The sequence below is a fragment of the Giraffa tippelskirchi genome, chromosome 3 (assembly GCF_054371585.1).
Source record: "Giraffa tippelskirchi isolate mGirTip1 chromosome 3, T2T-mGirTip1v1.2.pri, whole genome shotgun sequence".
Classification (NCBI taxonomy): domain Eukaryota; kingdom Metazoa; phylum Chordata; class Mammalia; order Artiodactyla; family Giraffidae; genus Giraffa; species Giraffa tippelskirchi.
The window spans coordinates 56,412,567-56,700,924 of NC_137277.1; the positions used below are offsets into that span (position 1 = coordinate 56,412,567).

At 40.6% G+C, this 288,358-nt stretch overlaps 4 protein-coding genes, 1 long non-coding RNA gene, 1 other non-coding gene and 2 pseudogenes across 17 annotated transcripts; 4 read left to right on the plus strand and 4 right to left on the minus strand.

Moving 5' to 3' along the window:
* The first annotated feature begins 341 nt into the window (after window positions 1-341).
* Window positions 342-36,873, plus strand: LOC145542583 (uncharacterized). Its single transcript, XR_014079953.1, has 6 exons — window positions 342-488; window positions 1,805-1,868; window positions 15,279-15,423; window positions 24,125-26,014; window positions 26,494-26,571; window positions 35,836-36,873. It is a non-coding gene; the product is annotated as an uncharacterized LOC145542583 (long non-coding RNA).
* Window positions 17,068-147,806, minus strand: LOC145542579 (phosphatidylcholine transfer protein-like). Of its 2 annotated transcripts, none has more exons than XM_081581648.1 (7): window positions 147,646-147,806; window positions 48,972-49,131; window positions 25,762-25,876; window positions 23,476-23,555; window positions 20,363-20,534; window positions 19,406-19,473; window positions 17,068-18,296 (listed from the first exon to the last, which is right to left on the minus strand). In XM_081581648.1, the coding sequence occupies exons 2-7, from the start codon at window positions 49,104-49,106 to the stop codon at window positions 18,219-18,221; spliced, it is 648 nt and encodes a 215-aa protein (XP_081437774.1). In that variant the 5' UTR covers window positions 49,107-49,131; window positions 147,646-147,806; the 3' UTR covers window positions 17,068-18,218. The 2 variants fall into 2 exon arrangements, with proteins under 2 accessions (XP_081437774.1, XP_081437773.1); XM_081581647.1 differs by lacking the exon at window positions 147,646-147,806 and adding an exon at window positions 53,449-53,638.
* Window positions 123,398-147,806, minus strand: PCTP (phosphatidylcholine transfer protein). Of its 5 annotated transcripts, XM_081581652.1 has the most exons (7): window positions 147,646-147,806; window positions 141,608-141,669; window positions 132,604-132,718; window positions 129,806-129,885; window positions 126,687-126,858; window positions 125,755-125,822; window positions 123,398-124,663 (listed from the first exon to the last, which is right to left on the minus strand). In XM_081581652.1, exons 2-7 carry the CDS (start codon window positions 141,659-141,661, stop codon window positions 124,601-124,603), a joined length of 552 nt encoding a protein of 183 aa, XP_081437778.1. In that variant the 5' UTR covers window positions 141,662-141,669; window positions 147,646-147,806; the 3' UTR covers window positions 123,398-124,600. The 5 variants fall into 5 exon arrangements, with proteins under 5 accessions (XP_081437778.1, XP_081437777.1, XP_081437776.1 ...); XM_081581651.1 differs by lacking the exon at window positions 141,608-141,669; XM_081581650.1 differs by lacking the exon at window positions 141,608-141,669 and having other exon boundaries at window positions 132,604-132,721.
* Window positions 147,807-174,476: 26,670 nt separating this feature from the next.
* Window positions 174,477-174,561, plus strand: LOC145543945 (small nucleolar RNA Z195/SNORD33/SNORD32 family). Its single transcript, XR_014081182.1, has one exon. It is a non-coding gene; the product is annotated as a small nucleolar RNA Z195/SNORD33/SNORD32 family (small nucleolar RNA).
* Window positions 174,562-184,247: 9,686 nt separating this feature from the next.
* LOC145541522 (transmembrane protein 100) lies at window positions 184,248-191,178 on the plus strand. Of its 7 annotated transcripts, none has more exons than XM_081578185.1 (5): window positions 184,270-184,454; window positions 184,564-184,921; window positions 186,884-187,186; window positions 188,305-188,444; window positions 189,958-191,178. In XM_081578185.1, the coding sequence occupies exon 5, from the start codon at window positions 190,023-190,025 to the stop codon at window positions 190,425-190,427; it is 405 nt and encodes a 134-aa protein (XP_081434311.1). In that variant the 5' UTR covers window positions 184,270-184,454; window positions 184,564-184,921; window positions 186,884-187,186; window positions 188,305-188,444; window positions 189,958-190,022; the 3' UTR covers window positions 190,428-191,178. The 7 variants fall into 7 exon arrangements, 6 of the variants coding, with proteins under 6 accessions (XP_081434315.1, XP_081434311.1, XP_081434313.1 ...); XM_081578187.1 differs by having other exon boundaries at window positions 184,564-184,607; XM_081578188.1 differs by having other exon boundaries at window positions 184,278-184,607.
* Window positions 191,179-209,398: 18,220 nt separating this feature from the next.
* Window positions 209,399-209,842, minus strand: LOC145542584 (ubiquitin-conjugating enzyme E2 D1 pseudogene; annotated as a pseudogene).
* A 34,508-nt stretch (window positions 209,843-244,350) lies between these two features.
* LOC145542445 (KN motif and ankyrin repeat domain-containing protein 2 pseudogene) lies at window positions 244,351-245,400 on the plus strand (annotated as a pseudogene).
* Window positions 245,401-265,105: 19,705 nt separating this feature from the next.
* LOC145542585 (phosphatidylcholine transfer protein-like) lies at window positions 265,106-286,599 on the minus strand. The gene is made up of 6 exons (XM_081581657.1): window positions 286,370-286,599; window positions 273,094-273,208; window positions 269,500-269,579; window positions 267,910-268,081; window positions 266,855-266,922; window positions 265,106-265,749 (listed from the first exon to the last, which is right to left on the minus strand). Exons 1-6 carry the CDS (start codon window positions 286,508-286,510, stop codon window positions 265,699-265,701), a joined length of 627 nt encoding a protein of 208 aa, XP_081437783.1. The 5' UTR covers window positions 286,511-286,599; the 3' UTR covers window positions 265,106-265,698.
* Between the last annotated feature and the right edge of the window lie 1,759 nt (window positions 286,600-288,358).

Genomic DNA, 288,358 nt, shown 5'->3' on the forward strand with positions numbered 1-288,358 from the left:
AGTCTAATCTCTGGATGACATCCCATCACTGTTGCTCTTCTTTACACCAGTTCTAGCATGGTCTACTCTTTACAAGCAAATCTCTAGGGCCAGCTCACACAAGATGGGTGGGGGTGGAATATGCTGAATGTGATCCCGACTGTGCCTGGGGAGCTGTGGTGTAGGTTCTCCTAGAGCCCTGGGACATTCAAGGAGTGCAGGGTCTAACCCCTCCTGGAGAATAAACACGCTTAAATTGCTGAGTCCTTCTTCCTAGTTATCTTGGTGAGTTAATCCCAGCTCAGAACTGCCAACTGAACTCTTCCCTGGCCAAGCTTCTCTACTTTGAAAATCCCCTGCAGGCTGCCTCACTCAGTGATGTCAGGAGGCGTGTGTGCCCATCAATCCTCCCCTCTCATGAGATGTGAGTGCTCTGACTTTGCATCAGGAAACATCTGGTTGACTTGCTAGTCCTCCGGCAGGTTGCTAGATGTTTCATTTTGAAAGTGGTAAGTAAACCTTCACTACTATTACTTACTTCTGTGCTTTGACTGAATCTAGTTATTTTACTTCCCCAAATTTTAAAGGAAATTCTCTCTGTGTTTTGACTAGTTTTCATCCAAATTCAGCTTTATGACAGGATTTGACTCCACAATTATGTAGACTGGGAAGTCCCCCAAAGATTGTGGAAATCCTTGCTGCACAGGCTTTCTCTAGTTGTGGTGAGTGGGTCTACACTTCACTGCAGTTCATGTGGGCCTCTTAGTGGAATATAATCAGATGGGAAGACATGGAGCTTTAGTGATTATTCAACCCTACCAACATGTTATAAACCAAAATGAGACAGAGAAAACAGCCTCCTTGCACACCCTCTCCAGGGAGCTGGCACCTTGGTTGCACAGTCACATTTCCTAGCTTGTGATGGAAAACAAATGTTGTTTACAAGAACTTGAAGTAGCTGAAAGCAAACAGGATCTCCTATTTGGATGCTTTCAGCAATCCAGCAATTATTCAACACCAGCCTGAAATTAGGCTCCTAAGAAAGACTTTATTCACTGTCCCTGGGAAAATGAAACTCCGTGTTCATTGGTAAGCAGAAACCATGACCACTTAGAAACAGATCTGGCCCCTCCTAAGCTTTTGACATAGAAGAAAAGTTACTGTGTATCCTTCACTGAGCTCTAAGTACCATTTTTGGCCTGCTTGGATTTCACTGGCTTCTTCTCAGTTTATGAACCATTAGAGAGGAATCAAGTAAAATAGGTAGGACAAAATGGGTTTGTTAACTGCTCCCCACCCCCACCAACCTCTATATCTGTCCCTGAGGGAATCAGATTTTCTTAACTTCCAGCATCCTGGCCTGCAAATGAAAAACTCTTCATTTCTTGAAATGTTTTGCCTCTCTCCTCCCCCTTTTACACCAATGATAACTTCGAATATGTTAATTTCTAGATAGTCATTATACGTCCCCCAAAGGTGTTCAAACAGAATGCAGAATCATTTTTTAAATTTTTAATCAATAAAACTAAGCAAAAAATAATAAAACACACAAAAAATCTATTTGTTAAAAATTCTAAAAATTCATTGTTCTGAGAGCTCACTCTTTAGTTAAGAAACAAGTGGAACATGAGATAAAGTGTAAATTTTTTATCCATCTTTCTGCCATAAGGTCAGGTTGAGATTCTAGGGCTTTAGGGTGTTGTTCTACTTTTGATTCATTCATTCACTCAGCAGAGCGTTGAAAATTGTGTGTGTTCTATATATTGAGTGTATAGCTGGGAACAAGGTAAAGTTCCCTGCTCTATTACAGTCTTTATACTTACAGATGTGTTAGGATGAAACATTCTAATGAGTGAAATGTTCAGAGTGTGCTTGGCATTTTGAAAGTGGTAAGTAAACCTTCACTACTATTACTTACTTCTGTGCTTTGACTGAATCTAGTTATTTTACTTCCCCAAATTTTAAAGGAAATTCTCTCTGTGTTTTGACTAGTTTTCATCCAAATTCAGCTTTATGACAGGATTTGACTCCACAATTATGTAGACTGGGAAGTCCCCCAAAGATTGTGGAAATCCTTGCTGCACAGGCTTTCTCTAGTTGTGGTGAGTGGGTCTACACTTCACTGCAGTTCATGTGGGCCTCTTATTGCTGTGGCTTATCTTGCTATGGGTTTCCTTGATGGTTCAGTGGGTAAAGAACCCGCCTGCAACGCAGGAGACACAGAAGATCCGAGTTCAATCCCTGGGTCTGGAAGATCCCCTGGAGGAGGAAACGGCAACCCACTCCAGGATTCTTGCTGGTAAAATGCCATAGATAGAGGAGCTTGGTGGGCTACAGTCCCAAGTGTCTCAGGGAGACACTCAGCACACGTGGTTTTGTTGCAGAGCATGAGTTCCTGAGCACACAGGCTGCAATAGCTGTGGTGCACATGCCCAGTTGCACAGAGGCATGGGGAATCTTCTGGAACAGGGATAAAACCCATGTCCCCTGCATTTTCAGACAGATTCTTAAACACTGGACCCCCAGGGAAGTCCAGCCTGTTATCTTTCCTGCTACAGATTCTGTGATAGAGATAACATGAACTTATATGACTTCTAGCAAACACAGATAGAATAAAAGTATGTAATGCTGAAAAATCTAAAAATACACTCATTTTAATTAAACTCACTAAACTAAAACTAGCTTTTTTATTTGACAAGTGAACACAAAGCTTGATAGTGAATCTTGCTTTTCTTTTAGTGATAGAGCACAATGCCACACACCATGACTTACACTGTCATACTCCTTTATGTGTGTTTTTCAGAATGATCCTCCGTTGAAAGGGGAACCTTAGGGATGCAGAAAACGTTGGGGTTGTTTTTGACCCAACCCTCAAAAGACCTTACAGCAATGACTTCACTGCCTTAGATTATGTAGGCTATCAGAGATGGTGGCCAAGCTGCTTCTCAAAAATGAGAACATTCTATTTCACATTTTTAGTCTGAAGGTGTTGACTGAAACAAGTTGCACAGCATGAGAGTTGTGAGTTAAGTTTTCTTTGGGGCAAAATGAGGACTATAGCCCTGGAGGAAGCTGCTCAAATCACTCTGAGGAACTGCTCTGAAGAGGTTGTGGAAGGGGAGGTCAGTATGTATGTGATTCTACTGAAAGAGGATATGTGCATTCAAGCTCACATGCTGGCAGAAGGCTCCTGTCAGTCACAAAAATGTTGCCATTAGTCATGAGGAGCAGATGTGTCTGTTAAAGACTTCAGTGATTTTCTAGATAGGAGAAGACAAAAGAAATTGGTCTGATGAAATCTTCTCCTGAAAATATCTGGATATCAGAAGGCCTGTTTAGCCAGAATTTCTCAGTAAAAAAGAGTGCCTTATTTCTGATCTCCACCCTGAACTCCTTTCAGGGAGTGTCGAAGGTCACCAGCTGCAGTGGCTAGTGATACACTTGTAGTGACAGATTGCAAGTGCCAAGTTTTAGTTGGCAGCGCTCTCTCATGGTCATAAATTGGACCATAGCCTGGGAGGCATTTCATGATTATTTTGTGTCAGAGTGCTAGGATTGCTTGATCCTAGGTCAGGCCAAGATTTCATTCATAGGCCTCTCAGTGTGCTATTGCCGGACTAGGCCCTATCAACCACTGCCAAGTCTCAGGACACCTGTCTTACTCGTGCTTTATGGTCCAGAAAATGATTTCCTCTTGTTGCTTCTTCCCATATTTAAAGTTACACTATTACTACTATTGTTCTAATATAGAACTACATGTCTCGTCAACTGCTTCAAGCCGTCTAATCATTAGTTTATCAGAGTATGAAATAGGCAGAATATAAGTAATAGAGTTAGTAGTATTTTTAAGGTTATTAAGTAAGAACTTCCATTAGGTGCCACCCAGTATATCCGCGGGTCATCTGACTTAATATATTCAGTACCAATCCTTATCTTTGAAGGAAATGAAATCTTGGCATTGTTCATAAAGCACCCAGTCATCCTTCATACTATTAAGCTGGTCACACTTACTATTGTTTAACTGTTCCCAGCATAAGGGGGAGGATCTTTTATATTTATGACAATGATCAGAGCAGCTATGATTGATTAGCTAAATGAGAGAATCTCATCCAGTTATATCAATGTCAAAGAACTATAGCTTCTTCCTTCTAGAATAATTTCCTAAGGGTCATCCATTTAGAGCCTTGAGTGGAGAAATCCACTCAAATTAATCTAAAAGTAGTAGAAATGAGTAATTGGCCATAAACTCAACAATTCAACTAACTTTATCTGTACATAAGATCATGAAATGCATTCATTTCATAAGCTGCTAAGCTGCTACTGCTGCTAAGTTGCTTCAGTCGTGTCCGACTCTGTGCGACCCCATAGACGGCAGCCCACCAGGCTCCGCCGTCCCTGGGATTCTCCAGGCAAGAATACTGGAGTGGGTTGCCATTTTCTTCTCCAGTGCATGAAAGGGAAAAGTGAAAGTGAAGTCGCTCAGTCGTGTCCGACTCTTAGCAACCCCATGGACTGTAGCCTACCAGGCTCCTCCGTCCATGGGATTTTCCAGGCAAGAGTACTGGAGTGGGGTGCCATTGCATTTCATAAGCAAGTATGAGCAATTATCAAAGTAATCAGTCTTCATGGCTGCTTCAGCATCTTAGATCATCTGTCTACTTCTTCCTACCATCTTGTCTGGTAGTTTGCCCTCTGTGTGAGCATTGTTTTAAGATGATTTTGAGATCAGTAGCCTGTGTATAGTCCAGTACATTGTAAGGTCCCTCTCTAAGTGAAAGCAGTAATCAAAGCATCAATTTCCTTCAGAATAAATATGCATGAGCTAGTGAAGAGTACCTGATAAGAATCCTTCCATCTAGGTTGGAGATAGTCCTTTAAATCATGCCTTTTCCAGTATGAATAATTCCCTGGTTGCAGGTCATGGGGCACCTAATCTTCACCCAAAGACATATTAATGAATGACACTTCAGAAACAAACTGGAGTGTCCTTTTAATAATTCAGCTAAAAGTTACAACAATGTAACAGCAGAGCTATCTGGGAAGTGACTCTTAGTAAATAAAGGTTTCAATTAACACAACTTGAATTTACTCTCCACATAAACATAATCCTTTTCTCCCTAAAATTACCCTCGTTTCTACCAAAACAAGACTAATTTGTTTGCAAAATAACTCTGGTTTCAATAAACTTGGCCTGATGATTTATACATGTGTAATCATACAGGCCTTTAGAAACTGGCTTTGGTAAAACGTTTTATACGGAAATTCAGATTGAATTTTTAAAAGGCCTAGTAAGGCCAGGAAGTCATGCCAAAGCCTTGTCACAGATTTCATCTGTATTAACTACAGATTTGAGTCAATTTCTCCCTTTTCAAGGGACCAAAATACTTTGAGATTGCTGGACCTGTTAGGAGATTGCTTTCCTAATTTACTTGATTTTCAAAATTTCTGGAAACCTAAGAGTTTCCAGTCTCTGGAGGGATCAAGGACAGAGAAAAAATAAATATTTCAATTCTGTTTAAAAGGTATAATTCACCAAGTTGCTGTGACTCATAATTAGTTTGAGGAGGAGAGTCTTTTCCAGATAAGAGTCTTTTATCTGGAAAAGAAAGATTGAAAGTTAGTAATACTTTAAATAGAAACCATATATTTATAGCCATATTCACTATTTCACACAGTGCTATGTAAATAACCCTTTTTCTTACCAGTTTTATGAAGCCATCAGATTTTCCATTAGAACTGCTTAATTTCTTACCCAGTTCAGTAGGTATGTCCTCATAGTTATCAAAATCCTGTACTTGTCAAAAAGTCTTTTCTAAGAATATTCTTGAAGAGGAAATATTTTTGCAAAGGCATCAGAATAAAATAATAACTGTCCATGAATGACTAAAGACTTAAGGCATGGTTAAAGACCTGCTCACTACACAATTGACAAAGGAATTTAGTTACAGCTGTGACATACAACATTTTAAGATAATGACTTAAATTATGACTGATAACATTTTACCAGGACTTATCAGATTCTTAGAAATATCATATAATTTCTAGATTAATAACATTTATTCATACAATGTAACCTAAGAAGATTTTTTACTTATTTGACAATATGTCCCATGTAATGTAACATACCAAATTAACTTAATTAGCTTGTATCTCTCTTTGGGATGTTTCAATGCTCCTTTGAAGCAACCAAGATTTGGCTAGAGGTCAAAGAACTATGTTAGAATTTGATCTGGGAAATTTTTCATCAAAAATATGAAAAAGCTTCAAACTACTTGGTCAAACAGGATCATAGGTCACTGTGAATCAGTGTTTATCCACTTAACCAAAATGACAGCTGACGATCTCAAAGGCAAAATAAGGAAGTTATAACAGATTCCCAGTTAAAGGTAGGAGATCATATACATACATAGTATTTTAAATACTATGTAAATACATAGTATTTTAAATACTATGTAAATACATAGTATTTTAAGAAAAAATCTGCTTTTGTACCAACTTACTTTTAAAATTTACACAATTAAATTTATTCTAAGCCAATCATTCCCATGCACAAAACTCTGTTCTCAGGGTTGTTTTCCACAAATCTTCCATAAATTTCTGTATCCACATTAATTTGTCTTTTATTTTTATTTTCTCCATCCAGACAACCAGCTCTAAGACAAAATTACTTTCTTTTTTATAACATAATGCAGTTCCACTCCTATCCTTTTTTTACTGAAAACACACATCCTACTTTGCCATCGTATACTGAAATGTTTCCCTTATTACTTCTAGTAACTTTAATTTCATATCGAAATTCAATCCTCAACTCTTAAAACCCTAATTATTAGTGAAAACTAAGAAGTAAGCAATTATGAACTTTTACATTAGCATTCTGTAGATTGGCAAACATAAAACCAATAATATTTTCTAAAAATATGTGCCTTTTTATAGAAAATATTTCAGTGTGGTACCAAACATATTTTTTAATCATCTAAATACCTTTAATTTCTTTGTAAAAGGAAGCTAGTGTTCAGTGATTAATGTTTTGGTATCTTGTTTTATTTGGAAATGACTTATTTAATAAACTTTCATCATTTAACTTAATTGATCACAACTCTTAATTTCAAGTGCCTAAAATATGGAGAGATTGTTTATTAATTTTTCTATTTAACTGTAATTGATTTACAATGCTGTGCTAGTTCAGGTATACAGCTAATTGATTTATATTCTTCCATAGTAGCTTGTAGAAAGATATTGAGTATAGTTTCTTCTACCATACAGTAAGTCCTTGTTGGTTTGAGAGATTATTTCTAACTAGGTATTTCTAAAATGTAATTATTCCTAAGGAGTTTACCCCAAAGCTCTTATTTATATTTAATTTACTTAAAAAGATGTCATCATATGAAAAGCACTTTTTCTTTTCTTTATAAGCAATGCAATTATATTAAGGAAGTTAGTTTTATTATTTCTCAATAACAGTTAAGTTCAAACATTGAGAAAGAGTTTAACATTTTACATGAAGCAACCACAGGCAATAATTTTTTAAATTTGTTTATTTTTAATTGAAGGATAATTGCTTTATAGTATTGTGTTGGTTTCTACCAAACATCAACATGAATCAGCCATATGTTTACCCATGTCCCCTCCCACCTGAACATCCCTCCAGTGCTTATTGCAGCTTTATTTACAATAGCTAAGATAGAGTCTAAGGTAAATACATAGTTCATTAACATAAGAAAAACATTTCCATAAGAAAAACACACTGGTTAGCTCAAGGTTTGAGAAAAATTAAGTTCAGGTGAAACCAGGTGTTGTCATGGCAACACAGAATTTTAAAAGAAACCTCCTTTAAATTTTGTATAGAGAAGGAGAAAAAAACATCTGACACTTGCAGTCTATTTCCTCCACTTGGGGGCCCCTAGCCTTCCTGCCTGTTATACTCTCACATGGAAGCAACCTAGATGTTCATCGACAGGGGAATGGATAAAGAAACTATGGTACATACATACAATGGAATATTATTCAGTTATAAAAAGGAATACATTTGAGTCAGTCCTAATGAGGTGGATGAACCTAGAGACTATTACACAGAGTGAAGTCAGAAAGAAAACAATGTATACTAACACGTATATATGGCATATAGAAAGATGGTACTGATGAGTCTATTTGCAGAGCAGCAATAGAGACACATAGAGAAAAGATTTATGGACATAGCTGTGGGAGAGGAAGGAGAGTGTGGGATGTATAAAGAGAGTAACATGTCAACATATATTACCACGTGTAAAGCCAATGGGACTTTGCTGTATGACTCAGGGAACTCAAACCAGGGCTCAGTAACAACCTAGAGGGGTGGGATGGGGAGGAAGGTGGGAGGGCTGTTCAAGTGTTAGACTTTTAAGATTTTTTTAAACTCCTTATTTTAAAAACAGCCTTTTTTTCTCTCCTTCTGATAACAATTCCCTTGCTTCCTAAAGAAGATTATGTAGAATATTTACATCTCAAAGGCATAAAGAAAGAAGGGAAGTTGAACCAAGGACCTTTGTTTCTTAAGTCCAGAACTTTTAAAATATCTGCAAGACTTCGGAGAACAAAAAAGTACATTTGGAGATTCGTGGAAAGGATAAGAGGGCTTAGAATTATTTCTAGATCTTCATTTCTGTTCTTATAAAGGCTTGATTTATAAGACAAGTAATGAAGTCGTGAAGTTGCTCAGTAGTGTCTGACTCTTTGCGATCCCGTGGACATAGCCTACCAGGCTCCTCCATCCATGAAATTTTCCAGGCAAGAGTACTGGAGTGCTGCTGCTGCTGCTAAGTCGCTTCAGTCGTGTCCGACTCTGTGCGACCCCACGACGGCAGCCTGCCAGGCTCCTCTGTCCACAGGATTCTCTAGGCAAGAACACTGGAGTGGGTTGCCATTTCCTTCTCCATAGTACTGGAGTGGGTTGCTATTTAATCCTCGGAGGCAATATGAATGATATGGAGGTTGCCCTACCCATACAACTATATTATCCTCAATTCCCTTCTTTACATCAAGAAAAAGATCTTCAACTAAAGTGAAAATCAACCATAATTGACAAAGACACATGTTCCCCAATGTTCATTGCAGCACTATTTACAAAAACTAGGACATAGAAACAACCTAGATGTCCATCAACTAATGAATGGATAAAGAAGGTGTGGTGCATATATACAATGGACTATTACTCAGCCATAAAAAGGAGCACATTTGAGCCAATTCTAAAGAGGTGGATGAACCTAGAGCCTATTATACAGAGTGAAGTAAGTCGGAAAGTGAAAGTGAAAGTCACTCAGTTGTGTCCAACTCTTTGCGACCCGTGGGCTATACAGTCCATGGCATTCTCCAGGCCAGAATACTGGAGTGGGTAGCCTTTCCCCTCTTCCAGGGATCTTTCCAAACCAGGTCTCCCCCATTGTAGGCAGATTCTTTACCAGCTGAGCCACAAGGGAAGCCTGTAAGTCAAAAAGAGAAAAGCAAACATAGTATATTAATGGATATATATAGAATCCAGAAAGATGGTACTAATGAAACTATTTGAAGGGCAGGAATGGATATGCAGACATAGATAACAGACTTGTGAACACAGAGGGGAAGGAGAGGGTGGGATGAATTGAAAGAGTAGCACGGAAATATATACATTACCATATTTAAAATAGACATCCAGTGGGAATTTGCTGTATGACAGATGGAACTTAAACCCAGTACTCTGTGACAACAGAGAGATGGAAAGGGTGACAACCTAGAGAGATGGAAGGGGTGGGAGGTGGGAGGGATTTCCAAGAGGGAGGGAACATATGTATGCCTGTGGTTGATTCATATTAATTTATGGCTAAAAGAAACACACTATTGTAAAGCAATTATCCTCCAATTAAAAATAAATGTAAAAATGCAATAGTCAAGGATAAATGCAAAAATTTTTTTTAAAAAAAGGCTATTCATTGAGAACTACTTAAAGGATATAATTTGAAGGGATAATAACAAATTTCTACTCGAGAATAAAGAATAATTAAAATATTGCTTTTTTAAAAAGTGCTATATTCTAGATTTAGAACTGTGTGTCTGAGGAGTGTTATAGTAAGCTTTTCCACAAAGGCTTCAGAATTTTTCTTTGCCTCTGGCTCAATAGTTTCACTTTAGTTTAGAGGAGAAGGCCTTAAGAAAAAGTTTCCAACAAGCTCTGAATGTCAACTTCCAATTTGGCCAATTTCCTAACATAGAATTAAAAGGAAAATTCCTCTGAATATCTTATAGTTTTCTGCTGGACAAACAGTACATGCTCTTGGGTCATAAATACTGAACAAGCCCAAAAGGCAAGAGGTGTCCCAAAGGGTGCAAAATACATTACCCACCCCCACCCCCCAAGCTCCAGAGCTATACCAAAGATAGCAAAAAGAAAGAAAGAAAGGCTCAGGTAATTCCCTTGAAAGCTGACAACAGTGGTAGGACACAGGCTGTGCCTGGAGTGCAGCCCACATTTCCTCTCAGCTAAACTTTTTGGATCTTTAAAGTGGTTGCTGCCAAGCCAAGTTATCAGGACAGAAGTCAGACAAACAGGAATGCAATGGCTGTGCTTGAGAAAGGAGGAATCTACAACCATCAGGTACTCAAAAGCAAATTTACATTCAAAGATCTAATTCTTAAGAATGTTTACTGCCTACCAGTCTGAATTTAGAAAGGAAGGGAGAAAGTGAAATTTTACCCCCTCTGTTAGCCATGCCCTACTGATGGAGATAGCGATGAGAGAACTGACTTTGGTAAGAATTCTTACCTTTGCTGGCTTCTGGTTGTTTTCCTAGGATCCTTTTTGCAGGCTCTGGAGTGAGTAGGGTGTTCCAGCAAATCCCATTCTGGTCATCGAAACTTTTAAAGGAGAAGAAAATCATATTCCCCCTACCTTTATAATGAGTTATTGGCTGAGATCCCCATTTTACTCTAGTGCTGTGCTGTGCTTAGTTGCTCAGTCGTGTCTGACTCTGCAACCCCATGGACTGCAGCCCACAGGCTCCTCTGTCCATGGGGATTCTCCAGGCAAGAATATTGGAGTGGGTTGCCATTCTCTCCTCCAGGGGATCTTCCCAACCCAGGGATCGAACCTGCAGTCCCACATTGCAGGAGGATTCTTTACCATCTGAGCCACCAGGGAAGCCTAAGAACACTGGAGTGGGTAGCCTATTCCTTCTCCAGGGGAACTTCCTGACCCAGGAGTTGAATCAGGGTCTCCTGTATTGTAGGAGGATTCTTTACCAGTTGAGCTACCCAGGAAGCTCTTTTATCCTAGATCACATCATAAATGATAAGATTATCAAGGTTACAATTTCTCCACTGTGGCCACTGTGATTCAAGATTATCTTTGGTAAGGTTAGCCTGCTGGTCCAGCCCTAAAACAAAATTTTATTCACCTGAGGTCCCGCACTGGGCTCAGTCCAACTTAAGTAAGATCCAAACTGACTCTAGACTCATTTAAGTTTCTAATCTTGAGGAAGTTCAATCCCAGACTCAGTCCAATTTCTAGTGAAGTGAAAGTCACTCAGTCGTGTCTGACTCTTTGCAACCCCATGGACTATATAGTCCATGGAATTCTCCAGGCCAGAATACTGGAGTGGGTAGCTGTTTCCTTCTCCAGCGGATCTTCCCAACCCAAGAATCAAACCAGGCCTCCTGCATTACAGATGAATTCCTTGTCAACTGAGCTATCAGGGAAGCCTGTCTAATTTTTAAGTCAGACCCAATCTGGTTTTAGCCAGTTTCTGGACACAGTCATGAAGAAGATGTGCTCAAATAAAGTCTGATACCTCAAGGAAAAGCTGCAGAGCTAGAATCTGACAGGGACTTACCACCTCCAGAAATCCCTGACAAGAAAGCAGAGTTCAGGGGCTCAGTAGGTACCCAAGTCTTTCTAGGGGTCTTCAGGGGGTCTTCTTTGGTATTCTCTTTTTATACTAGAATGTTTCAAAGATAAACTAAGACATATTAAAAATTTTAAGAGCTTCTTTAAGTAAAAATCGAGGGTGGGATGATTTGAGAGAATAGCAGTCAGTGAAACATGTATATTGTCATATATAAAATAGATGACCTTTTCAAGTTCGATGCAATAAGCAGGGCACTCAAAGCTAGTGCTCTGGGACAACCCAGAGGGATGGGATGGGGAGGGAGGTGGGAGAGGTTTCAGGATGGGGGGACACATGTACACCCATGGCTGATTCATGTCGCTGTATAGCAAAAACCATCACAATATTGTAAAGTAATTAGCCTCCAATTAAAATAAATAAATTAATTTAAAATAAAAAATAATAAAGTCAAGGGGGGAAAATAAAAGAACCAATGAGATTAAGCATGCAATATGTTTAGTTCCTAGCACATAATCATTGCACAATAAATGGTAACCATTATTGTTTAAAAAAAAGTCAACTCTATTGGACAGCATCCCTCCTAGGAGATAGTAATGAGCTCCAAGGGATGAATAAATGAGAGACTTCTGTAAGCAGAAGAGAGCAGAAACAAAGAGGTTGTATTAGGAAAAGAGCAGGTTGGTTATTACAAGGTTACTTTCATTTGGGGGAGGGCAGGGGTCTATCCATGTATGAAGTCATCTCTTGTGTTGTTGGAAGAGAGGGTTTCCTCTGACCAGTGTATTCTTTTGACAAAACTCTTTGGCCTTTGCCCTGCTTCATTTTGCCCTCCAAGGCCAAACCTGCCTGCTATTCCAGGTGTCTCTTGACTTCCTACTTTTGTATTCTAATCCCCTATGATGAAAAAGGCATCTTTTTTTTAATTTGGTGTTAGTTCTAGAAGGCCTTGGAGGTCTTCATAGCATGTTCAAGTATAGCTGCTTTGGCATTAGTGATTGGGGCATAGACTTGAATTATTGTGATGTTAAATGATTTGCCTTGGAAACGAACAAAGATCGTTCTGTCATTTTTGAGACTGCACCCAAGTACTGCATTTCAGATTCTTTTGTTGTCTATGAGAGCTGCTTCATTTCTTCTAAGGAATTCTTGACCACATTAATAGATATAATGGTCATCTGAATTAAATTCACCCATTGCCGTTCTTTCTAGTTCACTGATTCCGGAAATGTTAATGTTCATTCTTGCCATCTCCAGCTTGACTACGAGCAATTTATCTTGATTCCTAGACTTGATATTCCAGGTTCCTATGCAGTATTGTTCTTTACAGCATCAGACATAACTTTCATCAACAGACACATCCACACTGAGCATCAGTTCTGCTGTGGTCCAGCTCTCTTTCTGGAGCTATTTCTCTACTCTTCCACAGCAGCACACTGGATACCTACCAACCTGGGGGGCTCTTCTTCCAGTGTCATATCTTTTTGCCTTTTCATACTGTTCATGAGGTCCTCAAGGCAGTAGTATTTGAGTGGTTTGCCATTCCCTTCTCCAGTGGACCATGTTAAAGGAAATCAATCCTGAATATTTATTGGAAGGATTGATGCTGAAGTCCAATACTTTGGCCACCTGATGCAAAGAGCAAAGTGGATAGAAAAGACGCTGGTGCTGGGAAAGATTGAGGGCAGGAGAGGGAGGCTCCAGAGGATGAGATGGTTGGATGGCATCACTGACTCAATGGACATGAGTTTGACCAAAGTCTGGGAGATAATGAAGGATGAGGAAGCCTGGCATGCTGCAGTCTGTGGGGCCACAGAGAGCCAGAAACAACTTAGTGACTGAACAACAAGAGGTCTACCAGGCAGATTAACTTGCGCTGATCAAGAATTCTCTATGGATCACATTGAGATTCTATTTCTGAGAGAGCCAAATCTGAAATTAGTCCAGGTTTGGGATGGGGGGCTTTGCATAAGGCTCCATTTGGGGCCTGTAATTTTTTTTTTTTTTTTTCAAATTGGTTCACCACAGAATCCCAAAATATCATGTTTTCGTTCTGTATGGTGATGATCACAGTCATTATTGTAAACTGTGTGCATGTTCCATGTTCTCTGTAGTCTGCTAATTACCTAACATAAGAATTAATTAAACTTTATGAACTTCACTGCCTAGCACTTAACCTGACACATCAGCTAGAGAACTTGCAGACTCACTCACATAACATGCTGCCTAGTTGTTGTTCCATTATTTTATCTGATGAAATGGAACATACATTATATGTATCCAAGTAGACACACATAACCACATACAAATATATTAGCAATACAAACAGTTTTTCTGTAATCCTCCCATTTTGTTGGTTCTAAACTCTGAGAACCTAAACAGATAAAGTGTATCTATATTCTCAAGAAAAAAATATATATTCTTCCCTGTAGTTGGAGAGTTGTATACAAAATTAAACTTTGGTGAAGGTAGACCCGCTTACATGTTGCATGACTTCCTTTTTTTCACCACCACTTCCGGCTCCTCCACTGACTGCTCTGACAGCTTGCATGATGCAGCCACCGTGGAAGGCATGCTGACAGCAGCATGGGCCAGAAGAGTCAGGGCGATGGGCATGGATATTCCTTTTTTCTCCAATAAAGTTTCAGAGCCTGATGCTCTACCTTAGAAATTAGGTTTGGATGTGGACTACTGAGAGTGCTGTCTCACAGTAGGAAGGATACAGAGTGGCAGGGCTTAGAGCATCTTGGAGAGCACCTTCATGACAGTGCTGGAGGGATGCTGGAGATGGTGGAGAACCATGGGGGGAAGTGAGCTGGTGTCAGGAATGACTATGTTTTATTGGGTCACTGCTCAGCCTAAAATTCTTCAAGCTTCACTCGCATTCTGTGTAGAAAGTCCAAAATCCTTGCCATAGCTCTCAGGATCTCCTGTAGCCTCACTGCCTCCTTCTTCAGCCACATGTGAGTGACGTCTTCCTCCCCTCCCATTGTTCAGATCCTTTGGAAGTTCCTGCGACATGACTAGCTCTCTTGCCTGGGGATTTAATGAAAATGGTTCCTTCCATGTGGAAGAATCTTCTTTTTCAACCTTCATCCAGCCAACTCCAACATGTTCTCTGTAACCCCTCAGATTTGGTTAGTGCCCCAGGTTTAGACTCTAACCCACTTTGTTTGCCCTTTCTCACAATTCATCACCCTTCAACAGCTTCTCCACTGTGTCTTCCTCACTGAATCATAAGCTCCTTGAAAGTGGACCCCAAGCCCCTACTCATCCAAGGAGCTACCATGCTGTCCCCTGGCCAGATGGATGCCAGACCATTGAGAAATACCTGTGAAGTGAATACAGATCTCAAAGCATTTAAAGATAATTCTCTGAGCTGACTGGGTGGTGCCACCAGGAACATGAGAACTGAATGGGCTCTTCCTGCTTTCTCTCTTTCAAATCCAGGTGAGACAAAGGAGTTTTAAAGAGCAGGCCCTCGAGGTGGAGATCCTGGGTGAGGAATCTCAGCCAGGAGCCAGGCCAGGACCCTCACTGTGACATAGGAACATTTTCATGAAGTGATCATCTGCTGGAATTCCTCGGTTCCAAGGTCATCATTAACTTTAAACTGTTATGCAGTATGAATAATTAGACTGTGGAAAAAATTTAGCACTGATAGTAGTTGCTACTTTAGTCATCAAAATCCTGAAATCCTGACTAATCTCAGCTGGACTGTCTAGACAGTAAGATTTTTGTAACATTGAAGTATAACCTGTAGCCATATTAGCAAAGTCACCCCATTATAAGCAAAGGACCTTAGCACTTTCGAGGAAGGATCCTAGAGATCCTGAGGGATCAAGAACCCCTAAAATGATGATGTGGGAAAAATTGCCTTGAATTAGATTATTAAATATTAAAATAGTATTTCATGTAATCAAATATAACCTCTGTATCTAGATAGGTTTTGCCTTCTGGGTGTGTGTGGTCAATCTTCTCGAGATCATTAAAGTCCCTCATCAGGTACCATTTGAGTGCCTAGGATATACTCACTTAGAGGTCAGTAATCTAAGAGAAAGAAGGGTTTCTACCCACAAAGACGTTATTATCTACTTAGAGGGACAGATAAAATAGGTGAAACAAAGAGTTAGAGGAATGACAATATAATTATAACATTAAATTCCAAATGACACATTCAGCCCCTGCAGGGAGTCACATTCTAAAAATCCAGCTCAAACTCCAAAGCTCCAGTTTCATGTTATTTTGGTCCTCTGGCATTTACTGTTTGGTCATGGGTTCTATGCTTCCCACTATTTGGTACTATCTTCTCCGATTTAGTAAACTTGAATGCTAAAAGGTTTTAACTCTACTAATTATAGCAAACAGTGATTTTTTTAAGCTGCCTTACCTAGAAACTTGGTGAAGAATCTGCCTGCAATGCATGAAAACTTCCTGATATCTGCGATGCATGAAATCTTCCTGCATCGGGAAGACCCCTTGGAGTAGGGAATGGCTACCCACTCTAGTATTTTTGCCTTGAGAGTTCCATGGACAGAGGAGCCTGGCAGGCTACGGTCCATGGGGTCACTTTCACATACACTTTCACTTTCACGTGTAGGAACTCAGATTCTTAGTGTTCTGGGTCTTCTGCATTGTAGGCAGGTTATTTACCATCTGAGCCACAAAACAAGCCCTATATTACCAATAGTGCTATTTCAATGATACATTTATGAAGTATTCACTTCTGGGACAGGGATTGATATATGCTTTAGAGGGAATCATGGGATGGCTCAGGATCTACTAAAAGAATTTTTTGTTTTGACTCGGTGTGAACTCGGGAAGATGCAGGTCTTCCATTTTCTATTAGCAATGATCCTGCCACCAAACATGGCCCAATATCTAAGAAACCTTAAAGAAGAACAGAGCTGATTCCTAATATCTGTCAAGCACCTGTATTAACCACTACCTGGGGAAGGAAATGGCAACCCACTCCAGTATTCTTGCCTGGAGAATCCCAGGGACGAAGGAGCCTGGTGGGCTGCCGTCTATGGGGTCGCACAGAGTCGGACATGACTAAAGCGACTTAGCAGCAACAGCAGAAGCCACTCTACATCTGACCTTGCATGTAAGTGAGCCTAAAATTCTTTTTAATGTTCAAGTCCGTGAGTTAGGTTGGATTTCACTTGGAAACCAAAGAGACCTAAGAGTCTCATTCATAGGGAATAAGGCAGAAGAGAGACTGTAGACTGGACAAGTATAAGTCACTGTGTATTTATTTGATATTCAACACACCTCCTTTTCCAGAGAGAAAAGACACAGTCTGAGTTATCCCATTTTAATAAACCCCCTGCTTCTGGCATTACATCCTGAATTTGTATGTCCAGTAATCAAGATTTGGTACCATCACACAAAGTGATTAAATTTTTTCCTTGAGATTATAAGGCTGTGCCTTTGTCCACAGAATATCTTTCCTTCTGAAATTCAAGAGAAAAGTAGGAAAAGGGAAGTCTTCTGTTGGTGGGAGAGGCAGGTAACTTAGAATTTCTGAGAAAAAAGGTGTAGAGTCAACCACACGACTAATTCATATTTCCCTGGCTGTGAACACTTATTCTTTCAACATGTCCAAATGTTATGGAAGGAAATTATACATAAAGAAAATTAATCTCAATGCTGTGTGCAGAGCAAGTTGGCTTATGCTAACCACCAGAGTTATCTTGATGCCTCATTGTCCAGTAAAACACAGAACTAGAGAGGTACAGGCAGCCTTTCCCAGTGGCATATGGGAACGAGAAAAACCCAGGCATGGATGATGAGAAAAAAACTGTCTCACACTATACACATAGTCAGGTCTGTGACATCTTTCAAATGGCTTGAAGTCAAAACAGCTCGTGATCTTCCCAAGTAGGAATGGGGAGAGGTTTAGTGGATTATCATCTCAAATCAACAAAGCATAAGGCCAACAGACATGCATCTTCGAGTTGCGGCACACTGAGAGTCAATCTGAAGGCAACGCAACTTCAACAGGAAATCACCCTCCTGAGTTGCAATGACTCAGGTGGGGGAAGGAGCCAGCTCAGTGGGATCAGTCACCCTGAGGTGGTGACTCCACTCACAACACCCTAGAATGGCATAATGAAATGACTGTGTTTCCTAAGGACTCCCTTTTTTTAAAAAAATAAGCAATCAAAGGTTTCCCTAACATCACCCACATTCAACAGTGGAAGAAGGCAGTGGGTCCCAGGCGGGGAGAGTAGGAAAGGAAGTGGATCTCAGGCAAACAGACTTGAGGACAAGGTGATGGAGAGCATGTGGGCCTCTGAGGATGGAAAAGAAAAAGGCAGGCTGAGTGTCAGTGGTTGCGGCACTTGCAGGCATCATTCTATGGACATCACTCCGCCGACACAAGGCTCACAAATCTCTCTCTTCGGCTCTGTGGTACTTCAGACAGGCATTCTCCAAGTCTCTCAGGAAGCCAGGAATTTCACTCTGCAAAGGAAAGGAAACTGTCACTTCTGTGTCCTCACAATGTTCACTCTTGATTCTTCAGGAAGTGGCGAAGCTAATGGAGATGGCTTTTGGAATAATAAATGTGACAATAGGGCCCTCGAGCAGATTTCCACAGAATGTGGCCACAGGTGATGACACAAGTTAAGACACAGGGCACTGGTAAGGCAAGGTGGCGACTGTTGCAAGACCGTGTGCATTTTAGCTGTTGCTAATAAAAAGCAAAGATATTTCTGAGATATCATATTTTGAAAGAAAAAGAAAGATAGGAGATGGGATTTGCCTGGGCTGTGGGACTCTTCCAAAAAAATGAGAGAAAGGACTTGCTTTACAGAATTAGAAAATGGTAAGGATGGGGGGGGGGGATGAAGCAGGATATGTGATCCTTCAGTTAGCATCGAGCATTCAAGAATTTCCCCAAATGTTGTCTTACTTAATCCTTCCCTATAGAGTGGGGATATCCATCTCTATTTTTTGGAGGGGAGAAACTGATGGCTTGCCTAGATTACACAATCAGAAACAAGGTCAGGATTCAAAATATCTCGTGCTTGATTCAAAGCCTATGTGCTTTTTCATTCCCCCAGGGAACTGGTGATCCCTCCAGTCAGTAAGTAGGACCTTACAAAGAAGACTGAACAGCAGGCATAATTCCAGGTCCTAGGCAGTCGCTAGTGATCTGGGTCAACTGAAGCTCCCGCTCAACAGAAAAAGAAAACAAGAACAAAACTGGAAGTTTTCTCAGGTTTGGACATGTCTCACTGCCTCCCAAGTCAACTTGGCCTAACTCCTGCATAAGCAAATACAAGGGCCCGCAGGCACCATTGTTCCTACAAGGAGCAAGCTATTGTCTGGAGGTTCCAGAGAGTGATCCTAATGAGATTTTGGTGGGCAAGCAGGAAGGGCTGGCATTCCAGGTAAAGATTTTGTGTCTTTTGTCCTGGCTGCTGTCCTGGACGTTGGCAACTCCAGTCCTAACCAGAGTCAGTCAAACAAGCTGCATGAGGCCTGAGAGAGCGCATCTTTCCAGACCGACCACACGCTAAGTTATCATTTGCCAAACACACCTCCCCTGCTGCCTCCTGGGATCTTACCTTGGTGAAATTGTTAAGGATCCAAAAGGGAATTTGGCCACCTGGGTTATTGAAGTAATACATGAAAACTAGAGAGGGAAAGAAAGCACAATTTACAAGAAGGAAAACAAGAGCCAAATCCCTGGAAATACCCAGGCTTATATTCAGTCCAGAAATTAAGGAGAGAAGTAACACTGAATTCAAGTGAACTCTTGCCTCTGCCTTGTCTTATGAGAGACTTACATATATACATTTAGGAAAACAGCTCAGGCACATTCTGCTGCTTTTTATTAAAGGCATGACTAGTGCTATTAATTGATACTTATTATCTATATCTAAATGAGATATATCTCCCATTTAATTATTTCTCTCATTAACTACCTCAATTATAAAAAGTTGATAAAATTGAACGCCAGTTTATAAATGATAAAATGAAGACTCAGAAGAGTAAAGTGACATGTAAAGGTGGCAGATTTAACACAAATCAGAATTAAGTTCAGATTTCATTGCTGCCTCCAGGTCACACCTATTCCAGTCCAGCAGATGGCTGCATTGACCCCTCCCATTCTCTTTCCTGAGGCTGGAACTCAAGGCAGACAGGTTCTGAGTCCCTGGTTTTTGGCTGAGGAGGAGCTGCCTCCCCAGAGGTGGTCCCACCAGCCCTCCTACCCACCCCTGTCCAGCTTGTACATGTACAGGACCTTCCTGAAGTGAGTTTATAAACCTTCTGGTTCCCTTGGATGTTCTGATTTCATCTGGACAATGGAGTCAGTAAAAAATGGACTGATCAGATTTAACCATCCATCTTGCATTATAGCTAAGCTTCTGGGGTGAATTGAGTCTCATTTGATTCTTTTGCACCCATGCTCAGTCTCTGACCTCAGGGAAAAAAGCATCCTGCCTTTTATAGGCCCGCAATCAGTGTGGCCTTCACATGGGTGGCCCAGGCAGGTGCACCAATATATGCCTTGTATTTACCTTCGCTCCTCCAAGAGTCATAGCTCTGGATTGCCAGGCTCTGCTTGTACTGCTTCACCCGGATCATGCCCGACTTCTCTGAAAACCATGGTACAGAGATGCTCTGGGCCAGGATCACATGGACCTTCTGCCCTTCAAAGTTCAGCTCTCGCCGCTGCCTCACATAGACACACTACACCAGCAGTCAAGGCACAACATCAAGTCCAGCATCTCAGACGAGCCAGAAGCACAGGGACATGATTCTGCTCCTCCACTTGGTGTTTGCTCCCTTATACTATTACTTCACTTCCTGTCCTTCTGCCTACCTGCCCTGCAAAACTATGGCTCCTCCCACCTGGTGTTCTCATTTGAGAGCACGCATTGAGGGCATCAGAGAGAGGCTGGAGCAGAATCTCACTCACTAAACAATGGTGTCATTGCTCTCTGTTCCCCACCTTGGCCCTGATCTCTGATTTCTATGCACAGAGGATGGTCAGGCAAGGTTGCTTACACCTGGCAATTGTAAGAAGACACATGAATAACCAAATATTAGTAGGCAGATGTCCTCACTGAGTCCGGTTCATGATGAATCACAAAAGTCATTTCATCTCAATGAACACTCACAGACCAACCACTATGTCTATGGCACTATTATAGGCAAGATAATTCTATTTTAAGAAATGGCTTAATGTCACCACTTATTGAGCCCTTCCCATATGCATACATCCTATGCTTTACATTGAACACCAGTTCTGATCCTGAGAAAATCCCTTTGAGTTTGGAATAAGTACCCTCATCTTACAGATGACAAAATTGAGGCTCAGAGAAGTAAAGAAACTTGCCAAAGATCCTATAGACCAGCTGAAGGGATGGAACCTGAATTTGAAAACAGATCAGGCTCTGAAACCTGAAAAGACTTTCATAGCTTCAGGTGACTCAGCTCTTTAATGTGTTCCTTAGACTTTCTAGTGACAGAATTTTGGGTTTCACAGGATAAGGAGTGAAAGCCTAAAATAATCCAAATAATCACTCTAAGTGCAACACAATTACACTTACTATAAAAGCCGAAACCACATCCCAAGGGCAACTCAGAGTCTCTATAGCAACCTCTGTGGTCTGCCCCTCCCCCAGGCACCCTGCAGGATATTTTATTGCCCCCACTCTATACTTACTGATGCATAAATTTCTTAAATGTTTTAGGGAAGGAATGATGTTGTTTGGCTCTGAATTTCCTCCCTCCCAAGTCCTTTATTTTTTCCACAGCAAATATTCTCCCACAAGTTGCTCAGCTCATGTGACAGACTTCACCTGACACTCAGTTGAGGAAAACTTAGCTTAACGCATTGATTACAATTTGACAGAAGTTTTTGCAGGGTTGGAAAGTCTGGTGTGTGACCTAGCCTATGACTGGAGAACCACCAGTCACTGAAGCCCAGAGAAGTGAAGGGCCTTTTCCAAGGTCACACAGCAAACCAGGAAGTGAGCACACACTCAGCCTGGGATCCTTCCCTCCAAAGCTAATGTTCTTTTCCTCTACGCTGTTCTCTGTTCTCAAAACCTGAACAGCCCTGTAGATACAAAGACTGAGTACTCATTATGGGATTGTGTGGCATTGGAAAGACAACACAACAGAACTGCAAGGAGCCCCAAGTGTCTGCTCCTGAGAACGCCCCCCAGCAGGGTCCCTGTGAGGTCAGAGAGGTGGCTTTGCGCTGGTCCAGATCACCTTCTCTGGACACAGCTGGACCTGGGTCCATGCATGCGTCTGCCGCCCGTAACGGTGAGACCCTGGTGAGAACCTGAGCAGAGTTCTGAACTTCCCTCTGCCTCAGTTTTCTTCCCTGTCTGATGGGGATGATGGCTCCTAGCCTGCACAGTTTTGGCAGGATGAGAGAAAACCAAGTAAAATCTAAGAGATTAAGTAACCACAATTGGCTGAAATACATACCACCTGTATACAAACTACCTAGCAGTCTGTGGGGATTGTGCCAAGAAATAATCCCTTATGGAGTCTGTAATGTGGCCGAGCCAGGGTACACCAATCACACAAGAACAATACCCACACACACTCCCACGCCCCCTCTCTTTCTAGAGAACAATTATTCAGGAGTATATAGGCTTACAGAATGTTACAGCTAGAAAAGATTCCAGCAGTCATCTAACAGTGGTTTTCAAGCATTTTTGTTTGTTTTGTAATTCCACAGATGCTTTGTTAAAAGAATCCTCTACGGAAATTCAATGTGTAAAAACTCAGCTTCTATGACTGAAGAGAGTTGAAATCTCCCCTGTCCCCACCCCTATTTCACCCAATCCACCCACACAGCAAATGTCCATCCAACCCTCCCAGCCTGGTCCTAAGGGGGCTTCATAGAACCCTAGAGTGTCAGCTAAAACTCCCCACATCCATTCAACTGCTTCATGTCATAATTGAGGAGAATGAGGGGGAAAAATACGCACACAGTGTCCAGAGCCAATAATCTGGAAGGTGGGAAGGCGGAGAGAGCTGGAAATGTGGGGCTGGTATTGCAGCCCCGAGTCAGCTGCTAACCACCTGCCTGTGCGCCTCTGTCGCCTGACTTCTCTGGCTCCCTGCTTCCTCCTCTACAGACTGAGGGAGTGTATTGAATACTCTTTAAGAAAAGTTTTTTCAGGTCTTCAATTCTGACGCCAAAAGATTTCCTAGAAAAGTTCTCAAGAAAGTATGAGCTTCCTTCCCACAATTACTGATGTTACACGTAGTCAGGCCCAGAAATCACACCCTGAGGTCTCTGAAAGCCACACAAGAAGCAACAGCTTTAGCAGATGCTTGCACAAGAGTAAAAGACGGTGTTGTCCACAACTCCTGGCCATGCCACCATTGGGTGATAGCCAAGAGGCATAGAAACACTAAGAAAGCTGATCAATGTTACACCAGGATGGGCTTCCCTGGTAGCTCAGATGATAAAGAATCTGCCTGCAATTGGAGTCCAACCCCTAGAACCGGAAGATCCCCTGGAAAAAGAGAATGGCTACTTACTCCAGTATTCTTGCTTGGAGAATTCCACAGACAGAAGAGAATGGCAGGCTACAGTTCATGGGGTGGCAAAGAGTTGGACATGACTGAGGGACTAAAATTTCACTTTTGGAAAGGATACATCTCTGTTGGACATGGGAAAAGGGTACTTCATTTGCCAATAGACCGCTTCTTCTCCATCGACTTTTATTTCACAGAGTTCTAAAAAAAAAAAAACCCCAAAACAATCAAATGACGTTATTGCATCTGGAAGTCTCTTTGGCTTCAATTAACAAAAAGTGTTGATATTCCAAAATTGTAGAGGATGATAAACCACTAACTCAGAAGGCATTGACTTCCAGGAAAAGTCATTATCACTGAGAGCTTGTTGCCCAGGAGCAGTGTTTAGTAGACTTAAAAACACATTAAAAATAAATGAATCCAACAAAATCCGTTCATTGGAAGCTACAAACCTTCTGAGGTAGAATGTGATAATAGGCTTCCAAATGTGGAAATTAGGCTTCCAAAAAAATAAAATTTCAAGTTATTAAATCATGGTAACCATTGGATAGCACTGCAATACTGATAGTTTTGCTGTTGTGACCTTACTCCTCACCTTAAATTTATTGACATATTACAAGTATCCTTGGACTGAGCAATGCAGTTTAGCGTTTACAGTTGTTTGATGAAGGTTTCGGAGAGGTTGGTGTTCTTGCTAAGCAGCTAGAAAGGAGCTTAACTATGCTAACACTATGCTACTTGTCTCTCTCCCGTTTTGCTTTATACTACAGAAACAGGAACCAAATCTGCATAATGTCCACCATGCTTTTGTGTGTAAATAACATCAGCTCAAGGAGGAGGATAGTAAAGGGATACTATGAAGTGCACAGCCTCTGCCCTCAAGCTGTGTGGGAAGCTTCTAACTAACCATATAGAGGAGTCAAGCTAAGACTGCTGAAAGAGCCAAGAGAGCCCCTTGAGGAGGCGCTGACAGCAGAAATGTGTTATTTAATTCAGCTTCTGAAAGAAATAAAACCTATTAGAAGCAGACTATGGAGTAAAGAACCTATCAATCCATACTACAAGAGGCTGAAGATGCCCTTGAAAGGAAGGGAAGGAGTGGACATTGCTTTTGCCTGCTCTGCTACGACTCTCCCCTTCTTGCACCAGAATCTCTTTCTCCTTCAGGTCATTGCCCTTCCCTCCTTCTTCACAATGTGGTTTAAGCAGGACTGACTCAGTGTTAATTTCAGGACTGGGAAAATGAGTCACACATGATCACAGCAATTAGTTTAGGAAAGGCAAGTGTGGACTGTCTTGGCTTGCCACTCTAGCAAGTTTAGGCCCAAAAGTGGTTTTGTAAAGGCTCTAAGGAACTCAGAGAAGATCTAGGAGGAATAGAGTTAGGTTAGGAACCTCAGGATTGCTCCAGAGAAGTCAAGCTACACAGCCTCTGCACCATACTGCATGGGGCAGACTCTTAATGCCAAGTACCACACATCAGAGGCTCTGCCAGTGTCTACAGCATGTGACTGAACCACAACTGCTAGGAAGATGAACAGAGAATGTGTGACTTCTCCCTTGAATTAGTCGGCATCACAATGAACCCTAAATACTAAGGGTATTTGATAACATTAAGTGACCCGAAACCAAGACAAACATCCCCAGGAAATAAGCACATGATCCATGCTGAGGCAATAAGAGCCAATCCTGGGAATCTGGATGCCATAAGTAGGAATGTTTCTGTCCTTCTGTGGTTGCGTATGTGGTTAGAATGTAAGCCCACATCTTCTGGTGGTATTTCTGCCAAGACACAACAATCTGCCTGAGATTGTGGTCAACACAAAAGAAAACAGTCAAACTGGAGAAATGAAGTACTAAATACAGCTGTCCTGGAGGCCAGATACTCATGGATTTTCAGTGCTATGAAACAATAAACTCTTTCCTTTCCTTACACTGCCATTTGTTAGCTTTTCAGCTAACAAAATTCTTGACCACAACAAGGGTCTGTCAGGACTTCTGTGCCCCTCAGCTAGCTGTGTGTCTATTTCACAGTGACTGAGATGGCAGCGGCCATTGCTCACTCTAAGTAGAAGAAAGATACCTTATCTATTCCCTCTATAACTCTCCATCACTTACAGGAAAAATCTAAGAAGGGTAGCCAGGTGGCCAGCCTAGGCCCTTGGGGCTAATTCCAGTTCTGCTACCACAACTATTCAAGATGATAACAAAGTTGCAGTAAGGGCAAAATATCACATTTAAGCCCAGCACTTCAGATATTTAAGCCAAAATTTTAAATGAAACATAACATAACTAAACTCATTGCATATATAACATAATATAACTAAACGTATTGCATTCTACTGGCTAGAGTAAATAGGAATAGATTCTACTTTCTAATAGTTTTTTTAGATCAAGTGTGACTCACCTTGAACATACTGGTCCCACTGTTTTCTATAGTCTAAGTCCATATAGACATCTGCAAGTAGATCTGGTGGAGATCTCACAATACCAGAGACCTTATACTCATGAAGTCCAGTCGGCTATAAAATGAGAGCAGACAGAAATAGCCTATTGACTCTCAAGTTGCTATTACACAGCACATGAAAAGTTGTTGTTTGTGCAGCATCACTCCTGAGCACCTCCTCTGTAGACTCGGTGATGCAATGCTGAAAAAGCAGGTGAGTATTCTGCTCTCATCGCCTTTGCCTTTGGGGTTATAGCTACCCAGGTAATGTAAATAGGATAAAAGAGAGTTATGTGATAAACGGTATCTAGTTTTGGTGGGCTGTGGTTCATCCTATACTGTCAGGTGTCCAGGAAATGTCTCTGTGTTGGACTAACCAGAAGAATTTTTTCTAAATAGTAGAAGGAGACCACTATGGGAAGATTAGGAAAGCCCATTCCTGTTTGGGAAAGGGCCCTCAGGTTGATTGATTGTCTTACTCAAAGAACAGAAAGTCAAGGGGTCCAGAGAACTGTGATGGGGGACAGTGATAAGATCTGAGGTCAGAGAAGCAGTGGGGGCTGGGTCCAAAGGGCTTTGTGAACCGAGGTAAAGGGGGTAAGAGATCATATTCTAATTGCTATGGGAAACAAATGAATTAATTAAAACAAGGAAATAATTTTTTAAAACGTGGTTCTTGCTGCTTGAAAATAGATCATAAGGGGGCAAGAAGATGGGTTAGAAGACCAGGGCAATGATCCAGAGAAGAGATGTTGGTGATTGGACAAAGAGGTAACAGAAATAATGGGGAGAAGTTAGTGATTTAGGGACACATTTTGAAGTAATGTCAACAGGAATTGCTGACACCTTGAACATACTGGTCCCACTGTCCCCAAAGCTGTGGGGACAGAGAAAGCAAAGATTTTTTTTTTTTTTTAATTCTTATAACATTTGCTTAAACAACCAGGTAGATAGGAGATCCATTTTCTGAAATAGCTAAAACTTGCGGAGGTGGTGATCTGATGGCTGCAGGATAACCAAGAACTCTACTGTGAGAATATTGAGCTTGAAATGCTATTAAATATCCATATAGAGGTATCATATAGGCAGCTAGCATCCAGGCTTCAGAGTATTTTAGATAACCACAAGGAATAATGAAATTCAAAACATTGTTTTACCAATTCCAACACAGAATTTCTCACCAACTTCTTCCTTTTTTCTATAAACAACTCATGTATAGAAAAGAATGAAAAGGGGGAAGAGATACCAACTTCAAACCATACTAGTCCCTTTTAATCAGGAAAGGGCCATTTCTAGATTCCTAAGTACAAAAGATATTCCTTATTTTCCTGTTAAGCCATATTCTGTGAGGATGTGGGCTGGAGTGAATACACTCCACTCTCTGTACAATGACAACTAAGAATTCCTGACCTTCACCTTGACTAAAGGCTATATTGTCAAGGTTAAGCTAATGACTTAATTAATTTCAGTGAAAAAGCTAATAAACTAAACAAACAAAGTGAACCTTTTAGATGGACTCGTGCTTCCAGTTGCTAATGCAGTGTTACTGGCTAATCAAACATGAATGAACCCATGTTCTTAAACACTGTCCCAGGGACTTATGTGAAGACAAGGGGTAAACATGGAAATCTTTCTGGAGATTCTGAGGCTTCAAGGGTCTCCTGACTCAGGTGGCATAACAATAATTCCCAGTTGAGGAATCTCAGATGTATGTGAAAGTACCTGGCAGGAAATGGAAAGTAAAATTGAGACGGAATTCATAAGGAAGTGTCAGCTTTAAAAGTAAACGGCTTTATACCAAATATTTCCAACCAGCAAATGACAAACTGGTAGGTCTGACCCCCTTATGTGCTGTGCCATGGATGCCCCAAGAAGAGCAGGGCAAGGGAAAAAAACATCTCCTTCTCCTCCTCCCTCTCCCCTCCCTCGTAAGGATGGGAAGACAGTGAGGGTCTGTGGACAACACACATCTACACTCACACACACTTTAATCAGCTTTGGGAGAGAGACTATTAGCTGCTGTTCAGGAATAGTGTGGCCCCATTTTCTACACACAGTGAACAAAGGGGATAATTATGTAGAGAAATTATGATCTTCCCAACTTCACATGAGTTAGCTTTGATTATTTGGATGAATTAAGGCAAACTGACTCCTCTAGGAATGTTTTCCTTTCCCCCTAAATGTATTGATAATTTTAGCTCTTGGTGACTTCAGTCCTGTAATATCACAGAAAAGGAAACAGAAAGCCCTCTAGGAAGAGAAAAATAGAATGCTGTGATTTGTGTCAATACCCACGAGTGAACTATTATGACAACTTCCTTTAAACATTCACTTCATGGCAGGGATGAGAAATGCCAGAACACCAAAGAAACCAAACACTCAATGACTCCTTTCCTAGTCTATCAGTAAAATGCTGTTTTCAGGCACTTAGCAGCCTCGCTCATATTCGGATCAATGCACTTTTTTAAACCATCGTTTCTTTTAAAAGAGAAATTCAGCAAACACAATAATATTTTCATTTTGTCATTGAAAAAATAAAGTGAATTTTTATAATTATAAAAATAATTCATAATCATTAAGAAAAATTATAAAATGCCCAAAATAACAAAGTTAAAATGGCATGCAACTCTATAATTCACAAACACCTAATTGTAATATTTGACATATTTCTCCTTTTTTCAAAATGTTTTATTGAAACAGTTGATTTACAATGTTGTGTTAATGTCTGTTGCACAGCAAAGTGACTCAGTTATAATACATATGTATATTCTTTTCCATTGTGATTTATCACAGGACATTGAATATAGTTCCCTGAGCTTTGCAGTAGAACTTTGTTGTTTATCCATCATGTATACGATAGACTGCCTCTGCCAATCCTAAACTCCCAATCCTTTACTCCCTAATCCTTCCTCTCCCCCTTGGCAACCACAAGTCTGTTCTATATATCTGTTAGTCTGTTTTTGTTTCATAAATACGTTCATTTGTTTCATACTTTAGATTTAACATATAAGTGATATCATATGGTATTTGTCTTTCTCTTTCTGACTTTCTCACTTAGTAGGGTAATTGCTAGGTCCATTCATATTTCTGAAAATAGCATTATTTCATTGCCAGTAACAGTGAGGGAGGGTTCCTTCTTCTTCACACCCTTCCCATCATTCATTATTTGTAGATTTTTAATGATAGCTATTCTGACTAGTGTGAGGTGGTACCTTGTTGTTTGGATTTGCATTTCTCTAATAATTAGTGATGATGACCATCTTTTCAAATGCCTGTTGGCCATCTGTTTATCTTCTTTGAAGAAATGTCTATTTAGGTCTTCTGCTCATTTTTCTATTGGATTGTATTTTTTGTTATTGAATTGTAGGAGATGTTAAATTAAGCCTTGTTAGCCACATCATTTACAAATAGTTTATCACAGTCCATAGGTTGTCTTTTTGTTTTGCTTATGGTTTCCTTTGCTGTTCAAAACTCATGTCTAATTAGGTCCTATTTATTTATTTTTACTGATATTTCCATTGCCTTGGGAAACTGACCTAAGAACACATTGGTATGACATATCAGAAAATGTTTTGCCTCTTCTAGGAGTCATATGATGTCTTGTTTTATATCTAAATTTTTAAGCTGTTTTGAGTTTATTTTTGTGTATGGTGCAAGGGTGTGTTCCTAATTCATTGATTTACATGTGGCTGTCCAACTTTCCCAGCACCATTTGCTGAAGCAATTGTTCTTTACTGATTGTATATCTTTGCTTCATTTATCAAATATTAATTGTCCATAAGTATGTTGGTGTATTGTTGGACTCTCTATTCTGTGTCATTGATTCATATGTCTGTTTTTGTGCCAATACCATACAGATTTGACTACTGTAGCTTTGTAGTATTGTCTAAAGTGTGGGATGGTTATGCTTCCTGCTTTGTCCTTTGTCCTCAAGATTGTTTTGGTAATTCTGGATATTTTATGGTTCCATATGAATTTGAGGATTATTTCCTATAGTTCTGTGAAAAATGTCATAAATATGTTGATAGGTATTGTATTAAATCTGTATATTGCTTTGGATAGTATGGCCATTTTAACAATATTAATTCTTACAATCCAAGAGCATGGGATAGCTTTCCATTTCTTTGAATCATCTTTAATTTTCTTTATTAATGTTTTACAGTTCACAGTGTATGTCTTTCAGCTCCTTGGTCAGGTTTTACCTCCTAGATACTTTATTTTTTTTGCTGCAATTTTTGCATTCTCTTTCTGATATTTCATGTTAGCATAAAGAAATGTAATGGATTTATGTATGTTAATCTTGTATTCTGCTACCTTGCTGAATTCATTTATCAGTTCTAACAGCTTTTGCATCGAGTCTTTATGGTTTTCTACATGCAATATCATATCACATGCATGTAATGACAATTTTATCTCCTCTCTACCGTTTTGAATAGGTTTCATTTCTTTTTATTGTCTGTTTGTGTGTCTAAGACGTCCAATACTATGTTGAAGAGAAATGGTGAGAGTGGGCATCCTTGTGTTGTTCCAAATTTTAGTGAAAAGACTTTCAACTTCTCACCCTTGGTTATTATGTTGGCTGTGAGTTTGTCATAAATAATTTTTATTATGCTGAGATATGTTCCCTCTATACTGACTTTCACAAGAGTTTTATCATGAATGGATGTGAAATTTTACCAAATTATTCTCCTGCATCTATTGAGATGATCTTGTGGGTTTTGTCACTTTTGCTGATATGATGTATCATACTGATTGATTTGCATGTTGAAACATCACAGTGGCTTGAGATGATTCCAACTTCATTGTGGTGTATGATTTTTTTCATGTGTTATTGGAATTGATTTGTTAATATTTTGTTGAGAATTTTTTTATCTATATTTACCAAAAAATTGGCCTGTAATTTTCTTTTTCTGTAATATCTTTCTCTGGCTTTGGTATCAGAGCAATGGCTTCATAGAATGTTTTTGGGCATGTTTGTTCCTCTTCAAACTTTTGGAACAGTTTGAGGAAGATTGGTATAAGCTCTTCTCTGTGTGTTTGGTAGAATTTAACTGTGAAGCCATCTCGTTCTGGACTTTTGTTTGTAGGGATTTTTTAAATTATAAATCCTATCTCACTTTTAGTGATTGGTCTGATCATGCAATCTATTTCTTCTTGATTCAATTTTGGTGGGGTGTATGTTTCTAGAAAGTTGTCTCTTTTTTCTCGCTTGTCAAATTTGTTGGCGTATAATGGCTCATAGTCTTCTCATATATATGTGTGTGTGTGTGTGTGTGTGTGTGTGTGTGTGTATAATATATATATAAAATATATATTTCTATGCTTGTTGTTGTTGTTGTTCAGTTGCTCAGTAACGTCTGCATGCAACCCCATGGACTGCAGCACATCAGGCTTCCCTGTCTTTCACCATCTCCCAGAGCTTACTCAAACTCATGCCCATTGAGTCGATGATGCCATTCAACCATCTCATCCTTTCTTATCCCCTTCTCTTCCTGTCTTCAACCTTTCCCAACATCAGGGTCTTTTCCAGTGAGTCAGCTTTTTGCATCAGGTAGCCAAAGTATTGGAGCTGCAATTTCAGCATCAGTCCTTCCAATGAGTATTCAGGGTTGATTTCCTTTAGGATAGACTGGTTTGGTCTCTTTGCTGTCCAAGGGATTCTTAAGGGTCTTCTCCAGCACCACAGTCCAAAAGCATCAGTTGTTTGGTGCTCAGCCATTTTTACTGTCCAGCTTTCACATCTGTACATGACTACTGGAAAAACCATAGCTTTGACTACATGGACCTTTGTTGGCAAAGTGATGTCTATGGTTTTCAATATGCTGTCTAAGTTTGTCATTGCTTTTTCTTCCAAGGAGAAAGTGTCTTTTAATTTCATGGCTGCAGTCCCTGTCCACAGTGATTTTGGAGCCCAAGAAATCCAAGTTTCTACAGTATTGATTGTTATTTCTAGCAATCTATGGTATCGATTGTTATTTCTCCTCTTTCAATTCTTATTTTGTTTTTGGCCTTGTTTTCCATCTTATCTTCTTGGTGGGTATGGCCAGAAGTTTGTCAATTTTGTTTACTCTTTCAAAGCACCATGTCCTGGTTATATTGATTTGTCCTGTTTCATAATCTCTATTTTATTTGTTTCCTCTCTGATCTTTATCACCTTCCTTCTGCTGCGTTTAAGTTTTGTTTGTTCTTTTGTTTTTCTAATTCTTCTAGGTTAATGTTAGATTATTTAACTGAGATTTCTTATTTATTAAAGAAGACCTGTATCACTATGAACTTCCTTCTAAGAACTGGTTTTCCTGCATCTCATAGATTTTATACTACTGTGTTTTCATTATCATTTGCCTTGAGGTATTTTTAGCTAATTCTTTGATTTCATCATAACAAATTTAAGACGCTTGAAATAATTTCTATACTCTTAAATTTGTTGAGGCTTGTCTTGTGACCTAGTATGTCATAAATCCTAGAGAATATTCCAAGTACACTTGAAAATAATATGTATTTTGCTTTTTGGAAAAGTAGATGTATTTGTTTTAAGTAAATAGATACTTCTATGTGTTACAAAATGGAACTAATATGACATAAACAGCTTATGCTATTTTAAAGAATATTACTTTGAAGCTTGGAGAGATAACACCTAATTTATTTATTATGATGAATTATTTCTGTTTCCATAAACTTTTACAAATGTGAAATATTTTTGAAACAGCTATTTCATATAAACATGGACAATAATGACAATTTTTCATTCAGAAAGCAGGAAGTTTTAGTAGAGATGTATTTTAGGGTAAATGATACTAACATTTTGTCTGTTTATAGTTTTTATAAATGTTTACAAATGTTTAAGGAAATTGTTTTCCATTTTTGTATTCTCACCAGTAGCACTGGAACATCTCATGAGGATTGGGTACCACTGTTTCTACAAAAAATTTAATAGGAAAAGAGCATACACCTTAGTTTTATTTGGTCAATCTTTTAAATATTGATGTGTAAGTCTCTTGCAAAGTATTGATATGTAAGCTCTGCGACACCTGTTAAAGATACTTGTCCAAGCATACTAACATTTCAATGACTCCAAACAAGCTTACTCAAGGGGTTCTTGGCTTTTCCTAAGGCTCCTTCAGAAAACCAGTTCTAAGAATGGCTCAATTTCTTTATCTAAGGTAAAACACATTGCATGACTTTCTAATACTCTATTTATAGTGTATTTAATTCCCTACACTTCAAATTGTTAATGTATTCGTCAATAGTAGAGAATCAGTATGAAGTATATGATACAATTAGCAGAAGAAACAGAATATTTGTTAGAGCATATACTATCTTTCTTGCTAGAGAATCCCTATGGCCATGTACACAGTTAATAAATATCCTGGTCTCCTATGCAAGTGAGGGTGAAAGTGAAAGTCACTCAGTCTTCTCCGACTCTTTGTGATCCCATAGACTATACAATCCATGGAATTCTCCAGGCCAGAATACTGGAGTGGATAGCTGTTCTCTTCTCCAGAGGATCTTCCCAACCCAGGGATTGAACCCAGGTCTCCCTCATTGCAGGTGGATTCTTTACCAGCTGAGACACCAGGAAAGCCCATATGACACCTCCTTCCTGTTTTGAATACACACAGGATGTTAACAACTACAGCAGCTATTCTGTGGCTAAGAGACAGCAGAGAGGATGTGGACTAAAAAGATTCAACGAGTTTTACTAGCCATATTGGTCAGGTAATCCAATGCCAGCAACTGGTGACCTCTAGCTACTAATTAGGTGAGAAAAATAAACCTCATTTGATAAAGTCATTGTTAATTCAGTTTTCTTTTACTTGTAACTAAAAGCAATCCTAATTGTTTTGAGTAGTCCTTACTGACAACGAATTTTGCTTAGGTCCTGTGATCCTGGAAAAGAGTAGAGGTATGAAACACTCTCTTTGTGTTCTAGAAAACAGCTTACCACAAAAAAGCCACCTTTCCCCCCATGATTTAGATGGGACTCACACACACACACACACTTTATTCACCTATCACAAGGCCAGACACAGCACCTCTAAATTTCCTTTCATTGTCCCATAAATGATCACCAAAACGGTTTACTCCAATGATCAATCAGAACAAAATGCTTGATAATCAAACTGATTAAACATATTTCCTTCCTTCAGGTCCCTAAACTTGATACAGCCTCAGCCTGAGCAGCATCTAGACGTTTCTAAAAATAAACTGGTTTCAGGCAACAAAAATCTCTTTTCTGTTCTCCAGTCAGGCCACCTTCATATCACTTCTCCACATATGACTTCAGTTTTATTGACTCCTGTCTATTAAAAATAACTTTCTGCCTTACTCCTGAGACACCCACAGATTTTATGGTTAAAGTATTCTGCCTCAATGGACATGAGTTTGAGCAAGTTCCAGGAGATGGTGAAGGACAGGGAAGCCTGGCTTGCTGCAGTCCATGGGGGTCACAAAGAGTCGGACATGACTGAGCGACTGAACAGCAAAAACAATTCTACCTGCTATAATAACCCCCCAACCCTTGGCAATAATCCTTTGAATGAAAGTCTTTCCTTACTAAGTCCAGGTTTGTTTTTTATTTGATATTACACTAAGGTGCTATTAAAAACTTTATATATAAATACTCTAAATATTAACATACTTAGTGAAGCACTACTGACAATTGTACAGTTACTTGTCCTAAAGCAGAATAAATTCTCTAAGAGCCAATGTGTTTACATATGACAAATATCCAAATATCATAGCGTTTGTATATGACATTTGCAATTCCCACTTGACAGTAATTCCTACAGAGGAGTAACCCCTACTGCCCCTATACCCTGACACCTGACCTGGAGAAAGTCATCTCTCATTCTCTTCAATTTTGGTATTTATCTGCATTTATATCACTAACTATAAGACAGCCCTGATGAATCACATCTTTCTAATTCTGTCAGTACACATCAAGTGTGCACTAAATTTTCTTTGCCTTTAATAGAAGAGTTCATTTCCATTCCTCAGGGGCCAGGAAGTCTCCTCAGTCCACTACTTTGGAAGATTTCCAACACTAGCCCTCTGGGGCAAGAGTAAGAGGCTCAGAAGGTATGAAAAGCAAACATTTTTTCATCAAGGAGAATCACTCCTAATTGCAGGTGTCAAAGCTGTAGCTGCCACTGGGAAGTGTGTACCATGACTGTAAGAAGAAAGACAGGTGACTAAATCTGATTCAGTATTTGCTATCTCTTCAAAAACACACAGCAAGTTTAATACTGAAGGACTAGAGAGCTGGCTAAGATAACACTAATAGCAAATGCTTATTGAGTGCTTACTCAATACCAGGGCCTGGGCTGAGTGCTTTACAGGGATCACTCTACTTAATCTGCACAATGAAAACATGAGATGTGGACCATTAGTAAACTCACTTACAGACAACAAAATTGAGGTTTAAGAAGTTCTGAGAAATTCTTAGAAAAGTTAATTCTATAGACACAGGAAGTAGCTTGGTGTTTGTCTGAGATTGGGAATGGGAACAACAAGAGGTTGCAAATGAGCAAGACATTTTTTTGTAGGTTACACAAATGTTCCAAAATTAGACTCTGGTGAATGTTGCATAACTCCATAAATTTACTAAAAACCATTGAATTGCACACTTTAAATGAATGTATTTTATGGTAGTTAATAAATATTCAAAGCTTTTAATTTTATATATATATATATATATATATATATTATGAAACTTACCCAAGTTTCATAGCACACTTGACTTGAAGTTCATTAGTTACAACAGAACTTGGACCTGAAGCCAGTGATGTGACAGTAGAGTTCAAAGTTTATTATCCTGCCTCCAAAAGTCACTGACCTCTCCCAACATATTATTAGATAAATATTAGGTTGGGAAAAAAGTAATTGCTGTTTTGGATTGTTGAAATTTGCCCTTTGATATTGGAATACATTCTTATATAAATGTGGTTATATTATACATCATTTTAATGTGCATTTCTCACTTTATATTTTTTGCTAATGACTTATTACTTGCTGTTTATTTCATATTTATTTTAGACTAGTAAAATGATGTTAGACCAAAAACAAATTGGAGTAATTTTCTTATTCAAGTTCAAAATGGGTCATAAAGCATCGGAGACAACTCACAACATCAGCAAAGCATTTGGCCTAGGAACTGCTAACGAATGTACAGTGAAGTAGTGGTTCAAGAAGTTTTGAAAAGGAGACAAGATTCTTGAAGATGAGGAGTGCAATGACTGGCCATCAGAAGTTGACAGTGACCAACTGGGAGAATCATCGAAGTTGATACTCTTACAACTACACAAGAAGTTGCCCAAGAACTCAGTGTTGACCACTTATGGTCATTCAACATTTGAAACAAATTGGAAAGGTGAAAAAGCTTGGTGCCTCATGAGCTGATCACAAAAAAATTGTCATTTTGAAGAGTCATTTTCTCTAATTCTATGCAATAACAATGAACTATTTCCCAATCAGATTGTGATGTACAATGAAAAGTGGACTTTATAGGGCAACTGGTGACAACTAGCTCAGTGGTTGAAATGAGAAGAAGCTCCAAAGCATTTTCCAAAGCCAAACTTGCACCAAAAAAAAGGTCATGGTCGCTGTTTGGAGGTCTGCTGCTGGTCTGATCCACTGTAGCTTTCTAAATCCTGGCAAAAACACTGCATCTGAAAAGTATGCTCAGCAAATAGATGAGATGCACCAAAAACTGCAATACCTGCAGCCAGCATTGGTCTACAGAAAGGGTTTAATTCTTTTCCATGACAACTCCTGACAGTATGTCACACAACCAATGCTTCAAAAGTTGAATGAATTCATCTACGGGGTTTTGCCTCATCTGCCATATTCATCTGATCTCTTGCCAACCAACTACCACGTCTTCAAGCATCTCAAAAACTTTTTGCAGGGAAAATGCTTTCACAACGAGCAAGAGGCAGAAAATCCTTTCTAGAGTTCTTTAAAACCCAAAACTTGGATTTTTATGCTAGAGGAATTAACAAACTTATTTCTTGTTGGCAAAAATGTGTTGATTGTAATGATTCCTGTTTTGATTAATAAAGATGTGTTTGAGCCTAGTTATAAAGATTTAAAATACATGGTCTGAAACCACAATTATGTTTGCACCAACCTGATAATAATCCATTGAAATGCACACAGTTACAGCAAGGGTAATTTATATTTTATCATTCCAAACATAACTGATTTTAGTGAGAGAGGTGTTATAATTTTTTTTTTTTCCACCAAGGCAAGGGTAAACTAAACCTGTAATGGATATACTGGGACATAGATCACCCTATCTACAGCTCACAGACAAAGGCCATTTAATTAATTAGGTGCTTCAAAACATATATTCTAATTAGATTTCTGGACAAATTTGGAAGAGCAAGATTTATCTCCAGTGTATAGATGGGAAAGCTGAGACTCAGCTAGGGTTTTAGGTTCATAAATCTTAAAATCATAGAACAATTAAGCATCCAAACTATACTTTAGACCAGAGGTTATTAAATCTGTCATGCTGGTTATTTTTAAACATTCCACAAGCTAAGAATGTTTCCTATATTTCTAAGCAGTTATATAAGTCAATACAAAATAACTTCCATTTTTCCTCATAGCCTGTAAAGCCCAAAATATTTTCAATGTGGCTTTTACAGAAAAAAAGTTGGCAATCTCTGCTTTAGACCATTGCCACCATCACTTTTAAAGCATATAACCTGAGAAAGATGTGAATTATTAGTCACATTGCATTTCCACATGTGAGAAAAGAATCTTTGTGGCATAAGATTATATTGTATTTTGAATCACATGAGACTTTATGATTTAAGTTCAGACCAACCTTCAAACTAAATCTGTCAATCTTTAGAACACCACAGAGAATAAATACCAAAAAAACCCCAAAATATATCATATACAAACTCAGAAAACCAAAAAGAAAAAGAAAATCTTTAAAGAAGCTAGAGAGGGGAGGATGGAGGAGCACTTTATTAATAGAGGAATACAGATGAGGATTATAGCAGACATCCCATCAGAAACCACCCTGCTAAAAGAGTGTGGGGTGAAATATAGAATGTTTTGAAAGAAGTAAGCCATTGACCTATAACTCTATATCCAATGAAACTGTCCTTCAAAAGTGAAGAAATAAAAACTGAGCAAGTCCATCAGCAGCAGACTACTCTGGAAGAAATGTTAAAAGGCATTTCTGAAGGAGAAAAAAGGTACAGGTCAGGAACTCAGATCTACATAACATTGAAAGTGTCTCTTGCCTTAAAGCTTCTGAAAGACATGAGCTTTGTCTTATTCATCAGCTATAACCAGGGCTTAGGAAAACAGGCAAAAAATAAATTCTGAAAGATTGCCAAGTGAGTTATGAAGCAATATTCTGGAGTATTCTTCTCATGAAGGTATATTCAGAAAATCCAAAGGCAGCTATAGAAAGATGTGTTTCCTACATTAAAAGGTAACTATTTTATATTTGTATAAGATGTATATATTTATATAAGATGAGGTAGCTATATTATATTTCCAAGCCTTTTTGTGTATTAGCAACACATTAAAAGTCCCAGGGTAAAATTTAAAAATTCATATTCACATGGATTCTACTTTCTTACAAAAATATAACCATTTGCATGGTTTCCATGAAGAGTAAAATAGTTTTCCGAAATAGTGTCAAGGAGTGGTGAGCTTGTGAGGTAACAAAGTATTCACACTGAGAGCCTGCTAGAATTCTCCTTCTGCCCACAGGTGTTGATTCTGATGTTAAAGGCCAGTTGGAAGACCAGGCAAGAACTGACCTCTACTTGGCATTGCCCTGGTTCAGCTCCTGATTCACACAAGTATTGGTATGGTGTTAAGTCCAAGGATCTGGAATGTCCAAAACCTTCCTAAAAGTCACCTTGCCTTTCAAGGTTTTCCAAGGCCCAATGATAATAAAAGCTTTGGTTGATTAATAGCCACCTGGTGTGATCTTCATGCACGGATGGGGTTAAAGATAGGATGGCAGCACAAAGTTATAATTTTTTTAATTAATTAATTTTTTATTGAAGGATAATTGCTTTACAGAATTTTGCCGTTTTCTGTCAAATCTCAACATGAATCAGCCATAGGTATACATATATCCCCTCCCTGTTGAACCTGCCTCCCGTCTCCCTCATCATCCCACCCCTCTAGGTTGATACAGAGTCCCTGTTTGAGTTTCCTGAGCCATACAGCAAATTCCTGTTGGCTATCTATTTTACATATGGTAATGTAAGTTTCCATGTTACTCTCTCCATACATCTCTCCCCCTCCTCCCCTCTCCCCAGGTCCATAAGTCTGTTCTCTATGTCTGTTTCTCCACTCTGTTGCCCTGTAAATAAAATTTTCAGTACCATTTTTCTAGATTCCATATATATATGTGTTAGAATACGGTATTTATCGTTCTCTTTCTGACTCACTTCACTCTGTATAATAGGTTTTAGGTTCATCCACCTCATTAGAACTGACTCAAATGTGTTACTTTTTATGGCTGAGTAATATTCCACTGTGTATATGTACCACAACTTCTTTATCCATTCATCTGTCAATGGACATCGAGGTTGCTTCCATGTTCTAGCTACTGTAAATAGTGCTGCAATGAACAATGGGATACATGTTTCTCCTTCAGTTTTGGTTTCCTTAGGGTTTATGCCTAGGAGTGGGGTTGCTGGGTCATACGGCGGTTTTATTCCTAGTTTTTTAAGGAATCTCCATACTGTCTTCCATAGTGGCTATATCAATTTACCTTCCTAAAAACAGTGCAAGAGTGTTCCCTTTTCTCCACACCCTCTCCAGCGTTTATTGTTTGTAGACATTTTGATGAGGTCCATTCTGACCAGTGTGAGGTGATATCTCATTGTAGTTTTGATTTGCACTTCTCTAATAATGAGTGATGCTGAGCATCTTTTCATGTGTTTGTTAGCCATCTGTATGTCTTCTTTGGAGAAATGTCTGTTTAGGTCTTTTCCCCACTTTTTCATTGGGTTGTTTGTTTTTCTGGCATTGAGTTGTATGAGCTGCTTGTATATTTTGGAAATTAATCCTTTGTCAGTTTTTTCATTTGCTATTATTTTCTCCCATCCTGAGGGCTGTCTTTTCACCTTGCTTATAGTTTCCTTTGCTGTGCAAAAGCTTTCAAGCTTAATCAGGTCCCACTTGTTTACTTTTGTTCTTATTTCCGTTACTCTAGGAGGTGGGTCATAGAGGATCTTGCTTTGATTTATGTCATCAAGTGTTCTGCCTATGTTTTCCTCTAAGAGTTTATAGTTTCTAGTCTTACATTTGGGTCTTTCATCCATTTTGAGTTTATCTTTGTGCATGGTGTTAGGAAGTGTTCTAATTTCATTCTTTTACATGTAGCTGCCCAGTTTTCCCAGTACCATTTATTGAAGAGATTATCTTTGCCATGTTGTATATTCTTGCATCTTTTGTCAAAAATAAGGTACCCATAGGTGTATGGGTTTATTTCTGGGTTTTCTATCTTGTTCCACTGGTCTATATTTCTGTTTTTGTGCCAGTACCATACTGTCTTGATGACTGTAGCTTTGTAGAATAATCTGAAGTCAGGAAAGTTGATTGCTCCAGCTCCATTCTTCTTTCTCAAGACTGCTTTGGCTATTCGGGGTCTTTTGTGTTTCCATAAGAATTGTGAAATTTTTTGTTCTAGTTATGTGAAAAATGCCCTTGGTAATTCGATAGGGATCGCATTAAATGTGTAGATTGCATTTGATAGTATTGTCACTTTCAACAATATTGATTCTTCCTATCCAGGAACATGAAATATCACTCCATCTGTTTATGCCATTTTTGATTTCTTTTATTAATGTCTTATAATTTTCTGTGTACAGTTCTTTTATCTCCTTAGGTAACTTTATTCCTAGATATTTATTTCTTTTTGTTGCAATGGTGAATGGGATTGATTCCTTAATTTCTCTTTCTGATTTTTCATTGTTAGTACATAGAAATGCAAATGATTTCTGTGTACTGATTTTGGATCCTGCCACTTTGCTAAATTCACTGATTAGCTCCAGTAATTTTCTGATACTATCTTTAGGATTTTCTATGTACAATGTCATGTCTTCTGCAAACAGTGAGACTTTTGCTTCTTCTTTTCCAGTCTAGATTCCTTTCACTTCTTTTTCTCCTCTGATTGCTGTAGCTAGGACTTCCAGAACTATGTTGAATAATAGTGGCAAAAGTGGACACCCTTGTTTTGTTCCTTATCTTAGGGGGAATGCTTTCAGTTTTTCATCATTGAGAATAATGTTTGCTGTCAGCTTATCATATACTGCCTTTAATATGTTGAGGTAGGTTCCTTCTATGCCCATTTTTTGAAGAGTTTTAATCATAAATGGATGCTGAATTTTGTCAAAGGCTTTTTCTGCATCTAGTGAGATGATCATATGGTTTTTATCTTTCAATTTGTTAACATGGTGTATCACATTTATTGATTTGCATATATTGAAGAATCCTTGCATTCCTGGAATAAACCCAATTTGATCATGATATATGAACTTTTTGATGTGTTGCTGAATTCTGTTTGCTAAAATTTTGTAGAGGATTTTTGCATCTGTGTTCATCAGTGATACTGGCTTGTAGTTCTCTTTTTCTGTGTTGTCTTTGTCTGGTTTTGGTATCAGGGTGATGGTGACCTTGTAGAATGAATTTGGAAGTGTTCCTTCTTCTGAAATTTTTTGAAAGAGTTTTAGAAGGCTAGGCATTAACTCTTCTCTAAATGTTTTTTTTTTTTTTTATAAATTTATTTATTTTAGTTGGGGGCCAATCACTTCACAACATTGCAATAGTTTTTGCCATATATTGACATGAATCAGCCATGGGTTTACATGTGTTCCCCCTCCTGGACCCCCCACCCACCTCCCTCCCCATCCCATCCTTCTGGATCATCCCATTGCCCCGGCCCTGAGCCCTTGTCTCAAAATGGATTAAAGATCTAAATGTAAGACCAGAAACAATAAAACTCCTAGAGGAAAACATAGGCAAAACACTCTCCGACATAAATCACAGCAGGATCCTCCATGACCCACCTCCTAGAATATTGGAAATAAAAGCAAAAATAAACAAATGGGACCTAATTAAAATTAAAAGCTTTTGCACAACAAAGGAAACTATAAACAAGGTGAAAAGACAGCCTTCAGAATGGGAGAAAATAATAGCAAATGAAGCAACAGACAAACAATTAATCTCAAAAATATACAAGCAACTTCTGCAGCTGAATTCCCGAAAAATAAACGACCCAATCAAAAAATGGGCCAAAGAACTAAACAGACATTTCTCCAAAGAAGACATACAGATGGCTAACAAACACATGAAAAGATGCTCAACATCACTCATTATTAGAGAAATGCAAATCAAAACCACAATGAGGTATCATTTCACACCAGTCAGAATGGCTGCTATCCAAAAGTCTACAAGCAATAAATGCTGGAGAGGGTGTGGAGAAAAGGGAACCCTCTTACACTGTTGGTGGGAATGCAAACTAGTACAGCCACTATGGAGAACAGTGTGGAGATTCCTTAAAAAACTGAGAATACAACTGCCATATGACCCAGCAATCCCACTGCTGGGCATATACACCGAGGAAACCAGAATTGAAAGAGACGCGTGTACCCCAATGTTCATCGCAGCACTGTTTACAATAGCCAGGACATGGAAGCAACCTAGATGTCCATCAGCAGACGAATGGATAAGGAAGCTGTGGTACATATACACAATGGAATATTACTCAGCCATTAAAAAAAATACATTTGAATCGGTTCTACTGAGATGGATGAAACTGGAGCCCATTATACAGAGTGAAGTAAGCCAGAAAGAAAAACAACAATACAGTATACTAATGCATATATATGGAATTTGAAAGATGGTAACGATAACCCTATATGCGAGACAGAATAAGAGACACAGATGCATGGAACAATTTTATGGACTCTGAGGGAGAAGGTGAGGGTGGGACGTTCTGGGAGAATAGCATTGAAACATGTATATTATCATATGTGAAACAGAACACCATTCCATGTTCTCTAAATGTTTGATAGAATTCTCCTGTGAAGCCATCTGGTCCTGGGCTTCTGTTTTTTGGGAGATTTTTGATCACAGCTTCAATTTCAGTGATTGTAATTAGGTTGTTCATAATTTCTGTTTCTTCCTGGTTCAGTCTTTGAAGATTTAAGTTTTCTAAGAATTCGTCCATTTCTTCCAGGTTATCTATTTTACTGCCATACAGTTGTTCATGACAGTCTCCTATAATCCTTTGTATTTCTGCACTGTCTATTGTCACCTCTCCTTTTTCATTTCTAATTTTGTTGATTTGATTCTTCTCTCTTTTTTCCTTGATGAGTCTGGCTAAGGGTTTGTCAATTTTGTTTATCTTTTCAAAGAACAAGCTTTTAGTTTTATTTATCTGTACTATTGTTTCTTTCATTTCTTTTTTCATTTATTCCTGCTTGGATCTCTGTGATGTCTTTCCTTCTACTAATTTGGGTTTTCTTTCCTTCTTCTTCTTTTTCCAGTTGCTTTAGGTGTAAAGTTAGGTTGTCTATTTGATGTTTTTCTTGTTTCTTGATGTAGGATTGTATTGCTATAAAATTCCCTCTTAAGACTGCTTTTGCTGCATCCTATGGTTTTGAGTTGTTGTGTTTTCATTGTCATTTGTTCCTAGACATTTTTTGATTTCCCTTTTTATTTCTTAAGTAACCTGTGGGTTATTTAGAAACGTGTTGTTTAATCTCCATGTGTTTGTATTTCTTACAGGTTTTTTTTCTTTCTAATTGATATCTAGTCTCATAGTGTTGTGGTTGGAGAAGATGCTTGATATGATTTCAATTTTCTTAAATTTACTGAGGTTTGCTTTGTGACCCAAGATGTAGTCTATCCTGGAGAATGTTCCATGTGCACTTGGGAATAAGGTGTACTCTTCTGCATTTGGATGGAATGTCCTGAAGATATCAATGAGATCCATCTCATCTAATGTATCATTTAAGACTTGTATTTCCTTATTAACTTTCTGTTTTTATGATCTATCCATTGGTGTGGGTGTACTGTCAATTTCTCCTTTTATGTCTGTTACTGTTTGTCTTATGTATTGAGGTGTTCCTATGTTGGGTGCATAGATATTTACAATTGTTATGTCTTCCTCTTGAAATGATCCCTTGATCATTATGTAGTGTCCTTCCTTATCTCTTGTAATCTTCTTTATTTTAAGGTCTATTTTGTCTGATATAAGGATTGCTATCCCAGCTTTCTTTTGCTTCCCATTTGCATGGAATATATTTTTCCATCCTCTCACTTTCAATCTATATGTGCCTTGAGGTCTGAAGTGGGTTTCTTGTAGACAGCATATATATGGGTCTTGTTTTTGTAGCCATTCAACCAGTCTATGTCTTTTGGTTGGAGCATTTAATCCATTTACATTTAAAGTAATTATCGATATGTATGTTCCTATTGCCACTTTCTAATTGTTTGGGGTTGATTTTGTAGATCTTTTTCCTTCTGTTGTATTTCTTGACTATATAAGTCCATTTACATTTGTTGTAAAGCTGATTTGATGGTACTCTATTCTCTTAACGTTTGCCTGTCTGAAAAGCTTTTTATTTCTCCATCAATTTTGAATGAGATCCTCGCTGAATACAGTAATCTTGGTTGTAGATTTTTCCCTTTCAGTACTTTAAATATACCCTGCCATTCCCTTCTGACCTACAGAGTTTCTGCTGAAAGATCAGTTGTTAAGAGTATGGGGTTTCCATTGTATGTTACGTGTTGCTTCTCCCTTGCTGCTTTTAATATTCCTTTTCTTTTGTTTAATATTTGTCAGTTTGATTAGTATATTTCACTTTGGATGTATTCTGTATGGGACTCTTTGTGCCTCTTAGATTTGACTGACTATTTCCTTTTCCACACTGGGGAAATTTTCAACTATAATCTCTTCAAAAATTTTCTCATACCCTTTCTTTTTCTCTTCTTCTGGGACCCCTATAAATGTTGGTGTGTTTGATATGGTCTCAGAGGTCTCTGAGACTGTCCTCAGCTCTTTTCATTCATTTTACTTTATTCTCCTCTTCAGAAGTTATTTCCACGATTTTGTCTTCCAGATTACTGATTCTTTCTTTTGCTTCAGATATTCTGCTATTGATTCCTTCTAGAGTATTCTTCATTTCAGTAATTGTGTTGTTCATCTCTGTATGTTTATTCTTTAATTCTTCTAGGTCTTTGTTAATTGATTCTTGCATTTTCTCCATTTTTGTTTTCAAGGTTTTTGATCATCTCTACTATCATTATTCTGAATTCTTTTTCAGGTAATTTTCCTATTTCCTCTTAATTTATTTGGACTTCTGTGTTTCTAGTTTGTTCCTTCATTTGTGCAGTATTTCTCTGCCTTTTCATTTTTTTCAAGTTATTGTGCTTGAGGTTTCCTTTTCCCAGGCTTCAAGGAAAGTTGAATTCTTTCCTTGAAGAAGGTTGAATTCTTTCTTCCTTTTTATTTCTGCCCTCCTAAGGTTGGTCCAGTAGTTTGTATGAGTTTCGTATAGGGTGAGATTTATGCTGAGTTTTTGTTTGTTTGTTTTTCCTCTGATGGGCAAGGCTGAGTGAGGTAAAAGTTATACTTTTATCTGCAGACAGAAGTATGGAATCCTCCTCATCCCTCTCCTTTCATTCCCTCAAAGCTATATCTTGGAACCAGCATCTTCATACTGCCTGATACCACACCCTCTTCCTGAGAGAGAACTGATGGTCTGATGTATCTGTCTATTCAGTTGTATGCTCAGGGATCTCAAGGGTGAAGGCATAAGGGGGAGAGAGAGAGAGAGAGAGAGAAGTGGCCTCCATCAGTGGCGGGAAATAGAAGGAGGCCACACCAGGTGCTCAGCTTTAAGCTTTGGTGGTTTTACCCATGAATAAATAGGCTCCATTAAGTGTCCTGGGTACAATAACCGTTCCAACAATCATGCTGGTACATAGAAGGGTGGGAGAAAGTAGAATAGTCCTGTCATCCAGAAGTACAAAATCCCATGATGTTATCAGATTCTGATCCCACCTCGAGAATGGGAGTGGAAGCTTCTCTTTCATGGAGGTAAGTGTGTTCTCACAGCAATTCAATATCTGCTTCCCTCTGAAAGGTCAAACTTTCTCTTAGTCCTGCCGGGAGAGCCACAGAGTTTTACTCGAGAGGCCAGGCTTTCAACAATTTAGTAGATTATCAGCATAGGAAAGAACAAACAGTCCTTGGGAAAATACGGTCTGCCCCTCACCAAACTCACTGATCAGAAGACCTATGAAAGGACAGACACAGGTCCCTCTCACAGTGCCAGACAGTGGGCTTAAAAAACATAAGAAGTCAAACCATCAACCAGATCTTGGTATTTTGCCACGTTGTGTGGCTTGTGGGGTCTTAGTTCCCTGCCCAAGGATCAAATCCATGACTTCAGCAGTGAAAGTACAGAGTCTTAACCTCTGGACCTCCAGGGAATTCCCAGATCTTTCTTTCCCCCCAGATCTTTTTTATACCAACATTTTCTTGGTCTAAGTCAATGATGTGAGCCTCTGCAAACCGTCGACTGTCATGTCACTGTGTCTACTGACATAGGAACCAGCCTAAAGCTCCATCTAGACCTGACTGTAGTTCCCTGGAAAACTTTTTCAAGTGACCTATGGCCCTATCCTTCCAGGAGAACTTCTCAGCACTGTTCAGGGAACCACATTCACTCCCAAGTGGCCACTAATTTAAAAATAGGGAAAGTGAGTCTTAAAGTAGATGTTGCTTTCATCTTAAGACACTCTTTACTTTTACTCTTACCTTTCAGTTCCCACAGTTTCTCATCTCTAGGGCCCTCTTCTGACTCCAAAGTCAGAAACTCCTTGAGCACCATGCAAGATGCTCTACATACATCACTGGTTATCAAAGTCTGGTCCCTGGACCAGGAATTTCTATGTAACCAAAGAACTGGTTAAAAAGAAAATGAAAAAGAGGAAGGAGGAAGAGGAGAAAAATAAGAAGGAGGAGAAAGAGAGAATGGGGGAAGTGGAAGGAAAAAAGAAGTAAAAAGCAAAAGTAAAAAAAAAGAAGTAAAAAGCAAACTCTGAATCTATACGCACTGAATCAAAATTGGAAGTTGTGTTCTTTCTGTGAATTTTAACAGGCCCTACAGGTGATTCTGGTGCACTAGCATTTCAACATACACAAAAGTAGGGAGAACAGAATAATCAACCTCTATGTGAGAGGGGAGTTTTTCCAAAGGACCATCCCTTCAAGTTCCACCACAGCTCAATTAAATTTGGACTTTAAGTAAATCTTGCTAATGTCCTTAGAGCTCCCCAAACAATTTTAATGTGCTTGAGCTTTGAGAAACACTCTCTGGTCCATTTCTCCTCTAGATATTTTCAAGACACAATCTCTCATTTTACTTCTATTTCCACTTGATTGTTGCTTCTGGAAGAGAGACTTTCCATATTCTATTTATCTGAAGTACATCACATCACCCCTGGATACCCTCCACCATAACATCTCTGTATTCCATCATCCCACTTTACTTTCTTTGTAGAGATTTTCAGCTGCCATTTCATTATATACTATGAGTTTATTATCATCAGTGAATATGGTTTATTGTTCAAGAAGCTCATTTATTGAACCAGCAGCTCCAAATTCCCATTCCCTGCATATCTGCAGTGCCTACAAAGTAGTACCACATGGTAGGCATTTGATGAATATCTCCTAAATAAGTGAACGAGAGTGGGGAGGAGCAGAGATTTTAATCCAAGACTATCTGCCTCCAAAACCCATGTTCTTCCTGAAGTAGCACATGGAATAGCACACAGTGACTTTGCACTAGTTTTGCTTAGTTTTGGGAAAGAGAAGTTACTTCTGAATTGAAGCAAGCTGCATATTTTGGTACTGAGTTCATCAAAGTCGACTGGTTCATATCTGGTTACTAGTTATGAGGTCTTGTATGGCTCACCTAACAACTCTGGGTCTTATGCTATCCGTAAAATAAGAAAATAAGCCTGTAACTATCTTCTAATTCTTGAGAGGGATAAATGAAAACTATTATGTAGAAGCATCTTAATATTAAATAAATTAAATACAAACATATTGTATATTAAAGCACCATGTAAAGATAAGTTACTACAATTGTTACCTGGGCAAAAAAAAAGAAGGTAAGAACAGGGAAACTGAGAAAAGGAAAAGAAATTTTAAAAAAATAATTGAAAGGAAAATGTGACAGTATAGGACAGAATGATTTTGAAGAGAATTTCTAAATTTAAAATTCTGTGATTATATAGGAAAAGAGAAAATTAAAATCTATCCAAAGTAGCAATTTGTCTAAGATTCAGAATTATTTGTGTCTAGTAAAATCTGTTTTATTTTAAATCTGTTTTATTTTAAAATATAATCTATTTGTTACATTGTAAACTCTCTCAAGTGCTTCTATACTTAAATCTTTTCCAAACATATAATAATAACTTTGTTATAGCATCATTTAAATCATAGTCACAGCTCACTGTGGTTTCTTAACCAATTGTCTGCAATCCTAGAACCTTACATTAGGGCTGATATGAAGACTGAATAGGTAATGACTGCAAAACATTTAAACAATGCCCGGACCCTAAGACAACTATTATTAATTTGGCAATCAACAGTGCCACAGGAGGGAATTGATAGTCTCTCTTTCAAGTGCTTGACTGAGCTGTAATGTGTAAGATGGAAGGGGAAGAGGGCGGCTTAAGGCCAAGAAGCTAGTTAGGAGCTCTTTGGATTTCTTCACATACATTACCCTGATCACCCACTCTCTGAAAAGTCCAGTCTCTTCTTTACCTATATTCAAACCTAAGATACTCCCTGCCACACAAATACCACTGGCATCAACCAAGGAGGGGGACTCCATGTCCTTTTCAAGCAAGTGCATGGGGCTAATAATCAGGCAGACCCACATTATAACACTATCAGTAACTTCTAGCAAACCCATTTCCCTGTTGGGTAGACCTCAGACCTGAGAATAATTTCAGTTTACCTCTTCATCTCCTGCTTCCACAAGTGGCAAAGTTAGCCGGAGGCACCGCCCCAGGAGCACTTGTTCCTCCTGGTTCTGGAAGACTCCTGGGGTCCGGACAGGCTTCAGCCTCCCAGGGTCCCCTGCGTGCTGCTACCTTACCTTGTTCAGTGGCCGCTGGTAGACCTTAACGACTGAGGTGACCACTGACAGCTCCCAGCCTGATACCCGGAGATGCTGGAGTTCTGCACAGGCCTCCTGGAACTCCTCTTCAGAGAACCTGCTGGCAGAGGCCATTCTTCCACAGCCACAGTGCTTCTGCCTGCAAGGGAGGCCACACACAGGCTTAGTATGTGTTAAAGATCAGGGCAAGAGTGTGGCCCAGGGTGATTGGCAGGAATCCAAAAAGAGATAGAGTAGAAGGCAGGACTTATCAATGTATTTGGTGGCAATTTATCCCACTTTCCTGATAAGAGCCATCTGGTTCTCTTTTTAATTTCACTTTCACTTTTCTCCAAGATTCCTTCCTCCCATGCTCAAATTCATTTGTACACCAAAAGTTATTGTTGTTGTGTTTTGTTTTTTTTCAAGGATCCTTAAAATAGGGATAAAAGAAAAAGCTGGAAACATTAAAAGGGACTGATGATGATATGAAATCCACCCCACATTCTTGGTGCCCCCAAAAATCTAGAGCTGTGGATTCCAGGAAGTTCCTAAAAGAAGGCTAAAGGGGTCTTAAATTAGCACCAGAGAAGGCCACTCCTGCTTCCAAAGCCTTGACCTTCTTCAGGAAACTGGGATAAATGTAAAACCCAGATCTGTCTATTTCTGTGACCAGGGGGAATGTCTAACAGTTAATATATGCTAACATCAAAAGTATCCCTCACTACCATGAGGTGGCTCCAGTTATATAAATTATTCTTGCTTGAGATTTGGGCCTTAGGCTCTTTTTACTGATGCCTACAGTATTATCAGGTGAACTGGCAAGGGAGCAGGAGTTAGCTTGAACATGAATACTGAGGCGATACAAGGGACAGTTCCAAAGGTGTTAGAAGTCAGATTATGCTCAGTGTCACTGGGACTGTACCTGTATCTTCATCCTCACTTTTTGAAGAGGCTTTTCCAACAAATTGCACCCAGTCAGTGGAACAAGAATTAGACTGGTGGAAACTGACCAATCTAACAACCCAGATGGACACAGTCTCCAAGGTCTTTTTCAAAGCAAGAATATCCAGATGAGTAATTAGATCACCAAAACTAGAATCTGAACTAGTAAACTAGAGGGGTAAACAGATTAGATAAAGGAGAGGACATCAAGGCTGCAGCTCTAAATTGTGGACTTGGTGAATGCAGGGGAAGAAAGCAGAAGTGAACTGCAACCCAGATGTACCCAATCCCTCCTGGTAACCAATCCTGCCAGTACATCTCAGATCTGATTAGTGACAAGCAGTATGGGAGCTCTTCAGTTATCCAGGATCCTTGAATCTACGACCTCAAATAACAATACAAACCTGGAGGAGGAGTATTGTTGCATTATTCATCTCCATCAAGAACAGGGAAAGGAGCTCAGCCTCTAGTTAGGGAACATCAGCAAAAGCAGCTGTGACCAGCTGGAGGCTCAGAAGCAGTGAAAGCAAGGCTGGGCTAATGCAGCACTGAAAAAGTTGTACCTGTTAACATGTTCACCACAGGTACCATACAGAAGCTCTGTTGATTATTGCCTAGACTGGAATCCACTAAAAACAACATTTCCTGACACAAAGAATTGTATGACATAGATATGCAGAAATGGAAGGAAGGGAGACTGGGACCCATCCTGTCACCTTAAATCAAAATGCAAAGCTGATGGTTACTTTTTTCATAAGATTCTCTTTAATATCTTTACGTTCAAATTTTGCTTTCTCAGTGCATTTCCCAATCTCCATTTTTTAGTTATTTTGGGGAAAAATTTTTAAAGGATGCATCCACCTGCTTTTTCGCTCAAAAATTCAGCTTTGTGAATAAGATGCTATATTAATGGTAAAGAAAATGTATTTTATTCAATGGAGGTCAGTGTTAAAATTTATCAGCAAAATAGAATAAATATTTGTAGTACTAGGGCAAAAAGTCTAGCAGGGGTTTACAGCTGCATATAGGAGATGAAAATAAATTCTAATCCTCTGTGACCAACTCATCAACTTTCTTTTAAAAACTATCTATTTAATATTATGGGTTTCCCAAGTGGTTTAGTGGTAATGAATTTACCTGCAAAAGCAGGAAATGCAGGTTCAATCCCTGGGTTGGGAAGGCCCCCTAGAGAATGAAATGGAAACCCACTCCAGTACTCTTGCCTGGGAAATCCCATGGACAGAGGAGCCTGGTGGGCATCAGTCCATGGGGTCACAAAAGAGCTGGACATGACTTAGTGACTAAACAACAACAATTTAATATCTCCTAAATGGTAATGATATATATATATATATATATATTTTAACCATTGGAATGTGAACCTCAGTAGGGCAAGGGATTTTGTCTGTTTTATTTACTGTAGTCTTTCTAATGCATTTCTTTTTCTTGTAGATAGTCTTGATCACTGCCTCCTGTACACTGTCACAAACCTCCATCCATAGTTCTTCAGACACTCTGTCTATCAGATCTAACCCCTTGAATCTATTTCTCACTTCCACTGTATCGTAAGGGATTTCATTTAGGTCATATCTGAATGGTCTAGTTCTTTTTCCTACTTTCTTCAATTTAAGACTGCATTTTCCAATAAGCAGCTCATAATTGGAGCTACAGTCAGCTCCCGATCTTGTTTTTGCTGACTCTATAGAGCCTCTCCATCTTCAGCCGCAAAGAATATAATCTGATTTCAGTATTGGCCATCTGGTGATGTACATGTGTAGAGTCTTCTCTTGTTGGAAGAGGGAGTTTGCCATGACCAGGACGTTCTATTGACAAAACTCTGTTAACCTTTGCCCTGCTTCATTTTGTACTCCAAGGCCAAATTTGCCTGTTACTCCACGTATCTCTTGATTTCCTACTTTTGCATTCCAGTCCCCTATGACGAAAAGCACATCTTTTTTGGGTATTAGTTCTAGAAGGTCTCGTAGGTCTTCATAGAACCATTCAATTTCAGCTTCTTCAGCATTACCGGTTGGGGCATAGACTTGGATTACTGCGATATTGAATGATTTGCCTTGTAAATGAACACAGATCATTTTGTCATTTTTGATACTGGACCCGAATTGCATTTCAGACTCTTGTTGACTATGAGAGAGGACTACTCTATTTCTTCTAAGGGATTCTTGACCACAGTAGTAGATATACTGGTCATCCAAGTTAAATTCACCCATTCCAGTCTATTTTAGTTCACTGATTCCTAAAATGTCAATGTTCACTCTTGCCATCTCCTGTTTGACCACTTCCAATTTACATTGATTCATGGACCTAACATCCCAGGTTCCTATGCAATATTGTTCTTTACAGCATCGAACTTTACTTCCATCACCAGTCACATCCACAACTGGGCATTATTTCCACTTTGGCTCTATCGCTTCATTCTTTCTGGAGTTATTTCTCCACTCTTCTCCAGTAGCATATTGGGCACCTACGAAACTGGAGAGTTCATCTTTCAGTATCATATATTTTTGCCTTCGCATACTTTTCGCGGGGTTCTCAAGGCAAGAATACTGAAGTGGTTTGCCATTCCATTCTCCAGTGGACCATTTTTTTTTCAGAACTCTCTACCATTACTTGTCTGTCTTGAGTGGACCTACACAGCATGGCTCATAGTTTCATTGAGTTAGAAAAGGCTGTGGTCCATGTGATCAGTTTGATTAGTTTTCTTTGATTGTGATTTTCATACTGTCTGTCCTCTGATGAATAAGGATAAGAGGCTTATGGAAGCTTCCTGGTGGGAGAGACTGACTGTGGGTGAAACTGGGTCTTGTTCTAATGGACGGAGGCATGCTCAGTAAATCTTTAATCCAATTTTCTGTTGATGGGTGGAGCTGTGTTCCCTCTCTGTTGTTTGACCTGAGACCAGCACTCAGTGCCCCCGACCCTGAAGCAAGCCATCCCGACCCACACCTCTGCCAGAGACTCTTGGACACTCACAGGCAAGTCTGGTAAGTCTCTTGTGGGGTCACTGCTCCTTTCTCCTGGGTCCTGGTGTGCACAAGGTTTTGTTTGTGCTCTCCAAGAGTCTGTTTCCCCAGTCTTGTGTAAGTTCTGTAATCAAATCCCATTGGCCTTCAAAGTCAAATTCTCTGGGGGTTCTCAGACTCTTTGCCAGATCTCCAGGTTGGGAAATCTGTTGTGGGTCCTAGAACTTTCTTAACAGTGCAAGAATTTCTTTGGTATAGTTGTTCTGCAGTTTGTGGGTCATCTGCTTTGTGGCTCTGTGGTGGGGTTAATGGTGAACTCTTCCAAGAGGGCTTATGCCACAAGCTATGTGACCCAGGTCTGCTGCACACAGAGCCCTTGCCCCTGCATCAGGCCACTGATGACGTGTGCCTCCACAGGAGGCTCAAACACAGGTCTGGCTCAGTCTCTGTGGCGTCTCTGGGTCCTGGTGCAAACAAGGTTTTGTTTTAGCCCTCCGAGCATTTCTGGAAGGTATAGGATTTGATTCTAAATGCAATTTCACCACTCCTACCATCTTGCTGGGGTTTCTCCTTTGCCTTTGGAAATGGGGTATCTTCTTTTGGTGAGATCCAACATTCTCCTGTTGATGGTTGTTCAGCATCGAGTTGTAATTTTGGAGTTCTCACAGGAGAAGATGAGCACACGTCCTTCTACTCTGCCATCTTGCCAGTTAATCACTTGCCAGTGATCAAGACCTTGCCCTAGAAAAAGAAATGCAAAAAGGCAAAATGGTTGTCTGAAAAAGACTTACAAATAGGTGAGAAAAGAAGAGAAGCTAAAGTCAAATGAGAAAACGAAAGATATATCCATTTGATGCAGATCTTCAAAGAATAGCAAGGAGAGATAAGAAAGCCATCCTCAGTGACCAATGCAAAGAAATAGAGGGGAACAATACAATGGGAAAGACTAGAGATCTCTTCAAGAAAATTAGAGATACCAAGGGAACATCTTATGGAAATATGGGCACAATAAAGGACAGGAATAGTATGGACCTAACAGAAGCAGAAGTTATTAAGAAGAGGTGGCAAGAGTACACAGAAGAACTATACAAAAAAGGTCTTCATCACTCAGATAATCACGATGGTGTGATCACTCACCTAAAGCCAGACATCCTGGAATGTCAAGTGGGCCATAGGAAGCATCATTATGAACAAAGCTAGTGGAAGTGATGAAATTCCAGTTGAGCTATTTCAAATCCTAAACGATGATGCTGTGAAAGTGCTGCACTCAATATACCAGCAAATTTGGAAAACTCAGCAGTGGCCACAGGACTAGAAAAGGTCAGTTTTCATTTCAATGCCTAAGAAGGGCATGCCAAAGAATGTTCAAACTGCCCCACAATTGCACCCATCTCACACATTCTCAAAGTAATGCTCAAAGTTCTCCCAGCCAGGCCTCAACAGTACATGAACCGTGAACTTCCAGATGTTCAAGCTGGTTTTAGAAAAGGCAGAGGAACCAGAGATCAACTTGCCAATGTCTTTTGGATCATAGAAAAAGCAAGAGAATTAAAAAAAAAATCTATTTCTGTTTTATTGATTACATCAAAGCCTTTGACTGTGTGGATCACAACAAATTGTGGAAAATTCTTCAAGAGATGGGAATACCAGACCACCTTACCTGCCTCCTGAGAAATATGTATGCAGGTCAAGAAGCAAAATTTAGGACCAGACATGGAAAAACAGACTGGTTCCAACTTGGGAAAGGAGTACTTCAAGGCTATATATTGTCACCCTGCTAATTTAACTTATATGCAGAGTACATCATGTGAAATGCCAGGCTGGGTGAAGCACATGCTGGAATCAAGATTGCCAGGAGAAATATCAATAACCTCAGATATGCAGATGACACCACCCTTATGGCAGAAAGTGAAGAACTAAAGAGCCTCTTGATGAAAGTGAAAGAGGAGAGTGTAAAAGTTGGTAAAACTCAACATTCAGAAAACAAAAGTCATGGCATCCTGTCCCATCACTTCATGGCAAATAGTTGGGAAAACAATGGACATATGAGAGACTTTATTTTCTTGGGCTCCAAAATCACAGTAGATGGTGACTGTAGCCATGAAATTAAAAGATACTTGCTCCTTGGAAGAAAAGCTATGCCCAACCTAAACAGCATATTAAGAAGCAGAGGCATTACTTTTTTGACAAATGTCCATCTGATCAAAGATATGTATGGATGTGAGAGTTGGACTATAAAGAAAGTTGAGTGCTGAAGAATTGATGCTTTTGAACTTTGATGTTGGAGAAGACTCTTGAGAGTCCTTTGGACTGTAAGGAGATCCAACCAGTAAATCCTAAAAGAAATCAGTCCTGAATATTCATTGGAAGGACTGATGTTGAAGCTGAAACTCCAATACTTTGGCCACCTTATGTGAAGAACTGACTCCTTGGAAAAGAGCCTGATGCTGAGAAAGATTGAAGGCATGAGGAGAAGGGGACAATGGATGATGAGATGGTTGGATGGCATCACCAACTCTATTGACATGAGTTTGAGCAAGCTCTGGGCGTTGGTGATGGACAGGGAAGCCTGACGGGCTGCAGTTCATGGAGCTGCAATGGATCAGACATGACTGATCCACTGAACTCTTTTGTTTTGTTTTGTTTTTCCTAATGCATCGAATGTAGCTAACAGTCAGTAAATATTGTGAAATAATGAGAGAAACCATTTTGAAATCATTATATCTACTTATGAACAGCCTCAAACAATTTCAGTGTTTCAAACAAGGACTCAACTTCTCCCCTGGCTTATTCTTGCCCTCCTGTTACCTACCCACTCTATCAAGAAGGGTTTGGGTTTACTGACAACTAGGGGATGGCTCTCTGATCCTGAGCACTGCAGTATGTTCTGCTCTGATTCCTAAGAACCCAGTGGAAAAACCACAGGATGAAATGAGGCCACAAAAATTCCTGGGAATATTTTACAATGCAGAGAAACAAAGAAGACAGTCACTGGAAGACAATTTCCTTTCCAGCCTCTGCTCTTTATCACAGGTAGTGTAATGGAAGAATACATTTCTTCCCTTTAGAGTTTGCATTCTGTTACTTAAATTGATTTTCACTCTCTAATAAACTCTTATTGTAACCATGTTTTTATTTAATACCTGCAAAGAAATTTCCATTGATGGTGGGTACCATTGTACCACCTCCCACAAAAAAGTGATCATGCCTGTGGCTTCTTTTGTATTTGAATCATTTTAAGCTATTCACAATCAACTTTGTTTGGAAGAACCAAGTCAAGGTATTGATTTTTCCAAGCTCAGGCAAATATCCTGGAATGTTTTCCAAGATTTCCAACACGGGATTTGAAAAGATCCTAAGCATAATTGTTTTGGGTTCTTATTTTCTTTTTAATTGCTGAGCCCCAAAAGAACATTGAATCCATATGCTTCATAGTTATATCTACAAAACTCATTCAAGTTTTCCTTGGTAAAATTATATGACATATTTGTCTTCATGAGCCTAACACCTTCCTTCTCATGTTTTATTTTTTGGAAATAGGAAGTGGACAATGGTAAAAGTAACAGGAATCAGTTTCACACAGAAGAATGAATCTATAAAACCAGATGCCAAAGAGGGAGGGTCAACAGTCTCACTTCTAGAATTACAGTTGTGACACATCTGAGGGGGTAGTTGAGGGTATCTCTAGAACAAATGTCCTTAGAAAGCCAGAGAACAGAGCTAACAGGGGGACAGAGTCCTCTCCACCTCATATCCAGCAGCACCTGGTACCCAACACCTCACCACACTACCCTGCTGAGAAAGTTGGGAGCAGACTTTTCACTAACTCCTGCTGTTTGGTGGTTAGTTATATTGTAAACATAGGACTTGGAGCACAAGAAGACTCACAAGATCCAAGCTATGACCTTTTAATAAGACCCTAACACTCAAAGTGAGACAAAAATGGGTCAATCCTAACTCTTGACTATTATGGTACTTACTGGTTTTGTGACCATGGGCAAGATCATTGTCTCTGAAATTAGATGGTTTTTCGTTCTAAATAAATACAATAAAACCCTCCTGACCCTAGGGTTAGAATTTAGAGCTTACCACAGTGCCTGACATTAGCATAGCAGTCAGTTAATGTGTGTCATTATTGTTTTTTTTTTAATAGCAGCATTATTGAAATATCATTCATATACTATACAATTAATGCACTTAAAGTTTACACTTCAATGACTTTGGGTATATTCACAGAGTTTTGCAATCATTACCACATTCAATTTTAGGGCATCTTATCTCCCCAAAAGAAACTTTATATCTGTTAACTCCCAATCCTGGGTGACCACTAGCCTACACTTTGTCTCTGTGGATTTGCCTACTCTGGACATTTCATATAAATGGAATGATGCATTATATGGTGCTTTGTGGCTGACTTCTTCCCCTTGATATGATATTCTCAAGGCTCATCCTATATTAGTACTTCATCTAAATATAGGTAATATAAAAACATTTTCTCTCATTCTTTAGATTGTTTTCATTTTATGATATATTTTGAAGGAGAAAATTTATCAGTTTTGATGAAATTCAACTTACCTATTTTTTTCTTTTGTTCCTTCTGCTTTTACTGTCATATCTAAGAAATCGTTGTGAAATCCAGTGTCATGAAGATTTTCCCCCAAGTTTTCTTCTAAGCTTTTTTTTATAGTTCTAGTTCTAATATTTAGGAATTTGATCTATTTTGAGATAATTTTTGTATATGTTATGAGGTAAGAGTCCAAGTTCATTTTTTGTATGTGTTTAACCAGCTGTCCTAGCATTATTTGTTCAAAAAGTTAGATCTTTTTTCTTCCTTGGATCTTTTGCCACTCCCTTTAGATTGTGGCTCACACAGTCATCAAGACAGTATGGTACTGGCACAAAGATAGAAATATAGATCAATGGAACAAAATAGAAAGCCCAGAGATAAACCCACGCACCTATGGACACCTTATCTTCGACAAAGGAGGCAAGAATACACAATGGAGAAAAGACAATCTCTTTAACAAGTGGTGCTGGGAAAACTGGTCAACCACTTGTAAAAGAATGAAACTAGAACACTTCCTAACACCGTACACAAAAATAAACTCAAAATGGATTAAAGATCTAAACGTAAGACCAGAAACTATAAAACTCTTAGAGGAAAACATAGGCAAAACACTCTCCGACATAAATCACAGCAGGATCCTCCATGACCCACCTCCCAGAATATTGGAAATAAAAGCAAAAATAAACAAATGGGACCTAATTAAAAGCTTTTGCACAACAAAGGAAACTATAAGCAAGGTGGAAAGACAGCCTTCAGAATGGGAGAAAATAATAGCAAACGAAGCAACAGACAAACAATTAATCTCAAAAATATACAAGCAACTTCTACAGCTGAATTCCAGAAAAATAAACGACCCAATTAAAAAATGGGCCAAAGAACTAAACAGACATTTCTCCAAAGAAAACATACAGATGGCTAACAAACACATGAAAAGATGCTCAACATCACTCATTATTAGAGAAATGCAAATCAAAACCACAATGAGGTATCATTTCACACCAGTCAGAATGGCTGCTATCCAAAAGACTACAAGCAATAAATGCTGGAGAGGGTGTGGAGAAAAGGGAACCCTCTTACACTGTTGGTGGGAATGCAAACTAGTACAGCCACTATGGAGAACAGTGTGGAGATTCCTTAAAAAACTGGGAATAGAACTGCCATATGACCCAGCAATCCCACTGCTGGGCATACACACCGAAGAAACCAGAATTGAAAGAGACGCGTGTACCCCAATGTTCATCGCAGCACTGTTTACAATAGCCAGGACATGGAAGCAACCTAGATGTCCATCAGCAGACGAATGGATAAGGAAGCTGTGGTACATATACACAATGGAATATTACTCAGCCATTTAAAAAAATACATTTGAATCGGTTCTACTGAGATGGATGAAACTGGAGCCCATTATACAGAGTGAAGTAAGCCAGAAAGAAAAACACCAATACAGTATACTAATGCATATATATGGAATTTGAAAGATGGTAACGATAACCCTATATGCGAGACAGAATAAGAGACACAGATGCATAGAACAATCTTAGGGACTCTGAGGGAGAAGGTGAGGGTGGGACGTTCTGGGAGAGTAGCATTGAAACATGTATATTCATATATCTTATACCTTTTGTGTTTTCTTTTTTTTAATGTTTTTTTCCTGTTCTACATTTTTTTACTGTTTCTTTTTTTTACTGTTTTACTGTTTTTTTTCTTTTTACACTGTTTCCTTTTTTTTTTTTTTTTAGATTGTAAGTTTTATAAGAGTCTAACCTCTACTCTAGATTTTTAATCTTTGTTTTACATATTTGATATCAACTTTGTACATTTAAGAACCCAATCTTTAGGAACCATTTTTACTCAGGAGTGTGATCACTGGCCTGATCACTCTCTCCCCCTATTGATGCTCTTTCTTCTCCCCCAGGGAACCTCTATCTCCCACCCTCCTCCTTCTCTTCTCAACCCAATTCTGTGAATCTCTGAGGGTGTTCTGGGTACCGGAGAACACTTCAGGAACAGGATACTGCCCAGATCTCTCTCTCCCCTCTTAATTCCTCCCTTGCTACTCATGCTCACCTCTGTTACCTTCCTCCCCCCTCTCTATGTATCTCTGTGAATCACTCTGAGTGTTCCAAACTGTGGAAAGCACAGAGGGAAGTGCTTACTGGCTAGATTGCTCTCTCCACATTTGAATTCCCCTCTTCCCCTCCTGGTCACCTCAACCCACCCCCCCCCACCTCATCTCTCCATGTAACTCAGTGAACCTTTCTGGGTATCCCTCACTGTGGAGAATCTTTTCACCATTAACCTAAAAGTTTTATTATTGAGGCTGTATGGAAGGAGAAGTCTTGAGGCTACTGCAAGAATAAGACTGAAAGCCAGGGGAAACATTAATTAATAAGAGACCATCCAATAGCCTCCATAAATTCACTGAAACCAAGCTCCACCCAAGAGACAATAAGTTCCAGAGCAAGACATAACCACGCAAATTCTCCAGCAACGCAGGAACATAGACCTGAGCATCAATATACAGGCTGCCCAGAGGCACACCAAATCCATAGACATCTCAAAAATTAATACTGGTCACTCCATTACACTCTAGAGAGCAGAAATCCAGCTCCACCCACCAGAACACCGACACAAGCTCCCCCAACCAGGAAACCTTGACAAGCCACCTGTCCAACCCCAACCGCAGTGAGGAACCTCCACAACAAAGAGGAACTTCATACTACCAGAATACAGAAGGGCCACGCCTAACACAGCAATCTAAACAAGATGAAAAGGCAGAGAAATACTCAGCAAGTAAAGGAAAATGAGAAATGCCCACAAAGCCAAACAAAAGAGGAGGAGATAGGGAATCTATCTGAAAAAGAATTTAGAATAAGGATAATAAAAATGATCCAAAATCTTGAAAGCAAAATGGAGTTACAGATAAATAGCCTGGAGACAAAGATTGAGAAGATGCAAGAAATGTTTATCAAGGACTTAGAAGAAATAAAAAGGAATCAATATAGAATGAATAATGAAATAAAGGAGATAAAAGACACTCTGGAGGGAACCAACAGTAGAATAACGGAGGCAGAAGATAGGATAAGTGAGGTAGAAGATAGAATGATGGAAATAAACGAAGCAGAGAGGAAAAAAGAAAAAAGAATCAAAAGAAATGAGGAAAACCTCCGGGACCTCTGGGACAATATGAAACGCCCCAACATTCGAATCATAGGAGTCCCAGAAGAAGAAGATAAAAGGAAAGGCCATGAAAAAATACTCGAGGAGATAATAGTTGAGAATTTCCCTAAATTGAGGAAAGAAATAGTCACAGAAGTCCAAGAAACCCAGAGAGTTCCAAACAGGATAAACCCAAGGCGAAACACCCCAAGACACATATTAATCAAATTAACAAAGATCAAACACAAAGAACAAATATTAAAAGCAGCAAGGGGAAAACAACAAATAACACACAAGGGGATCCCCATAAGGATAACAGCTGATCTTTCAATAGAAACCCTTCAGGCTAGAAGGGAATGGCAGGACATACTTAAAGTAATGAAAGAGAATAATCTACAACCCAGATTACTGTACCCAGCAAGGATCTCATTCAGATATGAAGGAGAATTCAAAAGCTTTACAGACAAGCAAGAGCTGAGGGAATTCAGCACCACCAAACCAGCTCTCCAGCAAATGCTAAAGGATCTTCTCTAAACAGGAAACACAGAAAGGATGTTTCAACACGAACTCAAAACAACAAAGTAAATGGCAACGGGATCATACTTATCAATAATTACCTTAAATGTAAATGGGTTGAATGCCCCAACCAAAAGACAAAGGGTTGCTGAATGGATACAAAAACAAGACCCCTATATATGCTGTCTACAAGAGACCCACCTCAAAACTAGGGACACACACAGGCTGAAAGTGAAAGGATGGAAAAACATATTCCATGCAAACGGAGACCAAAAGAAAGCAGGAGTCGCAATACTCATTTCAGATAAAATAGACTTTAAAATAAAGGATGTGAAAAGGGACAAAGAAGGACACTACATAAAGATCAAAGGATCAATTCAAGAAGAAGACGTAACAATCATAAATATATATGCACCCAACATAGGAGCACCACAATATATAAGGCAAATACTAACAAGTATGAAAGGGGAAATTAACAATAACACAATAATAGTGGGAGACTTTAATACTCCACTCACGCATATGGATAGATCAACTAAACAGAAAATTAACAAGGAAACACAAACTTTAAATGAAACAATAGACAAATTAGATTTAATTGATATTTACAGGAGTTTCCACCCCAAAACAATCAATTTTACCTTTTTCTCAAGTGCACATGGAACTTTCTCCAGGATAGATCACATCCTGGGCCATAAATCTAGCCTTGGTAAATTCAAAAAAATTGAAATCATCCCAGCCATCTTCTCTGACCACAATGCAGTAAGATTAGACCTCAATTACAGGAAAAAAACTATTAAAAGTTCCAACATATGGAGGCTAAACAACACGCTTCTGAATAACCAACAAATCACAGAAGAAATCAAGAAAGAAATAAAATTATGCATTGAAACGAATGAAAATGAAAACACAACAACCCAAAACCTATGGGACACTGTAAAAGCAATACTAAGGGGAAGGTTCATAGCAATACAGGCGTACCTCAAGAAACAAGAAAAAAATCAAATAAATCAACTAACTCTACACCTAAAGCAACTAGAGAAGGAAGAAATGAAAAACCCCAGGGTCAGTAGAAGGAAAGAAATCTTAAAAATTAGGGCAGAAATAAATGCAAAAGAAACAAAAGAGACCATAGCAAAAATCAACAAAACTAAAAGCTGGTTTTTCGAGAAGATAAACAAAATGGATAAGCCATTAGCCAGACTCATCAAGAAACAAAGGGAGAAGAATCAGATCAACAAAATTAGAAATGAAAATGGAGAGATCACAACAGACTCCACAGAAATACAAAGGATCATAAGAGACTACTACCAACAGCTATATGCCAATAAAATGGACAACTTGGAAGAAATGGACAAATTCTTAGAAAAGTATAACTTTCCAAAACTGAACCAGGAAGAAATAGAAGATCTTAACAGACCCATCACAAGCACGGAAATCGAAACTGTAATCAGAAATCTTCCAGCAAACAAAAGCCCAGGACCAGACGGCTTCACAGCGGAATTCTACCAAAAATTTAGAGAAGAGCTAACACCTATCCTACTCAAACTCTTCCAGAAAATTGCAGAAGATGGTAAACTTCCAAACTCATTCTATGACGCCACCATCACCCTAATTCCAAAACCAGACAAAGATGTCACAAAAAAGGAAAACTACAGGCCAATATCACTGATGAACATAGATGCAAAAATCCTTAATAAAATTCTAGCAAACAGAATCCAACATCATATTAAAAAGATCATACATCATGACCAAGTGGGCTTTATCCCAGGAATGCAAGGTTTTTTTAACATCCGCAAATCAATCAATGTAATACACCACATTAACAAATTGAAAGAAAAAAACCATATGGTTATCTCAATAGATGCAGAAAAAGCCTTTGACAAAATTCAGCATCCATTTATGATTAAAACCCTCCAGAAAGCAGGAATAGAAGGAACATATCTCAACATAATAAAAGCTATATATGACAAACCCACAGCAAACATTATCCTCAATGGTGAAAAATTGAAAGCATTTCCCCTAAAGTCAGGAACAAGGCAAGGATGCCCACTTTCACCACTACTATTCAACATAGTTTTGGAAGTTTTGGCCACAGCAATCAGAGCTGAAAAAGAAATAAAAGGAATACAGATAGGAAAAGAAGAAGTAAAACTCTCACTGTTTGCAGATGACATGATCCTCTACATAGAAAACCCTAAAGACTCTACTAGAAAATTACTAGAGTTGATCAATGAATATAGTAAAGTTGCAGGATATAAAATTAACACACAGAAATCCCTTGCATTCCTATACTCCAATAATGAGAAAACAGAAAGAGAAATTAAGGAAACAATACCATTCACCATTGCATCAAAAAGAATAAAATACTTAGGAATATATCTACCTAAAGAAACAAAAGACTTATATATAGAAAACTATAAAACACTGATGAAAGAAATCAAAGAGGACACAAACAGATGGAGAAATATACCGTGTTCATGGATTGGAAGAATTAATATAGTGAAAATGAGTATTCTACCCAAAGCAATCTACAGATTCAATGCAATCCCTATCAAGCTACCAATGGTATTTTTCACAGAACTAGAACAAATCATCTCACAATTTGTATGGAAATATAAGAAACCTCGAATAGCCAAAGCAATCTTGAGGAAGAAGAATGGAACTGGAGGAATCAACCTGCCTGACTTCAGGCTCTACTACAAAGCCACAGTCATCAAGACAGTATGGTATTGGCACAAAGATAGAAATATAGATCAATGGAACAAAATAGAAAGCCCAGAGATAAACCCACGCACATATGGACACCTTATCTTCGACAAAGGAGGCAAGAATATACAATGGAGAAAAGACAATCTCTTTAACAAGTGGTGCTGGGAAAACTGGTCAACCACTTGTAAAAGAATGAAACTAGAACACTTCCTAACACCGTACACAAAAATAAACTCAAAATGGATTAAAGATCTAAACGTAAGACCAGAAACAATAAAACTCCTAGAGGAAAACATAGGCAAAACACTCTCCGACATAAATCACAGCAGGATCCTCCATGACCCACCTCCCAGAATATTGGAAATAAAAGCAAAAATAAACAAATGGGACCTAATTAAAATTAAAAGCTTTTGCACAACAAAGGAAACTATAAACAAGGTGAAAAGACAGCCTTCAGAATGGGAGAAAATAATAGCAAATGAAGCAACAGACAAACAATTAATCTCAAAAATATACAAGCAACTTCTGCAGCTGAATTCCCGAAAAATAAACGACCCAATCAAAAAATGGGCCAAAGAACTAAACAGACATTTCTCCAAAGAAGACATACAGATGGCTAACAAACACATGAAAAGATGCTCAACATCACTCATTATTAGAGAAATGCAAATCAAAACCACAATGAGGTATCATTTCACACCAGTCAGAATGGCTGCTATCCAAAAGTCTACAAGCAATAAATGCTGGAGAGGGTGTGGAGAAAAGGGAACCCTCTTACACTGTTGGTGGGAATGCAAACTAGTACAGCCACTATGGAGAACAGTGTGGAGATTCCTTAAAAAACTGGGAATAGAACTGCCATATGACCCAGCAATCCCACTGCTGGGCATATACACCGAGGAAACCAGAATTGAAAGAGACGCGTGTACCCCAATGTTCATCGCAGCACTGTTTACAATAGCCAGGACATGGAAGCAACCTAGATGTCCATCAGCAGATGAATGGATAAGGAAGCTGTGGTACATATACACAATGGAATATTACTCAGCCATTAAAAAAAATACATTTGAATCGGTTCTACTGAGATGGATGAAACTGGAGCCCATTATACAGAGTGAAGTAAGCCAGAAAGAAAAACAACAGTACAGTATACTAATGCATATATATGGAATTTGAAAGATGGTAACGATAACCCTATATGCGAGACAGAATAAGAGACACAGATGCATGGAACAATTTTTATGGACTCTGAGGGAGAAGGTGAGGGTGGGACGTTCTGGGAGAATGGCATTGAGACATGTGTATTGTCGTATGTGAAACAGAGCACCATTCCATGTTCGATGCATGTGACAAGGGCTCAGGGTCGGGGCAATGGGATGATCCAGAAGGATGGGATGGGGAGGGAGGTGGGTGGGGGGTCCGGGAAGGGGAACACATGTAAACCCATGGCTGATTCATGTCAATGTATGGCAAAAACTATTACAATATTGTAAAGTAATTAGCCCCCAACTAAAATAAATAAATTTATTAAAAAAAAAAATAAATAAAGGAAAAAAAAAAAAGAAAGAAAAAAAAAAAAAAGAAACATGTATATTGTCATATGTGAAATACAACACCATTCCATGTTCGATGCATGAGACAAATGCTCAGGGCCGGGGCAATGGGATGACCCAGAGGGATGGGATGGGGAGGGAGGTCGGTGGGGGGTCCAGGAAGGGGAACACATGTAAACTCATGGCTGATTCATGTCAATGTATGGCAAAAACTATTACAATATTGTAAAGTAATTAGCCCTCAACTAAAATAAATAAATTTATTAAAAAAAAAAAAAAAAAAAGATTGTGGCTCGGCTGGTAAAGAGTCTGCCTGGATACGGGAGACCTGGGCTGGAAGATCCTATGGAGAAGGGAAAGGCTACCATATCCAGTATTCTGGCCTACAGAATTCCATGGACTGTATAGTCCATGGGCTCCCAAAGAGTTAGACATGACTGAGCAACTTTCACTTCACTTAGAAAATCAACTGATCTTCACTGAGAAGGTTTACTTTTGACTCTTAATTTTCATCCATTGATCTTTGTTTATCCTCATGCTAATACAACACTGTTCTGATTATTATTGATTTGTATTAAGCTTTTAAATCAGAAACTGTGAATCTTTCAACCATTTTCTTCTTTCAAGCTTTTTTCTAATTACAAGTCATCTGCAAATATAGATAGTTTTATGTCTTCCTTTCCTATCTAAATGTCTTTTCTTTCTTTTTCTTGACTAATTGCCCTGGTCACATCCTCTAGTGCAATTTTTAATAGAAATGGGAAGAGCAGACAACCTTTTCTTGCTTCCAATCTTAAGGGGAAAAAAATCCTTCATCATTAAGAGTAAGATTAGCTGCTGGTTGTTCATGGATGGACTTTCACAGGTTAAGTTCCTTCCCACTGAGAGTATTTATCATGAAAAAATGATATTGTTACTATACAAAAACACAGCTGTTCTGTTTTCCCTTTTCTCTACCTCTCTTTATATTCCCTTTTTTGATTTCTTTCCAAAGTCTGGTAGGACACCAGGACTACAACAGGAAAGAGGAAGCTATGAGCTGCTGTGCATCCATTCCCTGAAGTGCCCTGTGAGCAGCATCTGCCACCTCTCCCTCCTGTCTGCACTCCTGACCAGTGATGCCCTTGTTGTTCTGACACAAGCTGCATCCCTCCACTTTGATCTGCTCTTCTGGCTCACTGTCTCCTGGCTCTGAGGCCCCTGGCTTCCTGTCACTCTCCTTCAGGGTTCAGATCCCCTTTCTGTCTCTTCCCAGGTCTCCTGGACTGCTTTGGCAGCTACTGTTGTCTGAGCAGCTAAAGCTATTTTCCAGATGGCAAAGTTTGCTTTTCACTCGTGTACCAGTATGACTCCACAAATATTTTATGAAAACATTTTAATGCCCGTCATTGTGCTTGTTTGATACAGATAACACTCACAGTAGTCTCATGATTTTGTTCCTAGTTTGGTCCTATTTTTCAAAAGACAAAACAAAGGCTCCATGTGGCTAATTTGTCTGAGACTACACAGTAAGTGGCAGAGCCAAAATTGGAGTACAGTTTTGTCCATTTAGAGCAAAAGAGAGGGCCATATATTCAGTAGTAATTGCTAAGATAAAACTCAGGGCATCATTTGCATGTTGGAAGAGTGAGAAAGAGCTAGCAAAAAACTATGTCTCATTTCAATGCAAGGCTTCTATTTCTCTGGCTTTTGCTGACTTGTTCAGCCCCATTTTCTGAAAAACATATATCTACCACTCAAGACAAGCCAGACCCAATCAATCTATCTCTACTCCTGTGCCTTTTCATAGGTTTATATCTCTGCCTGTCTCTTCTCCTCAACTGCTAACTTGTAGATGCCTGGACAATTCCTATTCCTACTTCAAGACCCAATAAAGAAATCACTTCTCCTGGGAAGTCTTTCCAACCTACACCATGCTGTGCTTCATCATACACCACACCACTTACATCATAATACCACATTCATGTTCTCCCCCTTTCCCTCACAACAAACCACCAACAAAACATGAGTATCTTGAAGGTTTTTTTCCATGGTTAGTTCTATTCTGTCATCCTGGGCTCAAGAAATTCCTAGCCCAGTGCTTTTTAAATGACTGATTTGATCTTTAGGATGAGCTCTTAGTGCTCATAAACCACCTCCTTACCCAAAGAGAGAAATGATTAGGACAGTTTCATGTTTCCTTTAATTGTGAAGAGTCTGTGTCTAATGCAAGGGGCTCAAGTTTGTGAAATCTGAACTTAAAACAGTAAAACCACCTTTTCATTCTACAAAACACTATTCACAGTCACCAGGTCACCATGAGGCAGACCTTAGGAAAAATGATGACGCAAAGGAAGAAACCAAAGGCCTCACTTCAAGGCAAGAGCACCCTAACCTTCTTAGATACTTCTCAAGATCCAGGGATCCAGAGTCATTGCCAGAGACCACCTTTAGGTTGAAAAGCACAAGCCACTCTTGTCTTAAATCATTAAACAAAATGATTGTTTTATTTATGACTCAGTGCCATCTCAGTGAAAAGAAGCCAGCTGCATGAGAGAGTATTTCTGGATCCTTTGTCACAGCTCTGAGAGCTAAGCCTTAATCCAGTCAGTCTCATTTCGCTTTCTCCTCAAAGAGAAGGCTTGGAGGTCAGACCTAGGATGACAGTGCCTAATAGCCCCTGAAAGGCTCTTGGTATTACTCCTCCTCAATTTCCCTCCAAGCCCTGGCACATCTTGGGCTTGAGGCACATGTGTTATCTTCATTTAAGCATGAATGCTGAACCACTGGGTATTTTTTTTTTCTGGGCTTTCTGATAACTTTGTTTATAAAATGTGGTTTTAAGAAATAGTACTCCTGGTCATTTATCTAACAGACCATACTGTGATCTGTAAGCTCCATTTTTTCTTAAAGCTTTCACATTCTATTAAAAGGAAATTCTAACCAGAAAATTTACTCAGGCAGAGGAGTTCACCTGAGATTGAAACTGTAAAGTGTCCAATTATCTCTCAACTATTGGGTGCATATGATCTTTACCCCAATCCTTGGAAATAAAGGCAACATACAGCAAATGTTCTACAAATGTTCACTTAGCAAATGTTTTGGAAAGAATAATGGCATGTTGGGAATGAATTACATGGTCTTTAGTGCATTTTAGTGTTATTGCCTGTTAACAGGCAGAGTTGTGTGCCAGCTCATGAGAGAATACCCATATTCTAAGGAATTAATAGATGTCTGAATTGTTGAGCTTATGGTGTACCTGTTGTAAAGTTGAAGGGGCTGTCAGAACAGGATGCCATGTCTGGGGAATCTGACTTAGGGAAAGCTGTGAATCATAGGTTGTCTTTCCATTTTGATAATATCCAGACCATTAGCCCACTCTGAGTAGTGGTATTTGAGGCTTTTCATGTAAGACTATCTCGTTTCCCACTTCATGGGTTATATTAATTCTAAAACCAAGTAATCTAATTTAACCTTACTCAAATACTACTAGGTTCAAGGTTTTTTGCCAAACTCTGTGGAAGAATAGAGGGATGTTTTAGAAGCTCATTCATTCCATTTCTATGAAATATCCAAGATAAGCAAATCCATAGAGACAAAAATTAGATTAGTGGTTTTCTAGATCTGGGACGATGGGGTAATTGGAGAATGATTGGCTTAAAGGATGTGGGGTTTCTCTGGAGAGGGTAATAAAACGTTCTTAAGTTAATTGCGGTGAGGGTTGCACAACTCTGTGTATATAGTAAAGCCCTGCACTGTACACTTTAGGTGGACAAATTGTGTGGTATGTGAATTATATTCAATAAAACTGTTTTAAAAAACAAAAAAAAACTTGCTCTTGCAAACAGAAAAAAGATGTTAATACTTTCAGGTGGAAACATGAGAAATAAATTCAGGTTCCACGGGGGCTGAGGGAGAGCCACACAGCACAGCTCCCTTCTGTTTTTGGGCTTTCCTTTCCTCTGAAGCAGTCATCTTTCCTCTCAAGACATGTTTAGGTCTGGGAGGGTGAGAGAGAGAGACTTACAGTAGCTGGAAGAGAGTAGCTAATAACTGATTAGAAACGAAACCCACGGGGAGTTGGTGAAAAATGTCCTCAGAGCCAAAGCACCAGACCTGAGCCTCTCGGTGGGGCCCCAGTGCCGGTCCTACCTCCTGAACAACTGGTCACAAGCACCATGTCTTTTTCAAAGGGGGAAGGAGGGAGAGTGATGGGCCATCAGCTGAGACGTTTCTCCCGTCATCTTAGCTTCTCCAGTCTAAAAGAACCATTCCCTTCACCCCAACACACAGTCCCCCATGATCCTGGGGCAAAGAGCTCTGGAATCAGCGCTGTCCACAAAACAAATAAACAAGAGCTACCCTTGAAGCAATTTATAAACCTAAATATTGCCCAATACACAAACAACACAAAACTTGTTTTTCAGGCCTGGCAGGCTGCCATAGAAATTGTTCAGACAGAATAATAAATTAGATCACATGCCTAAAGGATTTATTTTTTATTCAGGGGGACTTATTTTATTTGAAAGATTCATCATCATATTCACTCCCTCCAAACCCCTTCTCTGCCACCATTTTGTTAGTTCTCCAATTTCCAATATTAAATCAAAAGCAAACTTAACAGGTATATTTAATACAAATGATTCCAAATAACTTCTAATGTGATCATACTTTCCAAACTTTTGTAAGTATATAAGTGATAAATTGCTTTTATAGGTAATATTAGACAGTCAAGAAGTGTTGTGTATAAACATTTTGGAGAAAAAGTTCATCAAGAGAATCTCCTGCACGAGTGTGACTCTGAGCTCCAGGTTTAGAGTGTTCTGTACCTGTGGACCTCTGCTTCCTCACTCTGGCGATGCATACCTACCACTGTTTTGTGCCACTCTTGCCTGCATTCTTGTGATGGAAACAAAGTCTGAGCTGAGAGCTTATTTAAGGAGATGGTGGAGCATGGGGACAGTTGTGCCAGTTTCATATTGGGGTTCTTTGGAGTTTCTGGATCAAACTAAAATGAGTGATATGGTGTCATTCCTGCTCCTCTGCTCCCCGTTTCCCTGGGAGAACCAAAGAGAAAAAGCTCTCTTTTCCACTGCATGCAGCTATCTGTCTTCCATGACAAGGCAGGCATTGCCTTTGGGGAGCAGCCAAGCTTCTGAGGTGGAACTTGAACCCTTGGCCTCCCAGGAAAAAGTAGTGAAGCTACCAGCTGAGTAACACAGACCTATTTCCTGAGTCAGTGACTGAACAGAGACTGAGGAATGTGAAGCATTTTCCCCTCCCTTCACCCAGTCTTGGAAAGGCTGCTGGCACAGCCAGAATTGCTTGTCAGCTTGTTGGTGAGTGTCCTCACCGTCAGTTTTCCGAACTTGAGAATAACTAGAATGAAGACTCATTTTAAAAACCGGTTTTCCCCCTATTTTGCTTCTCCCATCTTCTTACTAACAGCTGTCTTATTTTTCACTGGAGTCATGACTACATGACAGAATAGAAGATTTTCCTTTTTCCTGGATTCATGTTTCTGCACCCCCTGGAATAGATATGAATAAGCTTACACTCAAGCATGGAGATGCAAGCATCAGAGAGGTCAATGAAAAAAAGATGGAAAAAAGAGTGGCTCAGACAGTAGAGAATCTACGTTCAATGCAGGACACGCAGGCTTGATCCCTGGGTTGGGAAGATTCCCTAAAGAAGGGAATGGCAAGCCACTCCAGTATTCTTGCCTGGAGAATTCCACGGACACAGGAAACTGGTGGGGCTACAGACCATGCGATAGCAAGGAGTCAGACATGACTAAGTGATTAACATGTGCGTGCATGCACACACACACACACATACACACACGTGTTAGTCACTCGGTTAGTCACTCATAGCTCAGTTGGTAAAGAATCTGCCTACAATGCAGGAGACCCTGGTTTGATCCCTGGGTTGGGAAGACTGCCTGGAGAAGGGAACGGCTACCCACTCCAGTATTCTGGCCTGGAGAATCCCATACCATATAGTCCATGGGGTCTCAAAGAGTCAGACATGACTGAGCGACCTTCCCTTTCACTTTCACCTTTCATTTTTCTAGTCTATGATCGCAGTTACATAAAAGTGGACAATATATGAGCAAATAGTAGCAAGGATCATAAAGAACCAAAACAGAATGGGAATATTTTCTTTGTTAAACTGTTTCTAATGTTTCTATCATATTGCTTAAAAGTTATCTCTTTTTAATGAGAAGGGAAAGGAAATGCATTACAAATAATGCACCCACACAAAACAGCCCTGCTTTCTGTTAGTATCTTAATAACTGGATATAAAACTAATCTTCAGTCTGCCATTCCTTCTATTTCCCTCCATGTTTTTCCAGGCATGACTCTGACTCAAACATTCTGAAAGGAGTTTCCACTGCTCTCGTGGGGCAGGGTGACAACTCCCAAGTCTGCAGAGGGCACATCCCTGGTTATCTTCCAGAAGGGGTGTCAGAACCCAAGGCTCCTTTTGATATCTCAGTGACAGGGTTCTGAACCTTCAAAAGTTGGGCCAGGTACCCACATGTTCCCTTCAGTTGACTCACAATTAGATGGGATAAGAAGAACTTCCCGACACAGGTAACTGCCCTGGACATCCTGACCTCCAGACCAGGTGGGGTTGCATCTCAATAACTCCATCATCTACCCCAATGTCTGTCTGCAGTTTACCTAAGTCACCCATAGAACACAGAGGTTAAGGCTGAGAATTGTGACTTTGGTTTAGTGAGTTCTGTTGGCAATGTTGGCCGTCTGACTTACTTTTCTGAAATTGCTTGTCTCACCCCTCTCTTGGTGCTCAGGCTCAAGACCCAGGGAAGGAGAGAATCCAATCCAGAACCCACACAATGTATGTGCAGGTATAACTGTTATTGTTAATGTTATACATAGCTGTTATTGTTAATGTTATATATAGTTGCTATTGTTAATGTTATATATAGCAACCGTGACAAAATGCTTGGACTCAGGTCTTAGTTCTTTCATTTGTTATCTTTGATTAATGACTTATCTCTGAGCAATCACTTTCCCTCTTTGTAACGTGAGGGAAGTACTAGAGCCTTCTTCACATGGTTGATGTGAGGATGAAATGAAATGATCCTTGGAAAGTGTTCCCATGGTGCCCAGCACATGGTGAGAACTCAATAAATGTTAGTAGTGATGTTGTTATCATCATCATCTTTATTACTTCACTCAGTATGACGCCCTCTAAGTCCATTCATGTCACTGCAAATGGCTTTATTTCATTATTTTTAATGGCTGAGTAATACTGTATTGTATGTATGTGTATATGTATGTATATATATATATGTATATATGTGTGTGTGTGTGTGTGTGTATGAAGATGTGGTATATACATATAAGGAATGTTATCAAACATTCCTTAAACAACATTTAGGTTGTTTCCATGTCTGGCTATTGTAAACAGTGCTTCAATGAGCATTGGGGTGCATGTATATTTTTGGGTCATGTTTTTCTCTGGATATATGTCCAGGAGTGGGATTGTAGGATCATATGGTAGCTCTATTTTTAGTTGTTCAAGGAACTTCCATACTGTTCTCCATAGTGGCTGTGCTAATTTACATTCCCACCAACCGAGCAGGAGGGTTCCTTATCTCCACACCCTCTCCAACATTTGTTGTTTGTAGATTTTTTGATGAGAGCCATTCTGACCAGTGTGAGGTGATATCTCATTGTAGATTTGATTTGCATTTCTCTAATAACTAAGCTATTTTGAATATTTTTTCATGTGCCAATTGGCCATCTGTAAGTACTCTTTAGAGAAATGTCTATGTGGGTCTTCTGCTCACTCTTTGGGTTTCTTGCTTTGATTCTAATAAGTATCATAAGCTGTTTGTAAGTTTTGGAGACTAATCCTTTATCAGTCACATCATTTGCAAATATTTTCTCCTAATCTGTGGGTTGTCTCTTCATTTTGGTTATTTTTTCCTTTACTGTGCAAAAGCTTTTGAGTTTAAGTGGGTCCCATTTGTTTATTTTTTCTTTTATTTCCATTACTCTGGGAGATGGATTTAAAAAGATGTTGCTGTGATTTACATCAGAGAATGTTCAGCCTATGTTTTCCCCTAAGAGTTTTACAGTGTCTGGTCTAACATTTAGGTCTTTAATCCATTTTGGACTTATGCTTGTGTATGGAGTTAAGGAATGATCTAGTTTCATTTTTTACATGTGGCTGTCCAGTTTTTCCAGCACTATTTGCTGAAGAGACTGTCTTTTCAACATCATGCACTCTTGCCTCCTTTGTCACAGATTAATTGACTATAGGTGCACGGGTTTATTTCTGGGTTTTCTATTCTATTCCATTGATTTATATTTCTATCTTTGTGCAAGTACCACACTGTTTTGATGACTGTAGCTTTGTAGTATACTGTGAAGTTAGGAAGCCTGTTCCTCCAGCTCCTTTTCTTCTTCAAGATTGGTTTGGCTATTTGGGGTCTTTTGTGTCTCCATACAAATTCTGAGATTTTTTTTTTCTAATTCTGTGAAAAATTTCATTGGTAATTTGATAGGGATTGATTGCATTGAATTTGTGGATTGCCTTGGGTAGTATAGTCATTTTAACAGTATTGATTCTTCCAATCCATGAACATGGTGTATCTTTACATAGTTTATGTCTTCTTCAGTTTCTTTCATCAGCATTTATAGTTTTCAGAATATAGGTCTTTTGTGTCCTTAGGCAGGTTTATTCCTACGTATTTTATTCTTTTTGATGCAATGCTAAATGCATCAAATTTACCATTTGAATTTCTTGAATTTCTCTTTCTAATCTTTCATTGTGAGTGTATAGAAGTGCAACAGACTTCTGTGTATTAATTTTGTAACTTACGACTTTACCAGATTCATTGATGAGTTCTAGTAGTTTTCCGGTAGCATCTTTAGGGTCTTCTATGTATAGTATCATGTCATCTGCAAACAGTGACAGTTTAACTTCTTTCCAGTCTGGATTCCCTTTACTTCTTTTTCTTCTCTGATTGCTCAAGCTATGACTCCTAAAACTATGTTGAATGAAAGTGGTGAGAGTGGACATTCTTGTCTTGTTCCTGATCTTAAATGATTCCTGATCTTTCAGCTTTTCACCATTTAATATGATGCTAGCTGTAGGTTTGTCATATATGTCCTTTATCATTTTGAGGTAGGCATCCTCTATGCCCACTTTGTGGAGAGTTTTTATCATAAATGGGTGCTGAATTTTGTTAAAAGCCTTTTCTGCATCCATTGAGATGATCACATGGTTTTTATTCTTCAATTTGTTGATATGGTATGTCACATTGATTGATTTGTGAATGTTGAAAAATCCTTGCATCCCTGGGATGAATCACACTTGACCATCATGCATGATATTTTCAAAGTGCTATTGGATACAGATTGCTAATATTTTGTTGAGAATTTTTACATCTATGTTCATCAGTGATACTGGCCTGTAATTTCTTTTTCTGTGGTATATTTGTCTGGTTCTGGTATCAGAGTGATAGTAGCCTCAGAAAATGATTTTGGAAGTTTCCCTTCCTATGCAAATTTTTGGAACAGTTTCAGATGGTAGATGTTAACTCTTCTCTAAATGTTTGATAAAATTCATCTGTGAAGCTGTCAGGTCCTGGACTTTTGCTTGTTGGGAGATTTTTAATCATGGTTTCAACTTCAGTGCTTATAGTTGGTTTGTTCATATTTTCTATTTCTTTCTAGTTCAGCGTAGGGAGATTGTATCTTTCTAAGAATTTGTCGATTTTTTCCAGGTTGCCCATTTTATTGGCATACAGTTGTTTATAGTAATCTTGTATGACTCTTCATATTTCTGTGGAGTCAGTTGTAACTTTTTTCCATTTTTAATTTTACTAATTTAAATCCTCTCCCTTTTTTTCTTGATGAGTCTGGCTAAAGGTTTATCAGTTTTGTTTATCTTTTCAGAGAACCAGCTTTTAGTTTCATTGATCTTTGCAGTTGTTTTCTTTGTCTCTATTCCATTTATTTCTGCTCTTATTTTTATGATTTCCTTCCTTCTACTAACTTTAGGTTTTATTTGTTCTTCTTTCTCTAGGTGTTTTAGTTGTAAGGTTAAGTTGTTTATTTGAGATTTATCTTGTTTCTTGAGGTAAGATTGTATGGCTATAAATTTCCCTCTTAGAATGCTGTTGCTGCATCCTGTAAGTTTTGGATTGTTGTGCTTTCATTTTCATTTGTCTCTAGGCATTTTTTTTTTAATTTCTTCTTTGTTTTCTTCAGTGATTCAATGGTTGTTTAGTAGCATATTGCTTAGCCACCACATGTTTGTGTTTCTTAAAGTATTTTTCTTGTAGGTTGTTTCTAATCTCGTAGCGCTCTGATCAAAAACGGTGCTTGATATGATTCCGAATTTCTTAAATTTACCAAGGCTTGCCTTGTGGCCCAGGATGTGGTCAGTCCTAGAGAATATTTTGTGTGCACTTGAGCTGGGAAAGATTGAAGACAGTAGGAGATAGGGGCGACAGAAAATGAGATAGTTAGATGGCATCACCAACTCAATGGACATGAGTTTAAGCAAGCTCCAGAAGTTGGTGATGGGCAGGGAAGCCTGGCATGCTGCAGTCCATGGGGTCACAAAGAGTTGGACATGACTGAGCAACTGAACTGAACTGACTTGAGAAAAATGTGTATTCTGAAGCTTTTGGATGGGGTGCTCTATAAATATCAGTTAAGTCCAACTCATCTAAAGTGTCATCTAAGGCCTAGGTTTCCTTATTAGTTTTTTGTCTGTATGATCCGTGCATTAATGAAAGTGGTGTGTTAAAATCCTTCACTATTATTGTGTTACTGTTGATTTCCCCCTCTATGTTTGTTAGTATTTGCCTTACATATTGAGGTGCTCCTATGTTGGGTGTATATATATTTATAATTTCTATATCTTCTCCTTGGATTGAACCCTTGGTCATTATGTAGTATCCTTGTTTGTCTCTTATAAACTGCCTTTGTTTTAAAATATATTTTGCCTAATATGAGTATTAGTACGCTCCAGCTTTCTTATGATTTCCATTTGTGTATGATTTCCATTTTCTCCCATCCCCTTACTTTCAGTCTGTAAGTGTCCATAGATACAAAGTGAGTCTCTTGTAGACAATATATGTATGGGTCTTGTTTTTGTATCCACCCGTTCAGTCTATGTATTTTGACTGGTGCATTTAATCCATTACATTTAAGGTAATTATCAAGATGTATGATCCTATTACCATTTTGATAATTGTTTTGATTTGTTTTTTGTAGATCTTTTCCTTCTATTGTGTTTTCTGCCTAGAGAAGTTCCTTTAATATTTGTTGTACAACTGGTTTAGTGGTGCTGAATTCTCTTACTTGTCTGAAAAGCTTTTGCTTTCTCCATAAAATCTGAATGAGAGTCTTGCTGGGTATTCTTGATTGTAGGTTCTTCCCTTTTAACACTTGGAATATATTGTGCCATCCCTTCTGGCCTGTGGAGTTTCTGTTGAGAAATCAGCTGATAATATTATGGGTTTTCTCTTATGTGTTATTTGTCTTTTTTCCCTTGTTGTTTTTAATAACTTATTTTTGTCTTTAACTTTTGTAAGTTTGATTACCATGTGCCTCGTTGTGTTCCTCCCTGGATTTATCCTGCCTGGGACTCTCTGTGCTTCCTGGATATGGTTGACTATTTCCTTTCCCATGATGGGGAAGTTTGTAGCTAGTATTTCTTCAAATATTTTCTTAGGTCCTTTCTCTCTTTCTTCTCCTCTGAGACCCCTATAACGTGAATATTGGTGTGCTTAATGTTGTCCCAGAGTTCTATTAAGCCGTCTTCATTTCTTTTCATTCCTTTCTCTATAGTCTGTTTTGCAGCTTTGATTTCCACCATTCTATCTTCCAGGTCACTTATCCGTTCTTCTGCTTCAGATATTCTGCTACTGATTCCTTCTAGAGTAATGTTAATCTCTGTTTGCTCTTTCTTTAGTTCTTCTAGGTCCTTGATAAACATTTATTGCATCTTCTCAATCTTTGCTTCCATTCTTTTTCTGAGATCCTGAATCATCTTCACTATCATTATTCTGAATCCTTTTTCTGAGACGTTTCCTATCTCCATTTCATTTAGTTGGTTTTCTAGGGATTTATCTTGTTCTTTTACCTGGGGCATTCTACTATTTCTTTTCACCTTGGATAGCTTTCTGTGATTGTGATATTAGTTCTGCAGGCTGATGGCATTATAGTTCTTATTTCTTCTTTCTGCACTATGATGGATGAGGATATGAGGTTTGTGCAAGCTTCCTGATGGAAAGGACTGGCTGTGGGAAAACCTGGATCTTGCTCTTGTAGGAAGGGCCATGCTCAGTAAACCTTTAGTACAATTGTCTACTGATGGATGGAGGTGTGCTCCCTCCCTGTTAGTTGTTTGGCCTAAGGCAACCCAGTTTTGGAATTTATAGGCTTCTATAGTAAGGCTATTAGTGACCTCCAAGAGGACTTATGCCAAGATGCATCTCCCAGCACTGCTGCCGCTATGTCCCCATTCTGTGGCAGGCCACTGCCAACCCACACTTCTGCAGGAGACCTTCAAACACTCACAGGTAAATCTGGCTCAGTTTCCTGTGGAGTCACTGCTCCTTCCCCCTAGGTCATGGCGTTCACAAAATTTTTTGTCCCCTCCAAGAGTCTCTGTTTACCCAAGTCCTATCAAAGCTCTGTAATCAAATCCTTCCAGTCAAAGTCAGATTCTCTGAAGATTCCTAGTCCCTTGGCCAAATCCCCAGGCTGGGGAGCCTGATGTGGGGCTTGGTACCTTCACAACATTGCAAGAACTTTCATAGTATTGTTTTTCTCCAGTTTAAGTAGGTATAAGATTTGATTTTTATCAACATTGTGCCTCTTCTACCATTTTGTTATGGCTTCTCCCTTGTCCTTGGATGTGGGGTACCTTTTTTTGGTGGGTTCCAGTGTCTGCCTGTAAATGATTGTTCCACAACTAGTTGCTATCTTGGTACTCAGTCATAAATGAGTGCACATTCTTCTACTCCACCATCTTGAACAGTCTCATCATCTTTATTATATTTCCCCTCCATTCCTCACATTATTCACCACAAAGTGAGCTCAGTTCAGTCAGTTCAGTCATTCAGTCGTGTCTGACTCTTTGCGACCCCATGAATCACAGCACGCCAGGCCTCCCTGTCCATCACCAACTCCTGGAGTCTACCCAAACCCATGTCCATCGAGTCGGTGATGCCATCCAGCCATCTCATCCTCTGTCTTCCCCTTCTCCTCCCGCCCCCAATCCTTCCCAGCATTAGGGTCTTTTCCAATGAGTCAACTCTTCATATGAGGTGGCCAAAGTATTGGAATTTCAGCTTCAACATCAGTCCTTCCAATGAACACTCAGGACTGATCTCCTTTAGGATGGACTGGTTGGATCTTCTTGCAGTCCAAGGGACTCTCAAGGGTCTTCTCCAACACCACAGTTCAAAAGCATCAATTCTTCAGCGCTCAGCTTTCTTCACCATCCAATTCTCACATCCACACATGACTACTGGAAAAACCACAGCCTTGACTAGATGCACCTTTGTTGGCAGAGTAATGTCTCTGCTTTTCAGTATGCTATCTAGGTTGGTCATAACCTTCCTTCCAAGGAGTAAGCATCTTTTAATTTCATGGCTGCAATCACCATCAGCAGTGATTTTTGAGCCCCCAAAAATAAAGTCTGACACTGTTTGCACTGTTTCCCCATCTATTTCCCATGAAGTGATGGCACCAGATGCCATGATCTTAGTTTTCTGAACGTTGAGCTTTAAGCCAACTTTTTCACACTCCTCTTTCACTTTCATCAAGAGGCTCTTTAGTTCTTCTTCACTTTCTGCCCTAAGGGTGGTGTCATCTGCATATCTGAGGTTATTGATATTTTTCCCAGCAATCTTGATTCCAGCTTGTGTTTCTTCCAGCCCAGCATTTCTCATGATGTACTCTGCATATAAGTTAAAAAAGCAGGGTGACAATATACACGTTTATGTGATAGCAAGAACAAGGAACCAGGAATGAGATCCCTTCCATTCTAGTAGTTGAATGAGTTTGACAAGTACTTAGGACTTCTGAATCTATTATAACAGCTGTAAAACTTGGATAGTGACACTCACCACACAGAGCTCCTGGGAAGACTACTGTACTAGGATATGGGGTAATGTTTGATATATACTAAGTGCTCATTAAGTAATGGTTGAATTAGGACTTAGGTTGGACCACTCACCCAACTTGTCTCCTCTTAGTGTATATTTGTAACTAAAGAAGACATCCCACCTTCCCTTGTGCTGCTTTCAACAAGTTGAGCTCAGTTAAGTGGCTCAGATGTGACTCTTTGCAACCCCATGGATGACAGCATGCCAGGCCTCCCTGTCTATCACCAACTCCTGGACCCTACCCAAACTCATGTCCATTGAGTCGGTAATACCATTCAACCATCTCATCCTCTATCATCCCCTTCTCCTCCTGCCGTCAATCTTTCCCAGTATCAGGGTCTTTTCAAATGAGTCATCTCTTCACATCAGTGATCAAAGTATTGGAGTTTCAGCTTCAGCATCAGTCCTTCCAATGAATATTCAGGACAGATCTTCTTTAGGATGGACTGGTTGGATCTCCTTGCACTCCAAGGGACTCAAGAGTCTTCTCCAACACCACAGTTCAGAAGCATCAATTCTTTGGCGCTCGGCTTACTTTATAGTACAACTCTCACATCCATACATGACTACTGGAAAAACCATAGCTTTGACAATGTGAACCTTTTTTGGCAAAGTAATGTCTCTGCTTTTTAATATGCTGCCTAAGTTTGTCATAGCTTTTTTTCAAAGGAGCAAATGTCTTTTAATTTCATGACTGTAGTCACTATATGCAGTGATTTTGGAGATGCCCAAAAAATAGTCTCTCACTGTATCCATTGTTTCCCCATCTATTTGCCATGAAGTGATGGGACCAGACACCATGATCTTCGTTTATTGAATACTGAGTTTTAAGCCAGCTTTTTCACTGTCCTCTTTCATTTTTATCAAGAGGCTCTTTATTTCATCTTCACTTTCTGCCATAAGGGTGGTGTCATCTACATATCTGAGGTTATTGATATTTCTCCTGGCAATCTTGATTCCAGTTTGTGCTTCATCCAGCCCAGGATTTCACATGATATACTCTTCATATAAGTTAAATAAGCAGGGTGACAATACACAGCCTTGATTTACTCCTTTGCTGATTTGGAACCAGTCTGTTGTTCTATGTCAGGTTCTAACTGTTGCTCCTTGACTTGCATAAAGATTTCTTAGGAGGCAGGTAAGGTGGTCTGGTATTCCTATCTCTTGAAGAATTTTCCAGAGTTTGTTGTGATCCACAAACTCAAAGGCTTTGGTGTAATCAATAAAGCAGAAGTAGATGTTTTATCTGGAACTCTCTTGCTTTTTCTGTGATTCAGTGGATGTTGGCAGTTTGATATCTGGTTCCTCTGCCTTTTCTAAAACCAGCTTGAATGTCTGGAAGTTCATGGTTCATGTACTGCTGAAGCCTGGCTGGAAGAATTTTGAACATTTTTTTGCTAGCATGTGAGATGAGTGCAATTGTGTGGTAATATGGACATTTTTTGGCACTGCCTTCTTTGGGATTGGGGTGAAAACTGACCTTTTCTAGTCCTGTGGCCACTGCTGAGCTTTCCAATTTTGCTGGCATACTGAGTGCAGCACTTTCACAGCATCATCTTTTAGGACTTGACATAGCTCAGCTGGAATTCCATCACCTCCATTAACTTTGTTTATAGTTAGTCTTCCTAAGGCCCACTTGACTTTGTATTCTAGGATGTCTGGCTCTAGGTGGATGATCACACCATTGTAGTTATCTGGGTCATGAAGATCTTTTTTGCATAGTTCTTCTGTGTATTCTTGCTACCTCTTCTTAATATCTTCTGCTTCTGTTAGGTCCATACTTCTTCTGTCCTTTATTGTGCCTATCTGTGCATGAAATGTTCCCTTGGTATCTTTAATCTTCTTGAAGAGATCTCTAGTCTTTCCCATTCTATTATTTTCCTCTATTTCTTTGCACTGATCACTGAGGAAGGCTTTGTTATCTCTCCTTGGTATTCTTTGGAACTCTGGATTCAGATGGCTGTATCTTTCCTTCTCTCCTTTGTCTTTAGCTTCTCTTGTTTTCTCAGCTATTTGTAAGGCCTCCTCAGACAACCATTTTGCCTTTCTTTTTCTTGGGGATGGTCTTGATCACTGCCTCCTGTAAAATGTCATGAACCTCCATCCATATTTCTTCATGCACTCTGTCTATCAGATCTAATCCTTTGAATCTATTTGTCACTTCCACTGTATAATCATAAGGGATTTCATTTAGGTCATGCCTGAATGGTCTAGTGGTTTTCCCTACTTTCTTTAACTTAAGTCTGAATTTGGCAATAAGCAGTTCATGATTGGAGCCACAGTCAGCTCCCAGTCTTTTTTTGCTTTCAACAAAGAGGGAACCAAAGCAGGAGCCAGCTTTTGGCAGGTGTTGGACAAGGACTGTGATCACAAGACTACTGTATAATACTTCCTAGTGAATGTGAAAATTATGTTATTTGAGCAAGAATATCATCCAAGCTTGTTTTGGAACCACAGTGACCACATCCCAGGACTGGGGCACTGAAGCAGTCCAGCCAGCATTTTTCTATTTTATTTAAAAGTATGAATCATCAGGCAAGCATCTCTCTACATCCAGGTGCTATATTCAGAATGCATGTAACACCTATTTCCTTTGCATCTGAGCCAGGAAAAAGCCTGGAAGAAATTGTCCAGGGCCTGGGGAGAATGCAGAAGTTAACATCTCAGCAATTGAAACTAAGAAACCTCGGGAATGTAGCTCACAACTCTCCAGGAATAAGTTTCCTAGTACATAAAATAGAATAATAATAAGAAGTTGGTACAGGTTGTTGTTACCAGGAGCAAATGAGATGAATGAAAATTGCTCACAGGAGATCATGGCACATGTAAGACGCAAATGTGTGTTTGCTATAGTTTTAATGATTATTTTACTAAGGCCTTGGGGATTTTCAAAGGGCATCATGTTCTCATCTTTGCTTTAATAAGGTTATGTTATTTTTGGAGAATAAACTTCGTATATAACAAATGAAATGAAGATACAGGTCTGTTTGGAATATATTTCAACTGATCAAGATTCTTATCTTCTAGGTGGCTTGAAATAATTCTCTGTCAGAGAAAATGATTAGAACTAAGACTTGCAGGGAATTTAAGAACTGTAGTAATTGATAGGAGGGAAGGAAGAGTGAGTAACTTGGTAGAAACTCTCCAACTTGCTCTGATGAGCTCTGACAGCTTAGTTGTAACCAAACACACACACACACACAAAGAAATCCAAGGTGTTCAGTGTTTGCTCACAGAACCACCTAATTTCCCCTGTTGCATGCATCAATTCTTATTTTCATTCTCCTGATGTCTTGTATACCATCTCACATGGCCTAGCTATTATTTTATCCTAGTTTTGCCCCATAAGATTAACACGTGGTTCAGTCTTTAGGTTTTTGATCCCGACTTCTCTCCAGACTATGGTTACCTCTAATTGACTCTTTGGGAATTAGAGAAACTTGATCCAGGTCCCTAGATCCCCTTTTCAAATATTATATCCATCCCCAATAAGGCCCTACAAATCTCATGAGCAGTAACAGTGTAACTTGTCTTGGCCCTGTCGTCTTTTAGGGACAATGAGTAGATCTAGTTTACTCCTGTGATCAAGGCAGTAGCAGGTAATAAAATCTCTTTAATATAGCACTCAGTGAAGGAACTTTGTAAAAGCACATACCACTCATGGGACAGTCCTCCCCTGTCCTGGTTGTCTCAGCAGTTGGAAAAAAAAGGGCCCTGGATTTCACAGAAGGATGGGTCCTTCTCTGTGATGGATCCCAGAGGTCTTCTCTGTTAACTCTCATGTAACTTCTGTCATCAGTTTGCACAGTCTTCCCAGAACCTAGTTACAGGGCCTTTGTTTCCTGTTCAGGATAGTGTCACTTACAGGCCAACCAGAAGGTAAATTTCTAGGTAGTAACAGCTTCATTCGGAGAAGGCAATGGCACCCCACTCCAGTACTCTTGCCTGGAAAATCCCATGGACGGAGGAGCCTGGTAGGCTACAGTCCATGGGGTTGCTAAGAGTCGGACACGATTGGGCGACTTCACTTTCACTTTTCCCTTTCTTACACTGGAGAAGGAAATGGCAACCCACTCTAGTATTCTTGCCTGGAGAATCCTGGGGACGGCGGAGCCTGATGGGCTGCCGTCCATGGGGTCGCACAGAGTCGGACACGACTGAAGCGACTTAGCATAGCATAGCATAGCATAACAGTTTCATTGTTTTGGGGTTCATTTTTTTTATGATTCAGGATAGTGAATCATACTCCATATGTTTGGTGGACACAACAACAGCAATAACAACAAAAGTACAAACAGAAGCTCTATGAGGACGTCTGACTTTTGGAAACCACAGTCAGAACTTATAAGGTTTAGCCCTGGCCCCACAACTTACAAGTGGAGACATCTGGATGTGTCACAACATTTTCCAAGCTTCCTTCCCCAATCTATAAAATAGAGATGATTAAACTAACTCTGTTTACTCTAAGGAGTGTCATGGTACCAACAGACAACAGATAGAAAGTCATACCTAGTGAAACTTTCCAAATAAAAGAAAAGTAAGACTCATCTTAGTCTCAAGTCATAAAAAGATTTTAGTGTTAAGGAAAAAGATGACCCTTTCATGGGAGGAGAGAAAAAATGAAAAAGACAACTACTATTTTAAGGACTATTAAATGAAACCCCTAAATATTGTTCTTTTCCTGACAAATTACAGTTTCTCTTTTGGAAACAGAAGGAAAAATATAGTTGGTCCTTTTTTTATAAAACGTCTTCTTTAAGCCAACATTGGATGAAACTACTGATACAGCATTAAGGGTTGGCTGGGTCTTTGCTCTCTTTGCATTCTTTCAGTATTTCTTGGACACCACTGCTTCATCAGGTGTTGAAGGAAAATATGTTGGAGCAGTTACCTGATAACCAATTGGTTCAAATCGATTCATCAAACATCTTGAAAACTATACATTAAATGTGCTGGGGAAAAGTTTTGTTCTCTGAGGATATATAAGCTTTGCTTCATGCTAAGACTGAACTCCTGGAGTTCTGTTTTTCACTCCTCTTTGGACCTCTTCCTTTAGGATATTTAATTCTCCATTAGCAGTGGCAAGATTAAAGTCCAGTGCAAAACTGATAAGAGCTTTGGACAGAGAGACAAGATTACAACTTATCGTTAATATGAGTGAACTTGAACAATGTGCCGACATCAAAATCCTGTGTGCATTGGCTTAATATGACTCTCTTTTCGTTGCCTGCGTTCCTCATGATTAGGACAAAGCATAAAAATTCTAACAGTCAGTATAAAAAAATAAATCACAATCTGGAAAGCATGTGCTATTAGCCAGATTTTTTAAGTTGATTCCTTTGACCTTTGCATCAACTCTTGAGACAAGTATTTTTGCCTCCTTTTTATGGATGAACAAACTCATGTTAAATAGTTTTTCCTAAAATTCAAGGCTGATAGGTGGCAGTGGATGCTTCTTAGAAAAGGTGAGGTTAATCCAAGTTCTGATAGAAGTGAGGTGCATCATCTCGGGAGAAGGAAAGGCATTTTATGCATCAGATTTACCAATACATAAATCAAAAATTCTCAGCAGAAGACAAAAATCCTTGATTCCAAAATGTAATCTAGTATTTACAGGCTGTGTGACCTTGGACAAGTCACTTCATATATGTAGGTCTTATTTCTCTGACTTATAAGGTTGTTGGAAAGGTTGAATGCTGTAGTGTATGTAAATAAGCTATCATATGACCTAGAATCTAGGAATGAACATCATCATCATCATTATTTAAACCATTGCTCTCACCGACACTCCATTTATCATTATCACTAATAGCAACTTAATTTGTTCCTAAGTTCCTTAGGAACTCTCAGCATTTTAAGAGGTTATGATTAGGTAATGGATATTAAAATGATTCCTGACACAAAAAGAAAATGCTATAAATAGCTTAAAAGTATTGGAATTTGCTTTAGTCAGAGGGAGTTGAATCATTCAATTTTCAAATGGAATAAATTGAATTCAAGATAATTGCTATGCACTTAACAATTTTCTTAACTCTCATCTACTCCAGCATCCTAACTCCTGAGAATGCTGAAAGATGATTTAAAGAGAAAAAGCAGCACAGCTCGCCAATCTCTTCAGGCTATGATATTTGTTTCCATACAATTCAGCTGTAATCTTATTGCTTGGTTAATCACTGGCTTCATGCAGCGTGTTTAAAAAACAAGGTCAGTCTCGTCTCATGCAGTGCATTTTATCAACATGGATGGGGTATCAGTCAGAGATTTACTATTTTATAAAAGACAGAGTTCTCTTGAGCTTACAGGTAGAAAAGGTGGTTAGGAGACAGGAATTTTCTTTGTTCCCAAAGGAAATGGCAAGAATGAGAGTCCATCTTAAATCAAAATCATAAATACAAAATTTTTTCCTGCTTGTTGTTTGTAACTATTCTAAAATCTATAGTTTTATGTCCTTCAGCAATTTTAGCAGTTTTTCTACCAGTGCTGCCACATGCTAAGTCGCTTCAGTCATGTCTGACTCTTTGTGACCTTATGGATTGTAGCCAGCAGACTCCTCTGTCCATGAGATTCTCCAGGCAAGAATACTGGAGTGGATTGCCATGCCCTCCTCCAGGGGATCTTCCTGAGCCAGGGATTGAACCTGCACCTCTTACATTTCCTGCATTGGCAGGTGGGTACTTTACCATTAACTCCACCTGTGAAGCCCACCAGTATTTCTTCAAACATTCTGCTTTATTATCTTCTCTCACTTTTATGATGCCATAATTACACAAGTTTTATAATTTTTTATCTTCATCCATATATTTCTTAGATAGTTCTGTATTTTCCGATATTCTGTTATCTCTATGATTCTAAATGTATACTTCCAATAGAACTATTGTCACATGCCTTAATTCTCACATCACAGGAGATGGTTAGATGGTATCATTGACTCAATGGACATGAGTCTGAGCAAACTCTGGGAAATAGTGAAGGATATGGAAGCCTGGTGTGCTGCAGTCCATGGGATCACAAAGAGCTGGACAGGACTGAGTGACTGAACAACAACACTTGTGTTTACTTAATAATTAAGAATTTATATTGTGTTGCTAATATCAGTTTTTCTTTTTTCAGTTCCATAATTTTACTGGCTTTTTAAAAACATATTTTAGTTTACAGCTAAATTTTTTCATCTAATCTACATGTCATGCAATTGACAAGACATTCATTTCTGAAATATCCGAATAGCTCATACAGCTCAATACCAAACAACCCAATCAAAAATGGGCAGAAGACCTATGTAGACATTTCTCCAAACATGAATAATCTTCTTTTCTAATATTTTGGGCATAGAAATTTCAGTATTTTAAAGTCTAGGTCTTCACAGTACTAGAACAATTATTTTTAATTTGTATATAAGTACAAAATACCTTGAATAGCCAAAGCAATTAAAAAATGGAGCTGAAAGAATTAGGCTTCCTTACTTCAGATTATACTACAAAGCTATAGTTATCAAAACAGGGTGGTACTAGCACAAAAACAAAATAGATATAGATATTGATATAGATCAAGTGAACAGGATATAAATCCCAAAAATAAACCCACTACTTTTGGTCAGTTAATTTATGACAAAGGAAGCAAGACTACACAATAGAGAAAACACAGTCTCTTCAAAAAGTGCTGCTAGGAAAACTAGACACCTACTTGTCAAAGAATGAAATGACAGCATTCTCTAAGCCATACAAAAAATAAACTCTAAATGGACTAAAGATCTAAATGTAATTCCAGATGGTACAAAACTCCTAAAAGAAAGCATAGTAAAAACAGTCTTTGATATAAATCACAGCAATATTTTTTGGATCCATCTGCTATAGTAATGGAAATAAAAGCAAAAGAAAATAAATGGGGCCTAATTAAACTTAAAAGATTTTGCAAAGCAAAGGAAAGCATAAAAAACAATAACGAAAAAGATAATCTACAGAATGGGAGAAAATATTTGCAAATGGTGCAATCAAAAAGACATTAATTTCTTAAATATACAAATAGCTCATATAGCTCAATATCAAACAACCCAAACAAAAATGGGCAGATGACCTATATAGACATTTCTCCAAAGAAGATATACAACCTCCCTAATACCATCTAAGCTCTGCTTAGCTTCTCAGCTTCTTTGCCTTGACTTATAAATTAGTAAAAACCTCAAGAGGAAGTGTAAAGCCTTGGTAACCTGTTCATCTATTTGCATTTCTCCCTGGGCTTTTTAGCCCCTAGGTCACCACTTTCATTGTAGTTTTCCCATTCTTTCAAATAGATTGTGATAAATTTAATTGACCTTTCCTCAAGGCACTGGGAAACAAGCTAGTCTATCAGGGTAAAAAATAAAAACCCCTTTTGTTTCTCTGTGTGCATGAATGGCAAGTGAAAGGTTGAGAGACAATTTCACATTTTTCTCAAATTGTGAATACACTTTGTGGGTATTTTAAATCATCTATATGGATCTTCCCTTTCTTCTGTTCATTATTTAAATGTTGGTGTTCATCAGGATTTCTTCTTGAGAGATATTATCCATGCAGTGCAAGAAATGTTGCCCATGTTCTTAAGAATCCCAAGTTTATTTCTCCATCCCAGAACATTCATCTGGGCTTCAACCCTAGACTTCAAACACTTTATTGAGAATCTTTCTATGCAAATTCTCATTGAATCTAGAACTTTTACGTCCAATACTGAAATCACCTTCCTTTTCACCTCCTTACCACTCTCAACTTACTTTCTTGCTTCTATTCACTGTTTTACTTAATAAAGGTCTACTTTCTCCTGCATCCTATCTTTTTTCTTTTCTTGGCCACACCCCATGTCATGTGGGATCTTATTTCATTGACCAGAGAGACTGGTACCCCAGAAAGATACCCCTTTTTCTGGAAGCATGGAGTTTTAACCACTAGATCATCAGGAGAGGTCCCCCAACATCTTACCTTAAACTACAAACTATAAAGTTATCCTCTAATTTTTTTGTGTTAAACCTCACATGATTCATGAAGTGCTCTATATGCAGGAGTATATACAGAACATATAAAATTTTAAACCACATTTTAATATATTCAGTGTATAGTATAAAATATTTAAATATGCTCCCTTCACAATGTGTAATTCAATTTACACATTGAGATTGACACAAGCTAGGACATATGGCAATGATTTCTCACCAAGGTTTTCCCAACATCCTGCTAATTCAGGGATGGCAAATGCTTAGCTTATGCCAACTGCCTCCTTCTCTTCTTTCCTTTCTTACATGGATGATAACCATTGCTTCTTTCCTATGGGAGGCTTTCCTGCTGAGTCCAGATGAGGTTCTGAAGCCCTTCTCAAAGCAGCATTCCATAGAGACAGTACTACACATGATAAACAAGTGGAATCCCATTTGTCCTCTTCTCTCTGTCCTTCTCCAGAATATGGTGTGTAGATAGTATAGACTGTCCCAGCATATGGCACTGACTGCAGTGACTGAGGGTAGACGGCAGTATGGTTCAGCAGGCCAAGAGAGAAACTACAGGCAGGGGTGGTGTTACCTCAGAACGCTGTTACTGCTTGTATTTTGCTTAAAGCTCATGATCTCCCCCTGTATTGTACCTGTTAAACATCTTATATTTTACTCCTTGTCTGAAGGGAGGGAAATCTGTTTGCAGGTTGGGCAACAGTGGTGATCTCACTGTGATATTAGTCTAATTGTGGAGTCTACAGCAAGATGCTTGTAGGAGACAGGAAAAATAAAAGGAAAGCAGGCCTTGGCAAGGGCCGCAAAAGAAATTTATAATTGTTGATAAACTGGATGCTATAAGGCATGAGACTCTTGAAACAAGTCCAGAAGGAAGAGTTCATAGTCTTGAAAACAAGATATGATCCTGGGGTCGGAAAACCGACCCCCGACTATTTCTCAACTGGCATTTCAGAGTCGCATGTTTTACGTATCTGGTGGAAAATCTGTAGATAAGAATATTAGTCTTAGTTACTGATTTGTTATTGATTACTGTTTCTTCATTACTCAATGGTTAATGATCACTTTGTTCTTTGGCCCTGAAGGCCACATGAGTTATAGTTTAACTCCCCGCATATTCTTTCATTCACAGCTGAAAGTATAATAAAGCTGGCTTGGATTCAGTTTTGGCACCTTCACCTTGGAGAGGTGTTGGTCCCCTGATCCTCATTTTTCTCTGAATTCTTTTCTCTTGTTTCTCATTCTCTCGCCATATCGAGCTTTTGGAAACCCTGCTAACTGAGCCAGTCTTGACAATGCTATTGTTGTTCTCTGGACTTTTATGAAAAATTGACATTATAAATGAGTACCTGACTTATTCTAGATAGTCTTAGCTGCAAGTGTCTGTATGATATTGGTGGTATTTGGTTGCAGTGCACCTCAACATACCTGACTCCAGAGATATCAAGAAAGAGGGGTGGATCAAGATCACAAGAGTCCTGCAGAGTATGTAGTGGTGGAGTGTATGTCCAGGTCACTCAAGATGGCTGTTCCCTTGCTCTTTGTACTTGCCCTGCTTGAGAGTCCATGCTTCATCTACACCCTACTTACAAGAATGTGCTTGACCCCTTGCCCCAAAGATGCATCACTACAGGAAATCTGATCATGTCACTTCATGTTTAAAAGTCTATGATGATCTTCTCTTGCTTACAAAAGGTTACATCTCACTAGTTGAGTGTATAAGGCCTTATACAATCCAATTCTAATGGAAAAGATCAAACTTACTTGTCATTATTGACACAAGTTCTCTAATCATTCATGGCAACACATGCCATCTCTACAATCTGAAGGTCTTTTTATGTTTCTTTTGTTCATGCCATTACTTCTTCCTAAAATTCCCTTCCCCATTCACCACAAGCCTGTTAAACTCCTACAGACTCTTAATCTTTCCTAAACTTCTCTGAGCAGAATTAGTTGATCCTTCCTCTGGATCTCTAGAACACTTTTTTTAACCTTTAGTCAATAACACAGAGATTTTCATTATTATGACTTTCAATTATTTACGCATATGGCTAGTAGATTATTCCAAGTTACAGATGTGTCCTCATTCAGCGCATAATGTCTAGTGGGTGTTCAATTAATCTGTCTTAAAAGAATGCATTCAGTGGGCAATCCTCTTTTCTCTTTGTGAACAGTGACAACAATGTTTGCTTATTTCTCTTCACTTATTTACTCAATAGATACATTTTTAATATCTACTATGCCTTAGTCATGAGTATCATCCATGACAGCAATTTTCAATTTCAGTCAAGGCAAAAGAAACTTAGTGAGAACCACTTTAAGTGGCCTCTGTGCCAACAGTTCAGTCTGATGTGCTCCTCCCAGGGGTGGCGGAGCAGAAAATGGAGTATTTGGCTCTCCTACAGTGTGGCACAATTCTTGGCTCACGTTGATAAATATTGATCTTGTATAAGTTACTCAGGAGAGGAAGCCGATGGTTCTCTGAGCAACAGACACACAGCCCCCCACTCTCTTTTTGCAGTGATATTAATCATTTGTGAATAGAGCCCTACACGCTCTATGAATAAGTTCCTTGGATTCCAAGATAACTGATACTCAAACTTTTTTTTTTTTTTTTGAGTGCAGACCTAAATTCAAGCAAGCAGCTAGACTACATGAAGTTACAATGCTCTTTTGTTCATGGTAAGGTGAGAGATGCATAATACGTTTCCAAGAGTAAACATTCCGTGCTTCCAAGTAAACACCATTAAATGTGACTGCACATTTGTGTCTTTAATAAAACTGAAGGCATGGGGATAGGTCTTTAGAAACATCTCATATCATGATCATTCAATTTTAAGTTTGCTGGTGGAAAGAGGAGGGTTAGTATGTGTGTGTGTGTGTGTGCGTGTGTGTGTGTGTGTGTGTGTGAAATAGTGGAAAATTTATTTTCTTTGATTACAGTTGAATCACGCTTTTGGATTCATCAAACTGTGAATAGCACAATGAAGGGCCTGTGTGTGATGAAGAGCCATTAAGATTAAAAACCAAAGGCCAGCAAACATTGGTTTTCAGGGGCTTTACTGGTGAGATTACTAATGAGAGTGTTTAACCTCTGAAACTTCATCCCTGAAAGGACAGGAGGAGGATAAAGAGAGACTAACAAATACCTTGTGGTCGCTTGGCAGGAGCTGGAATTTGTCATTTGAGCTCACACAAAGGGTCACAATTCTGAAAGATCTTTGGAGAAACAAAGGAATGTGACTTATGCCCCTCTGTACATTTATTTATGTGACTTTTCCCATCTTCACTGGTTTTTGCCCTCCCATTCCAACATTTGACACTCTGTGTATTTTTGTCAGTTTTTTGAACAGTTTAATATGCACAAGAAATCCGATTTTTAGGAACTGATGGGCAGAAAATATTTAATGAGTGCTTATATATATATGTGTGTGTGTGTGTGTGTGTAGTGTATATATATATGTAAACATTTCTGCAATAATGCTTTTGTGTGTGTGTGTGTGTGTGTGTGTGTATACACACACACACGTGCCCACAACAGGAGATTGGTTAAACAAATTATGGAACATACCTAAAAGGAATGAAGTGAAGCAGTTAAAAGTGCAGTGGTGGGGGAGGCATTCCAAGATGGTGGAGGAATAGGACTGGGAGACCACTTCTTCCCCACAAATACATCAAAAGATCATCTGCATGTGGAGCAACTGAGGACCCCAAATACCCAGAAAAGCAAACCAATCTCTTTGAAATGAGGTAGAACAAAATATAAAGACAAAAAGAGAGACAAAGGATTTAGGGACAGAGACCCATTCGGGGACACAGTAGTGAAGAAGAGAAGTTTCCACAATAGGAAACACTCTAAGAGGCCTCGTCAGTGGGAAGCTTTGGAATCTCAGAAGACAGGGTAACTTAAAAAAAAAAAAGAAAAGAAATCACCACAGAATTCCTGTGAATGGCAATGACCAGTGGGAAGTGGCTCACACGGTTGCATCTGCCAGCAGCTAATGGGGCTGAAGGCGTGGGCTGCATTGTTGTTCCTTAGGATAAGGATCAGGGTTGAATGCCCTATTAACACTCTGAGGGGACTAATGTGATATAGCAACCCAAACTGTGGGAACATCAGAGAGACAAAGAAAGACACGGGACCTTTCCCACAGGAAGGTTCTAACGGCACACTGTGACCCTGGTGTGCCTAGTGAACACAAAAGGAGAGCAAGCCAGCTACTCTTTATGGCCCTCTCCAGAGGCAGAGAGGCGCAAGCATGACAGCCAGGGGCCACAGTAATCTTGGCCACAGAGACCACATCTCACACCAAGCTGTAAGTAGACTGCCAGTCGCTAACCACGTCTTCCTGGGATCCTGGGTGGTTCATGTATGCTGGGAGTGTCACAAACTGAGGCCATCTCCCCTAGGAGACACATGGCCCATCTGGGAATGTGCGCTCGCAGCCCACCTGAGAGCCTGAGGGGCTTGGCCCTGGGAAGTGCACGAGATGCATGGCCGACCCGGGACTGTACCCTCATGGAGACAACAGGAACCTGAACAGCTTGGAACTGAGATGTGCACGGCCCCTTGCTACTGTTGTTGTTCAGTCACTCAGTCATGTCTAACTCTTTGAGACCCCATGGACTGCAGCATGCCAGGTTTCCCTGTCCTTTACCATCTCCCAGAGCTTGCTCAAACTCACATCCATTGAGTCAGTGATGACCACAGGCTTCCTAGCCCTTCACCACCTCCCGGAGCTTGCTCAAACTCATGTCCATCGAGTTGGTGATGTCATACAACCATCTCATCCTCTGTCATCCCCTTCTCCTCCTGCCTTCAATCTTTCCCAGCATCAGGGTCTTTTCTAATGAGTCGGCTCTGTGCATCAGGTGGCCAAAGTATTGGAGCTTCAGAGACAGTATCACTCTTTCTAAAGAATATTCAGGGTTGATTTCCTTTAGGATTGACTGGTTTGATCTCTTTTCAGTCCAAGAGACTCTCAAGAGTCTTCTCCAACACCACAGTACAAAAGCATCAATTCTTCAGCACTCAGCCTTCGTTATGGTCCAACTCTCACATCTTCTTGCCATTAGGGTGGTGTCATCTGCATATCTGAGGTTATTGATATTTCTCCTGGCACTCTTGATTCCAGCTTGTGCTTCATCCAGCCTGGCATTTTGCATGATGTACTCAGCATTAAGTTAAATAAGTACGGTGACAATATACAGCCTAGGCTGTGGCAACCCCTGTGTGTTGATCCACTGCAAGCACTCCCCACACATGCCAGTGGTGTTTGTTAGCAGGGTCCCTTCTCCGCACCACAACTGAGGAAGTGAGACTGAATAAGAGGCCACTTTCACCCCCTCATGTCAGGGTGGAGATTAGACATTGAAAAGACTTGGAAAGAATGGGGAACCACCCTGGAAGTGGCAGGTGCAACATATTAAAATCTTACAGTTAAGCTGAGACTGTGCACTTGAGGGGCAATTGTAGACTTTGATAACAAGTACAAGCCAGGACAAGGAATTATCTGACACTGAACTGACTCCACAATATTTTTTTTTAATTTTTGTGTTTGATTTTGTTTTGCTTTTTTATTGTAATTTTGATAGTCTAATCTCTACTATAGGTTTTTTTTCCCTTTTGATATTTGTTATTAATTTTGTACCTTTAAGAGTCTAATTTTTAGTATCCATTTTCACTTAGGAATTTGATTACTGCTTTGATTCCTCTCTTCCTTTTTGACTCTCCCTTTTCTCCTCCTGGTCACCTCTATCCCCCTCCTCCCTCTTCTCTTCCCTATATAACTCTGTGAATCTCTTTGGGTGCTCCTGGCTGCAGAGAGTTGTTTTACCACTAACCTAGGGGTTTTGTCTTCTGTGCTGTGTGGGCAGAGAAGTCTTGATGTTACTGTAAGAAGGGGATGGAAACCCAAAGGCAGGAGACTCAACTCCAGAACTTTGGACCATCATTGAACTCCTGACCCCATGGAACTTTAATAGATAAGAGCCCACCCAAAAGCCTCCATACTTACACTAAGACCAAGCTCCACCCAAGAGTCAGCAAGTTCCAGTGCAAGACACAACAAGCTAACAATCCAGCAAAGCAGGAACACAACCCTGAACATAAGAAGAGAAGATGCTCAAAGCCATACTAATAGCTCACAGTGAACGATGGAGATCATGATCGTGATCTCCAAAGAAGATTTAGTTTCAGGACCAGGGACCAAGCTTGATCACTCAAGAGTTGTGTATAGCAGAGCTTTATTAAATTATAAAAAGGGACAAAGAAAGCCTCTGACATAGATATCAGAAGGGGGACAGAGAATGCCCCACTCACTACTCTTCACAAGGGAGCTATATACTTTTTCAATTGGTTATTACAGTAAATCAAAAGTATGTCTCAAAGGTCTTGCCAGACTTCCACAATTTACATTTTAAGATAACAGGATCAGAACTAACAATAGAAAGATCTTACCAGACCCACTATAACATAAATTTTAATATGACAGGATTAGTCAGAAGGGTCTTAAGGAAAAAGCCATCCTCAAGCAGGGATCAGTTCAGTTCAGCCGCTCAGTCATGTCAAACTCTTTGCAAGCCCAGGGACGTCAGCACGCCAGACTTCCCTGTCCATCACCAACTCCTGTGTCTTGCTCAAGCTCCACTGAGTTGGTGTTTCCCTAGTGGGTCAGCTGGTAAAGAATCCACCTGCAGTACGGGAGAGCTGGGTTTGATCCCTGGGATTGGAAGATCCACTGGAGAAGAGGAAGTCTACCCACTACAATATTCTGGCCTGGAGAATTCCATGGACTGTATAGTCCGCGGGGTTGCAAAGAATCAGACATGAATGAGTGATTTTTACTTCGTTTCACTGAGTCAGTGATGTCATACAAGTAAATATCTTACCTCTGTTGTCCCATTCACCTCCTGCCTTCAATCTTGCCAAGCATCAAGGTCTTTTCCAATGAGTCAATTCTTCACATTAGATGGCCAAAGTACTGGAGTATCAGGTTCGGAATCAGTCCTTCCAATGAATATTCAGGACTGATATCCTTTAGGATTGATTCATCTAATCTCCTTGCAGCCCAAGGGGCTCTCGAGAGTCTTCTCCAACATCAAAGTTCAAAAGCATCAATTCTTTGATGCTTAGCCTTTTTATAGTCCAACTCCCACATACATACATGATTACTGGAAAAACCACAGCTTTTACTAGACAGATCTTTGTTGACAAAGTAATGTCTCTGCTTTTTAATATGCTGTCTAGTTTGGTCATAGCTTTTCTTATAAGGAGCAAGCATCTTTTAATTTCACAGCTGCAGTCACCATCTGCAGTTATTTTGGAGCCCCACCCCCCACCCGAAATAAATCTCTCCCTGTTTCCATTGTTTCCCCATCTATTTGCCAATAAGTGATGGTACCGGATGCCACGATTGTAGTTTCTTGAATGTTGAGTTTTACCACCTTTTTCACTTTGATCAAAAGGCTCTTCAGTTCTTCTTTGCTTTCTGTCATAAGGGTGGTGTCATCTTCGTACGTGAGGTTATTGATATTTCTCCTGGCAATCTTCATTCCAGGTTGTGCTTAATCCAGCCTGGCATTTAGCATAATGTACTCTGCATATACATTAAATAATCAGGGTGACGATATACAGCCTTATTGTACTCCTTTCCCAATATGACCCACTCTATTGTTCCATGTCCGGTTCTAATTGTTGCTATTCTCCTTGCTATTCTTTTGGATTTTGGATTCAGATGGATGTATCTTTCCTTATTTTCTTTGCATTTAGCTTCTCTTCTTTTCTCAACTATTTGTAAGGCCTCTTCAGACAACCATCTTGCCTTTTTGCATTTCTTTTTCATGGTCTTGATCACTGCCTCCTGTACAACGTCATGTACCTCCGTCCATAGTTCTTCAGGCACCCTGTTTATCAGATCTAATCCCTTGAATCTGTCACTTCCACTGCATAATTGTAAGGGATTTCATTTAGCTCATACCTGAATGGTCTAGTGGTTTTCCCTAGTTTCTTTAATTTAAGTCTTAATTTTGCAATATGAAGTTCATGATCTGAGCCACAGCAGCTCCTGGTCTTATTTTTGCTGACTTTATAGAGCTTCTCCATCTATGGCTGCAAAGAATATAATCAATCTGATTTCGGTATTGACGATCTGGTGATGTCCACGTGTAGAGTTTTCTCTTGTGTTGTAGGAAGGGAGTGTTTGCTATGACAAGTGTGTTCTCTTGGCAAAACTCTGTTAGCCTTTGCTCTGCTTCATTTTGTACTCCAAGGCCAAATTTGCCTGTTACTCCAGGTATCTCTTGACTTCCTACTTTTGCATTCCAGTCCCCTATAATGAAAAGGTCATTTTTTGGGTGTTAGTTCTAGAAGGTCTTGTAGGTCTTCCTAGAACTGATCAACTTCAGCTTCTTCAGCATTATTAGTTGGGGCATAGACATGGATTATTGTGATATTGAATAGTTTGCCTTGGAAATGAACAGAGATCATTCTGTCCTTTTTTAGATTGCACCCAAGTACTGCATTTCAGAGTCTTTTGTTAACTATGAGTGCTACTCCATTTCTTATACAGGATTCTTACCCACAGTAGTACATACAATGGTCATCTGAATTACATTCTCCCATTCCAGTCCATTTTAGTTCACTGATTCCTAAAATGTCAATGTTCACTCTTGCCATCTCCTCTTTGACCACTTCCAATTTACACTGATTCATGGACCTAACACCCCAGGTTCCTATGGAATATTGTTTCTACAGTATCAGACTTTACTTCCACCACCAGTCACATCCATAACTGGGTGTTGTTTTTGCTTTAGCTCCATCTCTTAATTCTTTCTGAAGTTATTTCTCCACTGATCTCCAGTAGCATATTGGGCACCTCCCGACCTGGGGAGTTCATTTTCAGTGTCATATCTTTTTGCCTTTTCATACTGTTAATTGGGTTCTCAAGGCAAGAATATTGAAGTGGTTTGCCATTCCCTTCTTCAGTGGGCCACATTTTGTCAGAACTCTCCACCATGACCCATCCATCTTGGGTGGCCCTACATGACATGGCTCATACTTTCATTGAGTTAGACAAGGCTGTGACCCATGTGATCAGTTTGATTAGCTTTATGTGATTGTGGTTTTCATTCTATCTGCCCTCTGAAGGATAAGGATAAGAGGCTTATGGAAGCTTCCTGATGGAAGAGACTGACTGTGGGGGAAACTGGATCTTGTTCTGATGGCCAGGGCCATGCTCAGTACATCTTTAATCCAATTTTCTATTGATGGTTGGGCCTGTGTTTCCTCTCTGTTGTTTGACCTGAGACAAAACTATGGTGGAGGTAATGAAGATAATGGGGACCTCCTTCAAATTGTCTTGTGCACACAGTGCGACATGCAATGCCTCCGAACCTGCAGCAGGAGTCTGCCCACTCACGCCTCCACCAGAGACTCCTAGACACTCACAGGCAAGTCTGGGTCAGTCTCTTGTGGGGTCACTGTTCCTTTCTCGTGGGTCCTGGTGTGCACAAGCCTTTGTTTGTGCCCTCCAAGAATATGTTTCCCCAGTTCCATGTAAGTTCTGTAATCAAATCCCACTGGCCTCCAAAGTCAAATTCACAGGGAGCTCTCACTCCCTTTGCCACCTTCCCAGGTTGGGAAATCTGTTGTAGGTCCTAGCACTTTCTCAACATTGTGAGAATTTATCTGGTAATTGTTCTGCAGTTTGTGGGTCATCTATTGGCGTCTTTATGGTGGATTAATGGCCACCTCCTACAAGAGGGCTTATGCCACAGCTGTGTGACCCAGATCTGCTGCACCCAGAGCCCTTGCCCCTGCAGCAGGCCTCTGCTAACACATACCTCCAAAGAAGACACTCAAATATTCAAAGTCAGGTTTGGCTCAGTCTCTGTGGGGTCTCTGGGTCTTGGTGCACACAAGGTATTGTTTGAGCCCTCTGAGTGTCTCTGGTGGGTATGGATTTAATTCTAAATGCAATTTCGCCCCTCCTACCACCTTACTGCGGCCTCTCCTTTGCTCTTGGACTTGGGGTATCTTTTGGTGGGATCCAACATTCTCATATTGATTCTTGTCTAGCAGCAGGTGTAATTTTAGAGTTATTGCAGGAGAAGATGAGCACATGTCCTCCTACTCTGCCATCTTTTGTGTTAGTCAAGCAGGGTACATTGCTGTTATATAATCATTGGTAGAGAGTTTTAAACAGTTAGAACTGGACATGGAACAACAGACTGGTTCCAAATAGGAAAAGGAGTACGTCAAGGCTGTATCACCCTGCTTATTTAACTTATATGCAGAGTACATCATGAGAAACGCTGGGCTGGAAGAAACACAAGCTGGAATCAAGATTGCTGGGAGAAATATCAATAACCTCAGATATGCAGATGACACCACTCTTAGGGCAGAAAGTGAAGAAGAACTAAAGAGCCTCTTGATGAAAGTGAAAGAGGAGTGTGAAAAAGTTGGCTTAAAGCTCAACGTTCAGAAAACTAAGATCATGGCATCTGGTGCCATCACTTCATGGGAAATAGATGGGGAAACAGTGCAAACAGTGTCAGAATTTATTTTTGGGGGCTCCAAAATCACTGCTGGTGGTGATTGCAGCCGTGAAATTAAAAGATGATTACTCCTTGGAAGGAAGGTTATGACCAACCTGGATAGCATATTGAAAATCAGAGACATTACTTTGCCAACAAAGGTGCGTCTAGTCAAGGCTATGGTTTTTCCAGTGGTCATGTATGGATGTGAGAGTTGGACAGTGAAGAAAGCTGAGCACCTAAGAATTGATGCTTTTGAACTGTGGTGTTGGAGAAGACTCTTGAGATTCCCTTGGACTGCAAGAAGATTCAACCAGTCCATCCTAAAGGAGATCAGTCCTGGGTGTTCATTGGAAGGACTGATGTTGAAGCTGAAACTCCAATACTTTGGCCACCTCATGTGAAGAGCTGACTCATTGGAAAAGACCCATATTCTGGGAAGGATTGGGGGCAGGAGGAGAAGGGGACGACAGAGGACGAGATGATTGGATGGCATCACTGACTCGATGGACATGGGTTTGGGTAGACTCCAGGAGTTGGTGATGGACAGGGAGGCCTGGCGTGCTGTGATTCATGGGGTCGCAAAGAGTCGGACACGACTGAGTGACTGAACTGAACTGAACTGAACTGACAGAGTTTAAAGAAAAACATATCCTTGGGCAAAATGAGTTGTTTTGTTGTGTTATTTTCTCTGGGCTTAAAGAAAAAAAAAAATGTCCTTTTTTCCTCCTTGAGAGCCCCAGACCCCTTTCTCCTCCTTGGGGATCCCAGTCTTCTTATCAACCTACCTAAGAGTTGATTCTCTCAATACCAAACCCACAGATACTTCAAAACTCACTACTGGACTCCCATTGCCCTCCGGAGAAATAAAATCCAGCTCCACCCACCAGAACAAAGACACAAGTTCCCCCAACCAGGAAACCTTCACAAGCCACTGGTCCAACTCCACCCACAGGGATCAGACTCCACAACTAAAAGGAATTATAACCCTTCAGCTTACATAAAGGAGACCCCAAACACAACAAACTAAACACAATGAAAAGGCAGAGAAATATACAGCAGGTGAAGGAACATGATAAAAACTCACCAAATCAAATAAAAGAGGAAGAGATAGAGAATCTACCTGAAAAAAAAAAATCAGATTAATGATGACAAAGATGATCCAAAATCTTGAAAATAAAATGGAATTACAGATAAAGAGAGATAAGGATTGAGAAGATGCAAGAAATCTTTAACAAGGATCTAGAAGGAATAAAGAATAGTCAGTCAGTAAAGAACAATGCAATAACTGCTACTAGAAACTCTCTAGAGGGAACCAATAGTAGAACAACTGAGGCAGAAGAAAGAATAAGGGAGCTGGAAGATAGAATGGTGGAAATAAATGAAGCAGAGTAGAAAAAAAGAATTAAAAGAAATGAGGACAGCCTCAGAGAACTCTGGGACAATGTTAAATATCCCAGGGTTTGAATCATAGGTGTCCCAGAAGAAGACAAAGGAAAAGGCATGAGAAAATACTTGAGATAATAGTTGAAAACTTCCCTAAAATGGGGAAGGAAATAGCCACCCAAGTCCAAGAAGCCCAGAGAGTCCCATACAGAATCAACCCAAGGCAAATCATGCCAGGACACCTATTAATCAAATTAAAAAAAGATTAAACACAAAGAGCAAACATTAAAAGCAGCAAGGGAAAAGCAACAAATAACATACAAGGGATCCCCATAAGGATAGCAGCTGACCTTTCAACAGAAACCCTGCAGTCCAGAAGGGAATGGCAGATTTAACTAAGGTGATGAAAGTGAAAAACCTGAAACCAAGATTACTCTACCCAGAAAGATCTCATTCAGTTCTGAAGCAGAAATCAAAATCTTTACAGACAAGCAAAAGCTGAGAGAATTTAGCACCACCAAATCAGCTCTTCCACAAATGCTAAAGGATCTTCTCTAGACTGGAAACACAGAAAAGGTTTTTAAAAACGAACCCAAAATAATAAAGTAAATGGTAACAGGATCATACTTATCAGTAATTACCTTAAATGTAAATGGGCTAAATGCTCCAAACAAAAGACAAAGACTGGCTGAATGTATACAAAAACAAGATCCCATTATATGCTATCTATAAGAGACCCACCTCAAACCTAGGGACACATATAGACTGAAAGTGAGGAACTGGAAAATGATATTTCTTGCAAATAGAGACCAAAAGAAAACAGGAGCAGCAATACTCATATCACATAAAATAGACTTTAAAATAAAGAGTTTTATAAGTGACAAAGTAAGACACTACATAATAATCAAGGGATCAATCCAAGAAGATAAAACAATTATGAATATATATGCACCCAACATAAAAGCACCTCAATACATAAGGCAAATGATAACAACTATTAAAGTGGAAATAAACAATAACACAATAGTAATAGGGGACTTTAATCCCCTACTCACACCAATGGACAGATCATCCAGACAGAAAATCAACACACAAACACAAGCTTTAAGCAATACATTGAACCGATTAGTCCTAATTGATATCTACAGGGCATTTCACCCATAAACAATGGACTTTACCTTTTCCTCAAGTGCACACGGAACATTCTCCAGGATAGATCACATCCTGGGCCACAAATCTAGCCTTGGTAAATTAAAAAAAAAAGAAAAATGAAATCATTTCAAGCATCTTTCTGCCCACAATGCTGTAAGACTGATGCTGAAGCTGAAGCTCCAATACTTTGCCACCTGATGCAAAGAACTGACTCACTGGAAAAGACCCTGATGCTGGGAAAGATTTAAGGCAAGAGGAGAAGGGAATGACAAAGGATGAGATGGTTGGATGGCATCACCAACTCAATGGATATGAGTTTGAGAAATCTTGGGGAATTGGTGATGGACAGGGAAGCCTGGTGTGTTGCAGTCCTTGTGGTCATAAAGAGTCAGACACAACTGAGCAACTGAACTGAACTGAACAGGAAAAAAAAAAAACTATGAAAAACACAAACCTATGGAGCTTAAACAACACTCTTCTCAATAACCAATAGATCACTGAAGAAATCAAAAAGGAAATCAAAGTATGCATAGAAACAAATGATAATGAAAACACGACCACCCAAAACTTATGGGATTCAATAAAAGCAGTGCTAAGAGGGAAGTTCATAGCAATATACGCCTACTTCAAGAAACAAAAGAAACATCAAATAAGCAACCTAACTTTAAACATAAAGCAACTAGAAAAACAAGAGCAAAAAACCCTCAAAGTTAGCAGAAAGAAAGAAATCATTAAAATCAGAGCAGAAATACTGAAAAAGAAATGAAGACTATAACAATGATCAATAAAACTAAAATCTGGTTCCTCTAAAAGATAAACAAAATAGATAAACCATTAGCCAGACACATCAAGGAAAAAAGAGAGATAACTCAAATCAATAAAATTGGGAATGAAAGTGGGGAAATTACAATGAAAATGAGGAAATACAACACAGAAATACAAACGATCATAAGAGACTACTATGAGCAACTATATGCCAATAAAATGGACAACTTGGAAGAAATGGACAAATTCTTAGAAAACTATAACGTTCCTAAACTGAACAAGGAATAAATACAAAAATTGAACAGACCAATCATAAGCACAGAAATCTAAACTGTAATAAAAAATCTTCCAACAAAAACCCAGAACCAGATGACTTCACAGGTGAATTCTACCAAAAATTTAGAGAAGAGCTAATACCTATGTCATGTTTTTTCAGTAGTCATGTATGGATGTGAGAGTTGGATCTTAATGAAGCCTCAGTGCCAAAAAACTGATGCTTTTGAACTGTGATGTTGGAAAAGACTTTTGAGAATCCCCTGGACTGCAAGGAGATCCAACCAGTCAATCCTAAAGGAAATCAGTCCTGAATATTCATTGGAAGGATTGATGCTGAAGCTGAAACTCCAATATTTTGGCCACCTGATGCAAAGAACTGACTCACTGGAAAAGACCTTGATTCTGGGAAAGACTGAAGGCAGGAAGAGAAGGGGACAGCAGAGAATGAGATGGTTGGATGGAATTACTAATCTGATGGACATGAGTTTAAGAAAGCTCTGGGAGTTGGTGATGGACAGGGAAGCCTGGCATGTTGTAGCCCATGGGGCCTCAAAGAGTTGGACATGACTAAGTAACTGAACTGGACTGAACTGAACACCTATTCTACTCAAACTGTTCCAGAAAATTGCAGGTGAAAGAAAACTCCCAAATTCATTCTACTAGGCCACCATCAACCTGATATCAAAACTAGACAAACATGCCACATAAAGATAACTAAAGGCCAATAACTCTGATGAAAATGGAAGCAAAGTCCACAACAAAATACTATCAAACAGAATCCAACAACATATTAACAAGATCATGCATCAGGATCAAGTGGGCTTTATTCCAAGGATGCAAGGATTCTTCAATATTTGGAAATCAATCAATGTGATACACCATATTAACAAACTGAAAGATAAAAGCCATATGATTATTTCAATAGATGCAGACAAAGCCTTTGACAAAACTCAGCACTGATTTATGATAAACTCTCCAGAAAGTAGGCATAGAGGGAACATATCTCAACATAATAAAAGTGATATATGAAAAACCCACAGAAAACATTATCTTCAATGGCAAAAAATTGAAAGGATTTCCTCTAAAATCAGGAACAAGACAAGGGTGCCCACTCTCACTACTAATATTCAACATAGTTTTGGAAGTCCTAGCCACAGCAATCAGAGAAGAAAAAGATATTAAAGGAATCCATATTGGAAAAGAAGAAGCAAAATTCTGTTTGCAGATGACATGATCCTCTACATAGAAAACCATAAAGATGCCGCCAGAACATTACTAGAGCTAATGAATGAATACAGTTTCAGGATATAAAATTAACACACAGTAATCCCTTGCATTCTTATACACTAATAGTGAAAAATCCGAAAGAGAAGTTAAGGAAACAATCTCATTCACCGTTGCAACAACAAAAAAATAAAATACTTAGGAATAAATTTACCTAAAGAAACAAAATACCTATATACAGAAAGTTATAAAACACTCATGAAAGAACTCAAAGATTACATAAATAAATGGAGAAATATACCATGTTCTTGGATTGGAAAAATCAATATAGTGAAAAGGAGTATACTATCCAAAGCAATCTATGGATTCAATGCAATCCCTATCAAACTGCCAATGGTATGTTTCACAGAACTAGAACAAGTAATTTAACAATTTGTATGGAAACACAAACTCCTGGATAGCCAAAACAATCTTTATAAAGAAGGCAGACTCAACCTGCCTGACTTCAGACTATACTACAAAGCTACAGTCATCAAGACAGTATGGTGCTGGCACAAAGACAGAAACATAGATCAATGGAATGAAATAGAAAGTCCAGAGATAAATCAATGCACCTATGGAAAATTTATCTTTGACAAAGGAAGTAAAAATATACAATGGACAAAAGACAGGCTCTTCAATAAGTGGTGCTGGGAAAACAGGTCAACTACATGTAAAAGAATGAAGCTAGAACACTTTCTAACACCATACATTAAAATAAACTCAAAATGGATTATTTAAATGCCTAAATGTAAGACCAGAAACTATTAAACTAGAGGAAAACATGGGCTGAACAAGCTCCAACATAAATCACAGCAAGATCCTCTATGACTCACCTCCTGGAGTAATGGAAATGAAAACAAAAATAAACAAATGGGACCTGATTAAACTTAAAAGCTTTTGTACAATGAAGAAAATTAAGCAAGGTTAGAAGACAGCCCTTAGAATGGGAGAAAATAATAGCAAACAAAACAACTGACAAAGAATTAATCTTCAAAATATACAAGCAGCTCAATACCAGAAAAGCTAACAACCCAATCAAAAAGTGGGACAAAGAACTAAATAACATTTCTCCAAAGAAGGCATACAGATGGCTAATAAACACATGAAAAGATGCTCAACATCACTCTATTAGAGAAATGCAAATCAAAAACACAATGAGATATCATCTCATGCTGGTCAGAATGGTCATCATCAAAAAGTCGACAAACAATTAATGCTGGAGAAGGTGTGGAGAAAAGAGAACCCTCACACACTGTTAGTGGGAATGCAAACTTGTGTAGCCACTATGAAGAACAGTGTGAAGATTCCTTAAAAAACTGGGAATAGAAGTGCCATAGTACCCAGAAATCCCACTGTGCTGCATACACCCTGAGGAAACCAGAATTGAAAGAGACACACATACCCCAGTGTTCATAGCAGTACTATTTACAATAGCTAGAACATGGAAGCAACCTAGATTCATCAGCTGATGAATGGATAAGGAAGCTGTGGTACATACACACAATGGAATATTACTCAGCTATAAGAAGGAATACATTTGAGTCAGTTCTAGTGAGGAGGATGAAACTTGAGCCTATTATACAGAGTGAAGTAAGTCAGAAAAAGAAAGACAAGTACTATATACTAACACATATATATGGAATTTAGAAAGATGATGCCAATGATCCTACATGCAGGGCAGCAAAGGAGACATAGATGTAAAGAACAGAATTTTGGACTCAGTGGAGAGAGGAGAGGGTGGGATGATTTGAGAGAATAGCATTGAAAGATGTACATTACCATATGCAAAATAGACCAGTGCCAAGTTTGATGCATGAAGTAGGGCATCCAAAGTCAGTGCTCTGGGACAACCCAGAGCAATGGGATGGAGGGAGGTGGGAGGAGGATTTGGGATGGGGAGACATATGTATGCCTGTGGCTGATTCGTGTTGATGGAGGGCAAAAACTATCACAATATTGTAAAGTAATTATCTACCAATTTAAATAAATTAATTTAAAAAATAAAATTTAAAAAAGTGCCATAGGTCAGTATAAAAATACCAGACAGAAGTTTGTTCAAGTCGTATTGAAGTTAAAGAAAAAAGAGACATCTGAACAGTATTTATACTTGATTACTTTTAAAACAAATTTGAAAAAACCACTATATCATGTACACACAAACAGATATGGTTTATTATGGTTATGTCTTGGAATGTAATTAAAAACAAGGGTGAGGTGAACTTTGACTTCTGCATTAAATATATCTGTATTAGTTGACTTCATTATAACATATAAGTTGTTTGATTAAGTTTTTGTAATTGAATATAATTTTTTAAAAGAAGCTGATTTGTCTTGTTGATTCAGACTCAGAAAGATGTCATCTTATCTAGTAGTGAATTCTCTCACTTATGAAATGCAGTATATTTTTGTACCAATTTTGTAATAGTTTCTGAACATTGCTGCAATGTTATATAGGGAACTGCTGTTGCTTGGCAGAGTTTATATATTTAAACTACGGAAAAGTAATGGAAAGGATATTAATTATTGTGAGCCAGTAATATAAATATGTGGTTAAAAAGACTTAGCACTAACAGAAAAACAGCATACAAGAAGTAATAGTCCTATGTACTCTAAGTATTCCTTTTACATTGGGAGCCATATAGTGCTATTGAATGAACTCTAATGTGTCTACCGGAATAGAGGAGGGAGTTTCGGTTTAAAAAAATAAGATAATTAATAGAGATTAGCGTCATTAAAGGAAATCGGTATTTTTAGACAAAAGAGGAGTGAATATGGGATGATGTGAAAAAAAATCTACAAACATTTGAAGGGTTGATGGAAAAGAAGGTAGAGATAATTTTCAACATGGCAGCTAAGCTGGCTATATATACATATGTGTACATAAAATAGAAATGTCATATTTTATATTTCCATGTTCACATAACTACATACATGAGAATTAAAACAAAGGATTTCAACATAAGAATTGTTATGCTTCATGGTCCAGAAAGAGACAGAACATGGATAAGAACTTTCAGAGAAAGCCAGAGATCAGGACTCTTGTGGAAGAATCTAGTTATAAAGGTGGAACACAACACAGATGATCCTTGTTCAGAGGTTGTCTATCTCTGGTGTCTCTCATGAGAGTAGCCAGGTTAATTAACCCCCTTTGACCACATACACACATACACCAAGGGTAAGGTAATCAGCCTTGAGATGAGATAAGTGACTGTGGGAGTTTCAAGCAGACACACAGAGCAGCTCCTAGGTTGGGTTATGCAGGAGATGGTCTGGAAGTCTAGCTAATGGCACTGTGAGCTCCCTCCACCCCCAGAGGAAACAGGGGGACAATGAGCCTCAGCAGTAGCTCCCACACCTCCTCTAAGGAAGCAGAAGGCCAAACTGGAATCTCAACTGCAAAGGTGAACACCAGATATCCTCTGAAAATATACAATGTAACCATAAATTTGTGTTCTAAATCTGAGGGGAGGGATAAATTGGAAGACTGAGATTGACACACACACACTACTATACATAAAATAGATAACTAATAAGGACTTACTGTATAGCACAAGGAACTCTACTCAATACTCTGCAATGGCCTTTATGGGAAAAGAACATATAAAAGAGTGCATATATGTATATGTATAACAGATTCACTTTGCTGTACACTTAAAACTAATACAACATCGTAAACTGACTATATTCTAACAAAAATTAAAGATTAAATAAAACAAACCTCCTATGTTTAAGCCAAAAAACAGTCTAGAGCATAAAAAAGAGACAGTAAATTCAATAAGCAGATCTTATGCTCAAGGGAGTAGAGTTAATAAAACAATAGAACTGGGTTTGTGGAACAGAATTGATATGTTCTTTACTATTTCTGAGAGGAAAAAGCTAGGGCTAATAAAGGAAAGTAGCAGGAAGTTAGACTTCAGCACAGGGTGAAGTAAGAGATTATCAAATAGTTATGATCAACCAACATGGGACTTCAATTAACAAACTTCTGACGTGTTTTTAAAAACTCAGTAAAAGGCATACAAAGCTGCATTACCAAAACGGAACAGTTTAACAACAATAATAATATCTGTATCTATCTATCCATCTCTATATATATTTGGCTGACTGAAATTTACTGGCCTAGATACCAGGGAAACTACAGTCATTGGACCTGGTGTATAGTAGCCCTGCAATAAGTATCAATATATTTAAGCATGATCAGGGTAAATATATGTTCATCTTATTTACCAGCAAAATGACAGACGTGGTGTTCATTGGATTTTCATTCTAGTAGGAAAGTTAGCTAATAAATAAATATATAACATATGTAAGCAGCGATGCTTTCCAGGAAGACGGATGCAGATCAGTCAGGGGATAGAGAACACCCTGTGATCAGTTTGGTTGGTTGGGGAGGTGACAGACTACTTTAGACAAGGAGACACTTAAGCAAAGACCTGAGTGAAGTGAGTCGCCTATCACTGTGCAGCCAGAGTCTATTGGCCAAACAGCAGTTCTTATCTTAAGGCTTCAGTGTGTCTGAGCTTGGGTGTGGCTGAGCTGGCCCCAGGGTCTGGCTCAGTGTCTGCTTGCAAAGCTGGACACGATGATAGGACTCTCTTCAGTCTCACTCAGGAGGTTGTTGGCTGGACTCAGTTCCTCCCAGCCTGTTGGACAGAAGGTCTCAGCTCCTGACTGGCTGTTGGTCAAGCAGCCACCCTCAGCTCTTTGTCACATAGGCCTCTCCACAGGAAAGCAACTCATAAATGACAACTTGCTTTGTGAGAGCAAGTGGGAAGTGCCAGAGAGAGTGTGTGAGCAACCTTCTGTGTATCCATCACAGCCTTTCATGACCTGACCTGGGGGTGACCTCCCATCACTGTTACTCATCTTTGTGTGCTTAGCTCCTCAGTGGTGTCTGACTCTTTGCGACCCCATGGACTGTAGCCCACTAGGCTTCTCTGCCCATGGAATTCTCCAGGCAAGAATATTGGAGTGGGTTACCATTCCCTTCTCCAGGAGATCTTCCCGACCCAGAGATTGAACCTGAGTCTCCTGAATTGCAGAGTTCTTTACTGTCTGAGACACCTGGGAAGCCCCATTGCTCTCCTTTATAGGGGGTTTATTCTCGTCTGTTTTTTAGAACAGGGGTCCTCAAGCCCTGGGCCTCAGACTGGTAGTGATCCGTGGCCTGTTAGAAACCAGGCTGCACAGCAGGAGAAGAGTGACAGGTGAGAGAACAAAACATCATCTTTATTTACAGCCACTCTCCATCACTGGTATTATTGCCTAAGCTCCATCTCCTGTCAGATCATCACAGCAATAGATTCTCATAGGAGTGGGAACCCTACTGGGAACTGTTCATGTGAGGGATCTAGGTTGTGTGGTCCTTATAGGAGTCAACCTCTGACCCAGTGTCCATGTAAAAACCATCTTCCACAAAACCAGTCCCTGGTGCCAAAAAGGTCACTTTGGGGATCACTGCTTTAGAAGCAAGTCACTAGGTCCAGCTCACACACAGAGAAGGATATCACAGACATGAGTCCCAGGAAGCAGATGCTTGGCAAACAGTCAGAATGCTGCCCACAACAGTAGGACACTGTCCACAGATCTGGGGGAAGAGCTCTGAAGATGTGGAGAAGAGCAAATGCAAAGAATAAGACTTGTTTGATGGACAGAGAAAGGCTGGAGAGGAATAAGAGGAGGGGGTGGAGCTTATAGGGTAGGCAGGGCTCAGATCCTAGGTCATATGGCACTTTTCAGGTCTTAGTAGTTCGGTTTTCAATATGAGTGTGAAGAAAATTCCTTGGAGCGATTTGAGTTAAGGAGACTGGAAAAAGCTTCCTATTATGAGATCAAGGGGATAGCAAATTATACATCCATTCTACTTGTTTACTTGTTTGTTATCATTTATTCTTAATGACCTTCCTAAGGTGAAGTTGGCAATTCCATGTCTACAAAAACTTCATATTAAAAAATTATGTTACTTTATTGATTCTTAGCACCCTGAATCTGACAGTCTAGTTGTCTATAACGAGACGATTTGTATTTGGGTATTTTAGAATTTGCGCTTCCCTGTGTTTCAAGGGGAAGAAGAATTAGCTGATTCATTATTAATAATTATTATTATTTCATTATTCTTCTTTGTAATCAGTTGAGCTTGTCCCACATCAACCACAGGCAAAGTCAGGAAAGCAAGGAGCTGGGATAAGAAGCAATATGGTGAACCTGATTCTGACTGTGCGTGGGGAGACAGGGGGAGGCTCTCCTAGAGATAGTCAGGAAGTGCAGGATCCAACTCCTCCTGGAGGGCACATTTAAATTGCTGATTCCTTCTTCCTAACTATCTGGGTCAGTTAATTCCAGCACAGAGCTGCCAGCAGAACTCTTGCCTGGCCAAGCTTCTCTGCTTTGAATTTTCCCACAAGTTACCTTGCCCAGTGCAGTCAGAAGACATGCGTGCCTGCCAACCCTCCCTCTCGCAAGATGATGTGCGAGCTCTCTCTACTCAGGAAACATCTGGCTGATCCAGCGGGTCACTTGCTGTTTCATAAATTAGTGTCCAGAATCAGATGGGAAGACAGAACTTCAGCGATTACTCAACCCCACCAGCAAGTTAAAAAACTAAAATGAGAAGAGAGGAAATGGGACCCTTGGGCCCCCCTCCCCAGAGACCCAGCACCTTGGCTGCACAATCACATTTCCTAGCTTGTGATAGAAAAGGAAGGCTGTTTACAAGAGCTTGAAGTCGCTGGAAGGGGAGAGGAGCCAAGCAGCATAGTACAGGGAGAGCTCCTATTTGGATGCTTTCAGCAATCGAGCAATGATTCAACACCAGCCTGAAATCAGGCTCCTAATGAAGAGTGTTATTCACTGTCCCTGGGAAAATGAAACTTCACATTCATTGGTAAGCAGAATCCATGACCCCTTGGGAACAGACCCAGCCCCTCCAAAGCTGTTTGACACAGAACAAAAGTTGTTGTGTGTCCTTCACTGAGCTCTAAGCATCATTTTTGTTCTGCTTGGTTTCTGTTGGTTTTCTTCTCAGTTTATGAACCAGTAGGGGCTTTCCTGTGGCTTAGCTAGTAAAGAACCCGCCTGCCAACGCAGGAGATGCAGGTTTGATTCCTGGTCGAGACGATCCCCTGGAGAAAGAAATGGCAACCCACTCCGGTATTCTTGCCTGGAAAATCCCATGCTCAGGGGAGCCTGGCAGGTGACAGTCCATGTGGTTGCAGAGTCAGACATGACTGAGTGCTCACTCACACATACACATATGAACCACTAGAGAGGAATTGAGTAAAATAGACAGGAAACAATGGGTATGGTAACTGCCCCCACCCCCACCAACCTCCATATCTGTCCCTGAGGAAAGCAGGTTAACTTCCAGCACCCTGCCTGTAAATTAAAAGCTCTTTCCTTCTTGAACTTCTTTGCCTCCTGCCTCTCTCACTTCCCTTAGTTATACCAAAAATAACTTTCTAGTGTGTCAACTCCTAGACAGTCATCATAAATTCTCCAAAGGTGTTCAAAAAGAATGGAGAAGCAAAAGCAAAAAAAAAAAGTTGTTTAATTTTTAATAATAGTAAGCAAAAAATAACTAAAACACAAAACAATTACAGTTGTTAAAAATTCTAAAAATTCATTTCTAAAAGCTCACTCTTTTGTTAAGAAATAAATGGAAGACAAGATAAAGTGTAAATTTTTATATTGATCTTTCTGCCATAGGTTGAGATTGAGATCCTGGTACTTTAGGGTTGTTGTGCCATAATTGATTCATTCACTCCTTCAGGAGATAGTTTAAATACTGTGTGTGTTCTCTATATTGAGTGCATAGCTGAGAACAAGACAAAGGTCCTCGGCTTCTTGGAGTCTTTATACTTATAGATGTGTTAGGATGAAATGATCTAAAATGTGTGAAGTGCTCAGACTGTGCCTGCCATTTAGAAAATGGTCAGTAAATATTCACTATTATTAACTATTACCCACGTCTGTGCTTTAGACTCAAGCCATTCCTTTTAGCTCCCCAGATTTTGATCGAAATCTTCACATTTGGTCAAATTTCTGTCCAAATTCAATTTTATCACAAGGGATTGGCTCACACACACAATTATGAAGATTGAAAAGTCCCCAAAATATTTCGAAACTATTTATAAATAGACATAGCATGAAATGTAACTGTTGTAATATTTTTACTTATATACTTTTATCTGCTTTATATCTACTTGATTTCCTACTTCTTAACACTTAGGTTTAGATCACTCATGAAAATTTCACAAGATACTAAACAGCTGACTGTCAGCTTGTTATCTTTCTTTTCCTTTCTTTGCTGTGCTGTGTCTAGGTTGCTACTTGCGGGCTTTCTCTATTTGTGATGAGTGGGAGCTACTCTTTGCTGCAGTGCACAGGCCTCGGACTGTAGTGGCTTCTCTGGTTGCGGAGCTCCCAGGCCTAGAGCACGGGGACCTCAGGAGCTGTGGCTCACAGGCTCAGGAGCTGTGACTCACAGGCTTAGCAGTTCTGTGGCATGTGGAACCCTCCCGGACCAGAGATTAAACCCACGTCCCCTGCATTGGCAGGTAGGTTCTTAACCACTGGCCCACCAGGGAAGTCTACCTTGTCATCTTCCTTGCTACAAATTCTGAAATAGAAACAACATAAACTTATTTGACTTTTAGCAAACATGGGTAGAATAAAATGCTGAAAACTCTAAAGATATATCTGTTTTAATTAAACTGGCTAAACTAAAACTAGCTTTTTTTTTTCTTTGATAACTGGGCAAAACCTTTATTGTGAATCTTATTTTTTTCTTTTAGTGATAGAGTGCAATGCAGCACACCATGACTTCCGCAAAGATATATTCCTTTATATGTATTTTTCAAAATGATCTTCCATTGAAAGGGGAATCTTAGGGATGCAGAAAACTTGCAGTTGTTTTTGGTCCAACCCTCATGAGAACTTAGGTACAGTGACTGCCTTGAATGATGTAGGGTATCAGAGATGGTGGTAGAGCTGCCTATCAAAAATGAAGACATGTTATTTAAAAATTTTAGTCTGAAACTGTTGACTGAAAAAAAAAAAAATGCACAGGGTGAGAATTGTGAGTTAAGTTTTCTTTGGGGCAAAATGAGGACTAGAGCCCTGGAGAAATTTTCTCAGATCGCTCTGAGGAACTGCTCTGAAGAGGCAGAGGCTAAGGGCAGTGTGTATGTGATTTTAGTGAAGCTGATGCATGCAATCAAGCTCACGTTTTGGCAGAAGGCTGCTGCCAGTCACATGAAGTTTGCTACTAGTTATGAGGGGCAGGTGTCTCTGCTCCTTAATGAGTTTAGTGACTTTCTAGATAGGAGAAGAAGCAAGAAGTTGGTCTCATAAAATCTTCCCTTGAAAATCTCTAACTACCTGAAGAGGCGCCTGTTCTACTAGAACCTCCCAGAGAAAAGAGTGCCTTATTCCTGATCTTTGCCCTGAATTTCTTGCAGGGTATGTCAAATATCAGCGACTGCAGTGGCTAGTGATATCATACTCATGGTGACAGATTGCAAATGACAATATTTAGTTGGCAGTGCACTATCATGGTCATAAATTGGACCATAGGTTGGGAGGTGTTTCATGATTATTTTGTACCAGAGTGCTAGGATCGCTTGCTCCTAGGTTAGGCTAAGATTTCATTGATGTGCTATTACTGGACTAGGCCCTATCAGAGCCAAAAGTCCCTGGACCATCTGTCTTACTAGTATGTTGTGGTCCAGAAAATGATTCCTTCTTGTTGCTACTTCCCATATCTAAATTTACACTATTACCACCATTGATTTTATATAGAAATATATGTCTGATCAACTGTTTCAGGTCAGTTAGTCATCAATTCATGAGAGGCTCAGTCACACATTTGGTAAGACAAGAAACAACAATCTTATGAAATAGGCAGAATATAAGTAATATAGTTAGTAGTATTTGTAAGGTTATAAGTAAGAATTCAAGACAAGAACTCCATTAGGTGCCACCCTGTATATCCCCAGGGTATCTGATTTAGTGTATTCCATACCAATCCTTTCCTTTAAAGGAAATAATATACTGGAATTGTTCATAAGACCAGTCACAGTTCTTCATGTTATTAGGCTGGTTACACTTAGTATTTACTTACACTTTTCCCAGCATAAGGGAAGGGGTCTTTTATGTTTATGGCAATAGTCAGAGTAGCCATGATTGATTGATTGAGTCAGAGCAGCCATGATTGATTGGCCAAGTGAGGAAGTCCCTTCTTGTAATATCAATAGGGGCCCAAACAGAACTACAACTTCTTCTTTCCAGAATAATTTCCTGAGAGTCATTCAGTTAGAGCCTTGAATGGAGAAATCCACCATGGTAATCCAGAAGTAATGGAAATAGGTGATTGAGTATAAACTCAACAATTCAGTTAACTTTATCTGTACATAATATCACAAAATATGTTTATTTCATAAGCAAGTGTGGGCAATTATCAAAGTAATTGGTATATAAGCTTGCTTTGGTATCTTGGATCAGTTGTCTACTTCTTACCATCCTGGTCTGGTACTTTCTCCTCTGTGTAAGCACTGTTTTAAGGTGATTTTGAAGTCAGCAGTCCTGTGTATAGCTCAATTAATTGCAGGGTCCCTCTCTAAGTGGAAATAGTAATCCAAGCATCAATTTCCTTCAGGTTCACTGTGCGTGAGCTAGTGAAGAGTACCTGATGAGAATCCTCCCATTTAGGTTGAAGATAGTCCTTTAAATTATGTCTTTTCCAGAATGCATAATCCCCAGGTTGCAGGTTGGGGCCTCTGATCTTCATCCACAGATACATTAATGAGAAAAACTTTAGAAACAAACAGCATATTAAAAAGCAGAGACATTACTTTGTCAATAAAGGTCCGTCTAGTCAAGGCTTTGGTTTTTCCAGTAGTCGTGTATGGATGTGAGTTGGACTATAAAGAAAGCTGAGCACAGAAGAATTGATGTTTTTGAACTGTGGTGTTGGAGAAGACTCTTGAGAGTCCCTTGGGCTGCAAGGAGATCCAACCAGTCCATCCCAAAGGAGATCAGTCCTGGGTGTTCATTGGAAGGACTTATGTTGAAGCTGAAACTCCAATACTTTGGCCACCTAATGTGAAGAGCTGACTCATTTGAAAAGACCCTGATGCTGGGAAAGATTGAGGGCGGGAGAGAAGGGGACGACCAAGGATGAGATGGTTGGATGTCATCACCAACTCAATGGATAAGAGTGTGGGTAAACTCCGGGAATTGGTGATGGACAGGGAGACCTGGCATGCTGCAGTTCATGGGGTCGCAAAGAGTTGGACACAACTGAGAGACTGAACTGAACTGAGAGTGTCCTTTTAATAATTCAACTAAAATTTACAACAATGTAATAGCTAAGAGCTATCTGGGAAGTGACTCTTAGTAAATAAAGATCTCAGTTAACAAAACTTGAATTTACTCTCCACAGAAATATAATCTTTTTCTCTCTAAAATTACCCTTATTTCTACCAAATATAGCCAAATAATACTTATTTGTTTACAAATTAATTCTGGTTTCAATAAACTTGGCCTGATGATTTATACAAGTGTAATTATACAGGCTCTTTCAAAATTGGCTTTGGTGAAAGGAAAAGGCTTTGCTGTAAGGAACTTCAGATTGAATTATTAAAATGCCTCTTATGGCCAGGAAAGCCACATCAAAGGCTGGTGACAAATTTCACCTGAGCTAACAATAGATATGAAGATATGAATAAATTCCTACCTTTGAAAGACAAAATGCCTTGGAATTTCTGCACCTGTTAGGAGATGGCTTTCCTAATTTATTTGATTTTTAAAGTTGCTGGGAACCTAAGAGTTTCCAGTCTCTGGAAAGATCAAGGAGAAAGAAAAGATAAATATTTCCATCTGCTTAAAAGGTATAATTAACAAGTTTCTCTAACTCATAATTAGCTGAAGGGAAGAGTGTCTTTCATCTGGAAAAGAAAAATGTTAGCAATGTTTTAAATAGAAACCATAATTTTATAACCATATTCCCTAGTTCACATAGACCTATATAAATAATCCTTTTGTTAACAGTTTTGTGAAGCCATCAGGTTTTCCAATAGAATTGTTTAATTTCAACCCAGGTCACCAGTATGGATCTGAAAGTTATCAGAATCCTGTACTTGTCAAAAAGTCTTTACTAAGAATATTCTTGAAGAGGAAGCATTTTTGCAAAGGTATCAGAATAAAACAGTAACTGTCTATGACTGACAAAAGACAAGAAGTCACAAAGACCTGCTTACAATGCAACTGAAAAAGAAATTTTTTTACTCCAGTGGCATAAAACATTTGAAAATGACTACAACTATGACTGATAATATTTTACCAGGAGACACCAGATTCTTAGGAATTCCATATAATTTCTAGACTAATAACATTTACTCATACAGTCTAACCTAAGAAGATTTATTACTATTTGACAATACTTCCCATGTAATTTAACATACCAAATAAACCTAATTAATTTGTATTAGTTTGTCATCAGGTTTTTTTCCTATCAAGAAACAATCAGCTCTAAAACAAAATTACTTTATTTTACTTTAACAAAACACAATTCCACTTATCATACCTTCCTTTATTGAAAACACACATCCTACTTTGCTACTGTATACTAAAATGTTTCTCTTACTACTTTTAGTAGCTTAATAACATATTTAAATTCAACTTTTAAAAACCTTAATTTGTAGTGAAAACTAAGTTACATTTACATTAGCATTCTGTAGATTGGCAAACATAAACACCAATAATTTTTTCTAAAAATGTGCTTTCTTATAGAAAATATCTCAGTGTGACACCAAACATATTTATTAATCATCCTAAATACCATTAGTTTCTTTGTAAAAGGAAGTCAATGTTCAGTAATTAATGTTTTAGTATCTTGTTTTATTTGGAATGACCTAACCAATAAACTTTCATCATTTAATTTATCACAAATCTTCAAGTTACCAAAGTCTAGAGAGACTTTTTAATTTAAATGTAATTGATTTATATTGTTGTGCTAGTTTCAGAGAAACAGTAAAGTGATTTATTTTCTTCCATTATAGGTTATTAATAGAAATTGAGCATAGTTCTCTCTGCTATACATTAGGTCCTTATAGGTTTGAGAGATTATCTTTAACTAGATATTCCTAATATATAATTATTCCTAAGGAGTTTACCCAAAAGCTCTTATCTCATTTACTTATTAAAATATCATCATACTGTTTGGCTGAAAGTTTAGTTTCAGGTGCAAAGGATTTGTTAACAAAAGCAAGCACTCATTACATACAAATAATTTCAATATTTAATAGAGGATTATTTAATTTAATTTCAATATACAATCATTAAAAGAAAAGAGAAAGAGAAACGATAGAGAAGAGTAATAGCACATACATCACCAAATTGGGTTGACCAACATCTAGACTTAAACAGTATGCTGGGAAGTCCCTCCTTAACAGCAATCTAGAGTCCAAATTGGGAAAAGGTCCTGAGCAGTGTGTCCACTCCATGGGTGAGTGTTCGAATTGTAGTTTCAGGGACACCCCCTTGTTATCCCAGGCCACAAACTGATATTATCATTTGGGGCACAAAAATGCAGCTCTGGGTTTTATTTTAGTCTTTTTACAATGCTATTTGTTTCAGCTTGTGAGTCATAGGATTTTGTTAAGCCCTGAGCAGTTGGCCAGACTTCCAGGGCTCAAGAATCCCAAGACCTGCTCCCTCTCTTATCTAAAGTGCTGCCTGATTTGCTGTGCTTTCAGGCAGGCATGGAATCCAAGCAGTGCTCAGGCAGGTCAATAGCAAGGTCAGAGGCCTGCGTTCCTGCTACTGAAGCCTGAACAAGACTTCCTCCATTTTAATTTCCTAGCACATACCAAGCTGTTTTTCTCAATGAAAAATTTACAACAGATATAATAAAACCTTACTTCACGTCTATCAAACCTAGGTACAATTGCCTGAATTTAGAAAAACATATGGATTAGTCTATGTTTCTGAGAGTATACTTGATTTGTATAATGCTTGTTCATCTGTAAGCCAGTTAAGCAGACCTTTTAAAAAATGATTTTGGAAATACCATTCAGAGACACAAAAACATCACTATCTATAGCATCCATGTACAGAAATAAAAAAACATACAAACAGAGCTCTTCTAAGTTTAATTTAAAATTTTTAGACATGAAAAAGATATAATATGAAACTCACTAGTTTATTAAAAAAAAAAAAGGTCCAAAAAAAAAAAAAAGGTCCAGTGTATTTCTGGAAGATGGAATAAATTAAGTCTACCTGCTAAGATAGTATCTTGCTATTATTTGTAAAAGAGACTTTTAAGATTTTTGATAGTTCTTATTTTCAAAATAACCTTTTCTTTTTTTTCTCTCCTTCTGATAACAATTCCCTTGCTTCCTAGAGGAGACTCTGTAAATACTTACATCTCAAAGGTGCAAAGAATGGAAGTTGCACCATGGATTTTTGTTCCTTAAGTCCAGAACATTTACAATAAATGCAAGATTTTTGAGATTAAAGGGTACATTTGGGGATTGGTGGAAAGGATAAGTGGGGTTTGAATTATTTCTAGAGCATTTCTGTTGTTAAAAAGGCTTGATCTGTAAGACAAGTAGTACAAGTTCTGCTGCTGCTGCTTAGTCACTTATTCGTGTTTGACTCTCTATGACCCCACGGACTATATTCTGCCAGGTTCCCCTGACCGTGGGATTCTCCAGGCAAGAATACTGTGGTGGGTTCAGTTTCTCAGATGGCAGTCTGAATGATATGGAGGTCATCTCTCCCATCCAACAATGTTATCCTCAATTCCCTGCTTCACATCAGGAGAAGATCTTCAACTAAGCTAAAAATGAAAAGGTCTTTTGTTCTAGATTTAGAGCTATGTGTCTGTGGAGTGCATAAACAAATTCTTCCACAGAGGCTTCAGAATGTTTCTTTCCCTCTGGAGACATAGTTTCACTTCAGCTTAGAGTTAAAGGCCTTAAAAAATTCCCATCAGGTTCTGAACATCAACTTCCACATTTGGCCAATCGCTAATCAGAGGGCTACTTAAATTAAAAAAAAAAAAAAATTCCTTTGAATATCCTGTCAGGATTCCACTGGACAAACAGTACATAGATATTTCTGGCAGTAAGTATTCAACAACTCCATGGGGGCAAGAGCTATCCCCAAAGAGTGCAAATATTATCCTCCCAAGATCCAGAGCTACTCCCAAAGATAACCAAAAGAAAAGAAAAAGGCTCAGACAATTCCCGTGAAAGCTGACAACAGGGATAGGACCCTACCACACATAGACTGCAACCCATATTTCCTCCCAGCTAAAATGTTTAGGTCTCTAAACTGGCTGTTGCCAAGTCAAGTTCTCAGGACAAAAGAGACAGGAATGCAATGGCTGTGCTTGAGAAAGAAGGTATCTACAGCCACCAGGTACTCAAAAGCAAATTCACAATGCAAAGGTCTGTAAGAATGCCTGCCAATCCAAATTCATAAAGGAAGGGAGAAAGTGAAATTTTACTTCCTCTATTAGCCAGGTACCACAGATGGAGATAGAGATGAGAGAACCAACTTTGCAAAGAATTTTTACCTTTGCTGGCTTCTAGCAGTTTTTCTAGGATCCTGTCTGCAAGCACTGGAGTGAGTAGGGTGTCCTAGTAGGTCCCATCCTGGTCATCTAATCTCCCTCTATCTTTATGATGAGTTCTTGGCTGAGATCCCCTTCCCCTTTTTCTAGATCACATCATACTTGATAAGATTATCTAGGTTACAAGTTTTCCACTGTGGTCACTGTGATTCAAGATTATCTTTGATAAAGTTAGCCTACTTGTCCAGCCCTAAAACAAAATTTTGTTATCTGAGGCCTCATACTGGATACAGTCCAACTTAACAGACCCAGTCTGACCTTAGATTCAGTCCAGTTTCTAAGCTTGACCCAGTCCAATCCCAGTACCAGTTCAGCTTTTTAAGTCAGACCCACTCTGATTTTGGCCAGTTTCTGGACAGTCAAGCAGAAGATGTGCTCAAATAAAGTCTGAAATCTCTCAGAAAAGCTGCAGAAGTAGAATCTGAGAGGGACATACTCACCAACTCCAGAGACAGCAAGAAAGCAGAGTTCAAGGGCTCAGCAGGTATCCACGTCTAGTTGCTTTTGCTTCTGGGGGCCTTTGGGAGGAGGGTCGCCTTCAGTTCTCCCTTCTCACACCAGAAAGGTTAAAAGATAAACTGAGGAATATTAAACTTTTTAGGAACTTGTTTAAGCAAAAATCAGTTCAATTGGATACCATCCCCCATAGGAGATAGAAAGGAGCACCAAGTAGAAGTACAAAATAAAGAGACTGTTGCAGGCAGAAGGGAGCAGAAATAAGATTATATTAGGAAAACAGCATGCTTGTTATTGCAAGGCTGTTTTCCTTCAGGGCAGGGGTCTATCAGGCAGATTAACCAGCACTGATCAGGCAATTCCTGGTGGACTGGTTTGAGATTCCATTTCTGGGAGAGCCAAACTGTAATGAAGTCCTGGACTGGGATGCGGGGCTTTGCATAAAGGCTCCATTTGAGGCATGCTGTCTTGTTTTTCAAAGCAGTTAGCCACAGAATCCTAGAATATTACATGTTTTCCTTCCATATGGTGGTGATCACATCCTCTCATTATCATAAACTGTGTACATATTCCATGTCCTCTGTAGTCTGCTAATTCCCTTTATGAACTCCACTGCCTAGCACTGAACCTCGCACACCAGGTAGAGAACTTGCAAACACACTCACATAACATGCTGCCTTGTTGCTATTCCATTATATATCTGATGAAATGGAGAGTATTATACGTGTCCAAGTAGATGCAGAAAAATACATACAAATAGATTAGCAATATGAACAGTTTTTTGAAGTCTTCCCATTTTGTTGGTTCTAAACTCTGAGAACCTAAACCTATTCTGTTTCTATATTCTCAAGAAAATATTGTAGTTGGAGAGTTGTATAGAAAATTAAACTTTGGGGAAAGTTTAATAAGCAGGTCTGCTTATTTTTTGTATGACCTTCCCTTTTTCTCTCTAGCACTTCCGGCTCCTCCACTAACTCTGCTCTGACAGTATGCATGATGCAGTCACACTGGAAGGCGTGATGACAACAGCATGGGCCAGGAGCGTCAGAGCGATGGGCATGGATGTTCCCTGCTTCCCTTTTTCTCTGGTTAAACTTCATAGGCTGATGTTCCACATTAGAAAGTAGGTTTGGGTGTGGGTACTGAGTGCGCTGCTGGACAGTAAGGAGGCTTGGGGATGACAAGACTTCCCACAGCATTGAGAGCACCTCCGTGATGGTGCTGGAGGGATGCTGGAGATGGTGGAGACCCGTGGGGGAATGAGCAGGCATTAGGACTGAATATGTCTCATCAGGTCACTGCTCAGCCTAAAATCCTTCAAAGCTTTCTAGTACTCTGGCTATAACATAAAAGTCCTTGCCATGTCTCTCAGGATCTCCCACAGCCTCACCGCCTTCTTCTTCAGCCACATGGGAGATGCCTTCCTCCACTCTCACTGCTCAGACCTACTGGCCTTCGGTTGGTCCCACAGCATGACTGCCTCTCCTGCTTGATGGATTTTACGGAAACGGTTCCTTCCATGTGGAATAGTTTTCTTCTCCAACCTCCATCCAGCCAACTCCAACATGTTCTCCTCAACCCCTCAGAATTGGTTGGTGCCCCAGGTTTAGACTCTCACTCACTTTACCTGCCCTTTCTCACAACTCATCATCCTTCAACAGCTTCTCCACTGTGTCTTCTTCACTAGATCATAAGCTCCTTGAGGCTGGACCCCAAGCCTGTCTCACTCACCCCAGGAACTACCATGCCTGTCCCTTTGCTAGATGGATGCCAAACCATTGAAAGATATGTGAAGTGAATACAGGTCTCAAAGCATTTAAAGATAATTCTATGAGCCAACTGGGTGGTGCCACCAGAAACATGAGAACTGAATGGGCTCTACCTGCGTTTCTTTCAATCGCAGCTGGGAAGGAGTTTTAAAGGGCAGGCATTAGAGGTGGGGATTCTGGGTGAGGAATCTCAGCCAGGGAGCCAGGCCGGGGCCTTCACCGTGATATAGGAACATTTTCAGGAAGTGACCCTCTGCTGGAATTCCTCAGTTCCAAGGTAGTCATTAGCTTTAAACTGCTATGCAGTATGAATAATTCACCTGTGGAAGAAAATTTAGCACTGATAGTAACGCTACTTTCATCATGAAAATCCTGAAATCCCGACTAATCTCAGCTGAACTCAGTCCAGACTGAGCCATTTCCGTAACATTAAAGTATAACCTGTAGCCATAGCAGCAAAGCCACCTCTTAACGTGAACCTTTCAAGGAAAGACTAAGGAGATCTACAGCACCTAGAACCACTAAAATGATGACTTGGGGAAATAACTTGGCTTGAATTAAATTATTAAATATTTAAGTACAGTTTAATGTAATCAAATCAAATGTCTTTATCTGAATAGATTTTCCCTTCTGAGTGTGTGTCATTTGGTCAGTCTTCTCCAAATCTTGAAAGTCACTCACTAGATACCATTTGAGTGCCTAGGATAGACTCCGTTAGGGGTCAGTAATCTAAGTGAAAGAAGGGTTTCTACCTGTGCACCTCCATAGCACCATGTCTGTTCGGGGTTGCTGGCATTTCCTGCTGGCTCAGGGGCTCTGTTCCCCACACAGCCTCATTTTTCAGGGCCACCTAGCACTGTCATCTCCAACTTAGCAAGCATGAACGCCACAGGGCCTTTACTAATTACAGCAAGCTAGGTGACTTTTTTAAAATCGCCTTACCAACAAATTAAGTATGCTCAGTATTCAAACTGTTTTTAGCAGATTATTAAACACTGTTAAAGATACAGTTTGCGTGACACCATTTCCTGCTGAGTCTTTGCTCAAAGACTATAACCCTAGTGCTTGTGTTTCAGTGACTTTATATATTAAAAAAAAAAAAAAATCACCTTGACCTCTGTTACATAAGACATTCAGATTTACTTTACCTAAAATTAAATTCCAGCTACATTACTGATAGTGATATTTCAATGATACATTTATGAAGTATTCCCTTTTGTGTGTAACTCTACCCCATGACCAGTGTCCAGGGCAGGGATTGACACATGGTTTAAAGGGAATCATGGGATGGTTCACAGTCCACTGGAAGGAAAGGCTGTCTTTCATTGACTCGGCGTGAACTCGGGAAGATGCAGCTCTTTCATTTTCTGTTAGCAGCAATCCTGCCACCAAACACGGCCCAACATTAAAGAAACCTTAAAGAAGGACAGAGTTGATTCCTAATGTCAGTTTGAACACCTGTACCAACCCCTACCTGAGGCCATTCTATACCTGGCCTTGCATATAAGTGAGCCTAAAATTCCTATTTATGTTCAAGGCTATGAGTTATGTTGGATTTCACTTGCAAACCAAAGAGACCTAACAGTCTCATTCACAGGGAACAAGGCAGAAAAGAGACTGTAGACAGGACAACTATAAGTCATTCTGTATTTATTTGGTATTCAATGCACCTCCCATTCCAGAGAGAAAAGACACAGTCTGAGGTATCCCATTTTAATAAATCTCCCACATCCAGCTTTACATCTTGAATTTTTATGCCCCATAATTAATGTTTGTTACCATCATACAGAAGTGATTAAAATTCTTCCCTGAGATTATAAGGCTGTGCCTTTGTCCACAGAATATCATTCCTTCCAAATTTCAAGAGAAAAGTAGGAAAAGGGAAGTCTTTTGTTGGTGGTAGAGGCAGATAACTCAGATAGAATTCCTGAGAAAAAGGTGTAGAGTCAACCACACCACTAATAAATTTTCCCTGGCTGTGAACTCTTATCCTTTCAGTGTCTCCAAAGATTTCAGAAGGGAAATTCATTTATTCCATATAAAGACACTAGCTCAGTGCTAGGTGCAAAGCAAGTTGGGCTTCTGTTAACTGCTACAGTTGCCTTGATGCCTCAGTGTCCAGTAAATTGCAAAGCTAGTGAGGTATGGACAGCCTTCCCCAGGGGCATATGGGAAAAAGAAAAACCCAAACATGGATGATGAGAAAAAATTGTTATCATACTACACAGTTAGGCCTGCAATGTTTTTCAAAATGGTTTGAAATCAAAACAGCTTATGATCCTCCCCAACTAGGAATGGGGAGGGACTTAGTGGATGATTATCTCAAATTAGGCAGTCCAAGTCAGCAAAGCATAAGGCAAACAGACACGAGTCTTCCAGTCTTGGAGCACTGACAGTCAGCTCTGTAGGCAATGCAACTTCAGCAGGAAATCAGCCTCCTGGGTTGCAACAACTCCCACGTGGGAAGGAGCCAGCTAACTGGGATCAGTCCCTCTTAGGCAGTGTTGTCAGTCCTCCACCCACCATCCCCCTAGAACGGCACAATGGAAGGACTGCTCCCTACTGAGGATTTCACTTTTTAGGAATAAACAAACAAGGGTTTCTATAATCCGACCCACATTCCACAGTGGAGAAAGGCAGTGGGTCCCAGGGTGGGGAGATTGGGAAAGGAAGCCAGATGTCAGGCAAACACGCTTGAGGACAAAGTGCTAGAGAGCATGCAGGCCTCTGAGCATGGAAAAGGGAAAGGCAGGCTGAGTATCGGTGGCTGTTGCACTTCCAGAAACGTCATTCCATGAACAGCATTCCATGGACACAGAGCTCCCAGTTTCCTCCCCTAGGTTCTCCTGTAGCTCTGACAGGCTTTCACCATGTCTTTCAAGAAGTTAGGAACTCCATTCTGCAAAGCAAAGGAAACCATCATTTCTGTATCCTCACAGTGATGACTCCTGATTCTTCAGGATGTGGCTAAGGTGAAAGAAGATGGCTTTGGGAATATAAATATGACAATAGGGACCCTGAGTAGATTTCCACAGAATGTTGCCACAGATGATGACAAAAGGGAAGACGCAGGACATGGGTAAGGCAGGGGCCACTGTTGTAAGACCTTGTTACATATTTTGGCTTTTGCTAATAAAAAGCTAAGATATTTATGAGATATCATTTTTTGAAAGGAAAGATAAAACAGGAAGTGGCGTTGCAGGGGAAAGAAATGAGAGGAAAGACTTGCTTTATAAAATTAGACAATGGTAAGGATCGGGGGGCAAGAGGTTGGGTATGCTATCCTTTAGTTGGTGTTGACCACTGTTTAAGAAATTCCCCCACACATTGTCTATTTACTTCTTCTCTACAGGGTGGGGCTATCTGTCTCCATTTTTAAGGGGGAAGAAACCTATGGTTTCCCCAGATTACACAGTCAGAAGCAGGGCCACGATTCAAACCATCTTGTGTTTGATTCAAAGCCTACGTTCCTTTTCACTCTCTCAGGGAACTGGTGAGCCCTCTCACCAGTAAGTAGGACCTTACAAAGCAGGCTGAATGGTCAGTCTCGAATGACCTGGGCACCACTGGGGTTCCCTCTCCTTAGAGAAAAACAAAATAGCCATAAAGAACCTGGAGACTTCTCCAGGCTTGAATATGGTTGGTTGTCTCCTGAGCTAGGTCAGCCTAACTCCTCCATAAGCAGATACAGGGTCCACAGGCACCCTTGTTCCTACAAGGAACATGCTATTGTTGGGAAGTTCCAGAGAGTGATCCTGGAGGGGTCTTGCTGCAAAGTATGGGGGGCTGGCGTTCCTTCTAAAGTTTGTCTTTTGCCCCAGCCTCTGTCCAGGGCATTGGCCACCACAGGCCTAACATAGTCCATCAACCAAGCTGCTTCATAAAAGAGCATCATGAGGCCTGAGACAGCACAGCTCCTCAGGCTGACAGCCCCACCGCTAAGTCAACAGCTGTCAAACACACCTCCCCTCTTGCTTCCTGGGGTCTCACCTTAGCAGCCCAGTTAATGGCCCAGGACGGAATCTGGCCACCTGGATTATCGAAGTAATACATGAAAACTAGAGAGAGAGAGAAAGAACAATTCAGGAGGGAACCTGTTAGAAAGATACAGCACAAACCTTGCAAAACTTCCACTTTCATATCTAGCCCAGAAAGTAAGGAGGCTGGTTACACAGGATTCCAGGAGACTGTCCCCTCTGCCTTGCCTTACAGGAGACTTACATGGAAATATTTTAAAAAACAGCCAAGGCACCTTCTGCAGCTATTTATTAATCACCGGGCAAGTGATACACTTAGACATAGTTTCTCATTTAATTATTGCTCTCATTAATCATATTAATCCTAAGAAGTTGCTAAGATTAAACCCCCGTTTCTAAGTGATGAAGTGAAGATTCAGAAGAGTGGATGACATGCCCAAAGTGGCACATCTTAAAACACATCACAACTAAGTTTAGGTTTCGCCTCAGCCTCAAGTCCACACCCATTCCAGGCCAGCAGGTGGCTGCATGGAACTCCTGCCCCTAGTGTCTCTTCTGAGGCTGGAACTCAAAGCAGACAGGTTCTGAGTCCCTGAGTTTTTGGTGAGGAGGAGCTGCCTCCCCAGAGGTGGTCCCACCAGCCCTCCTGCCCACCCCTGTCCAGCTTGTGCATGTACAGGACTTTCCCGAAGTGAGTTTCGAACCTTCTGATTCCCTTGGGTGTCCTAATTTCATCTAGACAATGCAATAGTCAGTAAAGAATGAACTGATCCACGTGCTAGTCTACCCAAGCTTCTGGTGAATTGATCCTCTCTTGCTTCTTTTGGACCCGTGTCCAGTCTCTGACCTCCGGGAATATGCATCTTGCGCTCTACATGCCTGCAGTCAGTGCAGTCTTCACAGGGGTGGCCCTGGCAGGTACCCCAACCCCTGCCCCCTTTTTACCTTTGCTCCCCCTCTTGCCATCGCTCTGGATCGCCAGCCTCTGCTTGTACTGCTTCACCCGGATCACACCCGACTTCTCTGGAAACTGTGGCTCAGAGATGCTCTGGGACAGGATCACGTGGACCTTCTTCCCTTCAAAGTCCAGCTCTCGCCGCTGCCGCACGTAAACATACTACACCACCAGTCAAGGCACAACAAGGCCTGCATCTCAGCTAAGTGGAAGGAAAGCCCACAGCACAAACAAAGCGACATGATTCCACTCTTCCACTTGCTGTTTGCTCCCTTGCTCTGTTATCTCAGATCTTGCCGCGTCTGCCTACCCACCTTACAGAAGTCTGGCTCCTCCCACCTGGTGGTGTCATTTGAGAGGATCCATTACCCACTGGAGATTGGTTCCCTGCTGCTTTAATTATGTGGGGAACCCACTCCTCCTTTCTCCAAGAAGGCAATGAGATCTCAGACGACTGGTCACTTATCAGCTGTGTGATTCTGGATGCGCTACTCAACTTTTCTGCTATTAGTTTCCCTCTACAGGAAAAAAGGGTACACTGCCCTGTAGACAAGCTTGGTGGGAGCATGGGAGAGAGACTGAAGCAGAATCTCACTTACTAGACAATGGGGTCATTGCTCTCTGTCCTCCCCCAAAGGCCCTAATCATTGACCTCTGTGCACAGAGGATGGTCAGGCAAGGATGCTTACACCTGGCAATCATAGGAAGACACATGAATAACCAAATAATTAGTAGGCAGATGGCCTCACTAGGTCTGGTTCACCAAGAATCACAAAGCCATTTCATCTCAGTAAACACTCACAGACCAGCCACTATGTCTATGGCACTATTATAGGGAAGATAATTCGATTTTAAGAAATAACAGGAGTCACCACTTATTGAGCTCTTATCACGTACATCTATCATGTGCTTTATATTTAGCATCAGCTTTGAAACTGAGAAAGTCCCTGTGAATTCAGTATAAATATTCCCATCTTATAAATGACAAAATTGAGACACAGAGAAGTAAAGGAAGTTGCAGAAGATCCCATTGCCCAGCTAATGTGATGGAATCTGTGTTTGAACCCAGATCAGGCTCCAAAACCTGGTGAGACTTTCATAGCTGCAGAGGGCTCAGCTCTTTAATATGTTCATTGGACTTTCCAATGGTAGAAATGTAGGCTTCATAGTAGAAGGAATTAAAGCTTAAAAATAATCCAAAAAATCAGTAAAAGTATAATACAGCTTCACTTACTGCAGCAGCCATGGCCACAGCCCCAGGCCGCTCAGAGTCTCTGCGGCAGCCATGGTGGTCTGGCCCTCCCCAGGAGGGCTGCAGGATGTCTATCATCTCCACATGCTGCTTACTGACAGTAAAGTTCTTACATGTTTTCAGGAAGGAATGATGTTGCCTTAGCTCTGGATTTCCTCCCTCCCAAGCCTTCTATTTTTTCCTCAGCAAATATTGTTCCACAACTTGCTTAGTTCATATGACAGACATCACCTGACACTCACTAAGGAAACAACTTGAGAGATTAACTGCAATTTCACAGGGTTCTTTCAACAGTTGGAAGGTCCAGTGTGGCAAACAGGCTTTGACAGGAGAACCACCCGTTCACTGAAGCCCAGAGAGGTGAAGGGCCTTTTCCAAGGTCACACAGCAAACCAGGAGTGAGCACACACTCAACCTGGGACCCTTCCCTCCAAAACTACTGTTCTTCTCCTCTACACTGTTCTCTGTTCTCAAAACCTGAACAGCCCTGTAGATACAAAGACTGAATACTCATTATGGGATTGTGTGGCATTGGAAAGACAATGCAACAGAACTGCAAGGAGCCCCAAGTGTCTGCTCCTGAGAACAGCCCCCAGCAGGGTCCCTGTGAGGTCAGAGAGGTGGCTTTGCACTGGTCCAGATCACCTTCTCTGGACACAGCTGGACCTGGGCCCACACCTGCGTCTGCTGCCTGTAACGGTGAGACCCTGGCGAGAACCTGAGCAGAGTTCTGAACTTCCCTCTGCCTCAGTTTTCTTCCCTGTCTGATGGGGATGATGGCTCCTAGCCTGCACAGTTTTGGCAGGATGAGAAAAAACCACGTAAAATCTAAGAGATTAAGTAACCATAAATGGCTGAAATACATACCACCTGTATACAAACTACCTAGCAGTCTGTGGTTTGTGCCAAGAAATAATCCCTTATGGAGTCTGTAATCTAGCCAAGCCAAGGTACACCAATCACACAGGAACAATACCCACACACACTCCCACGCCCCCTGTCTTTCTAGAGCACAATTATTCAGGAGTATACAGACTTACAGAATGTTACAGCTGGAAAAGATTCCAGCAGTCATCCAGTTCAGTGGTTTCTAAGCATTTTCTTTCTTTTTTTTTTAATCTCCAAGATCCTTTATTTAAAGGATCCTTTATGGAAATTCAGTGTGTAAGACAATCAGCTGCTATGATTGAAGAAAAGAGTGAGGTCAAAATCACACTTACCCCCACCCCTATTCCACCCAATCTGTCTACCCAGCAAATGTCCATCAAACCCTCCTAGCCTGGCCCTAAGGGGGCTTCACAGAACCCTGGAGTGTCAGCTAAAACTCCCCACATCTATTCAGCTGCTTCATATCATAATCAAGGAGATTGAAGGGCAAAAACATAACACACAGTGTCCAGAGCCAATAATCAGGAAGGAGGGGAGGTGGAGAGAGCTGGAAATGTGGGGCCTGGGTTCCAGCCCCCAGTCGACTGCTACATAAGTCAGCCTCTGTCACCTGACTTCTCTGGGTCCCTGCTTTCTCCTCTATAGATTGAGGGAATGTATTGAATACTCTTTATGAAAAGTTGTTCTCAGATCCCCAATTCTGTGGCACAAGGGCTTCCCAGAAAAGTTTCAAGAAAGTATGAGCTGCCTTCCTGTGACCCTGGTTAAAGATGCTCCATTTTCAGGCCCAGAAGTCACACTCTGAGGTCTCTGAAAGCCACACAAGAAGGAAGAGCTTTAGCAGATGCTTTTGCAAGAGTCAAAGACAACGTTGTCCACATCTGCTGGACACATCACCACTGGGTGATGGTCACAGGGCACAGAAACACTTTAGAAAGCTGAGTAATGGTGCACCTTTGGAAAGGATACATCTCTGTTAGACATGGGAAAAGGGTACTTCACTTGCCAGTAGACCACTGTTTCTCCATTGCATTCTTTTTCATAGAGTTCTAAAAAAAGAAACAAAACAAAGAAGTTATGAATCTGGAAGTCTCTTTGGTTTCAATTAAGAAAAAGCTTTGATATGCTGCCGATCCTTTAGGGATGATAAAACACTAACTTATAAGGCACAGAATTCTAGAAAAAGTCTAATAGATTCATTACCACTGAAAGCTTGTTGCCAAGAGGCAGAGTCTAATAGATATAAAGATGCAGTAAAAATAAAAGAACTCAACAAAAGTTGTTCATCATATAGCACAAACAGTCTTCAAATTCAGTGAAACCAAATTAGGCATTAAAAATAAAATTTCAGGTTTAAAAATCAGGGTAACCACTAGATGCTGAAGCTGAAACTCTAATACTTTGGCCACCCGATTCGAAGAACTGACTCATTTGAAAAGACCCTGATGCTGGGGAAGATTGAAAGCAGGAGGAAAAGAGGATGACAGAGGATGAGGTGGTTGGATGGCATCACCAATGCGATGGACATGAGTTTGGGTAGGTTCCGGGAGTTAGTGATGGACAGGGAGGCCTGGCGTGCTGCAGTCCATGGGGTTGTAAAGAGTCAGACACAACTGAGTGACTGAATTGAACTGAACCACTAGATGTCACTAGATTACCAACAGTTACACTGTTGTGCCCTTACTCCCCTCTTTAGACTTCTTGACTGATTACAGGTGTCCTGGGACTAAGCAGTCTGGTGTGTTCAGTTGAGAAGTGAAGGTTCCAGAGAGTTCAGTGTCCTTCCTAAAAAGCTAGGAAGTGGCCTAACTGTGCTCACTCTAAGTTTCTAGCCTAGTTCCCATGTTGCTCTCTGTCACAGTTACAGGGACCAATCCACCATACTATTGCATGCAAACAGCATCAGCAATTGGAGGGAGCTAGTAAAAGAATGCTATGAAGTGTATAGACTCTGCCCCTAAGCTGTGTGGGAAGCTTCTAATTAACCATTTAGAGAAGGAGCCGCGCCAAGTCCACTGGAGGAACCAAAAGAGTCCCTTTAGGAGATACTGACTTTGGCAATGTGTTCATTAATTTAGCTTTTGAAATAACAGAATCTATTTGAAGCAGACCATGGGTAAAGAGCTTGCCAGTCCATTGGTCCAAGAGGCTGAAGATGCCCTTGAAAGGAAGGGAATGAGTGGGTATCTGCTGCTTTGCCTGCTTGGCTTTGGCTCCCTTGTTCTTGTACCAGCGTCTCATTCTCCTTTAGAGCATCACCTTTCTCTCCTTCACTAGGTAGTTTAAGCAGAATTGACTCAGTGGTAATTACAGGGCTGGGAAATTAAGCTAGACGTGGCCGTGGTGATTACTTTAGGGAAGGCGTGTGTGGACAAGACTTGACTTGCCACTCTTGTAAGTTTAGGCCAAAAGTGCTTTCATAAAGGCTGTCAGGTAGCTCACAGAAGATGTAGGAGGACTAAAGTTAGGTTAAGAACCTCAGGATTATTCCAGAGAAGTCAAACTACTGCTGCCTCTGGACCTTATTCCACAGTGTGGACGTCTGATGCCAAGTACCACACATCAGAAACTGCCAATGTCCACAGTGCATGACTGAACCATGGCTGCTAGGGAAATGAACAGGAAACACCTGACTTCACCCTTGAATATGTGGGCATCACAATTCCCCCTCCATAGGAAGCCTATTTGATAACACTAAGTGACCCAAAATCATGATAAATGCCCTCAGTAAATAAGCACATGATCGATGCTGAGGCAATTAGAGCCTGTCCTGTGACTCTGAATGCAATGAGTAGGAAAAGTCCTATTCCTCTGGGGTTATGAACTTTGTTAGAATGTAAGCCTGCATCTTCTGGTGGCATCTTTGTCATGACACAAGAATCTGCCTGATAATGTGGTCAACATAGAAGGAAACAGAGTCAAGCTGGAGAAATACAGTATTGAATGCAGCTGACCTGGAACGAGATACACAGGCCGTTTTCAGTGTAATAAACCAAACCGAAAAAAGCGTTTTCCTTTTCTCACACTGGCGTTTGCTAGCTTTTGTTTCTTGCAACCAAGATTCCTGACCACAGCAAGGGTCTGTCATGGTTTCTGGCCCCCAGGCTAGCTGTATTTATTTCACTGTGACTGACTGGGATGGTAGAAACTACTCCCAGCTGTAAGTGGCAGGAAGATCCTCTATCACTGCTCATAACTCTCCATTACTTCCAGGGGAAATCAAAGAACCCACCCCTGGTGGTTAGCTTAGGTCCTTGGGGCTCTGGGCCCACCTCCCAGCCGAGTTCCAGATTCTGCTCCCCAACTACTCCACAGAACCCAACTGCTCACAGTTCTCTAACATTTTATGTTGTTTCACGCCTCATGCCTAGGCCTTGAATGCCCTTAAACCGCTCAGCCCCTCACCTCCTCACACACACATATATATGCAATCTTGTTGCTTATAAAACTTTGATTCAACCTCTAAAACAAAGCTTCAGTACCACCATTTCCAAGAAGCCTTCCATGATCACCTAGGTTTATGGGATGACAACAAAACTTCAAATGAGAACAAAGCAGCCCTCAGAGCAAACTGGAGAGTGACTTCACTAGTATGCAAGGAACAAATCCTGAGCAGCAAAGTCATATTTAACTTAGCACTTTAAGATGCATTTGCTAAAATTTAAAATGAAAAACATAGTAAAGTTATACCTTTTGCTTACTAATGGCTAGAATAAATAACATGATATTCTACTTTCTAATTGGGTTTTAAAAACTGCATCACTCACCTTTAACATATTGGTCCCACTGTTTCCTATAGGCTAAGTCCATATAGACATCTGCAAGCAGATCTGGTAAGCAGTCCTCCAGAACACCAAAGACCTTATATGCATACAATCCAGTCTGCTACAAAAACAGAACAGGCAGAACAACCTGTTGATTGCCATGTTAAGACTATACAGCATATGAAAAGCACCTGTTCATGTAACACTACCATTGAGTACTTTCCCTTGGTCCTGGTGACACAATGGTGAAAAAGCAGATGGGGGCCTGTCCCCATCGGTCCTATATATCCGGCCTTAGGCATTGGTGCTGGTGACAGCCATATGTTATCCAGGTAATTTAAGCAGGATAAAAGAGGGTTATGTGACTAATGGTGCCTGAGTTGCAGGGGGAGCAGAGCTAGTGGTACCGCCTATATTATCAGATGGTCAGGAAATATCTCCATGAGGAACTTATCCAAAGAGTTTGGTCCAAATACCAGAAGGAGTTCCGCATGGGAAGATGAGGAAATCCCATTCCTGGTTTGGGAGGGGGCCCTTAGGTTGATGGGCTGGCTTACTCAGAGAACAGAAAGCCAGGGCTTCCAGAGCACTGTGATGAGGGAGAGCTGTAGCAGCTGAGGCCAGAGAGGTAGTGGGGCCTGGGCCCAAAGGGCTTTGCGACTCAGGGTAAAGGGGTCAAGATTTTAGCTTAACTACTATGGAAAACCAACTCAGGACGTTAAACAGGGACATGACTTTAAATGGGGGTGGGTAACTTTTAAAAGACGATTCTTGCTGCTTGGTAGAAAACAGATCATGAGAGAGCACGGAGATGGGTCAGAAGACCAAAGCAACGGTCTAGAAAAGGAATGATGGTGACGGACAGGGAGGTAACAACAGTGATGGGGAGAGGCCAGAGATTTAGTGACACGTTTTGGAAGTAACAGCAGTAGGAACCGCTGACAGATGGGCTGTGGGGACAGAGAAAGTGAAGAATTGAGGATAACTCTTGGAGTCTTATTGGAGAAGGAAATGGCAACCCACTCCAGTATTCTTGCCTGGAGAATCCAGGGATGGCGGAGCCTGGTGGGCTGCTGTCTATGGGGTTGCACAGAGTCGGACATGACTGAAGCAACTTAGCAGTAGCAGCTTGGAGTCTTTCTTGAGCAACCAGGTAGATGGGAGAGGAGGTTCTTTGTGGGCTGTGGGGTAACCAAGAGTTCTACCTTGGGCAAGTGGAGTTTGAGATGCTTATTAAATACCCACGTGGGTGTATCATATAGGCAGCTAGCATCCAGGATTCAGACTACTATTTTAAATAACCATGGGCATAATGAAAGCCAACACATTGTTTTACCAATTCCAAGACAGAATTTTTCACTAACTGCTCCTTTTTTCCTATAAATGGCTTATGTATAAAAGAAATGAATGGGGAGACAAACATTAGCTTTAAATCATACTAGTCCCTTTTATTCAGACAAAGGTCATTTCTATATTCTTAATTACAAGAGATTTCCCTTCATGTTAAGCTGTATCCTCTTCTGTGAGGGTTCTGGGCTGGAGTTGGTGACACTATACATTTCACTCTGTACAACAGCAGCTCACAATTCCTGGCACCCACCTTGTCAAAAGGATCTATTATTAAGCTAAAATCAATGGCTCAGATTAATTTCGGTGCAAAGGCAAACAAACAAACAAAAATGAAACTTTCAGATATACTTTCAGGTGTGAAAGCAATCCTACTGACTAATCAAACATGAATGAACTTATCTTTTTAAACACTGTTCCAGAGAATTATGTGAAGTCAAGGTGTAAACATGGAAAATCTTTCTAAAGATCCTGAGGCTTCAAGGGTCTCCTGACTCAGGTGGCATAAGTACATCCCACTTTGGGAATCTCAGATGTACATGAAAGTACCCGGCAGGTAATGGAAGGTAAAATTGAAACTTAATTCATAAGGTTTCAGCTCTAAAAGTATGGGCTTTATACCAAGGGTTTCCAACCAGCAAATGACAAAGTAGTATACCTTACCCCCTATGTGCTGTGCCATGGATGCCCCACAGGAAGGGCAGGACTAGGGATAAATATCTTCTCCTCCCTGCCCTCTCCCCTCAAACTCACACATGGGAAGATAGTGAGGGTTTATACACAACACACGTCTACACCCACACACACTTAAATCAGCCCTGAGAGAGAGAGAGACAATGCGCTTCTGTTCAGGAATATTGGGTCCCCATTTTCTATACTATTAATCTTGTGTCTAATACTAATATTGGGCCCAATACTAATAATATTGGGTCCCCATTTTCTTGAAATGGCCTTCCCTTGTGGCTCAGTTGGTAAAGAATCTGCCTGCAATGCAGGAGACCTGGGTTCAATCCCTGGGTTGGGAAGATCCCCTGGAGAAGGAAAAGGCTACCCACTCCAGTATTCTGGCCTGGAGAATTCCATGGACTGTATAGTCTAGAGGGACACAGAGTTGGACACGATCGAGTGACTTTCACTTTCACATTTTCTTTATATAGAGAAATATCAACAACCTCAGATATGCAGATGACACCCCCCTTATGGCAGAAAGCAAAGAGGAACTGAACAGCCTCTAGATGAAAGTGAAAGAGGAGAGTGAAAAAGGTGGTTTAAAACTCAAACATTCAAAAAACTAAGATCATGATATCTGGTCCCATCACCTCATGGCAAATAGATGGGGAAACAGTGGAAACAGTGGCTGACTTTATTTTGGGGGGCTCCTAAATCACTGCAGATGGTGAGTGAAGCCATGAAATTAAAAGACGCTTACTCCTTGGAAGGAAAGTTATGACCAACCTAGACAGCATATTAAAAAGCAGACATTACTTTGCCAACAAAGGTCCATCTAGTCAAGGCTATGGTTTTTCCAGGAGTCATGTATGGATGTGAGAGTTGGACTGTAAAGAAAGCTGAGTGCCGAAGAATTGATGCTTTTGAACTGTGGTGTTGGAGAAAGCTCTTGAGAGTCCCTTGGACTGCAAGATCCAACCAGTCCATCCTAAAGGAAATTAGTCCTGAATGTACATTGGAAGGACTGATGCTGAAGTTCCAATACTTTGGCCACCTGCCGTGAAGAACTGACTCCTTAGAAAAGACCCTGATGCTGGGAAAGATTGAAGGCACGAGGACTAGGGGATGACGGAGGATGAGCTGGTTGGATGGCATCATTGACTTGATGGACATGAGTTTGAGCAAACTCCAGGGTTGGTAATGGACAGGAGGCCTGGCATGCTACAGTCCATGGGGTCTCAAAGAGTTGGACATGACTGACTGACTGAACTGAACTGATTTTCTATACAGTGAGCAAAAGGGATAATTATGTACAGAAAAAAAATGATCTCCTCAACTTCACATGAGTTAGCTTTGGTTATCTGGATGAATTAAGACAAAGTGTTTCCTGGAATTAGTCCCCTTTCCTTCTGAATGTAGTTTCTGCTCTTAGTGACTTCAGTCCAGTAATGTCACAGAAAAGAAAACAGAAAGCCCTCCAGGAAGAGAAAAATAGAGTTATGTGACTTAGTGAATACCCAAGAATGAACTACTATGACAACTTCCTTTAAACACTCCCTTCATGGCAGGACTGAGAAATGCCAGAACAGCAGAGAAGCAAAATGCTTCGTGACACCTTTCCTAGTTCATCAATAAGATGTTCTTTTCAAGCACCAAGTAGCCCCACTCAAATTCTGGGTCAAAGCAATTTTTTTACCCCTCATTTCTTTCAAAAGAAGAGGTTTGTTTCAAAAGAAACACACTCACATTTTCATTATGTCTCTTAAAAATGAAATTTTCTTAATTATAAAAGTAAGTCATATTCATTGAGAAAAATTAGAAGATGCCAAAAATAATAAAGAAAATTAAAACATGTAACTTCATAATCCTCAAATACCAACTGATACTATTTTGCATATTTTTTGAGTAAATAAATATTTCTATGTGTTATAAAATAGGAGTAAGATAGTATAAACAGACTGTATTCCTATTTTTAACTACATTTTGAAACTGAGTTATCACAGCTAATTTTATTATTCTGTAAGTGATTTCCATTTCCATATATTTTCACAACTATGAACACTGTTGGAAAAATTGTTCCAAATGGACAAACCTGGTTCATAATTCTAACTTCTTCATTAGGAAAGCAAATTGTTTCTTCAGAGATAAATTTTAGGGTAAATGACATTAACATTTTAATGCTCGTTATACTTTTTATAAATCTTTAAGAAAGAATTTTACCTATTTATACTCTCACCAGTGGCAAAGAAGCATCTCACCAGGACTGGGTACCATTGTTTGCACAAATAATTTAGTAGGAGGAAGCATAAATCTTAGTTTTATTTGGGCAATGTACTGATGTGTACTTCTCTTTCAAATTAGAGATATAATTCTGATGCAACATATTTTGCAGATACGTTTTGAAATGTTCTAACATTTCAATAAATGACTCTAAGCAAGTTTACTCAAGAGGTGCTTGGCTTTTCCTGAAGGTCCTCTAGAAAAACACTTCTAAGAATGGCTCAATTTCTTTATCTAAAGTAAAATGCAGTGCATGCTCTTCTTTTTTAAATTACTTTTAATTGCAGTGTAGATGATATACACTGTTGGGTTAGTTTCTGCTGTATAGCAAAGTGAACTAGGTATACTTATATCCACTCTTTTTTAAGACCCTGATGTTGGGAAGATTGAGAGCAAGAGGAGAAGGGGGCGACAGAGGATGAGATGGTTGGATGGCATCGTCGACTCAACGGACATGAGTTTGAGCAGACTCTGGAAGACAGTGAAGGACAGGAAAGCCTGGTGTGCTACAGTCCTTGGGGTCACAAAGAGTTGGACATGACTGAACGACTGAAAAACAACATACTTTTCTAATGTTCCACTGATTACAGGATACTGTAATTTCCTACACTACAGGTGGTAAAAGAATTATTCAATGGTAGAGAATCAGTTAACATCATGTGTAGAATATAATTCCCAGAAGAAACAGGAGATTCATTATAGCATATACTCTCTTTCTTACTAAGAAAATTGCACAGCTAATAATTTTCCTAATCTCTTCTACAGGTAGAGGCAGCCATAAGACAATTCCTTCTTCTTTTGAATATGGGTATGATGTCTACAGCTGAAGTAGGTATTTTGTGATTAAGAGACAACAAAGATGAGAAAGCAGAGTGAAAATATTCAGAGTTTTACTGACATTGTTGATCAACTGATCCAATGCCAGCAACTGCTGACCTCTAGACTACTTGCTAGGTGAGAAATATAACCCCCTCTTTGGGGACTTCCCTGGTGACTCAGCTGGTAAAGAATCCGCCTGCAATGTGGGAGACCTAGGTTTGATCCCCGGGTTGGGAACATCCCCTGGAGAAGGGAACGGCTACTCACTCCAGTATTCTGGCCTGGAGAATTCCATGGACTGTATAGTCCATGGGGTCCAAAGAGTTGGACACGACTGAGTGACTTTCACTTTCACTTTTCACTTGTTTAAACTTTGTTAATCCAGTTTTCTGTTACTTGCAGCTAAAAGCAATCCTACTTATTACAAGTGGTTCTTATTGAGAATTTTATCTGAGTTCTGTGATCCTGAAAAACAACAGAGATTAAGAAACTCTCCCATGCTTTGTATTTCAAAAAACAGCTTATCACAGAAGAATCACTTTTACACACACACACACACCCTTTGTTTACCTATCACAAGGTCAGACACAGCACCTCTAAATTCCCTTTGATGGTCCCACAAATGATCAGCTAAGCTGCTTATTCCAAGGATCAATAGGCACAAAATGCTTGTTAACCAAACTAGTTAAGCATCTCCTTCCTCCAGATTCTAAATGTTGGCCCAGCCTCAGTCTAAGCAGCATCCAGCCCTGCTGAGAATAAACTGGCCTCAGGGTAGGATATTCTGTTCTATTCTCCAGCAGACCACCTTCACCTCACTTCCCACATGTGGTTTCAGTCTTGCTGACTCCTCTCTCTCGGTTAAAAAAAAGACTTTTCTGTCTCACTCCTGAGAAACTTATGGCTCTTATGGTCAAAGAATTCTTCCTGATACAATAACCTCCAACTCTAAGTCCAGGTTTGTTTTTTTATTTGACATTAAAGTAGACTGGCAAAATAGTACTGATCTGACTTCTGAACATTTCCAAGCATGTAAGACTATGTAAATTCATTAAAATAGTACAAAAATACATAAGCATTACTAAAACGAATAGTTAAGGAAGAGAAGTAAGAGATAATGGACACAATTAATGGACATTAAACTGAAGCATATTTAATTCTGCATAGAAATCTGAAACTTCACACACTCTATTACAGAAATTTCCACATCCTTCTACTATGTAACACAGAAAAAAAAAAAAAAACACCACCATGGGCACATTATGCCTGACTGAGAAAACAGTCAGGCATGGTTTACACTTGGCTTTTCAGCTTGGAATGGATTTGCCCTGGTGATCTGTCAGCGTCACTACAACTGCCATGCATTCTGCATTGGAAGCTGTCCAATCACTCTGACCTGCTATAAACTCTTTCAATAATACTAACATCTATTTCTCTAAACACAGTGCAGTTTCCAGTTTTATGTTCACTATCTTGTGTGATCTCAACAGAGCCCTGTGGTATCAATAGGGACATTGGTGTCATGTTCCTATGACATGAAGTTCACAGAGGTGACATACTTGCTTGAGTTCTACAGTTAGCTCTTGGGACAGCCAGAAAGAGAAGGACACTGTCCCCTTTTTCTCCCCATGATGGCTCCTAACATGGTTCTACTCTCTCTACACACTTGCTCCAAGCCACTGTTCCAAACGACAAGCTAAGAATTTCAGTAAACATGGCACAGGCTCTCAGAGCTGGAAGGAGTCTTAGATCCTTATGTAAAAAATGACAGTGACACATCAAAAGTCATCTGATGACTCCTGCTGGCAAAACCTGGATGAGAAACTTTCCTTCCAGTCCCTAACCCAGTGTTCCTGCCTCAGACTACCCAGAAAAACGCAAATTTGCAGAGACACCAAGTAGCTTGCTGGTTGTCTAAGACTGGGAATGGGAACAGGACTTGACTGCAAATGGGAAACAGGTTTCTTTGGGAATAACATGAATATTCAAAAATTAGACTTGGGGAAGGATGCACGACTCCATACACTTACTAAAAATTAGGGAACTATACACTTAAAATGAGTAAATTTTGAGGTACTTAAATGATACCTCAATAAATACAGCTGTTAACACTAAAAGATTATGAAACTCACCCAAGGTCACACAACTAATGAGCTTGACCCGAAGTTCATTAGTTGCAAAATAACCTGGACTTGAAGCCAACGATGTGACAGCAGAGTTCACAGCCTATGATCCTGCCTCAAAGTGTCACTGATCTCTCCCAACATATTATTAGAGAAATAACAAGCCGTCAGAGTATACATAGCTATGGCCAAGGTGACCACGTAATTTACCATCCTAGCGGACAGTTCTGAGTGAAAGAGCTTTGTAAAATGTTTCACCAGGACAAGCATAATACAGGTCTTGATGGGTAGAGTAGAACATAGATCACCCTACTCACAGCAAACACCATTTAATTTACTAGGAGCTTCAAAATGTATCCTCTCATTGGATCCCTGCACAAATCTGGCAGAAAAGGAATTATCTCCAGCTTACAGATGAGGAAGCGGAGGCTCAGCTAGGGCCCTAGGTTCATAAATCCCAAAACATCAGAGCAATCAAGCATCACAACTGTATTTTAGACCAGGAGTTACTGAATCTGTCATGCTGCCTATTTTTCACAGTCCACAAGCTAAGAATAGTTTTTAGATTTCTAAGTGGTTATGTAAGTCAATATATAGCCTCTTAGTCTATAAAGCCTAAAGTATTTTCTATTTGGCTCTTTACAGAAAAAAAATTCGCAATCTCTGCTTTAGACCATTGCCACCACCACTTCTAAAAACATACAGTCCAGAAAAGCTCTGGATTACTAGAGTCATACTGCAATTCCACATGCAAGAGAGGAATCTTTGTATCATAAACCACAAGTATATTTTATTTTGAATCACTGTGGGTTTACCATTTAAGCTCAGACCACTCTTCAAAGTAAATCTGCCGATCTCGAGAACACCATACAGGATAAACAACAACAATCTTAAACAAAACATATTCAAACTCAGAAAACCAAAGAGAAAAAGAAAATCTTAAAAGAAGCTGGCAGGAAGGAATGGGCGATCACTTTACTTATAGAGGAATACAGATGATAATTATAGCAGACATCTCATCAGAAACCACTCTGCAAAAAAAAAAAAAAGGTAGGGTAAAATATATACTATTTTCAATAAAATAAATCACTGACCTAGAATTCCATATCCAATGAAACTGTCCTTCAAAAGTGAAGAAGAAATAAAAACTTTTTCAGACAAACAAAAACAGGGAATTCATCAGCAGCAGACTTGGCTCTGGAAGAAATGTTAAAAGAAGCTTTTCAAGGAGAAAAACATATGGTATAGGTCAGGAACTCAGATGTACATTGCATAAAAAGTGCCTGTTTTATTGTCTTAAGGCTTCTGGAAGGTATGAACATTTTGTCTTATTCATCAGCCATCACCAAAATGCAGGCATGCGATAAGTTCTGAAAAACTGCTTGAATGGGTCATGAAGCAGTATTTTGGAGGTTTTTTCTTACTAGGGTATATTCAAACAGCCCAAAACCAGCTGTGGAATACAAAGTCTGACTTGCACCTGCAGACAGGTGTGCGGGATCCTGCTCCCCCCTCCCCACTAAGGCATGCCTTCAAATCTTGGACGAGCACCTTGCGATCGGTCAGCATCTTCACACTGCCTCACACCACAAGCTCATCCTGAGAGAAGTGAGAGCTGAGGCTCCGACATTATACATCCAGTTACACTGAGGGGCGATGGAGCAGGAGAGAGACAGAGACAGAAAGAGAGAGTTGACCTCCATCAGTGGCAGAAAGTAGAAGGAGGCTACACATAGTGCTCAGCTTTAAGCCATGGTGGTCCTACTCACTAGTAAATATGGCTCTGTAAGTGTCCGGAATGCATCAACTGCTCTATCACTCATGTTGGTACCTAGAAGGATGGGAAAAGGGAGAAGAGTCCTGTCATGCAAGTCAGATTATGATCCCATCTGGGAAATCAGAATGGGAGCTTCTCACCCACTGAGGTATATCTGTTTCCATGGCAGTTTAATCTCCACTTCCTTCCAAAAGGCCAAGCTATCTCTCAACGCAGCATGGCTAAACCTAGTTTTCCCAGTAATGCCAGGCTCTCAGTAGTTCAGCAGGGCAACAGCATAGGAAAGAACAGTCCCTGGGAAAGTACTGTCTGCTCTTGACCAAACTCACTGATGAGAAGACCTTTGGAAGGACAAAGGCAGCTGCTTCTCACAGTGCCAGACACTTGGTTTCAAATCATAAGAAGTCAAGCCCTCAGTCAGATCTTTCCAGACCAACACTGTCTTGGTCTAAATCCATGACATGAGCCTCTGCATGTCAGTTTCACACCATCTATGGACAGGTCACAGTGTCTGCTGGCATAGTATCCAGCCTAAAGCTCCAGGGAGACCTGACTGCAGATCTCTGGGAAAGCTTTTGTAAGCGACCTACGACCCTTCTCTCCAGGGGAACCTTCTCCATGCTGTTCGGGGGACCACATCCACTCCCAAGTGACCACTAATTTAAAAACCAGGAAGAGTCAGTCTTAAAGTGGACATTACTTCAAGATATTCTTCCTTTTCACTCTTCCCTCTCCTGCCTCCCAGTGTCACCTTGTGGGATGGTGCACCCTGAGCACCATGTGAGAAGCTCCCCATACATCAATGGTTCTCAGGGTATAATCCATGGAGCTTTAGTATCACCTGGCCATTCGTTAAAAATAAAATTTTAAAAAGAAGAAGGAGAAGAAGTAAAGAAATATAAAGCCAACTCTCAAGTCCCACCCAGATCCACTGAATCTGAAACGGAGTAGGATATTAACTGTGAATTTTAACAGGCTTTGCAGATAAGTCTAGTGTATGCTCAAGGTCAAGAATCACTCTGCCATGTATCATTTCATTCAATGTTTGTAAGAAGCCAATGATCCTAAAAAGCAAGAATTATACTTGTTTTGCAAATGAGGAAGCTGAGATTTTAAAATGAAATAGCAGCTGGCCAATATCCCCTAAGTAGTAAGTGGGGCCTGACTCCTGGTCACTCTCCAACACCAGGTTCACCCTGGTCCTGCGTCCTTCTGGCTCTTCCTGGAAAACGAGGGAAGGTCAGCCTGGCTCTGGAACTTAGCACTCAGCGTTTCCTCTACTGCAATGGTTTATAACACAGCACACTCATTAAAATCTCTTGGGAAGCTTTCACATTAAAAAACAAAAAGAAACAACAAAAACATATTTTATTATGAAGCATTTCAAACACACAAAAGTAGACAGGACAGAATAATCAACCTCTATGTGAAAGGGGAACTTTTCAAAAGGACCATCCAAGCTCCACTCCAACTCCATTCAATATGGGGCTCTAGTAGGGCTGAGAGATGTCCTTAGAGCTCCCCAGGCAGTTCTAACATGCTTGAGCTTTGAAGAACACTCTCTGGTCCATTTCTCCTCTGATATTTGCAGGACACAATCTCTTATTTCATTTATATCTCCACTCAATTGTTACCTCTGGAACAGGGTTTTTCCAGATTCCCTATATCTAAAGCACATCACATCACCCCTGGATATCCCCACCTCCGCCATAACATCTCTGTATCCCTTCATCCCACTTTTCTTTCTTTGTAGCATTTTTCAGCTGCCATTTCATTATATATTATGTTTATTATCATCAGTGAATACTGTTCATTGTTTAAGAAGCTCATTCACTGAACCAGCAGCTCCAACTTCCTGCTCCCTGCTTATGCCCAGCGTCTGTCAAGGCAGTACCACGTAGGAGGCATGCAGTGAATATCTCCTGAATAAATGAATGATAGTGGAACAGAGCAGAGATTGTAACCCAAGACGATCTGCCTCCAAAATCCATGCTCTTTCCCACAGTACCACATAGAATAGCATTACACATAGCAGCGTTGCACTAGCTTCTCTTTCAGTTCAGTTCAGTCACTCAGTTGTGTCCTACTTTTTGTGAACCCATGGACCGCAGCACACCAGGCCTCCCTGTCCATCACCGATTCCCGGAGCTGGCTCAAACTCATGTCCATCGAGTCAGTGATGCCATCCATCCATCTCATCCTCTGTCATCCCGTTCTCCTGCTTTCAATCTTTCCCAGCATCAGGGTCTTTTCCAATGAGTCAGTTCTTCACATCAGGTGGCCAAAGTACTGGAGTTTCAGCTTCAACATCAGTCCTTCCAATGAATATTCAGGACTGATTTCCTTTAGGATTGACTGGTTTAGCTTTGCTTAGCTTGCAAAAAAAGAGTGTAGTTCTGAATTGAAGCAAGCTATATATTTGGTACTGAGTTTATCCAAGTACACTGGTTCATGTCTAGTTACTAGCTATGAGGTCTTGTGTGGCTTGCTCTGGGTCTTACTGCCATCCATAAAATAGGAAAATAAACCTGTCTCTACCTATCTTCTATATTTGTTGAGAGGGATAAATGAAAGCTTATGTGTAATAGCATTTTGTATATTAAGGGGCCATGTAAGATAAGTTAGCACTACAACTTTGGGAGAGAAAAAGGTGAGAACAAGGAAACAGAGTAGGCAAAGAAAGCAGGAAAAAAGAGAAAAGGGTGATGGTAATTGGACAGAATGGTTTCAAAGAGACTTCCTAAGTCTAAACTTCTATGATTTAATAGGAAAAGTGAAAATGGAAAAGTATCAAAAGGTGTATATCAAAAGTAGCCATTTTTTCAAGAACAAGATTCAGAATTATTTGTGTCTACTAAAAAGAAGCCACAATCTTTTTTATTTTAAAATACAATTTATCTGTTACACTGCAAACTCTTTCAAGTTCCTCTATGCTTATATCAGTCTTTTCAAATCATGTGATAGTAACTTTGTTACAGCATCATTTTTAGATCATGATCACACCTCCCTGATTCAGACTCACAGCAGGTTATTCCCTGTGGAACAGTCAGCCTGGTTCAACTGGATAAAAGTCACTGAAAAGTCTGAGAAGGGGGACTGTCTGATTCTATAAATTCCAAATGGTACACCCCTGATGATGAAACAGCTAATTTGATTTGTACGCAAGCCATGATGGACTGCCTTTATCATAATGAGGACATTCATCCATTGAACATGTCCCTTACTCAGCAAAGATTTAGCAAGAACTTTTATGAAAAGGGTTATTTTTATATGGATACCAAACGTAAACTTACTGCAACAAAATCAAGCATTTCAAGAAGCCTTGTTGGATTACCTGTCTCAGCTTCTGCTTATGGGTTTCACATTAACAAGAAATAGGGAGAGACAGGAAGATCAAAGGACTCATTCCAGCATGGTGGAAATCTATAGATGGTTATTAAGAAATAAGATGAATAACGTGTCTATTGATGGGACTGAAGTAAAGGTCTTAATGCAACACCATCAAAAGTCAGGTGGATCAATAAGACCCCCTACTAGTCCCCTAACATTAAAGGGCCCCAAACAAGTCCACTCTATGTACACCAGTCGCAGGAATTTAAAAAGCCAGATGATAACAATTGCAATGAAAATCCTGACCTGGAATGACCTGGGCAATAGTCTGGTATGTAAACCACAGTGAAAATTAACAGAGGGGCCAGGATTTTCTGGTTCAACCTTCAGTCAGGGACCTGGGGACCCCACGCCATATGCACAATGGCTCTGGGCAGGGAAGTGGGTGGAGGAGGAAACAGAGTCACATAATATCAACAACATGCATGGTGGGTGAAACCACACTGGATCACAAGACAGAAGAGGGCACAGGGTTTTAGGGGAGGTAAGTGCAGGTCTAGGCAGGGCGGGACAAGCTGAATTCACTGGGGCGTGGAGTGGCATTCAGAAGACAAGATTTACTAACCGAGGGATTCAAGGGAATTCTCTTCCAGGAGGAACGTAAAGGATGGGAGTCAACCTGCAAAGAAAATGAGGCTCTAGCAAAATGGGTCAGGCAGCAAATAATACTGGATGTGCACCTAAGGTTCTAGGAAAGGGCTTGCACCTGACACAACAAGGTCTCTAGACACTGAAGACACATGCAGATCAAGGAGGCCATGGGCAGCTGCCCCGAGCCTAGCTGCTGAGGCTCAGGGCACACCTATGGGAAGTGTATGGCCGCCAACTTATGGGAGCTCTCTGGAAAGACTTGCAGCTTACTTCAATGTACTATGACTGCCCTCAGGCCCAGAACAGGGGGACATAAGACTTATATTATGGTTGATAGGGATAGGAACAGTTCTAAATACCCATCCTCCCCCCAGGAGGGAGGTGGGCCCTGCTGCATATCAATACACAATGGAAACAATACAAAGCCAGGCTGTTGTGGGATAAAAGGCACAAAAGCAAAAGAGCACAAGCCCTTCAAGGGACGCAAGGGGAGTGGTCAGGGCTGACAGAGGACAGGACCCATGTGGAGGAGTCAGGGGCCCTGGACCAGCCTAGTCCCCTGAGCACAGCCCATCTGGCAGCACTTGCCCACTCTCAGAGTCAGCGGAGGAGTGTATCATAGCACAGGTCTGGAGGTAGAAAGCTGAGTTCCAGCCCCAGTGTGAGTCTTGAGCCATCAACTTAACCTTTCCATATATCCATTTCCAAATTGGTGAAAAGGTGATAGCCGGTATAGTGCCTGGCACTATATAGTGACAACACAGCACCTATGTGCGGACTAAGTCAGTGCCTGCAGAGCACTTAACCGTCCCTGGAGCATAAGACAGCATGCAACGAGTTAGCTATTACTGTAGGTATTATTATTTTTTATGCAATCAACAGGGCCATTGGAGGGGGAATGATAAGCTCACAACCTCTTTCAGGTGCTTGATTTCAGGTGTGCAGGATGGAAGGGAAAGGGTGGAAGGCCAAGAAGCGAGTCAGAAGCTCACTGCAATTCTAGGTAAGAGGTGGCACTCAGAGTGACAAATGTCAAGGGGAAAAAGGGAAGGGAAAGGGCCCAGACATCAGATACATCTGAGCAGTGAATTGCCAACATCCGGCAAATGCCTGGATGTGGCCAGTGAAGAAAATGAAATAATTTTATCCAGAAGATAAAAGGATTTTTTTTCTGAAAACATGTCCATTTTTGCAGCAAGGTAAATGCTTAAAAGACACTCAGAAGTTAATTCTGCCTGCTCTACAATGAGCTTCCTGCTCATCCTTTTGTACCCAGTGACCCTGGGACACACAGACATTCAGAGCTCCTCCCTAATCTAACAGTTTAATACTCCGGTCTCTGTCAGGAAACCTGCACTTCACTTACCTTGCCTAAAGGTGGCTTTTAACCTACTTACCATGCAGCAGCTAGCACACAGAGCAACCGATGACAGGCCATCATTCCACCTGGCAGGTTACCTGGCTCCAAAGGCCTGTGGGCACACTCGCAACTCCATTCCTCCTACCCTTTAACTTTTCCCCAGACTTTTTTTAAACTTTTTCTTCAGGCTAAAGTTATTCATGGGGTCGCAAAGACTCGGACACGACTGAGCGACTGAACTGAAACTGAACTTAAAGTTATTCGGTGCAATTTACAAGGAATGGGGCAGCACTCAAAAGGAGCAAGTTAGTGAAATTACTAGAGACGACGGTAGGTCCCTTCTCAGCAACACTCCTCAAGCCACACATACCACCCTGCACATCCATTCTCTCAAGAGCCAGTCGCTTTTCTTCCTGGATTCAATGTTAACATACTCCCCTCCACACAGATACCACTGGCACCCACCCGGGAGCGAGGCTCATGTCCCTTACAGGCAAGTGCGTGGGGCTAAGTAAGAATTCGCAGACCCACGTTTTCACTCTGTCATTAACTTGTAAAAAACCACTTGCCCTGTCCGGTCCCCCCACCCCCGCCCCCAGGAGCACCCCCCAACTCCGGTCCCCCGGGGGCGCCCCCTCCCCGCTCCCCGCAGACGGGCGCCCGGCGGTCCTCCAGGGGCGGACAGCTACCTGGTCCAGCAGCCGGTAGACGCTGATGCCCAGGGTCTCCACCAGCAGCTCCCAGGCGGCCCCGGAGAGTGCGGGCCGCTGCAGCTCGGCGCAGGCCTCCAGGAACTGCTCCTCGGAGAAGGCGCCGGCCCCACGCTCCATCCTTCCGCAGCGGCGGCCCCGGGGCCCGGAGGGGAGCGGAGACAGGCAGGGCTCGTGTTCGGAGGCGGGACGAGAGAGTGGCCCAGCGCGATTGGCAGGGACCGGAGAGGGACTGGGACGCAGCTGGGGGGCGGGGCCTCGAGGGGTCTCGGGGGTGGAGCCCATGGGGGCGGGGCCTCGAGGGGCCGGCCTGGAGGTTTGGGCTGACCCAGGGCAGCGCGAGAACGGAAAGGAAATAGAACTAGAGAAAGGTCGGACTTGATCTGAGGAAAGGTGGAGGGCTTAGGAAATGGGGAGGCTTTCAACAGGAAGAGAAAAAGAAGACACTACTGCCAGCTCAGAAACATAATTTCCAAACCTGCTTGCATGTCTCTCATTTACTTTCTCTGAAGGAGGTTTGGGAAGGTCTCTCAGAGCAGTTTAATAGAAGTGGGAGGTGAGATGGACAGAGTGGAATTGCTTGAAAATCTCAGGGGTCAGATGCTAAAGCAATGTTCCTTTTGCTCTATTATGCACTTTAAAACATTGTTCTGAGAAGAGGTCCGTGGGGTTCCCCAGAAGGCTAAATTAGGGGTCCATGGTACAAAAAAGATTAAGAAACCTAATCCATAATAGTACGGTGCCACCACTGGGAGGGTGAAAGATGATCTAAAAAGGTATCATGGTGTCCATCCAAGATTTCTGCTGCTTGTATAAATTAGATCTTTTGTAACTAAAAGACTTTTTGTTCCCTGAAGTCCATTTGTTTTACTATATTTCTTACCACCACATTGTACTTTGGTTTGGATAAAGTGAACAGTTTAAACGTCAAATCAGGTAACACCACATGGATTCCGGTAAACTCGCAACCCTTTCCTAATCTGTAAAATGGGGTAAAATTTTGCCACCACTTAGAATTGAGGAGGTGACCACATAAGATAAACATAGAACATGTTTGCACAGTTCCTGTCAAAGAAAATATTTATAAAAATTTCCGCTTGCTTTACATTACTATATCGAAATGTTTCTATTTCTATACTTGAAAGGAAGACTTGAAGTTGATGGCAAACTCTACATTTATGCCCATTTCCAAGAAGAGAAATAAAATGAGACTTGGCAGCATAAATGAATTACGCCTTTATTCAATTCAGTGCTGGTTCTGTTCTGTTTCATGAGGATGGAAAGAGGGATGTGGTAGTTCCTGACACAAAATGCATGAAAGGTCAGAGACTACTGTTTTTATAATGCCTTTTAAGTTTAGTCATTTTATTAAAAAACATATTTAGACTTAATTTCAATTGTTTTGAAAAAGGAATTTCTTCAAAAACCATTGACTCTGAAGTATTTTCATATATTGTCAATGAATTCTATTTTTAAGGTGGGTTTTGATGAGGCTCCACCTTTATATTTTATACCAATTGATTAATGAAGACAACCATGAGGGTATAAATATTATTATGAAAGATATAAGGTAGGAAGTTTAAATTGTGTTTATTACCTGTGTTTAAAAGTGTGCTTATCTACTAAATTCAGAAGATGAATGTATATATATTTGAGTATATTGAGATTTACAACAATGCTTATTTTATTACAGATAATGAAGGAAAGAATCATATTAGAAAATAATTTCTATTTTGTGGCAAAAGTCTGCAAAAGACTTGGAAGGGGGTCCAGAAAGACCTGTTTTTCTACAGGACTTGTCTGTTGTAATAGGCCAGCCTGTTTCCTTTGTGAAAAACACTTTCTAGAGGAATTTCCAACAATGAGGCAAGTGAAAAATAATATATTTGGGGCTGCTGGGTGGCTCAGATAGTAAAGAACCATCTCAGTGCAGGAGACCCAGATTCAATCCCTGGGTTGAGGAGATCCCCTGGAGAAGGCCATGGCAACCCACTCTAGTATTCTTGCCTGGGAAATCCTATGGACAGAGGAGCCTGGCAGGCTAAAGTCCCTGGAGTTGCAAACAGTCAGACACAACTGAAGGACTAACATTTTCACTTTTCAAAATCCAAAAGGACAAACGTTCTAAGGGCTGGAGTTTGGGTTCTAATACTCTCACTGTGAGCTAAAGATGTGGTGCTGGGCCATAGCTGGTGGAAATCTGGCTCAGTGACTCCTTCATAAAGCCTAGATCCTCTAAGAGCTGCCCCCTTCCATTCTATGAAAGTAGAAAATTCCCTGCCTGTAGACCATGGAGACTTCAAGGAAACTCATGCTTTCCTCTAAGCTGTAAGTAGAAAGAAACAAAAAGGCAACTGGGAGAAATCACACCCCAAGCCTATGCCAGAGATGCAATTTAAATTTACATTACCAGCAACTGTATGGGAGTCATAGGAGATAAAGTAACACAAAGGACCTTTGAAACCCCTGGGACTCTGCCAGAATCAAAGCCAGGGACACTTTCACAACTAGGACCCATGAAATTACCCAAGAGAAAACAACACCCACAGAAGGTGCATGTACAAAAAGGGAGTTACAAAGAACTTAGGGAACAACTCTCCATGTCAGAAAGTTAAAAGATGTGCCAACTGAACTGTCAGAACCAAAGAACCATGATAACAGACCGACATGAGTGGAATTATTGAATGTGTATTCATAATATACATAAATTCATATAAGAGGTAAAAGAAGGTCTAGAAAGAGAACACTAACAGAAAGATAAATGAATTTGAAAAAGAACCAAAAGATCCAAAGGATTTTCTACAAATGAAACTTCCACAATTAGAAGCATGAAACAGGAGGTAACATAGTTGTCCTGCTACAGTTCAAGAGGGAAATAAGAAGGTGGCTATGAGAAAATTCCCCAGAAAGCAACACAGAGATACAACACAGAGATATAAAGAAATGGAAAACATGAAAGATTAATTAAGAGACACAAAGGACACACTGATAGGTAAAACATTTCTGTCTGAGTTTCATGAAACGAGAACAGAGATGTTAGGATGGATGGGTGGGGAGATAGATAAATAGACACACGGAACAGTGAAACTAAACTTGCGAACAGCAAAAAAACAGAAATAAGGGGGTGGGGGGCAAAGTCGGGGTTTGGTTTAGAAGTGGATAAGAGATATTAACTAATTGAGTCTCTTGTGAATGTTAAATTTAATGGAATAAATTCTTGAAATGCATTAATAAAACAAGAAGGCAGTAAAAATGGGCAAAAGATTTAAACAGACATTTCACCAAAGAATATATACTAATGGCAAATGAGAACATGAAAAGATACTCAACATCATTCATTATCAGGATAATATAAATTAAAATCACATATGAAATATGAATATGCACCTTTTAGATAGCTAAAATTAAAAAGATTGACCAAAGTAAGTGTTGGCAAGGATGTGGAAGAAATAGAATTCTCTTGCATTGCTGGTGGGAATGGAAATGGAATAAACACTATGGAAAACTGTTTGACAATTTCTTTAAAAGTTAAGACAGCCTTTGGAATGGGAGAAAATAATAGCAAATGAAGCAACTGACAAAAAGTTAATCTCAAAAATATACAAGCAGCTCATTTAGCTCAATACCAGAAAAATAAATGACCTAATCAAAAAATGGGCCAAAGAACTAAACAGACATTTCTCCAAAGAAGACATACAGATGGCTAATAAACACGTGAAAAGATGCCAACATCACTCATTATTAGAGAAATGCAAATCAAAATCACAATGAGGTACCATCTCACACCAGACAGAATGGCTGCTATCAAAAAGTCTACAAAGAATAAATGCTGGAGAGAGTGCAAGGAAAAGGGAACACTCTTACACTATTGGTGGGAATGCAAACTAGTACAGTCACTGTGGAGAACAGTGTGGAGATTCCTTAAATAACTGGAAATAGAACTGCCATATGACCCAGCAATCCCACTGCTGGGCATACATACCGGGGAAACCAGAATTGAAAGAGACACATGTTCCCCAATGTTCTTTGCAGCACTGTTTACAATAGCTAGGACATGGAGGCAACCTAGATGTCCATCAGCAGACAAATGGATAAGAAATTTGTGGTACATATACACAATGGAATATTACTCAGCTATTAAAGAGAACACATTTGACTCAGTTCTAGTGAGGTGGATGAAATTGGAGTCTATTATATCGAGGGAAGTAAGTCAGAAAGAAAAACACCAATACAGTGTATTAACACATACATATGGAATTTAGAAAGATGGTAACGATGACCCTATATGCAAGACAGCAAAAGAGACCCAGACATAAAGAACAGACTTTTGGACTCTGTGGGAGAAGGCGAGGGTGGGATGATATGAGAGAATAGCATTGAAACATGTATATTACCATATGTGAAATAGGTCACCTGTCCAGGTTTGATGTATGAGACAGAGCACTCAGGGCTGGTGCACTGGGATGACCCTGAGGGATGGGATGGGGAGGGAGGTGGGAGGGAGGTGCAGGATGGGGGACACATGTACACCCGTAGCTGATTCATGTCAAAGTATGACAAAAGCCACCACAATATCTTAAAGTAATTAGCCTCCAATTAAAATAAATTTAAAAAATAGTTAAACATACAAACTACCATATAATCTAGCCATTCCATTCCTAGATATTTATCCAAGGAAAAAAACTACCACTGTTCATATTGACATAAATGTTCATACCATCTAAAGTTGTAATAGGCAAAATCTGGAAGCAACTAAAATGTCCTTCAGTGGGTGAATTGATAAAAACAAATTCTGATATATCCACCAACGAATTGCTCCTCAGCAATAAATTTTAAAATGATTAATATATGTGTATCAGTTCATTCCAATCCCTAAGAAAGGCAATGCCAAAGAATGCTCAAACTAGCACACAATTACACTCATCTCACATGCTAGTAAAGTAATGCTCAAAATTCTGCAAGCCAGGCTTCAGCAATACATGAACCATGAACTTCCAGCTGTTCAAGCTGGTTTTAGAAAAGGCAGAGGAACCAGAGATCAAATTGCCAACATCCGATGAATCATCGAAAAAGCAAGAGAGTTCAAGAAAAACATCTACTTCTGCTTTATTGACTATGCCAAAGCCTTTGACTGTGTGGATCACAATAAACTGTGGAAAATTCTGAAAGAGATGGGAATACCAGACTACCTGACCTGCCTCTTGAGAAATCTGTATGCAGGTCAGGAAGCAACAGTTAGAACTGGACATGGAACAACAGACTGGTTCTCAACAACCAGGAGAAGGAGTACATCAAGGCTGTATATTGTCACCCTGCTTATTTAACTTATACTCAGAGTACATCATGAGAAATGCTGGGCTGGAGTAAGCACAAGCTGGAATCAAGATTGCCAAGAGAAATACCAATAACCTCAGGTATGCAGATAACACCACCCTTATGGTAGAAATTGAAGAAGAACTAAAGAGCCTCTTGATGAAAGTAAAAGAGGACAGTGAAAAAGTTGGCTTAAAACTCAACATTCAGAAAACTAAGATCATGGCATATGGTCCCATCACTTCATGGCAAATAGATGGGGAAACAGTGGAAACAGTGGCTGACTTTATTTTTGTGGGCTCCAGAATCACTGCAGATGGTGATTGCAGCCATGAAATTAAAAGACGCTTCCTCCTTGGAAGGAAAGTTATGACCAACCTAGACGGCATATTAAAAAGCAGAGACATTACTTTGCCACAAAGGTCCATCTAGTCAAGGCTATGGTTTTTCCAGTAGTCATGTATGGATGTGAGAATTGGACTATAAAGACAGCTGAGCGCTGAGGAATTGATGCTTTTGAACTGTGGTGTTGGAGAAGACTCTTGAGAGTCCCTCGGACTTAAGGAGATCCAACCAGTCCATCCTAAAGGAAATGAGTCCAGAATGTTCATTGGAAGGACTTATGTTGAAGCTGAAACTCCAATACTTTGGCCACCTGATGTGAAGAACTGACTCATGGGAAAAGACCCTGATGCTGGGAAAAATTGAAGGCAGGAGGAGAAGGGAATGACAGAGGATGAGAGGGTTGGATGGCATCACCAACGGGATGGACATGAGTTTGAGTAGGTTCCAGGAGTTGGTGATGGGCAGGGAGGCCTAGTGTGCTGCAGTCCACGGGGTCTCAGTCAGACACGACTGAGTGACTGAACTGAACTGAACTGATGAGTTCGTGTGCAGATGTATGTGTAATATATATATTATATTATAAATATAATATAATATGTGATATACTGTATAAATCATTCGATTCAGAGTAAAGTAGCATATAGTTGCAACTTATGTTAAAATTGTGTTACCTATAAATAAGATGTAAAGGTGATAAAAACAACTGATGAATTTAGGTAAAGGTAGTAATATTTCCAATTCTATTCCTTCAAATTTTGGTATACATGTAATTATTCAAAATACAAATTTTTAGAAAACCCAGCTGTACTTGTTTATATGAGATATAACTAAAACAAACTACAGCGAAAATGTAGGTAATGTCATGGAAAAATATACATAAGTTAGCCTTAAACTAAAGAAAACTGATGTGGCTGTACAAATATCAGACAAAACATACTTTAAGGCAAGAAAAGAAGTTCATGAGTTAAAAGTTAAAGGACAGAACTTTTCAGGAGTTCTGAATGCCTAAATTTATATTCATTTCACAGTATAAGCTCAAATACATAAGGGAAAAATGTCACCAGTACAGTCTTCCCTCAGTATCTGGTGGGATTGATTGTAGGACCCTCGAAGGTACCAAAGTCCACAGATATCCACATCCCTTACATGAAATGGTATAATATTTGCATATAATCTATACATATCCACACATACACCTTAAATTATCTTTAGTTTGCTTGTAATGCAGAATACAACGTAAATGCTATGGAAAGAGCTGCCTCTGTTTAGCATTTTTAATTTTTTCTTTTTGATACTTTCTGGAATTTTTTTTATGTTTTCAATGTGACGTTGATTGAAATCAAGGAAACTCATGGATATGAAGGGCTCACTGTACAAGGAGAAATCAGCAAATTCACAATCACAGTGGGACATTCTAAAGGTTCTTTTCTAGGAAATAGATTGATCAAATAGACAAAAAAAATGGTAAATATATGAAAGGCTTGAGCAATAGTTTATATGTTTGATATAAAGGGTATTTATAGAACCTCATAGCCAATAAATAGAACACACATTACTTACAAACTCTCATAAAATATTCATTAAAATTGATGATTCCATAAGTCACAAAGGATATGTTCAACCAGCTGGAAAGACTCTATATCATTCTCTGGTGACAATGTAAAAGTTAAAAGAAGGGAATTAAAAGGAAACAAAAATAGCCAATCTCTTCCCCCTCACCCCATATATTTGAAAACAAAAGAAACACCACACTTATTCTAGGGACTTAACCAGCAATTAATTTGCTGCATCCAATTCCTTTGTGCTTAAAATAAATAGAAACTTCTTTCCTGCACTTACTCTTGACTGATTATTGTTTACATTAAAACACAGGAACTCCTGTTCAGTTGTATACGATAAATAAATCAAAACTCAACACATAAATTGGTAGAAGACATTTGTTACTCACAAAGCCAACCAAGGATCAATATTGATAATATATACAGAACTAAGAATCAGTGAAAAAACCCCAAACAACAAAATTGAAAATATGAACAGGGAGAAAACCCAAACAGCATAAGGACACATGAAAAGTGGCTAAATTTCCATAGCAACTGGAGAAATGTAAAATAAATTACATCATTAATTGTGTACATTAAATTGGCAAAAACTTAAAAATTAGGTGTTGGTGAATATAGAAGAAAACGATAGCTCTGACAAAGTATTCTAGTTAAAATGTAACTGATCGCATGAAACACAAATTGAAAAGGTCAGTTAAATGTGAGGATACACATACTGTATGTCCAGCAGTTGTATTCTTATTAGTATACTTGCTGCTGCTGCTAAGTCACTTCAGTCATGTCCGACTCTGGGCAACCCCAAAGACGGCAGCCAACCAAGCTCCTCTGTCCCTGGGATTCTCCAGGCAAGGATACTGGAGTGGGTTGCCATTTCCTTCTCCACAGTATACTTGAGAGAACTGCTAATATTGCATAAAGAATTCACATTGTTTTAATGGCAAAAAAAAGTGTTGATAAAACATAATGACGATCTATCAACCAGAAAATCAATAAGTAAATTGTGGTTTATTCATTATACATCTTTTTTTTTTTTTTCATCTTTTAAAACTAAAGAAAAAAAGCTGTAAGTCATGGACAAATCATTAAAATACTGATGAATAAGAAAGCTAGTTATAGAAGGATGTACAGAGTAAGATACTTAATAGTGTTTACAGACCATAAATTTGCCCTGAAAACTGTGAATGTGAATGAGGACACTGTTAACTGCAACAATAACGTAACATTTTATTTCTTTAAAAAATTATGAGTCGAATAAGGAACAATATTAATGTATATGCTGAATGGTGGGTTCAAGAATGTTAGTTATTCTCTACACTTCAGTAATGCTCAAAATTCTCTAAGCTAGGCATCAACAGCACGTGAACGGAGAACTTCCAAATGTTCAAGCAGTATTTAGAAAAGGCAGAGAAACCAGAGATCAAATTGCCAACATCTGTTGGATCATAGAAAAAGCAAGAGAATTCCAGAAAAATATCTACTTCTGCTTCATTAACTCTGCTAAAGCCTTTGACTGTGTGGATCACAACAAACTGGAAAATTCTTAAAGAGATGGGAATATCAGACCACCTTACCTGCCTCCTGAAACCTGTACGCAGGTCAAGAAGCAACAGTTAGAACCAAACATGAAACAACAGACTGGTTCCAAACTAGGAAAGGAGTACTTCAAGGCTTTATATTGCCATCCTGATTATTTAACATATATGCAGAGTGCTGCTGCTGCTAAGTCGCTTCAGTTGTGTCCGACTCTGTGCGGCCCCATAGACAGCCGCCCACCAGGCGCCCCATCCCTGGGATTCTCCAGGCAAGAACACTGGAGTGGGTTGCCATTTCCTTCTCCAGAACACAAAAGTGAAAACTGAAAGTGAAGCCGCTCAGTCGTGTCCGACTCTTAGCCACCCCATGCACTGCAGCCTACCAGGCTCCTCCGTCCATGGGATTTTCCAGGCAAGAGTACTGGAGGGGTTGCCATTGCCTTCTCCATATATGCAGAGTAAATCTTGTGAAATGCTGGGCTGAATGAAGCACAGACTGGAATCAAGATTGCCTGCTGAAATATCAATAACCTCAGATATCAGATGATACCAACCTTATGGCAGAAAGTGAAGAAGAACTAAAGAGCCTATTGATTAAAGTAAAAGAGGAGAGTGAAAAAGTTGGCTTAAAACTCAACATTCAAAAAACGAAGATCAGGACAGCCAGTTCCATCACTTCATGGAAAATAGATGGGGAAACAATGGAAACAGTGACAGATTTTCTTTTCTTGGACCCCAAAACCGCTGCAGATGGTGACTGCAGCCACAAAATTAAAAGACACTTCCTCCTTGGCAAAAAGCTATGACAAAGCTAGACAGCATATTAAAAACAGAGACATTACTTTGCAGACAAATGTCCACCTGGTCAAAGCTATGGTTTTTCCAATAATCATGCATGGATGTGAGAGTTGGACCATAAAGAAAGTTGATGAAGACCATAAATAAAGAAGAATTGATGCTTTTGAACTGTGGCGTTGGAGAAGATTCTTGAGATTCCCTTGGCCTGCAAGGAGATCAAACCAGTCAATCCTAAAGGAACTCAGTCCTGAATATTCATTGGAAGGACTGATGCTGATGCTGAAGCTGAAGCTCCAATACATTGGCCACCTGATGCAAAGAGCTGACTCCTTAGAAAAGAACCTGATGCTGGGAAAGATCGAAGGCAGGAGGAGAAGGGGATGACAGAGGATGAGATGGTTGGGTGGCATCACCGACTCAATAGACATGAGTTTGAGCAAGCTCCAAGGGTTGGTGATGGACAGGAATGCCTGGTGTGCTGCAGTCCATGGGGTTGCAAAGAGTCAGACATGGCTGAGCAACTGAACTGAGCACTTCTGTATATTTGAAATTTGTGCAATTTAAACAAATAAAAGAAATAATTCCAATAAAGTTATGATATTATAATTGTCATTTTAATAGCAGAAGAAATAGAAAAACACCATTCTGAGATACTATGAAAGATGAATGAATAATGAATGTTCACCAATACATAACTTTGCACAGGGAACAAAGTTAGGCTTTACCTATTGTGACTGATCAGTGTTTTTGGTTTTATTTTTAGTTGGGGGACTAAAAGAATATGTATTCTTATTCACTAATAAAAGGGATTAGGCACCAAGCAACTGAAAAGTTAATGAAATGTATTATATCATAGATAAAAACATCTGTGTAAAGATCAGAACTACTTACCCTTGGGACATTTTTCACAGTACTAATTTGGTTTGTGGATTTCCAAGATAGAGTCATGGTCATGAAAACTAGCTTTGCAATTAAAAAATTTGGATTCTAGTCTTTAAGAATCAGGCAAGTCACTTCAATTTTTTTAAACTTGATTACATAACAGTAATATAAATATAATAATACAAATGAAAGCACTCTGTATAAAGTAAACACTTATGAAGTGTGTTATCTCAGAGTGTGTTCAGTCACCAAGTCATGTCCAACTCTTTGCAACCCTATGGACTGTGGCAAGCCAGGCCTCCTGGTCCCTTACCATCTCCCGGAGTTTGACCAAGGTCATGCCCATTGAATCAGTGATGCCATCCAACCATCTCATCCTCTATTGCCCTCTTCTTCTGCTTTCAATCTTTTCCAACATCAGGGTCTTTTCCAGTGAGCCAGCTGTTTGCATCAGGTGGCCAAAGTATTGGAACTTCAGCTTCAGCATCACTCCTTCCAATGAGTATTCAAGGTTGATTTCCTCTAGGATTGACTAGTTTGATCTCCTTGCAGTCCAAGGGACTCTCAAGAGCCTTCTCAAGGGCCAGAGTTCAAAAGCATCAATTCTTCAGCACTCTGCCTTCATTATGGTCCAACTCACATCCATACATGACTACTGGAAAGATCATAGCCTTGACTATATTGTTGGCAAAGTGATGTCTTTGCTTTTTAATACACTGTCTAGGTTTGTCATAGCTTTCCTGCCAAGAAGCAATGAATGGGCTTCTAATTTCATGGTTTCAGTCAGCATCCGCAGTGATTTTAGAGCCGAAGAAGAGGAAATCTGTCACTGCTTTCACTTTTTCCTCTTCTATTTGCCATGAAGTAATGGGACCCGATGCCAAGATCTTATTTTTTTTTAATACTGAGTTTTAAGCTGGATTTTTCACTCTCTTCTTTCACCCTCATCAAGAGTATCATCTGCATATCTGAGGTTGTTGATATTTCTCTTAGCAATCTTGATTTCAGCTTGTAACTCATCCAGCCTGGCATTTCACAAGATGTGCTCAGGATATAAGTTAAATAAACAGGGTGACAATGAACATGCTTGTCACACCTTCTTCTCAATTTTGAACCAGTCAGTTGTTTCATATAAGGTTCTTATTGTTGCTTCTTGACCTGCATGCAGGTTTCTCGGTAGTTAATTCTAACTTCTATAGTCGAGCTGATGTTAATGTGTTTCAAAGGACATCTGAATCAAATTTGTTTTATTCTATTCAACTTGTAATGTTGAATGTCTGCTCCTACTAAAATACTCAACAATTTTATCTCACTGGGGCAGTGGAGTAGCAAAGTAGAGACATTACTTTGCCAACAAAAGTCCATCTAGTCAAGGCTATGGTTTTTCCAGTGGTCATGTATGGATGTGAGAGTTGGACGGTGAAGAAAGCTGAGCGCCGCAGAATTGATGCTTTTGAGCTGTGGTGTTGGAGAAGACTCTTGAGAGTCCCTTGGACTGCAAGGAGATCCAATCAATCCATCCTAAAAGAGATCAGTCCTGGGTGTTCATTGGAAGGTCTGATGTTGAAGCTGAAACTCCAATACTTTGGCCACCTCATGCGAAGGGTTGACTCATTGGAAAAGACCCTAATGCTGGGTAGGATTGGGGGCGGGAGGAGAAGAGGATGACAGAGGATGAGATGGTTGGATGGCATCACCGACTCGATGAACATGGGTTTGGGTAGACTCCGGGAGTTGGTGATGGACAGGGAGGCCTGGCGTGCTGCAATTCATGGGGTCGCAAAGAGTCAGACACGACTGAGCGACTGAACTGAACTGAATATAAATATAATGCGCACAAATCAGCTGCTAGGAAAGGGGCTTTATAGTTCTGCTTGTTAAAATATATAAGTTATCTGAACTTTATGAAATGAAAATGATAGTTCAAAAAATTAGATCTGTTTGACTCCTGAAAGGGATCAGAGAATAAAGTTATCCACCACCTTCCTGTAAAGAGATTCAGAGACTAGCTGGAAGTGTTGTATTACCAAGTCCCTTCTGTTACCCTGACTAATCACCACAGGGGATGTTTCAGGCCAAGTCTGGGGTTTCACTTCAGTTGTGATCCCCAGACTGAAAAGCTGCACTCTCATATTAATCGGCATAAAAATTGGTGCCTTGAATTTTTCCCTTAGAGTAGAGCACTCAAGTTTGGAATTTAAAGCCTGACTTGGATTGTAGACCATGTTCTTCATAACTTCCACCAACTTAATTTAGACCATTTCCACCTGGAAAAGGTCACATTCAGGTCCTCTCTGCTCGCTGTCTCACTAGGGTTGCACATCCATGAGGGTAGATCAGATTTCTTTGGAAGTTAAGAAACCTTACAATGATACTACTCTCTTTCCTTCAAAACCAAAGTATGATTTTTCAAGTTTTTGCCATTTGTACTTCCCACATGTGAGCTTGGATCTTTCCACTTCTTGCTATCTGCGCTTCTCACCTTGCCAAAGCTGCTCCTAACGCCCTAGTGACCTGCTGGTGGTCTCCCTGCTGGAGTCCACCCCTGACACAGAGGCACAGAGAACTGCATTAATACGCTGAGTCATCCTGTGATCCCACCCCACCCCCTGGCTTCCTGGCCTCCTGGTAACCATTCCTGGGCTTCAGGTTGCAGTAAATGCCATTAACATTTCTTCCCCTGGCCTGTAGAGTCCTCTGCCATCTGATTGGCCCTTCCTGAGTCTCCATCCCCTTCTTCTCCACCCTCCCTTAACTCACTAGGCCACAGTCCGCTGTGGTTTAGTTTCAGGTTATACCAAGTGTCCCCTCACCTCAGAAAGGTGGCCCTCACTCTTTTCTCTGCCTCAGCTGCTCTCCCAATACCCTTCACTCATCCCAGTCTTTTGGGTTTCAGTCTAAATCTTCCTTCTAGAGACTCCTCTTCAGCCTCTTTTATTTGTTATCTCAGCCATTTACTTTTTTTCCTATATAAAATTTACTCCCTCAGTGGGGAGAGTAGAAAAGCAATGAAAAGTAAACAAATAAGTGCTATTCGCTTTCCAACAATGATATTGATCTGTAGTTAGTTGAGCACATGCCTTCTCCATCAGAGCATAAGCCCAACAGCAGAGACCTATCCATCCCTTTCACCACTGTACCCCCAGTTATAAGCACATACCTGCATGTAAATAGGGCTTCTCTGGTGGCTCAGCTGGTAAAGAATCCAACTGCAATGTGGAGACCTGGGTTCTATCCCTGGGTTGGGAAGCTCCCCTGGAGAAGAGAACAGCTACCGACTCTAGTATTCTGGCCTGGAGAATTCCATGGACTATATAGTCCATGGGGTCACAAACAGTCAGACACAACTGAGCAACTTTCACTTTCACACATAAATATCTGCTGAGTGAATTGATCCTCCTATATATTCACATGTATATATACATACATATATATATATATATGAATATGAATTGTATACTAAATTATTTGGTCAGTTCCATTAATTTTTAAGTTGTTGTCAGTTTTCTATGTAGACAATTGTATTCTCAGGAGTGGGGAAGATAAATGTTTCATAGCTTATCCAATAACTATAACAATTATTTTCCTTTCCCATGGTATCACATGGACTGAAACATCTGAGGAGGTGTCTCCAGCTCCATCATGGGAAATAGAATAAAGCAGCAGGGAGAGCTCCAAACCCCCAGTCTTGCCTCAAAAATAAGAGCTAAGCTTTTTTTGGTTTTCTAATTGCTTTGCAAAAGAGTTATGAGGGGGAAAGGGTTCTGCTCTCAAAACTAAACTTGAAAATCACTGGGCTAGAATTTCTGGAACAATATAAACAGTGGTATCCCAGTCATCCTTGTTTTTTTAGAAATGATCATTTATTGATTATTTAATATGAGTCAGGTACAAACTCGATGCATTGTATATGAGTATTTCCCTTTAACAAACAGTTTTTAAAAGACTAAGTGAAACATCCATAGATGCAGAGAAAGTGTTAGTCAGGATTCAAATTCAAATCTTTCTTATTCTAGCCATTTCTCATAACTATAAAGTTAAATAAGGCCTTATATAGGGAGATTTTAAAATACTTTCTCCCCTTTAATAATTTAACAAATTGTACTTTCTAAAAAACGGCCACAACAATATCTCTCATCCCACATAAGCTCCTATGACGTGACTGCGATGGTCATACCACCGAGAGGCAGTGCCTACATCCCCTCATTTTAAGTCAGGATGAGCCTCTGCCCACACTCAGAAGTGACACTCTGTAACTTCCAGAACAGAGTCACAGAAGAGAATACTGCTTCCTGTTCCTCTGGAGGTTTGTCTCAGTTTCTAGACACCATGATGTGAGGAAGCCCAAGAAGCCTTGCAGGGGATCCAAAGGCCCCAGCCCACAGCCCAGGCTGAATTCCTGCCTGGCAGGCAGAACTAGCTTGCCAGCCATGCACGTGTGTCATCGTGAAAGCAGATCCCCTAACCCACCCTTCCCACATTCCGCTGAGTTGCCCCAGCAAACACTGCATGGAGCAGAGGTGAGCTGGTTTCACTGAGTCCTGCCTAAGTTGCAGATACACAAGCAACACAAATACTGGTTTTTTGTTTCAAGCCGCTAAGCTTTGGGGTGGTTTGTTATGCAGCAATAGATAACTACAACAGAAGACATACATTCTATACACCAGAAAAGGTGAAAAAATTCTGCTAAAAATCAGGTTTTTGAATATACAAATTACATGTATTAGTATCAAGAAGAAAAAAACATTGACAAAGCAAAAAGACAACCTACTGAATGGGAGAAAATATTTGCAAATGGTATGACTGATAAGGGGTTAATATCCAATATATATAAACAGCTCCTGTAACTCAACATAAAAAATAAACTCAGTTAAAAAATGAGCATTAGAACTGAATAGACATTTTCCAAAGAAGAAATGCAGGTGGCTAACAGGCACATGAAGGAGAAGGCAATGGCACCCCACTCCAGTACTCTTGCCTGGAAAATCCCATGGGCGGAGGAGCCTGGTGGGCTGCAGTCCATGGGGTCGCGAAGAGTTGGACACGACTGAGCGACTTCACTTTCACTTTTCACTTTCGTGCATTGGAGAAGGAAATGGCAACCCACTCCAGTGTTCTTGCCTGGAGAATCCCAGGGACAGAGAAGCCTGGTGGGCTGCCATCTATGGGGTCACACAGAGTCGGACATGACTGAAGCGACTTAGCAGCAGCAGCAACAGGCACATGAAAAGATACTCACCTTCGATAATCATGTAGGAAATGCAAATCAAAACCTCAATGAGATATCACCTCACAACTGTCAGAATGGCTATCATCCAAAAGAACACAAATAACAAATGTTGGCAAGGACATGGGAAAAAGGGAACCTTGTTACACTGTTGGCAGGAATGTACTTTGGTGCAGCCACTGTGGAAAACAGTAAGGAGATTACTAAAAAAAAATAAAAATAGAATTACCGTATGACCCAACAATTCCACTCCTGGGTGTATATCCAAAAACAAAACAAAACACTAATTCAAAAAGACAAATGCACTCCAATGTTCATAGCAGCATTATTTATAATTGCCAAGATATGGAAACAACCTAAGTGTCTATCAACAGATGAAAGGATAAAGAAGATGTGGTACAGGTAAGGGGCTGACTCTCGACATCACCCGCCCACCATGGTGCTGGGCCCTGGCCTGCCTTGCCTGTCTCAGAGGGCCCAGGATAAACACAGCAGTGATGCTGACGCTGGAAAGCAAAGTGAAGCGCGAGGACAGTCTCAAAGCTCCTGGGAGTCAGCCACAGCCTCTGACTCCACTTGGGGGGGTTTCCGTGACAGACAGGCTGTTTGTTAAAGAGCTTGCAGAACTTGAAACTAATCTACCTTACACATGTAAAGTGCATTTTTCTGACGCAAGCAAGCTTCATTGCTTTCAACTGTTACCCCAGATAAGGGTTACTAACAGGTTGGAAAATCTCAGTTTGAAGCTGAAGTTTTTAATGCATACAACACGGTGCCTCCCAAAGTGAACCGCTTGACTCCGGTCTGGCACCCCAGCTCCACAGGGAAAGGTGAGATACATCTCAGGGCACTGACTGGGCCCCCACAAGGACGCTGAAGGATGTTGTGTGGGGACTAAACTCTTTGTTTACTGATCCTTTGAATTTCGGTGATCCACTGGATATAGAAGCCACAGAACATCATTTTGGGGACAAGGAGGGCTTCTGGAGTAAAGGGGAAGACTACATGAAGCACTACACCAGAGAACATGGGGAGGGGACTGCAGGGCCCTGGACTGTGCCTTAGAAGTTGGTCTCCACCTGAAACTAGAAGGGAGCCTCCTCCCAAGTCCTCGGCTTCCCTCAGTCCTGCTGAGTCCTGTGACCATGTTGTCTTGAGGAAGAGCCTCTTCCAGACCACCCACTGCAGACAGAGAGTTCCACATAAATAAAGCCAGAAAATATATTTGGGGTTCTAAAAGAGTTATCTGCTTACCTTAACATGCTTATTTTTTGAAACTATACTGCATGAGCTGTTGATGAGATTCTCGAGAAGTTGTAATGAACTCAGCATTGAGGCTTGAGTTTGCTTTCCCCCCTCTCAGAGTTAGTCCTTGCACAAGTGTTGCTAAGGATATGCTCAGCATAGTTCATAGATCGGAGCTCACAATCCCGCTACAGACTGTGATTGGAGCGAATTCTCTTAGCTGCTCACACGAATGCCGGCCCTACTTAGATGCCGTCAAGCTTCCCAGCATACAGAGCCATTCACTGTAGAGCTCTTACTGCAATGTGTATTTTACTGAATTTGGAAGAAATCATGCATGTCCCAGGGCTTCCCGTGTGGCTCCGAGGGTAAAGAGTCCGCCTGCAATGCGGGAGACCTGGGTTCGATCCTTAAGTTGAGAAGACCCCCTGGAGGAGGGCATGGCGACCCCCTCCAGTATTCTTGCCTGGAGAATCCCCATGGACAGAGGAGCCTGGTGGGCTACAGTCCATGGCGTCTCAAAGAGTCAGACACGACTGAGCAACTACCCACAGCATGGCAATCCATGTCCCAAGAGTCCCCAGTGCTGGAGAAGAGACTACACAGGCCCCAGGCACCGCCCACTGGGACCAATGGTGATCACAGGCCAGCAGTCAGCAGAGAGGTCTGGCAGTGGCTGTGGGTGGCCTGGCACGCAATGTGGTCTCCCCACAGTTCACATCAGGGGATGCACTACCCCTCCACTGATACCCCAGTGAGTCCTAGAGATCTCCTCTCCACCTGGCATGACTCACTTGTCTGATATATTTTTGGGTGCTGGATTCTCACCCCCTGAACCTCAGCCTCACCGTCCTCACAATGCGTGGTTTCCAGGTGATGCATGGTGCTTGACAGTAAAAGATTTTGCCTCTTAAATAAGGAAGAAGAAGAAGTGAAATGAAGTGAAATGAAATGCTACTTGGTCATAAGAAAGAGTGAAATTTTGCCATTTGTAGCAATATGGATGGACTTGGAGGGCATTATGCTAAGTGAAATGAGTCAGAGAGACTGACTGTATGCTATCACTTATATGTGGAATCTAAAATAGAACAAACTAACGACTATGACGAGAAAGAAGCAGACTTACAGATATACAGAACAAACTAGTGACTACCAGTTTAGGGAGAAGAGTGGGGAGGGGGATGAAGAGGTACAAACTATTAGGTATAAGATAAACTACAAGGACATATTGGACAACATGTGGAACACAGGCAATATTTTATAATTAAAAATGGAGTATAAGCTTTAAGATTGTGAATCAGTGTAGTGTATACCTGTAACTTACATAGTATTGTGCATCAGCTATATTTCAATATAAAATATTAATCTCATCCCCAAAAAGAAAAAAAAATAGTGATTTTATGCCACGTTTCACTAACATACTACTGTTATGGTTTACAACATCAATCATCGCCTTAATGAATTATATTTTTACACTTGGAGAATGCTTCAAAACCATGCTTTTATTGTTCAGTTTTAGCTCTTTTAAGCTATGTCTTTACTAGTCTTGAATTCTTCATTTTGACCCACCCTCAAAGTTCTGTAGACATTGATGATTGGCATTTAGCTTTAGGGAGAACAGCTTGATTTATCTTCTTCTCTAGAATGCATGACTTTCTGTGTTTTAAAAGCTTCCATTCATACAAAAAGCTTAGTTTGTCTTTTATATTCAAGAATTTTGCCTGAGTATACCTAGGCATGTGTTTCATTTGTTTTTAGTGAGGCTTTTAAAAAAAATTATTTATTATTTTGGTTGCACTGGGTCTTTGTTGCTGCGTGAGGGCTTTCTCTAGATGTGGTGAGCGGGGGCTCCTCTTCATTGGGGTCGCGGGCTTTTCACGCAGCAACTTCTCTTGGTGCAGAGCACAGGCTCTAGGCACGCAAGTTTCAGTGGCTGCAGCACAGAGGCTACAGTAGCTGTGCATCCTGGGCTCCAGAACGTGGCCTCAGCAGTTGTGGCACATGGGCTCAGTTATTCCCGAGCATGTGGAATCTTCCTGGAGCAGGGGTGGAACCTGTGTCCCCTGCATTGGCAGATGAATTCTTATCCACTGGGCCACCAGGGAAGTCTTAGTGAACCTTTTTAAAGCTTCAAACAAATATTTCTTTAGCTCAAATTTTCTTTTGTCATTTAATTGTTAATTGCATTCTTCTGGTTTCATTTCCAGCTCTGGAATTCCATTTGGCATAATTACATCTGTCAGACTCCTTATTTCTTATTTTTTCTCTCATTATTTTCAATTATTTGTTGTTTTCCTGTGAGTCTTAAGAGAACTCTCAAGGTTTTTTTTTTTTCCAGCTTCATTAATTGATTTTTTTTCAGTATAATTTAGGGCATTTGTTCCTTCATCAGGAGGTGAACATACCAAAGTCATTTCTAATTTTCACTCGGTCTCTCCAGACCTCAGATTTTTCCCTATTCATGATAATCAATCCTTATTTTGGAGATGAAATATCTTCTTGGGTCCTATTGCAAACAAGATTTTAAATCTTTTAAAATGTTTGCTTTTTGCTTGTGATGTATTTTGGTGCAATTTAGTAGGAAAAGATAAGCAGTGCCGGGAATGGAAACTGACAGGAGAAATATTCGGCAGTACTGTGTATTGTGATTCTGAGTACTGATGTATCTGTTTTAGATTCCAGAGTTAATTATATATTGTTATCAATTTTGGCTCTAGTTTCTAACATATCTTTATAGAGAATATGAGGCATAAAACGAAACTTTAAAAAAATAGCAATAAGAAAAGCTGAGGCAGACTCAATGTGCTCTCATAAGGATGGGACGTCCTCGCAAAGCAACACCATGTAGCCATTACGATGATACATTTATTGACATGGAAAGATGTTTGTAGATAGTGCTAAAAGCAAGTTTTTAAAAACATATGCAGCCTGATCCTGTTTTTTTGTGAGAAAAGTAGCATACATATTAGTCATAGTCACAGGCTGGAGAATTGTAATCTTTTTGTTCAAAATGGGGCTTCCCTGATACCTCAATTGGTAAAGAATCCATATGCAATGCAGGAGACCCTGGTTCAGTTCCTGGGTCGGGAAGATCCCCTGGAGAAGGGATTCTTGGGCCTCCCTTGTGGCTCAACTGGTAAAGAATCTGCCTGAAATGCAGGAGACGTGGGTTCGATCCCTGGGTTGGGAAGGTCCCCTGGAGAAGGGAACGGCTACCCACTTCAGTAGAGTTGGACACGACTGAGCAACTTTCACTTTCACTTTGTTCAAATAAGTTCAATTGGCATACAAACTTGCAGTCAGTAGAGGGCGCAAAGAGAGAGAAAGAAGTGAGGTGAAAAAGCTGATGTACGAATAGGATGAAAGTTTTCATAACATAAAGATTATTCTGATTTTCTCTCCATTTGTTTATCACAGAAAATTTCGAAAAGATCATAGAAGCTTAATTGCAGCTTGACTATCACTTATTCTGCAGAATGCTTGGTGTTAGCTAGAGAGTCAAAGCATGCACTTTCAGTGGGTAAAGGGAACAGAAAATAACAGATTGGCTATTTTGTGCCAGGCACTAACATATACACACACTGTAGTATGCTACACAGAACATATTTTGATATTGCATCAGATATTGCAAGCAGATTAACACAGTCTTGATGGAGTTTTGATTAAACTACAAATCTTGGAGATACTGACAAAATCTCACAGCTACAGATCATTTTATAGTTATTAAATGCTTTCAGATTTACTATTTCTTTTCATACAACATTCTGTAGAACACATTCTCCTTTTAAAGATGAAAGTTGGGTGGTTTATGGAGTGTGGCAAGATTAGACATTCTCTCAGCAAGGTTTTCATGTCTGGGTATGCTGATTTCCACATGCTGTCTCTCAAATAATCAAGAAATCTTCAGACATAAACAACACCTTGGCCCCATGAAAGAACCTCATGATATTAGCAATAATTAATACCAGTATATGTCAAAGGCTTTGCATTCTCCATCATTTTTTTTTATAGGACTTGACATTATAACTCACATCTCTGACTTCTGGATTAATTAATCTAGATTTGGTGGTTTCCAAAAGCCAGTGTTGTGAGAAGGCTCAAGAGAGGACCCCAATGACAACCAGAAAGAAAGAGGGGCCCTCAGCCCTACAGCTACAAGGAACAGAATTCTGCTGACACCCCATGAGCTTGGAAGAGGATCCCGAGATCCAGAAAGGAATACACCCCCACTGATATCCTGATGGCAGCCTTGTGAGAGCCTGAGCGGGAAACTCAGGATGGTCTACAATAAATAACCAAGCTGATCACATGAACCACAGCCTTGTCTAACTCAATGAAACTATGAGCCATACCATATAGGGCTGCCCAAGACGGATGGATCATGGTGCAGAGTTCTGATAAAACATGGAGAAGGGAATAGTAAACCACTTCATTAATTTTGCCTCAAGAACCCCATGAAAAGGCAAAAAGACAGGACACTGAAAGATGAACTCCCCAGGTCATTAGGTGCCCAATGTGCTACCGGAGAAGAGAGGAAAAATAGCTCCAGAAAGAATGAAGAGACAGAGTCAAAGTGAAAACAATGCCCAGTTGTGCATGTGACTGATGGTGAAAGTAAAGTCTAATGCTGAAAAGAACAATATTGCTTAGGAACCTGGAATGTTAAGTCCATGAATCAATGTAAATTGGAAGTGGTCAAACAGGAGATGGCAAGAGTGAATATCGACATTTTGGGAATCAGTGAACTAAAATGGACTGGAATGTGTGAATTTAATTCAGATGATCATTATATCTACAACGGTGGGCAAGAATCCCATAGAAGAAATGGAGTAGCCATCATAGTCAACAAAGAGTCCGAAATGCAGTACTTGGATGCAATCTCAAAAATGACAGAATGACCTCTGTTCATTTTCTGGGCAAACTATTCAATATCACCGTCATCCGAGTCTATGCCCCAACCACTAATCCGAAGAAGCTGAATTTAAATGGTTCTATGAAGACCTACGAGACATGCTGGAACTAATACCAAAAAAAAAAGTCCTTTTCATCATAGGAGACTGGAAAGCAAGAGTAGGAACTCAGGAGATACCTAGAGTAACAGGCAAGTTTGGCCTTGGAGCACAAAATGAAGCAGGGCAAAGGCCAACAGAGTTTTGCCGAAAGAACACACTGGTAACAGAAAAATCCCTCTTCCAAAAACACAAGAAATGACTCTACACATGGACATCACCAGATTGTCAATACTGAAATCAGACTAATTATATTCTTTGTAGTCAAAGATTGAGAAGCCCTATACAGACAGCTAAAACAAGACTGGGAGCTGACTGTGGCTCAGATTATGAACTCATTATTGCAAAATTCAGATTTATACTGAGGAAAGTAGAGAAAACCACTAGACCATTCAGGTATGACCTAAATCAAATCTCTTATGTTTATACAGTGGAAGTGACAAACAGATTGAAGGGATTAGATCTAATAGACAGAGTGCCTGAAGAACTATGGATGGAGGTTCGTGACACTGTACAAGATGTTGTGATCAAGACTATCCCCAAGAAAAGGAAATTCAAAAGGGAAAATGGTTGTCTGAGGAGGCCTTATAAATAGCTGAGAAAAGAAGAGAAGTGAAAGGCAAAGAAGAAAAAGAAAGATATATCCATCTGAATGCAGAATTCCAAAGAATAGCAAGGAGCAATAAGAAAGTCTCCCTAAAGTGATTATTTCAAAGAAATAGAGGAAACAATAGAATGGGAAAGACTAGAGATCTCTTGAAGAAAATTAGAGATACCGAGGGAATATTTCATGCAAAGATGAACACAATAAACGAAAGAAATGGTATGTACCTAGCAGAAGCAGAAGATATTAAGAAAGGTGGCAAGAATACATAGAAGAAATACACAAAAGAGATTTTAATGGCCCAGATAATCACGATGGTATGATCACTCACCAAGAGCCAGATATCCTGGATTGTGAAGTCAAGTCGGGCTTAGGAAGCATCACTACGAACAAAGCTAGTGGAGGTGATAGAATTCCAGCTGAGGTATTTCAAATCCTACAAGACGATGCTCTTAATGTGCTGCACTCAATATGCCAGCAAATTTGGAAAACTCAGCAGTGGCCACAGGACTGGAAGAGGTTAGTTTTTGTTCCAATGCCAAAGACAGGCAATGCCAAAGAATGTTCAAACTACTGCACGATTGCACTTATTTCACATGCTAGCAAGGTCATGATCAGAATTCTCCAACTAGGCTTCAACGGTACATGAACCCGAGAACTTCCAGATGTTCAAGAAGGATTTAGAAAAGGCAGAGAAACCAGAGATCAAACTGCCAACGTCTGTTGAATCATAGAAAAATTAAAAGAATTCCAGAAAAACACCTACTTCTGCTCCATTGACTAAGCCTTTGACTGGGTAGATCACAACAAATTGTGGAAACTTCTTAAAGAGATGGGAATACCAGACCACCTTACCTGCCTCCTGAGAAATCTGTATGCAGGTCAACAAACAACAGAAGTGGACATGCAGCCACTATGGAGAACAGTGTGGAGATTCCTTAAAATACTGGGAATAGAACTGCCATATGACCCAGCAATCCCACTGCTGGGCATACACACTGAGGAAACCAGAACTGAAAGAGACGCGTGTACCCCAATGTTCATCGCGGCACTGTTTACAATAGCTAGGACATGGAAGCAACCTAGATGTCCATCAGCAGACGAATGGATAAGGAAGCTGTGGTACATATACACAATGGAATATTACTCAGCCATTAAAAACAATACATTTGAATCAGTTCTATTGAGATGGATGAAACTGGAGCCCATTATACAGAGTGAGAAAGCCAGAAAGAAAAACACCAATACAGTATACTAATGCATATATATGGAATTTGAAAGATGGCAACAATAACCCTATATGCGAGACAGAATAAGAGACACAGATGCATAGAACAGTCTTATGGACTCTGAGGGAGAAGGTGAGGGTGGGACGTTCTGGGAGAATAGCATTAAAACATGTATATTATCATATGTGAAACAGAACACCATTCCAGGTTCAATGCATGAGACAAATGCTCAGGGCTGGGGCAATGGGATGACCCAGAGGGATGGGATGGGGAGGGAAGTGGGAGGGAGGTTCAGGATGGGGAACACATGTAAACCCATGGCTGATTCATGTCAATGTATGGCAAAAACCACTACAATATTGTAAAGTAATTAGCCCCCAACTAAAATAAATAAATTTATTAAAAAAAAAAAAAAGAAGAAGTGGACATGGAGCAACAGACTGGTTCCAAATTGGGAAAGGAGTACATCAAGGCTGTTTATCACCTTGCTTATTTAACTTATATGCAGAGTACGTCATGCAAAATGCCAGGCTGGATGAAGTAAAAGCTGGAATCAAGACTGCCAGCTGAAATATCAATAACCTTAGATATGCAGATGAGACCAACCTTATGGCAGAAAGTGAAGAGGAAATAAAGAGCCTCTTGATGAAAATAAAAGAGGAGAGTGAAAAAGCTGGCTTAAAACTCAACATTGAAGAAACGAACATCATGGCATCCAGTCCCATCACTTCATGGAAAATAGAGGGGGAAACAATGGAAATAGTGACAGATTTTATTTTCTTGGGCTCCAAAATCACTGCAGATGGTGACTGCAGCTGTGAAATTAAAAAACACTTGCTGCTTGGAAAAAACCTATGACAAACCTAGACAGCATATTAAAAAAAGAGACATTACTTTGCTGACAAAGGTCAGTCTAGTCAAAGTCATGGTTTTTCCAATAGTCATATAAGGATGAGAGAGTTGGACCATAAAGAAAGCTGAGTGGTGTAAAATTGATGGTTTTGAACTGTGGTATTGGAGAAGACCCTTGAGAGTCCCTTGGACTGCAAGGAGATCAAACCAGTCAATCCTAAAGGAACTCAGTCCTGAATATTCATTGAAAGGACTGATGCTGAAGCTGAAACTACAATACTTTGGCCACCTGATGCGAAGAACTGACTCACTGGAAAAGACCCTGATGCTGGGCAAGGTTGAAGACAAGAGGAGAAGGGGTGACAGGGGATGAGATGGTTGGATGGCATCAGCAACTCGATGGACATGAGTTTGAACAAGCTCCAGGAGTTGGTGATGAACCGAGAAGTCTGGCGTGCTGCAGTCCATGGGGTCACAAAGAGTAGGACACGACTGAGCAACTGAACTGAACTGAACTGAACTGATTTGGAGACATGCACTGAAAAAATATGAAAAATAGAAGCAGTGTGGAGAGGGTATGTCCTGTTTCTTGTTTTTGCTCTAAAGTGCTCTCTCTTTTAAAAAATAATCATGATTGTGGATGGTGGTACTCTTGTTCTTTTAAGTACTTATTTAGCAAAAGAAAGCAAGCTCATAGATACAGAGAACAGATTTGTGTTTGGATTGGGTGTCATAGGTGAACTGGAGTTTTTTTATTCATTTTGATTAAAATAAGTCAAATTGTTTTTGGAAAAAAAATTACATAATTTATGCAAAATCTGAGGAATTCCCATCAGTGTTAACTCTATCCCCAGAGATGCCAGCTGAGACATGGGACCTTTGTCAATCTCTGCTGTGACATGACATTTCCTGCTTGCCAATTGTTGCCCCGTTCCAATTCCCAACCATCATTGTTCTGAGATAATTTTCCCAGAGTGTGAGAGGGAAAAGGGAGAAGAAATGCATTCAGGAGGAGTCATTCCTAAGGTCTCTGGATATAGATGAGATCTCCTCCTATGTGCATGTCATGCAGACTCCATTTAGATACAACGGGATGGAATTGGGTTCCTAGTGAGAAATTAAGTCTCTTCACTTCTGCTTGGTCTGCAGGGAGCAGTTCCCTGGTTACTTACCCCGGATTTGTGACTGGTTGGCTGTGGAAGGGAGGGAAGAGGGGAGTCAGCTGAAGGGGCAGCAGCATCCCTTTGTCAAAGGCCCTGGGAGGGGAGGGCCAAAGGGGGTTGAGCAGCACAGGGGAGAGCAGTCATTTCTCTCCACTGACTGCAAACTCCACACTCACAGCTCACATCTCTCAGGAATCCAGAGTCCTCTTTGGCCAAGGATGCCACAGTGGTGGATATTTTCTTCCTGATGCTCTTTGCCATCATGAAGTGAAGTCAAGTGAAAGTTGCTCAGTCGTGTATGACTCTTTGGGACCCCATGGACTGTAGCCCGCCAGGCTCCTCTGTCCAGGGAATTCTCCAGGCAAGAATACTGGAGTGGGTAGCCATTCCCTTCTTTAGAGGATCTTCCCAACCCTGGGATAAAACTCAGGTCTCTGACATTGCAGGCAGATTCTTTACCATCTGAGCCACCAGTGAAGCCCATCATAAGTCTGCTTGTTTTGTGCTACATTATTTATCTGTTCTAGGGGCCTACAGAAGCGGTGTGGAGTCCACAGCTTGGGGAGGTGAGGGAACATGAATCTGACTGGCCCAGAATCCTGCTTGGGGATGCACCAGTGAATTTTCTCTTCTGGTCACAATTTCAGGTATTGATTGAAAAACAAAACTGTAAAAGATCTTGTTTTCCTATTTTTTCCTCAGATGCACTGATATAGCATTTCTCAGACCACTCTGAAAAGCATAAGAAGCACCAACCTCTTTCTTAAAGACCTAATTTAAAGTGTAATTAGAAAAATAAAAAATAAAACCATAAATGTGAAGAATTTTTAGGTAGAATGAGTTTGGAATAGTGTACAGGGCAGGGGGGTACTATTAATTCTCAGTTTTTTCTTCAAGTTGATTGCTCAAAAAAAGTTTGAAATCCTATACCAGTCTCTCCCTCCTCACTTTAATTTTTACTGGTCTGAGATTCCCAAGGACACACTATTCTTGATCAGCAATGAATAACACTGGGTTCTTAGGCTGCCAAGCTTCTCAATAAAGCTGTCCGTGAGGCCAGTGATAGGGACTCTTCCTGCTCATGTTTGAGTTTCCCGCTCATGAGATGCATCCACAGGCACTCCCATCTGTGGCCACCCCCCTGCCTTCTGGGCGGGGGAGCAATGTCTTTGCACGCCTCGCTGAGCAAGCCCACTGTCCTCTGTCCCTAGGATCACAGGAGGCCAGGCTGCTCTGGACTGCCTCAGGGCATTTGAGGGATCCCAGCACTCCATGACAAAAAAGTGGATGGTGGTTCCTGCTCCTCTCTGAGTCACCTGTCTGAACCCTATGCAGAAGTTTCCCTACCTAGGGCACCTGGCTCAGGAGGCTGGCTGGAGACCCAGGCAGTTACAGCCACCTTGGAGGAGAACAGGAAGGAGAAGGTCAAGATCCATTTCCACAAGAAGCAGCAGCTCATGAAGCTATGGAAGCAGGACAAAAAGAACAGAGAAGAAAATTGACAACTTCCCAGAGATCCTCAATACCCATGGATTTCTACTCTGAGAAGTCAATAAAATAGACTGCTTATTCTTTTAAAAAAAAACCAAAAACCAAAAACTGTCCATGAGCTCTTCAGATAACCTAGTAGCAGGTACATCCATTCTACAAGTTCTCCAAAATATTCATAATACAAAAAATTTTGTGGCTAATAAGCAAGCAAATTTCCTCCACAGTAGTCTTTTTACAAAACAAATTCCAGTAATCTACCTAAGATGTTTCAAAAGGAAAGTTAGAAAAATATTTGAGCAGAATAATTTTCAGTTTAGATCATGTCATCCAGTCTCATCACTTCATGGCAAATAAAAGGGGAAGATCATGATGGTGTGATCACCCACCTACGCCCAGACATCCTGGAATGTGAAGTTAAGTGGGCCTTAGGAAGCATCACTACAAACAAAGCCAGTGGAGTGATGCAATTCCAGTTGAGCTATTTCAAATCCTAAAAGATGATGCTGTGAAAGTGCTGCACTCAATATGCTAGCAAACTGGGAAAACTCATCAGTGGCCACAGGACTGGAAAAGATCAGTTTTCATTCCAACCCCAAAGAAAGGTAATGACAAAGAATGTTCAAACTATTGCCCAATTGCACTTGTCTCACAAACTAGCAAAGTAATCCTCTAAATTCTCCAAGTCAGGCTTCAACAGTACGTGGACTGTGAACTTCCAGATGCTCAAGCTGGATTTAGAAAAGGCAGAGGAATCAGAGACCAAATTGCCAACATCTGCTGGATCATCAAAAAAGCAAGAGAGTTCCAGAAAAACATCTACTTCTGCTTTATTGACTATGCCAAAGCCTTTGACTGTGTGGATCACAACAAAGTATGGAAAATTCTTAAAGGGATGGGAATACTAGAACACTTGACCTGCCTCTGGAGATATCTGTCTGTAGGTCAGGAAGCAACAGTTAGAACTGGACATGGAACAACAGACTGGTTCCAAATAGGAAAAAGGAGTACATCAAGGCTGTATATTGTCACCCTGCTTAGTTAACTTATATGCAGAGTACATCATGAGAAATGCTGGGCTGGAGAAGCACAAACTGGAATCAAGATTGCCGGGAGAAATATCAATAACCTCAGATACTCAGATGACACCCCCATTATAGAAGAAAGCAAAGAAGAACTAAAGAGCCTCTTGATACAAGTGAAAGAGGAGAGTGAAAAAGCTGGCTTAAAACTCAGCATTCAGAAAACTAAGGTCATGGCATCCCGTCCCATCACTTCATGGCAAATAGATGGAGAAACAATGGAAACAGTGACAGACTTTATTTAATCTAGCTCTTCCATTTAAAGTCTGTGGTTACCAAGCTCTCTTGTAGCCCTAACAGTATATGCATCCAGGACTTTTTGACATGTCTGTGTAGTTTTACAATTTGTAAGTGCTTTTGCAGCCTTCATGTTTGGGATGTGAAATAATTAATGGGGAAGTCCTGGCCAACTGCAGCTGGAGGGGAGTTGATGGCGGCATACACACACACACACACACACACACACAAAAGTATCAGAGCCTATGTTTCCATGCAGCAGAGGTTTTTCTCAGCTGAACTCAACATGGAAACTAATTCATTCTGTTGAAAGAAGGGAGGGAGGTATATAAACCAGCCCGCCGCAGTGCTGGGAGAGCACAGAGGCCACAGTGATGGAATGCCCAGGGTGTAAAAGGAAGTCAGAAAGTAGGTAAGCGAAGAGAGAGAGACAGAGAGAGGGGGAGACCCTTCCTGAAGATAATAAATAACTGGCGAGGCATTCCATAGGCTGTACTAGAGGAAAAAATCTCTACAAAGAGTGATGAGGCTCCCTTATTAATGCCACGTATTCCGTGCAGTTACAGATGTAAAAAATAGTAACTTCCTGCCACTGACATTCAAGGCCAGGAAACAAGGAAGCCCCAGCCCCAGCACAGAACAGAATGGGGCTAAAGAATGGGTTTGACAGCCCGTGGAGGCCACAGAATACTGGACAGGACTAGGGCCGAGAAGGCCCCCTTAGGCCCAGCTGGTTCCTTATTAGACACACACGGGCGTAACTGGGGCAGGGAGTTGAGCCTTTAAGGTTTCCATAGTCTGTTCATTTTAACAAAGTTCTTTGCATTTATAATGTTCCACATTAAAGAAATCTTCCAGATATTGTTACAGAGCACTGTATTATTTGCATAACCTGAATTTTCGGTACTCCCCAAGCTTTGTGCCTGGAAGGTGAAAACGTGACAGCACCCTGTCTTCCTCAGGACACGTTGCCTTCAGCAGGCTTCTTTCTGCACTTTGCACTTTTACAGACCCGTTCTCATTCCATCCACATACAACCCAAAGGACAAGGCTGAGGCTTACAAGTGAGGGAAACTGAGGCACAGGGATGCTAATTAATTTGTCCAGAGCCGCCACATTTGAAGCATAGAGCCAGCCAAGATAAGCTAAAATATTGCTCTTCTGACACCTAGTACATCAGCCAAGTTTTGCTAAAGGGGACTTCCCTGGTGGTCCAGTGGTTAAGAATCCACCTTATAATGAAGGGGACGCATGTGTGATCCCTGGTTGGGGAAATAAGGTCTCACATTCCTCGGAGCAACCAAGCCTGTGCGCGGCAACTACGGAAGCCCTCACGTTCCGGAGTCCACGCACTGCAACTGCAGAGTCCAAGCGCCACAATCCCTCATGACGCAACAGGAGTCAACAATGGAGGCCGACGCAGTCAAATAAATTGACGTATCTTTTTAAAGTTTTAAGGTGCTATGCTTTGGCACAAGGACACAAGGATACACTATGCAAAACCCCTACTCTGGAATTCTCGGGATCTCAGAGGAGATAAACAAGCAGCATCTTTCCACATGACTTGGCTAGGGCTATGATGTTTGCAAGTGTAGAGCAGTGCCCTCAACCAGGTACAGTTTTGCCCCCCAAGAGACATTTGGTGTTGCCTGAAGTCATTTTTGGTTCTCACAACTCGAGGAGCTGCTACTGGCATCTCGTGGGTAGAGCCAAGAATGCTGCTAACATTCATCAATAAACAAGACAGCCACCCACAGCAAAGAGCTATCCAGCCCCAAATGTCAAAAGAGCCTAGGTTGAGAAAGCCTAGCATAGAGCAGTATAGGGATACAGCGTAAGGAAACTGAACTCTGCCTGGTCCTAAGATGGTGGAGGACTTATCAGAGAAGTAGGTGATGCTTGAAGTATCAGGAAAAATGAGTAAACAGCATCCTGGGTATCCAAAAGAACCAGCAGGCAAGAGGAATATGAATAGTGTATTGTACTGATATCTGTAATTTGATCTAAGCTGAAGGTGACTCTTCAATGAAGGGGAACCATTGATGGTATTAACCAGAGATGTGTAGGCTCATGCACTCAATAATTTGTTATATTCGTGTTGAACAGAAGATCTCAAACTTCATTTGGAATATGAATAAACAACACAGATTCCAGATCTATCAACATACACACACATGCAGTAACACATATCCTGATGCAGTAACACAGTAGGTTTAAGGTAGAGCCCTGAAACCAGTATTTTTTATAAGTACTCTGTGCAATTCTAATGCAGGTAATCCAACTCCTCACTGGTGCACAGAATATATTTGACAGTGGTGAAACTGTAAACTCAAAGAAAATAAAAAGGAATTTCAGAAAGAGACTAAATAAATAGACTAATTCTTTTCTCTGTTCTAATTTACAATGTGAGAATCTGTACTGGGTGCTTATATAGGAATCTACTGCTTTAGTACAATTCACACAGCAGGAGAGCTACTCTCCCTGGATTCCTGGGACGGGAGAAGCACTGAACAAGTGCACACTCCATGTGACACTTTCTGGGCAGTTCTTGTGGATCCCAACTGCTTCTCCAACTTGAAAAATTCTGTGTCCCCAAACCTCGCTGATTCATCAGTACTTGCTTCCTGTCCCCAGAGAGACTCATTCTTGGGCTTCCCCATCGGTCATACCATGAGAGCTTGGGTAGTTTTGTTAGCTCTTTTCCTTAGATGAGACAACTAATGTTCTCTAATGATATGGGAAATTATAGAAGCCCAAATAGGATTTTTAAAACAGAAAGAAAAGAATAGTAAAGAATCTACAAGACAGGAACCTGAGATCTGACAAATGGGACTCTGAGAGGTTGGGTATCTTGCCTAAGGCCACAAAGAGGAAAAAAGGCTTCAAACTCAAATTTCCTGACTTTTAGTTTATGGTTGCTCTCACTGCACAAGAGTGAAGAGTCAGTAATGTTAATTTTGTTGTGGAAGCGATTAAAGAGCGAGTCATATCAGAACTGTAAAGAAAATTTTCCGAACTAAGATTATCTTAGAAAATAAATAGAAATAAGTCAGGGGAGAGAGGCCCCGTTGAGACCACGGAGCCCCTCAAGTTAGAAGTCATCCAGAAACACCAGTGGCAGAATTACTGACCAGACTCTGTGGCCCGGTGGAGTTCAGAGCCGATTCGGAGTTCTCAGTGAGAAGGAGAGAAGAAACATTGTGTTCTCATTCTTTGGCCATGTGCTATCTTAGGGTCATGAGTTTTACCAAGTTTTACAATTGCTTTTACAAAGACAATAATGCCTGTTTCCTGTATGGTTTATTTAAGTAAACAAGAAGGAGACAGAAAGGTACCTTTGTGAAACAAGACTTTAAAATTTGTATCCAAAGAAAGAAAGCGAGAAATCTGTTCTCTGCATTGTTCCATAAGATAAGTTCGTAAGACAAATAGTTCTAGTTTGACCTCAGTTCTGCTTGGCAAATGGTTCCCTTTCCCACCACCCACCCACGTTGAGCACATCAAAGATTTTAAGTGGATAAAAATATTTCCAAACAGTTTCTTGAGCTGATCCTATTCTCATCAATGGGTCACTACAGAGGTTCTGTGGGAAGGTGATTGTATGTTTTTTCTGGCAAAACAAGTTTGTCTAAACCCAGAGTTTATTCTGTTGTGACTATAAATTCCTATGAGCAACAGAAAGAGTGCATATCATCTGAACACAGAAACAATAATGCACAGGAATTAGGAGGTAAACTTTAAACAGGCATCGGTTCAAGTTTCACCATTTTCCAAATGGTGACTTCCCCAAACAAGTCACTTAATCTCTTCATTTGTATACCAGCACTGTCTGACACCTACCTGTTGGATTACTTATGAGTATTAAATAAAAAATAGATCTATAAAAAGTATATAGCAATACAATACAAAGTAAGTGTTCAATAAATATGTGTTTTTTATTAGGTAAAGCCTGTTGCAGGGTCTACAGGATGTCCACCACCCAAAGAATCCTGGAAAAATGCAAATAATAACTGAATAATTATTTAGTTACAACCAAACAATGTACTTAGCACTAAATATCTGGACACTTTGAGGTAATCTATTTGAATAATATCTCAGTTTTCAAGTTTATATCTGATTTCAGTGTAGAGTCATCCTTTTACTTGTTTATTTACTGACAAAAATTTTCCTTCCTCATTCACACAATTACTGATACTATCCTTTAGAAACTTATGAGGGATTTTCTAGTTAACCTGATCCTGGTAAATCCCAATGTGAAAGAAAGCTCGCTTACACTGAGTGAGGCCCCAAATAGGACATTTCTAAAGAAATCCAGAGTGGACTGGGACTGCCTTTATATTTAAGCTTTAACTCATGGGGCAATATAAAATTAGCTCTTCGCTTGTTCCTTGGAAGAAAAGCTATGACCAAACTAGACAGCATATTAAGAAGCAGGGTCATTACTTTGCCAACAAAGGTCCTTCTAGTCAAAGCTATGGTATTTTCAGTAGTCATGTATGGATATGAATGTTGGACTATAAAGAAAGCTGAGTGCCGAAGAATTGATGCTTTTGAACTGTGGTGTTGGAGAAAGCTCTTGAGAGTCTCTTGGACTGCAGGGAGATCAAAGCTGTCAATCATCAAGGAAATGCTGAAGCTCTCCAATACTTTGGCCACCTGATGCAAAGAACTGACTCATGGGAAAAGACCCTGATGCTGGGAACGATTGAAGGTGGGAGAAGAAGGGGATGACAGAGGATGAGATGGTTGGATGGCATCACCAACTTGATGGACATGAGTTTGAGTAAGCTCTGGGAGTTGGTGATGGACAGGGAAGCCTGGCGTGCTGCAGTCCATGGGGTCACAAAGAGTTGGACACGACTGAGCGACTGAACTGAACTGAATTGAATTTTAATGACAAAGGCTCTTTCTCTGATTGTAAAATGATATGAACTTTCTATACTTACTCTTGTATGTGAGTAGTTCTTTGGAGAGTAATCATTGGGAGGAGAATTTCATTTTCATTCCCAGGAAACATCTATGAGGTGCTTTTATCAAGCTAGTTCAATTCAGTTCAGTTCAGTCACTCAGTCGTGTCCGACTCTTTGCGACCCCATGAATCGCAGCATGCCAGGCCTCCTTGTCCATCACCAACTCCCAGAGTTTACCCAAACTCATGTCTTTTCATGCTAGGCACTGTACAAAAGGAACTGCACAGCTATGTTCTTGTTTTAGAGTAGTTTAAAATTGAACATTAAAATTGAATCAATATATTATTTGCTTATAGTCAGTACATTCAACGTCTTGAGTGAGAATGCTTAAATATTTATTTCTTGTTCCAGGCAGAAAGTTAGCACTCTCTAATCATGTATGTGTATTGCATATGTGTCTGCAGTTCTGTGTGTTTTCATAAAATGAAGTGAATTATAAATTCAATCTTACTTTTAGTGGAAAACTCATCAGTAAGACTGTGAAAGCATCATTTGGCAATTCAGACAATGTGTCACAAATCAGTAGTCAGACAGTAAGGCCACTGCCTCTGGCATTTGCCTCTCTGTTGGAGAAATGGATAGCTGTGCTAAACAAGCTAAGTGTATACCCTCCAGGCCCTGCCCAAGCTATTAATTACGTAGACTTAAAAACCTTACCAACCCCCTCTCTTGACTGTCAAGTTTTACTGATTCTACCATTGTAGTGACTCCCCTCCTGTATGGATTGCTGCATGGACAGAGGAGCCTAGTAGGCTACAGTCCGTAGGGTTGCAAAGAGTTGGACACAACTAAAGTGACTTAGCACACACACACGAGCTACATTTATATATAGGCTTTTCCTTCCACAGCCTATCTTCCAGGGGCTTCTCATAGCAGTTTGGTATTCCTTCTTCAGAGAAAAATTACCTGTGGCTTTCCTGTCCCGGGCTGTAAGTTCCCTGAGAGCAGAGACCTTGCTTTGTTTATCGGTTTCCATCTGCTCAGCTAGAACATCCAACAAGCCCCTGGCACCCAAAGGGGATGCAGTAAATATCAGTGGATCCCAGGCAAGTACTTCACCCAGCTCGGTTTTAGTTTCCTCATCAGTAAAATAAAAATACAAATACCTGAGATAAGGTCTGTATGTCAGTGGTGCATATTAGATGCTTGATGAGCATTATTGTGCTCTCTCTTCATCAGACTAGACATATTGCATAGGTCTCCTCAGGACGAAGTAGCCTGGAGTTAGATATGAGGACAGTGACACCCCTTGCACCCCCATTTGTTTCTCCAAAACCAAGACACAACAGAATCTACCTGTGAAAAGAAACTCAATGCACATTCCTCTTACTGAGGCACAGAGCTTAAAATCTATGGTTTCAACTGAGTGCTTCATTGTTTGGGAGTAGGGGCCCAAATTGGCCTGCCCATCCCTTGCCAATCACCTTAAGACAGAGCTACACAACTGGGATCTGGAGAATCAGGTCAGAAGGCAAGTTCTGCCCTATGGATGTGGAGCAAGAGAAACTAGCTGACCCTTACAGAACACCATAGATTGGTAGCTTTTAGAAAACATGTTGCAGGGTGGTTTCAAACCCTTGGGACCAGACTGATGTTGGATCTAGAAATGCTGGGCTGATTAGGAGTGGACTGGGCTCACAGTGCTTGTGCATATCAATTTATGGACAAATGACACCTGTCACCCAAGCCTGGGGGAGACTGCTTCTGTCCAAAGGCATAGAAGGGCCCTGTATTATCAGGGGTCAACAAGAAAGGCCAGGTGTGGGGGCATTGTGGTCCCTTCCCTTTCCTTCCCTGGAGAAGGCAAAACTGCTGGGCTATACGAGCCCCTGATTTCCTGACCCACAGCCCAATAACGGAGACTGAACCAAGGGTTGGGCACTCCTCTTGGGAAAGCATCAGCCCGATTTGCTATGACTCTTTACCTCTGAGCTTCCTCATCTTAGGCCTCTGAAGAAAAGGTGTACAAATATAGAGGACTGTGCAAGATACCTGGGGATGTATCAGGATCATAGCTGTTTCAGTATATATTCACAGTTTGAAACAAGAAAATCGGTTCTTCTCATTTGGGCCCAGAAAGATGATGAGTTCTTGTTACAGTGAGAGAGAATTTATCCACTCCTCCTTCAGCTCCCAAAGTGTTACTCAGCAGCTCTGGATTTTTGTGTTTATGTGATCTTTCGTAATTCAGAACGAAATGGGTAAGAGAATGGTGACCATAGTGTGCATCTAAAACATGTGTATTCCTTTCTATATCTGTGTGGATTTTCTGAGTTTTGGGTACCTTACAATTGATCACCAAATAGTAAAATATATACTTATATCTAAGGCATACCCATTATTTCACTTGTTACTATCAGATCTCTCTATTTAATTGTCTAGTCCTCAAAGAGAAGCGCCTTGGGGAGGAGTTGGGGTAGCAATAATAATATGACCTGTTATCCAAAATGAACACATAAGCACAGATCACTTTCCAAAACATCCATGATTTCAGAGCATAAATGCAGACACACCCTTAAAAGAAGCATTGGAAAGGAGAAACTCTGGCCATCTTCCCAAACCTCACTGGATCCAACTGGTCTGGGTAATGACAGAGATCAAAGGATGTGGTGATTGGACAGAGGGCCAGGAAGAACTGGCATCTTCAGAGCTGCTGAAAAAAAGCCAACTCCACCACACCAAGCAAAGCAAACTGAAAGTAAATATGAGTGAGTAATCGAATGCACATGGGGATGCGCCTCACAAAATGAAGTCTGTGCTTTCCCAATGGAGAAATTTTCAGGTCTTCAACAGCATCTACCCAATGGCAAAATCAACACGTTACCCTTTCCAATTGAGAAACTGAACCTTTGGCTTCTACTAAAGGTAAACAATTAAAATCTCCTCTTGGTCATGGTATGCTCCATCTTCCTCTTCCACTTCTATATCCCCTTACCTAAATAACTTTGTTTCTGCCTTGTTTCTAAGTAAAATGAGAATTTTTCCCCCTAATTTGGGGAAATTTTCTCCAAAACAGCGAGTGTTCCGTAAGTCTGCTTTTTATGATGTCTTTGGTAGAATGTTGGCTCAGTTGCTTAGAGATGTGATTTTCCTGTGCACCTCCATTTCCACGGTGCCTTGCCACTCTCTCATGAACAGCATGACAAGACCTCTCCTCTGGCTTTAGGGATAGAGTCCACACAAGGCACCAAAGACCATTTCACCATCAGCTGATCTCTTCTTCCTTTACTTCCCTTATCACTTGCTTGTCATGGTGAGAAAAAAAAAATTAAGTTACCTTCTCACTGCCCACCTTACATACTTCCCCAACCCCAGACCCTTCTAGAAGGGTAGGACAAGAATTGCAAAATTCTTTTCTGCAGGTTCACCATCCTACAGAAGGATAGTCTCGGAATGGGGGCTTTCGGTAAGGAAAATCTTGAAAATGAAAGCCTGAATGAGGACGCAAAGAAAGAAAAACAAAGGAGGACACCCTGTCCAAACTTGGACCCCTTTAGAAAAAAATTATATGGATTCCATTTTCATAGAGGGACATAGAGAAGAAAATATAGCAGCACTTAAGGAATTTCCTCTCATCAGTTTTTCTACGGTCCCTTGATTGTGTTTAAGCCTTGCTGAGTACTTTGCCTACGGTCCCTGGTGTAGTGATTTGCATCCCAGTCTCTGGGTGGCTGTAGGCTAGAGCTGGCAGCCGTCTCAGTCCCATTCTGGCTAGGAAAGGTAAGGATCTCTGGTTTTTGAAAGATCTGGAAGAGAAATGTGGAAGTCTTTGTAGGGGTGAGGTGGGGTAGGAGGATGTAGATTTAATTCATGAATTGGAAGCTTTCTGAAAGCTCTCAAAGCTTAAAGGAATCTCCTGGAGCCTTGTGTTTAAAAAGAACCAGAAAGATTTCCTCTCCCTTCTGAGGAAAGGTTTGCAGAAAAAAAAAGGCTAGTTGCTTTCTAGATGAGATTTTGCATCAGGGGCAGGTGTTTCTTAAGGCACTCTCAGGAGGGTTTAATTTCTAATAGGCGCAGAGAAGAGGGAGAAAGAGTCATTCAAAGACTTTTGATCACTAGGAATTCTCTTTGAATTTTGATTTGAAGAAGTAAAAATCATTTAAAACTGCAGGTGTACTTGGGTGTAATGATAGATAACTCTTCTTCATTTTTTAAAGTCATTTCATCTTTTTTTCTAGATTGTTTTTGATATGGATCATTTTAAAGTCTTTATTGAATTTCTTAAAACATTGCTTTTATTTTATGTGGGTTTTTTTTTTTTTTTTTTGGCCTCCAAGCCTGTAGGATCTTGGCTTCCCAAGCAGGGATCCAACCTCTACCCACTGCATTGGAAGGGGAAGTCTTAACCATTGGACAACCAGGGAAACCCCAGGGATCCATTCTTGAAATACAATTTCTGCTTTATCCCAAAGCTTTCTACTTCTCTGTATCAATCAGCGCAAGCCATCAGCTGTTAGAATCTGAAGCTGTGCATCTGTGTGCAGGCGGATGCAGCTCGTGAATAAGAATGAGAATTCTGAAGCCTGAAGAGGCTGAGGAGAGCTTGGGTGTTAGGAGCAACCCAGACAGACTGACCCTGCTCCCAGCACAGGGACACACTCTCTGCCCCTCATTATAAATTCAGCCAAGAGCTTACCAGGTGCCTCCGGCTTCTTTCTGGGAGAAGTTCAAATCATGTACCTTTGACTTTGACAATGGGGAAACATGGTCTTCAACAGGATAGGGTGATATTCAGAGCTTCAGTGGGGTCACTGAATTATGTTGTGGGGAAGGGAAGAGGCCCCTGCTAGAAAGTAAAGTGGAATTGCCCCCAAAGGTCACAGTTTGCAGTTGAAAGTCAGCTGCTCTTGTACAGAGCTCCTCAAGAATCCCCAGTATCCCCATCCTCGCAAGGCATTGCTGGCAAGTGCTTAAATGCTCTGGTTCCAAGTACCCCTTATCTCGAATACCAAGTGATAGCACTCCTCCTGGAGGATGGCTGTGTCTCTTTACAACCCACATTTTTAAAGTCTGAGGATAGTCGTAGTCGAGGACCTCCAGGTATTCTCATCCTCAACAGGCTGGGCTCCCTGACTCAACAAAGCCTCCAGAGCTTTCCAACTTAATTTCTTTTCAATGAAGAAGCACTGCTGGCCCCTTTCCCTTTATGACAAAATCACCAGGGCCTTATTTCTAGACTAGGTTGGAAAGAGTGAGCTATGGTAAAACAGGTGAGGTGCCTGAGAACATCCATACCCTCCACCAGCAATTAGAGAAATTTAACTCAAGAGAAAGAAGGAAAACAAATCTCCTTCAAGATTTAACTTAGATTTTAGTGTTACTAGTATCAGTTGAAAGTAAGTTGTTAAAAATTGCATAGACTAAAAATAGAAGATGGCTAACTTTTAGCTACAGAAGTATAGGGATGAGCTTATAAGAGTCACCCGGTATGATTTCATTTTTCACTCCAAAAGACATATGATCTCATTTTTTGCTTCAAAAACATCTCATTTTTTACTCCAAAAAATCTCATTTTTCGCTCCAAAAGACCATCTGTGGCTTTCAAATTTTAAATAGCTCATGGGTAGCTTAAAGCCCATTTGGCAACAGGGGGTGGGAAATTGTCCTTTACCTTTACTGTTTGAGAGTATGATGTATCCAGTCATATGTATTTGAATATTGAAACCATCTTCTTCCTTAAAGTGGGTCGAGGAGCAGCAGATTAGCATCAGCCAGGATCTAGCTACAGACCTACTAAATCAGAATCTGCATTTAACAAGCTCCTGATGGTGAAGAAAGCTGAGCGCCCCAGAATTGATGCTTTTGAACTGTGGTGTTGGAGAAGACTCTTGAGAGTCCCTTGGACTGCAAGGAGATCCAATCAATCCGTCCTAAAAGAGATCAATCCTGGATGTTCATTGGAAGGTCTGATGTTGAAGCTGAAGCTCCAATACTTTGGCCACCTCATGCGAAGGGTTGACTCATTGGAAAAGACCCTAATGCTGGGTAGGATTCGGGGCGAGAGGAGAAGGGGACGACAGAGGATGAGATGGTTGGATGGCATCACCGACTCGATGAACATGGGTTTGGGTAGACTACGGGAGTTGGTGATGGACAGAGAGGCCTGGCGTGCTGCAATTCATGGGGTCGCAGAGAGTCGGACACGACTGAGCGACTGAACTGAACTGAACTGAACTGACATGATTAGCGTGCCCGTGCCCGTTAAAGACTAGAGTTAAACCAAGAGTTTCTCTCTCTCTATGACATTTGTCAGATTGCTTAACATTTCTGAGCCCCATTAGAAACTTTTTATAAACTCCTTTGCAAAGTTGTGAGAATTAGTGTTAATGCATGCACTTTGCATGTGCCATGCCCATGGGAGGTGCTCTATAAATGAGAGATGGTGATGATGACGATTTCAGTATTGCCAAAGCTACTCACTTCCTAGTAATCATGTTTAAATCAGAATGACTGGTTTTAGCCCTTGACCACAAACATTTGTATCTTCCACCCTCATTCCTAAATGAATTAGCATCCAATGAGGCGAGCGGGGGAGGGAGGTATTAAGCTTCAGATGGCCAGCACACACATACATGAAGAAAGAATACTCGGGAAACCTAGGAACATAGATTTTTGTTGGCTTAGAGGCTGGATTCAGCTGCCCGATGACTTCACAGCTGTTCCCGCAGCCCTAAAAGTGTCTGTCCCTTCTGCCCGTCCCCTCAGCTGGGTCTGCAACGCTGACTCGGGGATTTTCTTGTGAAAATGCCTGCTGGGCGGGGGAAGATTTGGAGTCTGGCTGGGGAAAAAATGAGTAATGCAAAGCAGTGCGCTCAGTAAAGGCTGCAAGAGAAATAAAAGTATAAGCTGACTCCTGTCTCTGGGGACTCTAAAATGATCCTGACTTATCATGTCATTGAGCAGAGCTGGGGGAAGCCAAAACTCAGAATCTGCTGGCAAGGAAAAGAAAGATGAAAAAAAAAAAATGGCAGGGAGGAGCAAACCGGCAGGGGAGGAAATAAAAAGAGAGAGGGAAAGACAAGCGTCATTTAGGAAGGGGGAGAGTGAAAGAAAGAGCTCAGGATCTAAAACCCACAGCATTTTATATCTTTTCTTCTCCCCAGAGATCTCTGTCCTGTCACTTTACTGACAGAGGTGCTGTGACAGGCTGCCTTCTCAGAAGTCCAAGAAGAAGCTCAGAGGCTGCTGTTCCTTCCCTCTCAAGTCCAGGGGTCTCCCCGGTAATGGATTGCTTCTCTCTGAGGTACGTGTAAGTATAAACCTTTGGGGGACAGAGCCTCATTTTTAAGTTAGCTGAAGTTTCAGCTTCGGGGTGAAGTGTTTTTTTTTTTTTCTTTCAGACAGAATCTCAAATATCCTTTTATTGATCTAGCCAGTCATTAAGGTATCTTGAACAGCAGTGATTAATTTTGGTGACTGAAAGTCTCATGCAAAGAGACAGCTCTCACTTTTAGTTCATTGGACAAGGAGTGATATTTTGACCTCTCAGGGCAAGGAAGAACCTGTGAGGTCTGACTTTGGGGTTGAATTAGTTTTCAGTGAGTATTTAATATGATCAAAGTTGTCATCTCACTGAAATCATCTCCACTGCTGCAGCTGCTGCTATCTTCCTTTAAATGCTTTCATTTAAAGCATAACTGTAACTGTTCAACCATTTAGCTGCTGGGTCACTTCTCAAGGGTGAAAGAGCATGACTTACCATGCCTGAACAAGACAGGAGTGTCCACTGTTTTCTCAGAGATGGCATTTCAACCAGAGATTTTTGATGGAGAGTCTCAGATTTCCTTCTGAAATGTTCAGGTTCAAAATATTTACAAAGATGAATCGCATGAAGTTTTTGTACACTGGAGCATGGGGTAAAAGTGAGCGTGTAAATCTTTATTGAAAATCTAGTATGCTCATTTTTTTAAAACAAGTGGTACATATAATGTCAAAATTCCTTGTTGAATTTAATGGAAAATTTGTAAATTAACTGCTAATTACTCTAATAGTTGATCTCTTCTTTAACATAAAAAAGCACAAAATTATTTCCAACAAAATTGTTGAATTGTTTTTATTTTTCTCTTTTCAAATGGATCAAACGATATTGCCACATTTTAGATCACAAATCCTAGCCTTATTATCACTGAATTTTTGCCAAACTGCACTCCCACCAGGGACCCAGGATGCCTGCTTCATTGCACTTAATAGTTACAACAATGAAGACTTGTTGACTGTCAGTTGATGTAGAAAAATATCACTTAAATGCTGGCTGCTGGTCTTGACATTGTTTTGGTGTGCAGTGAATGGGCAATAGTTTGGAAAGAATGCGTATTATGCCCGGAAATATTGGCAGCGTCTAGGTTACTGTGAGTGTGGAACGGACTATGCAAATTGTTGTTTATAACATGCTCTCCTCTTGAATGAGGTTGTTTTGGGATTAAGATTAACTATTTTCTCTGTTTAGAGGAAAGAAAGCAATAGACAAAGCAGAAAAGCTTGTAAAACATTTGTAGACTGCCAGAGAGTATTAAGCACTGTAAAGTGCTTCCTGCTTATATACCTTCCCTTTCTTTATGGTTCTCTGCTTTATCTTGCTTTCTGCCCAATGCAAAGAGAATGCAAAAGTTAGGGAAAAAATACGCTCAAGTTGATTTTCACATGCATCCATGTCTCCTAGAAAAGAAAAGAACATAGTGGCGTTTTCCCAGCTCTTTACTACTCCTTGTGGGGCTCACTCTGATGCCGTCAACTGTCATCTCCTGTCTTCTCTACAGTTTTTGCCCTGATGAGACCACCCAGATCTAGTCTGTGAACTCAGCTAGGAGACGCCGCCGTAAAAATGACAGACGAGCCCATAAAGGAGATCCTGGGAACCCCAAAGTCTCCCAAGCCGGTGGCAATGGAAAAGAACGCCAACGGCGAGGTCGTGGTTACCATGGTGCCCCTGGTCAGTGAGATTCAGCTGGCGGCCGCCACCGGGGGCGCTGAGCTCTCCTGCTACCGCTGCGTCATCCCCTTCGCCGTGGTGGTCCTCATCACCGGGACCGTGGTCACTGCCGTGGCGTACAGCTTCAACTCCCATGGCTCCATCATCTCGATCTTGGGCCTGGTCCTTCTGTCCCTGGGACTTTTTTTGTTAGCGTCCAGCGCCCTGTGCTGGAAGGTAAGACAGAGGAACAAGAAAGCGAAGAGGCGGGAGAGTCAGACAACTCTGGTGGCGAATCAGAGAGGCTGGTTTGCTTAGAACCGAATGAGGCCCTTTGGGACCCATGACCTAAAGGACCTGCTCTCACTTCATCAGCCAGCGCTCCCAGGACTGCTGTGGGGAGGCTGGACTTCGCACGGACCAGAGGCGCAGGGTGGCCTGACGGGAGAGTGTGCGCCGGGCTCTGGTCTGTGAGCAATGCCTTCTTTCTTCTTCTGTGACAAACTTAATTCCAAGGGCTATTTCTAAGACTGAAAATCAGCTTTTCCTCTATATTAAATATTGTAGGAGTCATGGAAGGTTCGTGGCATTAGACATTTTGTTGGAAAGTAGGCCAGAAAAGATGAGTCCTGGCACACCAGTGACCTGCCTCCAAAGGAGATAACCCACACTATTAGGATGTTATATCCCAAGAATGTTCTGCTGAGAGTCTGAACTGCTTTGGGCTTTGCCTTCACCCATGAAATTCTATGATATTTCTTTTTCCCAAATGGTTGATTCTCTGGCATCTGTTTATTTTTCATTTTCAGTAAAGCATCACTGGTGGTACTTTTCTTGAGGAATAAACTAATATTTTTTTATGTTTTAACATTGGACAGTTCTTAGATGATTGTAATGATGTGTCAGATCATTAAAACAGGTAAAATGTCTAGCTACTAGATCACATGGGGGGATAAATTAATATTAAAATAATCCTATACTGTACTTTTGATTATTTTTATATTTTATGTAAAATTTTAAGTTTCATGTACAGTTCTTTCAAAATAATAAATACTCATTGCTGCTGAAACTTCTTACTTCTTTGACTATATCAGGTCCCAGCTGGAGCATGTGGGGATCTTTGACTTTCATTGCCACATACAGATTGTTTTTAGTTGTAGCAATCAGAATCCAGTTCCCTGACCAGGGATCAAACCCAGGCCCCCTGCATTGGGATCTTGGAGTCCTAGCCACAGGACCACCAGGGAAGTCCTGCTAAAACTTATCAAACACTTATTTCTACTGTAGTTATGTTACTGCAGTTACAAATTGCCCATCTTCCCTTGCCTTGGCAACATCTCAATTGTATTCCTCTCAAATGTTGTTCTTCCTAACTCAAAGATTTCTATTTTTGTCACACCATTTTTTATAACTTTTGAAGAATAATATGAATTATGTCATTTTAAAAGATTTCTATGTCATTACAATTAGGAAATCAAAGCCTGAGGTCAAATTTTATAATATGTTGTTAAATATGTATTACATATGTATAAGTTGCTCAGTTGTGTTTGATTCTTTGCGACCCCATGGACTATAGCTCACCAGGCTCCTCTGTCCATGAAATTCTGCAGACAAGAACACTGGATTGGGTAGCCATTCCCTTCTCCAGGGGATCTTCTTGACACAGGGATCAAGTCCAGGTCTCATGCCCTGCATACAGTTTCTTTACCATCTGAGTCACCAGGGAAGTCCTACATATTTATTGAATCTGTGGTTAAATATTTGCATACCATATTTTTGAGCACCAGCTATATGCCAGGCATTGTGTAGCTTCTCAGACTGCTTAGCTGAGTTAGTTATAATGCAACACAAAAGAGGTAACTGCTTGAATTCTGTGGATATTGAACAGCTAGGACTCTACACCATAACTCTAGCCAGAAATACCCTGGTGCATGTCATTTAAACCACATTAAACTAGAGTGGAAAGATAGACACAAAGCCTTTCCTAAACCTCGGAAAAACAAAGGAAGCCTAGCATAGCACTTTTGATGGAAAGCATTCTATCAAGGATTTTAATTAAATACAGTAGGACCCTCTGGCTGAGTGCTCCCTGGAGCTCAGATGGTTTTCTTAAGGGGAGACACCTGGATGGCCTAGTTTCTCCCGACTTTGAAGGTCAGGTGGCAGAAGTTTGGAGTTGTGGAGTACACGACAATTATCTTAAACACAGGCAGGTCAACACTCCTCTGGACCAAATGAAAGTATACGGCATTGTGTTTATGACAGCGGAAGGAATATTGTGCTTTAATGTGCTGCTTCTTTTTTTTTTTTTTGGTTCAAAGATATACAAAAAAATCTCCACTGCTCAACGAAGAAATTTCTCAGGCTAGTGTTCAAGGTTTTGCTGTGTCTGATCCAAACAGATGTATCCAGGTTTCACGCTCACTCTCAACCTGAAAACTCCTGTGAGGTAGCCAGACCTCTGCATCCCTGGATCAGGCTTCAAGTTTCCTGCCTCCATGTACGTTCAAACTTCTGTTTCCCTCCTGCATAATGCCATCCTTTCCCTCTCCAACATAACCAAACCCTGATTCTCATTAGAGCCCCAACTTAAGTGCAGCCTCTTCCTAGAGGTTCCCATTTATCTGAAAGGAATTGCTTCTTCAAGAGTCTCTACCTATATAGTCTCTGATGGCAACTTTCTTTTTCTACCACGATAATGCCATAAATGTAGGATCCTCTTCCAAAGCTTCTTAGAAGTACATAATGTGTCATATATTTTTAAACTGCCTGTGTGATGCCTAATAAAATGTCCTTCTCAGATTAGGTACTCAACAGCAAGTGTTTGCTAAATGTACTGAAGGATAAAAATCAGAGAGCGTTGAGCGGTTTAGCCAGAATTAGAGTTCATTTGTTTTAATCTCTTAAAAGAAAATTCTTTAGTCCTCATCTTTCCCAGAATAAGTCATCCTCCTCTACCCTGACCTACTGGATGAGCCTGGTGCAGGTGAGTATTTACAACTTTTGTGCTGCTCCAGCTACATCTGCCCTTCCAAAGGCTTAAAAAGTAAGCTTGTGAAATATTTCAGGCCACCAGGGGGCCCCATGCTGCTACCCGAGAGTCCCCAAAGAAACCCCATGGAATGACTTAAATTATAAAGACCGAAATAGGATCATACTGGAATAGTGATATCTTTCCTAGATGTGACGCGTTGGAGAAGATTCTCCCCTGAACCCACCCCTGCCCTCCTCCCTAAGTCACTTTGCAATGGCTAATGCTGGGTTCTTCTAGTAAGTACAGGAAGTCTTGCCCTGTTGAAGGAGGCTCCAGTCACATTAAAAAGGTCTACACATTGCAAGACTGTAAGGCACAGACAAGTCCTATGTACAGTGTCTCCTGATGCCCACAAGGAGGATAAACCCAGACTTGAAGCGTGATATCACAAGTATCTCATAACATATGTCTTTAATGGCAAAGGTTTATCTTTACAAGTGGTTTGATTATCTAGTGATAAGCACGTGTTAAATGCATGCATAAGCGTGATGCAGGCATATATGTATTGAAGAGATAACCTGGCCCCATTCTGGAGCATCAGAAACCAACTATATCACCTAGCAGAATATTTCCTAGACCTCACACATATCAGAATGCACAGGAACAACTTTTAACCCCATCGTGGGCAGCACGTCTCTGCCCAGATGAGAACCACAGCCACCCGAGGAACTCGGCTTGCCCCACCTCACTATCTTAACTGATCCAGGGAATCTCGCCTAGAGTTGGATCACACAGGTGGCTAAGGCCACATAAGCCCAGGAAAGCCAGGTCACAAGTTCCCAGACATACCTCTCTGTTGCACCACCACCCCTAAGAGACAGACAGACACACAGACAGAGATAGAGACCAAGGTTTGCACCATATTACGGCTCTGATCTTGGAAGTTCTGGTTATGAATCCCAGCTCTCATGTAACACTAGTGTGATCTTGAGAAGTTAAGCCGCACCTTTAAAATAAGGTTAATTTTAAAGAAATGATTTAAATTTTGTCAACTATAAGGTACTACCCCATTGAAATAAATTGTTATTTATCTCTCTAATGTTAACCTCAGCTTCTTTCTCTACTTATTGTCTCAACATGACATCAAGAATCATGCAAACCCCTGTTTTGGTTAAATGACTTTAATGAGTCACTTTGTTTAACCTTGACATTATCCACAAAAGCTTTCTAGAACCAAAATAATCTGAGGAAAACCCTGTTCCAAGCATGAATAATAACTTACATTTCCTTAATATTGGTATAATTTTTGGTGCTTTCACATACTTGGAGTCATTGTAAAAGGCATATTTAATACAAGAGTCAATTATGTATCTTTAGTAAAAAAAGATCAGGAGAGTGAAAAATCCCCCCATCTCTTCTCTCCCCACTTACATTCCAGCCAATCCATCCTAGGTTGCCCCACAGGAAGCAAGACTAGGACAGACATCTAAAGAAAAGGAAAAAAAGTAAATTCCTTCTTCCTGATCTCTGAGCCTCAAGGGCATTAAAGGGATTTGAGGCTCATCTTAGGAATTCTCAAAAGTAATTTGTTTGCGCTTGACTTTTACATTACTCTTTGACCCCATATGTGATGGGCTTCAACTGTACCTGATACTACTCAGTATTTTCTACCACACTTTAAGGCTAGAAGCGCATGTCCACCCTGCTCTCAGATAAGCAAAGTACAGTTCCCAGAGGGTAAGTAGCTTATCCAATCAAGGTTTCACGGCTGGTGGGCCTTGAGTCAGACCAATTTGCTGACCAGAAATCATAGTTATCCCAGGTTTATGCTAAGCGGTGGCTGATATCATTTCCAGAATGATAGGAAAAGGAGACCAAAAAGGTGTTCTGACACCTATTTTCAGAAAACTTTAAAGAATAATATGCACAGAGAAAAGTATGAATTTCGCACACACCAACACACACACATATAAAACCTATAGAGTGAGATGAATAAACCGAATATTGCTGGTCTCTCAAAACTCCCCTTGAGTCCATCCAGTCATTATCTGTCCAGGAGGAACCATCATCCTCACCTGTGACACTTGAGTAGCTCTGCCTAATCTTTAACATTACGTGAAATTAAAAGACGCTTACTCCTTGGAAGGAAGGTTATGGCCAACCTAGATAGCATATTTAAAAGCAGAGGCATTACTTTGCCAACAAAAGTCTGTCTAGTCAAGGCTATGGTTTTTCCAGTAGTCATGTATGGATGTGAAAGTTGGACGGTGAAGAAAGCTGAGTGCCGAAGAATTGATGCTTTTGAACTGTGGTGTTGGAGAAGACTCTGGAGAGTCCCTTGGACTGCAAGGAGATCCAATCAATCCATCCTAAAAGAGATCAATCCTGGATGTTCATTGGAAGGGTCTGATGTTGAAGCTGAAACTCCAATACTTTGGCCACCTCATGCGAAGGGATGACTCATTGGAAAAGACCCTAATGCTGGGTAGGATTGGTAGTGGGAGGAGAAGGGGACGACAGAGGACAAGATGGTTGGATGGCAACACCAACTCGATGGACACGTGTTTGGGTAAACTCCGGGAGTTGGTGATGGACAGACAGGCCTGGCATGCTGCAATTCATGGAGTCGCAAAGAGTCGGACACGACTGAGCGACTGAACTGAACTGAGCTGAAATGGAGACATAGGATGTATTCACTGTGCCTGCCTTCCTCAGTGCAATATTATGTTTGTGAAGTACATCCACATTGCTGTGTGTCATCACAAAGAGTTTGGTCTCATCACTGTGTAGTATTCATTGTATGAATACACCATCTTCATCCTTTCTACTGTGAAAGGCATTGGGATAGTATCTAGTTTCATACACATAACCACACGTAAAATAGATAGCCAGTGTATTGATGTACGATGCAGGGAACCCAAAGCCAGTGCTCTGTGACGACCTAGAGGGGTGGGATGCGAGGGAAGTTGAAGGGGAACTCAAGAGGGAAGGGACCTGTGTATCCTAATGCTGATCCTTGCTGATGTATGGCAAAAGCCATCACAGCACTGTAAAATAATTATCCTCTAATTAAAAAAATAATAAAACAAAATAGATAGTACTTGTGATGGCCAGGCTCCTGAGTGACCCCCAGTGATCCCTGCCTTCTGATGTTCACACGTCTCCTACATTGTCTCAGATTTGACTTGTGTAACCAACAGGAAATGGCAGAAGTGATGGAGTGTCATGTCCAAGATAACCATTTTGGAAGACGCTGAGGCTGCACCTGGGTTCCTCTCTTCCCCTCCTTTCTTTGGGGAAAGCCATCTGCCACGTTGGGAGGACACTCAGGTCACCATGGAGAGGCTGTGTGGGGAGGCCCTGAAGCCTCTGGCCAGCGGCTGGCAGGAGCTCTGAGACCTGCCAGCCACTACTTAAGTCACCGTGGAGGTGGATCTGTGTTCCCAGCTGACAGTGTGACCAAAACCTTCTGAGAGGCCCTCAGCCAGGTTTTCATTATGTGATTATATGACTTAATGAGTCCTCAGCACTCTTGTCTCCTAGGCCTTTTCCTCCACTGGAAAACAAAACAAAAGAAAGATGAATTTCACTTACTGCAAGAAGGAAATGGTTCTGACAGATACCGTGGGCTCCAGGCACTGCACATACTGTGCCTAATGGGTGAATTGGCCCTTCATCCAGCTAAGTCATTCGCAGATTTCCAAGCGACAGTGGTTGAAAGCGGACACAATAGAGCACACTCAAGGAGTGAACAGTCAGAGGAGAAATACTCAGAGGCTTCTTTCTTATTGGGAGTGCCCTAGTCCTGCATACCTTGTAGTAGAGATCAGAAACACAGTTAAGAAACAGATTCTGAGGCCTCTACTTTAACAAGCAAGGAGCACACCATGCCCTTGACAGGTCAGTGACAACCACAGAGCAAAAGGGAGGGCCTGCTCAATATCCACTTCACTCACCAAGGAGCAGACACCAGAAGCGAGAGGAGCCATGCTCCGGCAGCCCACAGACGGAGCCAACAGACATAACAAGTCAGACAAAACGAGACAACAGAGAAATCTGCTGCACATGAGGGTGCAGGATAAAAACCTGTAAGAACAACCAAATGAAGAGGGAATAAGCAGTCTATCTGAAAAAAAAAAATCAAAATAATGATAGTAAAGAAAATCAAAGCTCTCAGAAAAAGAATGGAGGCACAGATTAAGAAGATGCAAAAGATGTTTAACAAAGCCTAGGAGAACTAAAGATCAAAGAAACAGAGGTGAACAATACAATAACTGCAATGAAAAATACTCTAGAAGGAATAGGTAGCAGAATTACCAAAGCAGAAGAATGGATAAGTAAGCTGGAAGACAGAATGGTGGAAATCACTGCCAGGGAATAGTATAAAGAAATAAGATTTAAATGAAATGAGGACAGTCTTAGATACCTCTAGGGCAATGTTATTTTTTTTTTAATTTATTTATTTTAGTTGGAGGCTAATTACTTCACAATATTGTAGTGGTTTCTGCCATACATTGATATGAATCAGCCACAGGTTTACATGTGTTTCCCATCCCTCTAGGTCATCCCAGTGCACCAGCCCTGAGCACCCTGTCTCATGCATCCAACCTGGACTGGTGATCTGTTTCACATACAATAATATACATGTTTCAATGCTATTCTCTCAGATCATTCCACCCTCGCCTTCTCCCACAGAGTCCAAAAGACTGTTCTATACATCTGTGTCTCTTTTGCTGTTTCGCATATAGGATCATCGTAACCATCTTTCTAAATTCCATATATATATATATGTGTTCAGTTCAGTTCAGTTCAGTTCAGTCGCTCAGTCGTGTCCGACTCTTTGCGACCCCATGAATTGCAGCACGCCAGGCCTCTCTGTCCATCACCAACTCCCGTAGTCTACCCAAACCCATGTCCATCTAGTCGGTGATGCCATCCAACCATCTCATCCTCTGTCGTCCCCTTCTCCTCCCGCGCCCAATCCTACCCAGCATTAGGGTCTTTTCCAATGAGTCAACTCTTCGCATGAGGTGGCCAAAGTATTGGAGTTTCAGCTTCAACATCAGACCTTCCAATGAACACCCAGGATTGATCTCTTTTAGGATGGATTGATTGGATCTCCTTGCAGTCCAAGGGACTCTCCAGAGTCTTCTCCAACACCACAGTTCAAAAGCATCAATTCTTCGACGCTCAGCTTTCTTTACTGTCCAACTCTCACATCCATACATGACCACTGGGAAAAACATAGCTTTGACTAGACGGACCTTTGTTGACAAAGTAATGCCTCTGCTTTTGAATATGTTATCTAGGTTGGCCATAACATTCCTTCCAAGGAGTAAGCGTCTTTTAATTTCATGGCTGCAGTCACCATCAGCAGTGATTCTGGAACCCAAAAAAATAAAGTCTGACACTGTTTCCACTGTTTCCCCATTTATTTCCCATGAAGTGATGGGACCAGATGCCATGATCTTAGTTTTCTGAACGTTGAGCTTTAAGCCAACTTTTTCAATCTCCTCTTTCACTTTCATCAAGAGGCTCTTTAGTACTTCACTTTCTGCCATAAGGGTGGTGTCATCCGCATATCTGAGGTTGTTGATATTTCTCCCGGCAATCTTGATTCCAGCTTGTGTTTCTTCCAGCCCAGCGTTTCTCATGATGTACTCTGCATAGAAGTTAAATAAGCAGGATGACAATATACAGCCTTGAGGTACTCGTTTTCCTATTTGGAACCAGTCTGTTGTTCCATGTCCAGTTCTAACTGTTGCTTCCTGACCTGCATACAGGTTTCTCAAGAGGCAGGTCAGGTGGTCTGGTATTCCCATCTCTTGAAGAATTTTCCACAGTTTTTTTGTGATCCACACAGTCAAAGGCTTTGGCATAGTCAATAAAGCAGAAATAGATGTTTTTCTGGAACTCTCTTGCTTTTTCGATGATCCAGCGGATATTGGCAATTTGATCTCTGGTCCCTCTGCCTTTTCTAAAAGCAGCTTTAACATCTGGAAGTTCACGGTTCACATATTGGTGAAACCTGGCTTGGAGAATTTTGAGCATTACTTTACTAGCATGTGAGATGAGTGCAATTGTGCAGTAGTTTGAGCATTCTTTGGCATTGCCTTTCTTTGGGATTGGAACGAAAACTGACCTTTCCCAGTCCTGTGGGCACTGCTGACTTTTCCAAATTTGCTGGCATATCGAGTTCAGCAGTTTCACAGCATCACCTTTGAGGATTCGAAATAGCTCAACTGGAATTCCATCACCTCCACTAGCTTTGTTCATAGTGATGCTTTCTAAGGCCCACTTGACTTCACATTCCAGGATGTGTTAGTATACTGCATTGGTGTTTTTCTTTCTGGCTTACTTCACTCTGTATAATAAGCTCCAGTTTCATCCACCTCATTAGAACTGATTCAAAAGTATTCTTTTTAATGGCTGAGTAATATTCCATTGTGTATATGTACCAGGGCTTCCTTATTCATTCGTCTGCTGTTGGGCATCTAGGTTGCTTCCATGTCCTGGCTATTATAAACAGTGCTGCAATGAACATTGGGATACACATGTCTCTTTCAATTCTGGTTTCCTCAGTGTGTATGCCCAGCAGTGGGATTGCTGGGTCATATGGCAGTTCTATTTCCAGTTTTTTAAGGACTCTCCACACTGTTCTCCATAGTGGCTGTATTAGTTTGCATTCCCACCAACAGTGTAAGCGGGTTCCCTTTTCTCCACACCCTCTCCAGCATTTATTGTTTGTAGATTTTTGGATAGCAGCCATTCTGACCAGTGTGAAACAGTACCTCATTGTGGTTTTGATTTGCATTTCTCTGATAATGAGTGATGTTGAACATCTTTTCATGTGTTTGTTAGCCATCTGTATGTCTTCTTTGGAGAACTGTCTGTTTAGTTCTTTGGCCCATTTTTTGATTGGGTTGTTTATTTTTCTGGAATTGAGCTGCAGGAGTTGCTTGTATATTTTTGAGATTAATTCTTTGTCAGTTGCTTCATTTGCTATTATTTTCCTCCATTCTGAAGTCTCTCTTCTCACTTTGCTTATAGTTTCCTTCGTTGTTCAAAAGCTTTTAAGTTTAATTAGGTCTTATTTATTGATTTTTGTTTTTATTTCCATTTCTCTGGGAGGTGGGTCATAGAGGATCCTGCTGTGATTTATGTCGGAGAGTGTTTTGCCTATGCTTTCCTCTCGGAGTTTTATAGTTTCTGGTCTTATGTTAATATATTTAATCCATTTTGAGTTTATTTTTGTGTATGGTGTTAGGAAGTGTTCTACTTTCATTCTCTTACAAGTGGCTGACCCATTTTCCCACCACCACTTGTTAAAGAGATTGTCTTTTCTCCATTGTATATTCTTGCCTCGTTTGTCAAAGATAAGATGTCCTTAGGTGAGTGGATTTATCTCTGGGCTTTCTATTCTGTTCTGTTTATCTATATTTCTGTCTTTGTGTCAGTACCATACTGTCTTGATGACTGTAGCTTTGTAGTAGAGCCTGAAGTCAGGCAGGTTGATTCCTCCAGTTCCATTCTTTTTTCTCAAGATGCTTTAGCTATTCGAGGTTTTTTGTATTTTCATACAAATTGTGAAATTATTTGTTCTAATTCTCCAAAAAATACCGTTGGTAGCTTGATAGGGATTGCATTGAATCTATAAATGGCTTTGAGTAGTATAGTCATTTTCACTATATTGATTCTTCCAATCCATGAACATGGTATATTTTTCCATTTATTTGTGTCCTCTTTGATTTCTTTCATCAGTGTTTTATAGTTTTCTATATATAGGTCTTTTGTTTCTTTAAGTAGATATATTCCTAGGTATTTTATTCTTTTCATTGCGATGGTGAATGGAATTGTTTCCTTAATTTCTCTTTCTGTTTTCTCATTGTTAGTGTATAGGAATGAAAGGGATTTCTGTGTGTTTATTTTATATCCTGCAACTTTACTATATTCATTGATTAGCTCTAGTAATTTTCTGGTGGAGCTTTAGGGTTTTCTATGTTGAGGATCATGTCATCTGCAAACAGTGAGAGTTTTACTTCTTCTTTGCCAATCTGGATTCCTTTTATTTCTTTTTCTGCTCTGATTGCTGTGGCCAAAACTTCCAAAACTATGTTGAATAGTAGTGGTGATACTGGGCACCCTTGCCTTGTTCCTAACTTTAGGGGAAATACTTTCAAATGCACTGACATTTGAATTATAGGGGTCTCATAAAGAGAAGAGTTAGAAAAAAGGCCTGAGAAAATATTTGAAGAGATTATATTTGAAAAATTCCCTAACGTGGTAAAGGAAGCAGTCACCAAGTCCAAGAAGTTCAGAGAGTCAAATACGAGATAAACCCAAGTAGGAACACACAGAGGCATATATTAATCAAACTAACAAAAATTAAATATAAAGAAAAAAGTATTAACACCAACAAAGGAAAAGCAACAAAGTTATGAATTTCCTTTTCAGCCTAAACTGCAGGATAGAAGAGAATGGCACAATATATACAGTAATGAAAGGGAAAAAGTACAGCCCAGAATACTCTACCCAGCAAGACTCTCATTCTGATTCGACCAAGAAATCAAAAACTTTACAGGCAAGCAAAAGCCAAGAGAATTCAGCACCATCAAACCAACTTTACAACAAATGTTAAAGGATCTTCCCTAGGCAGGAAATACAAAAGAAGAGAACAAAATAGGAAAGGAAGGGAAAAAATGCAAAAATACAAAACAAGAAAATGGCAATAGGAACATACATATTGATAATTACCTTAAATGTAAAAGGATTAAATGGTCCAACCAAAAGATATATACTGGTTAAATGAATATAAAAGCAAAACCCATATATCTGTTGTCTATATCTATAGGAGACCCATTTCAGAACTAGACTCATACAGACTGAAAGGGAGGGGCTGGAAAAAAATTTTCCATGCAAAGGGAAATCAAAAGAAAGCTGGAGTAGCAATACTATATTGGACAAAATGGACTTTAAAATAAAGACCATTACAAGAGACAAGGAAGGTCACTACATTAATGATCAAGGTATCAATCTAAGAAGAAGATAAAACAATTGTAAGTATATATGTGGCCAACGTAGAGCACCTCAATATATAAGCAAATGCTAATAACCATAGTGGGGAAATTAACAGTAACAGATTTAATACCCCACTTATACCAATGGACAGATCATCCAGACAGAGAATTAATAACACAAGCTTTTCTCTTTAGACCTGCTGCTGCTGCTGCTAAGTCGCTTCAGTCGTGTCCAACTCTGTGCAACCCCATAGACAGCAGCCCACCAGGCTCCCCCATCCCTGGGATTCTCCAGGCAAGAACACTGGAGTGGGTTGCCATTTCCTTCTCCAATGCATGAAAGTGAAAAGTGAAAATGAAGTCGTTCAGTCATGTCTGACTCTTTGCAACCCCATGGACTGCAGCCTACCAGGCTCCTCCGTCCATGGGATTGTCCAGGCAAGAGTACTGGAGTGGGGTGCCATTGCCTTCTCCGACACATTAGACCAAATAGACTTAAATGATTTATAGGACATTACATCTGAAAGCAGTAGAATATACTTTCTTCTCAAGTGTACATGGAACATACTAGAGAATACATCACATCTTGGGTCACAAATCAAGCCTTGGCAAATTTATGAAAATTGAAACTATATCAAGCACATTTCTGAAAACTACATTATGAGATTAGAAATAAATTACAGGAAAAAAATTTAAAAACAAAACACATGGATGCTAAACAATATGTTATTGAATAACCAATGGGTCACTGAAGAAATCAAAGAGGAAATAAAAAAATATTTAAAGACAAATGACAATGAAAACATGTTGGTCCAAAACCTACGTGATGCAACGAAAGTAACTCTGAGGGAATTTTATTGGAATATGATCTTACCTCAAGTAACAAGAAAAATCTCAAATAAACCATCTAACCCAACATGTAAAACAACCAGAAAAATAAGAACAAACAAAATCCAAACTTAGGAAAGAGATTATAAAGATCAGAGCAGAAATAAATGAAATAGAAATGAAGATAACAATAGCAAAGATCAATGAAACTAAAGCTGGCTCTTTGAGAAGGTAAACAAAATTGATAAACGTTTAGCCAGACTCATCAAGAAAAAAAGGGAGAGGACTCAAGTCAATAACATTAGAAATAAAAAAGGAGAGAAAAGTTACAACAGACATCTGAGAAATTAAAAGGCTTATATGAGACTACTACAAGAAACTATATGCCAATAAAATGGACAACCTAGAAGAAATGGACAAATTCCTAGAAAAGTACACCCTTCTAGAACTAAACTAGGATTAAATATAAAAATTTAACAGGCCAATCAGAAGTACTAAAATTGAAAGTGTAATTAAACTCCCCCCCCAAAAAAAGGATGAGGACCAGATGGCTTCTCAGGTGAATTCTATCAAACATTTAGAGAAGAGTTAACACTTACCCTTTTGAAACTCTTCTGAAAAAATGCAGAAGAAAGAATACTCCCAAGGTCATTCTACAAGATCATCATTACCTTGATACTAAACCAGACAAAAATATCACACACACAAAAAAATATAGGCTAATGTGACTGATGAACACAGACACAAAAATCTTCAACAAAATACTAGCAAACCAAATCCAGCAATAATAGGATCATATATCCTGATCAAGTGAGATTTATGCCAGTCATGCAAGGATTCTTCAATATATGCAAATCAATCAATGAGATATACCACATTAACAAACTGAGGAACAAAAATCATATGATTATCTCAATAGATGCAGCAAAATCTTTTGACAAAGTTTAACACACATTTATGATTAAAAAAAGAAAGAAAGAAAGAAAAATTCTCCAGAAAATGAGCTTACAGAGAACCTACCTGAATAAAACAAAGGCCATGTATGACAAACTCAAAGCAAACATCATCCACAATGGTAAAAAACTGAAAGCATTTCCTCTAAGATCAGAAACAAGACAGGTTGCATATTCTTACCACCATTATTCAACATATTCTTGGAAGATCTAGCCACAGAAAATAGAAAAAAAAATAAAACAAAAGGAGTTCAAATTGGAAAATAATAAGTAAAACTGTCACTGTTGGCAGATGACATGATACTATACCTAAAAAATTCTATGCCACCAGAAAACTACTAGAGACAATCAATGAATTTGGTAAAGTGGTAGGATACAAAATAAATCCTCAGAAATGTCTTGAATTCCTGTACACTAACAATGAAAAATCAGAGAGATTAAGAAAATAATCCCATTTACCATCACAGCAAAAGAATATAATACATAGTAATAAACCTACCTAGAGAGACAAAAGACTTGTATTCAGAAAACTATAAGAATGTGATGAAAGAAATCAAAAGATGACACAGACAGATGGAGAGATACAACATGTTCTTAGATTGGAAGAATTAATAATGTGAAAATGACTACACTATACTACCCAAAGTAATCTACAGATTCAGTGTAATCTATATCAAATTACCAATGGCATTCTTCACAGAACTAAACAAAAATTCTACAATTTGTATGGAAACACAAAGACCTTGAATAGCCAAAGGAATCTTGAGAGGGAAGAACAGAGCTGGAAGAATCAGGTTCCCTGGCTTCAAACCATAGCTACAAATTCATCAAAGCAGTATGGTACTGGGACAAAAGCAGAAGTATAGATCAATGTAAGATGATAGAAATTCCAGTGATAAACCATACATCTCTGTCCATCTAATCTATGACAAAAAAGGCAAGAATATAATGGAGAAAAGAAGTTTCTTTAATAAGTGGTGTTGGACAGTTACATGTAAAAGGATGAAATTGGAACACTCCCTTACACCATATACAAAAATAAAACCAAAATAGTTTAAAGACCTAAATGTAAGGTCAGATGCTATAAAACTTTTACAGGAAATCATGGGCAGAACATTCTTTGACACAAATCACATCAAGATCAAATCACTGTTTGGAGCAATGGAAATAAAAACAAAAACAAACAAATGAGACCTAACTAAACTTCAGAGATTTTGCACAGCAAAGGAAATCATAAAAGAAATGGAAAGAGAAACCTTAGCGTGAGAGAAAATATTTGCCAATGAAGCAATCAACAAGGGATTAATCTCCAAAATATACAAATAGCTCATACAGCTCACTATCAAGAAAGCAAGCAAACCAATCAAAAAATTGGTGAAAGATCTAAATAGTTCTCCAAAGGTGAAATATAGATGGCCAAAAAACATATGAAAAAATGCTCGATATCACTAATTAATAGAGAAATGCAAATCAAAACTACAATAAGGTATCACTGGTTAGAATGGCCATCCTTAAAAAATCTACAAACAATAAAATGCTAAGATGATGTGGAGAAGAGACAACCCTCCTACACTGTTTGTGGGAATGTAAATTAGTATAGCCACTATGGAGAACAGCTTGGAGGTTCCTTAAAACACTAAAAACAGAGCTACCCTATGACCCAGAAATTCCCCTCCTAGGCATATACCCAGAAAAAAACATGGTCTAAAAGGATACATGCACCCCAATATTCACTGCAACACTGTTTACAATTTCCAGCACATGGAAGCAACCTAAATGTCCATCGACAGAAGGAGGAATAAAGAAGAAACGGTACATATACGCAATGGAATACTACTCATCCATAAAAAGGAATGAAATAACATCATTTGCAGTGATATGGATGGACTTAGGTGAAGTAAGTCAGAAAGAGAAAGCCAAACTTTGCATAATACTGTTTATATGTGGAATATAGAAGAACTGTACAGATGAACCTAACTGTAAAGCAGAAATAGAGTCACAGATGTAGAAGACAAACATATATAATTACCAGGGGGGGAACAGGAAGTAGAATGAATTAAGATTGAAATGTTCATATACACATTACTATATATAATAATAGATAACTTCTGAGAACCTACTGTATAGCTCAGGGAACTGTACTCAATGCTCTTTTGTGACCTAAATGGGAAGGCAATCTAAAAAAGAGGCTATATATGTATATGCACAACTGATTCACTTTGCTGTACAGCAGAAACTAACAAAACATGGTTAATCAACTGTACTCCAATAAAAATAAAAATAGTTCAGATAAAGGGTTTGCAAAAAAAAAAGGATGCTGAGAAAAGAGCTGTGTGTGTGAACAGGATTTTGTAAGATTGTATTAACTTTAATTAGATAAATGAATTTTGTTAGAAATAGACTGGGACAGGAATGGATTTGGTTTCTCTCAGTAAAGAGAGCAAAATTTTCTTGGCATGCTGCTGTTGATAACAGATCGTATAATTTTCCTTGCCTTTAAGTAATCTGTATTTGTTTTTTAATTCTTTTGTCACTTGGTTAAGTCAATAAGTATTGTTTCACAGTAAACTGTGATCCTACTTGACCAAGTATTTTGGAATCTTCTTGATGTTTTTGATAAACTCCCCAAACATCAAACTCTAACTGAAATTCTTTGACCTCAGCGAAGTTTGAGATGCTTCCGAGGAATCCTGAGGCATCTCAGAGAGATTAAAAAAAGCTAACTAAAATTATTTGGCATGAGAAAATTCTATCTATTCCATCTTGTGTCACTTCCTTATCAAAGAGCAAGCTACTCTGGGCTCCTTGCTAGCCAATCTGAGCCCATTCTCTTATGAGAGTTGAGCCAGTTTGTTTTGAGGCATCCACTTGAGAATGGAAGTGGAATTTGGGGGCTACATCTCTGACATTGTGTTTATAGGACCATGTTTGTTGTTTGTGTCTATGTTTCAGTACTAGCACTGGCTGTTTGAGACATCTCTGGTCTCTGAGCTCTGAAGACAACATGATACTCTTTATTGCATTGGCTTTGGCCATAGCAGAACATCAGTTGAGACTTTTCCCTTTCTGAGGCAAGAGACCTATGACCTTGGGAGATAATTTTTCATCCTATAGTTTGCTCTCTTGATATTTGTGTATGGGTGATCCGATCTATTTTCCATCATGTAGTCCCCAGGGATGGGGGAGCCTGGTGGGCTCTATGGGGTCGCACAGAGTCGGACAAGATTGAAGAGACTTAGCAGCAGCAACAGCAGCAGTCCCTTAGGGTATATTTTTGCAAAACAGGGAAATATTTAGTTATGCTCTCATAAATAAAAGAATGACACTTTTTACTGTTTGACCTCAGTACTCTTGAATCCGAAGAACAAGAGCTCCTAATGGCTCTGCTATTGTATCAAAGTGAGACTTTTGGAGTTGGTTTGGCTTTTATCGAGGGTGTGTGCACGAACATCTGGTTCTCTTTACCTGGTTTTGACTTTTGTTAAGGGGACCTTGTAATGCAAATACAGATTCTTGTTCTTCTGAAAATGAGGCATGTGAATGTGAGTGAATGATATGTTTTATTGTCTATAACTGCTATTTATTACAACTGCATTGAATATTTAGTAATTAAAAAAATCCTGGAAAATTGCGAAGGTAAAACTCTTTTGACATTCTAAAACATGCTTTTGCATGTGCAGATATAGGAAGCTAGTTTTCTAGAATGAATACACATTTCTCTTCTTGTGAGTTTGAGATATAAATGAGCTACTTGAAACCTTAATCTAATCATTTATGATCCCAGAGAATGAGGGGAAAAGAGGCATTTGTTATCTGGTATGTTAAATTATATGAGAAGCATTGTCAAATGAGTGATAAGCTTTTTCAGGTTATCAGTTCAGTTCAGTCACTCAGTTGTGTCCGACTCTTTGCGACCCCATGAATCGCAGCACACCAGGCCTCCCTGCCCATCACCAACTCCCGGAGTTTACCCAAACCCATGTCCATTGAGTCGGTGATGCCATCCAACCATCTCATCCTCTGTTGTCCCCTTCTCCTCCTGCCCCCAATCTTTCCCAGTATTGGGGTCTTTTCCAATGAGTCAACTCTTTGCATGAGGTGGCCAAAGTATTGGAGTTTCAGCTTCAACATCAGTCCTTCCATTGAACACCCAAGACTGATCTCCTTTAGGATGGACTGGTTGGATCTCCTTGCAGTCCAAGGGACTCTCAAGAGTCTTCTCCAACACCACAGTTCAAAAGCATCAATTCTTCGGTGCTCAGCTTTCTTCGTGGTCCAACTCTCACATCCATACATGACTACTGGAAATTATATAAGCAAATGTTATTAATATGGAATACCTAAATCTTTGGTATTCTGGTTATTGTAATCAAGTTTTTCTTTTTTTTTTAGTAGAAAAAGCATTTTATTATACGGAAAAAGCTACATTAAGATCTGTAAAAGGTATCAATATAATATTGCCTATACAGAAAAAAATTCAGATGTGAATAGCCACAAATAAAAGTTACACATCTTTCTACCTAGCAGTGCAATTAATTTACATTGTAATAAAGTTAAGCCAAGTATAACAAAACCAAAACAAGTGTTTCTCCATAATTAGTATACTGAGAATTACTGTGTAAAGATCATTACAAGTTTAAGAAATCTGCAATCAATCTACAGAATACCCCAAGACAAGGGAGACAGACAGTTAATTCATTTCATTATCAGTTTTTGGGTTTTTTCAATACTGTTCACAGAAAAAAAGTAACAAGTTGACATACATGTAAATAAAATACATTTAGTCTATACAGTAAAATGGAGAGGGCGATGGCACCCCACTCCAGTATTCTTGCCTGGAAAATCCCATGGACAGAGGAGCCTGGTAGGCTGCAGTCCATGGGGTTGCGAAGAGTCGGACACGACTGAGTGACTTCACTTTCACTTCTCACTTTCATGCATTGGAGAAGGAAATGGCAACCCATTCCAGTGTTCTTGCCTGGAGAATCCCAGGGACAGTGGAGGCTGGTGGGCTGCTGTCTATGGGGTCTCACAGAGTTGGACACGACTGGAGCAACTTAGCAGCAGCAGCAGCAGCAGCATACAGTTAAAAAATACAAACTATAAAGTGAGCTAACGAATGAAATCTGAATACTGATTTATAAAACTAACGACATCTTAGATAACACATACAATATTTTTCATGTAAAAACATCTAGTTTCAGCAAAAACATAATTTGGTTGCTTCTCAGATGCATTATAGATCTTGTAAACTGAAGATGCAGATGTCCAAGTGTCTTAAAAACCATAATAAATGTCTTTCTCAATGCATACAAAATGATAAATGCTCTCATCACCGTCTCAAGAATATTTTTGGAAGTTTGTTTTGTCTTGCTTCAGAAATACATTTAAAATGGGCAAAAATCAAAGGATTTCATGGTACAATGAAACAGAAAACAGTGTTCAATTTCCTGCAAATGTTGAAAAAATCCTAGATTTTACAGTACTCTGGTATATATGAAACTTTTTTTTGTTGTTTTACATTGCATATTTCTGAGTCCATTCTCTTGCGTGTCTGTTGTATTTTTCTTTGTCTGATTTATAGATTTGTGCAATATCTGGTACTAAGGGGTCATCTGGATTAGGGTCACAAAGCAGAGAACATATGGACAATGAAACTTTTGATACAGTCAGAACTGGTGACCACTGGGACCTCAGGATATCAAGACAAATACTTCCATTACTGTTTATGTTTGGATGGTAAATGTTTGTTGTGAAAGCAGCCTTTGGTGGTTTAGAAGGATAGTCTGTCGGAAAATGTACAGCAAGAAAGAGGACTCCACCTTGATATGTGCTATCAGGAGGCTCCATAATAGTTGTTTGCCGGTGGAACAAGTCGTCTCCCACAGGTCCAGCCGAACAGTGAGCAGGTGGGTCACGCTGCAGATGACGTAACTCTTTCTGAATCCGTTTCAGCGCCATGGGTCAGGGAGGGCAGTGGGACCCCGGCCTGCGGGGGACGGCTGTGGGGCTCAGAGGTGTGGGCTGGTGGGCTTGGATCGGGGGCTGCTCGTTTGACTCAGGCGGGTGGGTCCCCGCTCGCTGCTGTCTGGCTCGCTCTCCTAATCATGTTTCTTGATTGATTACATAGTAATTAGTTGACCTTCTCTGAGTTCCGAAGGGTAGATTCAGTCTGTTGTTAAAAAGAGAAGGAAGTGAATGCAGAAACAAAGAAGAAGCAGTCAAGAAACTACAGTATAACCATAGAGCAGGGTCCTAGTTCTTCCTTGAGGAAAAAACATAGCTTACCACCTCCAGAGGGAACAAGAAAGCAGCAAGCTCAAGGGCTAAGCAGGTACCCAAGTATGCTTGCCTTTGCTCCCAGGGTGGTTTTTGAGGGCCTCCTTTGGTTCCCTCTTCTGACACTAGAACTATCAAAACATAAACTGAGACATATTAAAAATAAACTTGAATCAGCATACAACCAACCAGACAGAAAGGCTGAAAGGAACTTCAGGGGTATACAAAATGAGAGACTTTCTTAGGCAGAAGGGAGCAAGAATAGGAAGTTACATTAAGAAGAAAGTAGGTTGGTTATTATGTGTGTCTTACGTTCTACAGTTGTGGCCAACTCTTATGGTCTTATGGACCATAGCCAGCCAGGCTCCTCTGTCCATGGGATTTTGGAGGCATGAATACTGGAGTGGGTTGCCACACCATCCTCCAGGGGATATTCCCTATCCAGGGATCATACCTGCATCTCTTATATTTCTTGCATTGGTAGGCAGGTTCTTTATCACTAGCGCCACCTGGGAAGATCCAGGTTGGTTATCATAAGCTTTCTTTTCTTTAATCTATTAGGAAGATTAAGGCAATTCCTGATTGACTATTTTGAGGTTACGTTTCTGGGAGAGCCAAAACTGTGTGTAAGTCTTGGTTTGGTAAGTGGAGTTTAGCATAAGTGACTCCATTTGCGGCTTGCTGTCTTGTTTTTAAGAGTGGTTAGCCATAAACGCTTAAGATATTACATGTTTCCCTTACATAACTGATATTCTCTCATTATTATAAACTTCGTACATATTCCATGTCTTCTGTAATTCCCAGGTGCCTTTAGTGATAAAGAACACATCTGCCAATGCAGGAGACGTAAGAGATGCAGGTTGGATCCCTTGGTTAGGAAGATCCCCTGGAGAAGGAAACGACAATCCCCTCCAGTATTCTTGCCTGGAGAATCCCATGGACAGAGAAGCCTGGCAGGCTACAGTCCATAGGTTTGCAAGGAGTCAGAAACGACTGAAGCAACTTAGCAGGCAGAATTTGTTCAACTTTATGAACTCCATTGCCTAGCACTGAACCTGGCATGTCAGGTAGAGAACTTGCAAACTCACTCACATAACACGCTGCCTCATTGTTGTTCCATTATTAGATCTGATGAAATGGAGCACACATCATATGTATCCAAGAAGACATACATAAAAATACATATAAATGCATTAGCAATACAAGTAATTTTTCTGAAGCCCTTCTATTTTGTTGGTTCTACGCTCTGAGGACCTCGGTAAATAATGTGCTTTTGTGTTCTGAAGTGTATATATATATATATATATATATATATATATATATATATGTAGGCTTCCCAGGTGGTGCTAGTGGTAAAGAATCCACCTGCCAATGCGGGAGATGCAAGAGACATGGGTTTGATCCCTGTGTAGGGAAGAGCCTGTGGAAGGGAAATGGCAACCCACTCCAGTATTCTCGCCTGGAAAATTTCATGGGCAGAGGAGCCTGGCAGGCTACAGTCCATAAGGTTGCAAAGAGTCAGACATGACTGAGTGTGTGCATGCGCACATGCACACACACACACACACACACATTTCTTCCTTGTAGTTGGGGAGGAGTTTAGAAATTTAAACTTTGGGAAAAGCAGACCTGCTTACATTTTATATGACTTTCCTTTTTCTCTACCATTTCTGGCTCTTGCAGTGGCTCTGCTCTTACTGGATGCATGATACAGTCACACTGGAAGGTGTACTGACAAGAGCATGGGCCAGGAGCATCAGGGGTCATGCACATGGAGATTCTCTGATCTCTTTTCTCTGGTTAAACTTCAGTCTGATGCTGTACTTTGGAAACTAGATTTGAATGGGGGTTTCTCAGGATGCTGCTTCACAGTTGGAAGGAAGGATTCATAGGACTGGCTTAGAGCATCTTGGAGAGCACCCCCACGCCTTGCTGGAGATGGTGAACCATGGGGGAATGAGCAGCTGTTAGGAGTGAGCATGTCTCATCAGGTCACTGCTCACCCTAAAATCCTTCAAAGCTTTCTAGTACTCTGGGTATAAAATAAAAGTCCTTGCCATGACTCTCAGGATCTCCCACAGCCTCACCGCCTCCTTCTTCAGCACCGCCTCCTTCTTCAGCCACATGGGAAAAGCCTTCCTCCACGCTCATTGCTCAGACCTACTGGCCTTCTGTTGGTCCTGCAACACCACTGCGTCTCCTGCTTGAGGGATTTTATGGAAATGGTTCCTTCCATGTGGAATAGCTTTCTCCTCCAACCTCCATCCAGCCAACTCCAACATGTTCTGCCCAACCCCCCAAACTTTAGTTAGAGTAACTCCCCTTTACTTGCCCCCTCTCACAACTTATCACCTTTTAACAGCTTGCCTGCTGTGTCTTCTTCACTGGATCATAGCTCCTTGAGGGTGGACCCCATGTGGCTTCCTCATCCCAGGAACTACCATGCCTGTCCCCTTGCCAGATGGATGCCAGACCATTGAGAAATATCTGTGAGGTGAACACACATCTCAAAGCATCTAAAGACAATAACCGAGCCGACTGGGTGGTGCTTCTGGAAACAAGAGAATTCCTGCTTTCTCTCTTTCAGCCCAGTAGGGAAGCAGGGGTTTTGAAGGGCAGGCCCTAGATGTGAGGATTTTGGGTGAGGAATCTCATCCAGCGAGCCAGGCCAGGACTCGCACTGTGAAATAGGAACATTTTCAGGAAGTGACTCTATGCTGGAATTCCTCAGTTCCAAGGTGACACTGACAGAAGTGCTACTTTCGTCATCAAAATTCTGAAATCCTGACTAATCTCAGCTGAATTCATTCCAGACTGAGCCATTTCCATAATTTTAAAGTATAACCAGTAACCACACCAGCAAAGCCACCCCTTAACAAATAAAGGATCTGGTGGTCTCAAGAAAGACCAATCAGAAGCTGAGAAATATGTAACCCCTAAAATGATAGTGTGGGGAAAAATTTGGCTTGAATTAAATTCAGTTCAGTTCAGTTTAGTCCTCAGTCATGTCTGACTCTTTGTGACCCCATCGACTGAAGCACACCAGGCTTCCCTGTCCATCACCTACTCTCGGAGAGTGCTCAAACTCATGTCCATTGAATCAGTGACGCCATCCAACCATCTCATCCTTTATTGTTCCCTTCTCCTCCTGCCTTATTAAACTTTAAAGTAGTATTTAACGTAATCAAATCAAACCTCTCTCTCTGGATAGGTTTTGCCTTCTGGGTGTGTGTCGTGTGGTCAATCTCCAGATCATTAAAGTCACTCACTAAGTACCATTTGAGTCCCTAATGCCAGCTTTACTCTTGGTTCAGGGGTTCTCAGTTTCCCACATAATCCCATATATCAATGCTGTATGGCTATAGCTTCTTTGTATTAGCAAGCACGAATGTGAATAGGTCTTTACTCTGCTAATTATAGCAGATGAAGTGACTTTTTTCAACTTCCTTATCTAAAAGCTCAGCATTCTCAGTATTCTCAGAGTTCTTAGCACACCATCAAACACTGTTTAAAGATATAGTTTCTATGACACCATTTCATGTCGATTCTCTGCTCAAAGACTAATCCTAGTGCCTGGGTTTGAATGACTCTATACATAAAATGTCAACTTGACCTCTATTATATGAGACATTTAGATTCAATTTACCTAAAATTCTGGCTATATGACAAATGGTGATATTTTAATTATACGTCTATGAAGTATTCACCTTTTTGCATAATTCTATCCATATGACCACAGTGACTGGCAGGGATTGACACCTGGTTTAGAGGGAATCATGGGATAGTTTGAGATCAACTGGAAAGAAATGCTGTCTTTTTTTGACTTGGCATAAACCTGGGAAGATGTAGGCCTGCCTTTGGCTCTTAGAAGCCTTCCTGCCATCAAACATGGCCCGACATCAAAGAAACCTTAGAGAACAGAGCTCGTTCCTAATGTCAGGCTTGAGCCCCTGCACCAGATCCCTACCTGGGACCACTATACCCCTGGCCTTGCGTGTAAGTGAGCCTGAGATTCCATCTCATGTTTCAGTCCCTGACAAGACCTCAAGACTCTGCTATCTAAGACAGCACCCCAACTCTGCCTGTCCCCAGACGTGGCCCCCTCAGGTGCTTCTGGGGACAAAGCAGCCATGGGGAACACAAGCATCAAGGTGGCAGCTGAGGGGACTGCTGGTGGACAGTCCTCCTCTTTGAATCACTTGGTTTAGAGGAAGAGCAGTCAGGAATGATGAGCAATAATTTAAATGTGGAGATCTTACAACAAGCCCATATTGACTGCCAGAACTCACTGGGACAAAGATTCTAAAAGGAGAGAAACAAACAGAAAACACATATACTTATTACTGAACTAAAATTCAGTTATGATCTTTTAAATATAAAATAGCATTTTATCTGTTATATTTTTTAAAATATGCTTGGATCACATTTGGACTTGCAAACCAAATAGACGAGACTTAATTCATTCTCACAGAAGGATCAAGGTAGGGAGGAGACTGTAGACAGGACAAGTATAAGTCACTCTGTATTTATTTGGTATTCAATACACTTCTCTTTCCTGAGAGAAAACACTTGGTCTGAGATATACCGTTAATAAACCCCCTGTTTCTGCCTTTAAGTCTTGAATTATTATGCCTGTTAATCGAGGTTTGGTACTGTCACATACAGTATTTAAAAATTTCCCCTGAGATTATTTTAAGGCTGTTCATTTTGCCACAGAATAGCTTCTCTTCTGAAGTTCAAGAGAAAAGTAGAAAAAGGGAAGTATTCTGGTGGTGAGAGAGGCAGATAACAGACAGAATTACTGAGAAAAAGATATAGAGTCAACCACAACATTAATTCATATTTCCCTGGCCATGAACTTTATCCTTTCAACATCTCCAAACATTCGAGCAGGGAAATTTAATTCCTGCATAAAAGAAAATTTATCTCAATGCTGTGTACAAAGCAGGTTGGCTACTGCTAACCACCAGCATTATCATGATGCCTCAGTTTCTGTTAAAATGCAGAGCTAGAGCGCTGAAGAATGGATGCTTTTGAACTGTGGTGTTGGAGAAGACTCTTGAGAGTCCCTTGGACTGCAAGGAGATCAAACCATTCCATCCTAAAGGAAATCAGTCCTGAATATTCATTGGAAGGACTGATGCTGAAGCTGAAACTCCAATACTTTGGTCACCTGATGTGAAGAACTGACTCATTGGAAAAGACCCTAGTGCTGGGAAAGGTTGAAGGCAGGAAAAGGGGATGACAGAGGATGAGATGGTTGGATGGCATCACCGACTCAATGGACATGAGTTTGAGTAAACTCCGGGAGTTGGTGATGGACAGGGATGCCTGGTGTGCAAAGAGTCGGGCACAACTGAGCAACTGAACTGAACTGAGTGAGGTGTGGATGGACTTCTCTAGGGGCATATGGGAAAGAGGAAAACCCAGACATGAATGATAAGAAAAACTATGTGCTTTGTCAAGCCTGCACTGTTTTTCAAAATGGTTTGAAATCAAAACAGTTAATGATCCTCTCCAAGCAGGAATGGGGATTATCATCTCAAATTAGGTAAATCAAGTCAGCAAGGCATAAGGCAAATGGACATGAGTCTTCCATTCCTGGTGCACTGAGTCAGCTATGAAGGCAATGCAACTTCAGCAGGAAATCACCCTCCTGGGTTGCAGTGACTCACATTTAGGAAGGTGCCTTCTAGCTGGGATCAGTACTCTTAGGTGATGGTGTCAGTCCTCCACCCATGACCAACCTAGAGTGTCTCAATGGAATGAATGAATTCCCTACTGAAGACTCCCCTTTTTAGAAATAAACAAGCAAAGATTTCCGTAATCTGACCCACATTCAACAGTGGAGGAAGGCAGTGGGTTCTGGGTGGGAAGAGTGGGAAAGGAAGCCCAGAGTCAGGCAAACACACTCAAGGACAAGGTGCTGGAGAGTGTGCAGGTCTCTGAGGATGGAAAAGAGAAATGCAGGCTGAACAAAGGTGCTTGTGGCACTTCTGAAGGCATTATTCCATGGACATCATTCCATGGACACAAGGTTCACAAATCTCTCTCCTGCAGTACTTTAGACAGGAATTCACCACGTTTTCCAAGTAGGTAGGAATGTCATTCTGCAAAGGAAAAGAGACTGTTACTTCTATGTCCACATACCAATTGCTCCTGATTCTCAGGATGTGGCAAAGGTGAAGGAAGATGGCTAGGGTAATAAATACGACAATAAGGCACGTGAGCAGATTTCTACAGAGTGTTGCTACAAACAATGACAAATGGTAAGATGCAGGGCATAGGTAAGGTAGGTGCCACTGCTGTAAAATCTTGCTGTATATTTTAGATTTGGCTAATAAAATGCTAGCTATTTCTAAGACATCATTTTTTAAAAAAGGAAAATGAAACCACGTAATGAGATTGGCTTGGACTGAGGGATGCTTCCAAAGAAATGAGAGAAAGAATTTGCTTTACAGAGTTAGAAAATGGCAAGAATTGGGAGCAAGAGGCAGGATATGTCATCCTTTACTTAATGTTGAACATGGTTCAAGACTTTCCACAAATGTTCTATTTACTCCTTCTCTACAGAGTGGGAATATCCATCTCCATTTTTTAGAGGGAAGAAATTGATTACCTAGATTATATAGTCAGAAGCAGGACGAGGGTTCAAAATATGATGTGTTTGACTCAAGTCTATGTGCTTTTTCACTCTCCCAGGGGATTGGTGAGTCCCTAGCCTCTAAGTAGGACCATACAAAACAGACTGAATGGTGTCCATGATTTCAGGTCCTAGGCAGGCTCTAGTGATCTGGATACCGCTGAGGTCCTCTCTCCTTACGGAAAAAAGGCAATAAGAACAAAACCAGAGGCTTCCCCAGGCTTGAACATATCTCACTGTCTCCTAAGCCAGATTGGCCTAACTCCTCCATAAGCAGATGCAGGCACCCTAGTTTCTACAAGGAACAGGCTATTGTCTGGAGATTCCAGAGAGTGATCCTGGTGGGATCTCTGGGAGAAAGCAGATGTTCTAGCCAAAAATGTTTTGTCTTTTTTTTCTAGCCTCTCTCCTGGATGTCAGCAACCCTAGTCCTAATCATAGTCAGTCAACCAAGCTGATCATAAAACAGCTTCATAGGTCCTGAGAAGTGTATCTTTTCAGGCTGACAATCCTATAGGTTAAGTTAGCATTTGTCAAACACACTTCCCCTCCTGCCTCCTGGAGTCTTCCCTTGGCAGCCCAAAGAGCCAGTTTGGAACTGAGCAATTTAGGTTATCAAAGTAAAACATGAAAACTAGAGAGGGAAAAAAGGACAATTCAGAAGGAGGGAAACTGTTCGAAAGATACAGTACAAACCCTGCAAACCTTTCACCCCTCTCTTCAGGCCCAGAAAGTAAGGATGGAGGTAACACAGATTCAAGTGGACTCTGTCCTCTGCTTTGCCTTAAGGCACATTCTACTGCTGTTTATTAAATGCTTGGCAAGTACTGGACACTTGGATATATCACTCTTTCAATTATTTCTTTCATTAATTATCTCAGTTCTAAGAAGTTGATAAAATAGACCTCAGTTGATATAGGATAAATTGGAGACTCAGAAGAATGAGGTGACATGTCCAAGGTGGTAGACTAACATGTCAGAACTATTGTTTAGATTTTGCTGTGGCCCCACAGCCACATCTGTTCAGTCCAGCAGGTGGTCACATGGACCCTTCTCAGACTCTCTCCTGAGGCTGGAACTCAAGGAAAGCAGCCCTCAGTTCCTGAGTTTTTGCTGAGAAGAGGTGTCTCCTCAGAGATGGTCCCACTAGCTCTCCTGCCCATGTGCAAGAGGCTGGTGTGTGCAGTATTAGACAAGCCTGAAGTGAGTTTCTAAGCCTTCTGATTCTCTTGGATGTTCTGATTTCACCTGGAAAATGCAAGAGTAAAGAATGAACTGATCAGATTTAAACATCCACTTACATTTTACCCAAGCTTCGGGGGATAAATTGAGTCTCCCTTGTTTCTTTACACCCGTGTCCAGTCTCTGACCTTGGGGAATATGCATCTTGTGCTCTACATGCCTGCAGTCAGTGCAGTCTTCACACGGGTGGCCCTGGCAGGTACCCCAACACCTCACCTGCCCCCTTTTTACCTTTGCTCCCCCTCTTGCCATCGCTCTGGATCTCCAGCCTCTGCTAGAACTGCCTTACCCGGATCACACCTGACTTCTCTGGAAACTGTGGCTCAGAGCTACTCTGGGCCAGGAACACATGGGTTTTCTGCCCTTCAGTGTCCAGCTATCGCCGCTGCCGCACATAGACGCACTACATCACCAGTCAAAGCACAACATCCAGGCCAGCGTGTCAGATGAGCAGAAGGAGAGCCCACAAGCCAGAAGCAAAGGGACATGATTCTGTTCCTCCACTTGGTAATGGCTCCCTTATACTGTTACTTCACGTCGTACCCTGTCTACCTACCTGCCCTGCAAAACCATGGCTCCTCCCACCTGGTGTTCTCATTTGAGAACATAGATTACCCACCAGTGAATGGTTCCTTGTCGACTTAATTATGGAGGAAAACCGCTCCTTTCTCCTAGAAGGCAACGAGGTCTCAAAGGATTGTTCACTTATTAGCTATGTGATCCTAGATAAGTTACTCCACTTGGTGGAGGCTCTGGAGAGAGACTGGAGCAGAATCACATTCAGTAAACAATGAGGCCATTACTCTCTGTTCTCCCCCAGATCACTGACATCTGTGTACAGAAGATGGTCAGACAAAGTTGCTTACACCTGGTGATCATAGGAAGACACATGAATACCCAAATATTTAGTAGACTGATATCCTCACTGGTTCTGGTTCACCAAGAATAATAAAGCCATTTCATCTCATAAGGTCTTCACTGGTAGCTCCAATGGTACAGAATCTGCCTGCAATGCAGAAGACCCAGGTTCAATCCCTGGCCAGGAAGATCCCTGGAGAAGAAAATGGCCACCCACTCCAGTATGTTTGCCTGGAGAATTTCCTGGACAAAGGAGCCTGGCAAGCTACAGTCCATGGAGTTGCAAAGAGTCAGACATGAGTGAGTAACTAACACTTTCACATTCATCTCCATAAGCACTCACAGAACAACAACTATGTCTATGGTACTATTATTGAGAAGACCATTTGATTTTAAGAAATAGCAGGAATCACATCTTACTGAGCCCTTACTATGTACACATATCATGTCTTTCACATGCAGCATCAAATTTGATGCTGAAAATTTCCCTGTGAATTTGCCATAAGTATTCTCATTTTATAGATGACAAAATTGAGGCTCAGAAAAGCAAAGAAAGTTGCAGAAGATCCCATAGCCCAGCTGAAGTGATGGAACCTGAATCTGAACCACATGAGGCTCCACAATCTGGTGAGACTTTCTTTCATAGCTGCAGAGGGCTCAGCTCTTCAATGTGTTCGTCAGACTGTCCCACGGCAGAATTTTAGGTTTGATAGGAGATAGAATCAATGCCTAAAATAATCCAAAAAGCTTCCCTTTAAGTGTAACACAATTACATTACAACAGCCAAAACCACAGCCAGGGCCAGGTCGAAATCTCTACAACATCCACACTGGTCTTCTCTTCCCCTAGACACTCTGCAGATAGTCCACTGTGTATATGTATGTGACATATACGTATATACAAAGACTGTGAAACTCCTTATGGAATTGTGTGGCATTGGGAAGCCAATGGAACAAAACTTCAAGGTGTCCCAAGTGTCCACTCCTGAGAATTCCCCCTGCAGGGTCCCTGTGAGGTCAGAGAGGTGGGGTTGCCCAGGTCCAGATCACCGTCTCTGGACACAGCTGGACCTGGTTCCACAACTGCCTCTGCCACCAACTAGCGGTGAGACCCTGATGAGAACCTGAGCAGAGTTCTGAACTTCCCTCTGCCTCAGATTCCCTCCCTGTCTGATGGGGATGATGGCTCCTATCCTGCACAGCTGTTGGCAGGATGACAGAAAACCACATAAAATCTAAGAGATTAAGTAACACAATTTCTTGAATTACCAACTGCTACTGCTAAGTCACTTCAGTCGTGTCCGACTCTGTGCAACCCCATAGACAGCAGCCTACCAGGCTCCCCCATCCCTGGGATTCTCCAGGCAAGAACACTGGAGTGGGTTGCCATTTCCTTCTCCAGTGCAGGAAAGTGAAAAGTGAAAGTGAAGTCGCTCAGTCGTGTCCGACTCTTAGCGACCCCATGGTCTGCAGCCTACCAGGCTCCTCCGTCCATGGGATTTTCCAGGCAAGAGTACTGGAGTGGGGTGCCATTGCCTTCTCCGTACCAACTACCTATATACAAACTAATTAGAGGTCTGTGCAAATTGTGCCAGAAATTGTCCCTTATGGGGTCTGTAATCTAGCTGGACCAGGATTGATACATACACACAAAATCAGTTCAGTCACTCAGTCATGTCTGACTCTGTGACTCCATGGACTGCAGCATGCCAGGCTTCCCTGTCCATCACCAACTACCGGGGCCTGCTCAAACCCTTGTCCATTGAGTCAGTGATGCCATCCAACCATCTCATCCTCTGTCGTCCCCTTCTCCTCCTGCCTTCAATCTTTCCAGGCATCAGGGTCTTTTCCAATGAGTCAGTTCTTTGCATCAGGTGGCCAAAGTATTGGAATTTCAGCTTCAGCATTGTCCTTCCAATGAATATTCAGGACTGATTTCCCTTAGGATTGACTGACTGGAACTCCTTGCTGTCGAAGGGACTCTCAAGAGTCTTCTCCAAACACAGCAGTTAAAAAGCATCAATTATTCAGTGCTCAGCTTTCTTTATGGTTCAACTCTCACATCCATACATGACTACTGGAAAAACTGTAGCTTTGTCTATACAGACCTTTGTTGGCAAAGTAATGTCTCTGCTTTTTAATATGCTGGTTGGTCATAGTTTTTTTCCCAAGAAGCAAGCATCTTTTACTTTCATAGCTGCAGTCACCATCTGCAGTGATTTTGGAGCCCAAGAAACTAAAGTCTGTCACTGTTTCCATGGTTTCCCCACCTATTTGCCATGAAATGAAGGGACCAGATACCATGATCTTAGTTTTCTGAATGTTGAGTTTTAGGTGAGCTTTTTCACTCTTTTGTTTCACTTTCATCAAGAGGCTGTTTAGTTCCTCTTCACTTTCTGACATAAGAGTGATGTTATCTGCCTATCTGAGGTTATTGATATTTCTCCAGCAATCTTGATTCCAGGTTGTGCTTCATCCAGCCTGGCATTTTGCATGATGTAATCTGCACATAAATTAAATAAGCAGGGTGACAATATGCAGCCCTGACATCCTTCTTTCCCAATTTGGAACCAGTCTGTTGTTCCACACCCGGTTCTAACTGTTGCTTCTTGACCTGCATACAGATTTCTCAGGAGGGAGGTCAGGTGATCTGGTATTCCCATCTCTTTCAGAATTTTCCACAGTTTGTTGTGATCCACACAGTCAAAGGCACTGGCATAGTCAATAAAGCAGAAGTTGACATTTTTTTGGAACTCTCTTGCTTTTTCGATAATCTAATGGATGTTGCCTATCTGATCTCTGATTCCGCTGCCTTTTCTAAATTCTGCTTGAACATCTGTATGTTCTTTGTTCATGTACAGTTGAAGCCTAGCTTGGAGAATTTTGAACATTACTTTGCTAGTGTGTGAGATGAGTGCAATTGTGTGATAGTTTGAACAGTGGGACTGGAATGAAAACTGAACTTTTCTAGTCCTGTGGCCACTGGTGAGTTTTCCAAACTTTCTGGCATATTGACTGCAGCACTTTCACAGCATCATCTTCTAGGATTTGAAATAGCTCAACTGGAATTTCATCACCTGCCCTAGCTTTGTTCGTAGTGATGCTTCCTAAGGCCCACTTGACTTCACATTCCAGGATGTCTGGGTCTAGGTAAGTGATCACACCATCATGGTTATCTGGGTCATTAAGATCTTTTTGTATAGTTCTACTGTGTATTCTTGGCACCTCTTCCTAGTATCTTCTGCTTCTGTTAGGTCCGTACCATTTCTGTCCTTCGTTGTGCCTACATTTGCATGAAATGTTCCCTTGGTAGCTCTAATTTTCTTGAAGAGATCTGTAGTCCTTCTCTTTCTATTGTTTTCCTCTGTTTCTTTGCATTAATTACTGAGGAAGGCTGCAAAACTGAGGAAGGCTTTCCATTAATTACTGAGGAAGGCTTTCGTATCTCTCCTTGCTGTTCTTTGGAACTCTGCATTCAGATGGGTACACACACAAAATACATGCAAACAATTCCCACAAACACACCCCCACGCTCCATCTCTTTTTAATGGACAACATTTAACGGACAATATAAACAGACTTACAGAATGGTAGAGTTAGAAAATAGTCCAGCTATAATCCAGTACAGTGGTTCCAAAGTTTTGTTTAAATCACAGAGACTCTGCTTAAAGGAACTTTTATGGAAATTCCATGTGTAAAACACTCAGCTGGTGTGATTGAAGAGGACAGTGGAGTTGAAATCTCCCCTGTCCCTGCCTATATTCCATCCCATCTTCCCACCCAGTAAATGTCCATCACATCTTCTTAGCCTGGCCCTAAGGAAGCTTCACAGAACCCTGGAGTATCAGCTAAAACTTTCCACATCCATTCAACTGCTTCATATCATAATTGATGAAAGTGAGCGGAAAAACATGAACACAATGTCCAGAGCCAGTATTTGTGGGGGAGGGTAGGAGGAGAGAGCTGGGAATGTGGGGCCTGAGTTCCAGCCCCCAGCTGGCTGCTAACCACCTGTCTGTGTGCCTGTTACCTTACCTCTCTGGCTCCCTGCTTTGTCCTCTATACATGGAGGGAATGTATTGAATACTCTTTATGGAAAGTTTTTTCAAGTCCCCAATACTGTAGCACAAAGATTTCCTAGAAAAGTTCTCAAAAAATATGAGCTGCCTTCCCACAATTATAGATACTGCACATGGTCAGGCCCAGAAATCAAACTCTGAGCTTTCTGAAAGTCACACAAGAAGCAACAGCTTTAACAGATGCTCCTGAAAGAATCAGACAATATTGTCCACACCTGCTGGACATACCACCATTGGGTGACAGCCACGGGGCACAGAAACACTTAGAATGATGAGTAAAGGTGCACCTTTGGAAAGGATATATCTCTGCTGAACTTGTGAGAAGGGCTCTCCACTTCCCAGGAGACCATTACCTCTCTGTTGCATTCTCTTTCATAAAGTTCTAAGGAGAAAATAAGAAGTTCCTGCATCTGAAAGCTTCTGTGATTTCAGTTACACAAGAAACTTTGATATGATGACTTTATAGGGAATGATAAAGCACTAACTTAGGCACAAAATAATAGAAAAAGTCAGACATTTATTACCACTGAAAGCTTGTTGCCCAGGGAAAATGTCTAATAGATATAAAAACACACTGAAAGTAAAACAATCCAGGGCCCTCTCTGGTTGTCCAGTGGTTAAGAAGACGCCTTCCAATGTGGAGAGTGCAGGTTCGATCCCTGGTCAAGGAGCTAGGATCCCACATGCCTCGTGGCCAAAAGACCAAAACATAAAACAGAAATAACATTATAACATATTCAATAAAGACTTAAACAGTCTAACAGAACTTTCATTATATACCAAAACAATTTTCTTATGATGAGTAAAGCAAAATTAGGCATCCAAAACTAATTTTTTTGGTTTAAAAATCAGGGTAGCCACCAGATGTCACTAGAGTACCAACAGTTACTCTGTTGTGCCCTTATCCCCCTCTTAAGACTTGACATATTACAGCCATTCTTGGACTAAGCCACCCAGTCTGGTGTGTTTACTGGGGAAATGAAATTTCCATAGAGGTTAGTGTCCTTCCTAAACGGCTAGAAATTCCACTATGCTAAACCTAAATTTTTTGCCTCTTTCCCATGTTGCTTTCTGTCACAGCTATAGGGACCAAATCTCTTTAATATCTACTGTGCTATTGCATGCAAATAGCATCAGCTTTTGGAGGGAGATAGCAAAGAAATGCTATGAAGTGTGCAACTTCTGCCTTCAAGCTGTGTGGGAAGCTTCTAGCTAACCATTTAGAAAAAGATCCAAGTCAAGGCTGCTTTAGGAACCAAGAGAGTCCCTTGAGGAGATACTGACTGTGGAAATGTGTTAATTTAGCTTTTGAAAAAAAAGAAAGCTATTAGAAGCAAATCATGGGGTGAAGATTGCCAGCCCATTGCTATGAGGCTGAAGATGCCCTTGAAAGGAAGGGTAGTTGTCGACATCCATTGCTTTCGCCTGCTCTGCTATGACTCTCCCCTTCTTAGACTAGCGTCTCATTCTCCTTCAGGGCATCACCCTTCTCCTCCTTCTCCACTATGTGGGTGTAAGCAGGACTGACTTGGCATTAATCTCAGAACTCAGAAAATGAGCCAGACATGGTCACAGTGATCAGGTCAGGGAAGGCACCTGTGAAAAGAGGCTTGGCTTACCACCACTCTAACAAGTTTAGCAGAAAAACTGGCTTATTAAAGGCTTTGAGGTAGCTCACAGAAGATATAGGAGGAACAAAGTTAGGTTGAGAACTTCAGGATTATTCGAGAGAAGCCAAACTACTGCTGCCTTTGGACCATACTCTGTATTGTGGACTTCTGATGCCAGGTATCACACATTAGAGGCTCTACAAATGGCTACAGCACATGACTGAACCACAGCTGGTAGGGAGATGGACAGGGAAGATCTGGCTTTTCCCTTCAATAATTGAGCATCACAATTAACCCTAACTAGTAAGACTATCTGAAAATACTAAGAAACTCAAAACTATGACAAATGTCCCCAGTAAGTAAGTAAGTACATAATCCATTCTGAGGTTTTGAGAGCCAATCCTGAGACTCTGGCTGCCATCAATAGAAATGGTCTTATTTCTCTGGGGTAACATACATTCTTAGAATGTAAGCCTGCATCTTTTGGTGGCATCTCTGCAATGGCACAAGAATCTGCCTGAAAATCTGGTTAACAGAGAGGAAAACAGAGTAGAGTTGGAGAAATGAAGTATTGGATGTAGCTGACCTGGAAGCCAGACACCCATGGATTTTCAATGCCATGAGCCAATAAACTTTTTTTTCCTTTTCTTACACTTACATTTGTAAGCTTTTATTTCTTGCAACCAAGATTTCTGACCACAGTAAGGGTCTGTCAGAATTTCTGTGCCTCTGGGCTAGCTGTGTATCTATTCCACTGTGACTGGGATGGCAGAGACCACTCTCTGCTATAAGTAGCAGGAAGATCTCCTATTTAATGCCTCTTATAACTCTCTATAATTTCTAGGGGAAATCTAAGAACTCTAGATTTTCTGGGGCCATTTTTCTAGATTTTTTAAGACCTCTGGATTTTCTAGAAGCTCTGGACCCTCCTCCCAGCCTAGTTCCAGATTCTGGTACCCAACAATCCAACAGCACTCAACTACTCACAATTAAAAAAAAAAATTAATGTTGTTTAATGCCTTCCTCTCTTTAGTCATCTGTTCCCTGGGTCTAGAATGTCCTTATACCATTAGCCTCTCACCTCTTACCTCCCCACATATATGTATCATTGTTGTCTCTAAAACTTTGATTCCATTTCTAAAACAAAGCTTGGGGACTACCTCCTCCAAGAAGACTTCCATGCCCACCCAGGTACACGGGATAAAAATGAACTTATAGTAAGGGCAAAGTAGCCTTCAGAGCAAATCAGAGTGCAAATATGAGTATACAAAGAGCAAGCCCTAGAAGTTGTGAAGGCATAATTCAGCCCAGCACTCCAGACATTTAAGCAAAAATTTAAAATTAAATACAACACTGTAGAAATCAAACTTATTCTTTTCTACTGGTGACAGTAAATGACAATAGATTCTACTCAATAACTGATTTTAAAAAGTTGCAAGTGTTACTCACCTTTAACAAATCCATCCCATTCTCCTATAGTTCAAGTTCATATACACATCTGCAGGTAGACCTGGTGGTAAATCCTCCAGAACACCAAAGGGCTTATACTCATAATGTCTAGTTGGCTGTAAAAACAGAACAGGCAGATGCAGCCTATTGATTTCCAAGCTGAGATCACACAGCATATGAAAAACAGCTGGTCATGCAGCACCACTATGGCACACCTCTCCTGTGGCTTTGATGACACAATGGTGAAAAAACAGATGAGAATCCTGTTTTCATAGGTCTTATGTTCGGCTTTAGGCATTGGTGGTGGTGAGAGCTATAATCACCCTCCAGGTAACTTAAGTAGGACAAAAGAGGGTTCCCAGGTGGCTCAATGGTAAAGAATCCACCTGACAATGCCGGAGACATGAGTTCAGTCCCTGGGTCAGGAAAATCCCCTGGAAAAGGAAATGGCAACCCACGCCAGCATTCTTGCCTGCAGAATCAATCCCCTGGACAGAGGAGCCTAGCAGGCTATAGTCCACAGGGTTGCAAGGAGTCAGACATGATGGAGCAACTAAGCACAGCACAGCACATCTGAAACTCCACGCCCTCTGTTACAGAAAGTTCCACTTCCTTCTTTCCACTAAAAAATTTAGAAAAAAAAATTATAAACTTGCTGGGACCTTCTGCATTCTTGGCCCTGATCAAACAATTAGGAATAGGCTTATAATGGGTAGGCTAAAATTTTTGTTCGAGTTTTCCTATGGGATGGTAAGGAAAAATTCAAACAAACTCTTTGGCCAAACAATATTTGGCTTTTCAATTTGGAATATGTTTCTCTTGGTGATCTGTCAAGTGTCACTGTGATAGCAATGTATTCTGCATTTGAAGTTTTCCAATCCCTTTCAGTTCAGTTCAGTTGCTCAGTCATGTCCAACTTTTTGCAACCAGACCTCCCTGTCCATCATCAACTCCTGGAGTTTACTCAAACTCATGTCCATTGAGTCGGTGATGCCATCTAACCATCTCATCCTCTGTCAAACCCTTCTCCTCCCACCTTCAATCCTTCCCAGCATCAGTGTCTTTTCAAATGAGTCAGTTCCTCATATCAGGTGACCAAAGTATTGGAGTTTCAGCTTCAACATCAGTCCTTCCAATGAATATTCAGGACTGATTTCCTTTAGGATGGAATGGTTGATCTCCTTGCAGTCCAAGGGACTCTCAAGGGTCTTCTCCACCACCACAGTTCAAAAGCAACAATTCTTCAGTGCTCAGCTCTCTTTATAGTCCAACTCTCACATCCATACATGACTACTGGAAAAACCATAGCTTTGACTATGTGGACATTTGTTGGCAAAGTAATGTCTCTGCTTTTTAATATGCTATCTAGGTTGGTCATAACTTTGCTTCCAAGGAGCAAACGTCTTTTAATTTGACCTGCTATAAATTCTTTCAATAATACTAACATTTATTTCTCTAAACACAGTGTCAGTTCAGTTCAGTTGCTCAGTCATGTCTGACTTTTTGCAACCTCATGAATCGCAGCACGCCAGGCCTCCCTATCCATCACCAACTCCTGGAGTCTACCCAAAACCATGTCCATCAAGTCGGTGATGCCATCCAGCCATCTCATCCTCTGTTGTCCCCTTCTCCTCCTGCCCCCAATCTTTCCCAGCATTGGGGTCTTTTCCAATGGGTCAACTCTTCGCATCAGGTGGCCAAAGTATTGGAGTCTCAGCTTCAACATCAGACCTTCCAATGAACACCAAGGACTGATCTCCTTTAGGATGGACTGGTTGGATCTCCTTGCAGTCCAAGGGACTCTCAAGAGTCTTCTCCAACACCACAGTTCAAAAGCATCAATTCTTCAGCGCTCAGCTTTCTTCACCATCCAACTCTCACATCCATACATGACCACTGGAAAAACCATAGCCTTGACAAGACAGACCTTTGTTGGCAAAGTAATGTCTCACTTTTTAATATGCTATCTAGGTTGGCCACAACCTTCCTTCCAAGGAGTAAGCGTCTTTTAATTTCATGGCTGCAGTCACCATCTGCAGTAATTTTGGAGCCCCCCAAAATAAAGTCTGACACTGTTTCCACTGTTTCCCCATCTATTTCCCATGAAGTGATGGCACCAGATGCCATGATCTTAGTTTTCTGAATGTTGAGCTTTAAGCCAACTTTTTCATTCTCCTCTTTCACTTTCATCAAGAGGCTCTTTAGTTCTTCTTCACTTTCTGCCATAAGGGTGGTATCATCAGCATATCTGAGATTATTGATATTTCTCCCGACAATCTTGATTCTAGCTTGTGTTTCTTCCAGCCCAGCGTTTCTTATGATGTACTCTGCATAGAAGTTAAATAAGCAGGGTGACAATATACAGCCTTGACGTACTCCTTTTCCTATTTGGAACCAGTCTGTTGTTCTATGTCCAGTTCTAACTGTTGCTTCCTGACCTGCATACAGGTTTCTCAAGAGACAGGTCAGATGGTCTGGTATTCCCATCTCTTTCAGAATTTTCCACAGTTTATTGTGATCCACGCTGTCAAAGGCTTTGGCATAGTCAATAAAGCAGAAATAGATGTTTTTCTGGAACTCTCTTGCTTTTTCAATGATCCAGCGGATGTTGGCAATTTGACCTCTGGTTCCTCTGCCTTTTCTAAAACCAGCTTGAACATTTGGAAGTTCACGGTTCATGTATTGCTGAAGCCTGCCTTGGAGAATTTTGAGCACTGCTTTACTAGCGTGTGAGATGAGTGCAATTGTGCGGTAGTTCGAGCATTCTTTGGCATTGCCTTTCTTTGAGATTAGAATGAAAACTGACCTTTTCCAGTCCTGTGGCCACTGCTGAATTTTCCAAATTTGCTGGCATATTGAGTGCAGCACTTTCACAGCATCATCTTTCAGGATTTGAAATAGCTCAACTGGAATTCCATCACCTCCATTAGCTTTGCTCGTAGTGATACTTCCTAAGGCCCCCGTGACTTCACATTCCAGGATGTCTGGCTCTAGGTGAGTGATCACACCATCGTGATTATCTGGGTCGTGAAGATCTTTTTTGTACAGTTCTTCTGTATATTCTTGCCACCTCTGTAGTTTCCAGTTTTAAATTCATTATCTCCTATAATCTCAAGAGAGATCTGCGATATTGAAGAGGACTTGGAATAGCCAGAAAGACGGTAACATTAGCCCCTTCTTCCCAAATGTCTCTTAATTTAGCTCTAGTCTCTTCACACATTTACTCTAAGCCATTTTTCCAAATCACAAGTTAATGATTCCAGTTAAGACAGCACAGAATATTAGAGTTGTAAGGGATCTTAGACGCTTATGTAAAATATGTCATTGCCTAGCCAAGAGTAAGGCAATGCCACTCTTTGTGGAAAAGCCTGATGGGAAACTGTTCCTTCAGGTGTCCAAGCCAAGATTCCTGCCTTAAACCACCCAAGATGGCCCTCTCTCTGAGATGATCCCCTGGAGCACTTGTGTGTTTGTCCAATAGGCCTCCAACAGCCAGAAGAGGTATTTTTTAGGTGCTGCTTCCGGGGTCTTGAGATAAGGAGCAACGAAAAGGCAGGAATGGAGTAAGGATGGAGGAAGAATATTATTACCTTAAGTGAATTAGGCTGTGTTTTCTTTTCTCATATTATTCCAGAGTCATTTCAAAACTCCCGTAGCCAAGAGTACAGCATGATAGTTATAGCAGGAGCTTAGAGTCACAGCTCAGATATGTTCTAAACTCTTCCACCTACTAGCCTTGCTTTCCTCAGATGCAAAGTGGGTCTGAAAAGAGTTTCTACATAGAGGAATGATTGTGAAGGTTATTGTGAAGGTTAAGTTAGGTAATCCATCTGAAGCTCTTACTTTGGTGCCTAGTACATTACAAATAATTAGTATGTATTATATACCATTTTCACTAACAATGTAGGTATAAAAATAATCTCCTTTTGTCAGATTAAAGAATTAAGGATTCAGAACTGTAACATAATACACATGTAGGGAGAACTAGCATCTTTGGAGCACCTGCCCTAAGCTTATAACTGTGCTGGGAGGTAAATACTCACAATAATAAAGTAAGCATCTCATTACCTCCACTGTTTCAGAGAAGAAGCAGAGGGGATATGGAGGCATGTTTAAGCAATTTGCTATTGTGTTCATTAATTTTTGAGACGCTCTGCTGTTTTATCTAATTTGTCTAAAAATCAGTCTGAATATTTATTACCAGTCGTGGTTCAAGTGCATTAAAAAACTGCATTTTTTCAACTGCATTCGTAGGGTTAACATATATTTAGAAAAACAATACTGCTTCTAACACACTTATTTGTCCTAAGCAGAATAAATTCTGTAAAAGCTAATGCATTTACTTATGAGAAATGTTGAAATCTCATAATGTTGGCATTTGACATTTGCAATCACTCCACAGGATAAATTCCTACAATGGAGTAATCCCAATTCTCCCACCCCCAGCCCACAGCCTGACCTGGAGGACGGCACCATTCATTCTTTTCAATTATCATGTTTATCTGCATTTGCATCATTTACTACTTGTGATTCATCAAGGCAAACTTGACGAATCACATTTCTCTAATCCCGTAATTCAACTCGAGTGTGCTCTGAATTCTATTTGCCTCTCATAGAAGAGTTCGTTTTCATTCCACAGAGGCCAGGAAGCCTTTCCAATCTACCACTGTAGGAGCTGTCCACCATCAGCCCTCTGTGACAAGCTACAGATTCAGATGGTATGAAAAGTAATCATTTTTCACCAACAAGAATCACTGCCATTAGCAGGTGTCAAAGCTGCAGCTGCCACTGGGAAGTGTGTACCATGACTGTCTGAAGAAAGGTGACTAAATCTGATTCAATATTTAAGGTCTTTCCAAAAACACAGGACAGATTTAACCTGAAGGACTACAGAGATAACATAGTAAGATAGCAGAGATAGCTAATGTCATTGAGTGCATACTGAATACCAGGCACTGGGCTGAGTGCTTCACAGGGGTCATCCCACTTAATCTATACAATGAGCTAATATGGCATATGGGTCATCAATAAACTCACATTGGGGAAATTAGGTAGAGGGATAAGTAAAATCCCACATGTCTGTCTCCAGATATAAGCCTGTCTTTCACTGGATCCTTGCATGAGGGTCACAGGATGTGGCTACTAATAAACCTAAAATTTGATTTTTGTTGGGCCTTGGTAAACATGGAGAGGAAAAATGACTTTGTAGGAGGGATTTGGACATTTTGGATCTTTGGATATAACATCATACCAATAATACCCGGGTGAACCAGGGGCTGAACTGACAGAGGATGATGGTCCTGCTTAGTCTTCCAACCTGCCTTCAATATAAAAATCACCTCTTAAGGGCAGAAGGAGAATTCCAGCAGGCTGTCCAGTGGGAGTACTTTCTTGCTCCACAAGCTAACCACTGCCTGACATGATTTTGAGAGACTATATTATGCAAATGAACATATATTTTGTAAGAAAGGGAGAATCCCTGTGAATACTAAGGTTTGAATTTTAGCCTGGGACTTTAACATGTTTTTAAGACTTTTAAAGTGTTTTTAAGACACAAAAAAATAGAGATATACAAAGCTACCTTATCTTTTCATTTAGTTTAGGAAATACAGCTTTCATAGCTGCCTTTGGATTTTCTGAATATACCTTTGTGAGAAGAAAACTCCAGAATATTTGTTCATACACCCATTCAAGTAGTCCTTCAGGATCTATTCTCTGTGTGTATTTTGCTAAGCCTCGGTGATGCCTGATGAACAAGACAAAGTTCATGCCTTCCATAAGCTTTCAGTTCAGTTCAGTTCAGTCACTCAGTCATGTCTGACTCGTTGCAACCCCATGAATCACAGCACACCGGGCCCACTTGTCCATCACCAACTCCTGGAGCTTACTCAAAGTCATGTCCACTGAGCCGGTGATGCCATCCAACCATCTCATCCTCTGTCATCCCCTTCTCCGAGGTCAGGGGCAACGGCAGAGAGGAGCTACCCCATAAGCTTTAAGACAACATAATAGGCACTTTTTATATTCTATGTAGATGCTCTGACTTCTTGACCTATACCGTTTTTTTCCTCCTTAACAGATTCTTTTAGCATTTTTTTCTGGAGCAGGTCTGCTGCTGATGAATTTCCTCAGTTTTTATTTGTCTGAAACAGTTTTTATTTCTTCTTCAATTTTGAAGGATTGTTCCATTGGATATAGAGTTTTAGGTCAGTGGTTTGTTCTTTCAAAACATTATATATTTCATTCCACCCTCTTTTTTGCAGGGTGGCTTCTGATGAGATGTCTCAATTCAGTCGCTCAGTCATGTCTGACTCTTTGAGACCCCATGTACTGCAGCATACCAGGCTTCCCTGTCCATCACCAACTCCCGGAGCGTGCTCAAACTCATGTTCATTGAGTCAGTGATGCCATCCAACGGTCTCATTCTCTGTCCTCCCCTTCTCCTCCTGCCTTCAGTCTTTCCCAGCATTAGGATCTTTTTCAACAAGTCAGCTCTTTGCATCAGGTAGCCCAAGTATTAAGACTTCAGTTTCAGCACCAGTACTTCCAAAGAATATTCAGGGTTGATTTCCTTTGTGATAGACTAGTTTGATCTCCTTGCTCAAGGAGACTCTCAAGAGTTTTCTCCAGCCACACAGTTCAAAAGCATCAATTCTTCAGCACTCTACCTTCTTTACGGTCCACCTCTCACAGGCATATATGACTACTGGTAATAAATGAATACACAGAAGAACTGTACAAAAAAGATCTTAATGATCTGGATAATCATGATGGTGTTGTCACTCACTCAGAGCAAGAAATTCTGGAGTGCAAAGTCAACTGGGCCTTAGGAAGCACTTATGTCAATAAAGCTAATGGTGGCGATGGAATTCCAGTAGAGCTATGTATAATCCTTAAAGTTGATGCTATCAAAGTGCTGCACTCAATACGTCAGGCACATCTGAGCAGTGAAATGACACTTGGTAAATGCCTGGGTGTAGCTGGAATGGAAAAAGAATGGTTGGAAGATAAAAGGAAGTTGTCTGAAAACATGCCCATTTTTCTTTGACAAAGGAAGCAGGACTATACAATGGAGAAAATGTAAAAGAATGAAACTAGAATGCTTTCTAACACCATACACAAAAATAAACTGAACATGGATTAAAGATCTAAATGTAAGACCAGAAAATATAAAACTCCTAGAGGAAAACATAGCAAAAACTCTTTGACATAAATCACAGCAGGATACTCTATGACCCACCTCCCAGAGTAATGGAAATAAAAGCAAAAATAAACAAATGGGACCTAATTAAACTTAAAAGCTTTTGCACAATGAAGGAAACTATAAGCAAGGTGAAAAGACAGCCTTCAGAATGGGAGAAAATAATAGCAAACGAAGCAATGGACAAACAATTAATCTCAAAAATATACAAGCAGCTTATGCAGCTCAATACCAGAAAAATAAACGACCCAATCAAAAAATGGGCCAAAGAACTAAACAGACAGTTCTCCAAAGAAGACATACAGATGGCTAACAAACACATGAAAAGATGCTCAACATCACTCATTATCAGAGAAATGCAAATTAAAACCACAATAAGGTACCATCTCACGCCAAACAGAATGGCTGCTATCCAAAAGTCTACAAACAATAAATGCTGGAGAGAGTGCGGAGGAAAGGGAACCCTCTTACACTGTTGGTGGGAATGCAAACTAGTACAGTCATTATGGAGAACAGTGTGGAGATTCCTTAAAAAACTGGAAATAGAGCTACCATACGACCCAGCAATCCCACTGTTGGGCATACACACCAAGGAATCCAGAATTGAAAGAGACACGTGTACCCCAATGTTCATGCAGCACCATTTACAATAGCTAGGGACATGGAAGCAACCACTGGCAGACGAATGGATAAGGAAGCTGTGGTACATATACACAATGGAATATTACTCAGCTATTAAAAACATGCATTTGAATCAGTTCTAAATAGGTGGATGAAATTGGAGCCTATTATATAGAGTGAAATAAGTCAGAAAGTAAAATACCAATACCATAGATTAACGCATGTATATGGAATTTAGAAAGATGATAATGACAACCCTATATGCAAGACAGCAAAAGAGACACAGATGTAAGAACAGACTTTTGGACCCTGTGGCAGAAGGCAAGGGGTGGGATGATTTGAGAGAATAGCACTGAAACATGTATATTACCATATGTGAAATAGATCGCCTGTCCACGTTCAATGCATAAGACAGGGTTCTCAGGGCAGGTGCGCTGGGACGATCCTGAAGGACGGGATGGGGAGGGAGGTGGGAGAGGGGTTCAGGATGAGGGACAGATGTAGACCCATGGCTGATTTATGTCAATATATGGCAAAAACCACGACAATATTGTAGATAATTAAGTAGGGAAAACCACTAGTCCATTCAGGTATGACCTAGATCAAATCACTTATGAGTATACAGTAGAAGTGACAAATAGATTTAAAGGACTAGATCTGGTAGACAGAGTGCCTGATGAACTACGGACAGAGGTTTGTGACATTGTACAGGAGACAGGGATCAAGACAATCCCCATGGAAAAGAAATGCAAAAAAGCAAAATGGCTGTCTGAGGAGGCCTTACAGATAGCTGGGAAGAGAAGAGAAGTGAAAAGCAAAGGAGAAAAGGAAAGATATTCCCATCTCAATGCAGAGTTCCAAAGAATAGCAAGGAGAGATAAGAAAGCCTCCCTTAGTGATCAGTGCAAAGAAATAGAGGAAAACAACAGATTGGGAAAGACTAGAGATCTCTTCAAGAAAATTAGAGATACCAAAGGAACATTTCATGCAAAGATAGGCTTGATAAAGGACAGAAATGGTATGGACCTAACAGAAGCAGAAGATATTAAGAAGAGGTGGCAAGAATACACAGAAAAACTGTACAAAAAAGATCTTCACGACCAGGATAATCACGATGGTGTGATCACTCACCTAGAGCCAGACATCCTGGAATGTGAAGTCAAGTGGGCCTTAGAAAGCATCACTACGAACAAAGCTAGTGGAGGTGATAGAATTCCAGTTGAGCTATTTCAAATCCTCAAAGGTGATGCTATGAAAGTGCTGAACTCGATATGCCAGCAAATTTGGAAAATTCAGCAGTGGCCACAGGACTGGAAAAGGTCAGTTTTCGTTCCAATCCCAAAGAAAGGCAATGCCAAAGAATGATCAAACTACCGCACAATAGCACTCATCTCACATGCTAGTAAAATAACGCTCAAAATTCTCCAAGACAGGCTTCAGCAATACGTGAACTGTGAACTTCTAGATGTTCAAGCTTGTTTTAGAAAAGGCAGAGGAACCAGAGATCAAATTGCCAATATCTGCTGGATCATCAAAAAAGCAAGAGAGTTCCAGAAAAACATCTACTTCTGCTTTATTGACTATGCCAAAGCCTTTGACTGTGTGGATCACAATAAACTGTGGAAAATTCTTCAAGAGATAGAAATACCAGACCATCTGACTTGTCTCTTGAGAAACCTGTATGCAGGTCAGGAAGCAACAGTTAGAACTGGACATGGAACAACAGACTGGTTCCAAATAGGAAAAGGAGTACGTCAAGGCTGTATAGTGTCACCCCGTTTATTTAACTTATATGCAGAGTACATCATGAGAAATGCTGGGCTGGAAGAAACACAAGCTGGAATCAAGATTGCTGGGAGAAATATCAATAACCTCAGATATGCGGATGACACCACCCTTGTGGCAGAAAGTGAAGAAGAACTAAAGAGCCTCTTGATGAAAGTGAAAGAGGAGAGTGAAAAAGTTGGCTTAAAGCTCAACGTTCAGAAAACTAAGATCATGGCATCTGGTCCCATCACTTCATGGGAAATAGATGGGGAAACAGTGGAAACAGTGTCAGACTTTATTTTTGGGGGCTCCAAAATCACTGCTGATGGTGATTGCAGCCATGAAATTAAAAGACGCTTACTCCTTGGAAGGAAGGTTATTGCCAACCTTGATAGCATATTTAAAAGCAGAGGCATTACTTTGCCAATAAAAGTCCGTCTAGTCAAGGCTATGGTTTTTCCAGTGGTCATGTATGGATGTGAGAGTTGGACAGTGAAGAAAGGTGAGTGCCGAAGAATTGATGCTTTTGAACTGTGGTGTTGGAGAAGACTCTTGAGAGTCCCTTGGACTGCAAGGAGATCCAACCAGTCCATCCTAAAGGAGATAAGTCCTGGGTGTGAATCGGAAGGACTGATGTTGAAGCTGAAACACCAATCCTTTGGCCACCTCATGCGAAGAGTTGACTCATTGGAAAAGACCCTAATGCTCGGTAGGATTGGGGGCAGGAGGAGAAGGGGACGACAGAGGATGAGATGGTTGGGTGGCATCACTGACTGGATGGACATGGTTTTGGGTAAACTCCGGGAGGTGGTGATGGACAGAGAGGCCTGACATGCAGTGATTCATGGGGTCACGAAGAGTCGGACATGACTGAGCGACTGAACTGAACTAAACTGAGAAATCTAAAAGGTGTTTTTTTGAAAAGATAAACAAAATTGAGAAACCATTAGCCAGATTCATCAAGAAATGAGTTGATGAGGGAGAAGACTCATAAAATTAGAAACAATAAAATTGGAAACAAAAAAAGTTAGAAAATACAACTCAGAACTACAAAGGATCATAAGACATTATTATGAACAGCTATATGCCAATAAAATGGACAACCTCGAAAAAAATCGATGAGTTCTTAGAAAAGTATAATCTTAGAAAAGTGAACCAGTAAGAAATAGAAAATATGAACAGACCAACCACAAGCAGAGAAATCAAAAGTATAATAAAAATAAAAAGTCTTCCAACAAATAAAAGCTCGGGGCCAAATGGCTTCACAGACAAATTCTACCAAAAGTTTAGAGAAGAGCTAACATCTGTATTACTCAAACTCTTCCAAAAAATTGCAGAGGAAGAAAAACTCCCAAAGTCATTTTATGAGGCCACCATCACCTAGATACCAAAACCAGACAAAGATGCCACGCACACAAAAAGAAAATTACAGAACAATACCACTGATGAACATAGATGCAAAAATCCTCAACAAAATTCTAGCAAACAGAATCCAACAACACATTAAAAGGATCATACATCATGATTAAGTGGGTTTTTCCCAGGGATGCACGGATTCTTCAGTACACACAAATCAACCAATATGATACACTATATTAACAAATTGAAAGATAAAAACCATATGATCATCTCAATAGATGCAGAGAAAGCTTTTGACAAAATTAAAAACCAATTTATGATTTAAAAAAAACTTTTCAAAAAGTAGGTATAGAAGGATCATTCCTCAACCTAATAAAGGCTGTATACAACAAACTCCTTGCAAACATTATTCTCAGTGAAGAAAAGCTGAAAGTCTTTCCTCTAAAATCAGGAACAATATAAGGGTGACCACTGTTGCCACTATTATTCAACATAGTTTTGGAAGTCCTAGCCACAGCAATCAGAGAAGAAAAAGAAATAAAAGGAATCCAGATTAGAAAAGAAGTAAAACTCTCACTGTTTGCAGATGACATGGTATTTATACTATACATAGAAAACCCTAAATATTCCACCAGAAAATTACTAGAGCTAATGAATATAATAAAGTCACAGGATATAAAATTATTACACATAAATCCCTTGCTTTCCTATATACTAACAATGAAAAATCAGAAAGAAATTAAGGAAAAATCCCATTCACCATTGCAACAAAAAGAATAAAATATCTAAGAATAAATATACCTAAAGAGACAAAAGATCTGTGTGCAGAGAACTATAACATTCTGATGAAAGAAATCAAAGATGACACAAATAGATGCAGAAATATACCATGTTCTTAGACTTCCCTAATAGCTCAACTGGTAAAGAATCTTCCTGCAATGTGGGAGACTTGGGTTCAATCCCTGGGTTGGGAAGATCCCCTGGAGAAGGGAACGGCTACCCACTCCAGTATCCTGGCCTGGAGAATTCCATGGACTGTATATTCCATAGGGTCTCAAAGAGTCAGACACGACTGAGCGACTTTCATTTTCACCATGTTCTTGGATTGGAAGAACCGATTTTGTGAAAGTGACTGTATTATCCAAACCAATCTAAGATTCAGTGCAATCCCTATCAAACTAGCAATAGTGTTTTTCACAGAACTAAAGCAAAAAATTTCACAATTTGTATGGAAACACAAAAGACCCAAAGCAAGACCCAAAGCAATCTTGAGAAAGAAAAACAGAGCTGGAGGAATTAACCTGCCTGACTTCAGGCTACACTACAAAGCTACAGTCATCAAGACAGTATAATACTGGCACAAAATCAGAAATACAGACCAATGGAACAAGATAGAAAGCCCAGAGATAAACCCATGCCCCTATGCTCACTTTGTCTTGGAAAAAGGAGGTAAGAACACACAATGGAGAAAAGACAGTTTCTTCAATAAATGGAGCTGGGAAAGCTGAACAGCTATATGTAAAAGAATGAAACTAGAATATTTCCTAACACTATACGCAAAGCTCATGATAGATTAAAGACTTAAATGTAAGGCAAGAAACTATAAAACTCCTAGAGGACAACATAGGCAGCACACTCCTTGACAAAAATCACGGCAAGATCCTCTGTGACCCACCTCCTAAAACAATGGAAATAAAAACAAAAATAAACAAGTAGGACCTACTTAAATTTAAAATCTTTTGCACAGCAAAGGAAACTATAAATAACGTGAAAAGACAACCCTCAGATTGGGAGAAATTAATAGCAAATTAATCAACTGAGAAAGGATTAATCTCCAAAATATACAAATAGTACATTCAGCTCAATACCAGAAAAACAAAGAACCCGATTAAAAAGGGAGCAGAAGACCTAAACAGACGTTTCCCCAAAGAAGACATACAGATGGCTAATAAATGCATGAAAAGATGCTCAACATCACTCATTATTAGAGAAATGTAAATCAAAACTACAATGAGGTATCACCTCACGCTGGTCAGAATGGCCATCATCAAAAATTCTACAAACAATAAATGCTGGAGAGGGTGTGAAGGAAAAGAAACCCTCTTGCACTGTTGGTGGGAATGTAAATAGATGGAGAAGAGTGTGGAGAGTCCTTAAAAAACTAGGAATAAAACTATCATATGACCGAACAATCCCACCACTGGGAATATACCCTGAAGAAAACATAATTGAAAAAGATACATGTATCCCAATGTTCACCGCAGCACTGTTTATAATAACTAGGACATGGACACAATCTAGATGTTCATCGACAGATTAATGGATAAAGAAGTTGTGGTATACAGTGAAATATTACTCACCCATTAAACAAATGCATTTGAGTCAGTTCTAATGAGGTGGATGAACCTACAGTCTATTATACAGACTGAAATAGGTCAGAAAGAGAAAAACAAATATATTAATGCATATATATGGAATCTAGAAAGATGGTACTGATGAACATATTTGCAGAGCAGCAATGGAGATACAGACATAGAGAACAGACTTGTGGACACAGCAGAGTAAGGAGAGGGAGGGACAAATTGAACTATGTACATTACCATATATAAAATAGATAGCAGTGGGAATTTGCTGTATGATGCAAGGAGCTCAAACTTAGTGTTCTGTGACAATGTAGAGGGGTGGAATGGGATGGGAGGTGGGAGGGAGGTTCAAGAGGGAGGGGAAATATGTATATCTATGGCTGATTCATGTTGATGTATAGTAGAAATTAACACAATATTATAAAACAATTATCCTCCAATTAAACATTTTAAAGAAAAATTCTAAAAACTCATTTGTTCCAAAAGCTCACTCTTTTGTTAAGAAATGGGTGGAGCACAAGGTAAAGTGTAAATTTTCATATCATCTTTCTGCTATAGGTTCAAATTGAGATCCTAGGCTTAGGATTGTTGTGCCACCATTGATGATTCATTCATTCCTTCAGCAGAGAGTCAAAATGCTCTGTGTTCTCTGTATCGAGTGCATAGCTGAGAACAGGGCAAAGCTCCCTGCTGTCTTGGAGTCTTTATGCATATACAAGGGTGACCATGAAATGATCTAATGTGTGCGAAGTGTTCACCGTGTGCCCAGGATTTAGAAATTGGTTAATACACATTCACTATTATTAGGTATTACCTACCTCTGTGCTTTGATTTAAGCTATCCCTTTTACTTCCTCAGGTTTTAGAGGAAATCCTCTGCACGTTTTTCAAATTTCTGTCCAAATTCAACATTTATCACAAGGCATTGGCTCACACGATTATGTCACCTGAGAAGTCCAAAAATATTTTAGAAACTGTTTTTAAGTAGTTTAACGACTTTAGTGATTTTTTTATATATGAGAAGATGCAAGAAATTGGCATCATTAAATCGTTTGAAAAAATAAAAACAGCAAAATTCTGTAAAGCAATTATCCTTCAATAAAAAATCAATTATATATATATATATATCTGAGAGCCTATTCTGCCACATCTTTCTGAGCCCAGAGTGCCTCATTCCTGACCTCCACTCTGAATTCCGTATAGCATTTGTTGAAGATCACCAACTGAAGCTAGTACTTCATTCTTGTAGTAACAGATGGTGCCAGTTAATAATTGGCAGTACTCCCTCATAATTATAAATTGGACCATGGTTTTGGAGTCATTCCATGATCATTTTGTCCCATGGTGCTAGGAATGCTTATTCGTAAGTCGGGCAAAGATTTCATTGATAGGCCACTCAGTGTGCTAATATTGGAGTTCAGTTCAGTTCAGTCGCTCAGTCGTGTCCGACTCTTTGCGACCCCATGAATTGCAGCACACCAGGCCTCTCTATCCACCACCAACTCCCGGAGTCTACCCAAACCCATGTCCGTCGAGTCGGTGATGCCATCCAACCATCTCATTCTCTGTCGTCCCCTTCTCCTCCCACCCCCAATCCTACCCACCATTAGGATCTTTTCCAATGAGTCAGCCCTTCGTATGAGGTGGCCAAAGTATTGGAGTTTCAGCTTCAACATCAGACCTTCCAATGAACACCCAGGATTGATCTCTTTTAGGATGGATTGATTGGATCTCCTTGCAGTCCAAGGGACTCTCAAGAGTCTTCTCCAACACCACAGTTCAAAAGCATCAATTCCTCAGTGCTCAGCTTTCTTCACGGTCCAACTCTCACATCCATACATGACCACTGGAAAAACCATAGCCTTGACTAGACGGACTTTTGTTGGCAAAGTAATGTCTCTGCTTTTAAATATGCTATCAAGGTTGGCCATAACCTTCCTTCCAAGGAGTAAGCGTCTTTTAATTTCATGGCTGCAATCACCATCAGCAGTGATTTTGGAGCCCCAAAAAATAAAGTCTGACACTGTTTCCACTGTTTCCCCATCTATTTCCCATGAAGTGATGGGACCAGATGCCATGATCTTAGTTTTCTGAATGTTGAGCTTTAAGCCAACTATTTCACTCTCCTCTTTCACTTTCATCAAGAGACTCTTTAGTTCTTCTTCACTTTCTGCCATAAGGGTGGTGTCATCCACATATCTGAGGCTATTGATATTTCTCCCGGCAATCGTGATTCCAGCTTGTGTTTCTTCCAGCCCAGCGTTTCTCATGATGTACTCTGCATAGAAGTTAAATAAGCAGGGTGACAATATACAGCCTTGACGTACTCCTTTTCCTATTTGGAACCAGTCTGTTGTTCCATGTCCAGTTCTAACTGTTGCTTCCTGACCTGCATACAGGTTTCTCAAGAGACAGGTCAGATGGTCTAGTATTCCCATCTCTTTCAGAATTTTCCACAGTTTATTGTGATCCACACAGTCAAAGGCTTTGGCATAGTCAATAAAGCAGAAATAGATGTTTTTCTGGAACTCTCTTGCTTTCCAGATGATCCAGTGAATATTGGCAATTTGATCTCTGGTTCCTCTGCCTTTTCTAAAACCAGCTTGAACATCTGGAAGTTCACGGTTCACATATTGGTGAAGCCTGGCTTGGAGAATTTTGAGCATTATTTTACTAGCATGTGAGATGAGTGCAATTGTGCGGTAGTTTGATCATTCTTTGGCATTGCCTTTCTTTGGGATTGGAACGAAAACTGACCTTTTCCAGTCCTGTGGCCACTGCTGAGTTTTCCAAATTTGCTGCCATATCGAGTTCAGCGCTTTCACAGCATCACCTTTGAGGATTTGAAATAACTCAACTGGAATTCCATCACCTCCACTAGCTTTGTTTGTAGTGATGCTTTCTAAGGCCCACTTGACTTCAGATTCCAGGATGTCTGGCTCTAGGTGAGTGATCACACCATCGTGATTATCTGGGTCATGAAGATCTGTTTTGTACAGTTTTTCTGTGTATTCTTGCCACCTCTTCTTAATATCTTCTGCTTCTGTTAGGTCCATAACATTTCTGTCCTTTATCGAGCCTATTTTTGCATGAAATGTTCCTTTGGTATCTCTAATTTTCTTGAAGAGATCTCTAGTCTTTCCCAATCTGTTGTTTTCCTCTATTTCTTTGCACTGATCACTGAGGAAGGCTTTCTTATCTCTCCTTGCTATTCTTTGGAACTCTGCATTGAGATGGGAATATCTTTCCTTTTCTCCTTTGCTTTTCACTTCTCTTCTCTTCCCAGCTATCTGGAAGGCCTCCTCAGACAGCCATTTTGCTTTTTTGCATTTCTTTTCCATGGGGATTTTCTTGATCCCTGTCAAGCCCTATTAATTAAAATCTCTGGACCACCTCTCTGTTATGATCCAGTGAATAATTCCCTTTTGTTGCTTCTTCCCATATCTGAAGTCACATTATTATCACTGATCTTATGTAGAACTATATATAGGTCAACTGCTTCAAGTCATCTAGTTATTATTTTATCAGAGATTTAGTCACACATTTGATAAGGAACAATCTTATGAAATAGGTAGAATGCAAATAATATAGCTAGTAGTATTTGTAAGAGTATAAATAAGAAGATAAGCCAAGAATTTCCATTAAATGTGGCCCCCAGGTCATCTGACTTAGTGTATTCTGTACCAATTCTTATCTTTAATGGAAATTATATATTGCCGTTGTTCATGAGGCACCCAGTCAAATTTCCTAGAGTTATTAGTTTAGTAGACTTAATATGTTTTTATAGCTACAAGTTGAGGAACTTAAATGATCAGAGCCTGGTTTTAGTCATATAAATCCATCCTAAAACTTATATTCTTTGGCTGAATTTTGCTTGTTGCTGATTGAACTTGAATAACGCTAAAAGATAATTTATATTTATGGCAATGGTCAGAACAATTATGACTGATTGGCCAAGTGAGAGAGTCTCAAGCAGCCACATCAACAGTGGCTCACACATAACAAAATCTTCTTTCTTCTAGAATAATTTCTTGGTAGTAGTGTTAGTCAGTCATGTCTGACTCTTTGTGACCCCATGGACTATAGCCCACCAGGCTCCTCTGTCCATGTAATTCTTCAGACAAGAATATTGGAGAGGGTTGCCATTTCCTCCTCCCGGGGATCTTCTGGACACAGGGATCTACCCTGGGTCTCCTGCATTGCAGGCAGATTCTTTACCATCTGAGCCACCAGGACCATCCAACTAGAGCCTTGAGTGGAGAAACCCACCAAGGTAATCCAGGAGTACTGGATATTGACCATTAACTCAGCAATTGGATTAACTCTGCATAAGACTGTAAAATACATTTAGTTCATAAGCAAAAGTGTGAGCAATTATCAAAATAATTGGTATACACACTTGGTCTGGCAACTTGGGTTAACTGTCTACTTCAGATACTGTTTTTGTTTTTGCTTTTGTTTTTTTCCCCATCTTGGTCTGCTAGATTCTCCTCTGTTTGAGCATCACTTTAAGGTGATTTTGAAGTCAGCAATCCTCTCTATAGACCAGTTTAATGCAGGGGCCCTTTTTAAGTGGAAATATTAATCCAAAAGTCAATTCCCTTCAGTTTTGCTGTGCAGGAGCAAGTTAAGAGCACCTGATAACAGTCCTTCCATCTAGGGTGATGGTATTATCCAACTCGTGCGATCCTATGGACTATAGCCCGCCAGTCTCCTCTGTCCATGGGATTCTCCAAGTAAGAATACTGGAGTGGGTTGCCATTTCCTTCTCTTGGTTGGAGATAGTCCTTTAAATGTTGTCTTTTTCAGTATGCATAATCTGCTGCTTGCAAATCATAGGGTTTCTGATCTTCATCCAAATTTAGATTAATGAGATGAACTTCAGAAACAAACTTGATTGTCCTTTAAGTAACTCAGTTGAACTTTACAATAATATAACAGCAAGGAGCTAACTGGGAAGCAACTCTTAGTAAAATGCAGACCTAAATTAACAAAATTCAATGATTCAGCAGTTTGTACGAAACAGGGTGGGTGGAGTGGTGGAAATCTGAGACAGCCAGAGCGGGCAAGGTAAGCCTCAGCCCCTGTCGCAGGTGGTCTGACTCACTGTCCCCAAGTGACTCTTGAGGAGGGTCTGTTGGCAAGAGGATGGCCAAAGTCCTGCATGCTTCAGCCTCCTTCCCAGGGACTCCCAGCACAACCCTCTCTTCGAGCCTTCCCCTCCAAAGTGTCCAGACCTACCCTACTCTGTGGAGGTGCCTTAAGGCTACCACCTTGATCTGGACTTTCTCAAGAACAAGTACTTGAAGTACATGGGGAAAAGGGCCGCATGCTGAGACAGGCGGTTGTGCAGCATGGGGCCTGGCCTCAGCTTCCTGCCAGGTTATAACCCTGGCTCTTGGTGGATTCCCACGGAAGCTGCCGCTTTTGCCCTCAGTCAGGCACCCTGGCTGCTCGCTCCGGCTTCAACCTGCTTGTGCAGCACAAGCTGCTAGACACCTGGCACCACCTTGAGGACCAGAATGCCACACCCACTGGGCTGGACTAGCTGGTTGCCAGTGTAGCAGGCTTCACGTGCTCGCTGGTAAGGGTGGGGCTGCCACCGATGATGCCATGGGGATAGCAATTGTCCACACCTCTGCCACCCAGCACTCCTCAGCTGAGCCATGTGTGGGAACAGATGGCCAGAGAAGCTGTAGCTGCCAGAGGAGCCAGTGAAGCTGATCCCTGTGTTCTGAGTGAAGCAGTTGATGCTGCAGGAGGAGAAGTGGCAGTTCATGTTGCAGCTCCAGAGCCGGGAATTCATAGGCACCCCGCGGAGCCCTGGGGGAAAATGAGCTCTGCCAGGACCTCCCTGAGTCCCTGGGGGAACCCAATGGCCCTCTAGACCTGGAGTGTGGGCACGTGGGTCCAAGAGCAGGGCTTGGGCATGCCAGAAACTGAGGCAACTTGCTGCTAAGGTTGCTGTACTAGAGACTCAGCTCAAGAAAATGTTCCGGGAGCCAATAGCAGCTCATGCATGGCAGGCTGACCTCCAGCCTCAGACCTAACCACCCCTGAACAGCCCAGTTCCTGCGGACACCCTTGGGGTGGTGGAAGGGCCGAGGGAGGTGGAGATGGCGACCAGCACAACTGCTGGGTCCCCTGTAGAGCGGCCCCAGAGTCTGCAGCCCTATGGCGCAGGGCCTGGCAATGTTAGCAGGGCTGAGAGTCCCGCTGGGTTGTCATAAGGTGGTGGAGGCAGTAGGTATGCATCGCCCACTGCACACACCAGCAACGTCCACCTGGTGAGGATCAGGATCACAGAGCACAGCTGCAATGTGGCTGGGTCAGATAGTGAAGGGTCCTTCCTTATTCCTCTGAGTGCTGGGTTCTAGCCACAGCCCTAAGTCCTTCAACCTGCTCTCAGAGCCTTGGTCTCTTCATCTGAGAACAAAGGACAATTGTGGAGTTGACTCAGTGCCTCTAGAGACCATGTGAAGAAACTGGGTGTCTGTTAAGTGAATGTGCTTATGTCTAGCGCACTGTAACTGTTTAGAAAACAGGAAATATTTGGAGAGGTCCCCAAGGCTGTTGGTTGCTGGGCAAAGAATCCTCTCTGTTTGTTCAGTAAGTGGCAGGAACAAATCTTAGATCATGAAAAGGAAATGTGTTCTTCATGTAACTTAGTGACAGCTTCAGGCAGAGTTGGATCCAGGCGTACAAGTATAATCAGGATTCTCTAGCTCCCTCTGTTTCTTCCTCTGTGCACCCTGGAGGTTCTCAGACAGGCAAAAGTGTCTCCACCACTCTGGACATCTGTCCTTGTAACTCAGTAGAAAAGGAGCCCCTCAATCCAGATAGCACCAATAAAACTCCCGGAGGTGGTCCTTCTTAGCTGGCTTGGGTCATATGCCCATTACCGAGCTAATCACTATGTCCCTCACTGACCAGGCTAAGGTCCTGGGGTAGGAGAGCCCCACCCAAGTCCTGAGGGAGGAAGGGAATGCTCCCTGGAGGAAATACTGAGACCTCATTCCAGGAAAGGGGATGTGGAATGTGCAGAATGGCAGCTGCCCCACCACTGCCATCCTGAGGCCCCTGGGAGAAGCTGCCAGAATGATTCATAATAATAACAGCTGCTCTTTGTTGAACACCAACCTGGTGCTAAGGGCTCTGATAAGTGTTTCAGCCATGGAGGAGCTGTGCAGTCAGGCAACCTGGGTTCAAATTCCACTTCTTACTGTGTAACTCTGAGCACTTCATCTCCCAGGCCTCAGCTTCCCTATTTGTGAAGTGATATATTAGTGTACAGTAAACACTTAATCAGTGCTTGTTGCTATTTCCACTGATCTTTTTTTGTTTTTCAGGTTACACCTCAGAGTTTTATTCAGCAAGCAAAGGAAAGTACACTCTCCAGGCATGGGGCAGGCTGACCCTAAAGGAGAGAGGCCTCAGTCTGTCTTGGCTTCCTCTTTTATACATTTTGTTTCCTCCCCCTCCCCCCCGACCCCCAGTCTACTGATCATTTTAGGTCACTTCTATTTATAGCTGGGAAGACAGACTAGAGGAGAAGCTTTACTTGTGCTGTATCACACAACCGGGATTCAAGCCCAGGCCAGCCAGACCCCACAGAAGGATTCAAAGGTGGGGCCTAGGTCCTCACCCCAGACTTGAATGTCAGGCCAGAGCCCCATGGAGGGAACAGAGGGCTCAAGCTGGAGGGCAGGGAACCAGCTCTGTTTTCTTGATTCTCCATGTTATTACTGGCCGGCTATGAACTCCACCCCTCTGTTCTGTGTCTATACCAAACAAAAAACACCCAGCCCAAAGACTCTGGCCCCCAGCCAGGGACCACACCCAGCCCAGGTTCAGGATCCTTGAGAGTCAACCTCCATTCCAGACTTGCCTCTCAGAGCAGCCACGGGGCCCCCTGCCTGCAGGATACACAGGCATAGCTATACCCACAACCTGTGCAAGCTGGTGCCTCCAAAAATTCTTTCTTGGGTCCCACTTAACCCCCTATTGCTATAACCTGACCCAGTCTATGCCTAGCTTGGGCAGAACAGTTCAGTTCAGTTCACTTTAGTCGCTCAGTTGTGTCCGACTCTTTGCGACCCCTTGGATTGCAGCACGCCAGGCCTCCCTGCTCATCACTATCTCCTAGAGTTTACTCAAACTCATGTCCGTTGATTCGATGATGCCATCCAACCATCTCATCCTCTGTCATCCTCTTTTCCTCCCGCCTTCAATCTTTCCCAGCATCAGGGTCTTTTTCAGTGAGTCAATTCTTCACATCAGGTGGCCAAAGTATTGGAGTTTCAGCATCAGTCCTTCCAATGAATATTCAGGACTGATTTCCTCTAGGATGGACTGGTTGGATTATGTTGCAGCCCAAGGGACTCTCAAGAGTCTTCTCCAACACCACAGTTCAAAGCATCAATTCTTCAGCGCTCAGCTTTCTTTATACTCCAACTCTCACATCCATACACGACTACTGCAAAAAGCATAGCCTTGACTAGATGGACCTTTGTTGACAAAGTAATGTCTCTGCTTTTCAATATGCTATCTAGGTTGGTCATAACATTCCTTCCAAGGAGTAAGCGTCTTTTAATTTCATGGCTGCAATCACCATCAGCAGTGATTTTGGAGCCCAAAAAAAAAACAAAGTCAGCCACTGTTTCCCCATCTATTTCCTATGAAGTGATGGGACCAGATGCCATGATCTTAGTTTTCTGAACGTTGAGCTTTAAGCCAACTTTTTCACTCTCCTCTTTCACTTTCATCAAGACTCTCTTTAGTTCTTCTTCACTTTCTGCCATAAGGGTGGTGCCATCTGAATATCTGAGGTTATTGATATTTCTCCCAGCAATCTTGATTCCAGCTTGTGCCTCATCCAGCCCAGAGATTCTCATGATGTAGTCTGCACATAAGTTAAATAAGCAGGGTGACAATATACAGCCTTGACGTACTTCTTTTCCTATTTGGGAAAAGTCTGTTGTTCCTTGTCCAGTTCTAACTGTTGCTTCCTGGCCTGCATACAGGTTTCTCAAGAGGAAGGTCAGGTGGTCTGGTATTCCCATCTCTTTCAGAATTTTCCACAGTTTATTGTGATCCACGAAGTCAAAGGCTTTGGCATAGTCAATAAAGCAGAAATAGATGTTTTTTCTGGAACTCTCTTGCTTTTTCGATAATCCAGCAGATATTGGCAATTTGATCTCTGGTTCCTCTGCCTTTTCTAAAGCCAATTTGAACATCTAGAAGGTCAGCGAAAACAAGACTGGGAGCTGACTGTGGCTCAGATCATGAACCCCTTATTGCCAAATTCAGACTGAAATTGAAGAAAGTGGGGAAAACCACCAGACAATTCAGGTGTGACCTAAATCAGATCCCTTATGATTATACAGTGGGAGTGAGGAATAGATTTAAGGGACTAGATCTGATAGACAGAGTGGCTGAGGAACTATGGATGGAGGTTCATGACACTGTACAGGAGACAGGGATCAAGACCATCCCCAAGAAAAACAAATGCAAATAAGCAAAATGGCTGTCTGAGGAGGCCTTACAAATAGTTGGGAAAAGAAGAGAAGCAAAAAGCAAAAGAGGAAAGGAAAGATATTCCCATTTGAATGCAGAGTTCCAAAGAATAGCAAGGAGAGATAAGAAAGCCTTCCTCAGCTATCAATGCAAAGAAATAGAGGAAAACAATAGAATGGGAAAGACTAGAGATCTCTTCAAGAAAATTAGAGAGACCAAGGGAACATTTCATGCAACGATGGGCTCAATAAAGGACATAAATCATATGGAGCTAACAGAAGCAGAAGATACTAGGAAGAGGTGCCAAGATTACACAGAAGAACTGTACAAAAAAGATCTTCATGACCCAGACAATCACAATGGTGTGATCACTCACCTAGAGCCAGACATTCTGGAATGTGAAGTCAAGTGGGCCTTAGGAAGCATCACTATGGACAAAGCATCACTATGGAGGTTTTGGAATTCCAGTTGAGCTATTTCAAATCCTGAAAGATGATGCTGTGAAAGTGCTGCACTCAATATGCCAGCAAATTTGGAAAACTTAGCAGTGGCCACAGGACTGGAAAAGGTCAGTTTTCATTCCAATCCCAAAGAAAGGCAATGCCAAAGAATGCTCAAACTACAACACAATTGTACTCATCTCACACGCAAGTAAAGTAATGCTCAAAATTCTCCAAGCCACGCTTCAGATACCTGTTATAGATCACCAAATAGAACTCAAGTTCATCAACCTATAAGAGAGATGCAAGAACCAAGAGAGGCTCACTCTAAATTCATCTGAACTCTCTGAGAAGGTGGATGGGCACAGGAGGTCTCTTATGGTACCAATCTCTGGTTTTTCATAAAGTTCAGAAGAAGGCAAGAAGTCTGCTCTGGGTCTCTTTGTTGAATGTCAAAGTTATCAACAAAAAAAGCACAATGTGAGAGCTTTGAGTTAAGTTTTACTTGAGACAAAATGAGAACTATAGCCCAGGATTCACCCTCTCAGATATCTCTGAGGAACTGCTCTGAAAAGCAGGCAGGGGAGGTCAGTATATATGTGACTTTAGTGAACAGGGATACATGCAGTCAAGCAAACATTTTGGCAGAGGGTTTCCACTAGTCTCAGAAAGATTGCTGCTATTAATGTGGAGCAGATGTCCATTAATAGTTTTAGTGATTTTCTAGATATAAGAAAAAGCAAGAAATTGGGCTAATAAACTCTTCTCCTGAAAATATCTAACTAACCAAAAATCTGTTTTGCTAGAACTTCCCAGAGCACTGAGTGCTTCATTCCTAATTTCCACCCAGAACTCCTTTCAAGGTCTATTGAAGGTCAGTGACTGCAGTGGCTGGGGACTTCACTCTTGTAGTGCCAGGTGGTGAGTGACAATTTTTAGTTGGCAAAGGAAAAAAAAAGATTTGTTTTGCAGAGGAAGGAATGTTTTATAGTAATTTAATTGGCTCCTATAGCTGAACTATTTCTTGGTTAGAAGTTTGGGCATATAACCAGATTTTCCATTGTTTTTGTAGCACCACTCAATTGCCCTTGTAAGCTAGGTTTATTTACCAAATATTATCCTAGATCACATGATCTTGAAAACATTTGGGTTAGTTTCTATATTTCTGATAGTACACTTGACTTGTATATTTCTTGTTGAACTTCAAGTCAGTTAACTGGAGCCTTTAAAAATAATTTTCGGGAGGCGGGGCTAAGATGGCGGAGGAATAGGATGGGGAGACCACTCTCTCCCCCACAGATTTATTGAAAGAACATCTGAATGCTGAGCAGACTTCACAAAACTACTTCTGAATGCTGGCAGAGGACGTCAGGCATCCAGAAAGACAGTGCATTATCTCGAAAGGAGGTAGGAGAAAATATAAAAGATAAAAAGAGAGACAAAAGAGTTAGGGACGAAGACCCGTCCTGGGGAGGGAGTCGTAAAAGAGGAGAAATTTCCAAGCACCAGGAAACCCTCTCACCAGCGGGTTTGGGGGAAGATTTCGAATCTCGGAGGGCAACATAACTGGGAGAAAAAATAAATAAAATCCACGGATTACGTGCCTAAAGGCAACTCCCAGCAAAGAACCCCAGACGCTCGCATCTGCCACCAGCAAGTGGGGGCTGAATGGAGAGGAGCGGGTGGCACTGCTTAGGGTAAGGACCAGGCCGAATGCCCTGAGGGCAATCTGAGGGAGCTAACGTGAGATAGCAACCTAAACTGTGGGACAGCCAGAGAGAGAGAACTATCCCGCGAAAAGCCCAAATCTAAGGCACTGACGGCCCACTCACAGAACAAAGGACTGAGCGATACCAGAGAAGAGCTAGCCGGCTGCGGACCGCCCCATCCCCCGCCGGACACAGCGGGCAGGTGGGGCCAGCCAGAGCTGGAAAGGGGCAAACTCGGCCCCAGAGAGGGCACCCCCTCCCTACCAAACTGCAAACAGGCTTCCAGTTTCTAAGCAAAGACTGCCTGAGATCCCGGAGGGGCGACAGCCGCTGGGAGGGTCACAGCCAGAGACCAGCTCTCCAGAACTCACACAAAGCACACCGGAGCCGGGCTCGCCCGTAAACCGAGGTGGGGATCAGGGAGGTGATAAGCCGCATCGCCCCAACAGGGGATAGCGCGCTCGCCAAACTCCTGGCTGCCTTAGCTGCTCCGACCGGGAACGGCACAAACCGCGGGCCCAACCGAGTCCGCGCCTTTGTGGAGTACCCGGGAACCTGAACCTGAGCGGCTTAGACCTGGGAAGTGCATGCATCTCAGGGCCCACTCCCCGGCCGAGTAACCTGAAGCCTGAGCAGGGCAGACTGGGAAAGCACACACGCCGTGAGCGGGGCAAACCCAGTGCGGCCGAGACACTGCGAGCTCTCCACACACACGCCAGTGATATTGGTTTGCAGTGTTCCTCCCTCCCCACAGCATGACTGAACAAGTGAACCTAAAGAGACCACCTCCGCCCCATTGTGGCAGGGCGGAAATTAGACACTGAAAAGACCTCCAAACAGAAGCCAAATAAACAGGGAAGTGCGTTGGAAATGACAGGACAACAGATTAAAATCCCTGTAGTTAACACCAACTGCATTGAAAGGGGCCTATAGATCTTGAAAAGTATAAGCAGGAACAAGGATCTATCTGAAACTGAACAGACCCTACACTGCTCACAACAGCTCCAGAGAAAGTCCGGGATATATTTTTACTATTATCATTTTTTTTCTTTCTTTTTTCTTTAAGTCCTCTATTACACCTTTAATTTTCATTTTCATAACCCACTATTACCTTGCAAAAAAAAAACCCTATTTTTAAAGCAAACTGCATACATATATCTTATACTTTTTGTTTTCTTTTTTACTGTTTTTTTTCCGTTTTACTTTTTTTACTGTTTCTTTTTTCACTGTTTTACAGTTTTTTTTTCTTTTTATACTGTTTTCTTTTTTTATAAGAGTCTAACCTCTACTCTAGATTTTTAATCTTTGTTTTACATATTTGATATCCATTTTGTACATTTAAGAACCCAATCTTTAGTACCCATTTTTACTCAGGAGAGGGATTACTGGCTTGATTACTCTCTCCCCCTATTGACGCTCTTTCTTCTCCCCCAGGGAACCTCTATCTCCCACCCTCCTCCTTCTCTTCTCAACCCAATTCTGTGAATCTCTGAGGGTGTTCTGGGTACCAGAGAACACTTCGGGAGCAGAATACTGCCCAGATCTCTCTCTCCCCTCTTGATTCCTCCCTTTCTACTCATGCTCACCTCTATTACCTTCCTCCCCCCTCTCTATGTATCTCTGTGAACCGCTCTGAGGGTTCCAGACTGTGGAGACCACAGAAGGAAGTGCTTACTGGCTAGATTGCTCTCTCCAAGTTTGAGTCCCCCTCTTCTTCTCCTGGTCACCTCAAACCACCACCCCCCTCCTTTCACCTCTCCATGTAACTCAGTGAACCTCTCTGGGTATCCCTCACTGTGGAGAATCTTTTCACCATTAACATAAAAGTTTTATTACTGATGCTGTATGGATGGAGAACTCTTGAGGCTACTGCAAGAATAAGACTTAAAGCCAGAGGAAACATTAATTAATAAGAGATCATCTAATAGCCTCCACATATACACTGAAACCAAGCTCCACCCAAGAGCCAATAAGTTCCAGAGCAAGACATACCACACAAATTCTCCAGCAATGCAGGAACATAGACCTGAGCATCAATATACAGGCTGCCCAGAGGCACACCAAATTCATAGACATCTCAAAACTCAATACTGGACACCCCATTGCACTCTAGAGAGAAGAAATCCAGCTCCACCCACCAGAACACCGACAAAAGCTCCCCCAAACAGGAAATCTTGACAAGTCACCCATCCAACCCTACGCACAGTGAGGAACCTCCACAATAAAGAGGAACTTCAAACTACCAGAATACAGAAAGGCCACGCCTAACACAGCAGTCTAAACAAGATGAAAAGGCAGAGAAATACTCAGCAAGTAAAAGAAAATGAGAAATGCCCATCAAAGCAAACAAAAGAAGAGAAGATAGGGAATCTATCTGAAAAAGAATTTAGAATAATGATAATAAAAATGATTCAAAATCTTGAAAGCAAAATGGAGTTACAGATAAATAGCCTGGAGACAAGGATTGAGAAGATGCAAGAAATGTTTATCAAGGACCTAGAAGAAATAAAAAGGAGTCAATATATAATGAATAATGAAATAAAGGAGATAAAAGCCACTCTGGAGGGTACCAACAGTAGAATAACGGAGGCAGAAGATAGGATAAGTGAGGTAGAAGATAGAATGGTGGAAATAAATGAAGCAGAGAGGAAAAAAGAAAAAAGAATCAAAAGAAATGAGGAAAACCTCAGGAACCTCTGGGACAATATGAAACGCCCCAACATTCGAATCATAGGAGTCCCAGAAGAAGAAGATAAAAGGAAAGGCCATGAAAAAATACTCGAGGAGATAATAGTTGAAAATTTCCCTAAAATGAGGAAGGAAATAGTCACAGAAGTCCAAGAAACCCAGAGAGTCCCAAACAGGGTAAACCCAAGGCGAAACACCCCAAGACACATATTAATCAAATTAACAAAGATCAAACACAAAGAACAAATATTAAAAACAGCAAGGGAAAAACAACAAATAACACACAAGGGGATCCCCATAAGGATAACAGCTGATCTTTCAATAGAAACTCTTCAGGCTAGAAGGGAATGGCAGGACATACTTAAAGTAATGAAAGAGAATAATCTACAACCCAGATTACTGTACCCAGCAAGGATCTCATTCAGATATGAAGGAAAATTCAAAAGTTTTACAGACAAGCAAGAGCTGAGGGAATTCAGCACCACCAAACCAGCTCTCCAACAAATGCTAAAGGATCTTCTCTGAACATGAAACACAGAAAGGATGTTTAAACATGAACTGAAAACAACAAAGTAAATGGCAACGGGACCATACTTATCAATAATTACCTTAAATGTAAATGGGTTGAATGCCTCAACCAAAAGACAAAGACTGGCTGAATGGATACAAAAACAAGACCCGTATATATGCTGTCTACAAGAGACCCACCTCAAAACTAGGGACACATACAGACTGAAAGTGAAGGGATGGAAAAACATATTTCACGCAAACGGAGACCAAAAAAAAGCAGGAGTCGCAATACTCATTTCAGATAAAATAGACTTTAAAATAAAGGCTGTGAAAAGAGACAAAGAAGGACACTACATAATGATCAAAGGATCAATCCAAGAAGAAGATATAACAATTATAAATATATATGCACCCAACATAGGAGCACCACAATGTATAAGGCAAATACTAACATGTATGAAAGGGGAAATTAACAATAACACAATAATAGTGGGAGACTTTAATACTCCAGTCACACATATGGATAGATCAACTAAACAGAAAATTAACAAGGAAACACAAACTTTAAATGATACAATAGACAAATTAGATTTAATCGATATTTACAGGACTTCCACCCCAAAACAATCAATTTCACCTTTTTCTCAAGTGCACATGGAACTTTCTCCAGGATAGATCACATCCTGGGCCATAAATCTAGCCTTGGTAAACTCCAAAAAATTGAAATCATCCCAGCCATCTTCTCTGATCACAATGCAGTAAGATTAGACCTCAATTACAGGAAAAAAACTATTAAAAATTCCAACATATGGAGGCTAAACAACACGCTTCTGAATAATCAACAAATCACAGAAGAAATCAAAAAGAAATCAAAATATGCATAGAAATGAATGAAAATGAACACACAACAACCCAAAACCTATGGGACACTGTAAAAACAATGCTAAGGGGAAGGTTCATAGCAATACAGGCGTACCTCAAGAAACAAGAAAAAAATCAAATAAATCAACTAACTCTACACCTAAAGCAACTAGAGAAGGAAGAAATGAAGAACCCCAGGGTTAGTAGAAGGAAAGAAATCTTAAAAATTAGGGCAGAAATAAATGCAAAAGAAACAGATCATAGAAAAATCAACAAAACTAAAAGCTGGTTTTTCGAGAAGATAAACAAAATTGACAAGCCATTAGCCAGACTCATCAAGAAACAAAGGGAGAAAAATCAGATCAACAAAATTAGAAACGAAAATGGAGAGATCACAACAGACTACACAGAAATACAAAGGATCATAAGAGACTACTACCAACAGCTATATGCCAATAAAATGGACAACTTGGAAGAAATGGACAAATTCTTAGAAAAGTATAACTTTCCAAAACTGAACCAGGAAGAAATAGAAGATCTTAACAGACCCATCACAAGCATGGAAATCGAAACTGTAATCAGAAATCTTCCAGCAAACAAAAGCCCAGGACCATATGGCTTCACAGCTGAATTCTACCAAAAATTTAGAGAAGAGTTAACACCTATCCTACTGAAACTCTTCCAGAAAATTGCAGAAGATGGTCAACTTCCAAACTCATTCTATGAGGCCACCATCACCCTAATTCCAAAACCAGACAAAGATGCCACAAAAAAAGAAAACTACAGGCCAATATCACTGATGAACATAGATGCAAAAATCCTTAATAAAATTCTAGCAAACAGAATCCAACATCATATTAAAAAGATCATACATCATGACCAAGTGAGCTTTATCCAAGGAATGCAAGGTTTCTTTAACATCCGCAAATCAATCAATGTAATACACCACATTAACAAATTGAAAGATAAAAACCATATGATTATCTCAATAGATGCAGAAAAAGCCTTCGAAAAATTCAACATCCATTTATGATAAAAACCCTCCAGAAAGCAGGAATAGAAGGAACATACCTCAACATAATAAAAGCTATATATGACAAACCCACAGCAAACATTATCCTCAATGGTGAAAAATTGAAAGCATTTCCCCTAAAGTCAGGAACAAGGCAAGGGTGCCCACTTTCACCACTACTATTCAACACAGTTTTGGAAGTTTTGGCCACAGCAATCAGAGCGGAAAAAGAAATAAAAGGAATACAGATAGGAAAAGAAGAAGTAAAACTCTCACTGTTTGCAGATGACATGATCCTCTACATAGAAAACCCTAAAGATTCTACCAGAAAATTACTACAGCTAATCAATGAATATAGTAAAGTTGCAGGATATAAAATTAACACACAGAAATCCCTTGCATTTCTATACTCCAATAATGAGAAAACAGAAAGAGAAATTAAGGAAACAATACCATTCACCATTGCAACAAAAAGAATAAAATACTTAGGAATATATCTACCTAAAGAAACAAAAGACTTATATATAGAAAACTATAAAACACTGAAGAAAGAAATCACAGAGGACACAAACAGATGGAGAAATATACCGTGTTCATGGATTGGAAGAATTAATATACTGAAAATGAGTATACTACCCGAAGCAATCTATAGATTCAATGCAATTCCTATCAAGCTACCAATGGCATTTTTCACAGAACTAGAACAAATCATTTCACAATTTGTATGGAAATATAAGAAACCTCGAATAGCCAAAGCAATCTTGAGAAAGAAGAATGGAACTGGAGGAATCAACCTGCCTGGCTTCAGGCTCTACTACAAAGCCACAGTCATCAAGACAGTATGGTACTGGCACAAAGATAGAAATACAGATCAATGGAACAAAATAGAAAGCCCAGAGATAAACCCACGCACCTATGGACACCTTATCTTCGACAGAGGAGGCAAGAATATACAATGGAGAAAAGACAATCTCTTTAACAAGTGGTGCTGGGAAAACTGGTCAACCACTTGTAAAAGAATGAAACTAGAAAACTTTCTAACACCATACACAAAAATTAACTCAAAATGGATTAAAGATCTAAACGTAAGACCAGAAACTATAAAACTCCTAGAGGAAAACATAGGCAAAACACTCTCTGACATAAATCACAGCAAGATCCTCCAGGACCCACCTCCCAGAATATTGGAAATAAAAGCAAAAATATGCATATGGGACCTAATTAAAATTAAAAGCTTTTGCACAACAAAGGAAACTATAAGCAAGGTGAAAAGACAGCCTTCAGAATTGGAGAAAATAATAGCAAACAAAGCAACAGACAAACAATTAATCTCAAAAATATACAAGCAACTCCTGCAGCTGAATTCCAGAAAAATTAGCGACCCAATCAAAAAATGGGCCAAAGAACTAAACAGACATTTCTCCAAAGAAGACATACAGATGGCTAACAAACACATGAAAAGATGCTCAACATCACTCATTATTAGAGAAATGCAAATCAAAACCACAATGAGGTACCATTTCACTCCAGTCAGAATGGCTGCTATCCAAAAGTCTACAAGCAATAAATGCTGGAGAGGGTGTGGAGCAAAGGAAACCCTCTTACACTGTTGGTGGGAATGCAAACTAGTACAGCCACTATGGAGAACAGTGTGGAGATTCCTTAAAAAACTGGGAATAGAACTGCCATATGACCCAGCAATCCCACTTCTGGGCATACACACCGAGGAAACCAGAATTGAAAGAGACGCGTGTACCCCAATGTTCATCGCAGCACTGTTTACAATAGCTAGGACATGGAAGCAACGTAGATGTCCATCAGCAGACGAATGGATAAGGAACCAGTGGTACATATACACAATGGAATATTACTCAGCCATTAAAAAAAATACATTTGAATCAGTTCTATTGAGATGGATGAAACTGGAACCCATTATACAGAGTGAAGTAACCCAGAAAGAAAAACACCAATACAGTATACTAATGCATATATATGGAATTTGAAAGATGGTAATGATAACCCTATATGCGAGACAGAATAAGAGACACAGATGGATAGAACAGTCTTATGGACTCTGAGGGAGAAGGTGAGGATGGGACGTTCTGGGAGAATAGCATTGAAACATGTATATTATCATATGTGAAACAGAACACCATTTCATATTCGATGCATGAGACAAATGCTCAGGGCTGGGGCAATGGGATGAACCAGAGGGATGGGGTGGGGAGGGAGGTGGGAGGGGGGTTCAGGATGGGGAACACATGTAAACCCGTGGCTGATTCATGTCATCGTATAGTAAAAACCACTACAATATTTTAAAGTAATTAGCCCGCAACTAAAATAAATAAATTTATTAAAAATATAATAATTTTCAAAATGTCATTCAGAAGTACAAATAATTCACTATACCATATAGGTAGAGAATGAAAGAAACAGATATGATAATATGAAACTCGGTGGTTTATAAAAGAAGATTTGGGTCCATTGTGATTCTGGGAGATGGAATAAATTAAGGTTATCTGCTCAGATAGCTTTTTACTAATATTTCTGAGTGAGTCTTTTAAGATATTTCCTACTCCTAATTATCAAAATGGACTTTTTTCTCTCCTTCTTATGAGAATTCCTTTGTATCCTAGAGAAGACTATGTAGACTATTTATATCTCAAAGACAAAAAGAAAGAATGGAAGTTGCATCAAGGACTTTTGTTCTTTAAATCCAGAACTTTTACAATATCTGCAAGCATTTTGAGATGAAAAGGGTACATTTGGGCATTGGTAAAAAGGACAAGTGGGCTTTGAATTCTTTCTAGAGCCTACTTTTCAGTTATAATAAAGGCCTGGTTTATAAGATAAGTATACGTTTCTTTAATTCCTCAAAGAATTGAGTGGCAACTTGAATAATATGGAGGCTAACCCACCCATCCATCTTTATTATTCTCAGTTTGCTTCTTTACATCAGGGAGAAGAGCTTCAACTAAGATGGAAATCAAAAGATTCCCATGTTCTCAACCTAGAGGGGTGGGATGGGGAGGGAGATGGGAGGGAAGTTCAAAAGGGAGGGGATATATGTATACCTACGGCTCATTCATGTTGAGGGTTGACAGATAACAACAAACTTCTGTAAAGCAATTATCCTTCAATAAGAAAATAAATAAATAATATATATATTTAAAAAAGATTCCTATGTTCTCGATTTAGAATTGTGTGTCTTTGGAGCATTTTGGTAAGTCCATCACAAAGGCTTCAGAGTTTTCCTTGCCCTCTTGGTGCAAAATTTCATTTTAGCTTAGTTGAGAAGGCTTAAAAACAAATTCCCATCAGGCACTTATTATCAGCTTCATATTTGGCAAGTTTCCTACAAAAGAGCTACTTAAAAAAAAAAAAATCCTGCCAAATATATTGTTAGGTTTGAGCTGGACAAACAGTACATATTTCTGGTAGTATTGAACAATCCCATGGGAACAAGAGAAGTCCCCAAAGAGAGTGCACAAGACATTATCCTCCCAAGATCTAGAGCAAGTCCCAAGGGTAAGCAAAATGAAGAAAGGGCTGAGAGCTGGCAACAGGGATAAAACCACAGCTGCACATGGAGTACAACCCACATTCCCAGTCAAAACTTTTGGGGATCCCAACCTGGCTTTTGCTAAGCCAAGTTCTCAGGACAAAAGTTTGACAAACAAGAAGGAAATGACTGTCTTTGGGGTAGAAGGGATCTACAATGAATGCAGACTCAAAAGCAAATTTGAGAGTCACAATTCAAAGATCTGATACATTTAAATATTTTCTCCCTGTTAATCTAAATTTGGAAAGGAAGGGAGAAAGTGCAATTTAACCTTGTTCTGTTAAATAAGCACCACAGATGGAGATAGAGATGAGAGAGCTGACTTTGGTAGGAACCCTTACCTTTGCTGTCTGCAGGCTCTGGAGTAATAAGGATGTCCCAGTAGGTCCCATCCTGATCACCAAAAATTTTTAGAGAAGGAAAAATCATTTTTCCTCTACCGTTTATCATGAGTAGTTGACTGAGATCACTTTAGTTCTAGATAACATGACAAATGATAAGAAAATCTGGGGTAAAATTTCTCCCCTGTGGCCACCAAGATCAAGATTATTTTTGGTAAGGGTAGCTTATTTGTCCAGCCTTAAAACAAAAGTTTATTCTCCTGAGGCCTCACACTGGACTCAGTCCAACTTAAATAAGACCCAGTCTGACTCTGGACCGAGTCCAATTTCTAAGCTGGACCCAGTCCGATCCCAGACTCAGTCCAGTTTCTAAGTCAGATGTAGTCTCTTTCTGGCCAACTTGGGGGCCCCAGTCCAGAGAAACAAATGCTAAAATAAAGTCTGAACGCTCATGTAAAACTGCAGAGCTAGAATCTGAGAAGGACTTGCTCACCACTTGCAGAAGCAGAGGGAGAGCAGTGAGCTCAAAAACTCAGCAGACATGGGAGTATCCTTGCTTGTGCTGCTGAGGTCCTTTTGGCTCAGTTCATTCTTCAACACCAGAGCTGTTAAAATATAAACTGAAGAACATTAAGATTTTTAAGAGTTTGTTTGAGCAGAAATCAATTAGAATTGGCAGCATCCACTCTAGCAATAGGAAGGAGCTCCAAATGATACTTTCAGCCCCTGAGAAGAGGCAGACCCTGAGGAATACAGTAAACCCCCAAAACACCAGTTCTATGTTTTTTAGGCCCCTGACATTTGCTATATGCCCCTTCATGCATCAAAGCCTTGTCTTGCATAAGGGACTTGCATAACTCAATGAAGCTCTGAGTTATGTCATGCCATGCAGAGCCACCCAAGACAGATGGAGAGTTCTGACAAAATGTGGTCCATTGGAGGGAGGAAAGGCAAACTACTTCAGTATTTTTGCCTAAGGAACCCTATGAATGGTATGAAAAAGCAAAACAATGTGACACTGGAAGATGAGTCCTACAGGGTGCAAGGTATCAGTAAGGACCTAACAGAAGCAGAAGAGATAAAGAAGAGGTGGCAAGAATACACAGAAGAACTATACAAAAAAGGTCTTAATGACCTGGACCCCCACGATGGTGTTACTCACCTAGTGCCAGACATCCTGGAGTGTGAAGTCAAGTGGGCCTTAGAAAGTATTACTATGAACAAAGCTAGTGGAGGTGATGGAATTTCACCTGAGTTATTCCAAATCCTAAATGATGATGCTGTTAAAGTGCTGCTCCCAATGGCAGCAAATTTGCAAAACTCAGCAGTGGCCACAGGATGGGAAAAGGTCAGTTTTCATTTCAATCCCAAAGAAGGGCAATACCAAACAATGTTCAAACTACTGTACAACTGCACTCATTTCACATGCTAGCAAGGTAATGCTCAAAATCCTTCAAGCTAAGCTTCAGCGTACATGAACCAAGAACTTCCAGATGTACAAGCTGGATACATTCATTGGATCATAGAGAAAGCAAGGGGATTCCAGAAAAACATCTACTTATGCTTCATATACTATAGCCTTTGACTGTGTGGATCACAACAAACTGTGGAAAATGCTGAAAGAGATGGGAATACCAGACCACCTTACCTGCCTATTGAGAAAACTGTAAGCAGGTCAAAAAGCAACAGCTAAAACTAGACATGGAGCAGATGGACTGGTTCAAAATTGGGAAAAGAGTATGTCAAGGTGTCGAGTATTGTCACCCTGCTAATTTAATTTCTATGCAGAGTACATCATGTGAAGTGCTAGGCTGGTTGAAGCACAAGATGGAATCAAGATTGCCAGGAGAAATATCAACAACCTCAGATATGCATATGATACTACTTTAATGGAAGAAAATGAAGAAGAACTAAGGAACCTCTGGATGAAGGTAAAAGCAGAGAGTGAAAAAGCTGGCTTAAAATCCAACATTCAAAAAGCAAAGATCATGTCATCCAGTCCCATCACCTCATGGCAAATAGAAGGGGAAAAGTGGAAACAGTGACAGATTTTATCTTCTTGGGCTCCAAAATCACTGTGGATGGTGACTGCAGACATGAAATTAAAAGATGCTTGCTCCTTGGAAGGAAAGGTGTGACAAACCTAGACAGAGTATTAAAAAGCAGAGACATTATTTGCTGGCAAAAATCCATATAGTCACAGTTATGGCTTTTCTGGTAGTAATACACAGATGTGAGAGTTAGACCATAAAGAAGGCTGAGTGTGGAAGAATTGATGTTCTCATATTGTGGTGCTAGAGAAGACACTTGAGAGTCCCCTGGACTGAAATGAGATGAAACCAATCAATCCTAAAGGAAATCAACACTGAATATTCTTTGAAGGACTGATGCTGAAGCTCCAATACTTTGGCCACCTCATGCAAAGAGCTGACTCATTGAAAAAGACTCTCATGCTGGGAAAGACTCAAAGCAGGAGGAGAAGAGGGCAACAGAGGATGTGATGTTTGGATAGTATCACTAACTGAATGGATATGAGTTTGGGCAAACTCCAGAAGAGAGTGAAGCACAGGAGAGCTTGGCATGCTGCAGTCCATGGGATCAAAAGAGTTGAACATGCCTTAATGACTGAACAACAAGAAGTTTACTGTTTGCTCAGGGGTTCTCAGTTCCCCATGTAACCTCAAATTTCAATGCTATGTAGGACTGTCTTCCCTGATTCAGAAATCTTGAATGCCAAAAGGGCCTTAATTCTACTAATCAGAGCAAGCTTAGTGACTTTTAAAAAATCTCCTACCTAGAATGTTAGTACTCTTAGTTATCTCAGTGTTTTTAGCAGATCATCAAATACTGTTTAAATATACATTTTGCCTGACAGCATTTCATGTCAACTCTCTATTCAAAGGCTATAATTTTATTACTTGTCTTTCAATGACAAATGACTGGTAACTTGACCTCAATTACATGAGACATTCACATTTACTTTATTTAAAATTAAATTTCAGCCACCTTACTGATAGTGATATTTTAATGACACATTTATGAAGTAATTGTTAATTTGCACAGTTCTATCCATGTGACCACAGTGACTGCAGCAGGGATTGACATATGTTTTAGAGGGAAGCATAGGATGGTTCTGGATCTACTGGAAAGAAATGCTGTCTTTTATTGACTTGGTATGAATCTGGGAAGATGCAGGCCTACCCTTTGCTAACAGAAGTGATCCTGCCAGCAAAAACAGTCTAACATTAAAGAAAGCTTAAAGAAGAACAGAGTTGATTCCAAATGCCAGTTTGAGCACTCATAAACCCCTACCTGAGACCACTCTACATTTGGTCTTACATGTAAGGGGGTCTAAAACGACTCTTTTATTCAAGTACGTGAGTTAGATAGGATGTGACTTGCAAACCAAAGAGACCTAACAGATGCACTCACACAAAAGGAACAAAGCAGGAAGGAGACAGAAGACAGGACAAGTATAAGTCACTATTTATTTGGTATTCAATGCACTTCCCCTTCTAAAGAGAAAAGACAAAGTCTGAGGTATCCCATTAATAAATTTGCTGCTTCTAGGAATTAAATGCTGAAGTTTTACGCCCGTTAATCAAGGTTTAGTACCATCACACACAGTAATTAAAGTAAAATGTTACCCAAGATTTTAAGACTGTCCCTTTGTACACAGGATATCTTTCCTTCCAAATTTCAAGAGAAAAGCAGAAAATGGGAAGTCTTCTGGTGGTGGGAGAAGTGGATAACTTACGTAGAATTCCTGAGAGAAAGCTGTAGAGTCAACCACAACACTAATTCAATAACAAGGGAACTATTATACCTTTTCAAGGCAAGAATGCTAAAGTGCTTTGCCATTCCTTTCTCCAGTGGACCACGTGTTGTCGGAACTCTCCACCAAGACCTGTCCTTCTCAGGTGGCCTGCATGGCATGGTTCAGTTTCACTGAGTTACACAAGACTGTGATCCATGTGATCATTTTGGTTAGTTTTCTGTAATTGTGGTTTTCATTCTGTCTGCCCTCTAATAGATGAGGATAAGAGGTGTATGCAAGCTTCCTGATGGGAGAGACTGGCTGTGGGGAAAACTGGGACTTGTTTTGGCGTGCAGGGCCATGCTCAGTAAATCTTTAATCCAATTTTCTGCTGGTAGGTGGGGCTGTGCTCCCTCCCTGTAGTCTGGCCTGAGGCAACCCAGTCCTAGAGTTTGCAGTCTTTATGGTAGGCTATAGTCTCTATGGTGGGGGTAATGGCAACTTCCTCCTAAAGACTTATGCCAGTATGCCTGCCCTGCCTCCCTGGACTGCTGCTGCCAGTGTCCCTGAACCTGCAGCAGGCCAATGTCAACCCATTGAGATACCCAGACAGTATATTAAAAAGCAGAAACATCACTTTGCCTACAAATATCTGTCCAGTCAAAGCTATGTTTTTTATCCAGTAGTCATGTACAGATATGAGAGTTGAACCATAAAGAAGACTGAGCACCAAAGAATTGATGCTTTTGAACTGTGGTGCTGAAGAAGACTCTTGAGAGTCCCTTGGACTGCAAGGAGATCAAACCAGTCAATCCTAACGGAAATCAATCCTGAATCCTCATAGGAAGAACTGATGCTGAAGCTGAAATTCCAATACTTTGGTCACCTGATGCAAAGAGACAACTCATTGGGAAAGACCCCTATGCTGTGAAAGATTGAGGGCAGGAGGAGAACAGGGACACGGAGGGTGAGATGGTTGGATGACATCATTGACTCAATGGACATCAGTTTGAGCAAACTCTGGGAGATGTGTAGGACAGGAAGCCTGGCATGCTACAGTCCATGGGGTCGCAAAGAGTCAAATATGACTGAGCAACTGAACAACAATAACAATTATCCCTTCAACATCTCCAAATATTCTAGAAGAGAAATCCATTTCTTGCCTAAAAGACAATTTATTCAATGCTGTGTGTAAAACAGGTTGGCTTCTATTAACTGCCAGAGCTGTCTTGATGCCTCAGTATCCAGAAATTCAGAGCTAATGAAGTACAGACAGCCTTCTCCAGTGGCAGAGAAAAACCTAGACACCAGTATTGAAATAATTGTCACCACACTATACATATAGTCAGGTCTGCAACATTTTTCAAAATGATTTGTAATTGAAACTGCTCATGATCCTTTACAAATAGAAATGGGGAGAAGCTTGGTGGATTATCATCTCAAATCAGACAAATCAAGTCAACAGAGCAAAAGGGAAATGGACATGAGTCTTCCACTCTTGGTGTACTGCGAGTCAACTCTGAAGGTAATGCAACTGCAACAAGAAGTCACCCTCTTGTGTTGCAAAAACTCACATGTGGGAAGGAGACAACTTGCTCAGGTCAGTCACTCTTTGGTAGTGTTACCAGTCCTCCACCCACCATCCCCCTAGAATGGAACTGTGGAATGACTGGGTTCCCTCCTGAGGATTCCCCTTTTAAAAAATAAACAAGCAAGGGTTTTCCTAATCTGACCCACTTTCTACAGCGAAACAAGGCAGTGTGTTCCAGAGTGGGGAGAATGGGAAAGGAAGCTAGGCATCAGGCTGGCACACTTGGGCACAAGGTGCTGGAGAGTGTGCAGGCCTCTGAGATGGCAAAATGACAGACATGCTGAGCATCAGTAGTTGTGGCAATTCCAGGGACAACATTCATGAGCAAAAGGCTCCCAAATTTCTCTTAGGTTCTCCTCTGCTACCTCAGGCAGGCATCCTCCAAGTCAGCCAGGAAGCCAGGAATTCCATTCTGCAAAGAAAAGGAGACTGTCATTTCTGTGTCCTCACAGCAACTACTCTTGATTCTCACTCAGGATGTGGCAAAGGTGAAGGAAGATGCCTTGGGGAATAATAAATATGACAATAGTGCTCCTGTTAAGATTTCAACAGAATGTTGTCATTGATGATGAAAAAGGTAAGACTCAGGGCAGAGGTAAGGTAGGGGCCACTGTTGTCAGACCTTGCATATTTTAACTTTTGCTAATAGAAAGCTAAGATAATTCTAAGACACTGTTTTTTAAAAGAAAAAGAAAACTCAGGAAATGGGACTTGGCTGGGCTGTGTGATTCTTCCAAAAAGATGAAAGAAAGGACTTGCTTTACAGAATTAGAAATTGATAAGAATTGGGAGCAAGAGGCAGGATATGTCATCCTTTAGTGTTGAACATTGCCCAGACTTTCCTCAAATGTTGTTTTGGTTACTCCTTCTCTACATTGTGGAAATATCCATCCCCATTTTTATTTTGAGGGAAGAAACTGATGGCCTCCCTAGATTACATAGTCAGAAGTAGGACCAGAATTCAAACTATGATGTGTTTGACTCAAGTTTGTGTACTTTTTCTCTCTCCCTGGGAATTGGTGAGCCCACCAGCCTATAAGTAGGACCTCACAAAGCAGACTGAACGGTCTCCATGAGTGATTTGCGTACCACTGAAGTCCCTTCACCTTATAGAAAGAAAACACAAAAATCAAACCGGCTTGAACATATCTCATTGTCTCACAAGACATGTTGGCCTAACTCCTCCATAAGCAGATAAAGGGCCCACAAGCACCCTTGTTCCTACAAGGAGCCGGTTATTGTCCAAAGGTTCCAGAGAGTGATGCTGGTGGGATCTTGGTGGGAAAGTAGGGTGGAGCTGATAAAAAATATCAATTCCAGGTAAAGATTCTGGTCTTTTGTCCCAACCTCACTCCTAGGTGTTGGCAACCCCAGTCCTAACCAGAGTCAGTCAACCATGCTGCTTCATAAAAGAGCATCACGAGGCCTGAGATTGCACATCTCTTCAATCTAACAGCCCCACAGGCTAAGTCAACACTTGTCAAACACACTTCCCCTCCTGCCTCTGGGGGTCTCACCTTGGCAACCAAGTTAATGATCCAGGATGGAATCCAGCCACCAGGGTTTATGAAGCAATTAATGAATACTAGAGAGGGAAAGAAAGGACAATTCAAAAAGAGGAAAAATACAGCAGCAAACATCCAGGTTTATATTCAGGCCAAGAAATTAAGGAGGGAAGTAACACAATTCAAGTGGACTCTCCCATCTCCTTTATGGGAGACTTATACACACACTTTGGCAAACAGCCAAGGCACATTCTGCTGCTGTTTATTAAACCCGTGGCAAATGCTAGATGAGGAGGGCATGGCATTCCACTCCAGTATTCTTGCCTGGAGAATCCCCATGGGCAGAGGAACCTGGCTGGCTACATTTCATAGAGTTGGACATGACTGAAGTGACTTAGCATAGCATTGCATAGCATAGCATAAGTGCCAGATATTTGGATATATATCTCATTTAATTATTTCTCTCAATTATCTTAATTATAAAAGTTGATAAAATTAAACTCCAGTTTATAAACAATAAAATTGAGACTTAGAAGAGTGGGGTGATACACCCAAGGTGGCAGATCTAACACACATCAGAACTACTGTTCAGATTTTACTACAGTCTCAAGGCCACACCCATTCCAGTCCAGCAGGTGGCCACATAAACCCCTCCCAGATTCTCTCCTGAGTATGGAACTCAAGGCAGACAGGTCCCGAGTCCCTTAGTTTTTGCTGAGTGAGAGGTACTTCCTCAGAGATGGTCCCACCAGCCTTCCTGCCCACCTCCAACCAGAATGTGCAGTACAAGAGCAGCCTGAAGTGAATTCCTAAACCTTTTGATTCACTTTGATGTCCTGATTTCATTTGGACAATGCAAGAGCAAGTAAAAAACAGGTTGATCAGATTTAAACATCCACCTTGCATTGTAGCCCAACTTCAGGGGTGAATTGAGTCTCCTCTGTTTCCTTTGGACCCATGTCCAGTTCTCTGACCTCAGGGAAAATGCATCATGCAGTTTATGTGCCTCACAGTTACTGCAGCCTTCACAGGGCACACCAGCACACCAACAGGTGCCTTCTTTTTACCTTTGCTCCGGTTACTGCCATCACTCTCCACCGCCAGCTTCACCTGGCACTGCCTCACCCGGATGAAGTCTGACCTCTCCGGAAACTGTGGCACCGAGGTGGTCTTGGCCAGGATCACCTGAATCTTCCGCCCTCTGAAGTCCAGTTCTCGCCGCTGCTGCAGATAGACACACTACACTGCCAGTCAAGGCAAAACAAGAATGAAACCTTTCAGATGGGTAGAAGGAAAGCCCACACGTCAGAAGCAAAAGGAAATTATTTTGTTGCCTCCACTTGGTGTTTGCTCCCTTAAACTGTCAGTTCACTTCCTGCTTGGTCTGCCTAACTTCCCTGCAAAACCCTGTCGCCTCCCCCCTGGTATTCTCTTTTCATAGCAGGCATTGTGTACATACTCAGTTCCTAAGTGGGGCCTGACACTTTGTGACCCCATGGACTGTAGCCTGCCAGGCTCCTCTGTCCATGGGACTTCTCAGGCAAGAATACTGGAGTGGGTTGCCATGTCCTCCTCCAGGGAATCTTCCTGACCCAGGGATCAAACCCACAGCTCCTGCATATCTTGTACTGGCAGGCAGATTCTTCACCACTGAGCCACCTGGGAAACTCAAGAGCATGCATTACCCACCTGTCAATGATTTCTTGCTGCTCTAATTATGAGGGGAACCCACTCCTCTTTTCTTCGGTAAAGCAATGAGATCTCAGAAGGTTGGTCCTTTATCAGCTGTGATCCTGGGTAACTTAATTTTGCCGAGATTCGGCTTCACTGTGTAAGAAAAAAGGGTAACGCTGCCTCTAGACAGGCTTGGTGGAGGCTTTGGAGAAAGACTGGAGCAGAATCTCACTCAGGAAACAGTGGGGTCATTGCTCTCTGTTCTCCCCTAAAGCCCTAATCATCGACCGCTGTGCAAAGAGGATGGTCAGGCAAGGTTACTCACACCTGGTGGCCACAGGAAGCTATGCGGACGCCCAAATAGTAGCAGGCAAACGTCCTCACTGGCTCTGGTTCACCAAGAGAGATATAATCATTTCATCTCAGTAAAGATTCACAGGCCAGCCACTATGTCTGTGGCACTATTACAGGGAAGAGAATTAGATTTTAAGAAACAGAGCAGGAAACACACACACACAGGGTCCAGAGCCAATGCTGGCGGAGGAGGGGAGGTGGAGAGCTGGAAATGTGGGGCCTGAGTTCTATCCCCGAGTCAGCTGCTAACCACCTGTCTGTGCACCTCAGTCACCTTAACTCTCTGGGTCCCTGCCTCCTCCTCTACTGACTGAGGGAGCGAACTGAATACTCTTAAGGAAAAGTTGTTTTCAGGCCCCCAAATGGGTGGTACAAGGATTTTCTAGGAAAATTCTCAGGAAAGTATGAGCTGCCTTCCCACAATTATAGATGCTCCATGTATTCAGACGCAGAAATCACACTCTGAGGTCCCTGAAAGCTACACAAGAAGCAACAGCTTTAGCAGATGCTTATGCAAGAGTCAAAGACAATGTTGTCCATACCTTCTGGATATACCGCCATTGGGTTATGGCCATGGGGAACAAAAACACTTAGAAAGCTGAATAATAGTATGCATTTGAAAAGGATACATCTCTGCTGGAAATTAAAAAAGGGAACTCCATTTTCATGTAGGTCACTGTTTCTCCATTGCATTCTGTTTCATAGGCTTCTATTAAACAGAGCAAAACCAACAACACAAAAGACGTTATTGCATCTGGAAGTCCCTTTGGCTTCAATTAACAAGAAGCTTTGATACAACAACCTTGTAGGGTGATAAACCACTAACTCATGAGGCATTGAATTTTAGAGAAAGTCAGATATTTAGAACCACTGAAATCTTGTCCAGGGACAGTGTCTGGTAGATATAAAAACACAGTAAAAATAAAAGAACCCAACAAAACTTGTTCATTGTATACCACAAACAACATTCTAAGACAGAATGCAGTGAAATAAAATTAGGCATCCAAAAATAAAATTTCAAGTTCTAAAATCTTGCTAATCATCAGATGGTACTACAGTACCAACAATTTTTCTGTTGTGACCTTTCTCCTCATCTTATATTTTGTGACATATTACAGGTGTCCTGGAACTGAGCAGCCCAGTTTAGAAATGAAGTTTCCAGAGAGGTTAGTGTTCTTCCTAAAAAGCTAGAAAGTAGCTTAACTATGTTAACTGTAAGTTTCTTGCCTCTCTCCCATGTTGTTTTATATCACAGTTACATGGACCAAATCTCCTTAATATCCACTATGCTATTCTGTGCAAGTAGCATCAGCTCTTGGAGAGAGAGAGCAAAGTGATGCTATGAAGTGCACAGCCTCTGCCCTCAAGCTGTGTGGGAAGCATCTAACTAACCATTTAGAGAAGGAGCCAAGCCTAAGCTTCTGAAGGAACCAAGAGAACCCCTTGAGAAGGTGCTAAGAGCACAGAAATGTGTTATTTAAATTCAGCTTTTGAAAGAAAGAAAGCCTATTAGAAGCAGACCATGGAGTAAAGAATTTATCAGTCCATTACTACAAGGGGTTGAAGATGACCTTGAAAGGAAGAGAATGCGTGGACATCTGCTGCTTTTGCCTGCTCTGCTATGACTCTCCCTTTCTTGCACCAGAATCTCATTCTCCTTCAGGGCATCAGCCTTTACCTCCTTCTCCACTATGTGGTTTAAGCAGAACTGTTCAGTTCAGTTCAGTCACTTAGTCGTGTCCAACTCTGAGATCCCATGGACTGCAGCACGCCAGGCCTCCCTGTCCATCATAACTCCCGGAATTTACCTAAACTCATATCCATTGAGTCAGTGATGCCATCCAACCATTTCATCCTCTGTCATCCCCTTTTCCTCCGACCCTCAATCTTTCCCAGCATCAAGGTCTTTTCAAATGAGTCAGCTCTTAACATCAGGTGGCCAAAGTATTGGAGTTTCAGCTTCAACATCAGTCCTTCCAATGAACATCCAGGGCTGATCTCCTTTAGGATGGATTGGTTGGATCTCCTTGCAGTCCAAGGGACTCTAAAGAGTATTCTCCAACACCACAGTTCAAAAGCATCAATTCTTCTGCACTCAGCTTTCTTAATAGTCCAACTCTCACATCCATACATGACTACTTGAAAAACCATAGCTTTGACTATGTGGACCTTTGTTGGCAAAGTAATGTCTCTGCTTTTTAATATGCTGTCTAGGTTGGTCATAACTTTCCCTCCAAGGAGCAAGCGTCTTTTAATTTCATGGCTGCAGTCACCATCTGCAGTAATTTTGGAGTCCCTAAAAATAAAGTCAGCCACTGTTTCCACTGATTCCCAATCTATTTGCCATGAAGTGATGGGGCCAGATGCCATGATCTTAGTTTTCTGAATGTTGAGCTTTAAGCCAACTTTTTCACTCTCCTCTTTCACTTTCATCAAGAGACTCTTTAGTTCTTCACTTTCTGCCATAAGGGTGGTGTCATCTGCATATCTGAGGTTATTTATATTTTTCCCAGCAATCTTGATTCCAGCTTGTGCTTCCCCCAGCCCAGCGTTTCTCATGAGGTACTCTGCCTATAAGTTAAATAAGCAGGGTGACAATATACAGCCTTGACGTACTCCTTTTCCTATTTGGAACCAGTCTGTTGTTCCATGTCCAGTTCTAACTGTTGCTTCCTGACCTGCATACAGGTTTCTCAAGAGACAGGTCAGGTGGTTTGGTATTCCCAGACTGACTCGGTGTTAATTTCAGGGCTGGGAAAATGAGCAAAACATGGTCACAGTGATTAGTTCAGGGAAGGCATATGTGGACAGAATCTTGGCTTGCCACTCTAGCAAGTTTAGGTCCAAAAGTGGCTTTGTAAAGGTTCTCAGATAGCTTACAGAAGATTTGAGAGCACCAGAGTTAGGTTAAGAACCTCAGGATTATTCCAGAGAAGTCAAACTACTGCAGCCTCTGGACCATACTCAATAGCGTGGACTGTTGCTAGCAAGTACCACACATCAGAGGCTCTGCAAATGGCTACAGCAGATGACTGAACCAGAACTGGTAGGGAGATGGACAGAGAACATCTGGCTTCTCCCTTGAATATATGGCACCACCATTCCCCATAAAGTAAGAGTATTTGAAAACAGTATGTTGCCCTAAACCATGACAAACATTCCCAAGGAAATAATATATGATCCAGGCTGAGGTGATAAGAGCCAATCCTGAGACTCTGGATGCCATCCGTAGGAAAGTTCCTGTTCCTCTGGGGTTGTGTACTTGGTTAGAATGTAAGCCTGCATCTTCTGGTGGCCTCTCTGCATGACACAGAATCTGCCTGAGAATGCGGTCAATACAGGAGAAAACAAAGTCAAGCTGGAGAAATGAACTATTATGTGAAGCTATCCTGGAAGCCAGCCACGCATGGATTTTCAATGTCATGAACCAATAAACACTTTTTTCTTTCATTACACTGCAATTTGTTAGCTTTTCTTCCTTGCAACCAAGATTCCTAACCACAGCAAGTGCCTGTCAGGGTTTCTGGCCCCTGGGCTAGCTGTATCTGTTCCACTGTTCCTGGGACAGCAGGGACCACTCCCCACCCTAAGTGCCAGAAAGATCTCCTATCTAATGCCACTCATAATTCTCCATCATTTCTAGGGAAAAATATAAGAAGTGTATCCAGGTGGCCAGCCTAGGCCCTTGGATCTCTGGATTCTCCTCCCAGGCTAATTTCAGATTCTGCTACTCCAACAGCCCAAAAGCACCCAACTCCTCACAGATTTAAAAAAAAAAAAAATCATGTTGTTTCATGTCTTCCTCATTTTACTCATACCGTTCCCTGGGCCAAATGTCCTTAACCCACTCACCCTTCACTTTTCACCTCACCATGTGAAATTCTTGCTGTTTATAAAACTTTGATTCAATTTGTAAAACAAAGCTCAGATACCACCTCCTCCAAGAAGCCTTCCATGATCTTCTGGGTGTATATGTATATATACACAACACACTTGTAGTAAGTTCAAACAGGAGCAAACAGGAGAGTGAATCTATTAAAGTATAAAAAGGAAGTCCTAGAAATATTGAAGGCATATTTCAGCCCAGCACCTCAGATATTTAGCCAAAATTTAAAATGAACATAATATAATAGAAACTAAACCTATTGATCTCTGCTGGTTAGAGAAAACAGCAATAGATTCTACCTTCTAATTGATTTTTTAAAGGAATACGTGTCACTCACCTGTAACTTGTGGGATCCGCCGTCTTATGTAGCCTAAATCCATAAAGATATCTGCAAGTAGATCTGGTGGAGCTCTCAGAGTACCAAAGACCTTATACTCATAAAGTCCAGTAGGCTGTAAAATGAGAACAGGTAGAAACAACCTATTGATTCCCAAGTTGCAATTACACAGCATATGAAAAATAGTTCCTTGTGCCATCTTACTACTGAGCATCTCCTCTGCAGTCTTGGTAATGCAATGGTGAAAAAACAGGTGAAGATCTTGTTGTCATAGTTCTATTTGTTCTTTGCCACAGGTGCTGGTGATAGGTATCCAGGTAATTTAAGTAGGATAGAAGAAGGTTATATGATAAATGGTGTCCAGTTTTGGTGGGCTGGTGGTTTATTGTATATCATCAGGTGTTCAGGGAATGTCTCTATGAGCAATTTATCAGAAGAATTTGTTCTGAGTATTAGAAGGAGCTGGCCATGGGAAGATGAGAAAAGCCCATTCCTGGTAGGGAGAGGGTCCACAGGCTGATGGATTGTCTTAGTCAAAGAACAGAAGGTCAGGGAGACCAGAGAACTGTGATCGGGGACAGTGATAGGAGCTGAAGTCAGAGAGGTAGTGGGGGCTGGGTCCAAAGGGCTCTGTGAACCAACGTAATGTGAAAACAGATTTTATTCTAATAGCTATGGAAAGCCAGTCAATAACTTAAAATAGGGAAGTGATTTTTAAAAAAAATAGTTCTTGCTTCTTGGTAGAAAATTGATCATAAATGAGTAAGGAGATGGGTTAGAAGACCAGTACAATGATCCAGAGAAGAGAGGTTGATGATTGGCCAGAGAGGTAACGATAATGATGGGGAGAAGTCAGTAATTTAGGGAAACATTTTGGCAGCAATGTCAACAGAAATTGCTGACAGCTTGGCTGTAGAGACAGCGATAGCTAGAACAAATCTCGTAACATTTGCTTAAGCAACCAGGTAGATGGGAGATCCATTTTCTGAGAGAGAGAAAGCTTACAGAGGTGGTGACCTGAGGGCTGACCAAGAGTTCTACTTTGAGCATGTTGAGCTTGAAGTGCTTATTAAACACTCATGTGGAGATGTCACATAGGCAGAGTTCAGACTATTTTAGATAACCATGAGCCATAATGAAACCCAAAACCTTACTGTTTCACCGATTCCAAGATGGAATTTTTCAACAACTGCCTTTTTTTTTCCTATAAAACACTTGTGTATAAAAGAATGAAAAAGGGATACATGTAGATAGAGAACAGATTTGTGGACACAACAGAAGAAGGAGAGGGTGGGACAAATTGAGAGAACAGCATTGAAACATATATATTAACATATGAGAAATAGAAAGCGAGTGGAAGCTGTTGTATAACACAGAGAGCTCAGCCTAGTGCTCTGTGCCAACCTAGAGGGGCAGGATGAAGTGGGGGAGGAATGGAGGAGAGGTACAAGAGGGAGGGGATATATGTATACTTATGGCTGGTTCATGCTGTGGTATTGCAGAAACCAACACAACATTGTAAAGCAATTATCCTCCAATTAAAAATGTTTAAAAAGGAAAACAAAAGAACGAAATGGGGGAAGAAACGCCAGCTTCAAACCATCCTAGTCCTTTTTATTTAGAAAAAAAGATCATTTCTAGATTTCTAGGTATAAGAGATTGTCCTTGTTTTCATGTTAAGCCATATTCTGTGAGGCTGTAGGCTGGAGTGGATACACTTCACTCTCTGTACAATGGCAATTAATTCCTGACCTCCCCCTGCCAAAAGGTTTATTGTACAATTCCTGACCCTCTTGCCAAAGGGTTCTTTGTTAAGGTTAAACTAATGACTTAATTCCAGGAGAAAAGCAAACAAACAAAAATGAACCTTTTAAATGTACCTATACTTTCAGGTGCTAACGCAGTCCTAATAGCTAATCAAACATGAATGAACCCAAGTTCTTAAAGACTGTTCCAAGAACTTATGTGAAGTCAAGGTGTGAACGCGGAAATCTTTCTAGAGATCCTGAGGCTTCAAGGGTCTCCTGACTTAGGTGGCATGACAATAATTCTCAGTTTAGGAATCTCAGATGTCTGTGAAAGTACCTGGCAGAAAATGGAAAGTGACATTGAAATTGAATTCATAAGGATGTTTCAACTCTAAGGGTATATAACTTTATACCAAGTGTTTCCAACCAGCAAATGAGAATCTGATAGGTCTGACCCCCATGCATGTTGTGCCATGGATGCCCCACAGGAAGGACAGGACTCAAGAGAAAAGTCCTCCTTCTCCTCCTGCCTCCTCTCGCCAGGTTCACAGATGGCAAGAGGATGAGGCTTTATACCCAGCACACATCTACACCCACACGAATTTTAGTTAGCTTGGGAAGACAAACAATTAGCTTCTGTTCAGGAATAGTGTGGCCCCATTTTCTATATACAGTGAGCAAAAAGGATAGCTATGTATAGAGATTATGATCTCCCCAACTTTACATGAATTAGCTTTGGTTATCTGGATGAATTAAGACAAACTGCTTCCTGGAACTAGATCCCACCCCTCCTGAATATAAATAATATAAATTGATATAAATTGATAATTTTAGCCCTTAGTGACTTCAGTCCTGTAATATTACAGAAAAGAAAAAAGAAAGCCCTCAAGGAAGAGAAAAACAAAACAATGTGATTTACGTGAATACCCAAGAATGAACTATTATGACAACTTTCTTTAAACACTCCCTTCATGGCAGGACTGACAAATGACGGAACACCAGAGGACAAATTGTGGGATGACATCTCTCCTTGTCCATCAATAAAATGTTCTTTCCAGGTGTTTAGCAAACCCATCCAAATTCTTGCATCAAAGAATCATTTCCTTTGAAAGAGGACCTCAGCAAGCAACTTCATTTTGTCTTTGAAAAAATTAAGTGAATTTTTATAACTATAAAAATAATTCATATTAATTTAAACAATTATAAAATGTGAAGAAAATTTTAATGGCATGTAATGTTAAAATCCACAAATACCTAATTTCACTATATGATATATTTCTTCTCTTTTTAAAACTTTTTATCGAAGTACAGTTGATTGACAATGTTGTATTAAATTCTGCTGTTTAGTAAAGTGACTCAGTTATAGATATACATACCTCTTTTCCATAGTCTTTCCCATTATGGTTTAATTTATCACAGGATATTGAATATAATTCCTGGGCTATACAGTAGGATTTTGTTGTTTACCCATCTTATATGTAAAAGTTTGCATCTGTGAGCCCCAAACTCCCAATCCTTCACACCTCCTCTCCATCTCCCCCTAGGCAACCACAAGTCTGTTCTCTATATCTGTTAGTCAGCTTTTTTGCATAAACATGCTCATTTGTGTCATACTTTAGATTTCATATATAAGTGATAACATATGGTATTTGTCTTTCTCTTTCTGACTTGAACTTCGCTTAGTGTGATAATCTCTAGGTCCATTCATGTTGCTGCAAATGGCATTATTTCATTCTTTATAATGGCTCAGTGATATTTATATATATATAAATACCAAATCTTCCTTATCCTTTCATCTGTCAGTGGACATTTAGGTTGTTTCCATGTCTTGACTATTGTAAATAGTGCTGCTATGAACATATGGGTGCATCTATCTTTTTGAATTATAGTTTTTCTGATTATATGCCCAGGAATGGGATTGCTGGATCATATGGCAAACCTATTTTTAGCTTTTTGACAACCTCCATAATTTTTTCCATGACTGCATCAAATTACATTGCCACCAACAGTGTTAAGATGTTCCTTCTTCTCCACACTCTCTCCAGGATTTATTATTTGTAGATTTTTAATGATGTCCATTATGACTGTTGTGAGGTGGTACCAGTGTATTTTGGATTTTCATTTCTCTAATAATTAGTGATGATGAGCATCTTTTCATGTTCCTATTGGCCATCTGTATATATCTTCTTTGGAGGAACGTCTGTTTAGGTCTTCTGCTCATTTTTTGATTGGGTTGTTTGGTTTCTGTTATTGAATTATAGGGCACGTTTGTATCTTTCGGAAATTAAGCCATGTCAGTGGCATCATTTGCAAATATCTTCTCCAAGTCCATAGTTTGTCTTTCCGTTTTGTTTATGCTTTCCTTTGCTGAGCAAAATCCTGTAAGTTTCATTAGGTTCCATTTGTTTATTTTTGCTTTTATTTCCATCGCCTTAACATGTGGCTGTCCAACATTCCTAATACCGCTTGCTAAAAAAGCTGCATTTTTCCCATTGTATATTCTTGCTTTCTTTATCAAAGATTAATTGTCCATAGGTATGTGGGTTTATTGCTGAGCTATCTATTCTGTTACATTGACCTGAATGTCTGTCTTTGTGCCAGTACCATGCTGATTTAATTACTGTAGCTATGTAGTATTGTCTGAAGGTTATGCCTCCCGCTTTTTTCTTTGTCCTCAGGATTGTTTTGGCAATTCATTGTCTTTTATGTTTCAATATGAATTTTAGAATTATTTGTTATAATTCTGGGAAAACTATCATGAATATGTTGGTAGGCATTGCATTAAATCTGTATTTTGTTTTGAGTAGTACGACCATTTTAACAAAATTTTTCCAATCCAAGAGTATAGGAGGTCTTTCTGGGTTTTTTTTTAATCTTATTTAATTTCCTTTATTAATGTTTTACATTTATCAGTATGTAAGTCTTTCAATTCCTTGGTCATGTTTATTCCTAGGTATTTTACTTTTCTGATTCATTATTAAAAGTTTTTTTTTTTCACATCCCCTTTCTGATATATGACTGCTAGCATAAAGAAATGCAACTGATTTCTGTATGTTAATCTTGTATCCTGCTACTTTGCTGAATTCATTTGTAAGTTCTAATATTTTGGTGTGAAGTCTTTAGTGTTTTGTATATGGAGCATTATGTCATATGCATATAATGACAATTTTACCTTTTCCCTACCATTCTGAATATATTTTATTCTTTTTTCTTGTCTGATTGCTATGACTAAGACACATGTCTTCAATACTATGTTGAAGAGAAGTGGTGAGGGTAGGCATCCTTGTTTTGTTCCCTATTTTAGTGGGAAGGCTTTCAACTTTTCACCATTGATTTTTATGTTAGCTGTGGGTTTGTCATAAATAGCTTTTATTATATTGAGACATGTTCCCTCTATATTCACTTTCATAAGGGTTTTATCATGAATTGATGGGAAATTTTATCAAATTCTTGTTTTGTATCTATTAAAATTATTATGTGGTTTTGTCTTTTCTTTTGTTGATGTGGTGCATCACAGATTTATTTGTATATGTTGTGCCAGCCTTGTGGCCCTAGGATGAATCCCACTTGATCATGGTGCATGATTTTGTTATGTGTTGTTCAATTCAATTTACAAATATTTTATTGAGCATTATTGCATGTATATTCATCAAAAGATATCGGTCTGTAATTTTCTTTTTTGGTAGTGTCTTTGTCACCCTTAGCATGGTGATGGTGGCCCCATAGAATGTCTTTGGCATGTTCTTCTCTCTTCAAACTTTAGGATGAGTATCAGAATGATCAGTCTAAATTTTTCTTTGTGTGTTTGGTAGAATTTGCCTGTGAAGCCATCTTGTTTTGTACTTTAATTTGTACAGATTTTTTTAAATTAAAGATTCTATTTCACTTCTAGTGATTGGTCTGTTCAAGCAACCTATTTCTACTTGATTCAGTTTTGGCAAGCTGTATGATTCTAGAAAGTTGTCCATTTCTTCTAATTTGTCAAATTTGTTGGCATATAATTGTTCATAGTCTTTTCTTTTTTATATATATTTCTTCAATATCAGTTGTTTTTCCTCTTTCACTTTTTATTTGGTTCATTTGGTCTTCTTTCTTTTCTTCTTGGTGAGCCTGGCCAGAGGTTTATCCAATTTGTTTACCCTTTCAAAGCACCAGATCTTGGTTTTATTGATTTTTCCATTATTTCTATCTCTATTGGTTTCCTCTCTGAACTTTACTAACTCCTTTCTTAAGCTTCTTTGAAGTTTTGTTTGTTCTTTTCTAATTATTTTAGGTGGTGAGTTTGATTATTCACTTGAGATTTCTTATTTCTTAAAGAAGGCCTGTATCAATATGAATTTTTCTCTGAGAACTATTTTTGCAACATTTCATGGTGTTTGTATAGTTCTGTTTTCATTGTCATTTTCCTTTAATTTTTTTGTTTAGTTTCTCATTTAAACACTTTTCAGTAGCATGCTGTTTAGTCTCCATGTTGTTTCTTTCTTTTTTCGTTTTTCTGGGATTGATTTCTAGTTTCATGTCATTGTGGTCAAAAAAGGTGCTTGAAGTAATTTCTATAACTCTTAAATTTGTTGAGGCTTGTTTTGTGCTCTAGTATGTAGTCAGTTGTAGAGAATGTTTCCTGTGCACTTGAAAAGAATGTGTATTCTGCTTTTTTGTAATAAGACATATTTCTTTTAAGTAAATAATAATTCTTTGCAACATATGTTACAAAATGAAAGCGACATGGTATAAATGGGTGGTGTTCTTATTTTGAAAATGAAAGTCACTCAGTCATCAACAAAGATCGTGGCATCTGGTCCCATCACTTCATGGCAAATAGATGGGGAAACAATGGAAACAGTGACAGACTTTATTTGTTAGCCTCAAAAATCACTGCAGCCATGAAATTAAAAGATGCTTGCTCCTTTGAAGAAAAGCTATGACCAACCTGGACAGCATATTAAAGAGCAGAGACATTACGTTGTTGACAAGGGTTGGTATAGACAAAGCTATGGTTTTTCCAGTAGTCATGTACAGGTGTGAGAACCGGACTATAGAGAAGGCCAAGTGCCAAAGAATTGATGCTTTTGTACTCTGGTGTTGGAGAAGACTCTTGAGAGTCCCTTGGACTGCAACGAGATCAAACCAGTTAATCCTAAAGGAAATCAGCCCTGAATATTCATTGGAGGAACTGATGCTAAAGGTGAAACTCCAATACGTTGGCCACATGATGTGAAGAACTGACTCATTAGAATAGACCCTGATGCTGGGAAAGATTGAAGGCAGGAGGAGGGGGACAACAGAGGATGAGATGGTTGGATGGCATCACCGACACAATGGACTTGAATTTGAGCAAGCTCCAGGAGCTGGTGATGGACAGGGAGGCCTGGCATACTGATGTCCTTGGGGTCATATGACTGAGTGACTGAACTGACTGACTGTTCTTATTTTAAAGAATATAATTTTAAAGCTATGGAAAGATCATGCCTAATTTATTTTCATGAGTTATTTCTGTTTCCAAACAATTTTACAAATGTGAATATTGTGAAATAATATTCCATATAAGCCTGGTCCATAATTATAATTTTTTTCATTTTGAAAGTGGTAAGGTTTATTAGAGATAAATTTTAGAGTAAAGGACATTAATATTTGAGTGTCTTTATACATTTCATAAATCTTTAAGATAGTTGCTTTCTCTACACAGTCACCAGCATGAAAGGAGCATCTCATCAAGATTGGGTACCATTGTTTGTACAAAAGAAAAGAGAATAAATCAGTTTATTTGGACAATGTTTTTAGTATTGATGTGTAAATCTCTTGCAAATTATATAAACTCTTTCAACCTGTTGTTATACTTGCCAACCATATTAACACTTCAGTGATTTCAAACAAGTTTACTCAAGATGTTCTTGACTTTTCCTAAAGCTCCTCCAAAAAATCAGTTCTAAGAATGGCTCATTTTTTCTTAATTTAAAGTAAAACACATTGCATGGTTTTCTATACTCCATTTATAGGATATTTCATTTACTACACTTCATATATCCAGAGAATTTTTCAATGGTAGAGAATCAGTGACTATAAAGTGTATAATACAATTAATAGAAGAAAAAATATTTGTTAGAGTACATACTATCTTTCTTGCAGAGAGAAACCCTATGGTCATGTGCACTGCTAATAAATTTTCTGGTCTCCTATGCAGGCAGAAGTGCTATATGGCACTTCCTTTCTGTTTTGAATGTACACATGATATTTACAACTGCAGAAGCTATTTTGTGACAAGAGGATGTGGACTAAAAAGATTCAAAGAGTTTTGCCAGCCACATTGATAAGCTGATCCAAATCAGCAACTGCTGACCTCTAAACTACTTGTTAGCTAGAAAAACAAACCTCTCTTTGATTGTCATTTTTATTTCAGTTTTATTTTACTTGCAATTCTAATTATTGGAAGTAAATCTTACTGATGATGAATTTTACTTCAGTTCTGTGATCCTGGAAAACAGAAGTTAAGAAACTCACTCATCCTTTGTGTTCCAGAAAACAGCTTACCACTAAAAAACCCTTTCCCCCATGATTTGGATGAGAGTCACATATACACCCCTTGTTCACTTGTCACAAGGCCAGACACGATGCCTCTAAATTCCCTTTCTATGTCCCATAAATGATCAGCTAAACTGCTTACTCTACTGACCAATAGGAACAAAATGCTTGTTAACCGAACTAAAGTGTCTGTCCTCCCTCCAGGCCCCTAAACTTGGCCCAGCCTCAGCCGAGCAGCATCAGATCCAGCCACCATTGAGAATAGATTGGCTCTAGGGTAAGAAATTCTCTGTTACATTCTCCAGTTAGATCACCTTCATTTCACTCCCCAACGTGTGGCTTCAGCCTTGCTGACTTAAAAAAACAAGACTTTTCTGCCTCACTCCTGAGACACTCTGAAGTTTATGGTCAAAGCATTCTGCCTACTATGATAATCCCCAATCCTTGGCAAATAATCATTTTGAATGAAAGTCCTCTTACTAAGTAAAGGGTTTTTTTTTTTTTTGACTTTAAAGTGTACTGTTAAATACTTTAAATATAAATATTCTATTAAAATACTTAGAGAAACACTACTGCCTATAGTACATTTATTTATCCTAAGCAGAATAAATTATGTAAGAGGTAATGTGTTTACATATGAGAAATGTCTAAATGTCATAAAGCTTGTATTTGACATTTGCAATTCCTGCATAGGAGTAATTTCTACAGAGGAGTAATACCCACTGTGCCTACACCTGCAGCCTGACCTAGAGAAAGGCATCACTCATTCTCTTCAATTATGGTGTTTATCTACATTTACATAAGTAGCTACAAGACAGCCTTGATAAATCACATCTCTCTAATCCTGTCAGTATGCACTTGAGTGTGCATTGAATTTCCTTTGCCTCTCCTAGAAGAGCTCATTTCCATCTCTCATGGGCCAGGAAGCCTCTCAAACCTACCACTGTGGCAGTATCCAACACCAACCTTCTATGGCATGTAATAGGCTCAGAAGGTATGAAAAGTAAACATTTTTCATTAAGGAAAATCATTCCAAATGGCAGATATCAAAGCTGCAGCTGCCACTGGAAAGTGTGTACCACGACAGTTAAGAAGAAAGACAGCTGACTAAATCTGATTCAATATTTGATATCTCTCCAAAAACACATGGCAAATTTAATCCTGAAGGACTGCAGAGAACTAGGTAAAATAACACTGATAGCTAATGTTTACTGCGTCCTTACTAAATACCAGGTCCTGGGCTGAGTGCTTTACAGGGGTCACCCCACTTAACGTACACAATGAAAACACGAGGTATAGACCATCAGTAAACTCATTTACAGACAACAAAAAAGAGGTTTAAAGAAGTTCTGAGAAATTCCCTGAAAAGTTAATTCTGTAGAGACAAGAAGTAGCTTGGTGTTTGTCTGGAATCGGAAATGGGAACAGCAAGGGACTGCAAATGAACAAGACGTTTCTTTGGAGGTTACACAAATGTTCCAAACTTAAACTCTGCTGAATGTTGCATAACCCCATAAATTTACTAAAAATCATTGAATTGTGCACTTTAAATGAAAAAGAATTTATAGGAATTAATAAATCTTTAAGTCTTTTAATTATATTATGAAACTCACCCAATGTCATACAACAAAGGAATTTGACTGGAAGTTCTTTAGTTGCAATAGAACCGGGACTTGAAGTCAGCGATGTGACAGCAGAGATCAAAGTGTATTATCCTGCCTTCAAAGAGTCACTGACCCCTCCCAACATATTATTAGATAAATAATGAGCAGTTGGAGTGCACACAGCCATAGCCAGAGTACCTTATAACTTATCATTTCCACCATAACTCTTTCAAATGACAGGGGTGCTATTGTATTTTTCAACAGGAAAAGGGTAAAGGCCTCTAGACACTGACGACACATGATGATCAAGGAGGCCATGGGCAGCAGCCCCGAGCCTAGCTGCTGAGGCTCAGGGCACACCTATGGAAAGTGTACGGCCGCCAACTTATGGGAGCTCTCTGGAAAGACTTGTAGCTTACTTCAATGTACTATGACTGCCCTCGGGCCCAGAACAGGGGGACATAAGACTTATATTATGGTTGATAGGGATAGGAACAGTTCTAAATACCCATCCTCCCCCCAGGAGGGAGGTGGGCCCTGCTCCATGTCAATACACAATGGAAACAATACAAAGCCAGGCTGTTGTGGGATAAAAGGCACAAAAGCAAAAGAGCACAAGCCCTTCAAGGGACGCAAGGGGAGTGGTCAGGGCTGACGGAGGACAGGACCCATGTGGAGGAGTCAGGGGCCCTGGACCAGCCTAGTCCCCTGAGCACAGCCCACCTGGCAGCACTTGCCCACTCTCAGAGTCAGGGGAGGAGTGTATCATAGCACAGGTCTGGAGGTAGAAAGCTGAGTTTCAACCCCAGTGTGAGTCTTGAGCCATCAACTTAACCTTTCCATATATCCATTTCCAAATTGGTGAAAAGGTGATAGCCTGTATACTGCCTGGCACTATATAGTGACAACACAGCACCTATGTGCGGACTAAGTCAGTGCCTGCAGAGCACTTAACTGTGCCTGGAGCATAAGAGAGAATGCAATGAGTTAGCTATTACTGCAGGTATTATTATTTTTTATGCAATCAACAGGGCCATTGGAAGGGGAATGATAAGCTCACAACCTCTTTCGGGTGCTTGATTTCAGGTGTGCAGGATGGAAGGGAAAGGGTGGAAGGCCAAGAAGCGAGTCAGAAGATCACTGCAATTCTAGGTAAGAGGTGGCACTCAGAGTGACAAATGTCAAGGCAAAAAACAGAAGGAAAAGGGCCCAGACATCAGATACATCTGAGCAGTGAATTGCCAACATCCGGCAAATGCCTGGGTGTGGCCAGTGCAGAAAATGAAGTGATTTTATGCAGAAGATAAAAGGATTTTTTCCTGAAAACATGTCCATTTTTGCAGCAAGGTAAATGCTTAAAAGACACTCAGAAGTTAATTCTGCCTGCTCTACAATGAGCTTCCTGCTCATCCTTTTGTACCCAGTGACCCTGGGACAAACAGAAATCCAGAGCTCCTCCCTAGTCTAACAGTTTAATACTCTGGTCTCTGCCAGGAAACCTGCACTTCACTTCCCTTGCCTAACGGTCGCTTTTAACCTGTTTACCATGCAGCAGCTAGCACACAGAGCAACCGATGACAGGCCATCATTCCACGTGGCCGGGTACCTGGCTCCAAAGGCCTGTGGGCACATCCGCAACATCATTCCTCCTACCCTTTAACTTTCCCCCTGACTTTTTTAAACTTTTTCTTCAGGCTAAAGTTATTCATGGGGTCGCAAAGGGTCGGACACGACTGAGCCACTCAACTGAAACTGAACTGAAAGTTATTCGGTGCAATTTACAAGGAATGGGGCAGCACTCAAAAGGAGCAACTTAGTGAAAGGACTAGAGAGGATGGTAGGTCCCTTCTCAGCAACACTCCTCAAGCCACACATACCACCCTGCACATCCATTCTCTGAAGAGCCAATCGTTTTTCTTCCTGGATTCAATGTTAACATACTCCCCTCCACACAGATACCACTGGCACCCACCCGGGAGCGAGGCTCAGGTCCCTTACAGGCAAGAGGGTGGGACTAAGGAAGAATCCTCGCACCCACACTTTCACTCTGTCTAGAGCTCCTCCCTACTCTAACAGTTTAATACTCTGGTCTCTGCCAGGAAACCTGCACTTCACTTCCCTTGCCTAACGGTCGCTTTTAACCTACTTACCATGCAGCAGCTAGCACACAGAGCAACCGATGACAGGCCATCATTCCACGTGGCCAGGTACCTGGCTCCAAAGGCCTCCGGGCACATGCGCAACTCCATTCCTCCTACCCTTTAACTTTTCCCCAGACTTTTTAAACTTTTTCTTCAGGCTAAAGTTATTCATGGGGTCCCAAAGAGTCGGACACGACTAAGTAACTGAACTGAAACTGATCTGAAAGTTATTCGGTGCAATTTACAAAGAATGGGGCAGCACTCAAAAGGAGCAACTTAGTGAAACGACTAGAGACGACTGTAGATCCCTTCTAAGCAACACTCCTCAAGCCACACATACCACCCTGCACATCCATTCTCTAAAGAGCCAGTCACTTTTCTTCCTGGATTCAATGTTAACATACTCCCCTCCACACAGATACCACTGGCACCCACCCGGAAGCGAGGCTCAAGTCCCTTACAGGCACGTGGGTGGGGCTAAGTAAGAATCCTCAGACCCACGTTTTCACTCTGTCTAGAGCTCCTCCCTACTCTAACAGTTTAAAACTCTGGTCTCTGCCAGGAAACCTGCACTTCACTTCCCTTGCCTAACGGTCGCTTTTAACCTGTTTACCATGCAGCAGCTAGCACACAGAGCAACCGATGACAGGCCATCATTACACGTGGCCGGGTACCTGGCTCCAAAGGCCTGTGGGCACATCCGCAACTCCATTCCTCCTACCCTTTAACGTTTCCCCAGACTTTTTTAAAACTTTTTCTTCAGGCTAAAGTTATTCATGGGGTCGCAAAGAGTCGGACAGGACTGAGAGACTGAACTGAAACTGAACTGAAAGTTATTCGGTGCAATTTACAAAGAATGGGGCAGCACTCAAAAGAGCAAGTTAGTGAAAGGGCTAGAGACGATGGTAGGTCCCTTCTCAGCAACACTCCTCAAGCCACACATACCACCCTGCACATCCATTCTCTGAAGAGCCAGTCGCTTTTCTTCCTGGATTCAATGTTAACATACTCCCCTCCACACAGATACCACTGGCACCCACCTGGGAGCGAGGCTCATGTCCCTTACAGGCAAGTGGGTAGGGCTAAGTAAGAATCCTCAGAGCCACGTTTTCACTCTGTCATTAACTTGTAACAAACCACTTGCCCTGTCCGGTCCCCCTACCCCCGCCCCCGGGATCACCCCCCAACCCCCGTCCCCCGGGGGCACCCCAACCCTGCCCCACGAAGACGGGCGCCCGGCGGTCCTCCAGGGGCGGACATCTACCTGGTCCAGCAGCCCGTAGACTTTGAAGCCCCGGTCCTCCACCAGCAGCTCCCAGTCGGCCCTGGAGAGTGCGGGCTGCCGGAGCTCCTCGCAGGCCTTCAGGAACTGCTCCTCGGAGAAGTCGCCGGCCTCACGATCCATCCTTCCGCAGCGGCGGCCCCGGGGCCCGGAGGGGAGCGGAGACAGGCAGGGCTCGTGTTCGGAGGCGAGCCGAAAGGGTGGCCCAGCGCGATTGGCAGGGACCGGAGAGGGACTGGGACGCGGCTGGGGGGCGGGGCCTCGAGGGGTGTCGGGGGCGGAGCCCATGGGGGCGGGGCCTCGAGGGGCCGGCCTGGAGGTTTGGGCTGACCCAGGGCTGCGCGAGAATGGAAAGGAAACAGAACTAGAGAAAGGTCGGACTTGATCTGAGGAAAGGTGGAGGGCTTAGGAAATGGGGAGGCTTTCAACAGGAAGAGAAAAAGAAGACACTACTGCCAGCTCAGAAACATAATTTCCAAACCTGCTTGCATGTCTCTCCTTTGCTTTCTCTGAAGAAGGTTTGGGAAGGTCTCAGAGCAAATTCCACTCCAGTACTCTTGCCTGGAAAATCCTATGGACAGAGGAGCCTGGTAGGCTGCAGTCCATGGGTTCGCTAAGGGTCGGACACGACTGAGCAACTTCACTTTCACTTTGCACTTTCATGCACTGGAGAAGGAAATGGCAACCCACTCCAGTGTTCTTGCCTGGAGAAACTCAGGGACGGGGGAGCCTGGTGGGCTGCCGTCTGTGAGGTCGCACAGAGTCGGACACGACTGAAGTGACTTAGCAGCAGAGCAGTTTAGTAGAAGTGGGAGGTGAGATGGACAGAGTGGAAACGCTTGAAAATCTCAGGAGTCAGATGCTAGAGCAATGTTCGTTTTGCTCTATTATGCACTTTAAAACATTGTTCTGAGAAGAGGTCCGTGGGATTGCCCAGAAGGCTAAATTAGGGGTCCATGGTACAAAAAAGATTAAGAAACCTAATCCATAATAGTAGGGTGCCACCACTGGGAGGGTGAAAGATGATCTAAAAAGGTATCATGGTGTCCATCCAAGATTTCTGCTGCTTGTATAAATTAGATCTTTTGTAACTCAAAGACGTTTTTGTTCCCTGAAGTCCATTTGTTTTACTATATTTCTTACCGCCTCAGTGTACTTTGGTTTGAATAAAGTGAACAGTTTAAACATCAAATCAGATAACACCACATGGATTCCGGTAAACTCGCAACCCTTTCCTAATCTGTAAAATGGGGTAAAATTTTGCCACCACTTAGAATTGAGGAGGTGACCACATAAGATAAACATAGAACCTGTTTGCAGAGTGCCTATCAAAGTAAATATTTATAAAAATTTCCACTTGCTTTACATTACTATATTGAAATGTTTCTCTTTCTATACTTGAAAGGAAGACTTGAAGTTGATGGCAAACTCTACATTTATGCCCATTTCCAAGAAGAGAAATAAAATGAGACTTGGCAGCATAAATGAATTACGCCTTTATTCAATTCAGTGCTGGTTCTGTTCTGTTTCATGAGGATGGAAAGAGGGATGTGGTAGTTCCTGACATAAAATGCATGAAAGATCAGAGACTACTGTTTTTATAATGCCTTTTAAGTTTAGTCATTTTATAAAAAAACATATTTAGACTAAATTTCAATTCTTTTCAAAAAGAAATTTCTTCAAAAACCATTGACTCTGAAGTATTTTCATATATTGTCAAGGAATTCTATTTTTAAGGTGGGTTTTGATGAGGCTCCACCTTTATGTTTTATACCAATTGATTAATGAAGACAACAATGAGAGTATAAATATTATTATGAAAGATATAAGGTAGGAAGTTTAAATTGTTTAAAAGTGTTCTTATCTACTAAATTCAGAAGATGAATGTATGTATGTTTGAGTATATTGAGATTTACAACAATGTTTATTTTATTACAGATAATGAAGGAAAGAATCATATTAGAAAATAAT

Bases quoted from the DNA above. Each gene is read 5' to 3' on its own strand.
- LOC145542579 (XM_081581647.1), bottom strand. From the start codon at position 53,513: ATGTTGGATCTCACCAAAAGAAGATACCCCATTTCCAAAGGCAAAGGA. The intron at 25,877-48,971 runs GTAAGGTAGCAG...CTCATTTTATAG, and splicing joins ACCAGCGGCCACTGAACAAG to CCGACTGGACTTCATGAGTA. The intron at 23,556-25,761 runs GTGAGTCACACT...TTTTTTTTTTAG, and splicing joins GTGGGACCAGTATGTTCAAG to AACTCTGTGAAATAAAAGTC.
- PCTP (XM_081581650.1), bottom strand. From the start codon at position 147,786: ATGGAGCGTGGGGCCGGCGCCTTCTCCGAGGAGCAGTTCCTGGAGGCC. The intron at 126,859-129,805 runs GTATCCTTTCCA...CTGGTGGTGTAG, and splicing joins TTCCCATGTCTAACAGAGAT to TATGTTTACGTGCGGCAGCG. The intron at 125,823-126,686 runs GTAAAAAGGGGG...CTCTCTCTCTAG, and splicing joins TGGCAAGAGGGGGAGCAAAG to TTTTCATGTATTACTTCGAT.
- LOC145541522 (XM_081578189.1), top strand. From the start codon at position 190,023: ATGACAGACGAGCCCATAAAGGAGATCCTGGGAACCCCAAAGTCTCCC.
- LOC145542585 (XM_081581657.1), bottom strand. From the start codon at position 286,510: ATGGATCGTGAGGCCGGCGACTTCTCCGAGGAGCAGTTCCTGAAGGCC. The intron at 273,209-286,369 runs GTAGATGTCCGC...CTCATTTTACAG, and splicing joins TCTACGGGCTGCTGGACCAG to CCTACTGGACTTTATGAGTA. The intron at 266,923-267,909 runs GTAAAAAGAAGG...TTCCCTCTCTAG, and splicing joins TGGCAGTAACCGGAGCAAAG to TATTCATTAATTGCTTCATA.